General features: G+C 50.6%; 15 protein-coding genes across 34 annotated transcripts in view; 9 read left to right on the top strand and 6 right to left on the bottom strand.

Annotated features, from left to right (window-relative positions):
• Positions 1 to 14,019: 14,019 nt before the first annotated feature.
• On the top strand, positions 14,020 to 36,625 carry WNT4 (Wnt family member 4). 3 transcript variants are annotated; one of them, XM_077311904.1, is made up of 5 exons: positions 14,020 to 14,251; positions 30,097 to 30,332; positions 34,823 to 34,954; positions 35,621 to 35,763; positions 35,969 to 36,623. In XM_077311904.1, exons 1-5 carry the CDS (start codon positions 14,175 to 14,177, stop codon positions 36,434 to 36,436), a joined length of 1,056 nt encoding a protein of 351 aa, XP_077168019.1. In that variant the 5' UTR covers positions 14,020 to 14,174; the 3' UTR covers positions 36,437 to 36,623. The 3 variants fall into 3 exon arrangements, with proteins under 3 accessions (XP_077168019.1, XP_077168021.1, XP_077168020.1); XM_077311906.1 differs by lacking the exon at positions 14,020 to 14,251 and adding an exon at positions 14,930 to 14,986 and having other exon boundaries at positions 35,969 to 36,622; XM_077311905.1 differs by lacking the exon at positions 14,020 to 14,251 and adding an exon at positions 21,707 to 21,770 and having other exon boundaries at positions 35,969 to 36,625.
• Positions 36,626 to 48,975: 12,350 nt separating this feature from the next.
• On the bottom strand, positions 48,976 to 64,808 carry CDC42 (cell division cycle 42). 2 transcript variants are annotated; one of them, XM_077311057.1, is made up of 6 exons: positions 64,645 to 64,808; positions 57,890 to 58,031; positions 57,081 to 57,153; positions 55,833 to 55,942; positions 55,494 to 55,691; positions 48,976 to 50,366 (listed from the first exon to the last, which is right to left on the bottom strand). In XM_077311057.1, the coding sequence occupies exons 2-6, from the start codon at positions 57,992 to 57,994 to the stop codon at positions 50,277 to 50,279; spliced, it is 576 nt and encodes a 191-aa protein (XP_077167172.1). In that variant the 5' UTR covers positions 57,995 to 58,031; positions 64,645 to 64,808; the 3' UTR covers positions 48,976 to 50,276. The 2 variants fall into 2 exon arrangements, with proteins under 2 accessions (XP_077167172.1, XP_077167173.1); XM_077311058.1 differs by having other exon boundaries at positions 50,345 to 51,873.
• Positions 64,809 to 69,670: 4,862 nt separating this feature from the next.
• C15H1orf50 (chromosome 15 C1orf50 homolog) lies at positions 69,671 to 73,580 on the bottom strand. The gene is made up of 4 exons (XM_077312545.1): positions 73,452 to 73,580; positions 72,057 to 72,143; positions 70,804 to 70,935; positions 69,671 to 69,856 (listed from the first exon to the last, which is right to left on the bottom strand). The coding sequence occupies exons 1-4, from the start codon at positions 73,578 to 73,580 to the stop codon at positions 69,671 to 69,673; spliced, it is 534 nt and encodes a 177-aa protein (XP_077168660.1).
• A 200-nt stretch (positions 73,581 to 73,780) lies between these two features.
• P3H1 (prolyl 3-hydroxylase 1) lies at positions 73,781 to 86,022 on the top strand. The gene is made up of 15 exons (XM_077311462.1): positions 73,781 to 74,297; positions 76,511 to 76,663; positions 77,144 to 77,333; positions 77,778 to 77,909; positions 78,594 to 78,733; positions 79,241 to 79,330; positions 79,851 to 79,903; positions 81,164 to 81,285; positions 81,404 to 81,531; positions 81,885 to 81,980; positions 82,380 to 82,530; positions 83,086 to 83,203; positions 83,940 to 84,015; positions 84,460 to 84,600; positions 84,984 to 86,022. Exons 1-15 carry the CDS (start codon positions 73,818 to 73,820, stop codon positions 85,134 to 85,136), a joined length of 2,223 nt encoding a protein of 740 aa, XP_077167577.1. The 5' UTR covers positions 73,781 to 73,817; the 3' UTR covers positions 85,137 to 86,022.
• A 2,974-nt stretch (positions 86,023 to 88,996) lies between these two features.
• CLDN19 (claudin 19) lies at positions 88,997 to 93,897 on the top strand. Its single transcript, XM_077312031.1, has 5 exons — positions 88,997 to 89,406; positions 90,295 to 90,459; positions 92,663 to 92,747; positions 93,120 to 93,266; positions 93,592 to 93,897. The coding sequence occupies exons 1-5, from the start codon at positions 89,184 to 89,186 to the stop codon at positions 93,623 to 93,625; spliced, it is 654 nt and encodes a 217-aa protein (XP_077168146.1). The 5' UTR covers positions 88,997 to 89,183; the 3' UTR covers positions 93,626 to 93,897.
• A 1,871-nt stretch (positions 93,898 to 95,768) lies between these two features.
• LOC143824191 (claudin-16-like) lies at positions 95,769 to 100,804 on the top strand. Its single transcript, XM_077311162.1, has 6 exons — positions 95,769 to 95,917; positions 97,330 to 97,453; positions 97,848 to 97,950; positions 98,553 to 98,717; positions 99,444 to 99,635; positions 100,335 to 100,804. The coding sequence occupies exons 2-6, from the start codon at positions 97,340 to 97,342 to the stop codon at positions 100,424 to 100,426; spliced, it is 666 nt and encodes a 221-aa protein (XP_077167277.1). The 5' UTR covers positions 95,769 to 95,917; positions 97,330 to 97,339; the 3' UTR covers positions 100,427 to 100,804.
• A 46-nt stretch (positions 100,805 to 100,850) lies between these two features.
• LOC143824190 (claudin-16-like) lies at positions 100,851 to 118,428 on the bottom strand. 3 transcript variants are annotated; one of them, XM_077311160.1, is made up of 6 exons: positions 118,015 to 118,092; positions 104,856 to 105,608; positions 103,320 to 103,455; positions 102,650 to 102,814; positions 102,330 to 102,394; positions 100,860 to 101,277 (listed from the first exon to the last, which is right to left on the bottom strand). In XM_077311160.1, the coding sequence occupies exons 2-6, from the start codon at positions 104,958 to 104,960 to the stop codon at positions 101,089 to 101,091; spliced, it is 660 nt and encodes a 219-aa protein (XP_077167275.1). In that variant the 5' UTR covers positions 104,961 to 105,608; positions 118,015 to 118,092; the 3' UTR covers positions 100,860 to 101,088. The 3 variants fall into 3 exon arrangements, with proteins under 3 accessions (XP_077167273.1, XP_077167275.1, XP_077167274.1); XM_077311159.1 differs by lacking the exon at positions 118,015 to 118,092 and adding an exon at positions 106,535 to 106,670; XM_077311158.1 differs by lacking the exon at positions 104,856 to 105,608 and having other exon boundaries at positions 100,851 to 101,277; positions 118,015 to 118,428.
• Positions 106,709 to 116,754, top strand: SLC45A1 (solute carrier family 45 member 1). The gene is made up of 9 exons (XM_077311146.1): positions 106,709 to 106,901; positions 108,062 to 108,469; positions 109,398 to 109,490; positions 110,504 to 110,728; positions 111,603 to 112,342; positions 112,985 to 113,138; positions 114,042 to 114,218; positions 114,820 to 115,025; positions 116,372 to 116,754. The coding sequence occupies exons 1-9, from the start codon at positions 106,709 to 106,711 to the stop codon at positions 116,636 to 116,638; spliced, it is 2,463 nt and encodes an 820-aa protein (XP_077167261.1). The 3' UTR covers positions 116,639 to 116,754.
• A 50-nt stretch (positions 118,429 to 118,478) lies between the features above and the next one.
• On the top strand, positions 118,479 to 129,814 carry LOC143824189 (putative oxidoreductase YteT). 6 transcript variants are annotated; one of them, XM_077311152.1, is made up of 15 exons: positions 118,484 to 118,618; positions 119,946 to 120,016; positions 120,827 to 120,943; positions 122,858 to 122,942; positions 123,618 to 123,691; positions 124,529 to 124,588; positions 125,093 to 125,200; positions 125,663 to 125,719; positions 125,927 to 126,057; positions 126,444 to 126,498; positions 126,828 to 126,920; positions 127,257 to 127,391; positions 128,017 to 128,118; positions 128,376 to 128,540; positions 129,551 to 129,814. In XM_077311152.1, exons 1-15 carry the CDS (start codon positions 118,600 to 118,602, stop codon positions 129,665 to 129,667), a joined length of 1,389 nt encoding a protein of 462 aa, XP_077167267.1. In that variant the 5' UTR covers positions 118,484 to 118,599; the 3' UTR covers positions 129,668 to 129,814. The 6 variants fall into 6 exon arrangements, with proteins under 6 accessions (XP_077167271.1, XP_077167272.1, XP_077167267.1 ...); XM_077311154.1 differs by lacking the exon at positions 118,484 to 118,618 and adding an exon at positions 118,639 to 118,824; XM_077311153.1 differs by lacking the exon at positions 118,484 to 118,618 and adding an exon at positions 118,872 to 118,970.
• A 385-nt stretch (positions 129,815 to 130,199) lies between these two features.
• Positions 130,200 to 132,726, bottom strand: MRPS16 (mitochondrial ribosomal protein S16). Its single transcript, XM_077311163.1, has 3 exons — positions 132,298 to 132,726; positions 131,364 to 131,624; positions 130,200 to 130,469 (listed from the first exon to the last, which is right to left on the bottom strand). The coding sequence occupies exons 1-3, from the start codon at positions 132,308 to 132,310 to the stop codon at positions 130,312 to 130,314; spliced, it is 432 nt and encodes a 143-aa protein (XP_077167278.1). The 5' UTR covers positions 132,311 to 132,726; the 3' UTR covers positions 130,200 to 130,311.
• On the top strand, positions 132,540 to 139,754 carry CCDC27 (coiled-coil domain containing 27). Of its 4 annotated transcripts, none has more exons than XM_077311148.1 (13): positions 132,540 to 132,664; positions 133,401 to 133,584; positions 133,939 to 134,068; positions 134,216 to 134,344; positions 134,708 to 134,847; positions 135,091 to 135,270; positions 135,692 to 135,922; positions 136,952 to 137,168; positions 137,562 to 137,692; positions 137,924 to 138,001; positions 138,360 to 138,572; positions 138,719 to 138,823; positions 138,942 to 139,753. In XM_077311148.1, exons 1-13 carry the CDS (start codon positions 132,573 to 132,575, stop codon positions 139,065 to 139,067), a joined length of 1,956 nt encoding a protein of 651 aa, XP_077167263.1. In that variant the 5' UTR covers positions 132,540 to 132,572; the 3' UTR covers positions 139,068 to 139,753. The 4 variants fall into 4 exon arrangements, with proteins under 4 accessions (XP_077167263.1, XP_077167265.1, XP_077167262.1 ...); XM_077311150.1 differs by having other exon boundaries at positions 132,550 to 132,678; positions 138,942 to 139,752; XM_077311147.1 differs by having other exon boundaries at positions 132,558 to 132,709; positions 138,942 to 139,754.
• A 2,294-nt stretch (positions 139,755 to 142,048) lies between these two features.
• On the bottom strand, positions 142,049 to 198,317 carry TP73 (tumor protein p73). Of its 4 annotated transcripts, none has more exons than XM_077311094.1 (14): positions 198,125 to 198,317; positions 178,967 to 179,062; positions 177,976 to 178,099; positions 164,375 to 164,620; positions 149,833 to 150,019; positions 149,240 to 149,355; positions 148,151 to 148,260; positions 147,682 to 147,824; positions 147,203 to 147,291; positions 146,871 to 146,995; positions 146,146 to 146,300; positions 145,304 to 145,436; positions 144,849 to 144,942; positions 142,049 to 144,164 (listed from the first exon to the last, which is right to left on the bottom strand). In XM_077311094.1, the coding sequence occupies exons 1-14, from the start codon at positions 198,154 to 198,156 to the stop codon at positions 143,844 to 143,846; spliced, it is 1,971 nt and encodes a 656-aa protein (XP_077167209.1). In that variant the 5' UTR covers positions 198,157 to 198,317; the 3' UTR covers positions 142,049 to 143,843. The 4 variants fall into 4 exon arrangements, with proteins under 4 accessions (XP_077167209.1, XP_077167211.1, XP_077167210.1 ...); XM_077311096.1 differs by lacking the exon at positions 198,125 to 198,317 and adding an exon at positions 188,423 to 188,550; XM_077311095.1 differs by lacking the exon at positions 198,125 to 198,317 and adding an exon at positions 181,469 to 181,547.
• WRAP73 (WD repeat containing, antisense to TP73) lies at positions 194,152 to 208,237 on the top strand. 2 transcript variants are annotated; one of them, XM_077311099.1, is made up of 12 exons: positions 194,152 to 194,852; positions 197,069 to 197,221; positions 198,273 to 198,389; positions 201,058 to 201,130; positions 202,643 to 202,740; positions 203,000 to 203,086; positions 203,789 to 203,923; positions 204,011 to 204,088; positions 204,724 to 204,829; positions 206,378 to 206,503; positions 207,132 to 207,323; positions 207,823 to 208,237. In XM_077311099.1, the coding sequence occupies exons 1-12, from the start codon at positions 194,784 to 194,786 to the stop codon at positions 207,936 to 207,938; spliced, it is 1,350 nt and encodes a 449-aa protein (XP_077167214.1). In that variant the 5' UTR covers positions 194,152 to 194,783; the 3' UTR covers positions 207,939 to 208,237. The 2 variants fall into 2 exon arrangements, with proteins under 2 accessions (XP_077167214.1, XP_077167213.1); XM_077311098.1 differs by having other exon boundaries at positions 194,153 to 194,852; positions 202,637 to 202,740.
• A 1,026-nt stretch (positions 208,238 to 209,263) lies between these two features.
• On the bottom strand, positions 209,264 to 214,302 carry TPRG1L (tumor protein p63 regulated 1 like). Its single transcript, XM_077311100.1, has 5 exons — positions 214,029 to 214,302; positions 213,019 to 213,110; positions 212,457 to 212,633; positions 211,986 to 212,139; positions 209,264 to 210,875 (listed from the first exon to the last, which is right to left on the bottom strand). The coding sequence occupies exons 1-5, from the start codon at positions 214,221 to 214,223 to the stop codon at positions 210,681 to 210,683; spliced, it is 813 nt and encodes a 270-aa protein (XP_077167215.1). The 5' UTR covers positions 214,224 to 214,302; the 3' UTR covers positions 209,264 to 210,680.
• A 4,249-nt stretch (positions 214,303 to 218,551) lies between these two features.
• MEGF6 (multiple EGF like domains 6) overlaps positions 218,552 to 276,663 on the top strand; it is a 105,639-nt gene continuing 47,527 nt past the window's right edge. The window contains exons 1-5 of one of the 3 annotated variants that reach the window (XM_077311328.1): positions 218,552 to 219,280; positions 222,935 to 223,069; positions 230,415 to 230,524; positions 238,209 to 238,313; positions 257,538 to 257,660. In XM_077311328.1, the coding sequence (XP_077167443.1) occupies positions 219,195 to 219,280; positions 222,935 to 223,069; positions 230,415 to 230,524; positions 238,209 to 238,313; positions 257,538 to 257,660 (559 nt within the window). In that variant the 5' untranslated portion in view covers positions 218,552 to 219,194. Of the gene's footprint in view, positions 219,281 to 222,934; positions 223,070 to 230,414; positions 230,525 to 238,208; positions 238,314 to 257,537; positions 257,661 to 269,792; positions 270,480 to 272,686; positions 272,726 to 276,663 lie in introns of those variants that run through there. The other 2 variants (XM_077311329.1, XM_077311330.1) reach the window with 2 other exon arrangements.

The following is a 276,663-nucleotide window of genomic DNA, read 5'->3' as shown; positions in this document are numbered from 1 at the left end:
GAAGGTCTTCCACGTCACCTCCCACCCAAGACGTTTTAGCCGGAGATGCTGAGAAGCATGAACTCTTGAAGGTATCTCTGTTTTTCACAGCCTTTTTTTGGCTTCCATCTCTGGTGGCCACATCTCCTGGCCACCAGGAGGGGTTGAGGAGGTAGGGTTGCCAGATCCAGTACTGGGGAAGTCCTGGAGGTTCGGAGATGACGCCTGGGGAGGACGGGGACCTCAGTGGGCTACAGGGTCATGACGTCCACCCTCCAGGGGGACTGAGCTCCATAACGTGGAGACGAGCTGCAATTCTGGGGGATCCCCAGGTCCCACCGGAAGGCTGGCGTCCCTGCTTCCACTGCTGCGTCCAGGAATCTCCACCACGGCTTGCAGGCCTGGCAAAGTGGCCCTGGTGGGCAGGGCAGGAGAGTCCAGATCTTTCCATCCCTGCCTCCAGGTGGCAGCCGCAGTTGCAGGACGGTCAAGAGGGACTCTCCACAAAACAGCCTCCTGCAGCTCCGGCGGGCCTTTGACAGGGAAGACACCAGCTGAGAGATAACAGAAGATGTCGAAAAACAAGCAGCGCTTTGATCAGCATTTCCTGTTACAACACAGCCTGGCCGATGCGTGCCAGATTCTGCGGGGAGCCAAGGCCCAGGTTTCAAGAAAACATTTGCTGTGTGGGAGCGGGGGGCTGTCTTCGCTCGGCTCTGGCAACGGCAACCATAACAGGATGAGCCTCGTCCCCTCGTAAATCTGGAGGCGAAAGGGCCCAGTTCGCAGGGAGGCGGTCTTCCAAGCGCTTTGCCTTCGGACCGGACTGGTATCTGGGAGGCAGAGGCCGAGTTCGGCTGGACGGGAAGGGAGAGGCTCTGCGGAAAGCCTGAAGAGGGATCCCGGCTGAGGGGGCGTCCCGAAATGGCCAAGGAGCCTCTGGATTGGCTGGACAAGGTGGCCTCCCAGGGGCTTCAAACCCATGCAATCCGGAGTTGTGCAGAGTTAAGCTTTAGGGCTGCATAGGGCTGTGGCTGGAAGTGAATCGCTTTTAAGTGAATCCCGGTCCGGAAAGACTTAAGAGGGATGCCTGTTGAGAGGGCATCCCAAAATGGCAAGGGATGCTTGCAGGGAGGGCTCCGGATTGGCTGGACAAGATGGCCTCCCACGGGTTTCAATCAATTTAGCCTAAGGGATCTCCTCTCTGCCTACACCCCTCAGAGAGCCTTACGCTCTGCTACTCCCACCTGCCTAGTGATCCCTGGCCCCAGGGAAGCTCGCTTGACCTCAACCAGGGCCAGAGCCTTCTCCATCCTGGCTCCTACCTGGTGGAATGAGCTCCCGGAGGAGATCAGAGCCCCAGAGGAACTTAAATAGCTCTGTGGGGCCTGCCAAAGGGAGCTCTTCCGCCAGGCATTCGGTTGAGGTCGACCTGAATTCAATCACTTCCCATTGCCCCCTGAGGGGGGGCCCAAGAGAACCACCACCAACATGTCCATCCTACGGGGCCGTCAGTACGTTACAGTTAAAATTGGAAGTTCTCATCATGTTTGTTCCATTCTGTTGCTGTTCTCCTGTTATGACTGGTTCACTATAGTTCAATTTATCATGTTATCTGTACTGTTTTTCTCTCTCCATTTCCATGTAGACTGCCCTGAGCCTCAGCGGAGGGCGGTATATAAATATATAATAAATAAAATAAATAAATGAAACTGTCTGCTTAAGACTTTTAATGGTTGTTGGTCGGACAAAGTGTGCCGTGCCCCCAAAAGCTTACCCCTCGAATAAGACTCTGTAAGCCTTAAAGAGAGCCTCTTGTGGCACAGAGTGGTAAGGCAGCAGAAATGCTAGCTGAAGCTGTCTGTCCATGAGGCTGGGAGTTCAATCCCAGCAGCTGGCTCAAGGTTGACTCAGACTTCCATCCTTCCGAGGTCGGTAAAGTGAGTACCCAGCTTGCTGGGGGGTAAACGGTAATGACTGGGGAAGGCACTGGCAAACCACCCCGTATTGAGTCTGCCAAGAAAACGCTAGAGGGCGTCACCCCAAGGGTCAGACATGACCCAGTGCTTGCACAGGGGATACCTTTACCTTTACCTTTTAAGCCTTAAAGGGGCCACTGGACCAGTATGAAAATATCAGAGCCAAGGACCAGTCTGGCCGAGCGTTTGCAGCATCTACCTGTAACTTCAGACCGACGCGGCTACCCACTAGAGTCCATCTAAAAAAGACTGCAGCTTTAAGTTAATCATCTCCCAATCAGGGCTTCTATGACTAATAACAATATAGCTTTTCCACATCATGCATATCTGCATCATACCCCTTCCTTCTCTTTCTCCAACACTCTGTGGCCTCCCGCAATTTGAGTTTTATATTGTAACCTCCTTGGGGCAGTGACCTATGCAATTGCTTTAGGATGCTTTGGGCTGATCCTGCGTTGAGCAGGGGGTCGGACTAGATGGCCTGTATGGTCCCTTCCAACTCTATGATTCTGTGATTCTGTGATTCTATGACCTTGGTTTTACCTTCTGCAAAGCACCTTGCTCACGGACAGTGGTCTAACGCATGACATTCCTGGGGCATCTATTCCCGAAATGTTTTGGCTGCTTGCTCTCGTGCTGGATTTAGCGTTGGGAGAGAAGTCCTTCCGAAACACCAGGCCAGCTTCCGTTCTACTCTTCCGCTCCATTGTTCCATTACAACCATCCTGCGAGATAGATTTGGCTGAGTGGGTGTGAGGAGGCCACGCTGATTAGCCAGGATTCGAACCCGGGTCTCTCGGAGGCCGATCTGGCAGTCTAACCACTAAGCCACACTGCCTCTCACGTCAACTTTCACCAAACTGCTTCACTCCCTCCTTGCCTGAACTCCTGCCTCTTCCTATTGTTCCTAAGAGACAAAGCAACACATTGGGGGGGGGGGGAGATAACAGTCCCTTTTGCTCTAACCTTTGGCTACCGCCACCCCCACCCCGGCCCTTGAAGCTGCACGGGCCAAGGAGGGGTGGGATCTGCCCCCCCCCACCAACCTGGCTTTTCATGGGATCAATGAATCCGCCCCATTCTCCGTTAGCAGAGGGAGCGATGCTCAGTTTGGGTTTCGCCCCCTAACACGATTAAGCGCTAATCTGGCTCTCCCCTTTCACCGCTTAGACGCTGTAAAACCAGTCCTAATCCCACCTGCCCTCCCCCGGCCGGGAAACTCATCCCTATTCAAATCCGTCCCTTCGGAATGTGGGAGCCTGACATTTCCTTTCATGTCCTGCCAGAGGTGACATTCTTGGCACCAGAGCTGGGTTTCCAAGATATGAATGGGCTGGGGGCTCCCGAAGAAGAAGAAGAAGAAGAAGAAGAAGAAGAAGAAGAAGAAGAAGAAGAAGAAGAAGAAGAAGAAGAAGAAGAAGAAGAAGAAGAAGAAGAAGAGTTGGTTCTTCTTTGCCGCTTTTCTCTACCCAAAGGAGTCTCAAACTGGCTTACAATCTCCTTCCCTTTCCTCTCCCCACAACAAACACCCTGTGTGGGAGGTGAGGCTGAGAGAACTCTATGAGAACACCGCGTTTGTGTTGTGTGTGTGCTTTTATGTGTGTGGTGTCTTTCTGGCTCTGTGTTTATGTGAGCTATCTCATTTCCCAGGGCTCTGCTTACGAGATAATGACAAATGTTGACTTGTAACCACTGGCAGGCAGGCAGGGCAGATATGGGGAATTAGAAGGGGAAGGTACATCTCATTCCTCTCCAAGGACAGGCAGTCAACCTTACTGCCCTGCAGGGGAGAGAGCCAGATTAGCATACAGGGATTTAGTCCCCTGCTCAGATATCGCTGCTGTTTTCATGCAACTCCGTGATGAGCTGGGCTGCTATAGATCAGGGTGACAAACGGATCTCTCAGCTCCCCAATGCAACACCAGGCAGGAAGTTCTGGGGTCTCCATTTCATGGGACCGCTTTCACTGCAAGGAAAGAGAGTTGGAGGTTTGTGGTTTTCCCCCCTTAAATTCATCGATTTAGAATCACAGAATCATAGAAAAATAGAGTTGGAAGGGACCTCATGGGTCATCTAGTCCAACCCCCTGCACTATGCAAGACACTCACATCCCAATCGCTCATCCAATCTAACCTGCCACCCCCTTGAGCCTTCACAGAATCAGCCTCTCTGTCCGATGGCTATCCAGCCTCTGTTTAAAAATCTCCAAAGATGGAGAACCCACCAGCACCTCCTGAGGAAGCCTGCTCCACTGAGGAACCGCTCGAACTGTCAGGAACTTCTTCCGGATGTTTAGAATTTCTTTTGAATTAATTTCATCCCATTCATTCTGGTCTGTCCCTCTGGGGCAAGAGAGACCAATTCTGGGGCAAGAGAGAACAGATTTACATAAAAGCCCAGTTTCCAGCGGTATCCAGAAAGCCTCTAGGTTCTCAAAACCGCGTCCCGCGAGCCCTCTACGCCACCCAGCCACCTAACTGCAATGTCTCTCTCTCTTTCGCCTGCTCCATGAAAGCAAACGGCCCGGTTTGCTTCAGCCCCAATAAGGTGGGATTTGTCGGGCACCTCGTCTCCACCGGTGCTCTTTCAAGCAGGCCGGTTTCCAGCCACCAGAAAAACACAACTGTGTTAACTCAAGACACCTCTCCGGTGACTAAGCTACAGCAAATCAGGAGCGAAAGCCCTCTGGGCTTTTTTAGCCGGCTGGGCAGAAAGGGGGCAGCCAAAGAGCCATGCCATGAAGCAGGGAGAGGGGGGGTCCCCCTACCCACCCTCAACCCTCCAGGAAATAGACTCCGAGAGGTGTTGGGTCACCAAAGTGAACGAAGCAAGGTTTGGTTGCCATGGTTCCTAAGGCCACACCACACAAGAGTTTTTTGGCCCTCGGCCCGCGGTTGGCGAAAGCCCTGCTCCAGAAACGCGGAGACGGAACAACCAGCGCAGGCCCAAGTGAAAGCCTAGATGTCTTTGCAGACAGGTCCTCTTCTTTGTGGAAAGGGCTGGGACTGATCCTGCACGGAGCCGACAAAGTATCTTGAGGAAATCTAACTGTTGGAACTCTCTGCCACAAGATGCGGAACGGGCAACAGGCGAAGGTGGTTTTAGAAGCCAATTGAACGCACGGATAAATGACAGCTCCTTCAGTGGCTGAGAGGGCCTCCATGTTCAGAAGCAGTCTACCTCGGAGTTCCCACCGCTGCGGGCGACAGCAGGGAGAGTCCTCGGCTTTCTGCCTGTTTCTCAGAGGCCTCTTTTTGGCCGCAGCAGGGATCAAGATGTTGAACCCAACGGACTTTCCCTTTGCCCTCTTCCAACAGGCAGCGGGATCTTGATTTGGGATATTTCCCGTGATCGTCCAGGCGAGTCCCACGAGGCCAACGATCCGGCCAATATTCGGATCCTTTGTCATATCACCCTTTTTCATTGCCCGATAAATATTCCTCTCCGAAAGGCGGAGGGCAGCAGGAGAGGAGGCGTCACGGACACGCTCTGACTCCCCGGCAATCTGCTGCCCAGGCTCGCGGCCTCCGCTTCCATCCCACAAAGTCAAGTATCAAAGAAAGGACACAGCTGGGAAGGGAGGGGACTGCTCTGGGGATCGGGGCAGGGTGGGGCCCTCTTCTCAGGCTTAGCCCCCCACCCCGCCCCACCCCGGTCCCGGAAAAGTCGGCAAAGCGTTAGCTCATGCCGGCCGCCCCGAGAGCAGACGAGCCGCACGACACCACCTGTTCCCGATAAGCTGCTTAATCCCGCTCCATAATTATTCTTTATTAATGGACACCCTGTCTTCATTACATGCCTTAATTAGTGTGTGGTGAGCCAATACAAAAGGGATAAGGGTATGTCACATTTTCCGAACGGGAGGTTTACGCAGCGCTACCAAAATAACCTCGTCTGGGATGTTGGAGTTCCTGTTTCAGCGCTGCCCATCGGCCGCACTTGTGAGGAGGGATCCCGGTTAATCCCCACGGCAAGGCCGGGTAAACTGGAGAGCGCTGCTGGAGGGTGCCCCTTCCCTCGTCCCCCTCCTGCCCCGCCCTTGGCTGGAGTCGCTGAGCTCATGAAGGCCAGAGGGAGTTTCTGTTAGGCGAGGGCTCATCCGCAGGCCTGGAGTTGAACCGAGCATCTTGACTCTGGTACCCGCTTCCCCGCAACTGCCTCGTCACCCTCCGATTCCCCTCGGCTCATAAGCAGACGGGCCGTTTTGTTATCGCCGACGGCATCTCGTTCAATAGCATCGGGTTTCCTTGTACACGCTGACCCTCCTTATCTTGTGTGTATTAAGTGGCTTCCGGCTTAGGACAACCTGGGGGGGGGTTTCGACCTCCAAAACGCGTGGACTTCTTGTATGGGCTCCTGCCACCTTCCGCTTTTGGTCTTCCGCTTTTCCTAGCACTGTTGTCGTTTCCCGTGACTCTTGGCTTCTCAAAGTATTTTGTTTCTGTTTTATTTCTCTGTCATTCCATTTCTATGACCGCCCCTCTCGGCGTGGCCGTATACAACGGTTCGATAAAACAATTCAATAAACGATTAAAAAAAATCTATTTAAAAGTTTGAATCCTTAAAAAATGAATCCGCTCAGTGCAACTACGAAATGTAATGGTCTGTCAGGAGAAGGGAAGCAAGAGAGGAGGCATCACAAACATGCTCTGACTCCCCGGCAATCTGCTGCCCAGGCTCGTGGCCTCTGCTTCTGTCATCCCAGGAGGAAGGACAGCATGACCACCGTCAGATGAATAATGAGATGCATTATAGCAGGGGTAGTCAACTTGTGGTCCTCCAGATGTCCATGAACTACAATTCCCATGAGCCCCTGCCAGCAAGCGCTGGCAGGGGCTCATGGGAATTGTAGTCCATGGACATCTGGAGGACCACCGGTTGACTACCCCTGCATTATAGGTATACAAGTGAGGTAGAAGAAGAAGAAGAAGGAGAAGAAGGAGGAGGAGGAGGAGAAGGAGAAGGAGAAGGAGAAGGAGAAGGAGAAGGAGAAGGAGAAGGAGAAGGAGAAGGAGAAGGAGAAGGAGAAGAACCTGCCTAAGACAAGCAAGCCAATCTGCCATCTCCCATCATGGAAAACGCAAGAGCTCAAGCCATGGATGAAAACAGGAAGGAAGAGAGGCAATACAGGGTCCCGTGTCTTCCACATCTTTGGGAAGAAAAAAATGACGCTTGGGCATCCCTGTGCTACATTCCCATATGTTTAGGGAGTCCTGCAACACACACACACACACACACACACACACACCAACTTCACTGTCCCTTTCTTGTGGCTCAGTGCCTCCCCTGACCTTTCCGAGATAAAAGACTGAGCAATGTGCAGAGACCGAAAAAGCCAGAGCGTGGTCTGAGGCTTACAAAGCCAGGCTCAGCACGAGCCCTTTCTCCGCCGGCCACCCTCTCCCGGTTAATGATTGTCGTTGTTGGCAGCTAGTTCCAAGTCGCTGCCCGGCAAAGAAAAGGCAATTAATTCAAAACTAACCGGATTGGAGGTTCGAAGCAGCCGGGGACAAGGGGTCCGAGGGGGGGGGGCTGATTAGATACCGGGGAGGGGATTGACCTGAAATGCAAGGTGGCTTCCAGGATAGCTTGCTGCCTTTGGGCCACCGAGGGGACTGCCAGGGTTGCCAGCCTCCAGGCGGGGGGCTGGAGAGCTCTTGGAATTAGAAGGAGAGGAGGAAGAAGAGTTGGTTCTTATTTGCTGCTTTTCTCTACCCGAAGGAGGCTCAAAGCGGCTGACGTTCGCCTTCCCTTTCCTCTCCTCAACCAGTCTCCAGACTACAGCACCGCAAGCCTCACATGCTCTGTGTGTGTGTGTGTGTGTGTGTGTGTGAAGGATCCCTTTCCAAAACAAAGCAAAACTAGCATGAGGGGCTTGACATAATCGGAGCAGAGGGGTGTGTTTTCCCCTCCCTGTTGCCTCCAGAAAGCAAATGAATGATAAGACACCCCAGCAGGGGAAGGGGACGGACCCTGCCGTGTCCCGCTGGTGCTATTGACGGATGTTCCATGGACGTTGCCAAACAAGAGGGCAGGAGATGAAGGGGAGGTCAGCAGGGGAGGAGGGATGGACAGAGAGATGTCCCCCAGAAACACAGAGAGTTTCTGAGAGTCAGCAAGTCCTTCTCTCTCACACGCACATGTGCAACTCAGAACCCAGACTCCACTGCCTGGCATATCTGGCAACCTGCTTCAGCCTGGACCCAAACACCTCTCCGGTGCCCTGAAATAAATGTCACAGAACAGAGTGGAAGATGAACAAGACCAGAAAAGGTGACCTGCCTTCTTGCTTTGGCTCCCCACTGAAGCAAATAAATATCTCACCAAAGTAAGGGGTCCCGAAAAGACAATAAACAAACACATCACACAGAAATAGTGATGGACTAGGGCAGGGTTGGCCCTAGAGTTGCCAACCTCCAGGTAGTGGCTGGAGCACAGGAATGCTCATGGGAATGCTCACAGGGATGCTCATGGGAATTTCATGGACACCTGGAGAGCCACTGTTTGGCTTCCTCTGGATTAGGAAAGGCCCACCAGGCTTCAGGTGGGGGGTAGGGTTCTCCGGGAGTCACTGCTGATCTCCGGATGAATCCCCCTGGAGAAAATGGCTTCCTTGGGAGGGCGGTGCCCCGCTGAGTTCCCTGCCCTCCTCCAGCTCCGACCCCAAAACCTCCCGGCACGTCCCAAGCAGCAGCCGGCAACTCTAGAAAGGGAGCAGAGAACAGGGACGGTCCCCCGTCAAAGCGGACTGTGGGAGCGCATGGATGCCCAGACCAGAGAGAGCTGGCAACTCAAGAGGAACGGCCTCCTTGCCAGGCAGCAAACACAAGGAAGCAGATGGAGCGTGAGCCAACGCTGGCCGTTCACTGCTTCCTGGGCCGCGGCCAAGGGCCTGCCAGTTTGCTATTTGCCTTGGAACGGGACTTTATTTCCCCCCCCCCCCTCCTATTTATACAGCTTACCTCAGGAATAAACCAATTACTCTTGTTTTTGTTTTCCTGTGTTTTTTTTTCTCCTTAAAAAAAAAAAGAACCTTCTCCATAATGTCCCGCTCACATCTGTAACCTCTGGAAAGGACATCCTTGCTTGGGGCCCGCCAGCTGCGCTCCCCGTTGCCAGTGGCCCACGCCCAGCTCCCTTTTCGGCCGGCTACGGGCCTGCTCCCAGAAGGCCCCAGCCGCACGGGCTGTTTATCGGGTTCATAAACAAATTGCGGCTATAAAAGTCTCCTTAAATAGCCTGAGTGGAGCAAAAGCTCCGAGGAGCCAAAGAGGGAAGGGAGGGAGGGGGAAGACCCAAGATTCACCGGCCCATTTTTTCAGACTCAACTGCGGAGTTTTATTCATGTGGCCAATCTCTGCGTGGGTTGGAAGTTCTCAAGGTAGGACTCCCCAGTTTCCAGATTTCTTCACCTCTTCTCGGGGTGAAAGGGACCCGTCTGTGGGGAGAGGAAGGGAAGGCGATCGTAAGCTGCCTTGAGACTCCTTTGGGGGGGTGAAAAGCAGGGGATAAAAACCTTCTTCTTCTTCCTCCTCCTCCTCCTCCCTCCTCCCAGCCTTCTTCCAAAGAGCTGAGGATCGCCAATGCTGTTTTCCTTCTCACTTGATTTTAGCTTCACAACAAGCAGATGTTTGTTGTAGGTAGGCCTCATCCAGCAGCTTCTCCTCTGGAGTTGCCAGCCTCCAGGTAGTGGCTGGAGATCGCCAGGAAATAAAGGTGCTCTCCAGGTAATAGAGATGAGTTCCCCTGGAGAAACTGTCCGCTTTGGAAGATGGACTGTATATGGTATTATACATCACTGTCCCCCTCCCCACCGTAAACCCTGACCTCACCAGGTTCCAACCCCAAAATCTCCAAGTATTTCCCAATCCAACGCTGGCAACCCTCGTCCTCCTCTGTTCTTGGCCTCATCCAAGCTCACGCTTTCCGCTTAACCTACCTCGCAGGGTTGTTGTGAAGATAAAATGAAGAGGAGAATGACCTCAGCCCCTCAGGGTCTCCAGTGAGGAGATAAATGAAATAAATGAAATGAAACGAAATAGTATGATGGTCATCTCTTCCCCTGGACGTGACACCAGGAACAAAAGCCCAAGGTCAAGATTTCTTTATCCACAACCAACCAGCTGGAGAGACCATAAAAGGAAGATAAGAACAGTCCTGCTGGATCTGACCTGGCCAGGACTGGTCTGTCCTCCCCTGCTTTGGCATATCAAGATATACTGCTTCTGCCCAGGGAGGCTCCACCTAGGAATCACAGCTAATAGCCACAGGAAGTTCTTGGTTTTACTGGCAATTCTAGCTGTCCCCACCTCCTAGGGCAGGGTCAGCCAAACTGTGGTTCTTCTGATGTCCATGGACTACAATTATCTGTAATATTTTGCTGTGTTCTCCAATCCTACCTTTCCTCTAAGGAGCAGAGAACAGGATAACCAGGGGCCCCTTGTCCCATTTTAGCGTCAAAAACCACCCTGTGAGGCAGCGTAGGCTGAGAGACTAAGACAGACCCTGAGGCATCCAGTGGCTGAGGGGAGGATTTGAACCCAGATCTTCCCAGTTGTCGCCAACCCACCATGCCACCCAGGCTTAGTCCGAGTGTCTGGCAAATAAAGACGGAGAAGCAGGGAATTGGCTGAAAAAGCCAGTTCGGTTCAGCAACAACAGTGGTGAGAATCCAAGTCTCTGAGGTCCAGGGAGAAAACTCAGGTTCAACCCCCTTGGGTGCCAAGCCCTGAAGGGCTTAAATTAGATGTGATCGTGTCTCCCTCTAGTGGTCAGTCTGGCTAGTGCTGCCAGCCTAAGGCCTCCGAAACACCTGGCATAATTTACCTGAAGGCAGGTCCTATGGGTCAGGATGCGTCAACAGGTCTCTCTCTGCCCTGCCTTGTTGCTTGTAAGCCATTTGGGCACCTGAAACTGTCTGGTACTGAATCAGCCTATTGGCCCATGCCAGTATCGCTTACTCTGACCGGCAGCCGCGCCCCAGGCCCTGGGAGGAGGGGTCTTTCACGCCACCTGCTGCTTGAGATCCTATATCTGCAGATGCCGGGGGCTGAACCGGTGACCTTCTGCACACACAGCAGGTGCTTGGCTGCCAGATTACGGCCTCTCCCCACAATGACCAAACGGAATTCACTAGGAGCCAGTGTGATAAAGTGAGACCCGAGTTCAAATCCTTGCTGACTTGAAAAGTTTTTTTCTCAGGCTAGCCTACCTCATAGGGCTGTTGTGTGGATAAAGTCCTTCCTTGGAGGAAGGAGAGGATTGCCCACCGTCATCAGATGAATAATTAAAGCGGTTTATAGCAGCCTGGTTGCATTCCACAATAGTATTGGAGCCATGCCAGAACTGGAACAGGGAAACGCCCTGCTGGATCAGGCCAAAATTCTGCCTAATCTAATTTTCCTGCTTCACTAAGCATTTCTCACTTGCCTTCAGATATACTTTTACCATCATAAGGACTAGAAACTTGGGAGTTCTGAAAATGAAAGCACTGATACAAGGCCACCCACAATTCTTTAGATCTTATGGGAGATGTGGAGAGCTGCCCTGCTCATATGTGAGCTCCAGGGTGAACTGACCCTTTAAGTCCCTGGGGAAAGTCTCAGCAGGCTGCTGCCCCCAAAGGCCAGTTGGGGGGGAGGGGCACAAGCAAGGGGAACCAAGTGACCCCTGGGATGCTGGCACGCCCACAAGGCCGCTGGGCTCTGCCAGTTCCAGAGCTGTCTGAACAGCCCTGTATGCTCCTGGCATTGGTCTCTCTAGATCGGTATCGCCCGCCCAGGCCGGCAGCTGCTCGCAAGACACTTAAGAGATTTCAGATCGCTGAGTCAGAGACATCGCTCCTCCAAGCCTGGCCTAGCCCTGGCCCACCCCACTCCCCTTGGTCACGTGGACCAATTTTCCAATCCTGTAGAAGGCAACTCTGCTTGATCCTAGGATTTCCCCCCCAGCAGCAGGATTGAAGGGAAAGCTACACTAGTGCTGGTTGGGGTGGGGGGTGGGGCTGCAGGACTGCACCACCTCCCTCCAAGCGAGCGGAGGGGGGGGCGAGAGATCAGCCTGGTTGCCTCTGGATCGAAAAGGGGAACACGCTTGCCCCGCTCTCCCTCCTCTGCCTTTTCCTCGCCCGTACACATGCCGCCTCCGAAAACAGATGCAGGCTGCTCTGGGAGCAAACCGCCTACAAAGCGACCCCCCCGTTGAGGAAGAAGGGACAGGACTTGGCCCTGTTGTCCTCGGCCGACATTGCTGAGTGACCCTTTATTCTTCCTGGCCGAGGCCAGCTGGCCGGCTGATTTTGTGTACCTGGGCAGGAGCGCAGGTTTTCTCGGCGTGGATTGGACTCTTCCGCAAAGCCGCACAGAGAAACGGAGGACAGGTTAAGACCTGCCTGTTCCAGCCCTTCCCAGTTCCCTGCCCTGCCTTTGGCTCTGCCCGGGTTGGGTGGCTACGCTTGAGTTTGCATAATTTTCTGCTCCTGTTCCTCCTGGAGAGGGCCATGGAGCGTGACATGGCATTCCGTCGCCATTCCCTGCCCCCCTTTTTAAAAAAATCCTGTTCGGCCTGCAGCTAAAATCCCAAGTAATTTCCGCATACCTCCCAGTCTCCCTTGACCGTCATAAGGACTAGGAACTTGCTTTTCGACACGTGAAAGCCCGGGTCGCTGGATTCTGCACCTGGCAACATTAAAAGAGACTCCAGTGGCCGCTTCAGGGTTATGTTTTGCCGGCCAGGTGCGGCTGACTCTTGAGCCAAGAGGCGTTCAGGGGTGGTTTGCCAAGGCCTGCCTCTGGGGAGGTCCTTGGGGGTCTTCCCTTCTGAAGACCCTGCTTAGCTCCCCAGTTCGGAGCAAATCTACCCAGGTCAGGGGCTCCAAGCCTAACCACGTTTCCTGCAGCAGATGGTTTCGAGACCCAAAAGGCCGAATAAATTCAGGTAAATAATAAAATAAAATAAATTCATAAGCGCTTGTGTTGAAATGAATTATTCTTACGGATGTTCCTGGATGTCCGTTCCATCTTGCAGCTACGAACCGTCGAATTCCTTGGCAGTCTCCGAATACTCACCAGGCCTGACCCTGTTTCTCTTTAGAAGATCTGATGAACTAGCCTGGGCCACCCGCATCAGGATCAATACAGCTGGCAGAGAAGCCAAATTTGCTCCCAGTCCCAGTTGGAGCATCGTGATGGGTTTTTGTTTGAGCTGATTAATCAACCAGGGATCAGACCCTGAGTTCACTTATTAGGAAGTAAATCCCATTGAACTCAGTTTGCTCAGCCAAGGGAGGGGACATACATCCAGGTACAGGTACGAAGCACCTGCGTGGAGGTGCCTATCCTTTCATGGGATGCATCGGGCACTGTGCTTATGGCCGATGTTCCTGGCCCAGTTTCTGCCTGGCTTAAAGCTGAGGAAGAAAGGACCTCGCTCTCCCTGCAGGGCGCTTTGCCTGACCCAGAGGAATAGCATGGCATGTCACCCAACCAGTTGCCCTACTCTCCTGCCTTGGGGTATGGCTCCAGGAAGAGAGCGACTCTGAGCATGCAAAGAGGGTTTCCGGAGAAAGTGCAGAGTTTAGCAAGGTTTTGGCTCCCAAATGCCGGAATGCAGGGAAACCGAGTTCGGTTCCGGAAGCAGAACAGGAGGATGGTGCAATTGGGGCCCGGCTACGAGGCCCCCCCCAAATCCTGCAACTCAGCGCCAATATTATGGGGGAGGAGGGCAATCCATCGCAAAGCTCTAGATTATATTATGGAGCCATCCGGATAGTCTGGCAGCGAGAAGAGCTCACTGGAGGCCGGAGTTTCGCGGGCCTTCCTCTCGAGTAAGCGCGCGCCTCCGGAAGGGGTCAGTCCGGCGCAAGGCTTCGGCGCAAGGGCTGCGATCCTGCCGAGGGAAGCGCGAATCCGGCGCGAGGCGAGAGGCGAGGCGGCTCCCGGGCGCCTTGCGCTCCGCCTCGGGGGTGTCCCCGTCCCGCCCCGGGAGCCGCCTCCTGGGGCCGCGCCCCGCCCGCCCACCGCTCCATCCCGGGAGCGCCCGGCCGAGCTGACAGTCCGGCCGAGCAGCTGCCGCCGGCGCATCAGCCCGCCCGTCCGCCCGCGCCCCGCCGCTCGCCTCTGCCCGTCGCGGGCGGCACCTGAGCCTGGGCGGCCGGGCCGGGCCGGGGCCCACCGGCCGACCCCTCGGCTCCGCCGCCTTCGGTGCGCGCCGTCCAGGATGAGCCCGCGCTACTTCCTGCGCTCGCTGCTGCTCCTCATCCTGGCCGCCTTCTCGGCCAACGCCAGCAACTGGCTGTGAGTGCGGGCGGGCGACGGAGGGAAGGAAGCGGGGGGGAACCACCGACCGACGGCCGCAGAGGGACGGCTGCAGGCTGCAGGCGGCCCCCGCAGCAGGTGTCGCCTGCAGCCCCCCCAACCCACCCACTCGCTTTGCCCGCGCCACCGCCTCGCACCGCCCACCTGGCTCCGGCGTATGCTGTTTAGGGCAGGGGTAGTCAAAGCGCGGCCCTCCAGTTGGCCATGGACTACAATTCCCATGAGCCCCTGCCGCTGGCAGGGGCTCATGGGAATTGTAGTCCATGGCCATCTGGAGGGCCGCGCTTTGACTACCCCTGGTTTAGGGGGTCGGCGCGGAGGAGGCCCCGCGGAGGAAGGAAGGCTGGTGCCGCTTGCCTCCTCCGGGCCCGCCAGCTGCCGTCTCGGGGAGGGAGGGAGCGAGGGAAGCCCCGGCGAGGGCGGCCTTTGCCCACCGCGGCGAGCTCGGGGAGGCTGTGCTCGGCAGGCAGCGGGAGGCGACTCCCGGGCAAGGAGCGCCCGGCGTGGGGCTCCTCCCGCGTAAGGGTCTGCAGGATCGCGCCCCGGTGTTTTACGGTGCTTTCCGCAGGATCAGTGTTCCCGAGGCGTTTCAAGGGCGGAGCCCCCATAGCCGGGCCCTCTGGAAAAGTCTCCCGCCTCCCCCAGCTTGGTCTACCTTGCAAGGTTGTTGTGCGCATGTGAAGTCGTGCTGGGGGTGCCTTCCTGGACTCAGAGGTTGGTTTGCCTTGCAGGATGGTTGCCTGATTGGGAATAGCCCCGGGGATGCCCTCCTGCGTTCCTCGGGAGAACAGCTGGAGGGAGAATACAGGAAACCCATTTTAAGGGCCTGAGAGAACAAGTCCGAGGCCTTTATCGGGAGGGGGTATCCTTGAGTGCCCCCACATCTCTCTGCCTAAGTGACAAAAGATTTTGGGAACAGAGGGCCCACTGTTCAACCCCAACAGTTATCTTTTTTTGCGGGGGGGGGGGGAGTGTTTAGAGAAAACAGTTATCATTGCTTTCAAAAATATCCTTGTAACTGTTGGTGTTGATCAGATTGTTTTTTTATATATATATACCTTGCCCAGGTAGGTTGTAGGTAGGTTGTGTTAAAGTGGCCGGTCCCTGCTCTCCCCCCCCCCCCCCCAAGCTTTGTAGCTGAGCAGGGATTTATTCTGTTGTATAAACATTGTTTCTGCAATCTGCATGATGCCTTTTTAAAAAAGAAAGAAAAGCAACGTAAGGGGAAACAATGAACGCCGCCATACGGATCCAAGAAATTGTGCCGGGATTGAAACAGGCACCCTTCCTGCTTCGTGCCAGATCGGCTAAAGGGCCAACGACCTCCCAGCGAGCCTTCTCCCCCCCTGGTCCCGTCACTGCTGCTTGAAAGGCACCAGGCCTCAGAGCCTGGGGTTCTGGCTTCTGTGGATCTTGCATGTCTCTGGCATCGCAAATTCGCCTGTTTCCTGGGATCGCCGTTTGCGTTTGTGGAAATCGAGCCAAGGTGGGGACGGTGCCCGGGGCTTGCACAGAGACTCTGCCCCTGAGCTCTGTGCCCAGAATTATTAACGCCTGCGATGCCCCCGTCTTGCCCAGTTGAGCAGCTGGTATCCCACTGTAACCTGCTTGTTGTGCTTTGCAATGCCGCAGGGCACCTGTGGGGCTTGGTTTTGCCATGTAGGTGACGTAGCCTTGCGCCAGGGCCGTGTGTTAGAAGTAAATTCTGCTGCAATTGGGGGCTGATGGGTCAGACATGGTAGAGAACTTGGACAGGGCCTGGCTCCGTAGCACCGGATTTCAATTAAGTATCCTGACGTTTTTGCCCAGATGTTGGTTGAGTTGCAAGAACGAGCTCGGAATCGTCTTTTCGGAAGGGCCCGTGTCAAGGACTCAGGCCCTTCATGCTGCTGGCAGCCTTATTTTATTTATTTATTTATAATTGGATTTGTATGACTGCCGCTCCCAGAGCTGGCTCACAACGGTTTGCCATTTTGGCCTTCTTTGCCTTACCCCGTTCGGACCCAGCTGCTTAGTCGCATTCAGCAGATTGTGTCCTGGGGGTGCCGGCCTCTGGACCGCTGCATTATTGATTGTGGTTTGTGTTCATATCTACTATACTAAATTTGAACTTAGCTGACTTTGGTGGGCGGGGGGGGAGTGTGGACAAACCATGGAGCAGGGGTGGGGGTGGGGTGCTGTTAAATCATCCTGCCCCCTGCTGCCCTTCGCTTATCTTTCCCCTGGTATTGCTAGAAGATGCGATTAGGTGGTCCCTACACAGGCAATAATCTCTGCCTGTCTTCGGTGCCCTCCAAAGGGTCTCCCCACGGAGCTTTCTCTATATCTAGTCACCTCTGTCACCCACTTGACTCGGAAGGGCTTTTGCAGTGGTCAAGCTAAAGGCATGCGTGGCTTTTTGTTAGTTAGGTGCTGGGGAGCTATTTTGGAGGAAGGACCGTCCATGTGGGGGGTGGGGGCGGCGTATGCATGCCCAATTTAGCACAAGCGTGACCTTTGTTCCCCTGAACCAATGTATCACGGAATGTAGAATTCAGTTTTCAGAACTGCCTTTAAAACAAGTTTCTAGTCCTCATGCTTGGAGTATGTTGAGTACGGACAGTGCCTGGACATGTCTTAGAAACTGGCTGCTCCCCAGAGAACTGCAGCCTCCTGCAGCCTCGTCTGTCTCCGGGCAGCTGACAACCGCCTTCCCTTCCTCTCCCCACAACAGACATGCAGTGAGGTAGGTGGGGCTGAGAGAGCTCTTAGAAAACTGCTCTGAGAGAAGAGCTCTAAGAGAACTGTAGCTAGCCCCCCGGTCACCCAGCTGGCTGTATGTGGTAGAGTGAGGAATCAAACCTGGTTCTCCAGATTAGAGGCCACCACTGCTCTTAACCACGACACCACGCTGACTGTCGAGCAGACCAAAACGGACCACGCTCAGCGGCCCAAACAGTGCTGCCAGTTCTCTTGGGCTCTGCTTCCCTCTGGGCTGCCGGCAGTTCACCAAGAATGTTCCCAGTCAGTCAAAGGCCTGATCAACCTCCAGAGACGCTTCCCGTGTACGCCAGTCCTGTGAGGAAGGTACAGGTTAGTGAGCTGGTGTCACGTGGGGGCTAAGCAAAGGAGCTCATTCCAGCGACATGCCCTTGTTCAAATCCCAGTGCTGCCGTACGATAAGCAGAGAGCTTTAGGCGAGAAATCTTCTTCCAGCCTTGTTCCGCCCTGCAATGACGCTGGGTACTGTCGGTCCCCCTTACAGGGCTGTTGTAAGGATTGCAGCAAGGAAATGTGTGCAAAACATTTTCTCTACGTTGCATGCCAATTGACAGCTTGCTCTTTGCCTATCTGTAGGGCCTGGTTATTCCCGCTTCATCGTATCTGAGGAAGTGGGCGTGCACATGACAGCTCGTGCCTTGAATAAGGCTTCGTTGACCATCAAGTTGCCCCCGGACTCAGACTTGGTTCTCCTTCTTCGGACCAACCTAGCCGCCCCCGCGAACCAATGTCAATCAGTCAGGGCCATGGTTGAGGAAAGACAGGCAAGGGTCCCTGCGTGTTGGGTGGCTGACCCAAGGAGTGGGGATTCGAACCCGGGTTTCCCAGGTCTTAGCCTGGCCCATTGACCTCTGCGCAGGGCTGGCTGTTTTTGACAAAGCTCTGCTGAATCGCGCCAGGAGTTCATCTGGCACAGGACCGGGTCTCCCACAGGGGCTTTGGCAAACTCCTCAGTAGGTCACGGAGGCTGAAAGCTACCCTCTCCCAGCATCTAACATTAGGAGGAGCGCTGCCTCTGAACAGGGAGGTTCCATTTATCCATCGCCAATGTCATACCTGGCTGCAAAGCCAGGGTTGCCAGCTTCTTGGTGGGGCCTGGAGATCTCCCAGAATTTACAGCTAATCTCCAGACTGCGGATATCAGTTCCCCTAGAGAAAAGAGCTGCTTTGGAAGGGGAGAGCTAGGGCATGACAGCTCTCCCCTCCCTCCCTGGGGCTCCACCCCTAAATCTCCAGGAGTTTCCCAAGCTGGAGTTGGCATCCCCTGCTGGCACTCATAAGGTGGCTTCCTAAGGCATTTTGCTCCAATGAGGGCAAATGGCTCCCCAGGCTGGCTGCTTGGAGTTTGACCTCAAGAAGAGCTGTGGGTTGGGGGAGAAGAGAAAGACAGCTTATTTAGCAGCATGGTGCTTCTTCTGCAGAGCGAGAGCTCTTGGCGGATTCTTTTTATCCAGCTGGAAAGATTGCGGGGAAGCGGTATATTGCAGCTGTGCAAAGTGGGAGGAGGATGTTATCTGCTGGGAAGGGGGGGCTCTGCTGTAATGAATGCAAATGGGCCCTAAATGGGGCCGCCCGGGGCCCCTGATGCATATCTGTTTTCGAAAACAAGATAAGGGAGGACTAGAGAGAGAGACCACTCCAACTGGGTGGGAACCTATTAAATGAGCTGCATTTCCATTGCAATTAGATTTACAATGCCTCACTTGGACCGGCTCCAGGGGTGTGGGGGGGGGCACCGCATACCAACTGCATTACTGGAGCTGGGAGCGCAGTCAGTGTTGCAACTTGTTTGGGGCGCACGCTGAAGGGAAAACGTGCCCCGGGCGTCCTTTGGCGGAATCGTTCCTGATTCCGACAGGTCTCTTCTCCAGGGGAAGGTGGGGCTTCTTGCGGAGTGGGAGCCTGGCTGGGGAGGGGGGGGGGGCGCGTGGTCTGGGGTTGGAGGAAAGGGAGAAGGGGTCCTGGGGCCACCCCGGAAAGTGAAAGAGAAAAGCCATTTTGGGCGCAATGCCGTTTCACGCTGCTAGTCCCTAAGAACCTGGGTGGCTCAAGCTAGCTTGTTCTGGTCAGATCTCAGAAGCTAAGCAGAGACATAGAATCACAGAGTTGGGAGGGACCTCCTGGGTCATCTAGTCCAACCCCCTGCACCATGCAGGACACTCACATCGCAATCGCTCATCCACTGTCACCTGCCACCCCCTTGAACCTTCCCAGAATCAGCCTCTCCGTCAGATGGCTCTCCAGCCTCTGTGTGAAGTCAGCCCTGTTTGATATTTAAATGGGAAGCCATAAGGATATTTTGGAGGGTGAACTCCAGGGTGTTGTTGCCCTCGGAGGCCTTTTTCCTCCCCAAGCTCCATCCTCAAATTGCCGGGGAATTTCCCCACCTGGTCCTGGCAACCTAACCCTTCCCCGCCCAATTCCCTGTCAATGGCCAAGGGGGACCTGGCAGCCGTAACTGAACTGGAGCCCCCACCCCCCAAGATCTCAGCTCCTTCCAGGCCGTCCTTGAAGATTCCAAGACCAAAACTCCTCTCAATATGTCATTCCTTCCCCCTGGTTTGTTTGGAAAGGATGAACAGCTTTGACAGGCAGAATCTCAAGGCCTAGGGGAGGGGGGGGCGCCTCCCCCCCCTACTTCCCCCTCCCCACCATTTTTTTATTTTTGCTGTCAAGGCACAGCCCTCGCATGGCAACCCCCGTGGGCATTTCGAAGCAGGAAATGTTCAGGGGTGGTTGGCAAGCCTCCGTACTGCCAACCAGGGCCGACATTGCTCAGCTTCTGAGATCTGCTCAGCTTCCGGCATATGCATGTAATGTAGGCAGGGGATCCCAGGCCTCTCTGGCTGCTGGGCCAGAGATGTTCAGAGGCGGTTCGCCATTGCCTGCCCCCCACGCCATAACCCTGGTGTTCATTTCAAGGGCTCGCCAGGACTCTCCCTGCTTAGCTTCCAAGATTTGGGAGGATCGGGCCTGCCTGGGCCATCTGGGTTAGGGTGGACTTGTATTGGGGAGCCAAAGCTATGGGGAGGGTCCTTCATCTTTGTGCAGACCCTGGAAATAGCAGAGGGGTCACTGATCGCTCGGGGGCTCTTCCGGTCTTCCTTTGGTCAGCAGGTTTATGTCCTTGCTTTTCCATGCTTGGTTCAAGCTTATCAGTGCTGAGCAACCCAGAGCAATTAGAGGTTTTAACTCTGCTCTGATCCATTTGTGATCCAAGAAAAATGTATTCTTGAGCGCATTCGATCTCTTCCTCACCCATTGCAACTGCGACGTGTCTGTTTACAAAAAAATCGGTGGGATGGAGTCAACCCAAGGCCTTCCGTGAGAGCAACGCGCACACTTCGATATTGAGTTCTGCCCCCATCCTGCTACCACTGGGACGGGTAGGCAAGAAAGAAATTTTCAAGCTGGCGATGGGGCCATTTATAAGAGAGTTCCCTTCACGGACCTTTGATATGAATAGACCCAAGTGATATGGCTTTAAATGTACCGTAGTGCGTTCAAGACGTTGTATCCTTGGAAAAAAAACAATGAAAAAAGCCAATTAAGAAATAAGTTCACCGATGAAATAAAATACGAAAACGAGGTTTTATACCTAGGAACTCGTTCTGTTGTTCGAATATTTTTTTGCCATCGCCAGCTTGAGAATTTCTTTCAGTTTGGTGTAGTGGTTAGGAGTGTGGACTTCTAATCTGGCATGCCGGGTTTGATTCTGCGCTCCCCCACATGCAGCCAGCTGGGTGACCTTGGGCTCGCCACGGCACTGATAAAACTGTTCTGACAAGGCAGTGATATCATGGCTCTCTCAGCCTCACCCACCTCACAGGGTGTCTGTTGTGGGGAGAGGAAAGGGAAGGCGACTGTAAGCCGCTTTGAGCCTCCTTCGGGTAGGGAATATAAGAATCAACTCTTCTTCTTCTTTATCGACTCATCTTCGGCTGACGGGTCGTCTCTGCTACCACTGCGACTTGAACAGGTGAGCTGGCCCTTATATAGTTCTGAGATGGCCCACTGGCACCGTCCCCTCTCGACCGTCCAGCCCGGCCTGCCCCGTGCCACCTCTCTCTGAGAACTGGGGAGGCCAAGCACGGACCGGGGACCTTCATCAAAAGGCATGCGCCCAACCCGGTTTCCGATGTGCCGAAAGACGGCAGCCTGCTGGCCCTTCGGAGTGAGATCCTTCTCCCCCACGCACATGGAAGAGAGCCGCGATCGCCAGAGGCCAGAAAGTGTCGCCGGACGACTTCTTCAGAAGATGACAGTACGAGAGAGGCTTTTGCGCTGGAATGCACCTGGTCTTGTAGCATTTTTCCCCCTCCGCCGGCCTCGATAGGCCCGGGCGGGTCACGTGCGCGTCTCCAGCAGGGCCTGGGAGCTCGGGCTGGCTGGGCTCCCGCTCGTTGTGTGCCCAGGTGTGCGTGGCGTTCCCCCGGGCCTGTTGCTTTAGGCTGGCGGATCGGTGCGCCTCCGTGTCGGTGGAGCTTGGCTTCTCCAGAAACCTGCCGGATTAGTAATTAAGCCCAGGGAGCGTTTCACAAGACAAGAGGGTGCTTGGACCCCCCCCTGCCCGCCCGCCCGCCCGCCCGCCCGCCCGCGTGTGCACACGCTTCTTCGTTCCCTTGAAAGCCTTCTCTCGCCTGTCGGGACTCGCATTCTCTGGCACTGCGGAGAAACACGCATGGAAGGGAATGTTCTGTCGGCGCTGCCAGCCTGACTCCATCTTGCACGCAGCCGGGTCTGTTATTTTTTCGGCCTTCTTATATGTATTCAAAGCAGGCTCTTGGAGGCTGTGCATTTTCGGAGGGGGGGGGGCAGAAGGTGGGAGGGCAAGGAGCTGTCAGCCCTTCCCCTGGACAGCCCGTTCTTTTTGCTGCTTTAGCCCTCCCTTGTGGTTGCTCTTCAGCCTGCAGGAGGGCCAAGAAGATCCAAGGGCCTGTGCCAACACCCAGGTGCTCCAAGGTAGAAGCTGGTTAGGCTGCCAGCTTCAAGTCACTCAACAAGGATTTCATAGGCCCCTTGGGAGATGGTCACAGGAACTCCCTGCTGCTTTGTGTGCAGAGGGGCTGTCGAGTCGGACCACTTCAGGTGACCCTAGCCGGGGGCTTTTGGGGGCAGTTGAGAAGCAGAGATGTCTGGCTCTACTGGCCTCGGGAGAGTTCAGGAGCCAAGCAAGGTCAGCTGTGGCCCTTGGACCGGGGACCGCTGAGGACCATCAGGTTTGCTTGGCAGGGGAAGGCCACGGCCAACCTCCTCTGCTCATCTCTTGCTTTGAAAACCCAAGTAGGACTGTCAGTAAGTCGGCTGCCGCTTAAGAGTGCTTCCTGCTAGGGATGCCAGTCCCCCAAAGTGGGACCTGGGGATCCCCCCCCCCCAAATTACACCTCCTCTCCAGGTGACAGAGATCAGTTCCCTTGGATAAAATGGATGCCTTGCAGGGCGGGCTCCATCGCATCATACTGAGGCCCCTCCCTCTCCCAAATCCTGTTCTTTCCCAATTCTTCCCCCCAAGTCTCCAGGTCTTCCCCAGCTAAGAGCTGGCGATCCTGCCAGCGTGTGCCTGCATGTGCTCTTTGACCGTGTGGCCCAATAAGAGGGGGGTGGGACTTCACCTTTTGGCACGAGCACAGTGGAAAGGAAAGGAGGGTCTGTGCTCAGGCAGACGGGAGGCCGGGCTGACCTGGCCGTGCAAGAGGCAAAGGGCCTTCCTTTGTCTCGGCTCTTCTCCAGACCCTCGCGGTTACGCAATCTCGCCTGGAGACGGCTTGGCTCGGAGACTGGGCACAAAAGTGGGTTTGCGGCGAGCCGGCGGTGGGACCCCAGGGGGGCTTTCCAAATGGGGATCTGGGTTCTCTACCCTGACCTGGATAGGCCTGATGTTGCTCCCAGCCCTAAAAAAGCACATCTGGCCTTGGCCCTGGATGCCCCCCTCCCCTGCAATACTGGGCTATCTTGTCTCTCCTTCCCTCTAGAGCAGGGGTAGTCAAACTGCGGCCTTCCAGATGTCCATGGACTACAATTCCCATGAGCCCCTGCCAGCGAATGCTGGCAGGGGCTCATGGGAATTGTAGTCCATGGACATCTGGAGGGCCGCAGTTTGACTACCCCTGCTCTAGAGGGGAGTGGGGAGTGTGGGGGATGTTTCCACCATGCTGTTGGTTTAGTGTACCTTATATTTTCGTGTCCATTTTAATGGGGGTTTGAATGGGGCTTTTAACTGGACATCTGTAACCCGCCATAAACCAGCTAGGGAGTGGTGGGTAACAAATTAAATAATAATAATAATAAACAATGTTTTCGGATCTCAGAAGCTAAGCAGGACTGGCCACCGTCAGTGCTTAGATGGGAGACCGCTGAAGCAGTCCAGGGTAGCTGTGCAGAAGGAAACAAGGGCCAACCACCTCTGAAAACCCTCCAGAGTCGCCATCCATCGGCCTGCCCAAAAGGCCTTCCCTCTGGATTTTCAGGTGGCACAGACAGGGCCCTGCCCTCGACAACGTGCTGATGTCAGGTCGGCTGGGATCCTGCAAGGAATTTCATGACGGGACAAGAGTTCTGAGCCTCTTTAAGTCCCGAGTTCTAACCGCTATGACACGCTGGCTCTCGCCTTTATCTCTGTAGGTGTGAAAGACCGAAAATCACAAAGCCCCTGAAACCGCAGAAGAGCAGGAGAACAAGGGAAAACAGCTGTGACCCAGCAGGTCGCAGTTCAAGGTCTGAGTCACAACAGAGCTGGCTGGGAGCCTTGTCATGAAGCCCGTCCCGGCAGGCTGCCAGCCAGCTTTGGGCATCTCCCCCTCTCGCCCCGGAACTTCCCGTACCATAATCGAAGCGCAGGTCTACTCTGCAAAGCTATAGTGGAAGCTACTAAGATGACCTCTGCAAAGTACGTTTTAGGGAAAAGGCTTTATAGAAACAGGGATGGTTTGTTCGCTGATTGAATTTGTTTCTAGCCCGCTTCTCTTCCTTCCGGGGACCCAAAAAGGCCGACATTCTCCTCCTGTCTTTGCCTTTGGTCCTCACAACCACCCTGTGAGGTAGATCATGCAGAGAGAGAACGACTGGCCCACGCACTTCCATGGCACGCAGAAGGATTCGAGCCTGGGTCTCCCAGATACTAGAACAACACTCCTTAAGCCGATATCGTGCTTACTCCATTATTATTATTATTATTATTATTATTATTATTATTATTATTATTATTATTATTATTATTATTATTATTATTATTTATTACTACAGCCTAAGGTGCACTACCAAGGGAGTCCATTCTCTGCACTTTCCTCCAAGCAACAGCTACATTCCCCCACCTAAACCTTTCTTAACTGTTAGTTTTATAGGCCCATGAAGGATTTCTGATTCTGAACCTTTGTTAACTCCCTTGACTTGCTGTGAGTATTCGATCCCGTCCCTTGCACTGCTGTCTTTAACAATGAATAAACATGGATGATGGGATGCCCAGGGGACTTGGCTTACATTATGGTCATCTTTAAACCGTCCCTGTAAGGTAGGTTAGAATTGTTAGCATTGCAGCTGGAAGGGGCGGGGGCTTAGAGTGGCCCATCCGAGGCCACCAAATGAGCATCCGGCAGAGATGGGATCTGAACCCCGAACTATGATTCCTGCGCCTGGTTCTGCCTTTGCTCAGTCAAAAGGCCTTTGGCAAAGAGGAGCCAAGCCGAATGCCGCCTGTATGCCTGGCCCACATTTCTACCCCGCGGTCCCTCCGGGCAGCTCAGGAGACACGGCGGGATGAAGCTGTTCCTCCACTGCAATGACCCTGCAAGGTAGGCCCGGCTAAGGGAGAGCGCCTGGCCCCAGGTTGCCCTGGGAGCTCGACGGCCACTTTGCAATTGGCCATCATTCTGAGATGCCATCTGGCTTGCTCCAATCCAGTTCAGGCTCTTTCTGCTCCACGAGGGCACGGCAGGACACCGTACCCGGGCTGTGGGGTGAAAGCCGCCGCTTCTGCCTGGATCAGGGCGTGTCACCGCCCTGCCTGCGCTTATTGACAAGACTGAGGACGGGTGGGGATTATGTCTGGGGGTGGCGGGGAGCGAGGTTTGAAGAGCCAAGCTTCGCCTCCCTGCGTGTGTCTGAGCAAGCATATGCATGCTAAGTGGACGGGGTGCGCGGGCAAATGTTTTCCTTTCCCAAATAGCCCGGGGAGTCGGATACCTTGCCTGTACTTGAGGGAGGAGAAAGAGGGAGCGGAGGGGTTAGCGCCAAGCCTCCAGCCCTTTCAGTCTGCGGTTCAAGGGCTGGTGGGAGAGGGAAAGGCAGAAAGGGGGAGCTGAGATGGCGCCTCGCTCTTTCAAACTCCTCTACCAGTGCGGCACTGTGGTTAGCGATTTTAACTAGGAGAGCCGGGTTCCGATCCCCTTCTGCACCAGGGAAGCTGGCCGGGTGACCTTGAGCGTGTCGCACACGCTCTGACTATCGCAGGGTTCCAGGTCCTCCCTGGCCAGCACAGCAGGGGATGAGGGAGTACGGTGGCCACACTGGGAAATTCTTGGAGGTTTGGGGATGGAGCCTGGGGAGAACAGGGACCTGAGTGGAGTACGATGCCTTTGTGTCTGCCCTCCAAAGCACCCATTTTCTCCCAGGGGCTCTGGTCTCCATAATCTGGAGATGAACTGTAATTCTAAGGATCCTCGGATCCCACCGGGAGGCTGGCATCCCTAAGCCTAACCTACACCGCAGGGTTGTTGTGAGGGTAAAATGAAGCATGGGAGAAGAGTCGATAAGTGGCTTTGGGGAGAAAAGCGGGGTATAAATACTGAAAATAAATCCGGAGGCCTGGCTGTTTGTCCCTGCCATGGCTACCTACCCTTTGGCACTCCGGCATGGGAGGCAGGGAGGGAGAAGAGGAGCCTTTGCTTCTGTTTGGCCTGGTCACATGCACTGGATGCCCAAGCCAGCTTGGTGTCGTGGTCAAGAGTGGCGGCCTCTCATCTGGAGAGCCGGGTTCGATTCCCCGCTCCTCCTCTTCATTCAGCCAACCGAGGGACCTTCGGCCAGTCATAGTTCTCTTAGACCACACCCACCTCATAGGGTGCCTGTTGCGGAGAGAGGAAGGGAAGGTGATTGTAAGGGATACGTTCACCTTCTTACAGGCTGCCGTGAGGCCCTATGCGCTCATGTGCAATGCTGTGCAGCCCTCAGGCTCAAGGAAGCTCAAGGAAAAGGGAACGACCAGGGAAGGTAGGGAGCTCTGGAGGAGCCCTTTTGGCCTTGGGAGAGGAGGGCAGCCCCTTGCCAACAGGGACCCATGGATGCATTGAGGCAGGCACGCCAGAGGCCGGCTGAAAGAGGGCAGGCTGCCGTCTCCCTCGGCCTCCGAGAGTCTGAGAAGCCAAAGCATTTTTTCGTTTGTAAAGGAAGGGAGGGGGAACCTGTCAAGCTGTCAGAAAGGGAAGGCTGACGGTGCATGTCCCTACTAGCAGGCTGCTCCAAATTGCCTCAAATGAATTCAGCCTCGAGGCGACTAATAAAGGCTGCTCTCAAAACACCGTTCCCCTGAAATCCATATATGCTTTTTATTGGGGAGGGGAGTATTTGGGGGTTTGTGCCATGTCGTCTCCCCCCCCATACGCAGACACAAACACCAGTTCCCGAACCATTTCGCAGAACTGGTATTCACGCCCATCTGGTTCTTTTCAGGTGTTACCTGGGAATGCAGGTGGCAGAAGTGCTTCCTTTTAAAGAAATACCACATGGGGAGCAGAGATATGACGAGGGGGGGCAAGATATGTGTGGACCCCCCCCTCCTGCTTGCTGCTTCAAGTGCCTCCATTGGGTGCTTAGCTCCCGAGACCTGATGGGTTCGGGCTGGCCGGAACCAGGCGCATCCCGCAGGCTCCCGAGGATGCTGTTCCACTGGGAAATTCCGCCCTCTTGAGAGCCTCAGTTTCCCACTCAAACGCAAGCAGGTCTCCGTTCTTACAACTCCAGACTCCACTTCTCTATGAGGCTGTTCCAGGCTTGGCCAGGCCTTGCAGCAGGAGGGGGATCCCCGTGGCTCCCCCTCCCGTCTGCCAAGTGACCAAACCAGATGAAATTACGGCAAGGAGCTCCTTGGGCCCGATTTACCCTGGATGATGATGGGATTTGGGCAGGAGAAATGCAAAGTATTTCGAGAGCATCCACGGCTCTGCAGAGAGGGACACACAGAGACCGTTCCGGGAGTTTCCGCGGAGCCGGGTGCCTGCAGGAGAGGGCTGCCTTGCCCCGCCCCGCTCCCTGGACCGTCATGCGCCGCAAGGAGGGACATCTGGGAACCTTATTTGCACAGCGAGCCGCTCGGAACCCACGACGACGCCCACTGCCCTAGCGCTGAAATAACACATTAATCTCCATTTTTATCATCTCCAGCAGCCGTGCATTTGTTTGGGGAAGCCGTTATCGGAAGCATCTGTTTGGAGACATTTGAAAGGGGCCTGTTGCTCTCGGGGCTCAGCCTCCGCGTTTTGAAGTTTGGACTCTCCATCGCCTGGAAAAATCTGGGAAATCTCCGGGGGCTCTGAGCAATCCGCCTCTTCCCTTCCAAGCAGAACGCCGTCCTCCTCCGGGGAGGGGAGGGGAGGGTTGTCCCCTGGCCCCAGTCTCCCCGGGACCATTGGCTTGTTCATCAGTGTGGCCTTCCGGAGGATACAGCAGAGGCAGCGAGAAAGCCCTGTGTGTGTGTGTAGGGGTTGGAGTGCCAGCCTCTGACTGGGGAGAGCGGAATTGGCATCTCCGTTCGGCTGTGAAATTTGCAGGATGATCTTTGGCCAGCCTCTGTCCTGCGCCTAAGCCCGCCTTGCAGGGTTGTTACTTATCTATTTATTTATTTTGTTGTATGGCAATTGTGTCATGTGGCAAGGTATGTTCAGAGGTGGTTTGCCGTTGCCTGCCCTCCACCCCACAACCCCAGCGTTCCTTGGAGGCTGCCCTTCCAAGTGCGAGCCAGGGTGGACCGAGCTTGGCTTCTCGTGGTGAACGTGACACAGGGGAAGGGGGACACGTACCCTGCCTGGAGCTCTTTGGAGAAGGGGTGGGAAGAAGGTCAATGAAGTGCCGTTAGTTGGCTGAGCCCGGGCCGAAGACAGGGGCCGTGACCTGGAGTGGGTCTTGCCAGAAAAGCATGCTGGACATTGCCAAAATTCTCCATCCGGAGCGACTCTAGCACGGGGGCAGCACGTGTTGCTTGCAAGCCTGAGTCATGGCATCTCTGTTTTAAAAGCACAGTGGTTAACTTAATTGGGGAAGACCTGTCCTTGAGACCTCGGAGAGCTGCCGCCTCTCAGAAGAGACAGGTCAGACGGGTCACTTGCATCCCTTGGCCTATGTTGGTTTGGGAAGAGGGCCTGCAGTTCGGTGGTGCAGCATGGATTTTGCGTGCAGAAGAGCTCCAAGTGGAGGGTAGAGCGTGTTGCTCATGTACACCTGGGGCTCGTGGTCCACGCGTTCATAGCAAGCTTGCTGATTGGCCTGGGGCGAGCCGTACACTCTTGGCCTAACCTACCTCGCGGGGTTGTTGTGAGGAATAAAACGGTGGGAAGGGGAACGGTGTAAGCTGCGCTGGGTCTCCGAAGGGGAGAAAGGCGGGGAGCGAATGGATCAGATCAAATCCAGAAGGATCTTCTGCTTCGGGCCTCCTCGGCTCGGGAGGCGGGAGTGAGGCCGCAGTCCGGAGGCCTCTGGGGGACCCCCGGAGGATGTGCTGACCTCTGGCGGGTCTGTCTGCAAGAGGCTTCTGTCTCGGAGCCCCCCCCCCCCCCCCGGGCCATTCCAAGTGGTTGAAAGGCCTGGCTCCGTTCGGTGAAAGAACCCAGGCGCGCTACGCCCGTGGTCTCGGAGGAGGGAAGTGGTTTGGAGGAAGCCTCGGCCGACCGGGCCGTACCCGTGCTCGGGGAGCCTTGTGGCAGCCGGAGCTGGCAGCCGGTGTCCTCGCTCTGCTGACTTTGGCCGCTTCCAGACCACTCTGGCTTCTCCTAATAGCCCTTGGATACACTGGGCCACGTCAGGTTTAGGCCTCTCCGTCCTGGGGAGACAAAGAGCGGCTGTTGAGAGCGAACAAGCCCCGGGCAGAGCTCAGGGGAGGGGTGGACCCCAACCGGCAGGCAATGGCACGGTTAGCCGGGGGGGGGGGGGGGGACAATGCCTCAGAGTAAGAAGCTCTGGTGTGAATGCGTCTGGCCCATGTGCTCGTTTCACATAATGTATTGGAGGGGGGGGCTGAGTGGAGAACTGAGTCTCCCTGGACTGGATCCCCGAGAATTGTTTTGGGTCGAGCCAGCAAGCGGCATCTCCCGCAAGGGCTCTGGGCTTTCCCTTCTCCCTCCCCCTCCCACAAAGGAAATACAGGGTAGCCAGCAAAGACAGAGAAGCCCCTTCAGCAGCAGCAGGTCAAGGGGGGGGGGGGACTCGGATCTGGGATCCCTGGCTCGCAATCCGTGCCCAGCCTGGTGTGGCAACTGAGAGTGGCAGACTCTAATCTGGGGAACCAGGTGCGATTGTCCGCTCGTCCACCTGCAGCCAGCTGGGGGACCTTGGGCCAGTCATAGTTCTTTGGGAGCTGTTCTCTCAGAGCTCTCTCGGCCCCAGCTACCTCGCGGGGTGTCTCTTTGGGGGGACAGGAAGGAAAAGGGGTTTGTAAGTCGCTTCGGGGCACCCCCAAGGTAAGCCGGGTGACTTTGAGCTGGTCCCGATCCCTCCCTCTGCCCTACCCGGCGAGGTTGTTTGCAAGGATCAAAACAGAAGAGGACAGTGTAAGTGGCTCAGGGTCCCCCTTGGGGAGGGCACTGGAACATAAATGCAGTGAGCCAATAAATGGGTGCGAAGGCCGAGCTGTTTTCCCCCCGGGATTTTAACACGCGGTTTCAGAGTGATTTTAACACGTGGTTTTAGAGCGATAACCGCGGGGGATTCTCTGTTGCGAACAAACGGAAGGGAAGGCGTTTGCGTCCTGGTGGGAGGCACAGAGCCGGGCCCTGGGAATTGGGGTGCCCATGGCGGGAAGCCTGCCATCCCCCCCCCCCCCCCGAAAAAAAAACGGTTTGCATTTTGCATCGCCCTAACAGGTATTTAGCCAAGCTGTCTTCGGTGGGGAGCATCTCGGAGGAGGAGACGTGCGAGAAGCTGAAGGGCCTGATCCAGCGCCAAGTGCAGATGTGCAAGAGGAACCTGGAGGTCATGGATTCGGTGCGGCGGGGGGCCCAGCTGGCCATCGAGGAGTGCCAGTTTCAGTTCCGCAACCGCCGGTGGAATTGCTCCACGCTGGACAGCCTGCCGGTCTTTGGCAAGGTGGTCACGCAAGGTGAGGCTCCGCTTTACGTGGCAGGGGGTGGGGTGGGTGGGCTTTTGATCGACCGACCGGGGCGGGCAGGAGTCGGCGACCTCTCGGCCTGCTTTCGGCCGTGGCAGGGTCTTTGTGGAATTTGGGAGAGCTTCCGTGGACTCTTGAGCCTCCGGACTCCTCCGCTGGGAGAGAGCGCTCTTGTGTGAAACAGTGTTTGTGTGTGTGTGTGGGGGGGGGGGAGTAGGAAATGCTCTGCCAGCAACCAGCCAACCCACAGCAAACTCAAAGGGACTGAACTGGAACCCGCACCTTGCCAACTGCAAAGCACGCCTCTAGCGGCACACCCAGTTGGGCGCGCTGGACGACGGAGGTGCATGCGGCATTTGGAATCCTATGCAGATCCAGGTGATAAAGCCAGCCACGATGATTGGAACTGGGGCCTGCCAATCACTCTGCTTCCCACCTACCCTTCTGGCCATCCCTCCCCTACAGTTAGGCAGTCCACCCACTCCAGCGGGCCTTGGTCTCCGTCTCCCCTGCCGATTAGAGTCTGGGACTGCCCGCCATTGTGCTCACCCCCTTCCCGCCACCATCCGGGCAGGCCTTGTACTCTCCCGTCCCTCCCCATCATGAAGCCTGCATGGCTTATTGGTCATCAGCCAGGGGGATTGGGGAGTTTGAGGAGCCTGCCCCTCCCCTCCCCACAGCACCTCTCTGCAGACCGTAGCATGGCTCCCTCCCACCCAGCAGCACACAGGTGAGGTTAGGAATGTGGGCCTAGATCCGTATCTGCCGGGAGGGAGAGCAGCGTGGCATCGCCCAGCCTCGTCAGACCTCAGGGGCTAAGCAGAATCGGTACTTGGAAGGGAAACCACCCAGGAACAGTTTGGGAAGGCGTGGGCCCTCGGAAGGAGCCGTTTTCTTCAGGGGAGCCGATCTCGGTCACCGAGAGACTGGAGGTCGTTCCAGGAGAGTGGCAACCCCGTACTCTGGACACTGCCGGACTGGGCCAGAGGCGGCAGAGGTCAAGGGGAGCTATGTTCTTCTTGGGCGGCTGCTGTGGGAATGGGGCGAAGGGCTCCGCCTGGCCTCTGCCAGGCTCCTCGGAGACAGAAGGGTCTGTTACACACTAACCACCCTTGGCAGCGAGGCGGTGTTGCAAGACTTAATTGATAACCACTAAACCAATATGCCTCTCTCGGTTCCCTCGCCCCCACACATGCGCTCGCTCTGTGTCTCCCCGTGCGTCAAAGGCGATGGGGGGAGGGCGCCCTCGAGGAGGAAGAGCAGAGCCATCCGCTTGCCCCTGGCAGGCTCGCAAGGGGGGGAAAGCCTCACGGCGGAGGCAGGTATTCAGAGCTCCCCCCCTGAATCACCGCTCTTCTGCTGACTCAGCTGGAGCGGCCTGGCTGGGGAACAGAGCAGAAAGGGTGTGGAGTTGGGGATATATTTGGAGCTCTGCACAGAGGGGTTTTGAAGAGGGGTTACGGCCGGCGGAAGGCTGTAGGGTTATTTCTGAAAAGCCGCTCAGTGTGGAGCTCTGGGTAGGCGAGCCCGGGTTCGGATCCCGACTCTGTTGGGCAGGGGTAGACGGAAAAACGGCAAGGAAAGGGCTGAGCTGGAACTGGGAGGAGAGCAAGGGCCTGGGATTCAGAGCAGCAGCTCTTGTGTGCTGAGACCCAAGTACCCTACCCTCGTGGGGAGCTTCCCCGCTCCTTCCTCCCTGTGAATTGGGAATGCGTTCATTATACGCACTTCCTGCAAGGCAAAAGACCCTTTTTGCCAACAGTGGCTGTCCAGAGGCTTCTGGAAAGCTCACGAAGATTTGGAGGTAGATAACTAGGATTTGGAGGTAGACTGCCACTGATTGTGGAGGTTCCGTTCCATTTCGGAAAGCGGGAATAAGATACTGCCCTGAATCTGATCCAGTAGATTTATGGAGGTTGATTCTGTCATTAGCTGTAAACTGCTACCTCCGTGTTCAGTGACAGTCTACCTCTGAACATAGCGTAGAAACACCAGGGAATGCTTTCTGGCACTGCTGGTAGACTTCCCAAAAGTTTCCCTGGGGAAAGGATGCCAGACTAGTAGGTGAGCCTTCTGGCCTCTCCTTGCTAACTTTTGGTTAACACTTCAAAGCAACAGATGGGGAGTGGAGATAAGGCGGGGCGAAGTCATCTGCATTTCATGGGCACACCTAAAAGTCCTCAGACAGATGGAGGGGTGGGGGTGGGGGGGTAAGAAAGGCTGTCCTTAATTAGGGCATGCATGCCTCGAGGTGTGAGAAACAAGGGAAGGAGGGGGGAAAGAAGAAGCAAGTCCACAGATCTGATAAAAAAAAGTAATTGCGTTTTGAGGGAACTGTTCTCCCCCCCCCCAAAAAAAAATGCGTTTTGCATTCTTAACACTGGAGCTACAAAACACAGCTTGCTTTTCACTCCTTCTGCCTTCTCCTTGCAATAGCTGAAATCAGCCACGCATAGGTCTTAAAGGCTCAGCCACACCCGTGTCCACCACAGTGTTGGTGGCACACCGCTGCCAACTTGCCTACACCCCACAGGTTTTTGAAGGCGAGAGATGTTCAGAGGTGGCTTGCTGTTGCCTGCCTTTCTGTTGCAACCCTGGATTTCCTTGGGAGTCTCCGTTCAAGTACTGACCACAGCTGCCCCTGCTTAGCTAGAGATCGGACAAGATTGGGCTAGGAGTGAGCATCGAATCCTTTTGACAGGCTAGCCCGGTTTGTGTGTGTGTGTGTGTGTGGGCTAATTGTGGCTGTCCAGATGTTCGTGGACTACAATTCCCACAATCCCTTGCCAGCAAGGCCAATTAGCAGGTGCTCATGGGAACTGTAGTCCATGGACCTCTGGAGAGCCCCCGTTGGGCCACCCTTGGAGAGACCTCTGGTCGGATCCAGCAGCCCTCCAAGACCCACCTTATGTACTTATTTTTTTACATGCGCAACAGGTAGGAATGGTTCACGTTTGCTTTGATGGGTTCATTCGCTTTACGGACTGGACCTTTTCTTATCGGTTAGAATTATTCTGTTCAGTTGACAGACCGCCCCCTCCCCGCTAACGGGCTTGGGGTGGGCAGTTCACGACATTTACAACCAACATTCGAGAAATACAGAGAGACAATAAAAGCGATTAACATCTATCAGACTGGAAAAGGCGGGGTTTTCTCTTTTGCATAAAAATGCATGCCAGGGAGCCCCCCCCCCCCCGTTGCACGCACGCGCACCCCCTTTCGTTGTCAAGCACTGTGCTGTATACTAATTCCCCTCCCTCAAAAAAAAAAAAACTCACTGCAGGCAACAGAACATAAAGAGCTCGGCTCTTGCAACAGATTGGCCTAGGACGCGGCTTTGTATTCGGCTGGATTTGGGGTCTGCCTAGAACTGGTATGGCCGCATTTCTGAGAAACCGAGGGAGAAGCTCGCTTCTGCCGTGAACTCCCTGCAGGGCCTGAGGGAAGCCTGAGTGGTTGCCATCTGCAGGGGAATATTAGTCATTCGTACCAACGTCCCCTGGCGTGTTTTCAGGACTTGGGCAAGACAAAGGACCTGAAATACCGCAGATGCTTTAAATGCTGCAGCAAGAGCTACTGTGCACAGGCCACACCCAACTTGGGTTGGGAGACTGAGGTTCACTTATTAACTCTTGCCGGGGAAAGTCGCTGGCCGATTTGGGTCATGCACTCTCGGCCTAGCCTACCTACCTCGCAGAGTCGTTGTGAGGATAAGAGGAAGAAGACGACAGTCGCTTTGGGGTTCCCTTTGGGGCAAAGGGACGGTACGGACGAAGTGAATAAAATAAGCGAATATAAGTAGATCAACTTCCCTCACCTGTCTTGGGGCATCCTGGACATGGAGGTGGCCTGTGTGTCCCCCAGGGCCGTTCCCACCCTTCTCCCTAACTGGAGATACCAACCAATGCACTGGAGATGTTGCATGCGCAGGTGCGTGGATGCGCAGATCTTAAAGGGAATTTTCATGCTTCGGGCGAGAGGATTTGGAAGGCTGTGACCAGAGGTATTCAGGAGCCCCAACATGGCTCAGCCCCAACATGGCGGCTCACAGCCTGCAATGCCTTCTGGGACGCAGTGCGGCTTGGTTGCACAAGCTGCACGGTACCGCATGCACAGCCAGCATGATGTCGTGGTTAAGAGTGGCGGCTTCTAATCTGGAGAGCCGGGTTTGATTCCTCACTCCTCCACGTGCAGCCAGCTGGGTGGCCTTGAGCTAGTCACAATCCTGTTAGTGCTGTTCTCCCAGAGCAGTCCTGTCAGAGCCCTCTCGGGTCCACCTACCTCACAGGGTGCCTGTTGTGAGGAAACAAAGGGGAGACTGCTTCGGGCAGTGAAAAGCAGGGTATAAAAATCAATTCTGTAGTATGCATAACCTTCTGTGAAAGCTGCCTTCCAGGCAGAATTTCTGTGTTGCTAGGCCTCGATGTGCTGCTGAGTTTCACTGACGCTCACCTGACGTCTTGATCCGCTTCTTCTGGCAGGGACGCGAGAGGCCGCCTTCGTGTACGCCATCTCTTCCGCGGGCGTCGCCTTTGCCGTGACGAGGGCGTGCAGCAGCGGCGAGCTCGATAAATGTGGGTGCGATCGCACCGTCCATGGGGTCAGTCCTCAGGGTGAGTATATGGGGAGGGGCAAGGCTGTGGGCCGGGGGTAGTCAAACTGCGGCCCTCCGGATGTCCATGGACTACAATTCCCATGAGCCCCTGCCAGCTGGCAGGGGCTCATGGGAATTGTAGTCCGTGGACATCCGGAGGGCCGCAGTTTGACTACCCCTGCTGTAGATGGAGGGGAGTGGTTGATCAAGGGAGTCTCAGGAGCATAACCTGCCCTACTGAGAAGGGATCTGAAAATACCCCAAACGGTCGACACTCTTGACGTGGTTGGACTGTACCACGTCACACTGTGGGGAAGGGATTGGATGTCCAGCTTCCCCGTTGTGGTTTACTTTGACGCCTGGTTTTGAACACGCAAGGAGTCGGTATGGATTTTCAAGCAAAACGGGGCGTTCAAACCGTCCGCCTGCATCTGAGAATGGTACAATCCCCCAAAAGGGTGATGGGGAGATGGGATCTCTGGATGCCAGCCTCCAGGTCGAACCAGGAGATCGCCTGGATTACGGAACCCAGTTCCCCTGGAGATTTTTTGGGAGGGTGGGGTTCTATGACACTGTGCCCCACTCCTTAGGCTCCATTCCAAACATCTCCAGGCCTTTCCAAACCTGGATCCTTCGGCGAGGGATGCCGGCCGTCTGCTCCCTAATCGCTCCTTGCCCTCCGTAGGCTTCCAGTGGTCCGGCTGTTCTGACAACATTGCGTACGGAGTGGCCTTTTCCCAGTCTTTCGTCGACGTCCGGGAAAGAAGCAAAGGCGCTTCCTCAAGCAGGGCGCTCATGAACCTTCATAACAATGAAGCGGGAAGGAAGGTAAGGGTGTATTAGGAAGGGGGGGGGGCTGTATGCTGCCTGTGCCCGGTTTATGTGTGTGTCAAGATGACCCAAGAGGTCCCTTCCAACTCTATGACTCTAAGTGCTGTCGAGAAACCCCACAGGGGGCAGCGCGGGCATGAGCAACCCATCCCGTTCTTTCCATCAGGGCCCCCAACAGCTGCTCCTTTCCCCCCTTCCCCAGGCCATCTTCAACAACATGCGGGTGGAGTGCAAGTGCCACGGCGTGTCGGGGTCGTGCGAGGTGAAGACCTGCTGGAAAGCCATGCCCCCTTTCCGCAAGGTGGGCCACGTGCTGAAGGAGAAATTCGACGGGGCCACCGAGGTCGAGCAGCGGAAAATCGGCTCCGCCAAAGTGCTGGTGCCCAAAAACTCCCAGTTCAAGCCGCACACGGACGAGGACCTGGTCTACCTGGACTCCAGCCCGGACTTCTGCGACCACGACTTAAAGAACGGAGTCCTGGGCACCAGCGGGAGGCAATGCAACAAGACCTCCAAGGCCATCGACGGCTGCGAGCTCCTGTGCTGCGGACGGGGCTTCCACACGGACGAGGTGGAGGTGGTGGAGAGGTGCAGCTGCAAGTTCCACTGGTGCTGCTTTGTGAAGTGTAAACAGTGCCACCGCCTGGTGGAGATGCACACCTGCCGATGACCCGGGGGGAGAGGGGGGGGGGACAGGAGCCGCCTTCGGGGGCCCGGGGCCGGAGGAGGCAGGTACGCCGCCCAGCCCAGAAGCGACCAAGCGCAGGGAGAGGACTTGGGCTGACGCACGTGGGGAGGCGCTTTGAGAGGAGACTGGGGGAGGGGCACTTTTTTCTATCACCAAAAGGAATATATTTAAAGTTCCGATAGCGATACGTCTCGGTTTGTCGCTCTGTTTTATTTAGAGCCTTTCCTCCGCTTGGACGGGCGTTTTTTTCTGTTTGACGGCGTGCGGCTGGCGAGAGACCCGGATTGGGCGGGGGGGGTCGGGAGGGGGGGAGGCCTTGCCAGGCAGAGAACCAGGTTTCCGTCAAGAGACTTTGGAAATGCTTGCGTTTGTATAACGGTGTCTTGTGCTGCTTCGGGGGTCACGGACTCATGCCAGTGGCAAAAACTGCACCCAGGACGGGTCTTAGATCAGATACCGGCCTCTTTATTCAGAAACTGTTTTCAGTTCTGTCTAGGAACTAATTCAAGTGTAGGACTGGGCTTAAAATCAAGGACTGATTTCCAGGCAAGGGACTGAATACAGAGCCATGGGAATGGTTGCAAAGGAGAGGAAAAGCACTCTGCACCTGCTCAGAGACATGGCTGCTCCCACGTACGGGGCCATCGAAAGTATCTGCTGTCCCGGCCTTCATCGGAGTCTCTCATTTTGTCACCAGGGACTGTCTGCAGAATGTGTGAAATACAAGGAGTGTGTTTCTGAGCATGTGCAAAATGTCTTTTCCTCCTCCTCTTCTTCCTGAGGAGCCCCAATGACTTGGAACCCCAGTGCCTCCCCTCCCCTCCCAGGGTAATTATCTGCTATTTACATCCTGTTGCAAGTCAGAAATGGGATTTCTGATGGGTCTGGAAGCCGCATGGCCTATTTGTGTTCCGCTTTGGAGTTTTTCTGTTTGGGGAACCTTGTAGAGACATATAGCAGGTTGCAACAGTGCTCCTGAAAGCTCTCTTTGCAGACTAGCTCCTGCATTGCTGTGAGGTGCTGGAAAGTGAAGGCACAGCTGTAAAAATCTTTCCAGCCCTGAAGATTCCCCATCCCAGTGCATGAGACAGGAAAGATCTTGGATGGCTCACCAGCACCCCCTGCCTTCCCAGTGCTGAACAGCAGCAGGAGCATCATAAGAAGTGCAAGATTTGGGAGATGAAATGCAACATACACACACATTTCTTTAAGCCCTGGGGAAGGGGGGGGGACTGTGGACATGAAGGGGACACCGGGCCAGCTTCTGAGTTTAAAACAGCTGGGGGGGTGTTTTAAATTGAAGAAATAGCATGGGCAGGTTGAGTTACCCCCTACCTAGCGACTTCCCATACAGGGGGTCGACCCAGGCAGAATTTCAAGGACAGAGATTCAGAGGCAGAGGTGTCCTCTGGGAGATGAAGGGAGAATGGCTGGAGGGAAAGGAGAGGAACCACAAAGAGGGGAAAGGAAAGCAGAGGGGCTCCTAGCAGCCTACAGACCGAGCTGGCTCTCCCCATGGCGGCTGCCTGAGCCATCTTCCGCCCTGATTGTCTCTACCTGTTCCCCGCACCCTCCTGCTGCCTGACCCTGCCAGCGGTCTGACCAATCATGTGCTTTAGAAGGCCGTTTGGGGGAAACAATGCTGCAGGCAAGGTAAGTAAAGGGACAACCGGCACCTGGGGCTAGCTTTTGGTCCTTGCTACGTGCCGTGCTGCTCTGTTAAACGTGCCACGGGCTTTCGATGAGCGCCAGATCCCAGCCGTTGCGTCTGGCCTGTCTTCTCACCTTCACCTTTGGATTCCCCCCGATCCCAGTGCAGCTCCCGCCCTGGCCCTGCAGTGTCTCCTTCCAGCTGTGGATGTTCAGAGAAGGAATCTCTCGTGTGGAAGGCAAAACTGCCCAAAGCTCTCTGTACTCGCCGCTTTCTCGCTTGGGTACGCAATAGCTTCTCTTCCTCCCATCTCCAGCCTGCCTTGCCTTTCTGGCCTTGGCATTTTACTGGGCCTTGCACTTAAGCAAGGGTCCCCACCATGGTCCACACGAGCACCATGGGGCCTGCAGACCCTTTTCCAGATGCCTGCTGCTTTTTAGAAAGTGGGAGGGGCCAACAGAGCTTCTAACTGGACACTGGGAGTTGGACAAACATTGTCAGAGGAGGGTTTTTCGGCTAGGGCCACCAGGTCCTCTCTGCCCACCAGCGGGGTATGGGGCGGGTAGGTTTCCGGTTCCGGATTGGGGAACTCCTGGAGATTTGGAGGTGGGACCTCAGTGGGGTATGGTGCCACAGAGTCCCCACGACAAAGCATCTACTTTATCCAGGGGTACTGATCTCTGGGGATGAGCTGTAATTCTGGGAGGCTGGCATCCCTAGTATGTAAACTCGTGCGTACAAAGAGACAGTGACAGCAGACTACGGAAGACGGGGGAAATTGCCCTAGCTGGGCCCACATCAAGGAGCGTCTCGTGGCAGAAGGGAATCTGCTCTGTGTCTCCTCACTTCTCCGCAGACCGTGATAAAGGGCCCCTTGGCATCTTCTCTGATGCAGACATCCAACGGGGAGGGGGGGGTCCGTTTATTTGTCACGGGAGGGTTCTTGCCCTGTGCTTGTGGATGAGCCGGCCGCAAGGGAGACGCTGGGGAGGAAGGATGCGGTGGCCGCGTTCAAGGCCGTCTCGGCTGTGGCAGTGATGGGACGGGGGAGTGCTGCGGCCGCTGGGACCGGCTCCAGATGAGGTCCGGCTGGAGCTTTTTGGCTGCCCGGCGAAGCCTCCTGTGTGGAGCTGAGATGCTTGCCTGGAATGGGCCCCTCTGTGTTCTCGGCCTCTTCTGCAAGGACGGAGGCAGCCTCAAAACGTCCATTGCAGCCCGTCCGCCAGCGGCAGAGGGCTCCGAGTGGGCACGGTTGTGTTCTGACCGCCCACCTTCTCTTTTCCAAATAATGCATTTAGAAACAAATAAATCCCCAAATAACATAAGGTCCTCTCTCCCACATTCTGACCAGGACAAAAGGACTCCAGCCTACATTTCTCCTCTGCTGTGTCTGACAAAGGGAGGGGGTGACTCTTGGAAGCTTAAAACCTGACCATCTTATTCGTCTTTAAATTGGCACTGGCCTCAATCATCGAGCTGCGGACCAAAACGGCGACCCTCCTGAAACTACTCCAAATGTCCGTGCAGGCGTAGAGATGGACCCTGCTTCAGTCGCCCTGCGCCCCAATCTCATCACTCAGGAGCACCGCTGGACATGTTTCCCAAAAGACCTTTTTGCAACGGCAAACGTACGACACCCACATAAGCAACTTCCTGCTGGGGTCAGAAGGCGTCGTTGGACAAGCAGTCCCTTCCAGAAGAGGATTAGTCAACCGACAGGCACAAGAGTCCCTAGCACACGAGAATTCACCCAGTGCTGGGGAAGCAACCTTGAACAGCTGCCACCCTGGACTTTTGGGTCTCTCTCTCTCTCTCTGAGTCAGTCCATTTTTGGCTGACCCAGCACTTGGCACGTGAGAGATGGCCAAGCCAGCCCTGACCACTTCCCTTTCCTCCTTCCCTGTGGCACGAAATTTGGCCTCAGAATTTGGCCTGGTGCGAGATTCTGGATGCTGCTCTTCCAAAACCACACGGTACGCTTGGCTCTCGTTTTCCGAACCTCCGTCTCCGGTTGTCATCCTGCACAATCGGCGGCAAAGTTTCCACCGTGCAGCCTGACTCACACATTTTAGTGGCGCTTTCCTATATGTTTTCTTTTTCAAAAAATCTGCAATTATGTGTTCCTCTCCTTTAAGCTCCTTCCTCGCTCTCCGGATACTGAGCCAAGGGGGAGAAAGGGACAGCTGAAGGCCCACCGCTGCTAATGTTCTCTACGGGCGGCATCGTGCAGAATTTTGCAGCGCTGAACGGCTTGTCGGCTTTGTGCTTCAGCGTGTTGCCAGTCCCTGTGGTTACAGACGCGAAGTCCGGGCACCTCACGCGGTGCCCTTGCAAATGCAGCCTAACGAGAGAGAAACTTCTAGCTGCCTAGAAAAACTACAAAAAACACACGGGAAGAAGCAGGGACTGATGCGGTGGCCATGCAGATCCAAGGGATGCAGGAGTCGTTGTTGTTGCTACAATTTATTACTCACCGCACCCAGGTAGCTCGTGGTGGATTCCAATAGTCTGCATAAAATCCCAGCAAAACCCCCAGACATAAAAACAGAACACAGGTCCAAGTAATCACAGTGAGAAAAAAGGAAACACGGCGGAAAAAAAGAACTCAAATCATTGTCATTCCACCAATAATAATCTCATAGAGGGGGGTGGGAGATGGAACGTGCAAGTTACCATTCACACTGCTCTATCCTGGAAGGGGGGGGCAGATCTTCCTTAATGCGCCAGCCTAAAGCATAGACCTGAGGTAGTCAAACTGCGGCCCTCCAGATGTCCATGGACTACAATTCCCATGAGCCCCTGCCAGCATGCTGGCAGGGGCTCATGGGAATTGTAGTCCATGGACATTTGGAGGGCCGCAGTTTGACTACCCCTGCCATAGACCCAGTGGAAGAGCTCCGTTTTGCGGGTCCTGCGGGATGCCGAAAGCTCCCGCAGGAGGGATTACGCACATGCGTGGCCAACTCATTTTCAAGGGCCACCCCTTACCCCCTGCCAACAAAGGGCCATGACTAGAAAGAAGAGGTGGGGGGGGGGGGGAGAAGAGAGAGCGACAACAAGCAGACAAGCCAGAAAGAAAGGAAAAGTAAAAGGAAAGCGGTCAGCACTGCTGGTTTCCTTCTCCTGACCAACGAAAAATGAGATGCTGACACATGAGCAGACGCCGCCAGGCCACAGGCCCCTCTAACTCAGCGCTGTCTACCCTGACCAGGAGGAGCTTTCCCCAGGCTGCCGAACCAAGAAAGGCCCTTCCTAAGATCCGCTACCTGAAACGGTCCAGACGTGGATAGAACTGGGGGCGTCTGGCAATCGAAGCACGCGCTTGAGCCCCGGAGCTGTGGCCCTTTGGTGGCAGAAGCCTTCGGTGCAGCAGAGTATGCAGGGAAGATGCAGAGTTGGAAGAAACGTCGGGCTGCCAGCTCCGGGGTGAGAAATCCCTGGGCTTCCAAGGGCTGGAACCTGGGGATGGCATTGAGGCCCTCACATTCACTCTCTGAAGCGGTGATTTTCTCAGGGGAAATTGATCTCAGTATTCTGGAGATAAATTGTTATTCTGGGAGAACTCCTGGCGACTGGCCTCCTCGGAGGGGGGGGAAAAAAGGTGGGCTTAGACTTGCGGATAGTAAACATAAGCAGGCAGGCTCGGTGGGAGGGAGGGAGGGAGCTGGCGGTAATCCCAGCAGGGTGGGTTCACCCAACATGCTCAAAATCTCCGTTTCCATGATGCAACTTTTCCAGGGTTTCCGATTCAGGATGTACGCGCGGGCCTGCGGGCCTGCAGGTCGATGTGAGGCAGCAGGGGTAGACTCCAGTCACAACGCAGTGAGCCGGCTTGCTCACGGAAGGTCTTCCTCCTAATGGGGAATCTCCGAAGAATTGACCAGCCCTCGAAAGCCACCCGTTCCTTCCAGGGGGCTTAACGTTCACTGGTTCTCTCCCCGCCGCCGCTATTACCTTCCAAATTCCAAAATCTCTGATCCTTAGATAATTCCCCCATAGTGCGTGGCTCCAAGCACAGTGTCATTTTATCCCCTTTACCTGCCTCTCCGCTTCCAGATAAGCACGGCAAACTTCACCTGTGCCACTTTTTAACCCTTTGCTCCCCCCCATGTCGAAACACCGGAAGCCCCCCTCCCCCCTCTCTCCTGACCGGGTTAGGGAGGGAGGGTGCAGATCGTTTTACTCAGCGGCTGAGTTATTAATTTCTCCCACCTCGGGGGTATTATAATTATCCCGCTCGGGCTGCTCGTTCTGTGTAAAGCTATCTTAAGCGGCAGAGCCCTGACAAGTGTGTATTGTTCCCCTAAGCAAGTCTTCCTTGTTTCCTGCTCTCTTTCTCCCCTCCCAGAGATTAGCCTCTTGCTGCTTGTAGGCCCCCGTAACCTGCCTTCCGTTCGGGTCGCGCCAACGCAAGGCGGGGGCACCTCTTTCGGCCCCCGCGGAGGCTCAGGTTGGCTTTGCTACCTGCAAGGGGAGGGCACTGTTGGCAAAGGGAGTCTGTTCAAGCTGTTTTCCCATGCATTAAAAAAAAACAGCCCCCCCCCCCCAAAAAAAAGAATACCGGGGCTGTGGGAGAAGACCTCAAAAGCAGGGAAAGGCCTTGGTTGTGCAACTGCTGGGCATACATAAGGACCCAGATCCATTCCCCGGCACCTCGAGTTAAAAGGGCCCGGCCGTAGGGGACACGAAAGACCTCTGCACGTGGCCTTGGAGAGCAGCTGCCAGTCTGAGCGGACAATACTGGCCTGGATGGTCCAATGCAATGTAATGTCCTGTCATTGGCCCTCCAGAGTAAAAGGTTGTGCGAAGCAGGGTGCTGGAACAGACGGGCCACTGGTCTGAGCCAGTGGGGCTCCTTCTTATGCTAGAGGCGAGGCCTGCAGCAAAATGAAGCAGAACTTTTAGCGTAACACAGAGGGCTATGCTACCTCATATTGGATCTAGGCTAGAGCACTGGGGAGGGAAGGAGAGGGGGGGAGCTGATCCTGACCACGCTGTCCTTTCGATCAAAAAGAACTCTGTTGCGGGGAGGGGGTGAGAGTCAGCGCCACGGACCCAAACAGAGACGGGTACAACTCATACCTGTGATTTTCTCTACGGAGTCTTAAAGCACATCTCCAGGACAGATTTTGTCAACTGATTTGGTTTTTATAACACTTGGGGACCCTGCAAACGTAGTCTCCAACAGCCAAGTCAGCTGGTTCTCCACAACTGTAGTCCATGGACCTCTGGAGGGCGGCAGTTTGACTACCCCCTAGGCTAACCCAATCTCAGCAGATCTCAGAAGCTAAGCAGGGTCGAAGCAGGCTGGTATTTGGATGGGAGACCTCCGAGGAACGCCAGGGTCGTGTCGCAGAGGCAGACGATGACCAACCATCTCTGAACATCTTTTGAAAGCCCCCTTCAACTTGACAGTCCTGCCAAGAGCCACAGCGCCACACTCAACGGGCAAGCCTGACGGACAACGGCCAAAGGGCTCTTCCCCCTCCGACGGGGCCCAGCTCACGGAGAGCTCCCACGACAGCTTGCCAGGGTGGACGGTTGCTCTGAGTCACTCCCTGCCCGGCTGCGCGCTTTCCACGGAGCCGTGCACTTCAGGAGCAATTAGCGGCGGAGTTGAACTAATTCCCTCTGCAGCGGCTCCAACACAAACAGCACGGGGCCGGCTCCCCACTCCGCACCTCCGCGTTTGAAAAGGGCCAGGCCGCCTCGGCCAAGAGCAACACAAATAACCCCGGGCTTCTTCAGGTTAAGAAGCAGCCCCGGAGGCTCAAAGCTGCCTGGCCAGCCTTTTTGCACGCTGGAGCCCACTCAGCAAGGGGCAGAAAGGCGGCCTGTGTTTGAGGACCCTTGGGAGGGGGTAGTGGAGAGACAGAGGGGACGGAAGGGAGGAGAACGCCAGGGTCGCCTCCCTCCCCAAAGCTTCAGGGTTTGCAAGGCCTCCCTCACCCCACCCAAGTCACAACTTAAAAGGCAGAAGGGAAGGATGGCCGATGAAGTCCTGGGCTGTCTCGAAACAGTGCCGGCTTTCGAAGAGCTCCGCGGAGAGGATATAAATACTTTGCAAACAGCACCTGTGTGGCAAGAGACCCGTGCCTGCCAGCCAACATCACTTCGGCTCCTGCAGCTGAAACAACAACTGGGGGGGGGGGAGCGAGTTCCGGGGGCCATTTTCAACTTCTACCGCTGGACAGAGGAGGGGAACATGGCACCTGAGGCCAGGAAGTGTTTGGGGAGTGAAATAAACCACCCGTTCTTAAAGGTGTCATGTCCAGAGGCTACAGTAGGGCACAGCTACCTTGAGGAGCGGGCCCCTCCTCTTCCCAGTTACAAACACAGGAACTCCAAGCTGGCCCTGGCTTCCAAAACAAAAGCCACTGCCAGGAAACTGCTGCTTGCTAAAGAAGGGCTTCGCGGAGGGGAGGGGAGGGGGAGGACACCCAGCGGCGCCCAACGCTCTTCGGATCTCCGCATTGGCTTCACCACCGTTATGAAAGCCTTCAAGGGGCTTTGGGTGGGGCATGTGAAGTACAAGTTCTAGAGAGGTTCTGCCTGCTTGGAGAAAATGACCATAAGGAGGGACTGGGCCCAAGCAAATCTTATAGCACGCAGAAGGTCCCACAATCAGTCTCCAGCATCTTAGATCTTTAAAGATCTAAGTTGATCTTTAAAGATCTAAGTTAGTTAGCAACACGCTGGGGAAGATGGCTTTGCCCTGAGAACCTGGAGGTCTCCTGCCAGTCCAGCAGACACTATGGACTACCAACAGCCTGACTCACTAGAAGGCAGCTTCCTGCATGGCTCTGGAGCCTCTCGAGAAATTTGTGTCTAAGGGGGAAGGGGTTCTTCTCACGACACTGCGCTGCCTGGAGAGCAGAAATAATTCCTAGGACAGGGAAACGGCTATTTACAGAGCTGGAGTAAACAGAATGTGGACGACGGGCTGGGTGAAAGGGAAGGATTTCTTACGTCACCTCAGTAACAGGAAGACCAAACATGGCATGGTCAGTTGCTAAGGGGCTGGTGTCCGAGACCCCATGGAAGTCTCACGCTTCTGACAAGGGCTATGCCCTTCAGCGCAAGTTCCTTTGGCCAAACAGAGGCCACAACAGCGCTGGGACCCAAGAGGCATAAAGCAAGGCACTGACCGGGGCAGACTTCCTGGGCCAGAGGGTCCCCACGCACCTGGGCCCAGCTGCTAGGCTCTTCCCAGTAAAGCTCTGTTGATCCCATGGAAGTGCATGTGTAAACAGCTCTGCCGCCTGGCCGCTCGGCTCAAGGTTGCGCAGATGCCGGAAACGTCCATGACGGCAGCTTGAGGCTGCCGGGACAAGCTGCTCCTCCCCTCCGCAGGGTAGAACAGAGGGAGGGAAGGGGAAGCAGAGCCGGAAAACTTGACGCAGCTTGCCATCTTGTGGCCTCTCTTGGAAACACGCAGAAACTGGCTCTTTGCTCCCTACAGAGAACGATTATGGGCTGGCGCAAAGGAGGCTGAGAAGCCACGGGCTCTTCTGAACACCCCCCCCCCTTGTGACATCTACCCATTGTCACAGGAAAGCAGGCAAGGTCACGTCTTGGCGAGGCACACAGTTGGCGAGTGGTTCCCACCTTGAATCGCCGGCTGCCAAAGGGTCTAACTGGGGCTCTTCAGATGTCCGTGGACTACAATTCCCATGATCCCCTGAGAGCATACTGGCAGGGGCTCATGGGAATTGTAGTCCATGGACCTCTGGAGAGCCACAGTTTGGCCACTCCTGGACTAGGGGATGGGTACGCTGTCAGCCCGACACACAGGCCTCATTTCCACCACATCCCTCTGTCTTGGCTATAATGCTTTTAAGACCGAGTTATCAGCCCCTGACAGGCAGGCCTCATTCTAGGGACGGTAGTAGAACTGTTCTATATTGCGCATATGTGTCAAGAGTGGCACACAACAGTCATGTGGCTTTGTTCGTTGATAGCAACTGACAACAAAACTAGAGTCCCAATAGCGCCTTTAAGACCAACAAAGATTGATTCAAAGCTCCCGCCTTGAATCAATCTTTGTTGGTCTTAAAGGTGTTATTGGGACTCTAGTTTTGTTGTGCTACTTCAGACCACCATGGCTACCCACTTGAGTAATTGGCAGTGTAGCTCTCCACAGGGCAGAGAGTGAGTCCTGGTGGGCTAATGGATAATGTACACCAAGAGTGACCTATTTCTGCAGGAGGAAGAAACCGGCACAGGGCCTTGAACACGATGAGCATGACTCCAATTGGTTTCCCTAGATCTTTCAATGACATTGCTAGTGGCCCCAGTAGATCCCAGTTGGGTGATGCAGTTGTGCAGAAGCTACCCTTTTCTTGAGAACCTGGAATCCAGAAAGTGGAGTTGGAGGACTGGAATCTGAGGAAGTGAGGGCTTCCGATGTTGTTCCATGTCTACACAAGTCCCCGGAATCTTGTGCTTCCTTGCTTCTCTCTCAGTACTAGTATAGCTTATAAGTTCTCTGAAGGCAAGCAGTCTTTCCTTTCATAACCTCTTGTCGGCAGAGGTTTGGAACATATATTCAATCACTCAATACACAAATGCGGTTGAAATGACATCTGAACCACAATCCAGAAACAAATCTCAGGCAGGCAGGCTTCCCCATCCTGAGTTTCGTGAAACCTCGGGGTTTCTTAATAGGCTTGGAAGGGTTTCCTGAATGGGTGGGAGCTAAATGTTTTACACATTTTAAAAATGTATAAAAAATTGTTGGGTGATAGGAACATATATGGTCATGTCAACCCGCCCCCACCCCCAAAAATTGGCCAATGATGGTTCTAGAAGGGGAGAGGCCCTGGGTAGGCGTGTATACAACTGTGCTTCCCAACCATACTCTGCACGATTGTACCACTTCAGGGGTTTCTCAAAAGCCTGAAGAATGTTTCAGGGAGTTCTCAACAGTAAGAGAGTTGAAAAGGGCTGCATTAAGGTATGCTTGCCTGGAGGATCATTGTCCATGGGGTCACAATGGGTTGGACACGACTTCGCTCCTAACAACAACAAAGGTATGCTTTCTACAGAAAACCAGCCATGGTGGCCACCGGCAAGCACCAAAGGTGAGCCGGCGGCAGAGCAGCCCCCGAGGCAGCAGCCGGGGAGGAGGACGTGGAGGAGCTGTGGCCCCGTACCGACTGATCTACGGACCAGTACCGGTCCCTGGACCGAGGGTTGGGGACCCCTACACCAAGGAAGGAAAGGCTGGGAACATGGTAGGTGTTCCGTTACTTGTCCTACTACTGGGAGCATCAGGCCGACTTTTCTCAAGCCCAGAACCAGCAGACTGAAGTCAGCCAAGAATATAATCTTCACAGAACAGAAGGAAGCCAACTCTGGCACTGAAAAAGGTTACCCTTCTGTAACCTTTTACTCAAATTCACTTTTGTGAGGGGGGAAAAAAAGGGAGAATTATTTTGCGTAAGTCACCTTCCAGAACAAGCACCAGAGCCAGTGGGCAATTTTTATTTGTCACTTTGAACAGAGGTTTTCCTGTAACATGTTTTGTTTTTTTTAATGATAGGCTAGCAGATGCCTTAAGAAGCCGCCTGTTCCTCTTTGCTTAACAGACCATTTCCCATTCTCTACCCATTTTGGTCTGCAGTACATGCCCACAGAGCCGTTCTGCTTCTCAAGCTACCGTACATCCTGATACACAATTACCATTAGTCAGAACTACTAGAGCACAGGAGAATTCCCTTTCACTGCCCCATATATTGAGGAACTGAGTAGCCAATGGCTTTCTCAACATCAGGTAAGTCCCATGTAGTTATTGGGGAAGCTGACATTCCAGTTGACAGGCTTATAAGGCAAAATAAGAGTTTTGACCGATGCTTCTTTAGCCAAAACCTAACCAGGTCCACAAAAGACAACTAAAGGGTAGGACAACCCAGTGATAAGTGAACGTGACAAAATCCTATACAGCATGCCCATCACGTCTTGTCACAATTTCTATGTCAACTCAAACCCCACTCAAATTCAGAGAAAGTATTACTCTTCCCATGTCTGCTAATTACTTTTTCGGTGTGCTGGAATAGCTCAATCGCTTTCCATCGACCAAACTGGGATTTCTCCCTGCAGAATAGGCAGCTTGCTACAGAACTTCAAGCTGATCGGAGGTCCTGTTAGGACATACTTAAAAACAAACAAGCGAAAGATGATCAGCCCCACACACAGCTGAATCGTGTATGCCTGTGTTTGGCTAAACTGGCAACATGTGGGGAGACAAAGACAGAGAAGCAACTGATCCATTTCAGAAAGGTCTGAAGTTTGAGTAGCAGGAAATAGAGTCAGAATACTACTATCATTTGTGACTCATTTTTGAGGCACTACTGCTGCAGAATTTTCCTTGCAAATTCATCTCATCTAGATCTTGACAAGTTTTACAGGTGCAGGGTGCAAGAGGTAAATACTGAGAATCCTGAAAGATTGTTTAACAAACATCATGAGAAAACAAACTTACAAGTTTTCGGAAAGAGAATACATTTCTGAAATTCAAACCAGAAACTAAATAAATCAAGGGCTAATCTTTCCTCTTTGGCAGAAGCATTATGGAATGCTAAGCCCCTCCCCCTCCCAGCTCTAAGCCTGAAAAGAAATCAGAACTCATTAAATATTGGTGCCAATTAAGTAGAGATTTTGGGGCGATTAATTTCAGAGTACGAATAAGCTGGCAAAAAAAAAAAAAAAGCGCTCGGCAAGGAACGGTCCAACTGGCTGTTAAAATAGGGTGGCTGAATGCCTCCTAACTTAAGGTGAGATTTTAAGAGCAGGTAAATGCTGGCATTTTCCAAGATGCAAACAAATACAGGGGGCTAGTCAGGGGGAAATAAATTAAGCTCAGCCAGGCTTGTGAAGATACTTTTATGTTTAATACATCTGAAAAAAAAAATGCATATACAAAGAACTTAGACATGGATAAAGCATCAGTTCAACACTAACGAGTCTACAAGAATTAGAGTTTGGGAAGTTTGAGAAGTATTAAGCTGGAGTATAGTTCAGGTAAGATCCTTATTAACACTGGAGTCAAGAGACCCTCATATGATATCTACTATACTGAACAACCCTCTGAGCATCCAGAGCTATTGATGCACAATGCACTTTAGGGTACTTCCTCAACTGGTCCCCAAGGTGCCAGATTGACCATCCTTCTCCTCCATGGTTTTTCCTGATGAGGCATGTCTCAGTCCCCTCCCCCTCCCCCTCTGTGCATGGTTAACGCCAAAGCGCCTGGAGTCCCGATCTGGTGGTTAGCTTCCAAGCATCACTGCAGCATGCAAAGGTCAGCAGATCTGCGGCTGAGCATCGGAAGCCTGTGCTTGCCAAAAGGGGGACTAGTTAAGTTAGCCTGCTGGATTGGTTCAAAGACGAAGTTCTCCTCTCTTCATTAATGCCTAACAATGTCACGTTTGGAAAAAACCAGCCACAAAAAGTGAGCAATTGGCAAAGTTGGGCTTTTAAAAACACACGCGCGCACACACACACAAAAAAAGCTTTTGGCGGAATTCACGAGCAAAGGGCTCCTTTACACATTATGTCTTAAAGGGCAAGATCGGGATTTCTGACCTGCTCAGAGGAAATAAAGGGAAACAGATCCAAGGCAACTGTAGAGGAGATGCAGATTAGAAGGGTGTGATACACCCCCCTCTTCAAAAAGAGCACCGGTTGGGGGTGCTTACGCTTTCAGAAAACGATCCGAGGACTGAAACCTGCTCGCCCCCCCAAAAAACTGCAAGCTGGCCACAGAATCCAAGCTGTGCCAGCCTAGCTGGATGGGATAAGAGCCTAATGGCCACAGCCTAGAATTAGTCAGAGAGAGAGAGGGAAAAAAATCACCACAAGCATGCCTGAATTTTAAAAACAAAAGTTTAAACAGTAAACAAAAAGACTAGTACGGATCAGTGTTTGTTGAAATACATTATTTCATTAAAAAAAAATTAGTTGACCCGAAGGGCGCTGGAGAGGGGGGCACTAACATTTCCATCTCACACAGGGAGGGCATGGGACCGGGGTGCACATGGCATTCGTCATTATTGCAAAAAAAAAAAAAAAAAACCAATTGGAAAATCTGACTCTTTAATTTGATTTCAACATTGCTTTTTTTAGTATGACATCAACACCAGCTTTGCAGGAAGGGCCGTGAAGGGATGTTCATAGCAGCACACACCTGCGGCTCTTCTTCGGCTCCGGGGGCTCCAGGGCAGCCAATATCGCCTCGTCAAATACATTCTTTAGGCCTTTCTGAAAAGGGGCAAAGAGAGAGGGGCTGTCTCATTTTCTGGGTTATTAAATGCAAACCATGTAAAAACCCACAAAGGCAAAACGGAGGAGAGAGGAACAGGATGCTGCAGTGAAGCAATATTCCCTTTTCTGAGTGTTCGGGAGGTTCCGTAGCCTGGATGGTGTTCGCTGGGGTTTACTGGCTGCTTTAAAAGCAAACGGACCGGACTGTTTAAAGCCATCGAGGCTTTCAACCAGGCCTGTGTATTTCGAGAGATAAGGAGGAGCACAGGTGCTGAAGCAGTCCGCTCGCCAACGGAAAGAGTGTTAAGACTGAAATAACATTTTACAAGCTCATGGCAAGGCAGAATTGCCTGGAGTCAGAAATGAGAGAAGAAATGACTCCAGGTCAGAGGACAAGTGACACCCGGGTTGGATCGGCAAGCAAGCAAGAAGGGAGGACCCGCTGGCATCATTTGGTCAAGCTCCTGCCATGGACCCACACGTTCCTTGAAGCAGCACAGTAGAATTTCAAGCAGTGAATGGAACCAGAGGTCAATCATGGAAAAGGCATAGGTAGGCACTATATAATGCATAAATGTGGAAGTGAAGCAACATGAACGCAGACAGGAATAATGCTTCATCAGGCATTTATACAAACAACTAATTTTAATTTTGAAATTTAAGATAACTACAGTTATTCTTTCCCCCCCCTCCCCTTCCTTCAGACAACCAAAGTCAAACTGTTATGACTTTTTTCTTAAAGAAAACTTTACATTTTACAGTCAGTTGCAAGCTCTGAGCGATTAAAATGAGGGCTACTATGCCATTGAAAACAGAAGGCTGACGTCTGTCAAGCAGTAGCAGATACACTGAATCCCCATTCCCGCCCCTGAAGACCAACAAATATTCCACTACAACACAAACAGCCAAAGCAACAGCAAGCCCCACTGCACAGAGGAAAACCAGAGATTCCTTTCACCATTTCAGCATCATTTGCACGTCACCGTTTCAGGTACAATCATCATGCAAATACAGTTAACAGAGTCACAAGAGGAGGGGAAATTGCACATTACTTTCCATTTGGCTATCAAAAAAACCTTACCAGTTTGATTTTTTTTTCCTCTCAAGTGTTACTTTTAATGACACCCTCAATCCCTCAACCAATACCCTAAACCAAAAAAAAGCTATAAAATACCCATCCATCCCAGAAGCAAAAGGTTTAAGCGAGTCCAGATCGTGGTTTCCACAGTCATAACAAGTTGTATAAACAGTTTCCAATCCAAAAAAAAAAAGCTAATACAGAGTTTGCTCTAAGACATCAAGTAAAGACACGGCTTCTTGCAGTCTGGATAGTTTTATTTTGTTTTGAAACCAGCTTTCTACAGCAGCGGGACAGAGGAAGCAGCAACAAGAAAGGAAAAAAAGAGGAAGCTGTTTAGAATATACAGCATTTCCGTTTGGGTTGAGTTTCCGGAGGCTCGAGAGCAGCTAGGATAGCCTCATCAAACACATTCTTCAGACCTCTCTATAAGACAGAGGGGAGGAGAAAAAAATAGTAGCCAGGTTAGAGGATTAGAGAGACACAAGCAGATACAAAGAGCATTCAGGATAAAGATGGTCAGTGAAGCAGATTTACTTTGTTAAAAAGCAGATCAAGAGGGGGGGAAAGGAAAACAGACGGAAGGCACAGCAAAGAAGTAGCGAGAAGGCCACTAGAATAAAAGGTTTTTTTCCCCTGTGTGCTAGTTCCATGAGCTTATGGAGTAGCAGGTACCTTCTTTTAGTAGATTAAAAAAAAGGTGCCCTTGGCTCAAAATGATACAAAATGCTCTTGTTTGTCCCCAACACCAATTATCGAGTGACCCATGCAGCAGCAGCTGTATCGTTTTCTTAACGTATTAATCTCAACCCCCAGCAAGGGGAAGGAAGTAAAGATCAATGAAAGTTAGCTTCGAAATATAAATAGATCCATTGTTGAAAAAGCAATTCGCTATATATATATAAAAAAAGAGAATGCATCTTTACAAATGAGGATAGATTCTCCTACATCGTGCCAGTAACCGCTATAGCCCATTATACTGATTATTACAGCAGCAATCAAGTACAGCCTTGCTAGCAGTCAGCAGGGCCAGTGTCAGCAGCAGGCACAGGCAAAGTTTGCTGATCGTCACATCTAGGATTTCGTGGCAATGTCACCACAGGCCAACAGAGTGCCGGTGCTTCAACTCTGAACTTCCCCTTTGTTCACCACTCTTCAATGCCACTTTGCTGCTCAAGAATGGCAAAGTGGGCTCCCTCTTCGCTTGTACTCCGCCTGACAATCCTTACAAAAGCTGTCTACATGCTATTGGAAGGACTGGGAAGGTGGTTCAATAATTCATCATTAAGCAAATTCTTGGCGTCTCAGCTGTGAGCTTTCCAATTAGAAGTACAGGGACTATACTAAATGATATACATATTTCCTCAATATTGTGATGAACTTCTTCAGATTTCTGCCACCGCTCTGTGGCTTCCAAGTTCAGGAAAGTGAGAATTACTTGCAATCTACTGCTAACATCAGCACATCCTTTATGAAATGGTGAGCACTGCCTATAGTCAGATATGACAATTATATGAAGTCAAGGAAGCTAAGACTAGGGGAAAAATAAAGGGCAGTTTCATGGAGCCACATGTACTAAGCATCCTTGTATACTTGCACACTTTAGACGAAAAACAGTCACGTCAGCAATCACAGCAAAGGTCTGTAGCAAAAGGAGGACATCCAGGAAAAGAAACAGTCATCTTTGACTACCTTAAACCAATCATGGTTGCCACAGAAAATGAAAGCACTGAATGGACTTGCCTCAATCTATTGCAGATGCCAGAACAGAGAATTACAGTGCAACCATAAGCAGCCTCACAGCCTGAAGGGTTTAAGATTGCACTGTCGGAAACAGAATTTGCAAATATGCATCATACATTAACCAGCTGCATCTGCAAAAGGAGACTCTTGCATTTTCTGGTTAACTGTTATCAATTTCACATGGAAGTTTTAAAACTGAGCCCTATGAAGTTCTCTTTTGTTTTCCATTCTTGGTTTTAGTTTTGTTTTAAAATGAAGTCTTCCAGATTAAGAGCGGGGCTCAGGTAGGAAGACCTGAGCAGTAGGGCAATACAGACTGGAAGATTACTCAAGAATAGGATAGGTGAAAAATTGCATTTCAATTGGCCTATCTACCTGAGAGATAACTACCTTGGATGACTTCAGCCCCACTGAAAGAGGTCTGAGAATTCACAGCCAGTCAAAGAAAGCAGCTGTTTTTTCTAGAAAAAACTAGCACTCAAAACTAGATTCAAGCTTTAAGTCTGAATATTTATATTTTAAAAGAGGTTTCTACTATAGGTGAATTCCTGTAGAAATTGGTTTACTAAAACATTTAGAGCCAAGCTAGAAGTGAATGAATGTCTATGGGCTGCCTAATGGGTAGTAAGGACCAGTTTATATATGGAGCAGAGGGGAAAGGGGAGTGCCCTTTGTTTAGGCCCAGAGACCAAAAGCTTTTATTTCCCTTTGCCTTACTTCACTGCACTGTTTGAAATATTTAATCTACCCCACTGCAACCAAAACACAGTAAGCTATGGCAAGGGGAAGGAGTCTGTGTTAATACCCAAGCAAACCTGTCTTCTCAAGAAGCAGAGTTAACGTTCAAAAAGCTCATCGAAATTTTAAGATTGCAGCTTGCTCAATGCAGCATGGCGTATTATGTCAGGCAGAAGAAAGTCATCAATAGGATCAAAGTCCAGTGGTCTCTTAAAGGCCATCATTTTCAGAATAAGAGCCCATTTATTTAGATGCTGTATGAACTCTGACTCTCAAAGTCCCCATGGACTTCTGTTTTGCTACAACAAACTTAAACAGCCACCATTAATATAGCCCATGATGCTTTCTTTGCAAGCGAAACTTAAAGGAGTCAAATGTGCAGTGGTGGTGTGGATTGAAATGTGATCTGGAGAAATTTTCCAGTCCTTACACTATATTTAGCTTTCTACAGCACTAATGCGCCTCCTGAAGCACAAGGGCGAGCAAGGAGGATTCCTCATCCAAAACATCATGCACAAAGTTTGACTTGGAATGTCAATATAGATCGGCCAAGATTTCAAGAAAGGGTTTGTCAGACGGGAAAAGCCGCACCCAAAAGCTTCTGCTCACCAAGTTATGATGCAATTGATGTAAAACCCCAATTCTGACACACACCACTAGCAAGAAGTATATCCCACTATTGCTAGTAGCATCAAAGTTCTATGGACTACCAGTAAACGTTACCAAGATGCCTACTAATTAGTTCTTCAGACTTACTCAAGAACTTCTATCTTTGCTCCTCCAGATGATGGCCAAAATAAAATAATGGCCTATAAATGGTACTGCGCATAATTCAATCACAAACCTCTAAATGTCTATTTCTAACTACATTCCAGAATTTAGACAACATAAGCCACCATCTGGGCTCCATACTATCACTAATATTTCAATCAGGTTTACACATTTACGTACTGGATACTTCCAACTACTGGGTCTGCTGTGTGCCCAGAAACAAATGAATTATACATTTTAAGTTGTGTTAGAAATAGTAATAATTCTGTCTCCTTCAATAAAGGCCTCACGAGTTATGTAAGATCTTGGCAGAGCCCTGCCGAAATGAAACAATGACATTGTTCTGCGCAGGGTACCACTCCCCCCCCCCAAACAAACTCACACACACACACACACACACTTGTTTCAAATAATAACTTCAATGCTGAGACATCCGTTAACGCAAACTTCAGAACCTCAAGACAGCCACTTCATTTCTACCCTAGCATTTTAATTTAGCATTTTGAAATTCAAGGCCTAACTTGTTTTACACAAACCTTGTTTGCCATGCTGGCTTGGTGATAAAACCTGTGCCTGGAACAAAATCTGTTAGGCCCGGTAAACATCTGTTAGGCCCAGATACCAAAGAGAGTTAACTTCCTATAGTTAATGAAGCTTCTTCCAAAAGGTTTCACGTTTTGTTAACAGGATGAACTCCAACAGAGAAAAACTCACCTTCCAGTTCAAGAGGCTGATTTTCCACTGCTGAGAAAAGAAGAGAAGGCAGTCCAAAGGACCACAGCGAGCAGGCTTACCTGTGTGAGTGCAGAGCATTCCACGTATTTGACGGCCTTCAAGTCCCGTGCCAGTTTTTCAGCAGTCTCAGGGGTGATAGGCTTCTGCTTGTTCTTGGCAAGTTTCTCAATTGTTGAAGGGTCATCTCGGAGGTCAATTTGGGTCCCAACGAGCAAAAACGGTGTCTTTGGACAATGGTGAGTGATTTCTGGTACCCACTAAAAAGAAAAATATTACTAGTCACTAGACACAAACTTAACGTGTTCAAGTACCACAGGATATTTTTACAAAGCTTTACAGATAGATGTCAGCATGGGTTTTTTCTTCTTTTTTGGAGGGGGATGGTATCTCACACTCACCTTCTCTTTCACATTTTCAAATGAAGATGGCGAGACCACGGAGAAACAGACCAGAAAAACATCTGTCTGTGGATAGCTGAGGGGCCGTAATCTGTCATAATCTTCCTGCCCTATTACAATTAAATACAGATACGTGTCAGTCACCAGTACTGAAGCATCTATGCAAAGTCAGGCAAAGAGCAAGCCTTTACGGGGCTGCAAAGTCTACACAAGCAATAAAACACGTCTGCGAACCACCAAACCAAAACCAAAAGTGGAGACCAAACCGTGGAAGAATTGCAGCCACCTGCTGGAACTAGCGAGATGAGAACATTACTTGTGTACTAATTTTACAGGTAGTGAGAGCTTTGCTTGGCCAATGTCAGAGACACAAAGGAGAAGCAGTCCCCCACTTACTCTGCAGATAAAGTAGTCACTGACTTTAAAAGAAAGGCTGCCACACAACTTGCCAGTCACTGTGACAAGTAACAATTGCTCCCTGCCGAGCAGCACACAGTAAATCACAGTCCCACCTGTCCTTCCAGTCTGGCTGCCACAGCAGGTTAGCCATGTGAGCTACCACAAGCTATTTCCAGGTGCCTGTCCTAGTTGTTAAAAGTACGAACCAGCAGCATGAATTTCTCCCATCCTTCATTTTCTGGCTAAGTAATACTACAAAAGCGGAACGAAAGCTGCACAAGTAGCCATTTCCCCTCTTGCTAAAAACCAGAGAAAAGAGTGCGGTGTGTGCAGCCAATGGGATGCTACTCTGCCTTAATACAGCAGTCTCAGATAGTTAAGAAACAGTTCTTGCACACATACTCCTAATACAATTAATGTGTTTGGATGTTGAAATCAATACTTTTCCTGTAGCACCGGTATCTTAAGCCTCTGCTCTTTCATTAACTTCTCAGTATTGGCCCATTAGTCTTCCGCCCCACACATGGAAATGCTTCCCATGCTCTTGTTTGGGTGCTGCAAGTATTAGCCACTTTCCCTAATATGTATCTTGCATCATCAACTGCCTTCACATGCTCACAAAAGGGAACGGGCTCATGGACCAACAGCAGAGAAGCTCACCCAAGGATGGCTGAAACTGGATAATACTACATGCACCAAAGTGATCAAACCCTGCATTATCATCCATCTAATGACAAGAGTTCGTTTTTTTAAACAATCAGGCTATCAGCATAAACTTTAAATAAGCATCCAGGAACACAACTCACTTAACTCCTCCAAGGCTAAATCAGCATCAAAATAAAAACCTACCTGCAGTATCAAACAGGCCTAAGGTATATGGCTCGCCACCAATCATCACCGTTACAGCATAGTTATCAAATACCTAGAAGGAAAAAAGAGGCAAGGAAAAACTTGAGGCACAAAGTCGCTTTTCAATAATGAACTACAAGTCGGATATGACTAGTGCAATAGTTTAACACAGGGGTAGTCAAACTGCAGCCCTCCAGATGTCCATGGACTACAATTCGCTACAAAGCGAATGCTGGCAGGGGCTTGTGGGAATTGTAGTCCATGGACATCTGGAGGGCCACAGTTTGACTACCCCTGGCTTAACAAAAGTAAGGACTTGGACTGATTTGCCCATCCGCCATGGCTGAACCCAGCAACATTAAACTCAAGGCATGTCAAATATGGGAATCTTATATGAAAAGCAAGACAGGTAAGTTTTATACTATTTATTTATGCTATTTGTACGTTCTAGATTTTAATGCTGGAAGCCACCCAGAGTCACAGCGCAGGGCGGCAAATCACCATCATCATCAAACCACATAAAAGGAAAATTGCAATCAAGGACTGCTCACCAATTAACCAGCATGCCCTGCAGTCAGAGGGATCTACCAATAAACTGCTGATGGAACTGGACTGCCTATTTCCTATTGTGGAACATCCTCTATTCAGGGCCAATTGCGGCTTTGGTTCAGGATTCAGCACCGCCACACCCCCTTCCCTTCAGGCCTGCTGCAAAGGGCTTGGATTGCTGGATCCAGCCCACTGCATACAACACTTAATAAACTCTTCTACAAATTAAACAGAATAGGCACGTTTTAACCTTTACTTACCGTTGGTACATATTCCGATGGAAATTTGTTTGTTGTGTAGGAAATTAGAAGACAAGTTTTACCAACAGCACCATCTCCAACAACTACACACTTAATTGTCTGCATAGCTGAAATCTGCTATTGTATCAGGTAGAAGATAAATCTATAAAAAAAAGAAGAGAAATTTGATGTTTTGATCTTACTACCAGAAAACACAGTAGTGCCAAAATTTCGGTAGATGCAGTCAGGAATTCTTCCCTAGCAGCTGCTTCAACTGCCAGGAGTTTAACTTCAACCCCAAAATAAAGATGGCAGAAAACATAATTCTTTCCTTCCCCATTTATCTGAAATGGAAGCTCACTGGAATGCGGAAATTTCTGGGTCACTAATATGTGTTATAGTTTGTTTGTTTTCTCCATTATCAGGCATGCAGCGAGATTTCTTCCAAGTATGAGGGATTTTCTTGATGGACGATGCATTCCAACATGAAAAACATGTATGAATAGCTAAATGCTTCTTTGTCCTAGGAACACTCAGCCACAGAAGAATTTCAATCAGTAATTCAATGATGCGCCTCCATTTTACACAATTCTGTACATGGAACAATGATATGGTACACAGATCTACACACAACAAAAATAAACTAATCAGGAATTCAAAGACTGTAGAACGCACTGAACTTCATATTCTTGCTGAGTTTTGGTCCTTCTACTAACATATCCTGCACAATACATGAGGCTGACTTTAACCACAAGCACTTTCCTTCCTGTTTTGCAAATAGTCACTCAGAGGTAGCAATTGTATCCCAGCTGAGTCGAAAACCTAAAGAATTAATTTATATGTTTATTAAGAGTTTCCAAACTTGAAACACCATTGCTGCAAGCACACTAAAGAACCAATCAATGAAAGGGACACTTTATGCCTGTGAGCCACAGTTAAACAATAGAATTATGGTCTAAGACTGTATAAATAAATACACATAATATCACCCAAAACAATATCACCCAAAACTGTCCAACATCTAATTTTACTAAACCGCCTTAAATCAGTTTCCAGTTATGAAACTGAAAACAAGATAGAACACACAGGCAAAAAAGGTTAATTTGGGTCTCAAACTGAAGCATGTTTGTAAGTTACATGTATGTATTTTCCTCCCAGTTTATAACACACTCAACCCATTCTGAAGCATTCCTGTAGATTAGAATATCTGGCTGCTTTCCTCTACTATAAGATGAAATCCTACTTTACCAGCATAGGTGTTCTCTACTTAATGAAACCACAACCCCTACTGATGCAAGTGTCTTCTCCTGAGTCACTGAACTTTGCCTTACTTACAATTCCTCTGCCAGACACACTGACAAGGAAGTACAGACCGAAAATACCGGAGAATAAGGTAAGGTTTCTCAAATGAACAGCCTCCTGGTACAAGGGGAGCCTTTTTGCAGTATCTGCTCTTAACCTTGGATAGGCCCATCTGGTTTTAACAGAATTTCTCAACAATCTATTATTGTACACCACCTTAAATCACCAAGAAACATGAGGCATGTTTCAATAAATAAAGCTGCCACCACCCCAATTTCCGTCGGGTTTGCCACAGTCAAGCACAGTTTGAGAAAGGAAACAATCTATTCTTCCAACCCTCATCATTAGAACAGCTAAAAGCAATGTGCCCTCTATTTCCCCCCTTACTGAGCAACGACGTCCACATCCTGAGGAACACATAGCTGCTATAATCTTAAAATGGGCAAGAACCTGTGTGGCTCAACTGCTGTTGAGTGGGTCTCCCTGTGTTAATGGATGGCCGCTGATGTGCACAGTATAGAGGGAACGCTGCCTATAAGATGTAGGTTTTCATGCTATTCATAGCGGATTGGTTCAAATAGTGATTGGACGCTGCTGATTGTAATAGTTTCCCACTGGGCAATTTAGTTATTTCCGTGAAAACAAAAGCCATACAACCAGCTTGCTAGAGCCATTCACATTTTCAAAAACTGATATTATTTTTTATATAATCCAGGAGGGTGGGAAAAAAAAAACCTTTGTTCATGCCACCCACATTTTTTGGTACTACATTATGCTTGGGAACTGTGAAATGAATGGATTTGCATTTGCCCCCTGCCTATACTTGCAAAAGCTCTAAGCAACACCATTTACTTGAAGACCAAACTTTCAGGTCTTTCCGGAAACAATGGCTGGTTGGGAGACAACTATATATTGAAAGTCAGGAGACTCGGCCAATGATCTCCTAGAACTGGGACGGGATGCCAAGGCCAATGACCGCTTGCCCACCATGGGCCCCAAGGGCTAAGCAATAATAGTAATATATACTAGGGGCCAAGCCCATTGCATTCAGGAATACAACGGGTGTTAGATTAGGGGGCTGGAGTGGAAGAACTGTGGATGGCCTCCCCTTCTTCCCAGAACCCAGAAAGGCTGCAGGCAGCTGTTAGGGAACTCACCGGCAGGGGCAGCTCTCACTCAGCAGCCTCAGAGGGAAGTGGAAGGAGGAGGGAGTGGTCAGGGGTGGGGGACGGAAGCCAATTGGCTGGCCGCTGGACAGACAGGCAAGCTGGTTGGAGGAGGAGACACTCAGGGGCGGGATAACCACCCTGAGTGGGTGTTAAGCACTGAGTAGCACTTAAGCCATGAGACACACTCCTCCTCCAAGGGCTTACCAGAAATTAAGTGGAACAGATATCACCTATTATGCCATATTTATAATACTTGGACTCAAATGGCCGTTTTTCCACAGGTGTAGTTTTCAAAAGACCATATGCACTGAAATACTAAAGCCGCTTATTTAAATTAAATGTAGAAACTTCATATTAAAACAATTTTCCTTCTTTTTCAAAGTAATCTTGCTTTTGTCCATGCATACTTGCTTCTCCTGGCCTATCCAAGCTAAAAGCCAGAAAGATAAACCACAGAAACATAACCAGGCTCCTCAGATTATATATCCCAAGCAACGGCGTGCAGCAGTAACAACCAAGCAGATAGACAGCACTTGGCTTCTTCAGTGTTTCTTCTAAACTGCCCTAGTGACATAGTTAACAGAACCGTGCACTGAGAACACTGGGGCCTAAAAACCATTTTTCACTAATCTCCCCAAAACTATCCAGAAACAGTCTTGCCCTATATTACTTATAAGGAATAGCCACTTGGGTTCTGTCCCATAAATGGATGCTGTAATCTGAAGAGCATCACACCCTCTTCAGCCATCTTGGAAACCACCGAAAGTCCTTCAACTGTCATTTGCACCTATTCTAATCAATCATAATGGCTCACATTTTCCCAATACCATCTATCTTCTACTCACTGTCAGGTACAACAAATATCCATGTTAACTTCCCCAGACACTTTAGGGAACTTGATTTATGATTCCCAGGGACTACACAGAGGATCATTAAGGCATCAGATCCTAGTCAAGCAAAACTACATGCAGTAAATCATTATAATAAGAAGATTGATCGTGGACATGTTTTATCCTGCAGCAACGGCATGTCACCACATGATGCTTATTTTTTAGCTCCCCTCCCATAACAGAACCCCACATTTACTGTATGCTATGCAGTAAGGAAGTTGTATGTAACTCCTTGTAAACCTAATGCCAGAGGTAGTCACAGGACAACCCACCAGCCTATTACAGCATACCATCTGACACAGGAATTAGATTACAAAAATAAAATTGTGTGAAAGTGGTTTGTACAGGGTTTTCATCGATGGATATTTACAAACTTACTAAACATCTTCCGTCAGAGGTTCTGTGAAGGTGTCATTCCACCAGTAAGTGTTTATGGCTATCTGCCCACCTAAATAGCACCAATGGAGTAAGATGTCTAGAGAACTGGTGACCAGGAACTCCAGGATGATGACTAGAGCTATCAAGTGGTGATAAACGAATCTGCTGTTCCTGTATTTGCCTTCACAATACAGCAGCTGTTAGAAAGAAGCTATCAAACCACTAAACAAAAACAAAAAAACCCTTCAGAATACTTGTGCAACAAGCTTAAAACACTAGTCTCAAGTCTACCCAGAAACCACACCCACAGATGTGGAAAGCAAAGGATTGGGATAAGATATACTGGGCATGGTCTAGGAGGGGGCTGAGACAGAGGTTTACCCAATATGTTAATGACAAGAACTGAGATCTGAACCAGGGACTTTCCAATTTTTAGCTCAGTCCCTTGTTCATGATCACAACCTGGAAGAGCCACTACTATTATTATAATGCAGTTTCATATGCAGATTCTAACCTTTTGAATCAAGATATTAGTTCTTTTAATTTGACAAGAGTTTTTCCAATCCATAAGCACTGGGTGTTAGCATTTTTGGTTTTAAGAGATATGTCATATGCCATCACCAGTCTTAGATCTGCCTTTACAACACAACATTAAGGTGTCACTTCACTAGAGTCCAATAGCACCTTTAAGACCAACAAAGATTTATTCAAGGTGTGAGCTTTTGAATGCATGCAGTCTTCCTCAGACTGAATGAAAAACCATCATAAATGTGGAGACACAGAGCAAGAGCAAAATGTGGCAAATTAGTAAACTGTGTCGTAATATCCAAATTAAGCCATATGATGCCATGTGATAATTCTTTGCTAAAACAGCTAATCAGTCCTTTTGAATTCAGTTACTCCAAGGAGCTCAAGGTGGCACACATTGCTCTTGCATCCCCACAAGAACCCTGTGAGGGAGGTTAGGCAGAGTATGTGGCTAGCCCCAAGTTGCTCAATGATCTCCTTTCCAGATTCAGGGATTTGAACCCAAATCCCCAGAGCAAGTATTACACCACACTGCTTTCTATATAAAGCATTCCCTTCTAGCTTCCAACTGTGGTTGATGAAGCCATCAGGAAGCAGAAAAGAACACCATGTTTTAATCCAGTTCAGCACAGAATCCTTTTCCTCCTCAACCAGTTTCCACTTCCAGGCATTTTCTCAGGGCAAATCTAGCAACCAAGAGACATTATTATATGCGTGTGTATACATACATATATACACATACATATATAATCCCACAAGGTGCTTCAGGATTTTAAAAATACAAATAAGCCCATGAATGCATCTCATTCCAAACACATTAAAGTTCATTACAACACGAAAATATTAGTTAGTATTGATTGATATTGCAAATGGAGAGCTGAAACAAAGAGGTTATTTTTTTCTTCCCCTCCTCTTCCCAACCTTCCTCATAGGATCAATCTTTACAACAACCCTGCTTAGCTGATAGGCAAGCATCCAGACCAAGGTCACCCAAAGTGAGTGGAATGGAGGAGCCAGAACGTTCAAAACTAGAATCTGAGAGAACCTCACTCTGCCATGAGATAGATTACACTCTTGGCTTGAAATACCTCAAAAGGCCACTGTGAGGAAGAAATGGAAGAGGAGGAGCATCTTATATGCCATGCTGAGCTCTAAAACACAAAGTAAATCCAGAGGAAGCCCCCTTTTATAGAGTGAGCTTAGAGGTCTGGCAATGCCAGTACTATCTAGTCTGACTGGCAGTGTGTCTCTGCAGGACTTTAAGAAGGCATGGCCTACTACCTGATCTGTTTAACTGGAAATACCAGGAACTGAACCTGGTACTTTCCATGGGCAAAGCAAGACATTGTACCACAGTGGCATGGGCCATTCCCCCAAGCCTCCTGAACCCAACTCCAGAGTAACTGCCATCTACACCCCCTCCTAACCAAAACTACGATGGATGGGCCATCAAAATCACAGCTGCATTTGGAGCCTCCAATTCCACCCCCTTCAACTAAAAACCGGATCAGAAAGCCAGCCCTCCCCTTCTCATAGAACCATAGAGTTGGAAATGGACCTCCAGGGCCATCTAGTCCAACCCCCTGCACAATGCAGGGAACTCCCAACTACCTGCCCACCCACACTGACCCTAATTCCATGCCCAGATGATGCCCACCCCCCAAACAAAACCCCAGTCTGGCCTGGAGGAAACCCGCCACCCCACCCCAAAGCGGCGATCAGCCTTTCCCCGGGCAGGCAAGCCAGGCCCAAGCCCAGACACAAACGTAAAATAAAATAAAAATGATAATTAAAAAAATAATAATAATAAACCAACCCGCTTACAACCTGCCTAAGTTCACAGCCTCGAAGGGAGCCTTCTTTCCAAGGGCAGGACTCGGGTGGGAGGAAGAACCCCCCCTCCACCACCCAGGGCCCCAACTGCCGGCCCGAGCAGGCGATACCGCCCTTCGCCCGACTCGGGACGGCAGCCTCGTGAGCAACCCGGGGTGGGAGTGGAGGAGGAGGAGGAAAGGAGAGGGGGGGGGAAGCGAAGGGCGTCCAAGGAACAGCCACCGACCCCTCGCCCCGCTCTCCCCCGGCCTGGAAACCCGAGACCGAGACCCCCACCCCGGTTAAAAGAGGGACCGGGGAGGGGGGGGGGCAGAAAGGAGCCGTAGGGCCGGCCCTGCTGCTCGCGGACGGGAAGGGAGGCCCGACCCACCGCCGCCCTCCGAGGGACCCGAGCGCTCCCCGTTTCCTCTTCCCCTCCCCCCACCCGCCCCGCGCCGCCCCGCGCCGCCCCGCGCCGCCCCGCGCCGCCCCGCGCCGCCCGGTTCTTCCTCCTCCGCCTCCCCCCGAGCGCTTCCGGTCGCCCCTCCCCCCCTCCGCTGCCGTTGCTCTGAGGGGAGGGAGACGATGGCGCCCCTCCCCCGCTTCCCAACCGACGTTTAACGTACCGAGGGTCTTTCTCTCTCTCACACCCCCCCCACCCGGCCCTCCGGTCGTATCCCGCCCGAGCTCCCCTCACCGGACTCGGCGGGCCGCTCTTTCTTCCGCCCCCCCGCTCGCTCTCTCGCTCCGCTCCGCTCTCCCTTCGCCGGGCGTTGGCAGCTCACTGCGGGGTCTCCTCGCCTGCGCAGCAAGGGCGGGCGCGGTGACGTCACCGCGCTCCCTGCAAAGGCGGGGCGTGGAAGGAAGTGGGAGGGGAAAGGGGCGGGGCGGGTTTCTTTTTTTCTTCTTCTTCGGCAGGGGGAGGGAGAGGCGACGGGCGGAAGAGCCGGGCGCGTCGGCGCCTGCGCCGTGCGGGCTGTTGGAGAGAGCGCCACGCCGCCCGCCGCGATTGAGGGGGAGGGTCGGGAGAGGGGCGACTTTTTGCGGGGCTTGAGACCGGCGTTTAAAAAGCGCGCTGGGACAGAAGAAAAAAATATGTATTCTTTGTTTATTTGTTGGCATTTATAGCCTGCCCTTCCTGGTTGGCTCAGGGCGGGGAGCAGTAAAGCAGGAGTCTGGGCGGTTGCCACCCTCCAGGTGGGGGCCTGGAGGTCTCCCGGAGTGGCAGGTGGATCCTGCATTACTGAGAACGCCTCCCCTGGAGGAATTGGTTGCTTTGGAGCCGGGGTGGGCGAACTGCGGCCCTCCAGATGTCCATGGACTACAATTCCCATGAGCCCCTGCCAGCAAATGCTGGCAGGGGCTCGTGGGAATTGTAGTCCATGGAGGAGGGCTGCAGTTTGCCCATCCCTGCTTGGGAGGATTGACTTTGTGGCCTGGGTCCTGGCTGGGGACCCTCCCCTTTCTAAACCCCACCTCCCCCCGGCTGCAGCCACGCATCTTCAAGAATCCAGGGATCTAGAGGGAGCCACCCTCAGAGAAGCCCAGGTCACTCCAGCATCTCTCCGCTGTGACCTAACCATATCAGAGGCATTCCTGAGCTCTGACTCACCAAAGTTTCTGCTGGAAGGAGTTTAGTTCGCCTTCCAGGTGCCGGGGGGGGGGGGGGGGGTTGTCTACGTTGTTGCACTGTTGTGGTTACCCACATTAAATTATTGTGGGGCTTGAAAAGGCTCACTGAGTTTTATTTCAGCACCAGGAATCGGGGGCGCCCCAGGCTGGGGAGGGAAAGCTGTCTCCGGTCTTGGAGAAACCATCACACCCCCGTGCTTCACCTCCCTGCTCCTTCCCCCAGCCAGTTCAAGGGAAGGATGGAGCCGGCTGTTGGCAGATCTGACAAAGCAACAGGGCTGCCTGGCACCCTAAGCCAGATGTTCATGGACTACAATTCCCATGAGCCCCTGCCAGCGTTTCCTCCTCTCCTAGTTGAAAACACACAGTAAAATATCATAGTTGGTTGAAGCCACTGGGATTTGCAGTTTAGGATCTGGTTTGCTATATCGGGGGTCCCCAACACAGTGCCCGTGGGCGCCATAGCCCTTAGGTTAACACCTTTCCTGGTGCAGGCCTAATCCTTTTAGAAATTAGGTGGGGCTTTGCGATGCTTTTGCCCAGTGAGGTTTTAGACTGGCCACTTGAGACACGACTGAATGTACAGATTTTTTTTTTTTACGTTGTTTTGGCAGTTACCATTACGGTAACACAAGGATCTCCACCGGGCGACTGATGGTAAACCATAACAACCGGTTGGTCTCTGGCTCTGCCTCCAGCAGCCATTTTGTAGCTGCACCCATCACGCTGTGTTCCGAATTTCAAAGGTGCCCACAGGTTCAAAGCAGTCAGGGACACACAAAGCAGTCAGGGACAAACCCTAGACGTTCAATCGAAAAGCAGGGAAGTGGTGGTATCTTGCTTCTAGTGCACTTCCATGTTCATGCATGCACAGAAACACTAAGGGTCCAGGTGGCCGACAGCCTGCCATTTATAGTCTGGACTATGAATTGTGTAGGACAATTACTTCTTCTTTCCCTGGTATATTTTTAACCAAGAGAAGAAACACCACAGGCAGTTAGAGAAAAGAGATGGCTGCAGCAGAAAGCAAAACCCGGCACAGAAGTAGAGCAGGGCCCTGCAGCAATGTGGGGAGGAGGCCGTGATTTGGGGTACAAGGACTGGGAGGGAAGGAAGACACACGTCTCCCTGCCAAGCCGGAGGGCATGAAATCCGCATCGGGGTGCAAAACAACCCGCGGACTGCCCCATGCCCAAACGGCAACGCATGGGCATTAGGGAAGCAATACATTCACCACCCACCGTTTAACATATTTACAGCACATTCCTGAACCGAGTTACACCCTTCCCAGCCTATTGACTCCAACAGACTTGACAGGGTGTAACTCTGCTGAGGCTAATAAAACCAGGAGTGCAGTGGCACCTTGTAGGCTAACACCATTTATTCCCACATAAAATTTTACGAGCCTTTCCGGCATTGCTGGACTTGTTTTATTTTGCTGCTGCAGACCCTACGAGGCTATCAGGTGCTCTGTTTGGGACCGAGGAGGTTTGCCGATAAAGAACGGGAAACCTAGCAACGACACTTTAGGCAGGGACAAGCTTACATCATCTTGCCGTGAGCTGTTTTTCGGCCTCCCCTCTGTTGTGTTGTTTAACTCAGGGGTAGTCAACCTGTGGTCCTTCAGATGTCCATGGACTACCATTCCCATGAGCCCCTGCCAGCATTTGCTGGCAGGGGCTCATGGGAATGGTAGTCCATGGACATCTGGAGGACCACTGGTTGACTACTGCAGCCCTGCCATGTTGTTCTAGGCTTATTATTATTATTATTATTATTATTTGGATTTATATCCCGCCACTCCCCGTAGGCTTATCTTATGCATTGACCTCCGTGGTCTGATGTTTTGGTTCTGTCCTGCGAGGTTCTCAAGGTTTTCCAGGCTGACCCCAATTAGCAATGCAGTGAATTTCCACAGAACTCTCGCTTATATTCTTGATTGCCCTGGCCTTGGGTAACTGAAGGAAACCGCTTGGGATGTTGGAATGTTGTGCCATGGCTTTCGCAGGCTTTCGGTGTGGGAATGTAACTGGACACTGGTTTTGCACCTGGGCCTTGCGGGCCAAGATTTGGAACAGGGGGGAGGGATTGTGGGTGCCCATACAGGTAAGTTGTCTTTGCCGTAATTCAGTTGCAGCAAGGCGAACCCTTGCACCTGTTCACATATTCCTTTAAGAAAGAGACTTCCTTTGCCACGGAGAGTCTGCTTGTGAAAAATTCCGCCAGGGCTTTGACGGGCAGGGCCAAAGACAAAGAGGCCAGCCGGCCAGTTAAACAGGGGCAGGTGGCGCGTACGTCGCCCTAACTCTGATTGTGCATCTGCTGATGCATGAAATCTGCAAGTCCTGATGATGCTGAATATTTATAGGTTGGCTGAGATGGAGCAGCCCTTTTCAGACATGCAGGGAACGCAGGGGGAAGATACTGGGCTGGCGTTCGGGCCCCAGTCCGGTTCGGTATGCTTCCGCCAGATGATCTGCCCAGACCAGCATCCCTCACATCTGTGAGCCTGCAGGCACATCTGGAATTCTGACACTGGTTGGTGTGGAAAGCCACGCCATGGCTGCTGCAGGAGGCAAAGCCAACTGCACGGCAGAGGACCAAATGCAGGGGAGAAAAGGTAAAAGGTAAAGGTATCCCCTGTGCAAGCACCGAGTCATGTCTGACCCTTGGGGTGACGCCCTCCAGCGTTTTCATGGCAGACTCAATACGGGGTGGTTTGCCAGTGCCTTCCCCAGTCATGACCGTTTACCCCCCAGCAAGCTGGGTACTCATTTTACCGACCTCGGAAGGATGGAAGGCTGAGTCAACCTTGAGCCGGCTGCTGGGATTGAACTCCCAGCCTTATGGGCAAAGCTTTCAGACGGCTGCCTTACCACTCTGCGCCACAAGAGGCTCTTGGGGATAAAAGGGGCAATTTTAAAATGCCCTGAGAAAGAGTGAAGGGGAATAAAACCCTGTGGAGGTCGCTTCTGCTGCTGCTGCAAAAGTTTTTTTTTTAAATTTGCACAGGCATTCAGAAGCCCTGCTTCACCCACTTTCCACCAACGCCTGGTGGGCACTAGGAAAAGGGGTCTGTGGGGGCTTGATCCTCAGAATTTCCTAGGGAAGGAGTGAAGCTTCCAGGTAAGAAGATGTTCCCGCCCCTTTGGTCTTTCCTGTGTCCTTTTTCTGCCCTTCGCCCAAACGCGCTGTGTGACCGCCATGAATTCTAAGACCCAATGAAATACTGCCGGAAGAATGTTTAGCCATTTATTGGCCCGCTCTGATGTTTTGAGGGGGGCTTGCACATTATTGCTATTGTTTTACAATGACCCGGGGAAGGGAAGGCAGTATTAGCATCCCCCAGATTTGGTGATGGGGGCCAGGAGAAAGGTGGGTTGCTTTGAGCTCCACAGAGATTTGAACAGAGGCCTTTGCGCTCTGAGCCAAAGATACCGAAAGAAGGCCAGGTTTGACGCACACAGGCTGCTCCTGATCTCGGAGTAGCTTGGGATGTGGCTCAAAAAAAAACCCCAAGGTGGGCATTTGCAGAGACCCGAGTTCAAATCCTCCCTCAGCCACAAAACACCAGGGACGACCTAGGATCAAATCAGCCTCCGTCTCAGTCTCCTCGGCCTTACAGGAAGGATAAAGAAAGGAGAACCATGTGTGCCTCCTCAATTTCCTCGGAGGAAAGGCCAGAATCACAACCGGATCAACAGAAAGAAGATGGGCACAGATCTAGCAATAAAATGCACAGTTCCAGAGCTCTCTAGCCAGCATCTCCAATGGCTTCAGGTCCCTCTTTCGAGGCGGACTCCAGCCAGGGATCGTAAAAGGACTGTGTGGGCACTTTAAAAAAGCACCACAGTTTTCATCCCCCTAAAAGCAGCTGTAGTTTGTTCACATTCAGGGATCGGTAAGGGAGGAAAACAGCCAGCCCACCACTTCCAGACAGCAACAAAAGAGAAGTGTGAAAAACGGTCCCCTTGCAGCCCTGATGCCACACAGCTCCAATGGGACCGGGGATTGTTTTTTGTTTTGTTTTGCATGTACAGGAAGGAAATGCTGGCCCCGCCCACCAGCGTGGGGTCACCCACCAACAGGCTTCACAGGGTTAGGCCCTGGAAGTTCGGCTCGCTGCACGGCGGGAGGGAGGCCTGCCGGCTCAACAGCTTCTCCAGGACGTTCAGCTCGGTTTCCCGCTGCTCCATGTCCTCCGAGGGGGTCCAGGACATGTCGTGCTGCAGTTTGTAGGCCCCGAGGAACTCACTGGGGCAGCTAGGGCCCCAGTCCTGTAGAAGAAAGGGGAGAAAAGGCAAGCTCTCAGCAGGACACCGGCAGAGTTCCCCATCCCCAGAAGGCATGGTCACAGGAAGATGGGGCAAGGGAAACAGTATCAATGTCAGCAAGGGCTTAAAAATGCACAATTCATTGCCTACGTAGCAGGGAAAGACTCCGGCTATCAGGAGAAAACAGGGGAAGTGGACCATTAGGGAACATCATGTGGATACTGCTAAAAAAAAAAACCCACACCCCAAAACAGTCCTTTACATGAAACCAAAGCAAAATCTCTGTATAGAAGCAGCCACTGTAGGCTCTGCAGAATTAATCTTTCTCTTTCCGTCTGTGTTACTAATGGCACGCCAAGCCAACTGGCCGCTGATTAATTTCAGCCTATACACTCCCAGGGAAGCTTCCCCCTTCTCTCTTCCTGCCAATTTCCCCTTTGTCTTACAGCCTAATCCATTACTTCCTTTCCTCTAATCCGTTGCTTCCTCTTCTTTCTCAGCCTGGGGGCCCCTTTCAGGAATCGGTGGCTAATTATCAGCAAGGGAGCGTCCGAAAATGCCATTCTCCCCTCCGCAGTCAGAAGTGACCACCACAGTGGAACCCGGGCTGCCTCTTTCCGCAGCATGCAGAAACCAACGCCTGACTCCCAAGAACCCGGTGTGGGCTCCAACTTCTCCCCTACTGCTCCCCAGAGCAAAGCCTTATGCCTTCTTCCACCCTTCCAGTCTACCTCCGAATATCACTTGCTGATGCAGGGGGGTTGTTGCCTTCATGTCCTCCATGTGGGGTCCCCAAAGCACCTCGTCAGCCAGTGAAATGTTGGGCCTTTGGTCTAAACTGGCAGTCCAGAGGTCCATGACTACAATTCCCAGGAGCCCCTGCCAGTGTGGCCACCCCTGGTCTAAACCCACCCCAGCCTGCCTTTATATAAGCAGAATGCTTTGGCTACCTTTGGTGATAAGATGGAGAAATATCTCTGCCCGCTGGGCCTTCTGTACAGGTAGTAGATGTTCCCTGGCCTCTTGACAAAATTGCAGGCGACGTGGTGCAGGTCGGCATCTTTGGTGGCTTCCTGCAAAACCTAAAATGCAAGAGAGGCAGTTATGCCCCAGTTTCCTGGCTGTTTCAGCTCCCCTGTCTGCGAGAAACTACGGTGGGCTCAAACCACGTTAAGCGTTGGTGAAGCTGTGTGAATGCAGCTGCAGCGTGCATGACCCCCTCTGGAAACCAGAAAGTAACCCAAGGGATCCCAGGGGGGAAATGCACACCAAAATTGCAATATTCTGGGATAAAAACACACTCCCCAGAAGATTAACTCCCCAAAAGATTAAGCAGGCAACAAACAGGTCTTAAAACTTCTACCGGAATTACAAAATACCCGCACAGCCAGCATTCCGTCTTGCTATATTTAGCTCCTGCCTGTTCCCAAATCTTTATAAAAGATCCTTTCTACATTCTTAGGATTTTCCTGCAGGATATTAAGAACCATCCTTCATTTGATGAAGACTGTCAACATGGGATGACATCTCCATTCCTGTTCTCACGACTGCAAATATTTCTCTAGCATTATTATTATTGTTGTTATTATTGTTATTATTATTATACTTAGAGGCTGCCTCTTCGAGAAGCCTGCAACATACTGAAAACATCCACAATCAGATTTTAAAACGCCCTACAGTGAAAATTCCCAACCCAAGTATTGTATATGTTTCCTTGCTGTCGTCAATATGGTTGCTCTTTTAGCTCTTGGCCACATTTTGTAATTCCTGGAGATGTTTTACATCTGCTTGTTTCTTGTTTAATCGGCTGCAGAGTAAATAATTTATTCCTCTGAACCCCGGGGAGCAGGTCATCGAGCCTGAGAGAACCTTCCCTCGTCCCTTGCCACCCACAACGTTAAATTTCTCTGCCTGCCTGAAAACACCTCCCCTTTCTCCGGACCAAGCTGCAATTCAAGGATGCAGCAATAACCAAGCAGGGGGGGCTCAGGCTGCCGTTTCCTGCCCTCCCCAGGTGCCATTATCCTCTGCTTCTTTCTACTTTCAGCAAGCCTGGCTTTTCTTTGCTTCCTTTCCAATTGGGGGGGGGGAAGGGGGCCGGGGAGGAGCAAGAAGGAGAGAGAGAAAAGATCTCTGCAGGAGCAAATGACATTTGAGAATCACTGGGTTTCACGGGCCTCAATCGCAATGGATTTCTCATTACCTTTCGGGCTTGTTCCTGCAGGCAGCGGATTTGTTCCGCTATGACAGTCAGTCTGTTGCAGGCGTTCGCTCGGACAAAATCGTCCGCCTGCAAGGAAGAAAGGAATTAAGGCCTTAAGAGGGACTCCCAGCCGGTGCCTCCGCGGAGAAAGCCAGATTAACATTCTAACCTACTAAAACTCTGTGCTGCGCTGGTCCAGGCCTTACAGCGGCAGTCAATTTACACCTGGGGCTGCTTCCCAACTGGAATGTTGTCGTTTTTTTTTAAAGATCTTTCGCCCAACATCCTCTAATTGACCGCTTTTCGGGGTTTCCACATCCTTGGCTCGCTTTTGAACACACAAAGCTGCCTAAAAGCAATTCAGAATCTTGGTCGTCTACAGGGGTAGTCAAACTGTGTCCCTCCAGATGTCCATGGACTACAATTCCCATGAGCCCCTGCCAGCAAGCGCTGGCAGGGGCTCATGGGAATTGTAGTCCATGGACATCTGGAGGGCCGCAGCTTGACTACCCCTGGTCTACTCAGACTCCAGAATCTCAGGCCGAGGTCTTTCATATCACCTCCTCCCCCAGGGGTGGCTCTCCAGATGTTTGTGGACTACAGTTCCCATGAGCCCCTGCCAATTGGCCACCCTCGACTACTTTTAAGCAGAGGATGCCAGCACTCCCACGTGCCAAGCCACGCCCCCAGTCTCTTTTCCTGAAGGGATAAGTGAACTAGTGTTCCAGTGCGCCTTCTGAATGGATAACTGCATATTTTCAAAGATCCCAGCTACGATGGGGGTGGCATCTTCCTTTCATCAGCTGCCTACAGCAACCATTTCCCCAGATCTTTTCTTTAAAAAGGACTGTAGCCATTACCGACTTTTTTTTAGCCTTCAAAAACCCGTCCAGGGGAACGGCGAAGGGGAAACGTAGAGGGAAATGCAGCAGATGGAGGAACTATGCCCAGCAGACCCCCCCCCCCCTGTGGATGCTGGCTCCACTGTCAATGCAAGCAGCTCTGCCTTCTCAGCAGGAAGGAAATGCACAATTCCCCCCCCCCCCCTGTGGCTAAAGCACGGATGGCACGTCTGTCCGCAGGCAGGGCTTACAGGACAGAATGCTCCTCCGTCATGGAAGCCCCTTGCACGCAGAAGCCCAGCATATCACGGATTCTGCACATGCCCAGAAGGAAGAAGCCCAATGCAGAGGGATTTCTTCCATTTTTTGCCTGTCTTTCCCGTAAGAGCCACGGGAAAACGAGGGCCTGCGCACCTGCTCAGAGGTGCAGGTGACCGGGGAACACTGAGCGCCCATACCCGACGGGGAGGACAAGGGCACTCTGCACATGCTCAGAGCCACGGGGGCGGATAACCCGAGGGGGGCACTCTGCCCACGCCCAGAGGCGCCCCACCTTCTGCACTTCCTCGGCCAGAGCCACCAGGTCCCCGGGATCCGCCTTCCGCGAGACGGGCGTCAGCTGGAAGCCCCCCGACGCCACCGGCGGCGAGACCTGCCCAGGCGACCCTGCGCTGCCCGCCATGCCGCAGCCGGACTCGGCCCCGCCCGCCGAAAGCGATTGGATGCTCTCGCCTGACGTCGCAGGACGGGGCGTGGCCAACCGAAGCTCGAGGGGGCGGTCCGCGGGAGGAGGCGCGGCTGGGAGGAGGAGGCGGGGCTCGTGTCCGACGTCGCGGGGAAGGCTGCAGGAGGGAGGCGTGGCTTTCGGCCGGAGGAGGGGCAAGAGGGGCGTGGCTTCTTGCCGTCGGGCAGACCCGCGATGGCGCCCCGGCGGCGGCTGCTCGTGGTGGTGGCGGCGCTGGCGTGGCTGGCGGCGGCCGTCGTCGGGGCGGCGAACCCGGACCCGGACCCGGCCGCGGCTCTGCTGCCTCCCGCCGACGTGCTGCTGGCGGCGGGCGCGGAGGCGTACGGCCGCGGGGACTGGGGCGCCGTCATCCTGCACATGGAGCGGGCGCTGCGCTCGCGGGAGGCGCACCGGGCGCGCCTCGTCCGCTGCCGCCGCCTCTGCTCCGACGACGCCAACCGCACCGACGCCGAGCCGACGCCGAGCACAACTGCGGGATCCCGGCCGCGGCGCCGGCTCGACGACCTCCTCTTCTTCCGGCGGCTCCTCCGCCGCGCCGCCTGCCTCCGCCGCTGCCTCCCCGACGGCGCCTCCCGCTACCAGCTGGGCGAGGAGAGCGAGCTGGAGTTCCGCAAGCGCAGCCCCTACAACTACCTCCAGGTGGCTTACTTCAAGGTAGACGCCCGCCGTCGGGTTTACGCGGGAGGAAGCCCAGCCGAGAGAACCGCGGTCTGCGGAGAGGATGCACCCGGGGGAATCGGAGCCGCCCTGTCCGGTGTGGCCTGGTCCCCGGGTCTCAGGATATGGGGACGAGACCCGCTGGATCAGACCTGTGGTGCAACAGGTTTACTTCAGGGCCCGTTTAGATGCCCCTAGCAGGCAGGATGCTGAAGCCAGAAGGGTACCTGGGTGAAGGGCGTGGGCAAGCCAGGAGATCCTGGGTTCAAATCCCGTCTCCCCAGGTTTGCCTTGGGCCTGCTGCTTTCCTTCTGCCTCAGCCTCTGTTGTGCAATGTGGCGCTGATCATACTGGCCCGCCTCGAAGGGCTGTTATGCTAAGCATAGGGCAATCCTTGGAGACATTGGACCAGGAGGCACAGAGGAGGTTGCCGGTATAGCTGGGATTGACTTGTGAGTAGCAGTGCACAGGCTTGTAACTGGGGGTGAGTGAGGGACACTTAGAGGGTGCATCTTTGTGAAGAAGGCAGATTGGGAGGGTAAGGACTCGCAGTCTGACAAAATGGTCCGTGTCCCAGTGGATCCAGCAGGTTTCTTGAGGACTAGTGGACTGAACGGGAATCTCTAGGAGGAGTGGTCCATTCTGCAGGCTGCGTTCCATCTGGCAGATACCGGGGGCAGGCGGAAAAGAACAGCAATGAAGATGCAAAATTTCTCCCTGGGTGCTCAGGAAATGAACTAGTAGGATGGTCCACCATCCCAACAGATGTGTGAGGCCTAGCAGAGCTGGCTGTTAGAGCCACGCCTTTTCTCCCCGCGCTGGCATCTTTGGCTGCTGGGTGAATCCAAGCGGCAGAATTTTCCGCTGGCCCCTGACAATTTCCACGTTCCCCGCGGCGTCTGATGCTCAGAGAAGCCAGAACAGCTTCCCCTTTGAGAAGCAACATTGAAAAAGGCATGGATTTTAGACAGGGGGGACATGGCCGGGAAGGAGACGGGAACAAAACTCTCAAAAGAAGCAATCCCAGTACCGTCTCTTGCATAATGGTCGGCTCTTAAGGGGATTTTGAAAAGGGTTTTTCTCTCCCGCAGTTCTGCAATGCCCAAAAAGGCCAGGCCTCACTCCCTGCTACAGTCTCTGCTTCAGATTTTTTTCCCCTTTGCCACATGTTCACTCCAGCGACTCACAGCGTCCTCCCCCCCTGCATCTTTCCCATGCAGCTGCAAGTCTGGCCCCTCCCCCCTTAGGAGGGGCCGCATGCCACGTCAAGGGGGGCTGCCCTAAGGCCCGGAGTGAAATCCTGCCCAGGGGGAGAGGGAGGGGGGCCGACTCCGCCAGCATCTTGCCTTTTCGGACTGCCATTTAAAACTGGGAGGAAAAGGCAAATGTAAAAGTACTTCTGCTGACTTCCCAGCTCGTTCCTCTGCCGCTGAGTCCTAAGCTCCGGCCAGCCGTGGGTTCCTAAAGCTGGAAACATCTGGATTCGCAATTGAGGTTGCCTCTGGAATGTCCCCCCCTGGGATAATTTAGAACCAGACATCACATGGTGGGCCGATATGTCGGCCTGTGAAAACCAGCGGAGGGAGACGAGCAGGAGGAGTAGGGCCCCTACGGCAGGGGCAATCAACCTGTGGTCCTCCGGATGTTCCTGAACTACAATTTCCATGAGCCCCTGCCAGCAAACGCTGGCAGGGGCTCATGGGAACTGTAGTCCATGAACATCTGGAGGACCACAGGTTGACTACCCCTGCCCTACGGTGTTATGAATGGAGAGGTAAATCTCCCCTCCCACCTTCCACTTTCCTGTGCTGCTTTTGGTCTCAATTTGAGGAGGAATCCCCTGAAAATGCCTCCCCCCCCCCCCATCATGACCCGGATTTATTTTGGACTTTCTGTACCCATTAAGGGAGCGAGCTCATGTGATTCTGTGTTGCCCCAGATTTTCAGCAGGCCATGGAAGGTGCCTTGGGAATCTTTTGTCACAATGCTCAGGGTAAAAACACATTGGGGGAGAAATCAGCCCAAGGCGACTGCTACAATGGTTTCATAGAACCTCCAGGCACACTGGCAGTCTACCTGCAAATGGCAGTTGGCAAGGTGGCGGCACCATTTCGGTGGCTGCCCTTGGGAGCAGCCTACCAAACGCCAAGCCCCCTTTTGATCCCCTTCTTGCCTTCTCCCTCTTAGAGCCACTGCATTGTTTTTCTTAGATCGGCAAGCTGGACAAGGCCGTGGCTGCTGCCCACACCTTCTTCGTGGCCAATCCCGACCACATGGAGATGAGGCAGAACCTGGAGTATTACCAAATGATGGCAGGAGTGAAGGAGTCGGACTTTGTCGACTTGGAAGCCAAGCCGCATCTGGTGAGCCTGCAATTTGCGTGCTCCGTTTTTTTATTTTTCGGTAGACTTGCAATTGTACCACAACCTCCGTTTTTTATTTTTCTGCCGTGTCTTCTTGGCCCTGTCTTCCTTCAGTAGACTTGGAATTGCACTACAACCTGATGTTTCCTCTAATCTTCTCTTTCATGAGAAAGGACACGTTTGCTCCACAGTCCTAGATGTAGTTACAGTGGAGGAGCGATAGGGTCGTAAGTGTCCTGCATAGTGCAGGGGGTTGGACTAGATGAAGCAGGAGGTCCCTTCCAACTCTATGATTCTAAAAAAATATATTAAAAATTAAATCCTACCCCTACAGGAAACCCTTCCAGAGCTATCTGGAAACCCTAATGTTTCACGAAGCTCTGGTTCAGACAGCCTGCTCTCTCTCTGCAGAAATCTGTACAGAGTGCAGGCGTGCCCTTAAACATCTCTCTTTCCCCCCTCTGTGTTGCTTTCCTGTAGCAAGAATTCCGCCTGGGGGTGAGCTATTACACAGAAGAGCAACCCCAAGCAGCCGTCCTGCATCTGGAAAAGGCACTGGAGGAATACTGGAACGCCGACACAGAATGCCGGGCCCTCTGCGAAGGACCCTACGATTATGAAGGCTACAATTATCTGGAATACACGGCAGATCTTTACCAAGCCTTCGTCGGTGAGCTGGGCCCAGCCGCAGGGAGACCCAGGGTGAACCAAAGGGGAAGGAGGGGGATGCACAGTCGCCATTTGGCCCCAAAATTTGGGGTTCCGGATCGGGACAGCACTCGGGCAGCTTTCTGGGTTTTTTTCCCTTGAGCGTGGCTTTTTTTCCCTTGAGCATATTATCAATGCACTCCAATGTACCCGCACACAGATAAAACCACAGTGGGAAAAGGGATCTCGATGGGGCTGCCCAAGCTTACTACCAATTGATTTTGGGCTGCCTCGATCACCGTGTCCAAAGGAATTCATCACACATGGTCAAGAAGCGGGTACATTAGGGCAGTGCAGAGCCATCTAACATCGCACTGGGATTGCTTCGCATCCGCGGGCCCTGGTTTTGCAGTAGCCCAGCCATGCATTGTTTCCCCATCGACGATGGGCTCTTTGCCTTTCCCAGATCATTACCTGCAAGTCTTGAGCTGCAAGCAGGCGTGCGTGACGGAACTCGCTTCTGATCCCAGCCGGGACAAGCCCCTCGAGGATTTCCTCCCGTCCCATTTCAACTACCTGCAGTTTGCCTACTACAACAGTAAGTCGGGCCCAACATCAGGCGGGGGCTGCTCCCCTCCCTCGGTTGCTTCAGAGGGGGATAACGAAAGAAAAAGAAGAAGAGTTGGTTCTTATATGCCACATTTCACTACCAGGAGTCATCAAGCGGCTTACAGTCGCCTTCCCTTTCCTCTCCCCACAACAGACACCCTGTGAGGTGGGTAAGGCTGCGAGAGCCCTGATATTACTGAAGAAGAAGAGTTGGTTCTTATATGCCGCTTTTCTCTACCTGAAGGAGTCTCAGAGCGGCTTCCAATCGCCTTTCCTTTCCTCTCCCTACAACAGACACCCTGTGAGGGAGGCGACAAAAGGAGTTGATGCAACTTAGGGAAAAGAAACCCACCTAAATCAGTCCTGGGCTTTGAATTCAGCACCCTGGGATTGGCAGCTTTTTTGGGTGCTGGCTGTCCCCAGCGATTTGCAGTTGCTTCCAGCAGGTGGCACCCTTTCTGTTTGCATGCTGTGGAAGCAAAGATCTTGCAGATTTGTTCCTCTACCTTAACCCACTGGCAGATGGGCCTCACCTTGTCAGGCTCTCCTTTCTGCTTGCGGGGCAGCTGAACTCCCAGAAGTCATCTGAAGCTGCTGACACTGAGCGGGGCGTCCAAGTGGTTGGAGGGTGCCCTCAAGGGGCTGCTCCCCAAAACTGACTCCCCTTTTCCAGACGGCGACTACGAGAAGGCCATTGAGTGTGCTAAATCCTATCTGCTGTTCTACCCGGAGGACGAAGTCATGAAACAGAACCTGGCCTATTACACGGCTGTCCTCGGGGAACATTTGGCCAAGCCTCTGCAGCCCAGAGAGGTGAGCAGTCACTGAACCCACCCTCCTGGCCCCAGAGTGGGAAACTTGGGGTTGGCATTAGAGGGGGAGTATCAAGCATAGGGGCAGCTGGACGCTCCTATCCCTGGCCCTGGCCCAGCAGAAGGTCCACCTGCAATGGGAGATGATGCAGGGAAAGAAATGCCCGGGGACAGCGAAGGAAACACAGTTCCAGGAAATGTCGAATTTTCCCATCTCTTTTTGGTATCCCTTGCATCAGGAAAGGTGGTAGCATGATAGTAAGTTTCGGGGGCCAATCTCCCAGTTCATGCTAGGTGGAGCTCTGGAAAGAACAGAGATTTGGCCTTTCCATGCTGTTTTGAGATTTACCTGGCCCTACAGTTGTCATGCTGAGTCTGGCACATCGGGTAGCTCTAGGAATCACCCGGAACTCTATGCTTTACTATAGAGCTTAGGGGTTCTCTGTGTTCTGGCAAGGCCTAGAGCTACCTGACGTTCACTTGTCGTTTTTCCTCCCTGGCTTTGCAGAATGTCCAGGCCTACTGGCGACGCAGCCTCGTGGAGAAAGAGCTGCTCTTCTTCGGCTACGATGTCTTTGGGATTCCTTTCGTGGACCCGGTAGGTGGGGACTCGTGTGATGTGCCAAGGAACTGGGGCGAGTTGTCATGAAAAAGATGCACCCCGCGGAGATTCCAGTGTCCGTTTTGATAATATGGGAAGAAGACATAGTGGTGTGCAAGCATTGGGCATCAGGTCTCTTCCCCACCCAACCTGGTGTGATTTTAGCTTCAAAATAAGCAGCTGATACCATGTGGAGTGGGATTGCAGGAAAGGCACGCTTTTATCCCTCTGTTTGTTTGTTTGCTGGATTTATATCCTGCCCCTCGCTTGCATCTTACGCAAGAGGGCTAGTTTTAAGGGAGGGGAGGAAGGCTGGATGCAAAGGGAATGAGGGGAAATCTCCTTTTTCCAGTCAAGTTCTCAATCTATGGCAAACTAGTTGGTGAGGCCGAAAGAGTGGAGCCCAAGGCTTTCTGGGAAATTTGGCCTTGGGGACAGCTTTAGACAGAGCAGATAGGCTCCACGGGGTGGTTCAGGGGCTCCCTTTGTTGACCTGACCTGTCTTTTTGTTTTCAAGGACTCGTGGACCCCTGCGGCGGTGATTCCTAAGAGACTGCGAGAGAAACAGAAGTGAGGCGTCCTGAATTGCATGCGCTTGCTAATGGGCTCTTTTCTTCCTAAGTACGGAGCTGGATTTGACCGCCAGGGAATCGGAGCTGGACAAGCGGATACGCATGCACCCACGTTGCTGTTCTCTCTCAAGGCAGAAACAGCCCAGGCTCCCGTGAGCTTAAACTGTGCTCCTTACCACATTGTGGAAGCGTGACAGCGAAAAAATAGTTTGTGTGTCCATAGATGTATGCAATAATATGTAAATCAAAAATTCCAAGTCCTGTTTATTGTCCAGTCCTTGAAAACCAAAGGGGAGCATCTCTATAATGCATGCTGACCTGCAGGAGGCCTTTTTTTGGGATCTACTGATCCCCCCTGTCAACAAGGAGGATCAGTCGATACCAGAAAAATACCCCCTGCTGTCACTCAACCAGGAGGTGAGATGCAAGGCAGTGTGAGCCAGGTGCCTTGTGAAGCTTACGCCCTGACATTTGGGCTTCCGTGTACCAGAATCCTGTCCTGCATGCATCATAGAGAATTTCTCCTTTGGCTTCAAAGGATCGGACAATAAACAGGACTTGGAATGTTTGATTTCCACATTATGCCGTTATTGTGTAACTCTGTGAACACACAAACTGTATTTTTTGCTGTAATCTTCTTTGCGTGCTTCCTGCTGCTTGAGAGCATTGTGGAAACATATGCAGCTCACCACGGTGCACATGATGCACCCGAGAGCACAAATAGCATCCATCCCAGGTTTGTTTCCGGCTGAGAAAAAGAGCAGGTCTATGCCCCCTCTTGCTGAGAGCAATGGCCCCTATCGGAATCTGGCCTGTGCATGCCTGAGACAGATCAGATTTCAGAATGTGCATCCCCGCTTTACCTAGGGGGCATCACCGGGGGAAATATAACATGTAGCTAGAACCACAGAGAGAGACCTCCCTGGAACTCCTTTCCCCTCCATCTGCTCTTACTGCTAAGTTGAGGGTCACGCTGGAGATCTTGGGTTCTGACCCAGTGCCTCTGACTAGACTTGTATGCGGTCGTTGCAGGAGAAGGAAGCTGCACCCCAGAATTAGCTTCCTGGGTCTTCACCCCTCCTCACTCCCTTGCCTGTGGGTGCCATCGAAAGGGGATTGGCTGGATTTCCACAGAAATATTGGTCATCCCCTCTCCTCCTTGGAATGCCTGTTCGTTCTCCACTCTACCTGGCTTTTCTCTCAGCCCCCCATGGTTTTCTTGCGGGGCTGACCCCCCCACTTCCTGTGCATCCCCCAGGGTGGAGCGTGAGACGGCAGCCCGCATCTCGGAAGAGATCGGGAACCTCATGAAGGAGATCGAGACGCTGGTGGAAGAGAAGACCAAGGACTCCACGGACATGAGCAAGCTTGTGCGGGAAGGTAAGGGGGCCAGGGAGAGAGGAGAAACTGGCTGTTAAAAGACTGAGGGGGGGACTGTTGTGGTACAGTTCCCGCTTGCAAGTTCTCTCTTGAGTCAGACCTCCCTCCCCACCCGCAGGAGGCCCCCTGGTGTACGACGGCCTCAGCGTCACCATGAATTCAAAGCTGCTGAACGGCTCCCAGCGAGTGGTGGTCGACGGCATGCTGTCCGACGAAGAGTGCAGAGAGCTCCAGAGGCTGACAAACGTGAGTCGCCGGCCCCTCTGGCCGAGGAGCACCCTGCTTGGGGGGCAGCCATGGAAGGTCTCCAGCCCGCTTGCCTTGGGTGCTTGGAGGCCTGGTCGAAAGACGGGGGTCGGAATCTTTTAATAAGTCTCTTTCTGCTCGTTCCTTGAGAGATGCGTACAGGTGAGCATAGGAAGGGCAGAGAGCCTGCTTGGGGGCCCACATGCATTGGTACAGGTGTACACATTTGCAGGTGCCTCTGGTACTTCCTGTGTGCACGGCCAGGTATTCCCGGAGAGTGCTGATTGGCCTGCATGTGGAAGTTGCGTACCTTAATAAAAGGTCGTAATTCCATTTCCTTCTCCCCACCCCAGGCAGCTGCCTCCGCCGGGGACGGCTACCGAGGGAAGACCTCCCCGCACACGCCCAGCGAGACCTTTTACGGAGTGACCGTCTATAAAGCCCTGAAGGTAGGCCGAAGAGAACCGCACGGTCCAAAGCTCGTCCCTGTGAATTCCGTTGCCTCTGAGCGTTCTAGCATTCTTGGCGCAGACCGTAAATGCCTGACCTTGGGAACTCTTGGGGGGGCATCCCTCCCGATTTTGGAAGCAGCCCCTTGTGCTGGAAGTTGCCTGGTGCCCACGAGGCACTGCCTTCTCTTCATGGAAGGTTTTGAGAGACTAGGGGGATTTTTCAGTAGGACGGGTCCGGGGTAGGGGCAGGGAGGAAGGAGATCCGGGTGCCTGCATTTCCACAATAGGTGCAGGCTGGGAAAGTCAGCCTCGGTGGGGTGGTGGAGGTGGGGCTGTCCTTTGCCCGCAATCCAGCCAAGGCCCTGACCCTTCCGGTTCATGCTCTCCTCTCCGCAGCTGGGGCAGGAAGGCAAAGTGCCGATGCGCGGCGCATACCTCTACTACAACGTGACCGAGCGGGTCCGCCGCGTGATGGAGTCCTACTTCCGCCTGGACGTGCCGCTCCACTTCTCCTACTCGCACCTGGTGTGCCGCACTGCCATAGACGGCAAGTGAGGGGTCTGCTTTGGGCGTTTTCGAGTTCGCCTCGGGGGCTAGAGGACTGTGGGAGCTCATGCCAGTCTGTGTTGCTTTGGGATTGTTTTGTCGGCTTAAGCGAGAGGAGACTCTCGGGCTGGGGCGGTCGAACAGTGGCTCTGTTGACTACAATTACCATGAGCCCCTGTTGGCATTCGCAGTGCATCATGGTTATTGTAGTCCATAAATATCTGAAGGGCCACCTCTGCTCTCAAGGATGCTGAGTGCTCCTTCTAGTGGCAAAACGCCCAGGGCCAGCCATCAGATCTCAGAAGCTCAGCAGGACAGCCCTCCAAGGATTTGGGTGGTAGTTACTCCAAGGACCACTAGGGGGGAAGCGGGGGTCATGACACAGCGGCAGGCAACAGCCAGCCACCTCCGAGCATCCCTTGCCTGGCTGCCAGACAATCCTCAGATTGCTCTGTGCCTAAATTTATGTTCTGCAAAAGGCAGCCTTGTGCCATGAAGGCGTTTTACCTTGCCAAGGCTGATGGTCCTTTTCTCCCTCGGCCTGTCTCCCGTGCAGAGAAGCAGGAGGAGCGGACGGATCCCAGCCACCCGGTTCACGTGGACAACTGCATCCTGAACGCAGAGGCCCTGGAGTGTGTCAAGGAACCGCCCGCGTACACCTTTCGCGATTACAGGTACCGGCTGCGGGGAGAAGGAAACGGGGCAGTCATTAATGGGGAGGTCATGACCTCTGGCTGTTCAGCCTCTTGGTCACTAGAACCCCAAGTTCCCCCAAAGGTCTGTCGATTTAATTCTTGAAACCACACTGGTTTGGAGGGATGCCAACTCTGGGTTGGGAGATTCCTGGAGATACGTAGGTGGACTTTCGGCATTAAGAAGGAAAGAGGCCTTTGGGGGGTTAATTCCATAGAGTCCCACCCTCCAGAGCTGCCATCTTCTCTGTAGTCTAGAGATCTGTGCAAGCCCAAAAGATCGCCCCGGCTCCACCCACTGGTCTACCAATAGAGCCTGTACTACCAGGTTTGGGTGGGAAACATCTGCAGGGGACTCAGATTGAAACCCAAACATTTGTATAATACAAGGAGCGGGCCGAAGGCAAAGTCAAAACATGGACCCTTTTGTCCAGTCCGCCATAACAGCCCACTTCAAAAGCCATAGAGTTATTTGGAAGCGTTTGGTGCTGCAGTGAGGACTAGAAACTTGGCGTGTCGAATGGGAAGACGCGAATTCTTATGACGCAGCTTGTGCCGCCGACTTCGCTAGGTGCTCTTTGATGCTCCGTGACTCAGATTCCGGAGGCACCAGGAGATCTTTTTGTAAACTCAACGGGTGGGTGGTACCCTAGCTCCTCTCCCCCGCCCCTTGAGGGAGGGGGCTGAACGCCGTACTTTTTGTTTCCGAATTCTCTAGTGCCATCCTCTATTTAAACGCAGACTTTGAGGGCGGATCCTTTTACTTCACTGAACTGGATGCCAAAACAGTGACGGTAACGTAGTCGCTTTGTCGTAACCCCCCGGAGACGGCTGTACGCTGAGCTGCCAAAAGGGTTGAGGGGAAGGGTGGGGAAAAAAGCCATGAAATATCTCGAGCTTCAAAACGTGAGCTGCATTGGTGCAAGATCCGTAGCTGAGAGGTGATGGCAGGCGCATCTGAGATGCATCATTTTTTCTTGCACGCTGGGAACAAGTTGAGCAAGGGAGGGGAAGGCCCAGGTGCAAACCTCCCCCAACTTCGACAGTCTAGCCCACCTCTCTGACAAAGAGGGATCCAGCCATGGGAAGCGTCCCAAATCTGTCAGCCTTCTCTCTGAAATAGTGCAGTCCAGGAGGGGCTGTACAGTGTGACACTTCTGGAGGCTGGTTGGGGAAATCTTCCAGTATGGGGCGCTCGCTTAGCCGTTCCCACCTGGCTCCTTGTGTTGGGCTTTCAGGCTGAAGTGCAGCCCCAGTGTGGCCGAGCGGTGGGGTTCTCCTCGGGCTCCGAAAACCCGCATGGAGTGAAAGCAGTGACCAGGGGTCAGCGCTGCGCCATCGCCTTGTGGTTCACCCTGGACCCTCGCCACAGCGAACGGGTAAGTGGCAGTGGCCCTCCGCTACAACCTCTCCTTTATTGCCCACCCCCCCCAGCATTTTCTCCTCCTTTTCCGTCTCCAGCACTTGTTTGACCGTTCGCTGCAGTTAAAAACCTGCGACGAGAAAAGCTGATCTTTCTGCCGTAATTGTGCAGCTCCAGCCAATGTGCATGATTCCTCTTTGCACCTTTTGCCTGTCTGTTCTAGCAAAACTCTCCCTGGTACATCTTGGCCTCGTGCTCGTTTTTGCAAGGGCTCTGCTCCAGTGGCTCTTTCGCATGCTTCTCTGTGGCCCCTCGTATGGCCTTAAACTCCGGGCTCCCTCCCATCGCTCCCCGCCAAAGTCCGGCCCCGTCACCAGCGCCCCCCCGTGTCTTTTGCAGGATCGGGTGCAAGCCGATGACCTCGTGCGCATGCTGTTCAGCATGGACGAGACAGAGCTACCTCCTGAGCAGGCGTCAGCAACGCCGGCCCCTCTTCCGGGCCCGACCGAAGTCCCGCAAGCAGGATCCACTCCCGGGAAAGAGGAACTGTAGCTGCGTCCTGCCAGAGCAGAGTCCAGCTGGGCTTGAACAAGAGGACGGACGTTGGGAATCGCCATGGGCCACATCCTGTGGACTGGAGCCCACTTTGGGCATGCACCACAGAGGAATTGTAATCTGCTGTAGTTCTCGGACAGGGGGCTAAGGGAAAGAGTTGATTCTGCGGCTTTTCTCTCCCTTGCCCCGGGATGCATTCTTTGCGCCCAAAGTGCCTTATTTTGTCCCCAAGCAGAGCCAAAAGGACACAGTTCTTTTCCCCCACAGCATCTTCAAGGCTGGGCTGAGTCCCAGCTTTCCACACGAGGAGCGGCCCCCGCAGCTAGAGGTGAGCTCGTCCCACAGAATGAGAGCGCCAGCTTGGTGTGGAGGTTAAGAGCGTTCAGCGGCCTCTGATCTGGAGAACTGGGTTGGATTCCCCGCTCCTCCTTCACAGGCAGCTCGCTGGGTGACCTGGGCCCAGTCACAGTTCTCTCAGAGCTTTCTCTCTCAATCCCACTACCTCACGGGGTGTCTGTTGTGGGGAGAGGAAGGGTAGGCGATTGTGAGCCACTCGGAGGTAGTAAAAATCAGGGTCCGAAAAAACAAAACAAAAACCAGCTGTTCTTTTGTTGCCTGCAGAGTTGATGTAGCTGTGTATTTGGACCAGGGTTCAAATCCTGACTCAGCCATGATGATGCTCATTGGGTGACTAGGCCGCCTGCCAGAGCTGTTGTGAGGATAAAGGCAGTGTGTGTGTGTGTGTTTGTGTGTGGCAGGGGGGGATACCCAACCTGCACTGCCGGGAATTCCACGGGGAAAGAAATGTATTACGATAAATAGCTTCCAGTTTCGTTGCCCCGCAGGTTGGTAAATTAAAGAAAACAAACCTCTGACTTATCCACCTGGACGTAACAAATGGTCAGATTAGCTCTGACCTGTCGTTCTTTTGCTTTCAAGTTCTACCTGGAATTGTGACAGCCCCCCCCCCTCCCGCTTCCCCCCCAAACACACATGCAGCAGGTGGGGATTTGGCTGCCAGAAGCAGAGCTGGAAGTAAGGGGGAGTGGGGCCTTGAAGACTCTATTGTTCCTCTCCCTGTGCTTCCCCCACCTCACCCCATCCGCACCACCCTGGAAATGTTTAACTCTCCCTTCTCATTAGCAAATCCGCTCACGCTTCTGCATGGCCAGAATTCATTACCTGCCCCCCTCCTTATTGACTTGCCAACGGAGGGCAGAACCTTCCAAATAGATCCCCAGTAACCTCCACCAGGTCAGAGCAGGCCTGCCTGCTTCCCTGTCTCTCCAGAGTGTATCCTTGGAAGGAATTGGCTCTTCTCCCCCCCACCCACCCACAATTTTTTGTGTGTACGGAGTTGTAATGCAGTCCTGTGCTGGGTTGTTCATCTGTGTGTGAGTGAGAAAGAAGGACCTTCAAGTCGCAGGTAACTTCTGGCGACCCCAGGCAGAGGCATTTGAGGCAAGGGAGAAGCAGAGGTGGTTTGCCCATGCTTTCCTCTGCAGAGACTGCCTTGGCCCTTCCAATTACTGACCCTGCTTAGATTCCATGGCCTGAGAGATTGAACCATCCCTTACGCTCTTCCTCCCCTTGTTCCAGCCCATAGAAATCAGCAGGATCACACCGTGTGCAGGGCTACCCTTTTGGGGTCTCCCATACATCCATGAAGGATAAACAATGGGTATTCAGTGTAGTGATAAAGCCTCTGTGCTCAGGTGCAGTCTACCACTGAATAGGAAAACCTGGGGTGATATGGCAGAACTGCCTTGTCTCCAACGCCTGCTGGGAAAGGGGCCTAGTTCCCCCCCCCCACCTACAACTGCATGTTGAATCTAAACTGTACATCCTAGGAGGGTGGGAGAAGAAAAATCTGATCTGGATCTTGACACCCCATTTGACCCCCATGCACATCCACAAAGATTGTTCGATCCGAAAGCCTTGAAATTAAGCAGAGTAGCGTCTTGGTCAAACAGGGTATCCTTCAGCCTTCTCCAAACGGTCTCCAAGGGCAGCCCCGAAAGACGTTTTCTCCCAGATTCAGCAGCAGCGTCCTCTTTGGCTGCCCGCTCAAAGTCAGCCCCGGGAGAGCGTTTTTGCCAGGCCTCACTCCCATCCTGGCCTCCTTCCAAACAGCCTGCTGGGGTGGGGTGGGGGGCTGAGATTCCACAGCCTGATGTTTGCACCCTGATGCAACCCCCCAAAAGGCATTCTTCCTTCCACACATGCCTGGAAGGGGGGGGGAGAGAATGGGAGGTAAATTTAATCAGCAGGAAACCAAACACTCCGGGGCCCGTCTTGTGTCAATGAAGCTGGTTGTTTACAAATGCAGCCTACCCGGATTCCTGCCCAAATGCCAGGCAGCCCCCACGAGAGCTGGGCACAAAGCGGGCCTTGGACGGCAAAGCTAAGGCCCAGGAAAGGTTACTCTCATTAGCATGCTGCTCAGGCGTGCTTTGCAGGCAAATGGCAAGAAGAATTGAACGAGCACAAGCCTTTTACATGCCATTGTGTTTGGAGGGCCTGATCCTGCCAAGCGCAGCCTGTGGATGGCGACTCCTGCACAGGATGCGCCTGGATCGGCCGCGGTGCGCCCAAGAAAGCCCCGCACAGCCCAATGGAGTCTAGCGCAAGACGCTGATCCACATCTTGGCCCAAATGCAGAAAGGAGGGGGGGATCTTTCGTTAGGACCAAACCCAGCATGCAAGCTTTCCGAATTAAGTTTTGAATAAGGTGCCACAGGAATAAACTGGTTGCACTTAACTAATTCTGCAATTGGGGGCATAGGGGGCAAGACCCACCCGTGGGTACAGGAGGCTGGCTATAGGATCTCTGCCTGCTTTACCACTCTGCCCCGAATATTGCTGTTCAGTCAGCGGCTGGTGGAGATGGCATAGCCTGCTCTGACTCTGCATTAGGACTGAAGGCAGGGGTTGCTCCTGATTCATAGCAGGTGCAGAATTAGCTACCCTGGAAGGAGTTTGCCCGTTGCAACTCTGCACGAAGAACTGTTCTGTCTGGAAAATCAAGAGGCAGGGCTGGAAATCCAGAAGTGTGCTGAGTGAGTTCCTCTGGCACGGCATAATCCTTACTCTAAAAGTGAGCATTTATGGGGGTGGGGGTGATTGAGGAGTGCCTCCATTCAGGGGGGAAGACCTGGTGCTGAACCTCCCAGAATCTTTGGGGTGGCATTCCTAGACCCCTCACACCGACCCTGCAAGGTAGAATGAGAGAAGGTAATTGAGGTTGCCAGCTCCAGATGTGGGAAGGCCTGCAGATTTGTCAGTGAAGCCTGGGGGGGGGGGGGTTAGGACCTCAGAGAGGTCCTTTCCAAAGTGGCCCTTTCCTCCAGGAGAAATGGAACAAATAAGTGGCCAATGTCGTCTGAGAAGCAGTCATCATTCCGGGAGATCTCCAGGCCTGCCACCTGGAGGTTGGAAACCCTCCCTTGGTCTACACAGCTATGTATCCCCCTTTTTTATCCAGCAGGGAAATGAGGGATGCCAACCTCTAGGCGAGACCGGGGGATCCCCTTTAATTACAGCTCAGACCAGAGCCCCACTCCCTCAGAGGGATAAGCAGCGTTAGGAAGCCAGCTTTATGGCACGGCCCCCCTCCCTAAGTTCCACCCCCAAATCTCCAGGCGTCCCCCCGCCTGGAGCTGGCAACCGTCCCTAAGCAGCCGCGATGTGCCGAGTTCGAGGGGAAACAAGACGCCCATCCATGCATTTGACCTCGCAGCGATCCCTGCCGTCAAGAAACCAGGACGACTGACAACCCCCCACCCCGCCGTCACCCCCACCCCAGGGCAGCGGGAAGGGGTGGGGAGGGAAGGGGGTTAAGCCGCCGCCCCTCCTCCTCCCCCCCGCTCCGGAGCCAACGTCGCGGCGTGGGAGGGAGCAGGGCAGGGATCGCGCGGTGCCCTGCGTGGGGGCGGCCCCTGGCATCGCTCGGCCTCCGGCGCCCGCTGCCGCTCCTGCAGGCGCTCGCCCCGTCGAAGAGGCCACCTCGCCGCCCGCCCGCCAGCCCGCCCGTCGGTGGGCTCCATGGCGAGCGCGGGGCTGCAGCTGGTGGGCTACTTCCTGGCGCTGGCCGGCTGGGTGGCCACCATCTGCGCCTCGGCCCTGCCGCAGTGGAAGCAGAGCTCGTACGCCGGAGACGCCATCATCACGGCCGTCGGGCTCTACGAGGGCCTCTGGATGACCTGCGCCTCGCAGAGCACCGGCCAGGTCCAGTGCAAGCTGCACGACTCCATGCTCTCGCTCGACGGTGCGTCCCGCCGCGGGGAAGGAGGGAGGGAGGGAGGCGGCGAGTGGGACCGGCCTGCAGCCGCCGTGCCTGAAAGGGCTGCAGATCGGTTGGAGGAGGGGAGGGGGGCTGGGGACCATGGGATGCCAACCTCCCGGTGGGACCTGAGAATCCCCCGGAATTATATAAAAGTCAGCACCAGGCTGCCGGGGTCAGTTTCCCCGGAAGAAGTGGCTGCTTTGGCGGGTGGGCGCTATAGCATTGCCCCCCCTCCCCTCCCCTCCCGAGGTCCCTGCCCTCCCCAGCCTCCATCCCCAGTTTTCCAGGAGTTTCACAGGGCAATTGAAAGGGGGAAGGCCAAATCTAGAGCAGGGAAGAGGTGCTGGTTATTGGGGAGGGGGGGGTAATTTAGCCAGTGCTACCTGCCTGTCTGTTGTTTTGAGAAAACAAGACGTTTTCCCCTCCCAACACACACATACACCATTCGTCTTCAGGACCGAAATGCAATTTCGATCAGGGAAAGTGCACAGACCCCCTATAGGTCTGTTTCTCCTCTTTCTCCGGATTCCCCTAACCTGGTCGGCCCTGGCAAGCCACAGCCCATCGGCTCTCCAAAGCTAAGCTGGGTTTGCCCTCATCGACTACCCCAAAAAGCCCAGAGTCTCTACACAGAGAGGCAGACCATCTCTGCCCCGTGAGGTCTCCAGAAGTCGGCTGCTGCTTCCCTGCATTGTCGCTGGGTCTGGCAGAAGGGCCATCAGGGTTTGAATATAGAATCATAGAATTATAGAGTTGGAAGGGACCTCATGGGTCATCTAGTCCAACCCCCTGCACTATGCAGGACTTGCCTTTCTCTCTGGAAGGGACGGAGGCTGGGTTTGCAGTTTGTTTCTCCCTTTGGCTGTGCAGTGCACATCCAGACCTCCCGAGCGCTGATGGTCGTGTCCATCCTGCTGGGCTTCGCGGGGGTCGTCGTCAGCGTGATCGGAATGAAGTGCACCAAAGTGGGGGACGAGAACCCCGTCACCAAAAGCTGGATTGCCGTCCTGGGAGGAGTCTTCTTCTTGCTGGCAGGTAAACCGTGAATTCCCTGCGTTGTCCAACAGTTTGCATGTTGCGGCCCTTAGACTGCGGAATCAAAGACTGGGAAAGCCCAGGTTCGAATCCCGGTGAACTGGAGAGCTGTGGGCCACAGTCCCTGAGCCTATCCTACCTTGCAAGGTTGTTGTGATAAAATGGGGAGGGAAAAGGTGGCAGGATGAAAAAAATAATTGGGGGGCAGGTAAATTTATCTGTATCGTTGTGTTGGCTTTTCAGCATTCTACCAGTCTGGAAATCCCGTTAATTACAACCTGCCTGAAAATTCTGTAAAATACGAAATCAAAATTTGTCCCATGGGTCTGAAGCTTGAACCTTAGCACAGTGGAAGGGGTAATCCGGTCATCAAACAGCAATTTGAAGCACAGGGCCTGCGTTATAAATCTTCTTAAAATATTGCCTTAAACGTGAATGTTCTCTTGTCTATGCCCAATACTTAGCACAGTTTTTTACTTTTGATTTCTCATCTCCGCCCCCCGCCGTCCCCAGTCCGTGGTTTGCGTGATTTTCTAAAATTAACAGGGATTTTGTCTGAATAGGTTTGAAGAAAGCTCAGCCATGTTGAAGCTCAAAGCTTCCATTTCAAAAGTTAACTTGAAGTCAGGGTCAGTTCCCTGCGAATGTGGGATGCCCTCGCTCCCCGGATTAAAATTAGGGGCTGCTAATTAAAATTAGGGGCTGCTGGACCTGCCGAATGCGTCCTCGGGGTCAGCCGTCTGGCCAGTTTATCTAATGAAGGAGATTCTGGTAAAGAAGGAGAAATTAGGGTGTGTTCTTTTCTAGCTATGGGTGTAATAGAGATGCCATCTCTTTTTCTTGGCCAAGTGTAAAATAATGCAACTATGGCCATATTTTAAAAAAACAACCAACAGCAAACCCCCCCCCCCCAAAAAAAAAGCCTGTGTCATGGCAAAATAATTTAAAATATTTGTTAGGGAAAGAGTGAGTTTTATTTATATTTTTACCTTCTTTTTTATTACATACCGGAGAATTGTTGCCCTTTCAAGGAAAGGCAGGGAAAGGTTAATAAAAAGGTTGCTGCCCATCTCTCTCTCCTAAAGAAGGCTCTCGGGATGCAGTTTTTTCTTTTCAAAGGTCAAAGAAATTCTTTAATGAAAAAAGAAATGCATACTTCAATCTAGGAGAACAGCTAAAGGCACTTATTACCTTGATTATGTTCTCCCCCCTCCCCTCCAAAAAAGACAAAACCCAAAGACTTTGCCCAGGAAGGCTCCCCCTGTAATTCCATGCCCAGGAAGCAACGCCAGCATTATACAGTCCGACATGATCATTACGGCATTATTGCAAAATAATGGTCATTAAGGAAATGGAAAAGGAGTGACTATTCTTCTTGCAGCGGAATAAACACAGAACAGTTCTTGAGGCACCTCCTGCCAGCAAAAGCTGGTTTTTATATTCTGCTTTTCACTGCCCGAAGGAGTCTCAAAGCGGCTCGTCGTTGCTTTTCCCTTCCTCTCCCCACAACAGGCACCCTGGAAGGTAGAAGGGACTGAGAGAGAACTGAAGAAGAAGAATTGGTTCTTATATGCCCCTTTTCTCTACCCGAAGGAGTCTCAAAGCCGCTTTTCCCTTCCCCTCCCCACAACAGACACCCTGTGAGGGAGGCGAGGCTGAGAGAGCCCTGAGAGAACTGTGACTGGCCCAAGGCCAACCTGCTGGTGGCAGGTAGAGGAGGGGTGGGGAAGCTGCCACTCTTAGATTTGACACCACACTGGCTTCACACACAAACGCAGAGTCACCAGGCATTTCCTGACCTAAATCTGGCAACCCCTGGGGAAGCTCATCAGACACTTCGCTGCAAAATCTGAGTTTGGCTCTCGGCTACAGATGGTCTCTGCTTGGAAAGCAACTGTGCTGCGTGCTTGCAGTAGGGGTCACCAAGTTCAGGGCAAGGCTGTGAGTGTGGCAACGGGGCTATGAGTTTCCTGTGAAAGGATGTCACAGAGGCAAATAACAGTATTTTGCATCACCTGGTCCAATTAACTGGGAACCTGGGGGGGTTGAACCTGTGGCTTCTTGGACGCAAAGCAGGTGAACCACCCCTGAGCCACCACCTCTCCGTTGAGAGCTTGGTAGTCTTGGCTTCCTGGAGCCGAGCAGCCGCATTCTTCAGGGGGTGGAGATGCTAGATACTTTGGGTATTCCTCTGTGTTCGCAGGTCTGTGCACGATGACGGCGGTCTCGTGGTATGCGGCCCGGGTGACGGTCGAATTCTTCAATCCGAGCACGCCGGTCAATGCCAGGTGAATAAAGGGGACGGCTCAGGCTAGCCAGATTTCAGAAGCTAAGCAGGGCAGGCCCTTTTTAGTATTTGGAGGGGAGATCACCAAGGACGCCGAGGGCCACTATGCAGAGGCCAGCTATGGCCTGCTGCCTGGACTATTCCACAGGAGACGCCGGGGATTGAACCTGGGACCTTCTGCCTGCCAAGCAGCTGCTCTTCCCCTGAGCCATGGCCCCTCACCCTGTCCTGTGAATATCTACCCAGTTCTGTTTTGCTGGCAGCCCGGATGACCCTGGGGCTCCCCCCCCCCCCCCCCGTGATTCTTTTCAAGCATAGCCGCCCGTAGTTGCTGCTTGGCTTGTACTGTTGCAACCGCCTCTCTTTGCCCTAGGTACGAATACGGGCCTGCTCTGTTCGTCGGGTGGTCGGCAGCCAGCCTGGCCCTGCTGGGAGGGTCCTTCTTGTCCTGCTCGTGCCCCAGGCCAGAAGAGAGAGGCCAGCAGTACTACCGGCAGTCCCAGCCATCGGCAGCGAGAGAGTATGTCTGAACCCCATTGCTCCTCTTGGCCGTGGGGTGGAAAGCAAGAGACGTTCCGTAAAACAGAGGACCCAAGTTGTCCCCTGCAGTCCTCCTGGACAAGGAGGGCACAATCTTTTCTCAGGGGAAGGGGGGTCATTTGCTTTCCAAATCAGGTCCCCGAAGGAATTTTCCTCTCTTCCTGCTTCCACAACCCTCTGGAATCCCAAGTTGTGGGGAGGGGACCCCAAAGATTTCTTTTTCGGGGCTCAGTTGCGAGCGCGAAACTAACGGCCCTCTTGTTTTGTTTTTGTTTTTTTCCATTTTGTTTTCCTTGATCTTTCAGACCCACTATAAAAAGGGGAAATCAGTCCGTATAATTCCTTCTTCCAGGGGAAAGGCGTATTTATATCCTGACTGTTCCCTTCCGAGAGTCCAAATATGACTGAGTCAAGGATATTTCTTTTTTAAGCGTACACCCCAATCCCTTTCCAAGACACAGCCTTATAATTTAAGCTTTGTATTAACTTTTCTACCGCATCACGCATAGAACTTGACGGCTCCTGAATTTCAGATACCCTTTGGTTCTAATGGTTTGTACTAAAACGTGTCCTATTAAAATACATTTTGGCTGTTGCCAGCTTTTTAAAAACCTGTCTCTACCTGCGTATCTCTCCTTTCTATGGGATTCCGGGCTGCCTTCACATCGGCGGAGTGAATACAAGGAACAGAGCTGAGCCTTCAGCAGAATGGGACAGAGGCAGTAATTCCCTCTCTGAGCATAGGGCAGTTCCCAAAACATCCTTATTTCTCACCAGTGGATCGCCAGGAGGTTTTTGCAAGCTTTGAGCCCAGGTTTTAATCTGGCAGTGGGACAATAGATTAGGCAGGACTCACAGAAGATGATTTTTACGATTGTCCCTGTGATTTTAACTTCTCTGCCTTGGGGGCAAGAGCACCAGGTGTGCAGCGGACCCCTTTGCTGAACGGAGCTTCTCCTTGAGGGCTCAAACCCGCTGAGAAATCTTTCGCCTGGACAACAAAGCCATCTGTGCCGTTCTGCTAAACCAATCTCAAGATCTCGAGCTATTTGGCTGGCGTTCAGGAGGGTGAAAATCCAAACACACATCTCTTTCTTTCAGCCCGCTCGGGCTGGTCAGATATTTCTATCAGAAAGCCCCCAAGAAGCAGCCCTTCCTTCCCGCCCGCCCCCTTTGTGCTGGTCAAAGGAATGAAAAGGCAACGAGAAGGATTTAACTGTTCATGAGAACAACCTGCTAGTGTTAATAGGAAGCGCCTACACGTCCATTGGCACTGGGAACAAGAGAATTTGGCATGCAGAGGGAGGGAGGGAGCGAGCGGGAGATAGGGAGCAAGCCGACTTCTAGCTTTCCTTTGATCAGAGTTCCTTTGTGAATGGCCCATTTTTTTTCTAGCGTGATGCTGCGGCAACAAAGGCCAATTCGATTATGGGAGCTGCGATGGGGTAAAGGTTCTTTTCATCTTCCTTTTTTAAAAGATGAAAACGGCATGAGAGAGGCTTCCCTTCCTATGACCTACACATGTTTGACTTCTGTCCCACTGGCACCTGTAGCAAAAAAGGATTTGCAGGTTCAGGAAATAAAGTCTGCCAAATCAGTTGACCAGCAGCAAAAGAAGAAGAAGCAGGAAATAAAAGTGGGATGACCTCTAGAACCAAATTGCTTTTTCAAACTTCTGGAGAGGAAGAAACCTCCATGCATTAGCACCAGGGTCAATTGCATGACTATATCTTATCTGAAATAATAATAAAATATATAATCGTAAGTCTGTTCTTATAACCCGCTTTTCTCAGTGGTGTGTGTGTGGGGGGTAACATCTGATAAAAATCACAATATGGCAAAATATACCCGAGAGGACTTAAAAACCAATAGATTCAAGTGAGTGAGTTGTGTTGGTCTGAAGCAGCAGAACAAATTTCGAGCCCAGGGGCACCTTTAAGAACAACAGTGGAAGTTGGGCGGGTTTCTTAAGCAGGGGAGCCACATAAAATTAAGCGCATAGATCCAGAGCTGCAAACAGTGCTGTTCAGATTGTTGCATGAATGTGTGCCGGGCCAGGCCCAGCGTGTGTGCTGCTGTTCCCCCTCGTACCACGTCACATGGACTGGCGGTGTGGACAGGATTACTCTGTCAGGAATCCAGACTCTCCTCAGAAGAGGCTTTCTTCTGGCCAGGTTAACTGGAACCATTGCCTTCACAAATGGTTTGCACAGCTCTGATTAGCCGTGCACAGCTGTAGCCCCAGACAGGGCGTGACTCCTTGCCAGCTCAGCATGCTCTCCAGCCTCGGGAAGATGCCAGCACCTGTTTTGCGCATGCTTTCTGACCCGTGACTGTTTTAATTGGAAGGGGAGACCATCACCCTGCAGAAACACAAAGCGCATCTGACATGGTTCGGAAAAACTGGGGAGTTGGGTCCAGAGAGGCAGTTCTAACCAGAAGGGGCATTAGATGCTTCCTTCGCTAGGCTAGCGTCACATGACCACAACCCCAGCGGCATTCTGAGACCCAAAACTCATCTGGCGGCATCTGAAAACTCCCGGAGTATCTTTGCAGCGATTATCTCCAGATTGTTCAGCGACTCCCTTTGGGAAGATGAAGGCTTGAGGATCTGGTCCAGCCAAAATCAAGGTAATTTCTAATGGGGGGGGGACATTGCTGGGAGGGAAATGTGGGTTTTAGGAAGGCTTGCCTGTGTGCGCACATGTACACACTAGAATTCAACTTTGACCCCTGAAATGATGTTTTCTTGGTTCCATTCTGCTCGGTTCCATTCGATTCTGCTGTTTGTGTTGTGTGTATGTGGTTTTTTTACCCTGGATTTTTTGTTGGTATATTTTTGATTTTCTGTATTGTTCTAAACTAGAAAAACATCAAAAGTGAACTCAGAAGAAGAAGAGTTGTTTTTTATGCCCCGCTTTTCACTGCCCAAAGGAGACTCAAAGCGGCTTACAATCACCTTCCCTTCCGCTCCCCACAGCAGATGCCCTGTGATATAGGTTTGGCTGAGAGAGCCCTGAGAGAACTGCTGTGAGAACAGCTCTAACAGGACTGTGACTCGCTCAAGGTCACCCAGCCAGCTGCATGCTGGGGAGCGGGGAATCCAACCCGGCTCGACATAGGAGAAGCTGTTGCTCTTAACCACTACACCACACAATATCTCGTTTTTTTAAAAAAATTCTTCATCTTCCTTAGTTGATAGGCACATGTTCATTCAGTACATAGCTAGTAAAACTGTGGCCCTCCAGATGTCCATGGACTACAGTTCCTATGAGCGTTTGCTGGCAGGGGCTCATGGGAACTGTAGTCCATAGACATCTGGAGGGCCGCAGTTTGACTACCCCTGAATTAGGTCCTTTCAAGTTGTAACTGACTTATTTTTTTAATCTGCTCAAAGACCTCCGGACTGAAACAGCTCATCCACACAGGATTGGCCAAATTCTTCCGAACATTCTTTCTTGCTCTCAGCATGTGGCGTTTAATTGACTCAAGTGGTTTCTTATTGGACTTTTGAAACCAAAATCAGTCGCACACAGTCTGTGGCGATCACTCTGATTAACGTCGCTTTTGACTCCTCATTGCACAAATGAAACCTTGGAGGGTCTTTTTGGTTGTTTTTTTGTTTTAATTGCTTTCCTGTTGACATAACTTCACCCCCTTCAAGTGGTCATTAGAGGAGATCAGCTTCTTAAAAAATCATTTGGACAATTGAAGGTGAACCGCTTGGGATTTTTTTTACCATTAGAGATTTCTCTAATTTTGGCACCCGATCCCCCAGACTTAGAAACTTAGAGCCTCTCATCTTAGGCATTTTCTCCAGGGGAACTGATCTCTTTAGTCTGGAGATGAGCTATAATTCCAGGGGATCTCCAGGTCCCACCGGGAGACTGGCATCCCTAAGAACAAAAACCAAATGCTTAGGGTGAGATCACCTTCTTTAATAAGCACCATGAGAACTGAGAAACAGCTGGAGGTCTCCATAACTGTGAAGCCCCAGGGTGTCGATGAGCCAAGAGCATTATGCTCGTGTTCTGGCCTTCCAGAGCTCTTCCCATGGCTTCCCTGGTGCAGATGACATCTTTCTCCTTGGCGTTCGTCTCCACCCTCTTCCTGGTTGCAGCCACGTGGACCGACTGCTGGATGGTTAATGTTGACGACAGCTTAGAGGTGAGTGGAGCGTATAGAGCCGGGCCCAGATTAGAAGGGACCCTCGATACCCCACGAACGCTCTTCCTTTGGGGAGGGAGAACCGAACAGAACATGACTCTTTTGCGTCCTTCCCAGCCCCGTTAGAACTAATAAGTTCTGCTTCAGGTGTCCTCGACCTGTGCCTGTGGGCATCATGGTACCAGCTCTCACCTTTCCTGGCACCGACTTAACCCTCCGAGTCTCCTTACTGGCCACCTGAGAATTAACTGGCCGTGCAGATTTTTAAAAACATTGCTTGGGCAGCAGAAGAGCCTTCAGCACAAGGATCTTAACTGTGTGGCTGAAGGTGGCATCAGCAGCGTCTACAAGTTTCGGTATAGTCCCCGCATCTCCCTTCTTGGTTCCCGTGCAGGTCAGCCACAAATGTCGAGGGCTTTGGAGGGAGTGCGTGAGCAACCTGAAGGACGGCATCAAGACCTGTGACCCATACGATTCCATTTTAGCAGAACATCCCCGTAAGTCTCCAACTCTTGTTAGGAAGCGTCTTCTTCTGCTATTGAGAATTCGGAATAGACAAATAGCTAGGTAGGTGGAAGATGGATAGACAGGCAACAGAGTGGGTGGAAGTGTGGATGGACAGAGAATAGGATAGCCAGGTCCAGGTAGAGAAACAGCTGAGGATTTGGGAGAGAGAACCTGAGGAGGGTGGGTTTGAGGAGAGGAAGGACTTCAGTGGGGCCCAATCCTGTAGAGCAGGGGTAGTCAACCTGTGGTCCTCCAGATGTTCATGGACTACAATCCCCATGAGCCCCTGCCAGCATTTGCTGGCAGGGGCTCATGGGGATTGTAGTCCATGAACATCTGGAGGACCGCAGGTTGACTACCCCTGCTGTAGAGTCCACTTTCCCAAGGAGCCACTTCTCTCCAGGGGAGCTGATCTCTCGCTCCTGGAGATTAGCTGCAATCCCAGGAGAACTCCAGCCACCCCCTGGGGGTTGGCAACTCCAGTGGAGAAAGAGAACGCAAGGCTCTGTAAAGAAAACGATAACGCTAGAGCTGCAGTCTGCATCTGGCCAAGCGCTCGTTTCTCCAGCCCTGCCTGGTTTTCTCCCCTCAGTGAAGATTGTGGTGACTCGGGCCTTGCTGATCACAGCAGACATCCTGTCAGGCTTCGCTTTGGCCCTGCTGGGGCTGGGTCTCGACTGCGTCACGTTCCTGAAGGACCAGCCCCAAATCAAGCTGAAGATGCGCTATTTGTCCGGCTTGGTGCTCGGGGTCGGAAGTAAGTCAAGCTTCTTCGGGGTACTTGCTAGAGGGACCAGCTCCGGGTCGGGAAATACAGGCGACTTTTGGGGGAGGAGCCTGGGGAGGGCGGGGCTTATGGAGGGGAGGAGCTTTAGTAGGGCACAATGCACTACAGTCCCCTTTCCAAAGCATACATTTGATCCAGGATAACTGATCTTGGCATTTTTATTTTTATTTTTATTTTTATTTTTATTTTTATTTTTATTTTTATTTTTATTTTTATTTTTATTTTTATTTTTATTTTTATTTTTATTTTTATTTTTATTTTTATTTTTATTTTTATTTTTATTTTTATTTTTATTTTTATTTTTATTTTTATTTTTATTTTTATTTTTATTTTTATTTTTATTTTTATTTTTATTTCCACTCCTGAGACCAGCTCGTGGCGAGTTACAATTGTCCTTAGCTAAAACCCCAATAAAACCCCATTAAAATACAGGACTGAACCACTATAGCAGTTGGAATTCCAAGACATCTCCAGCCATCAGCTGGAGGGTGGTAACCCTTTGTGCTCTGTAGAGATTCCCCACTGTTACTCCGGATCTCCAGGTGACAGAGATCCCTTCTCCCAAAGAAATGGCCCCTTTGAACGGCGGATTCTATGCCATGAAACCCACTGAGGTCTCTCCCCTCCCTCCTTAGACCCTGCTGCCCAAATGTCCAGAGATTGCCATGTCTCTGACTCAGTCTCCTTGCCTGCCAGGTGTCCTCGGGCTGGTGGGCTCGGTGTGGTACGCCGTGGACGTCTACCTGGAGAGGGTCAGGCTCCTGTTACACAACGTGTTTGTGGGCGTCCATTACGACTTCGGTTGGTCCTGCTGGATGGGGATGGCAGGTGCCGCAGGAGGCTTCCTAGCGTCCGTCGTGTTGGCTTGCGGCTTTTACGCTGTCACGGGTTCGTATTTCTTTCGGCGGCATCTCGGGTGTCTATCTAGAACAGGGGTGGCCAAACAGTGGCTCTCCAGATGTCCGTGGACTATAATTCTCTTTACATCTGGAGAGCCACGGTTTGGCCACCCCTGACCTACAACACGGGATGAGCAGCAATCATGACACCCGCTGACACCTTCTCAGGTGCCTGCCATTTCTAGGAAATGACTGAGGCCAGGCAAGTTTTCAGATTGGCCCCTGGAAATCTGATCAGCCAGGTGGATTTTTTGGCAGCAGCTGCCACTGCACCATGAGGATCTTCACAGCATGATTGAAGCCACAGCCGCCATTTTGGTGCAGGCTCCGCCTCCTTTGGGAGCCATTTTGTGGCAGCCATTTTGGGGCTGCACCCAGTATGGCACGGTAAAATTCCAAAAGTGCTTTAATTCTTAAGAAACTGGGGGACACCCAATTCTATAATATCTTTCTCTAGAAGACTCAGAGCAGCTCACCAAAAATGCCAGTCCATTACCTGTCAGCAGCCTACAAACATTCTAACGATGCTCCACATCCTTCCGCAGAGATCCTCAAATCGCAATGGGGCTCCAAAATGGCTTCCAGATTCTCCCTGTCTCTGCTTTTGCCTCATCCCCAGGCAGAAAGGGGCTTTCAAGGTAAGAAGCAGCCCCTCAAACACTTGACACTCTCATTCTTCCATCCACAGCAGATGCAGCTTTCTCCCGGAGATCTCAGCGGTTCGCATTCCGTCCACGGGCGCCCCCCTGCAAGATGTATGCCGTCGCTTCTCGAGTGTGAAGCAGCCTAAGGATGCCCCCGTGGCAGCTGTCAGTACTAGGATCACTGATTGCATGGACCTGGCTAAGGAAGGAGGGCTAGATCTGCCTGCATTCTGTGCCTCCCCCTCCCTCCAGCAGCTGCGTAAGACAACAGTGCCATCTGCCCAGCACCGTGTATCAGTTGTGAGTCACTGATTGTTTGGACCTCTTCATTTAGGTAAGAAGGGAGGGCTAGATTTTGAGGCTGAACCCGTCATGTGCGTCCCTCCATTTTCCAGCAACTCCATAAGACAAGAGTGCTATCTTCCCAGCATCCCATGTTAATGGTCCATGCTGGGATCACTGATTGCATGGACCTTTTTTTTAAGCCAAGAAGGAAGGGCTAGGTTTTGAGCTTGCCTACATCTCGTGCATCCCTCCCTCAGCAACCTCCTATGACAAAAGTTCAACCCAGGACGCCCTGTCAGCTGCCTGTGCTGGGATCACTTATTGTTTGGACTTTTTCTTTGAACTGAAGAGGGAGGGCTAGGTTTGGACGTTGCCTGCAAGCCGGACAATGATCCTGCTTGTTATCAGTGCTTAATTAAGGTAAACCGGCTCAGTCACAAAAAAACACAGGGTGATCCGGCCGTTTCTGGTTTAATAGATCTCTGGACTCATCGCTGGCCAAGAGGCCCGTTTTCACAGGTATGTGCCTTTGAAATCAGGAAGGCCGCGCCGAGGGCTGCGATCCTTTCCTGGAACCTGGGCACGGAGATGGCTGGCAACGATCAGCAGGATCCCAGCGGAACAGGCACACGCCGTACCCCCTGCGGCCATCCAGTAGGCGTAGCCAAGTTCGTAAGTCACACCCGGAATGCCAAAGCTGACCTGGAGGGAAATAGAAACCGTGAAAGAACCGGGGACAGGCTATGCGTTGATCTACAGGTCATCTTTCCAGCCCGCCTTTCCTTGACGGGGCTCATGGGTCTCTCCTGCTAACGGATCCTCACAACAACCCTTTGAGGTAGGCTGGCTTAAGAAACGGCAGCTGGCCTAAAGTCAGTTCCAAGGTCATCCTGGCACAGTGGGAGTTTGAACTTGAGAGTGCTCTTCTGATGTTCTTACAAAGACCTCGGACTCTATGCCCTCCAAAGGAACTTCTGTTGCTTACGTTGGGGGGAATGTGCTGTTTTGTCATAACATTAAACCACAATGAGCTTTAGTCCGTGGACAGATCATACTTTTATTCATATGCATAATTCATTCACATACATATATGTACGTATGCGCTAATTCCTCTCATTGCTCGGTGTTTAATGCTAGCGATTGTTCTGGCCTGTGGGGACACAACACGGACAAGCGGCCAATTGTGGGGAGATGCACATTAATATTTAAGCAGGAGGGGGGAAGTTGTGCGTTTCCCTCTCCCCCGATCTAGAAGAATCTGTTTCCTTGCACAGCTAGTGATGCGGCCAGCGAATACCCGTGGGGCGGGGGCTTCTCAAGGGTTCTGTTTACATGAAAGAAAAACAATTAAAGCTGGAGGGAAGAGTGGCTGCATTTTTACGGGCGAGGAGCAAGGACGGAGGATCTAGGTCTGCCCCTCCATCCACGCTGGCTTTCCTGAAAGAATTTGGGAGCTACCCCTTGTTTAGGGCTGCCTAACTGTTTCCCTTTGCCCATAAGGCTGGGAGTTCGATCCCAGCAGCCGGCTCAAGGTTGACTCAGCCTTCCATCCTTCCGAGGTCGGTAAAATGAGTACCCAGCTTGCTGGGGGGTAAACGGTAATGACTGGGGAAGGCACTGGCAAACCACCCCGTATTGAGTCTGCCATGAAAACGCTGGAGGGCGTCACCCCAAGGGTCAGACATGACTCGGTGCTTGCACAGGGGATACCTTTACCTTTACCTTTAACTGTTTCCCTAGGAAGTCAGATTTACCTCTAGTTTGTACTTCTGCACAGTGTCGATCCCGTACCACAGGACAGCGACGGCACCAGCTAGACCTGTGAAAGAGAGAGAGCTGCACGTGAGGATCGCCATACTTCCTCACCCCTCCCAGTACCTTTGATCACCCCAAGGCAGACAGAATTTTAGTTTAGGGGTGGAGTGTTTTGTGGCTTGAAGAAGCACTGGGGCTTGACCAAGAAAGCAGCTTACAATTGCCTTCCCTTCCTTAGCAATGTATGCGTTGGTTTTTTAATTTTATCAAAGTCTTCCCAGAGCCACAGCCCCATCAAAAACCCCAAGGCCATGTTTACCTCCTAGGAGGAAGAAGCTCCCAGCAGCAAGGGAAAACTTGTGTTTCCGAGGGACTTTGTCACGGATCAGGTTGGTGCACTGCATCCCGGCAATTAAAAGGGGCAGGGCAGCAAGGGTCAGGAGGCCGGAGAGGATGACCAAGACCCGGGTGACCACCAGGATAGCTGCAAAGAGGGAGGGACAGGATCATGACACTCAGGGAAAGAAAACACCACCGTTGGCCTAGCCGACGAATTCTGCATTAGTCCCATGTTGCCATTTTTGTCCTTGTGGCTTGCTTCTTTTTGGGGGGGAGGACACAATCGATATCTACATACTATGCATTATACTCAATAGCCAGTAAATAAATGAAACCTAATCAACTTCCTTTTATAATTGTTCTCAGAAGGAACCACAGTCCTGATGCAAATTATTCTGTCCTAGGTAACGAGAGCTGGCCATGACCCCTTTCTGTAGTTCCCATGTTGCCTGGAGCCTTTGAGGAAGGGTGGCATATAAATCCATAGATAAATTAAATTCAATATGAAAACTAGCAGCCTCATTTCCTGGTTTTGTCTAATCAATGCAGCGCTGCCATTTGCTTGTTGCATTTCAAAACTAATGATCCCATTCCAGATGTGAGGACAGCCAACCCACACACCCACATTGCACAGATCCCTTTTTCCTTACCGGGGTGTTCACTCATATAGGAGATGGGAATATCACACGTCCAGAGGTTGGCTACGTTGTCAAATATGCACTCACTCCAGTGGCCCCGGCATCGGATGCTCAAGCCCACGGAAGACAGAAGATCCTTGGCGTCTTGCTGCATGAGAAAAATGCGTTACTCAGGAATAGGTCGGCACTGGCTTTCTGTCCCACCATCCCACCGTTCAGTGTTTTTAATTTAAAAGCAAACTTTAAAATGCAAAACATTTCCATTTTAAGAAAGATCATTTGGGGCTCTTTTAGAACTAAAATTTCAAAGTGACAGGTTGTAGGCTTGCTGGCTCAGGATGGCGAAAATGGCTGGAGATTTGGGAGGTGGAGCCATAGGCAGGAGGGTATGAAGCTATAAAGTCCACCCTACAAAGGAGTCATTTTCTCCGGGGAACTGATATCTGTCCTCGTGGGATCAGTTGTAAAATGGGGTGGTCTCCAGGCTCGACCTGGCAGTTAGCAACCACACCCTAAAGGGTTTTTAAAATTAAAACAATGCTTTGGTGACTCTAAAAATCCTCATTTTGCTACTGTTCAGAGAGCAGTGGAAAAAGGGTATAAATAACCCAGCTCTTCTCTTAAGACGATGTTATTTATCTGAGGAAATGGCGTTTGAAAAGCATAAGGAAGCTGGTTTTACGCAATTTGGATGATCCTAAACCTCACCCTTCACAAAATGTTAGAAAGCACACCGATCCTCAGTCTTGCTGAGAGGATTCTAGAAGGTTCTGTTCGTTAGGAGGCGTCTCCATTAATTTATTTGAAACTCAACTTGGAAACGTGGCAAACCTCCTAGTCAGGAAGGCCAAGGGTAGCCCAGCCCTGACAATTTGGCCTGGACAGTGTGATAAACAACAGTTGCGCATGCGAAAGGCACTCTTGGAGTAAACTGAGATGGTGCCTCTCTTTTTCGAGTGGTCAGAAAGAGTTTTGACCTTTCCATGAGTACAGCAAACGGCACTTCTCGATAACAATATATTTCTCAGGGCTTAGCGTCCCCCGTGGTGAAGGTGACATTTTCTCTTTTTGTCGTCTGCTCAGCCCAAGTATTTCTTCGGTCCCTACCATCCCGTTCTCCTCAGGAGGAAAAGGGGAAGCGTTGAGGTTTGTTGGAAGACCCAGGAGGTTCAAGGATAAGAAATGCGGGGAAATAGCCTCATCTACCCAATGTGGTAAGAGCCTCTTGTGGCACAGAGTGGTAAGGCAGCAGACATGCAGTCTGAAAGCTCTGCCCATGAGGCTGGGAGTTCGATCCCAGCAGCCGGCTCAAGGTCGACTCAGCCTCCCATCCTTCCGAGGTCGGTAAAATGAGTACCCAGCTTGTTGGGGGGTAAACGGTAACGACTGGGGAAGGCCCTGGCAAACCACCCCGTATTGAGTCTGCCATGAAAACGCTGGAGGGCATCACCCCAAGGTTGTCACGAGAGACCCAACCATGCTGATGTTAGCTCCTTGGAAACGGGACGGCATACAACGTAGTTGACCAAGAGAAAGGCGAATTCTTACCTTCCAGCAATCTGACCCGGCGCACAGGGCAAGGAGCAGGAGGCCCGAGACCCCTAATGCCATTGCCGACACATCTGCAGCTACGGCCGGTGCTGTGGTTTCCATTCCCCTTCCAGCGAGAACTTTTCTTTAGCAAAAACCTTGAAGTCCTGTTCCTCAGCGGCTCACCGGTAGGTGAATGGCTGTTTCAAGCCAAAGGGGCTCCTGATGGGAACTCGGAAAAGGTCAGCATGTTCCCTCTTGCGGGAGCCAAAAGAACATGTTTTTACAACCATGCTCGAGAAGGATTCTGCCGTGTGATTTTGCCGTTCGTGTCATTTGGCGCTAAGACTTCAAGCCATGATTAGATGGGTACTTGTACTGTGCTGAGCATCACAGCAGTCTTATAGGGTCAAACCGGGGCCCATCCGGTCCTGCATTCTGCTCCAAACAGAGCCATGCTGGGCCCAGGAGAGAACTGGGCCTCGTGGCTTGTCCCTGGCAGGCGATATACTGCCTCTGTACAGTGAGGCTCCATCACAGCCATTAGACTTTAACAGACCCGTTTTCCACAAATACATCTAATTCTTTTCCCTTCGTTGACTTCCTTTTCCCTTCGTTGACTTAAGTTAGTGGTTGTTTCTACGTCTTGTGCCGGAGAGCTCCAGGGATGTTATGTGAAGGACTTCACTTTGTTGTGAACGTCATCAAAGTAGCCAAGCAAGGATGCAGCAGCGTATTTCTGAGCAGGATGCAATGGAATCTGAAATTGAACTGGGAGAGAGAGAGAGAGAGGGGCTCCTAATTTGTCTCAATGCTTGTGGAACTCAGCATTTCCCCACGGCTTTTCAGAACAAATTCCAGTTAATGTGTGTAGCATTTTTCTCGAGACCAGGTTGGTTGCAGTGGTTAGGAACGCAGACTTCTAATCTGGCAAAGCCGGGTTTGATTCCCCGTTCCCCCACATGCAGCCAGCTGGGTGACCTTGGGCTTGCCATGGCACTGATAAAACTGTTCTGACCGAGCAGTGATATCAGGGCTCTCTCAGCCTCCCCTACCTAATAAACATATTAGCCACAGTGAATAGGTGGAACACTCTGTCTGATGCCTGTAGGACTTCTGGGGTTCTGGCCTCGCTGGTGGACCTCCAGATGACCCCTGGGTTTGGAGCACCGTGTGACACAAAGTGCTGGACATAAATGGGCCATTGGCCTGATCCAAAATGGCTTCTGTTATGTTAAGTCTGGGGCAGGGCAGCTCTGCATTCTTGATGCTTGGGGGCAACAGGAGGGGGGCTTCTGGAGTTCTACCCCTACTGAGGGACCTCCTGAGGGCATCTATATTTCAGGCACTGTGTGGCACAGAATAAATTACAAGACAGGACATTGGCCCGATCCCATATGGCTCCTCTTCTGTTCTTAAGCCAGCTTCTCTGTTAGGCGAGCCTACGACTCTCTGTTGTCCCCCCAGCCCCCACCTGAGCCAAGCAGGCCTTGCTGGCACCACAAGGGCCACTTGACTGAACCCGCTTCTGGCTGCCAGTGGCCCTCCAGGGCCTCCGTCCTCCGGGAAGTCCGCCAGGGAGCTAAACGGCCAATCCGCTCCTGCTTGCGGCTCTTTCAGAGAAGCCAGACAGCAGCCAGAACCCCGGGCAGCATCCTTCCCCTGCAAACTCCCCTCCCCTCTCCCCATAAGCATACCTGGGCAGTTCTCATCCGCAGAGCCCCCTGCTTTCCCTCCGCGGAGATCTCTTCCTGCTCGCCTCACTTTCAGCCTCCTGCTTTAAGGCCGGGCAGCAGAGATGGAGATAGAAGGCGGCTTCGGCTGCTGCTGCTGCTGTTGCTGCAGAGCCAGGGAGAAAGCGGCGATCCAAGATGCCTGGTGACATCACCCCGCCAGCCTCCTCCCCAGCCGGAACACAGACGCCCTGTGCGAGGGAGGGGGGAGAGCGCCGGGGAGCTGCGGAAGGAGATCTCCCCGTCACCTGCCGCAGGGAAGCCGCTCGCCCAGGGAGAACGACGAGGCTGGCGACAAGAGAAGGATGCTCCAGCCACTGTTGTAGGACAGGTAAACCACCGCTTCCTGCAGCAAGGCTGCTCGCAGAGCACCTGGCCAGCAGCATCCTGGGTACCAGGGCCTCTGGGCAGGGATGCAGCCAAGGAGGGGATGCTCGAGGGAGGGAGGGAGAGATGGCCCAGCCTTTTGGCTCTGCCCATGGAGGAGGGAAGACAGGACGTGTGAGCAGGGACCTGCCAGCCCATACTGTGGAGTTTTGCCTTTCCGGCATGAGTGGCCATGATAGAGGATTTCCCCGAGACGGGAGTGATCCGTTAAGGCCGTCGCTTCCAGGGGTCCATCATGTTCTCAGCTCCGTCGCCTAGATTATCGGTCATTCGAACCAAAGTAAGGCGCTAGTCCTTTTGATTGCGAGGGAAAGAGGAGGGCAATCTTGGGGGGGGGGATGTCTTATGTGTGAAAATGTTTGTGCCTCTTTCAAGGAAACGAATCCGATGATAATCGGAGAGGAGTGACAGGCATAAAACCATCCAGGAATTTAAAAAATAGACATGCACGGTTGCACATGGCACTTCGTGACTCCTCTGGGACTTCGTGACCAGGCCCCCACTTTGCGGTCTTCCCACCCATGACTGCAAAAGTGTTGGAGTGCTCGACTTTAAAAATATTAAGGCATGTGATTAAATGCAGCCCGTATTTCAGATTTAGATTGTTTGCGGTTGTGTGTTTTGACTCGGCGTCTTGTATTCTCGACATATCATCTCCCACGCTCGCAGACGTGCACAGCCCGCCGAAAGTTGTGTTCAAACTCTTCTGATGGTACCAGCGGGCCGTTAGGAACAGTCTGACACACACAACAGGTTGCGATGAAGTGGTACAGTCGTGAAGTGGGAGAAAGGGCTGTACCACTTCAGGTGGAAGATCAAAGATTTTAACGTTTCCCTGCGGGGTTCTTAAAAAAATCCACAATTGCAAGCAGAAAACAAGCACGCCGGTAGAAAGCGTTGCTGGAACCTTTTTTCCCTGAGGCTATCGTTTTCAGCTTGCGGGGAGTTCCTAATCCAAAGCAGACTCGCGGTTTATAGTATGAAACGGGTGCCGCTCTGTTCACTCTCCTCCGCTGCACATCTAGACCGAATCTGAAGTTCTCCCTGGGTTCTGGCTCTATTAGAAACCGCAGACGATTCTGAACGATGTTTCCTTCCTCGTAGGAAAACCCGCCATGATCCCTCCCACCACGACCACGCCTTCCAGCGATGTGCTCTTCCCTAGCCTTTCTGCTCAGGACCTGTGGCGGACGCAAGTGATGGGCTACGCTGGGTCCGTCACCCGCCACATCAGCCACCGGGCCAACAACTTCAAGCGGCACCCAAAGAGGCGGAAACACATCCGGCCGTCCCCTCCGCCTCCCCCCAACACCCCCTGCCCCATCGAACGGATCCACTTTGGGGAGCTCCCCCCGCAGAGGTCCTTCCTGGAACTGTTGTTCAACGGATTCATCCTTTTTGGGATCGAGTTCAGCTACGCCATGGAAACCGCCTACGTGACTCCGGTGCTGCTTCAGATGGGCTTGCCGGATCAGCTCTACGGCATGGTTTGGTTCATCAGCCCCATTCTAGGTAGGTGGTTCTGGGGCCTCCGCAGACAGAAAGGTTATTTGCCCAGGTGGAAATGGGCAGGGCTCACGTCCATCACAGCTGACGTGGCTTAGGAGAAATGCCAACATTCTGAAGCTGCTGCCTGCTGAGTCAGACATAGTATTGCCTACTCTGGCTGACAGCGTCTGTGACATCAGGCATGGATCCCTTTTCCCAGGGGTAGTCAAACTGCGGCCCTCCAGATGTCCATGGACTACAATTCCCAGGAGCCCCTGCCAGCGAATGCTGGCAGGGGCTTCTGGGAATTGTAGTCCATGGACATCTGGAGGGCCGCAGTTTGACTACCCCTGCCTTTTCCTAACCTTGATTACTGCACGGAAGATGCTGGCAATTGAACTTGGTGTCTTCCGCATACCAGGAGAGGATTTTCACCTTTGAATTCTGGCCCCTTCCAATGAAGAAGGGGAAAAGTTGGTTTTCTGGCCCCTGCTTTTCACTGCCCAAAGGAGAATCAAAGCGTCTTACAACCCTCTTTCTCTCCCTGTAACAGACGTCCTGTGAGGTACGTGAAGCTGAGAGAGCTCTGAAAGAACTGCTCTGTGAGAACAGCTCTTAGAGAACTCGGACTGGGTCACCTTGCTGGCTGCATGTGGAGGAGCAGGGAATCCAAACCCAGTTGGCCAAATTAGAAGCCACCACTTTTAACCATCACAATGGCATAGAAGGTGTCATCTCCATGTTACAGTTCTCCGGCACAAGTGCTGAGAGCCACAGGTCTCTCAGAACATTCATTCCCGCAGCACGCCACCCCACATCTGAAGTGATTCAGTCCAGGCATAGATTGGCTACTTCAGTGACTCAAGGGTCCCCATGCTCATTTATTTCAAACTCTCCCCAGTCAGATGGTGGTGGATGTTGCTGCTCATTCCGTTGCTTCCTCTCCTTTCAGGTTTCCTGCTGCAGCCCTTGCTGGGGGCCTGGAGCGACAGATGCACTTCCCCCTTTGGTAGAAGGAGACCTTTCATCTTGGTCCTGGCTATCGGTAATGTTTTTAATTTTCTCTCTGCCAAGGCAGCTCAGCCTGAGCAGGCTGACGTAGAAATAGCTACCCCAAGTGAAAAATGTCACGTAATGACCAAAATCAACATCAATATAATCAGTTATGAAACAAAGTCTTATATATTTGCTTGAGCCCTGATATTACTCAGGAAGAATTTGTTCTTATATGCCACTTTCCTCTACCCGAACGAGTCTCAAAGCGGCCTATAATCACCTCCCCTTTGATCTCCCCACAACAGACACCCTGTGAGGGAGGTGAGGCTGAGAGAGCCCTGATATTACTGAAGAAGAAGAGTTGGTTCTTATATGCCACTTTTCTCTACCTGAAGGAATCTCAAAGCGGCTTACAATGGCCTTCCCTTTCCTCTCCCCACAACAGACACCCTGTGAGGTGGGTGTGGCTGAGAGAGCCCTGATATTATGGCTTAGTCAGAACAGCTTTACCAGTGCTGTGACTAGCCGAAGGTCACCCAGCTGGCTGCATGTGGGGGGAGTCAAACCCAGCTCTCCGGAAGAGAAGCTGCCACTCTGAACCACCAAACCAAGCTGGCTCCATATCTTCTACTAGACATAGTTTTGTTTGACTAAAGAATGATTCATATTAAAGGAGAAGCATTAGTGATGTGAAGCCCCCCTGTGCCCTCTGAAAGAAAGTAAACAGTTCAGCCATTTCAGATTGCAGGCAAGCGAATTACAAGTTTTGAGAGAGTCCATGTGTGAAAAAGACCCCGCAAGTAGAAACCTAGTTCACCAGGGTGAAAATTCTTGGGTTTTTTTTTTTAATCGAAACTCCAAAACAGAATATAAACAGAAAAAAATTCTGGTCTCTCTCCATATATACGGTGGTAATTTTCTGCTTAAAAATATAGCCGCTGTTACTGTATGGAAGACTGAGAAAACTCCATTGCTAGTTGCACTATCGATGACCAGCCGTTCTTAGGGTGGACACTGTATTATCGATTCTCCATCCGGCCTGACCGGGCTCCTTCCTCGCAGGGGCCTTGCTGGGGCTCTCGTTGATGCTGAACGGCAGGGATATCGGGATTGCTTTGACTGACACGGCGAACGAACACAAGTGGGGGATCACGCTCACCATCTGTGGGGTCATCCTGATGGACTTCTGTGCCGATTCCGCGGACAATCCTAGCCATGCCTACATGATGGACGTGTGTAGCCCTTCGGATCAAGACCGAGGACTCAATATGCATGCCTTGCTAGCGGGTGAGCCTCTGACAGCTGCCTGTCTTTCTTCCTCGAGACCGTCTTAAGCTGGTCTCTGGAGAGGCAGCAGACAGATTTTCTAAATTATTCACTTGTCTAGCATCTCTCTCTGTTTGTCTGTCTATCCTCTATATATCTGTTTCTGTCTCTCATCGATCTATCAGCTTTGTCTATCATCTATCTATCTGCCTGTCTGCATACCATCTATCATCAGTTTGTCTGACTGTCCGTCCGTCCGTCCATCCATCCATCCATCCATCCATCCATCCATGTCTGTCTGTACCTTTCTCAACTTTTTAACCATTCAGAAACCCCTAAGACAGGGGTAGTCAACCTGTGGTCCTCCAGATGTCCATGGACGACAATTCCTATGAGCCCCCACCAGCAAATGCTGGCAGGGGCTCATGGGATTTGTAGTCCATGGACATAAGGAGGACCACAGGTTGACTACCCCTGCCCTAAAACATTCTTCAGGCTTCCAGAAATCCCAGAATTGACACCATCACGTGGCGTATGGTTGGGAAGCATAACTGTGTACACTCCCCCACTGGAGCCCTTCCCCTTCCCATCCACCCCCCCAAAAAAGTAGCCATTTCGGGAGGGAGTAGGTAGGTCGACATGACCATATATCACCCAATAAATGTTTAACGAATTTAAATATATAATTCCCACCCATTCAGGAAAGGACCACTTTGGAAGGGTGGACACCATGGCCAACCACCTTGGTTAAGGCCTTGCCTTTGAAACCCTACCGGTCTGCCCTGCCGACTCCAATATGGCAGCCCTTCCCCCCCACCCACCCTCAGAACCACTTGAACGGCCTCCTCCTCCCTGGGGGGAGACCCTCAGCCCTGTTCTCCACTTCCCTCCCAAGGTCTCGGGGGCGGCTTCGGCTACGTCGTCGGAGGCATCAACTGGGACAAGACGGGCTTCGGCCGAGCGGCCGGGGGCCAGCTCCGCGTCATCTACATTTTCACCTCCATCGCGTTGACCATCGCGACCGCCCTGACGCTGGTCAGCATTCCCGAAAGGCCCCTGCCGACCTTCGGCAAGAGGAAGAAGGTCATGAAGAGCCCCAGCCTGCCCCTCCCTCCGTCTCCGCCCCTCCTTTTCGAGGACTGTGCCGGCGAGGACCTCGGCTCGCAGCACTCGGTCCACCTGTACGCCAGCTTCACCAGCCCCGTGTCCCCGCTCAGCCCCCTCACGCCGAAATACGGCAGCCTCATCAGCCGGGACAATTCCCTGACGGGCCTCAGCGACTTCGCCTCCTCGTTCGGGGCCTCCAACATCGACAGCGTGCTGATCGACTGCTTCACGGCGGGGCACGACGGCTACTTGGCCATCCCCGCCAGCCTGCCTCGCCAAGCCTTAAGCGTGAGCTTCCCCAGGGCTCCCGAGGGGTTCTACGGCCACGAAAACACGGCTTTGGACCCGAGGGAGAGTGCCGGGACTCCGGGGCCAGACGGAGAGGGACTGAGGGTGGGTTCCTTGGATGCCGTCAAGCCCCGATCTTCAGGGATTCTGAAAAGGCCACAGACTCTGGCTATCCCTGATATCGTCACGGGCCAGATTCCGGAGACCAGCAGGAGACGGAACGTCACCTTCAGCCAGCAGGTGAGTGAAGGAGAAAGGGGGGATGGCTCTGGTATTGTCCAGGAGAGGCCAAGGGGTGGTTCTCCGGAGGTCCATGGACTGCAATTCCCATGAGTCCCTGCCAGCATGTGCCGATAGGGGCTCATGGGAATTGTAGTCCGTGGAATCTAAGCAAGGACAGTGCTTGGGTGAGAGACCACCAAGGCAGGTTCTGCAGAGGAAGGCAAGGACCAACCATCTCTGCATCCTACTTGTGTTGAAAGCCCCTTGCTGGGGTCTCCAGAGGTCAGTTGCTGACACCCAGGACACACACATGTGTTTATTTAGAACATTTTTCAAGCCTGCACTTGCTCAAGAAAGAACCAAAGCAACTCTTTGCTGAAGCTCTCTGCTTCTGCCTAGTGGTGGGAAGGGCCGAAGCCGGCTTGTGGGAGGAACCCTGCGCGATTTTCAAGGCAAAAGACACTGGCGGTCGCATTTCCTTCCAGGCGCGTCTGTCCTGCCGCAAACTCATTAAGCGGAAGGAGCAGTGACTCCTGCCCTTTGGGACCTGTGGGGCCGTCGGTGCTGACCACATCAATGCGCCATCCAGTGCCATTTGAACATAGGGGGGGCTGCATGGGGGGGTCTACACTGGTGTCCCAGTCATGTTTTGTGGTGCAGGTGGCGAACATTCTGCTGAACGGGGTGAAGTACGAGAGCGAGCTGAACGGATCAAGCGAATTCTGCGAGCAGCCGCTGTCCATGAGGCTCCTGTGCGCCACCATCTGCCACATGCCCAAGGCCCTGCGCAGTCTCTGCATCAATCACTTCCTAGGTAAACTTCCTAGGTGGGAGGCAGGCTCGTTGCCTACGACAGTCCAGGGTCGCTGCAGTTCTGGATTGGGACTGGCTCGTTTACCTAGTGAGCTCTGTGGCCCAGCCAGGATCTGAACACAGATCTCCCCAGGCCTCCTTCAACATGTGGGCCACTGATTTTTTTCACCCGTGAGCCAGCGTGGCTTTATGTCGCTTTATGGTGCCCCAGCGACAGGCAGCATGGTGTAGTGGTTAAGAGCAGCGGACTCTAACTTGGAGAACCAGTGTGATTCCCCACTCCTCTCTTAGAGCTGTTCTTGCAGAGCAGTTCTCTCAGAGCTCTCTCAGCCCCGCCTACCCCACAGGGCGGTGCATGGGGAGAGGAAGGGAAAGGTGCTTGGATGCTGCTTTGATTGGGTCAAGAAAAGCGGGATGTAATAAAACCCTTTTCTTCTCTGCATTCCTGCCCTTGATTTTCTCTAGTTTGGTGTAGTGGTTAAGAGAGATGGAGTCTAAACTGGAGAGCCAGTCCTCCCCATGAAGCCTGCTGGGTGGCCTTGGGCCAGACACAGTTCTCTCCGAACTCTCTCCGCCCCACCCACCTCACAAGGCGCCTGTTGTGGGAGGGAGAGGGAGGAAGGAGACTGCAAGCCATTTTGAGAGGGGGTAGAAAAGCCAGGTCTCTTCTCCCTTTGATTGTCCCATTCATTTACTGCGGTAACAGCTCACAACGAATACTCTCCCTCCTTGCCACAACAACCCTGTGGAGTTGGGCCAGGCTGAGAGGGTGGGGCTGGCCCAAGGCCACCCAGCAAGCTCCCATGGAAGAGTGCGTGAGGATTCAAACCCGCGCCTAGTCTGACCACCAGAAGGCCACATGGTCCCGACTCATATTCTCCCCATCTTTCGGTCTCCCCTCTAGGCTGGCTCTCCTTTGAGGGCATGCTTCTCTTCTACACAGACTTCATGGGGGAAGTGGTCTTTCAAGGGGACCCCAAAGCACCTCACAATTCGGAAGACTATCAGAAGTACAACGCCGGAGTAACCATGGGGTGCTGGGGGATGTGCATCTATGCATTCAGCGCGGCCTTCTATTCTGGTATGAAAACGACTCCTGCATTTCTCCCTGGTCCTCCAAGGGGCACCAGGGGAGAGCTTCTCCGGCTGGGTTCTGTGAAGGCTGACTCTGTGAAGGCTCAAGGGGGTGGCAGGTGACAGGGTTGTGAGTGTCCTGCACAGTGCAGGGGGCTGGACTAGATGAACCAGGAGGTCCCTTCCAACTCTATATTGAGGATGGAGCAGAGTTGTTCTCTCTTGCCCCGGGGGGACGGACCAGAATGAATGGGATGAAATTAATTCAAAAGAAATTCCATCTAAACATCCGGAAGAAGTTCCTGACAGTCAGAGTGGTTTCTCAGTGGAACAGGCTTCCTCGGGAGGTGGTGGGTCCTCCATCGTTGGAGATCTTTAAACAGAGGCTGGATAGCCATCTGACCGAGAGGCTGATTCTGTGAAGGCTCAAGGGGGTGGCAGGTGACAGTGGGTGAGTGATACGGTCGTGAGTGTCCTGCACAGTGCAGGGGGCTGGACTAGATGACCCAGGAGGTCCCTCCCAACACCAAGAGTCACGAGAAGCGAGACGGGTCCCCCCAATTCTGCCAAGCTGATTCCCCACGCCTTGTCCTTGCTTTCTTTTGCAGCCTCCCTGGAGAAGCTGGAGGAGTACTTCAGCATCCGCACACTTTACTTCATAGCGTATCTGGCCTTCGGGCTCGGCACCGGCCTGGCGACGTTGTCCAGGAACATCTATGTGATTTTATCGCTATGCATCACTTACGGTATTTTGTTCTCTACCCTCTGCACACTTCCGTACTCTCTGCTCTGCGACTACTACCAGAGCAAAAAGGTTAGTTTTCCAATGGGCATCAGCAACAGATGCTTTAAACCAGGGGTAGTCAACCTGTGGTCCTCCAGATGTCCATGGACTACAATTCCCACGAGCCCCTGCCAGCACTTGCTGGCAGGGGCTCATGGGAATTGTAGTCCATGGACATCTGGAGGACCACAGGTTGACTACCCCTGCTTTAAACCCAACACCCTGTTCCGTGTTTGGGGGAGATTTCCCAATCCTGCACATTTTTTTTTTAAAAAGGAGGGGTGGGATCACCCTCCAAACAGCCTTATAGGAATGGAGCATGCTCCAAGACGGATGTTATGTTGAGGATAGACTCAGGTGGGTTGGTCTGAAGGAGTAGAACAAAGTTTTGGAGTCCGGGGTCACCTTTAAGCCTCAAAAAGTTTTATTTGAAGTATAACCTTTCGGGTGCGTATCCGAAGAAGCTTGCATGCAGGTTAAGGCTTGGTTGGTCATAAAGGTGCCAAATTTTGTTATAATGTTGAGGGTATGTGCCCAGCACTTAACAGATGGGAAAGGAGAGAGGGAGAGAGGGGGGGGAAGTGAGGGGTGGGATGGACAACTGAGCTAAAAAAAGTTTATAAAAAGGGTCCCCAAATCTTTTTGAATTACTGGCACCTCTGGAACTCTGAAACGGTAGATGAAACAGACTGCTGGATTAGGTGCCTTTTCCTTTTGGTCTGATCCAGCAAAACTAGGGGCTGCCAACCTCCCAGTGGCACCTGGAGATCTCAGGCTATTACAGTGGATCTCTAGACAACCAAGCTCAGTTCTCCGGGAGAAAAGTCCAAACATAAAAAGAATCAACTGGCAAGAAGAAGCGTTATCTTCTTCAAATTTATTGAATGCATAAGCAACCAGAACGGGGTCCCAGGTATTTCTGATTCTTCCTCAGTGGCCGCAAATTTTAGTCTAAAGCAAAGCAACATTGTACAAGATAAATCAACAAGCAATGCTTTCATATATAATGCAAGATCGCAAGACCCATAAATAACCAACCTTAATACTTTAACAATCGCTATCAATTTCAATTGCAAAAGCATCTCACAGAGGCTCTCCAGTAAAGAGGTCACTTCCTCAATTGTGCCCGACTGAGGAAGAATCAGAAAGTGGGACTGAATACCCGGGAACCCGTTCTGATTGCTTATACATTCGATACATTAGAAGAAGATACTGCTTCTTCTTGCCAATTGATTTCGTTGATGTTTGGAGGTAATTTCTTGTGAAATCAAAGGTGTTTTGTTTGTTTGCAAGACCTGGCAGGGCTAGAACAGGGCTGGCTGGACTCCTCCTCACCCGTGTCCCCCCTCCCCGCTGCCTTCCCTCTCTCCACACAGTTTGCCGGATCCCACGAGGAGGGCACGAAGCGCGGGATGGGGGTGGACATCTCCCTCCTGAGCTGCCAGTATTTCCTTGCGCAGATCCTGGTCTCCGTGGTGATGGGGCCGTTGACCTCCCTGGTGGGCAGCGCCAACGGGGTAATGTACTTTGCCAGCCTGGTGGCCTTTGTCGGCTGCCTCTACTCCTCGCTCTGCGTCATCTACGAGATCTCCCCGGGCGAGGAGCTGGCCGAGGAACAGCAGCCACTCTTGGCCAGTGCCTGAGGTCGGGGGAGATGCCCGGCTGTGCCACAAGCCATGCCCTTTGCCACCTGAGTGCCGCGCCAGGAGAGAGAAGGAGGAAGGAAGAAGAGTCGCCAGAATGTGAAACAGAATAAAAGTCAGACACAGAGGCTGTGGGGTCTTTTTGACTGATGTGTGTGTGTGTGGGGAGGGGGGCTTGCTGGAGGGACCCCGTGGGCCACTCTGACTTCCCCGACCAGGAAGAAAAGAACAGCTGTTTTTTTTAATACTTCTGCCCCAGAGCGGCTTACAAGCACCGTTCCTCTCCCCACAATAGACACCCTGTGAGGTAGTTGGGGCTGAGAGAGCACTGAGAGAACTGCTCTGTGAGAAGAGCTCTAAGAGAACTGTGACAGGTCCAAGGTCCCCGGACTGGCTGCACGGACAGGAGTGGGGAATCAAATTCCAGATTAGAGGCTGCCGTTCTTAGCCACTACACTGCTTTGGCTCTCAAACAACCCTGGAGGAAGCACCCAGGGGCAGCTTGTGTGATTCTGAAGGCCCTAGAATCACTGCCACCTCTGCTGCTTCAGTTGCCACCTTCGAGGGAGAACCTGGAGATCTCTTCCTATTACAACTGATGATCAGCTTCTTGGGAGGGAGGACTTTGTGGCATCCAGCCCTGCTGAGGACCCTCCCAGACCCCACCCATTAATCCTCCAGGTATTTCCCAACCCAGAGCTGGCAACCCTGTGCCCCGGCCCTCCCGGGGCTGACAGACCAAAGGCCTGGCTTCCTAAGGCCACCTATTGGCTCTGGGATTTGAATCGGGCCCTTCCCTGCTCACGTCTTCAGAGCCCAAGGTCACCCAGCTGGCTGCACGTGGAGGAGCGGGGAATCCAACCCGACTCGCCAGATTAGAAGCCGCCGCTCTTAAACACAACACCATGCCAGGTCTCTAAGATTTTTCACATCCCTTTCGACAGGATCCTTTTAGCTGAAGAGGCTCAGCTAAAATGGAACTTGGGACTTTTGGCATGTTGAACAGATGTTCTATCACTGGGTTCAGCCAGCTGGTCTTTCTTGAAGGGAGACCGCTCAACTCCCTTTGTTGGGGAAGGTCATTCCTAATGAGGTTTCCAAGGGCTGCCCCATAGGCTTTAGGGGGGGGGGGAACCTTGTACATCACCACTCAGGGATGCCAGCCTCCAGGTGGAACCTGGGGATCCCCCCCTTTACAACTCACCTCCAGGCCACAGAGATCAGTTCCCCTGGGGGAAACGGCTGCTTGGCAGGAGGTGGAGCTCCCCGCCCACTCCCGGCTCCATCCCCAAAGTCTCCAGGTATTTCCCAACCCAGAGCTGGGAACCCTCCTCCCAATCTCGGGCAGCTGGTTTAAACGATCCCCCGATGCTTACATCACTGTTAGCCACTCGCCTCCCGCTGAGAACGGCGACCCCAGCAAGGAGCTTCCAGGGCACGAGGGAATCAGAAATGGTTGGCTGTTGCCTTCCACGGCGATCTCCCATCCCAGTACCGGCGCTGCGTAGCGGTTTAGTCAAGCTGCAGCCGGATCAGGCTGCCCCCGCAGGGTTTTCCTGGCAAGAGGCGTTCCGAGGGTGGCCTCTGCGGAGGGAAGGGGGAAGGGTCTCCCATCCAAACGCTCACCGCGGCCGACCCAGCTTAGCTTCCGATATCGCGCTAGGCGCCCCCGCTCCGCCTCCCTTTGATGGTCCTCGCGCTCCTCCAAGAACAGCCACGGGAACGAAGCCTCCCTTGCCAATGTTCCAAACGGAGCGCTCATCAAAGGCAGCAAGCCCCGCCCACTCCGCCTTCCGCCCCGCCTTCCCCGCCGGCTAAAAACCTTCCGCTTCGCGCCTGCGTCCGGCAATCCCTGATTGGCTCCGGCCCGCGGCGTTCTTGAGGCATCTGGTGACCAATGCCGAAGCAGGAAGGGGGCGTGGCTGACAGCCTGCTCTGTCCGGGCTCGGACCGCTGTCTCAATGGGAGGCGCCGCGTCAGGTGAGTCTCCGCGTTCCATAAGTACGATTCGAGAATCGGCGCGTGCAGGTGCATGGAGCTACTGGGGAGGGAGTCCCTTTCGCTATAGGGGAGCAGAGGCTGAAGACGTCTCCTCCCCCAGCCCGCCCTCCGCTTTTGATTTTCTGCCTTTCCTCTGGTCCTCTGGATGCATTCCAGCAGCCCACCTGCACGTTAGATCTCCACAGGTGAAACGGCAGGATCTGGGGTCGGAGTCCGGGATGCACCAGTCACGATTTCCAGGGTGCAACTTTGGAGAGTTGACAGCTTCCTTTGTGGGATATGGATAGGAAGTTTTGACGCTCGAAGGTCATATCCTGGAAATCTTCAAGGGGTAAGCGTGCGGGTCTGAAGCGGCAGGACACAACCTGAGGCCCACTGAAGACCAACAGAATCAAAGTCTGAACCTTGCTCTTCTACCCTGCTCATCTTGTTCGACTCTTATAGCCACATTCCTTACAATCCTCTCTTCTTTTTAAATTTATTTTATTTGGGACAATGTGACTGTAGTGGGATGTTAGCAATATGTAATGTCATTTAACTCTCTGGTCTCAGGACAAGACATAGCTTGTCACTTACAGGGATGGTTCCACAATTGGGTGGCGACGGATGGGGCCAGCAACAGCTGGGAACATGTGGGCCATTAATTAATAACGTGGACAGTTTTATTTCTCCAATGTTTTTGTGAACTACAGCTGAATTCAAAAGGACAGATTGTCTGTTTTGGCAAAGAATGATCCTATGGCATCATACGGCTAAATTTGGATATTGTGACACAGTTTATTTATTGGCCATAATTTGCTTTTGCCTTACATCTCCACAGTTACGATGGTGGTTCATTTAGTATGAGGAAGAGTGCTTGCACTCGAAAGCTCACACTTTGAATAAATCTTTGTTGGTCTTAAAGGTGCTACTGGACTCTATTTTTGTTGTGCTACTTCAGACGAACAAGGCGACCCACTTGAATCTAACATTATTGTGCGGTTGATTTTCTGCCTTTCTTCTGGTCCTCTGGATGCATTCCAGCAGCCCACCTGCACGTTAGATCTCTACAGGTGAAAGGACAGGATCTGGGGTCGGAGTCCTATATACAAAAGTTGGGGTCAGATAGGAAGGGCACAAAGTCTTCCACAAGCAATAGTAAAAGATAAGCGCAGAATCGCTGATAACACCCTCTAGTAAAAATAAACAGCGGTCCTGCGATATCTTAAAAGGCTAACCCGTTTTATATCCGGGTGGACATTTTCATGGAGTAGCTGTACAGGTTTCTCTTCATCGACCGAAATCCCCTTAAACACCTTCCTTGCAGGGAAAGCGCTCCGGTCCTCTACAAGCCCCCTTCGAAGCCACTCCGCTCCAGCGACAAGAAACCTGGAACCGGTAAGAGAATCCTGGCTCATGCAGGTTCAAGCAGCAGGATAAGGAAACTAGAGCATGTTTTTTTTCCAGAATAGCCCCCTTTTTTCACATCAACTGTGAACTTTGAAAGGAAACCGGCCCTGAAAGCAGGAAGCCGTCAGGAGGATGTGGTGTAGCCGGTGTAAAGAACGGAGTTTCGTGTCTGTCTTCTTTCCGGGCAGACGTTGTGGGTTCAAGGTCAGGCCAGCGAAGCCCCAGGTACTAGGGGTGAACCTCCCGCCACTGAGGTGAAGTTGGTGGCCCTGAAAATGGCACGAGAGACAGACAGGTTTGTAGAGGAAGGTCTCACGCCCTGGTGCTCCTCTGCCAGGATGGAGACGCACAAGGCAGGCTGGCCGAAGGGGCGGAGAACAAGGCTTTCACCATGCCAAGCGGATCGGCGTAACTGTAAATGGATGCACATCTTAACAGCTGTTAGAAAGACGGGGTCTGAACAGACGGAGTCTGTTTGGTGCAGCTGCGGCAAAAAGGGCCTGTTTTCGGCTCAATTATTGTGCAAAACTGGATGTTAACCCTAGGTGGACCATCGGTCTGATCTAGCATATAATGCCTTCCTGATTGCTTTTGCTGCTGTTTTCTACTCCTTCTCCAATTCTGAGGTCTCCTTTTCTGAGATGGGGAAACCGTGCAAGGGAATTCCATCTCGGATGCTCACCCAGCCAGGGTACGTTGAGGGCAGAGTGCAAAACGGGCTGTGGCCCATGGGACGGCAGGAGAGCCCAGAGGAGCGACTGTTTCCACGCAGGTTCTACAACATTCTTTCCTTTCCAGCTCGAGGCAGAAGACCCAGGAAGAATGGCTCGTCAGATCACTGTTTTGATAACCGGAGCCGGGAGCCGGGGAAAGACCTATGCTCATTACGCTTTGTGCTTTCCTGAACGCATGAAGGTGAGATTCCTCGGTGCGTGCAAGTATGCCGGATGGGTTTGTGGATGTGCTAGAATGCTCCGTGCTCCACAATCTTATCCCTTACAATGAGGGTTGCCTTGAACCACAGCAGGTGCGCCTATGCTGTGGGGAAGCCCTCAAAAACCAGGGTGGTGCGGCGGGTATGAAATCCCTGTCAGGAGCCCAATTGCCATTTTGAGATATTTGCCAGGAAGAAGTTTCATTCATTTCCCAGGATAAGCCCAGGAAAACCCGATTTCAAAAGCTAAGCAGGGCTGACCTTGGCTAGTATTTGGATGGAAGACCATGAAGGATTTGAGTGGTAATTCCTCCAAGGAACATTAGGGGTCATGACACGGAGGCAGGGAACAGCAAATCACCACCAAACATCCCTTCCCTGGCTGCCTTGGATCTTCTGGCCATGCTATACACGCCATACGATAAAAAAAGGTCAGGAATGTTGGCTTTTAATTGCATGGTGGACTGTATTTGCACATGGAAAATCGGCGTCTTTCGCTTCTTACATTCTTCTATGGAGTTTTAGATTTTCTGCTAGCAAAAGTTTATTGTTGAATGCTTCTCAGTCACTGTGGTGCCTGGGCATTTGTTGGCCATAATGCTGGAAAGGCAGGAAAAAGTATGCAATCATTACATCATTGGATAGAAGGCTGTACATTTCCCCTTATATATCTGTAATGAAAAGGTCTAGGATTTTAATACTTAAAAAAAAAAAAAAAGCAGGGAAAAGAAGACCAGGGTTTGGAAGGAGAAAACTGGGCTGCTTCAAGTATCTTCTCCCCCCCACTTCTTGTGCTACAGCCTTCCCCTGGGTTTCAAGCCATTCAACTGGGCTCAAAGTCCCTTTTAAACTGCCTGCAGGCTAAGTAAAGATGGAGCAATTAAGGTAAATCGCAGTGACCTATGGAACTACAGTGCACAGTCTGATGACTTGGCTGCTTTAATAGCCTAGGCCTCCTAGTGCCATGGTTAGAGTTTTGTGTTTGGATCTGGCCGACCTGTATTCGAATCTCACTCTGCTAGGACTGCTTGCTAGGCAATCTTTGGTCATTCCCTCTCTCAGCCTAACCTACCTCACAGGGTGGTTGCTGGAAGGATAAACTGAAGGGGGAAAGATTAAATGATTTGCTTCGCTGGGTCTCCACTGGGGGTAAAAACAGGACATAAATATTTGAATAAATGCGGACACACAGCGAGCTCTGACAGAAGTACTCTGTGAGAACAGCTCTAACAGGACTGTGACTAACCCAAGATCACCCAGCTGGCTGCATGTGGAGGAGCGGGGAATCAAACCCAGCTCATCAGATTGGAAGCCTCTACATCAGGGGTCGTCAAACTGCGGCCCTCCAGATGTCCATGGACTACAATTCCCAGGAGCCCCTGCCAGCATTCGCTGGCAGGGGCTCCTGGGAATTGTAGTCCATGGACATCTGGAGGGCCGCAGTTTGACAACCCCTGCTCTACATCAAGCTGGCTCTGTTACGTTAGAAAGCAGCTCGGGTAACAACCTTCTAGTCCAGAACCTGCTTCCTTGCAAGCAAGCTGGTAAAGTGGGTAACGATCCGCCCCAAAAACCTTAATTCTAGCATCAAAATCTGTCGTTCTTCCAAGCGTCAAGTTCTCTGGCGGCTCTAAACGGGGGCCAGAGAGATGCATGGAGGAGGGCAGAGGGACGACAGCTGTGGAGGCAAAGTAGAACCTCCACGTTCAAAGGCAGTGTGCTGCTGTGTGCTAGATGCTGGGATGGAGGGCAGAAGTAGCTTGTGGATTTGGGACAGGGGGTGTTGGCTGGTCAGTATGGCCCCCAGGATGTTCACTGTTCTCATCTAGCAAGGGGGTTCTTACGTCCCCTTTGGTTGCCCTGGCGATTGTACACTTTGTTCCCTGCCCACCCAGGTGACAGGCGTTGCAGACCCCCGAGCCTGTGCAAGGAAAGAGCTGCAGGAGGCTCATCACATTGACGAAAGCAACGTTTTTGACGGTAAGGTTTCTCACTGGCTCTGCTCCAGCTTGTAGTGTGTTCAAGAAGAGATGAAAATCAGGTCTGATTCAGTTTATGGCAGTTTCGTGTGCCTGGTGTTGTGGTTAGGAGCGGCAGCCACTAATCTGGACAGCCGGGTTTCATTCCCCACTCCTGCATATGCAGGTAGCTGGGTGATCTTAGTCTGGATACAGTTCTCTCAGAGCTCCCCCCAGCCTCACCAACCTCACAAGGCACCTGTTGTCAGAAGAAGAGAAGGCAGTTGTAAGTCCCTTTGAGACACAGGAGGCCTGCTGGGTGACCTTGGACCAGTCACAGTTCTCTCAGAGGTCTCTCAGCCTCACTTCCCTCACAGGGTGTCTGTTGCGGGGGAGAGGAAGGGCAGGTGGCTATAAGTCATTTTGAGACTCCTTTGGGTAGAGAAAAGCAGGGTACTAAAAAATAAAGCTCTTTTTTAACGTGCATTCATTTTAGCAGCCTAGGTCTTTCCAGGTGTGCAAACGTCTGTGACAAATACGCACTTTCCAAACACGTAGATTCCAAGACAGATTTTGGGTTTCCCTGAATTAAATCTAGCAAGGAATGCATGGTGCATGATTTTTTAAAAAAAGAAACCATCAGGAGCTGTGTACCTTGGCCTGCTCCAAGTCTAATTTTTAATCTCGTTCCTTTCAGATTGGAAAGACATGGCTGAGAGGGAGAAGTTTGCAGATGCCGTCATCATAGCAACCCCTGACCGGCTTCATAAGGTACTTCCGATGCCACGCACTCGTGGCCTGGATCAAATCAACGTGCATTCCCTAGATCTCATCACTGGGTGTCTTCTTAGGGCCAAACTCAGGCTCCCTGTTCACACTTTCCAGATTCTCCTCTTTCCCTCCCACCTTGTCTTTTCTCTGGATATCCCAGTTCTTCTAAGGGCTATCTGAATGACTTCACATGGGATCTTAAAGGGACAGCTGTTTGTGGCTGTCTTGATACCACTGCTTGTGAAACGCCCCCTTTTAGTGATTTCCCTCCCCCACTGAGCTGTAGAATAATCTTCCTCCTGCAGCCGGATGCTAAATTAATTTCAGAGGGGAGCCGTATTGCTCGGCCAGAGATCAGCTAGATTTGAGTGGATAAAGATATTCACGGTGTAAGCTTTTGAGAGTCAGCTAACGGCTGGCCCTTTTACCAGCTTTGGTGAATGGTTCCACTGTTAGCAGAACTGATTCGCATGATCCAGCCCTTTGTGAAGGAATAGAGAAGTAGGGTCTCTTGAACCTGGGCCCAGAAAACCTTTTCCTTTCCTTAACAGACAAGCTCCTAGCAGCCCCCTGAAGCCAGGCTAGCTTGATCTCATCCGAGCTTTTCAGCTAGGCCGGGTCAGCCCTGGTTAGCACGTGGATGGGAGACCACGAAGGAAGAGTAGGGCTGCTATGAAGAGACAGGCAACGGCAAACTTCTGCCTTGAAAACCTCGTGAGATGGAACTTCATGCGGTCTCCCTGAGTTGACTGCAGCACGATGGCTATGATTCGATTTTCAGAGACCGTCTGAAACCAGCCTGTCATTTTGTGGCACTCTGTTTCTCCCCCTCTGTAGGCACCAGCGGTGGCTTTTGCCCAGAAAGGATATCACATCTTGCTGGAGAAGCCCATGGCAGTAAGTACTGGAAGAGTCTTCATTTCCGGAAAGGGAACTGATGGGCCAGGTTTTGTAAATCACCTGATCGCCTAGGGTGAATGTGAATGCACAGCCCGGGCGACCCCACCAGGGAAAGTTTTACAAGTGGGACTGGTACGGATAGAAGTATGAAAATCAGCAGGGTGTTGTGGTTCACACGTCAAACTATGACTGCGAAGATGCAAGTGAAAAGGTAAATAGCTGCTGTTTATTTGTATCGCCATTTTGGCACTTAATTGGCAGCTGTTGTGACCCAGAATTGCCTTTAGAGGGAATGTCTTTTATTGTTGAATCGTTTTGTGAATGGCTATGACCTGTCTAAGACCGTAACAAGAAAATATTGTTATATTTATTTGTTCGCTCACGTTTAAAAAGAAAACCTAAGCAAATCAGGCCAATCGGAGGGGCCTTTTCGGGATTAATCCGTCTGGCCGCTCTCTGTTCAAAACGGCCGGTCCAATCCTTTCTCTGTTGAATAACCAGGTCACCCCAGAGGACTGCAAAGAAATTGTCCTGGCCTGTAAAACCTACAACTGCATCCTTTCGGTGGGCCATGTCCTGAGATACCATCCAGCGTCCCTGAAAATAAAGGTACTGCCCTTCATTAATAATATTTTGTGCTTTTTAAAAGAACAGTTAAAGCTCCACAGTTAGCTTATTCAGCTCCTACAGCTGACAAACTGCTGGATCCTTCAATGTTGCATCCTTTATATGGCATTTATTTATTTTGCAATAAAGGGGTAATGTGCAAAGCTAGCAAGTCGGGAAAGAATGAGCATTGGGTGGCAGAACACATAGTTTATCTCTATGTGTTCTGCTGCTGGCAGGGGCTCATGGGAATTGTAGTCTATGGGCATCTGGAGAGCCACGTTTGGCCGCCCCTGGTCTAAGATTTGAGAGACTCAGTTCAAATAACTACTCTGCCATGGAAGTTTTCTGGGTGAGGAAATGAGAACAATGAAAGCTAGTTTATTCTCCACTGGGGAGGGAAATGGGAGGTAGACAGGTATAAAGACAATAAACCTGTCTATGTTTTCTTGGCCCTTTTGTCAGGAGCTGCTGGATGCGGGGTTAATTGGTGACGTCTGCCACATCCAACACTTGGAGCCTGTAAGAAACACCTTTATAATACCTTTTTCCTTTGAAAGTTGTGGGGACTTGCAAAGGGCTTGTGGCAGGTGTGGTCCGGGGGACAGAGTTAGGTTTGCAGTTATGGGATGCCAGGGAGGAGGTTTACCCTCGAGAGAGGTCAGTTTTGGGGCTTCCTGCTATTCCTCAGGACTTTTGTGATTGAGCCACGATCCTTTTGCGTCCAAGGTTGGCTTCTGGCATTTTGCACACTCCTTCGTGCGAGGGAACTGGAGGAATGAAGCCGAGAGCTCTTTTTCCTTGCTGGCCAAGTCCTGCCACGACATCGACCTCATTAACTTTTGGATGGGCGGCAAAAGGTAATGTTGGCCATCTTTTATTTCAAAATGTATCGTCAGCCTGCTTTTTTCCCAATAGGGCCATAGCAGCTTATGAAAGGGATTCCTCTTTTTTTTTAAAAAAATCCTATTTTTCTGGGAGTAAGCCACATCGAATAAACCCAACTCAGATTCCAAGCAGACCCGTTTAGGATTGCCATCTCAATCCCCGATGCCTCCAACTGAGAGGACCGGGCAAATAGGTGATGCATAGGATTTTGAGGATTTTGGCCTGGAGAGCTGCTGCCAGCCTGAGCAGGCAATACAGCCCAAGGTTCTGATTCAGTAGACAGCTGCTTCCTGTCTCCTTGCTTTGCATGTGTGCTCCTTGCGACATTCTGACACAGAAATGCCTCTTTCCTTTTCAGATGTCTGAAAATTTCCTCTTTCGGCCACCTCTCCCATTTCACAAAAGAGCATAAGGTGTGGGGGAGTTCCCTGCTTGGGAATGAATAAATGGTTCGGAGGGCAAACGGCGGGCAGCCTCTGGTCCCCTCCCAACACGGCATGTGGGAGCCTGGTAGATTTCACCTGGACGGGTTCCTGACCCCAGTGGTTGTGAAAACGAGCTGGAAGGGGTTGGGTAAAAATCTCTGGATCCTAACCAGTTATCTGTCTGTCCACTTTGTGCATTTCTAGGCCTTCTCCCCTTTGAAGTACAGAGAGAGCTCTCTCTGTCTGTGAATCCATCCAACTATTTAAAAAAAATGCACTGTTCTCAGCAGTGACCCCCTTCGTCTATTTTGCTTTAGCCCCAAGGAGCTGCCAGTCGCTGTTTAGACTGTCCAGTTGAACAAAACTGCCCGTATTCCGCTCAGAAGATTTATCTGAAGGTGGCTGAGCAGGTGACTATGAAGAAGATGTATCCACTGATTTGGGGAGGGGGGAGCAACAATAAGCCAAGAAGTCTCCAGCCCACCCTGAGCTCTTCTCTGTGCTGGCTGAATTAAGCCAGTTCTTACCCAATTCCACTAGGGGGCATCTCACTCTTACATTGAGAGGGGTGGCCAACCTCTGGTTCTCCAGATGTCCATGGACTACAGTTCCCATCAGCCCCTGCCAACTGGGACCTCTCCAGGGCGATGCATCTGGCTGCTGTGGGGATGCCAGCACGGGTGGTTCTGGGTTCTGCTCCAGGGAGGCACTCCTGGGAAATCAAGCCAGGGTTTCTTGCACGGCAGGGTAGCTTTCACTGGCCCGTGACGGTCGTGTGCAACGACGGGAACTACGATATCGAAGCGCTGACCGACGCTTTGCGCCACGGCCCCTACGGGAGGTGCGTGTACGAGTGTGACAACGACGTGGTCAGTAACCAGGTACGTGGCCTTGCATTGCACCTTGGACCCCGCCCCATTCTAAGCGGAGGAGAGGGCCGGAACGGCCGAGTCCCCCCCCCTCTGTTCTGCAGTTGGTATCCAGTAGGGCAGGGGTAGTCAAACTGCGGCCCTCCAGATGTCCAGGGACTACAATTCCCATGAGCCCCTGCCAGCGAATGGCAGGGACTCATGGGAATTGTAGTCCATGGACATCTGGAGGGCTGCAGTTTGACTACCCCTGCAGTAGCGGGTCCCTAGCTAAATTTTTCCTCCACGCAAGAAGGGTCTTATTTCTTCATATGGCTCCTCCTTCTTCAGATCCTCACCCCTGTGAGAGGTAGGGGAGGCTGGGGGAGAGTGACCAGCTCAACGGGAGGAGCTGCAGGATCTGAACTCGAGACACAACTGCATGGTTAAAATCTCTGAAATGGAAGAGCCACAAGTTTATAAGTGTTCCAAGTCAAGGTTAAGGGCAGACCCATCTGGAGTGAGTCACAGTCCTCTCACCTGGACCTGACCATCGCGTGGATAACTGACTAACTTTTCTGGGTTCTGGTCCGATACCAGAGACGGAAGAACGCCTGGCAAAGCTGCCTCTGTGATCTGAGCTTCCGCTTTCTTTCAGGTTGTCAACATGGAGTTTGAAGGCGGGACGACAGTCGCCTTTACCATGGTCGCCTTTACCGAGAGGCTGGGCGTGCGGGAAACCACTATCTACGGAACCAAGGTGAGCCGGAAGAGGGTTCCGCTGGGTAGTCGTCCGCCGTTTTGAACACCCATTGATGGAAAGGGGTCCCTGGTAAATTGATGCTTGGTGGTGGGGGGTGGTGAGCCTTCGGGGAGGGCGGTATATAAATCTAAATAAATAAATAAATAAATAAATTAACCCAAGCGCTTAAAAACCTGCAGATGGAAAGGATTTTGCTGGGAAAACATCCGGACTGAAGTCTGCTGACACCAATCTTCTTCTCCCTCCGTGTTCAGGGACAACTCTCCTGCAGAGGTGGTGGGCCAGTGGAAGTTTTCGACTTCCTCCAGCGGAAGAAGCTCACCTTTCAACCAGAAGGCGTCCGCTCCGTCGTAGGCTGTTTAAGCGGCCACGGTGGGGCGGATTATTACCTGATGAAGAGTTTTGTTTCGGCTGTCGCTGTGAGTTTCTCTTTTTCATTGTTCTCAGCTGTTATGTGTGTGCACGTGCGTGTGCGATAATCCCGAGGTGCTGTAAGATTTTTGAACATGCTTTTGGAGACAGACAAAGGGAACACTGTTTGAACCACAGAGTGATTTTAAAAAAGGGCGGATTTGCTGCCAGAAAATGAAGACAAAGAAGAGTTGGGGTTTTACACCCTGCTTTCCTCTACTGGGAGTCTCCGAGCGGCTTGCAATTGCTTTCCCTTCCTCTCCCCGTGGCAGACACCTTGTGAGGTAGGTGGGGGCCGAGAGAACCCTGATGTTACAGCTCTGAGAGAGCAGCACTATAAGGACTGTGACCGGCCCAAGGTCACCCAAGCTGGCTGCATGTAGAGGAGCAGGGAAGCATAGCTGGCTTGCCAGAGTAGAAGCCGCCGCCCTTAACCATGACACCAAACCGGCCATGGGAATAAACAGCTTTAAAAAGGGATTAGATAGTTCTGTGAAAAATAAGTTATCAATGGCCACTAGCCATGGCGACCGAGAGGAACCTCCCTCTTTAGAGGCACTAAACCAGGGGTAGTCAAACTGCGGCCCTCCAGATGTCTATGGACTACAATTCCCATGAGCCCCTGCCAGCAAACGCTCATGGGAATTGTAGTCCATGGACATCTGGAGGGCCACAGTTTGATTACCCTCTGCAATAAACCATTGAGTCCTAGAGTCAGGAGGCCTCGGCCTCCATGCCCTGTTCTCAGCTCTCCAGAGGAACTGGTTGGCCACTGTGAGAGACAAGATGGTGGACTAGATGGACCCTTACTGGTCTGATCCTGCAGGGCTCTTCTGTTCTTAACAGCATGCCTCAATCAGTTTAAACAACTTCTTTCATGTGCGTTCACTTTGGACAATGCCATAACGAAGGAGAAGTCCATTCGTGCCTACTAGGGAGGGCCACAGGGATAGACCCCCTCCTGGAGTGACCCATCCATGTTTCCTTGACTTCTACCTCTTCCCTCCTCCCCCAACAGGATAATGACCCATCCCTCATTCACACTGGAGCGGAAGAAACTTTAAACTCCCACCTTCTTGTGTTCGAGGCGGAGCGGTCCAGGAGAGAGAACAGGGTGGTGTTTTTAGAGACGTGAAGAGGTTTGGCATCTCTCGGGAACCGCAGAACTGCTGGAGAATCGGCTGTGCTCGCTTCTTTACGGCTACGGAGGAATCTGCTCCCGTTCTTAACCGAACGGCTTTTTAAAATAATAAAATGAAGGCAGCTTGCATTTCAGAAGAAAACAAAAGGGCACATTCATGGCGTCAGTGCAGCACACGATGCGGATAAGTCTCAAAGCTGCTTAGAGCAGACTTCCCTTTCTCTCCCCACAACAGACACCTTGTGTGGTAGGTGGGGCTGAGGAAGCTGTGAGAGAACTGTGACTGGCCCAATGTCACCCAGCTGGCTGCACATGGAGAAGCAGGGAATCAAACCCTGTTCTCCGGATTAGAGTAGCCAGGGGTAGTCAAACTGCGTTCGCTGGCAGGGGGCTCCTGGGAATTGTAGTCCATGGTAATCTGGAGGGCCGCAGTTTGACTACCCCTGCCCTACACGGACAACCGCCCTGAAAATCAGGTGCAGCCCCACCGGTCCGGAGGCCTAGGGGGTGAAGGACGTTCACAAACTGCAAAGACCCAAAAGGGGGTTTAATAAACCTTGGGAATTCAAGTCGCTTCTACGCCCTTCCCGGCAACCTGGCATTGAGAGTCCCTTGGTGCCGGAGGCCAAAGTCCCAGTCTATTCTCCGGAAGGCCTTAATTCTTCTGTCGCAGTCCCTTCTTCTTGAGTCACCGATGCAGCCTCCGTAGCTGCAGCCGCCTCCCGGGCCCGTCTCCTCTTGATCCGTTCTGCGTTGGTGATGGTCATGGGATGCAGGGGGAAGAAGCCGGCGAGTCCTAGGAGAGCAGGAAAAGGGGCTTAATTGTGGCGATTGACTCCAATCCGTCTCCATCCGTGTCCTTAAGACAGAATCGGGGAGGAGTACCAGAAAAGGGGCAGCCTTTGGAGTAACTCAGTAGTCAACCTGCTGGCAGGGGCTCATGGGAACTGTAGTCCATGAACATCTGGAGGACCACAGGTTGACCAACCCTGCCTTAGCAGATGTGGTGGTTGTGACGTCCAGTGACGGAGTATAGGGAGTGGTCTGCTGCAGCAGTGAAGGTTAGTTTAGAGCAGGGGTCCCCAACGTGGTGCCCCTGGGCACCAACCTTTGCACTGGCATCTTTTCTATTTTTAGACCTTGGGCAGGGCCTGGTAGGGCTTTGGTCCAATAATGGTTTTGATCAGCCACTGGAGTCGAGTTCAAAACGCCTAGTCAGCCAGTGACATTCCACTCTGTCTACCTCGCAGGGTTGTTGGGAAGACCAAATGGGGAAGGGCGACCCAAGCACTCTGTCCTCCTGACTTCCTTGGGGAAAGGAAAAGGGTGACGACTAGAGGGTTTAAAACCAGTTGGTCTTCAAGCTGCCGCTGGACTCAAAACGACTGCCCGCTTGAACAGAAAAGCCCTGTTACCGAAAGGGTTCACTTAGAACAGGGGTAGTCAAACTGCGGCCCTCCAGATGTCCATGGACTACAATTCCCAGGAGCCCTTGCCAGCATTCGCTGGCGAATGCTGGCAAGGGCTCCTGGGAATTGTAGTCCATGGACATCTGGAGGGCCGCAGTTTGACTACCCCTGACTTAGAATCATAGAGTTGAAGGGTACCCCCAGGGTCATCTAGTCCACCCCCCTGCAGAAGGCAGGAAACTTGGATGGAGTAATAATCGGAAGAGAAGAGTCCGGCTTACCCATAAGCTTTTCAAAAGGCATGCTTAACTGGGCCCCTGAGGCAATCCAGTATTTAATGCGCTCGAAGTTCAAGCCGACTATTTTCTCGCCGTGGTCGTTCGGGAGCGGGTCATAGCAGCCCAGCTGCTCCACGTACTTGCCATCACGGGCTCTCTTGTTCTGTGCGACCACGATCCGGTAGAAAGGCCTGTTGGTGCAGCCGCCGAGGGCAAAGCGGATGACGAGGTGGGCCTTGTGGTAATGTTTCAGGAGGGGTTGCCCTGCGGGAGACACAATGGCCACATGCCGTTCTTGGAACGTCCTTTTCTACACCTGGATGCACTTTGAAAAGGGTCTAGGCCTATGCATGGAGGACACACACAGCCAGTTAGAGCCACTGGAAACCTAGCCAATAAATAAAATACTATGATGGGGCAATTAGAATGCGGGTTGGTTTTCTGTTAGCGTGACACCATTCAGCGGCAGAGGACGAATTCATTTCTTAACCTGTGTCTCTCCATACTGGCCAGAATAGTCCATTAAATGGAGCTTTTAAAGCAGTAATAGAACTATCAGAAATCGGAGAGAAATTAGCCTAATGCAATAACTTTTCACCCAATGCTTAATTAACACACGGTACTCATTGCCACTTGATTAAGGGTGTCTTTAAAAAAACACAGAATTATCACTGCTCGTCTTCACAAATTGTTGTGGCATCTTTTGCAAAAGGCACAATCCACAACCAGCACACCAGCTTCCCGGTGCAAGGCGAACAAGCGGAGCGCTGAAAAGCAGATCCGGGCGGCTCTGCCCTTGCATTGGTCAGACTGATGCTGTTCAAACTGCCCGCACGCTTTGCAACATGCAACACTTGCAAGGTTGTTGTAAAAATTGCCCTTGCACCAGAAATACAAACGCTGAACCGCTGACACGCCTAGGGTTGCCCGCACTTACCGAGGTGAACCATAATGTCTTCTTGCCGGCGAAGAGAAGAAAGGGCAGAATGGGAAACCTGCTCCTCCGACCAGCCGGCCCCCTTCCTTGCACGCGCTTGCAAACCGACCTCGCGCCCCACCTACAAGCTCCCCGGACAAGAACTCTTCCAACTGCGCATGCGCACAAGGCGGCCTGAGCCCGGAACGGCGCGCCTTGACGTATCAACACTCGAAAAGAGAGCGAGAGGCAGGAAGCTCCGCCTGTTGCGCAGGCGCCTCGCTAGTCACAAAGGGATGACGGGAACTGTAGTCCTGGCATTGTCCCGGGGCCAGGTTGCTAAGCGCCCGCGGGTGGGAAAAGCCGGGGAGTGCCGCGCTCGCGCAAGGTGGGGCGCAGGAGGTGGGGAAGCGAGTTCGAGACCGAGGCGGAGGTGATGGGGCGGGGGTCGTACTGACACGGGGGTCGGGGTGGAAGCCTTGGGTTTTTGCCGCGCCCTAGAATATACCTCCCGGCCACGCCTCTCCCTCCTGACCACGCCCCTCATGGTGATTGCGCTGTGGAACGTTGGGCGTGGCTCGCAGCAGGCTAGTCCTCAGTGAGGATGAGAATGCTTGCCTATGGGAAGCTGTGGTTGGCGAGGTGGCAATCATTCTGCAAGGTGGCCCCCTCGCCTTAGGCATTTACACACCTCTAAAACAATTCCCTTATATAAGGAAACTCTGAAATGAGTGTTGCATGCATTAGACCAGGGGTAGTCAACCTGTGGTCCTCCAGATGTTCATGGACTACAGCTCCCATGAGCCCCTGCCAGCGTTTGCTGATTGTAGTCCATGAACATTTGGAGGACCACAGGTTGACTACCCCTGCTTTAGACAACAGTCTTCCCTGCATCTAGAAAGCTAGCTTGGCAGGGATAGGGAGGGCAGGTGGCAGATGGGACCTGGGGAGCAGCTGGAATTATATCTTATTTCCAGGGCGACGGAGATCAGTTCCCCTGGAGAAAATGGCTGCTTTGGAGGGTGGATTCCATAGCGTTATACTCCACTTTGGTCCATCCCCGCTCCTGGCTCGGCTTCCAAAGCCTCAGGATGATTAAGACTCCGCCCTTCTCTGTTGTGCAGTTCTGAGAGCAGAGAAGCCGCTATGGCGGTGGAGAAGCAGTTCAACCTGATGCTCAAAGGCTTTAGCGAGCTGCAAGAGGTGATCGATCGGAAGCCGCAGAATTCGGTCTGGAACCCGCCCACCAGCAGCAAGATTAACCCCAGCCGAGCATCCCAATTGCTCGGGGAGTACTACAAGAAAGAGGTAGGTGGCATCTGCATTCCTGCATCATCATCATCATCATCATCATCATCATCATCATCATCATCATCAATAATAATAATAATAATAATAATAATAATAATAATAATTGACTGCACCTTCCCCTTTAGCAGGTTCCGACTAGTTCACGGCATTCAAAATCAACATGCAATAAATCCAAAGATACAATTGAAATTATTAAAAAGTGTGTTCAGTCGCCATCGACTTGCTGGCGATTCCCCATCCCCTTTTATATTCCCTTTCTTTTTTCCCCCCTTTTGAGGTGCAAGCAAAATATCGATTGGGGCAGTCGCCTGAACACGCATTTTGCCTTATACCTTCTGCTTCCTCTCTCAGGCCGTGGACCAAACCATGACGCCCTTACTGGAGGGCTACATGACCGAAGCGGAGAATTTGCAGAAAGGTTTCCTCACGCGGCCCGGCTGCCCAAGGTACAGCCACATGGCGACTTCGACGTCTCCAGGCGGTAAGGCGGCTCCCGGGAGAGAAGTGGAGAGAGTGTGGCGGCCGGGGAGACCTGAGTTTGAAGCTCAGAAAATTCAGCTCCATCATTCTCGTTCTCAGCCTCTCCTACCTCGATGACTTTAACCTGCCTTTCCTCCCCTCCCTACAGAGAGCACTTTGGCAAAATTAAACCTCCCACCCAATACCCTGAGCACCATGACTTTGTCCTCCCAGCTGTCCTTGGACGATTGGAACAACCTCAGTTCATACACGGAAGCCTTGGATCTTGGCCTTAGGGGTAAGTCTGGCTGTCCCACAGCTGGGCTTTCACGTGTGGTTTTTCTTAACCCAAAGGCTGTGTTTGCAAGGGAATCTCCCCACCATCCCTGCTGCAGATGATGCTACATTTCAAGGAATTTATCCGTTTTGGTTTAGTTCAGGGGTGGCCAGACTGGTGCTCCAGATGTCCCTGCAGGGGCTGATGGGAATTTATCCGCTCATCCTAAAATCTAGATCTCCTACTTTGAACCCAAGACCTTCGGCATGCAAACCACGCGCTTAACCCAAAGCTGCGTCCTCTCCCTGAAAGTTGCCCTTGCGGGTTTCCGCTACAGTTCCAGGAACTGGCTTAAAATGTCCTCTTCCCCCCTTCCTTGTCCAGGGTACCCGGTCATGTTCAGTCAAAGCATTGTGGGACTGCCCAAGTGGAGGAGTTACAGCGAAATCACACCTTCCCAAACCCAAGTCAAAGGCCGCTCGACCTCCAGAGTCCCCTGGTACATAACCGTGCTCCTCGAGAAGGTCAGGATACACATGGGAAAGCAGGGGAAGGGAGGAGGAGAACAGGGGACATACGATGCTCCCAAAGTAAGCTTGGGCTGCGTGTGGAGAGGACAGCTGTTTTTCCATCCTCGGTGCTGAGAAATTCTCTCTTGTTTCCAACCTTTAACATTTTATATTGTTCTACTGTTGCGTCCTTTGATTGCTTTTATTGCTGAAATGACAATGTCATATGGTTTTTGAATCCGGCCCTTCTCTCCCCAGGATCAGCTTCTGCACAAGCTCGGGGCAGAGCTGAGCCGGCTCTCCAAATGCGAGGCGGAGTCGACCCGGAAGGATGAGCTGATCTCGGTCCTGCGGGAAGAAGCGGACAATCTGCAGAGGCAGGTGGACCAGCAGCAGCAGGGGGGAGTCCCCGTCCAGGAAGAAGCCCCCAAAGAGAAGGTAGGCTAAACCAAGGCAGCACGGATGTCACGGTGTCCCTTTTGATGGCAGACCCCGAAGTAACGTGGCAGGGATCTCACAGGTTTGAGAGAGACCTAAAGAGTCACCAAGGGTGTCCTTAGGGGAGCAGAAGCCCTCCTTTTGAGTCTGAGCCCATCCCGCTTCCCTCCGAACTCAAAAGGAGGGCTTCTGCTCCCCTAAGGACACCCTTGGTGACTCTCTAGGTCTCTCTCAAACCTGTGAGATCCCTGCCACGTTACTTGGGGGTCTGCCATCAAAAGGGACACCATGACTGGCCCAAACTGATGATTTGGTTGGTCCTGGCCGGACGGGGTAGGCCGAGGGCAAGGCCTTGCTGCTTCTGGTAAGGGACTCTGGGAAATCCTCTGACATTTGCCCGGTGACGAAACTTCCCTTCTAGGAAATTGACAGCGTCACCAAGGAGGAAGAGCCAAAAGAAAAGCCGACCCGGAGAGGCTTGTCCTTACCGATCCAGTTAGGGCAACAAAGCATCCCGGATGATTTTAGGCAAGAGATTGAGCGAATAAAACTAGAGCTAGCTCACTCGGACAGAATGCTGGGCAACAAGATGGGCGTCCTGACGGAAACGCTGTGGAAGAGTCAGGAAGAGCTGGAGCAACTGGAGAAAGAGGTGAGTGCGCAGCACGAGTGTTGGTGGACATTCCAAGTCCTCCCTCTTCAAGGTAGCATCCCACCTTTACTTTTGCAAAAAGCCGGGCCCTTTGAGCTGAGCAACCTTGGGGCAGCCTAGACGGAGAAACCCATTTCGGAGTGAGTGCCCAAAAAAGATGCCCCTCCCCGGGGGTCTTCAGGGGAGGGGGTAGATAGCCATGATTGACTCTTTGCCCTGAGGAGCTGAATGCCAAGAAACCCCATTGGAAGCTGCCACCTTGAGGTGCTGCATTCTGCATTCCCAAGAATTTGCATTTCACAGATGTTTGCCTTAACAAGGAAAGCCAGGCTAAGCTAACCTGAGCCCCCAGCAAATATAGATTTTGCAGTGCTTCAACAGCATGTTCTGAAGCCGGAGATCTTTCGTATCATCTGTTGCTGGATCCTTTTGTCTGGCGCTGCCCGAGATTGAACCTGGGAGCTTTTGCATGTAACTGAGCCACAGCCCCTGGCCTGTCTTGGTGCTAAAATCATAGAGTTGGAAGGGACCTCCAGGGTCCTCCAACCCCCTGCACAAGGCATCAAATTCACTGCTACTTGCTGCTGGCCTTTCTCGCTGTTTTTGGAGCTGGCGCCATCTGTGGCTGCTCTCCTTTGAGACCTACCCGATGGCCTCGGCCTCACATGAAGAAACACAAGAATAGGTGTTGGCTTGGTCAGATGAAATCTTTTGGCTGGAGTGAGAATTAAAACATAGGGAGAGGAGGGGAAGCAAGGGCCCAAAAGATCAGAGCAGCAGCCCTTCATCCCAAAAGCCCCTGTTCCACAGGGCTGTCAGCCTTGCAAGGGTTTTCCCTGTTCTCCTGCCTGGCCCTCCAAATAATGGAAAGAAAGGCCTTTCGGTTTGGGATTTTTTCCCCCCCTACCCCTAGCCTCCGGAAGAAGCACCCACCCCGGGTTTCAATCTCCTGGTTCAGCTTGAGGTTTTCTCTCTTGTGCATGACCCTGGCCATGGAGTCCTTCTTTATTGGGTGCCCAATCTTCGCAGTACATGGAGCTGCAGCAGAAGAAAGGAGAGGAGAGCGGGGAAGAGCTGGTCTGTGTCCTCGAACTCAGCACCGCTTTGGAAGGGGAGACGGAGCAGGAGGCCGAGTCGGGAGGGGAAGAGGAAACAGGCCTGCGCAAGTATCTGGAGTCCCAGCGAATGAACGAAGACCTGTACAAAGAGCTGGAGAAAGTGAAAAACAATTACGATGTCGCCACGGGTAAGTCGACTGAGCTTGTTAGAAGAAGCCCGTCTGGATCTGGCCATCGGTCTTTCTGGGCCAGCATCCTGTGCCCCCACCTTGCCCAGCCGGATGCCTCTAGAAGGCCCACAAGCAGATTTGGGGTCTACAGGCAACAGCCCTCCCCATCCCCTTTATTTGTCCACAGCCATTGGTGCTTAGAGGTATACTGCTCCTGAAGATGGGGGTTCTACTTAGTTAGCTTAGCTGGCGATAGGCTTCCTCTTGCACAGATTCACACACTCCCCTTTATTGTGGCCCTCCTTGAACTTGCATCATTGAATCCTACCGGCTTGTGAAAACAGCATCTGAGCTCCCTGCTTTGTCTGGGGAAGGGCCGTTCCCTTAACCCTTTCCCCGCTGCTTTGCTAGGGGCCATTTCTTCCCTGCAAAGGCAGCTGTCCTTCGAGGAGTCTCAGCTACGCCGAGCCCACGCCGAGCGGGAATTGCTCCAGAAAGAGCTGCACAACCGAGGAAACCAGCTGGAAGCCATGTCTACCAAGGTACCATCGCACAGACTCCCATTAGCTTGGGGGAGGGGGGAGCGATCTGGGACCACAGCGAGTGTGACACAGCGGGAATGTCGAAGCAGAGCCGGCGCCGCTGCAGTTCCCGTTCCTCCTCAGCCACAAATCTGCAGGAGAACTCAGTGTAGTGTCATTAACTTGCTTGTGGTTTTTTAAAAATCCAAGGGTATTGCTAATGTCTTTTGCAATGGGGGGGGGGGCTTTCAGTTTTGCAACCTGCGAGAGGAGAGGAAGCACGAGGAAATGATGGGCACCATTGAAAGGGAAAACAACACACTTCGGCAGGTGAGCCAAAGATGCCCGCCGCTAACGGCACACCTGTATTTTCCTGATCTGTGTCCCCCTTTCAGGTAAAGGGGGAGATGTTTCTTGATCAGGGCAAGGACCTGGTTCAAGGAGGAGAATTAAGCCCGTCCGAGTACCGCAGCCTTGGTCAGCGTTGGTTGCTCTGTGGTTTGCAGTATCATGAAGAGTCCTCATTGCCCCTTTCCCGGTGCTCACATTGCTACGTATTTGGGCTCTCTCAGATCTATTTGCCAGGAGGAGGAGTGACATCCAACCCACCCAGCCCGGCCCACCCCTGGTGCAGGGATGCATTGGCCAGCTCAGCTCCTCACTTCTTTTCTCCCCTCCCATCTCTCAGGTGGTCTCCGAGCTGGAGTCCAAATTGGCGGAGAAGACCCAGCTGATCGAAGAGCTGCAAGTCGACATCAACCGGCTCCAGGCTCAGCTGGTGGTGAACCAGCACCACACCGGCAAGCAGCTGAGCCAGCAGAAGGAGCTGCAGAGGCAGCTGGATGTTCTGCAGAGGGTGGAGCAGCAGACCAGGGTCCTGCTGGAGGCCATTGGCACGAGGGTAACCTTCTCGCCCTTCCTGGCCCTACACTTCTTGGCGGGATCATAGAGTCCTGCCGCAAGAAGGGCCCTTCATCATTCTCCTGGCTAAAGGGCAGCATTTGGCTTCAACTGACACTCTTTCTGCTCTGCTCTCTCTGTTCCAAGTTCGAAAGGTTTCGAAGCAAAATCCTTCAGGCTACCTACGGTTCCCCCGGCACCAAATCGCCCCAGTCGGAAATCGGAGATGACGAGGTGTTGGAAGTCTTGCAGGTAAAAAAAAAAAATGGTTCTGGGCCGGTGGGAAGTTAGTGGGGGGTTTTTTCTTTGGGGAGGGAGCGCCGAAGGGCCTCTGCCAGTCGTGACCCTGGTTCGCGGATCTGTTTTCCAGAAAATAATCACCGACCGTATGGATTTTCACCAAATGCTGCGGCAGAAGGGGGTCAAGCTGCCATCTCTGAGCAGCGAGCAAAGCGCTACACCGCCTCCTTCGAAGAAAAAGAGTCCGAGCAAATAGGGCCTTGGGTGTTCTCGTCCTTGATGGAACGACTGAATGGATAAAGGGAAAAAAAACACGCATTTTGTCTTGTGCAGTTTCTCAGCAAGGGCCCTGTTCTGTCCAGAAGCATCCGCCCGTTCCTGGCTCTGATTAAACCAGTGGTTCTCAACCTGGGGGTCGGGGCCCCTTTGGGGGTTGAACAACTCTTTCACAGAGGTCGCAGCAGGGCAAGCAGCTTGGCCAGATTGGGGGCGCCATCCAACAACAGCCTTGCGGGGCAGATCAAGATAGAGCATTCGTCTGTCTGGAGCAGCGGAAAAGAGCGAGATCAGCATGGTGGGACAAGAGGCAGAACTGAACTGAGAAACCGTGGGGAAAAACCCGATTTATATACAATCATGAACAATGGATCTTCACGCCGTTGGTCAGTTTTGGTTTAATTTCTGTGAAAGAACCCTTGTGTAATTTTATGGCTGGGGGTCACCACTGTGAACTGGATTAAAGGGTCGCAGCATTAGGAAGGTTGAGAACCACTGGATTAAATCGTTGGATCGAATGTTGACTCTGCTCTGATTCCCACCCAACCCCGGTTATGAATGAACCTCCTCAAGGCAATGTGTGCAGAAGCTAATGGCTGCCTTGAAAACACACAGGCCTCAGTGGTGAACAGGATTGTGGTTAGAGCAGTGGTGTTCCATCTTTTAAAGCCTGGGGACACATTCGGAATTTTGACAAAACATGGTAGGCACAGCTACAAAATGGCGGCCTCAGGAGTCAGAGCTAGTCACAAAATGGCTCCTGTGGATATTGTTTTCAGTGACCCAATCTGCACGGCTGATCAAATCTCCAGTGGCCAATCAGAAGCCTTGCTGGGCAAAAGCTTCAAGTGGCCACACCCACTTTCTAAAAGCGCTTGGGGACAGTGCCAGCAGCTGCCATGACACCACACCGGCAGCCCCTAAGTTAGAGAATATGGAATGAGGTAACTCGGGGATCCTGCACATGCCCAAGGAGCACATGCGAAAAGTATGCGCGTGTGATTTCACCTTTCCTTTCAACGCCAAGAACATTTCAAGTACGTTTATTGTGTTACAAAAAGGGGAAAAAAAGAGAGCGCTATAAAAATAACACATTTGTTTCCCAAAAGATATCGTTACAATAAAACAAACCGATCGCACAATTCATGAACATGACGTGGTCGAGCTGCACATGTAGATACGTTAGGGGGCGATCCCAAATCTTGAGCACGTCTTAGTGGGCCCTGAATCATAGCACGGACCAAACATCAAAGTAAATGTGGAAAAGGATTTCTGGATTTTTACTGGCCGCTTTTCCAAGAAACCAATGACAAAGTTGGTTCTGAGGGGGTGTGGTGTTTTTTTGCCCATTTCTACTCAGAATGGACCCAAGCGGGGGTCCAACATTATTGGCAAAGTACATGCCCAAGGGCTAGAAATGAAGCACTGACATATAGAAAGACTCTCATAGCTCATCTGTTATTTTGAAAGGCTTGGCCACGTTACTCAATTGCAGCCAGATAAAACAGGAGTCTGGTGGCACCGTAAATTCTAACAAAATGTTCTGTCCCAAGTATTTATGGCCTGCAGAGACCACCTCTTCTGTGAGATTTCCTAGTGAAGAAACCCAGTATCTGAAAAAAGGGGCCTTTTCCTCACTTGTTTTCATCACTTGTGTGCCTATATTGTCATTTTCCCACTCTCTTCCATGTGTGGGTGCTTTGATATTACATAGGCATATCTCCGATTTATTTACATGCAGGGAAATAAGCCAGAGACACAGCAGTGCAATATCAAAACAACCACCAGAGGGAGCAAAACACATAGGAAAGAACAAACAAAATTCACAATAAGGGCACAGAAGTGCCGAAAATAAGCAGAAAAGCCTGTGAGTTTGAAGACCTGCACACTTGTGCGGAAATAAAACTGTGTTCATTTCCAGGGTTCCACCAGGCTCCAAATAGTTGCCATTGTCTGAATCTATCCCAAATGATTCCAAAATTGACTCCTATTCTGCAGCATCTTATCGGAACAAAATCAAGCCCTGAACAAGAAAGAATGATTTCATGGAAGATGTCATTCACTGTCATCCCTTGATGGGGTTAAGCCTGAGGTCTGTGGAGTCCAGTTCTTAGGCCGTAGCCAAGCCCAAGGGGCCATCAGCGCCTGGACTTCTGTGTGTGCCACAGATAGCCACTGATTCTGCACCTGTTCTGCAGACAAGCTCCCCATAACACGTTCAATGCATATCTCACCTGTGCCGCTGAAAACCGTACCTGCATCCAGATGTTCCAAAGCCAACAGATAAAAATGAAGGCCGAGGCAGATGTGAACTGCGATGGTCTTCATGGTGATTTACCCAGTTCAAGCGGATCCTGGCTCAGGGAAGCCCCCCAAGACAAGACCCTGATGAAAAGAACGCTATCTAGACTCTGTCCAGGGACACCTTGATGTGTCCAAAATTCGAAATCTGCCCGTAACATATGCAGACACGTACATCCAGTAATATACAATAATACTGCTGGAGGGGGAAGCATTTGCAATTTGAAAATCTTAAGTGACTTTTTAAAAACAGTTAACAACATAAAGTGCTTTTCACTCTTGACTGTTTTGACCGCAATTAATTCTCTGCCGTGGCCTTCCTGATCGCTACAGGAGAAGCCCCAACGAGCACCTTGCGAGGTGGATCTTTAGCAACGTCCCAGTCTGGCGGCCCCCCTGGACCTTAATTCCTGGGGTGGCCCCAGTATTGAGTCCCTTCCTCAATCGAATCAGCTGATCCAAGCATTTTGCCCCATGTAAAAGGTGCCCCGAACTTATGGGTCTTTTCTTAGAACTTATAGATCAGGGGTAGTCAAACTGCGGCCCTCCAGATGTCCATGGACTACAACTCCCAGAAGCCCCTGCCAGCATTCGCTGGCAGGGGCTTCTGGGAATTGCAGTCCATGGACATCTGGAGGGCCGCAGTTTGACTACCCCTGTTATAGATGTTTTCTCACAACATCGTCGCTCTGGAGAGAATGCCTCATCTAGCAGAGCCATGGGCTTAGATGGGAGTGACGTTGCATTGGATTGCACTGCTGGGTACCCCTGTGTGTGTGTGTGTGTGTGAATGTGGGGGGGGGTTATTCATTGTGTGGCCTATGGGTGTACCATAGCTAGGAGATCCTAAAATTGTCTAGCTGTCAGGCAGGAGGCGTTTGGAGGTAGTGTGCCATTCCCTGCCCGCACGTCATGACCCTAATGTTTCCATCCGAATATTAGCCACGGCTGACCCTGTTTAGCTGCCAAGATCTGACAGGATCGGCCTTGCCTGTGCTTTCCAGGTTGTGTTGGGTTGTGTGTGTGTGTGCGAGACAGAGATGCTTGGGCAGCACCCAATGCAGGACCAGATTGGCCGTTCAACCCCAGAGAGCTGCTAACGACGAAGACCCTTTATGGGGAACCGGGGTCAGCTCAACCTTCTCTTCCTGCATTGCTGCTATTTTTGTGGGATGAGGTTGAACCAATATTGATGGTTGGTGCCAGAGAGTTCACCGGCCCCCGGCCCCCTGCCGTGTAGGGGCTGCTCAGGTGGGCTCATCCTGGGGCTAGTTGCACCGGCCCTGTTTGTTGTCGCTCTTGAAAAGTCACACCTCTGCCCTTGAACATGGAGACATCCTCAATGCTAATATCCCATGATTTCTGTATAGACGTTGTCTTTGTATGCCATTAAAGGTTTTTTTGAATTTGAATGTGAATATTCATTACACAATATTCAATTCAGATTCAGTTACGAAAAATTGGGGTCTCGCGGTTCTCCTCCCCCCCTCCCCCCGGGGTAAGCATGTGTACGCGGGCGTGTACGAAGGAGACTCCCAATTACAGAATTTCGCCAATCCAATTCAAGTCCATGCGTCCCAAAATAATTGTCTCACAACGTTTCATCAATCGGTCCGAAAGGCCAAAATAATTCTCAGTTTTATCGTGTGAAAAGTTTCCAGCTCTACCCAAAAAGAAGCGTCTTCTTGCTTGTAGGCTGGGAAGGGGACCGGGAAATCCCGGGCTCCTCCTTTCAGTCTGTGTACTTTTGATAATAGCTTACATGGCAAAGAAAACTTTACAACAACATGGCGCGTCTGCCGTATATACAACAGGTCCGGCAAAACGTCTCTCAGCGCAGACGTTTTCCTCAAGTCACTACGAATGTCTCCGGGAATCGTCAGATTCTAGGAGCGGCTTTGCCGTTTTCGCAAAGCTCTGAAGAATACGAACACTCTTTTTTGGCAGTCCGACGGGAAGAGAAGTCTCGTTAAAGTTGTTGGGGACAGTTCAGCTGCGAAGACCCTGCCGAGGGGCTGCCAGCAGGAAAGGCCGACTCCGCTATCACCAAAAGCGAAGGGGGGGAAGGAAGGAGCTCGGGCCTACCGTCACCAAGGAAACAAACCAGCCTTTCACATCGCCGCGTGAACCGGGCAGAAAATTCGCTCCTTTTTAAACACGCTCCAGTTTAGCTGCAGAATGCTTCCAGCCAGTTGCCGCCTTTTGGTTCCATTAATAGTTTAGATGGCTTGAAGAAAACGCCACCCGCTTGGGCCCAGGAAGAGACCTAGCGGTGGACTTCCACAGCCCAACTGTGACTTTCCGCCACTCGAGCGTCGGAAAAAAAAAATACTTTCTGTGGTCCCCCAGGACTCGTTCCCCTACCCACCCCCAGCTTTGAATCCCAAGCACCTTTCAGATCCCTCTTAACCACTCGTCCTCTTTTGGCAGCTCCCAAATGCTCCGGGAGAGCCCTTCAGTTAATTTCTCCCTCTGTGAACTCTTCTTTGATGGACTGCTTGCGGGACTTGCAGTCTGGCAGGTCGAAGCCAAAGTCCGCCCATTCGTCGGCTCCGCTGCGGTTGGGGATGGTGATCGTGTGGCGCACGCGGAAATGCACGGCCTCCATCACGCGCTGCCGTTGCAGCTCGCCGGAAGTGCCGATGGAGATGGTGGAGGCGTTGCTGCTGGAGCGGATCAGCTGCTGGGCCCCGTAGTCGTGGCCCTGTTTCAGTTCCTGCAGGCCCCGCCAGATGATCATCCGGTATTGCTCCGGGATCTTCAGCGCGCCGAGATCCTGCCGAGAATGAAATGGACAAGATTATATGGATGTGTTCCACTAATTGTAAGACCTTCCGGGTTGCCCACTAGGGCTTGGGAAATACCCGGGGGCAGGAGTGGGTGAGTTCTGAGGTGGGGAAGGTTGTGGAGTCCACCCTCCCAAGCGGCCATTCTCTCCAGGGGAACTGATCTCTGATGCCTGGAAATCAGCTGCAGAACTGGGGGATCCCCAGGTCCCACCTGGGGACTGGCATCCTTATGCCTTCCACAGAGCCACCTTGTGTGGAAGGTGCTATTATTAGAGGAATCTATTCTACATCATGGCGGCTGTCCCGCCCCTGAGTGCCTCCTCCTCCAACCCGCTTGCCTGTCTGTCCAGCGGCCAGCCAATCGCCTTCTGTCCCCCACCCTTGACCACCCCCTCCTCCTTCCACTTCCATCTGAGGCTCGGAGGCTACAGATCCCTGCTGCGTGTGAGCTGCCCCTGCCGGTGAGTTCCCTGCCTGGGGGCCTCCAGCCTGCAGCTTTTCCAGGTCCCCAATCTAGCACCTGTTTTATTCCTCAATGCAACGGGATTGGCCCCTGGTAAATCTATAAGCCCCGATACTATTATTCCTGAAGGAATTACTGCAAAATATAGCAGGTTGAGAATTGCAATGAGGCGGAACCTGGAGAAAAGCTCGCTCCAGGAAGTATTTACCTCGATGGTCAAGTTCTGCAGGTGGTAAATGGTCTGTAGTCCTTGTGAAGTGAAATAGTCGATGCAGTTGGAGCACCCCAGGCCTGTTAAGAAACTGCAGAGGGGAAACAAGCGGGAACATAAAAGCCAGGGTTAAATCCTCCGGGATGGCTGCATCCTGGACACTCCTCCCCAGTGGAGCAGAACCAGCCAACGGTGGCGGATGAAGGCCCTGAATTCGGTGCCATCCCCATCCCTCTCAGGGTTGCAGTTTGGGGTATCCCTCAACCTATCTGGCTCTTGTATACAGTCCTATCACCCCATAAATGTTTAACAAATTAAAAAAAAATAGAAAATGAATTAACTCCCACCCATTCGGAGAACCTTCCAGGGGCTTCAAGAAACTCCAGGGCTTCAGGAAACCCCGGTTGGGAAAGTCAGGAGATGTGCGACACACCCGGTAAGCACATCCCTACCTTACAAGACTCGGATCTGGATTGTAGGGCGGGGGAGGAGTGCAGTGTGACCCCGAGACCATGGCCTGGGAGGAGTGGCCTCCGTTCATTTCTCCGTTGGGCTGCATGGCGTGGCTGTTCAGCATCCCAGGTCCTGGGGGCGAAACAAGAGCAGGTGGTCACATGGCTGCTTTTCCAGAAAGGTAGAAGGAGGTGGAGGAAATACAGTCCTTCGTATAAGGCTGGGGCAGTCAATCTGCGGCCCTCCAGATGTCCTTGGACTACAATTCCCATGAGCCCCATGATTAAAGGTATTTTTATTTTAATTTACTATTGCTACTTGCACTCAGCATGGGGACATTTGTTTACTATATATATTACATTATATATATATATATATATATATATATATACACATACATACACACATATATATATATATATACACATACATACACACATATATATATATATACACATACATACACACATATATATATATATATACACATACATACATACATACATACATACATACATACATATATATTGTATTTAGAGTAACTTACATCACTGACGAAGGTACCGAAAGCGAAAAAAAAAACCTCCGAGTTCATTTTGATGTTTTGGAAGTTGGAGGAATTGTTTATAGTGGAATAAACTGTTCATTGGCCATCTCCGGCTTGAAAACTATTTCATTTGCTTAGGAAGGAAGAGGAAGCCTGCAGGATCCGGAGAACGGCCTCCCTCCCCTCCTGCTCCCACATTAGCACCTCTGAGCTTTCGCAGGGAAGAGGCCGGCAGGAGTTGGACACAAGCACAACCTGCCCGTTTTGTGGCCTTGGGGGGGGGGGACGCCTCACCCATCGGTCCGAGATTCGGTCCCGCACCGGAGCTGTGCTGAGGCGGCTGGCCCACCAGTTGGTTGACGGATGGCAGTTTGTTGATCCCTCCCGCGTGCAGCTTGTTTATCGGGGACAGGACGGGGCCGTAGGAAGAAGGCGCCTGCAGGTGAGTTCTACGTGAGAACAAGCAGAAATAGGACCATCAGTCAAAATCGAATCCCCCCCCCAGCAGGGGTCCCCAGCCTTTTGGAGCCTGTGGGCGGGCACCTTTGGAATTCAGAGAGAACGTGGCAAGCCGGGTTTGGTTCCCCACTCCTCCTCTGCATGCAGCCAGCCGGGTGACCTTGGGCTAGTCACCGTCCTGATAGAGCTGTTCTCAGAGAAACAGAGCTCTCTCAGGCCCACCTACCTCACAGGGTGCCTGTTGTAGGGAGAGGAAAGGGAAGGTGATTGGAAGCCGCTTTGAGCCTCCTTTGGGTAGAGAAGGGTATAAAAACCAACTTCTCTTCTTTTTGGAATAAATAATACATATATATATATTTAAAAACCCTCCAAGGTCGCTTTAAATTGGCTCTAACGGTGACCCTTTCCACCACCAATATGGCAAGGAAACGTTTCACAGCACGGAAGGAACTAACACCCTCCGGATCAGTAGGCTGTTTTTAAAGGGGCAGGATGCTGTTTTCTCCAGGCCTGTTGGCGACCCTGACTTCCTGTGCATGGCCCGCTCTGGCGGGACTCACTGGCGCTGCAAGAGCTGCTGCTGCTGCTGCCGATACGAGTCGACCAGCTGCTGAGGCACGAGCTCGACCAGCTCCAGGCTCTCCTTGATCTTCATCAGGATCTCGAAATTCTCTCGCCCGCGAACCTGCATTGGAGAAGACGTGGAGGGTTGCCGGGCAACGCCCAGGAAGAAGGGGGCGGGGTCTGGGCGGCCACCTTGCGCTGATGTCATTTCCAGTACAAACCGGAAGGGGTGCCTTCAGACACTCTAGGACTTACGACAACTCTGTGGTTTTAGCTCCGCCAAGGGAACCAACTGGAGTCAGGGCATCTGTAGATTTCGAGGACTTACCGGAACGTAATACGTTTCCTCTTCCCCGTGCCTCCGTTTCTTAATCCCGGATCCGAGTGCCGGTATCCCTTGCGGACTCTGCTTGAACGCTAGGGGAGAAGAAGAAGAAGGAAAGATTTGGAGCTCAGCTCGACCTGTGCCGAGGACAGGCCTGTCTCTGATGGTGCAAAGGCTTCTGGGAAGCAGGTTCCCTTGGCCTGGAGACAGACACTGGTCTAGTGAAAAATGGTCTTGGTGGTGCCACCCTCCATGAGGCCACCCAGTCCGTCCCTGCTGTTGGCACATGAGCAGCCCCCATCAATATGCCAGCGAAGCTTTTCACAGCCTGGAAGGAAATACCTTCTTGCCGGTCAATAACCTGCTCTTAAGAGGGCAGGGCACTGTCTCCTCCAGGCCTGTTGGCAACCCTCGTTTACCGCGCATGGCCGGCTCCCACCCGCTGGCCTTTCAGCGGAATGAGTCCCCACGCCCTGACTTACTTCGCTTGTTGGGGTTGCCGTTCTTAGCCGCGCTTTCGTTCAGGGCTTGCTGCTCTCGGTAATGGTCCTCGTCCGCTTTCCGGTCTCTGCCGGGACAGGCGCAGATCCGACCTTCGAAGGACCTCCGTCCCAGAACCTGCCCACTGGGAGACAGAGTCAAAGTCAACCCGGTAGACGGGTGGAATCTCAGAGGGGAGGTGTGTAGTTGCAGAGCTGGGGAACCCTAGAATTGCTTTTCCCCTGGAGAAAAGGGCCCTATGGCATTATCCCTCCCCTCCTCCAAGCCATGCCCTGCTCAGACCCCACACCCAAATCTCTAGGAATTGACAGCACGAGTTTGTAATTTAAGCCATGAAGCCCCCAATGGCTTCCTTGCCCTTTGTGGGCGTGTCCTTGGCAGCCATATTGGCTTCACAGATGCCGGGGAGGGGGGGTGTCTGCAGAAGAGGTGCCCGCTCAGCTGACTCACTCTCTGGTCTCCAGGGTGATGATGATGAGGATCGGCCGCCTGTTCATCCCGCCCACACAACTGCTGTTGCACATAAAGTTGTACAGGATGGTTGTGAATTCGGTCCCCACCTGCTCAGAAAGGGCAGAAAGGGGGAAGGGGAGGGTTAATATCTCACGCCTGGGCAGTAAAGCAATATTTATTTATATGAAGGCTGGAAATTATGCATACGAAACATGGAAAGTTCTGATTTATTGATGTGTGGGTACAAAAATGGGTACAGAATTTAAGCATTGGGGGTGGGGAGTCATGCAAGGGACATTCCAAGACAGAGAAATATGACAATATTCCTGCTGCAAAGGGAATTATTCTCTTCATTCACAAGCTCCCTAGGTGGGCTTAGACCACCCGCTGCAGGGTCAGCCCACCATCGGCTGCAGGGGGAAGCCATCCTGTCCCATTTTAGAGAGTTCTTTGGAAAAAGAGAAGGAATCCCATGTGAGGAAAAAGCCTGATGTGAAGCCCCTTCTGTCCGCGAAAGTGTAACATAAAATATTTCAACGGTTCTAAGAAATTGCTAACTACGCGCCCAAAGCCAATAGGGGCTGTGCAGAGAACACCTAAATGCAGGTCCTTCCTGCAAAGGCGGACAGTTTGAGATGGGCACGGGGCAAACAGGCAAGAAAGGAACAGAAGAGGAGCCCAAATGAAATCAGAACTGTAATTTTCATAGGAGAAGGTCGCTGAAATAACTCCTGCTCAGGCTAAAGGGTGTCCAATTGGGAAGCAAAATTAAAGGTGCAACATGTCTATCCAACAGCAGGGGGAGCCCCAACCCTTTCCCATTAGCAGGCCCATCCGGTCCTTCCATTGGGCGCCGCATCTGAGTTTACAAATCACAACATCTTTGCAAGCGGCTCTGAACGCACAAAGCACACACTTTTCTAACACACATACCACCCTTGAGATCCTTCGACTGGAGAGGCTGAGCCTGGGCATTTTCGGCATGCTAACTCCACAACAAGCACTCCCACTGGGCTGCATGAGCCGACCAGGCCTGTATCATTTGAAGCCCCCGCTTTCCCTTCTGCAGCGGCTGGACGGAGTTACCTGGGGAGGTTCGTAAGGAACCATCACGCTCTGCCTCCCGGTGACAGGGTCGTCCACGTACTGAGACAGGTTGTTGCCTTCCACGCGGATTAAGTGGCTGGCCGGAGCGGAGAGACCTGGGGAGACAAAGGGTGGGCTTTGATAAAAGGCGGGCAGTGGCTGATTTGCCCTGCTCAGTGGAAACGCTGCTTATTGCTCTCTTGAGAATGACTGGTAGGCCAGAGCAGCCACCCTAACACAAGAATCTTCATCATGTGACTGAAGGGAAGCTAGCTGCCCCTTTGCGGCCAAGCTCCGCCTCCTGCAGGAGCCATTTTGAGGCCGCCATTTTGGGGCTGGACCCCCCCCCCCCTGCCCTGTGTCAGGATTCCAAAGGCGTTTGCAGGCTCGCAAAGGTCAGGGGTTACCGCTGCAGACCTTTTAAGCCGTACTGCCGGTTGCTTTCTTCCAGCCATCGAGCGACGACTTCTGGTTACCGAAGTGAACAATGACATGCCGAAGGGTGTGGGATCCATACATTTCTTTAGAAAGAGGGCAACCTGGGCACTGAACTAGCGAAGGGCGGGGAGGGGGGGCAGTGATATGGTCCTCACCGTCATTGAAGTCACGGCCGAGTTCGTGGTTAGGGCATCGCTTGACCACTTCCGTCACGTGCTCTGCCTTCTTGTAGACGGGCATGGCCCGGATGACGGTCCCCGGAGGAGGAGGCGTTGAGACTTTGATCTGAATGGGACACGTCTTCGCGATCTGACAGTAGAGCTTCTTCAGCAGTGGGGAATACTGCAAAGGAAAACAGGGCTTGGATGAAATCAAGCTGGCCTGGGCTGGCCACCCCGGACCACTAGTTTCCTCCGAAACTGCACCGACTAAAAGGGAAGACTCAAAGAGAAGTAGTTGACCTCCAGGAAAATCCCTATTTTCCGCATAATGCTCTGTATCGGGTATTCCCAACACGGTGCCCCTGGGCACCACTGAGGAACAAAAGCTATTGAGGAAGATCTTTCTGTAAGGGAAAAGCTTGTCTTGCTATCCTTTGAGTGCTCTTTGAAGGGGCGAACAAGCCTGTGGACAAAGGTGCCCAACAGCGGCGGATTCTGAACTGGCGAGCCAGGTTGGATTCCCTGCTCTTCCACATACAGCCAGCTGGGCTCGTCACAGCCTTGATAGTGCTGTTCTAACCAAGCAGTTCTGTCAGAGCTCTCCCTGCCTCACCTACCTCACAGGGTGTCTGTTGTGGGGAGAGGAAAGGGAAGCCGCTTTGAAACTCCTTTGGTTAGAGAAAAGCAGGGTATAAAAAAACCAGGAAAAGGGCAACTTAAATTATTAAGGCGATGGGACACTTTATCAACAGAGGCCGAAAAAGCCAGGCTCAGCCAGAGTTCAGAAAGGCACGCTGACTGACTTATAGTGTGCGGTTCATTACAGAGACCCCCCCTCCCCCGGTGAATCTAGCAGTAAGAGCCCCCTTGGGTTTCAAAGGTCATCTGAACTGGCCCTTGGCGTTGCCTTCCCTTCCGAGCCCACCGCTGGCACGTCAAGTGCTCCATTTGGTACCTCCTTCCTTTTCTGCAAAATCTGGGAGTGGGAGGGATTATCCCGACATGCCGGAACAGGCACCTTTGTTCAGGGATCCCAAACATTCACTGGGAGATTATTATATATATATATATATATATTTTTAAAGAAAGAAGAAAAGAGGAAGGCCGCTCCGTACGACTTGGCTTCCCGTCCGGATCTGCCAAGACAGGTCCGCTTGGGGTGGAAGTTGAGGATAACACGACCTCACTTTCCAAGCATCTCTCCGGGCTCTCCGCGGCTAGACTCCAAACGGGTCAAGGCAGAGACGGCAGCCGCTGGGGGGGTTATCCCTGCTCATTTCCTTCCAACTTGGACACCTCTTGAGCCTCAATTGGACCCATGAAACTACCTTACGCTGGCCTATTAGATGGTCCGTCAAGGTCAGTATTGTCCACTCAAGCAGGCCGCACCCCTTTAGGACCTCATCTTCCACACCTACTGTGTGCATTTGTGTTTGTGAAATGCTATCAAGATGCAGCTGACTTAGGGTGACTTCATAGAGTCTTCAAGGCAGGAGACATTCAGAGGGGGCTGGCCATGGCCTGCCTCGGCAGAATGACCCTGGGCTTCCTCGGGGGTTTTCCCATCCAAATATGAACCACGGCCGACCCTGCTTAGCTTCTGAGATGTGGCAAAATCGGGCCAGCCTAGGCCATTCAGGCCAGGGCACAACCCCTGCCACCTGATCCTTTTAATGTGTTAGGTCTGATGCAGATGTGATAAACAGGACTCTGATGCTACCGTAAAGATATTTTAAATAGTGTCTTTTTCTTCCAAGTGTGAGATTTTGTACGCTTGAATCCGCTTCTTCGAAGGCAGCCTGGTATTTCTTCCTCTTGGCCACCTCTGAAGAACCATGCTATTGCCCATGAAAGCGTTCGAAAAGATGACTCAACGTCTTCCAAAAAAGAAGACAAGTGGGAGAAACCGATTTGCCAGAGATGAGTATCACAAAACAAGCAGCCTTTCTGGGGAGCAGAGAGAGGGAAACAGGAGTGACGTGCATGTCGAGGCTAGTCCTTACAGGGCATAACAGGTTTTGTTGTTGAAAATTACCCACTGGCTCCCCTTTCACCTATTGTGATGTGCATACCGAACAATAGCCGAAAAATAAAACCCTTCAAAACACCACCTCACCAGACGTTTGTAAGGTGTGTCCAAAAACAACGAAGAAGAAGAAGAAGAAGAAGAAGAAGAAGAAGAAGAAGAAGAAGAAGAATTAGGTTTTATACCCCACTTTTCACTACCAGATGGAGTCTCAAAGTGGCTTACAAACACCTTCCCTTCCTTTCCCCACAACAGAAATCTTGTGTAGGTGAAACTGAGAGAGTTCTGAGACAACTGTGACTAGTCCACGGTGGGTGGAAAGTGCTGTCCAATTTCAGCTGACTTATGCCAAGCCCATAGGGTAGGGGTGGCCAAACGGTGGCGCTACAGGTTGTCCAAGGACTACAATTCCCATGAGCCCTAGAGTTCTATCCTCCATGACTTTATCTAATGGCCTTTTCAACCCATCTGAACTAGTGGCCACCGTGTCCTGTAGGGCTGACAGTTTCAAGTTGTAATATTCTTAGAGATTTTGGTGGGTGGAGTCTGGGGAGGGGAGGGACCTCACCAAGGTGTGATGGATCAGAATCCACCCTCCAAAAAGCCATTTCTCCCAGAGGAGCTGATTGCTGCAGCTCAGACCACATCTGTAATTCCGTGAGACCTCTGGGCCCCACCTGGCAGCTGGCCCTAGTTTCCTGTGGAAGTCAGTTCCATACATTTCATAAAGGAGAGAGAATTCTAACCCACAACTGCAGAGACGAATCGAGGGGGGAACAGAAAAGCGAGTTTTCGCAGCATCTCCTTGCGTTTCCCTGCAAAACTCTTGCTGTCCGCCTGCGACCCAATGAAAACCTCCTGCAGAAGGTTCGGGGGACCGAGAGGAGGGGCTTTTTCCTGTCCAGGTGTGGAACACGTCAGTGGCTCCTGTCAAAAGATCCCTTTCATGCGGACATTCCCAGGCAAGTCTGTGACAGGCCTGGGAAGTGAACAAGGAAAAACAAGAAAGGGGGCCCGGGACGGCGGAGAGCTTTGTGCTAAGTCGCTTGGTACAAATCCCCTTGTACTGCCATGTTATGACACGGCGAAAGCGTTCCTAAATAGCGAGGTTGATTGCCCCGCGGGGGGGGGGATGGCTGCCACGGCCCCGGCAAGCCTCTGCCGCTCACCTCCTCAAGTCTTAACAAGCTCCCGACCCGGCCTTCAAAGATTCTTTCGACAACAACAAACATCTTTCAAGCGCACGTGCCCCAAACATGACGTTATTCGGGCCAGGCTTGGCGCTTGGCCTGGCTTGGCCTTTTCCTGGTCTTTGGCTCAGTTGCTGTGACCTATTGGCGGGGTGCATTGAGGAGGGACAGCCGTGGCCGGAAGGCTCCTGCCCCAAGGGGAGGTGAAACAAGGCTTGGGGGGCTGGCAGGGAATGTGGACTAATCATGAGGCTGCCTTATGCTGAATCAAGCCATTGGTCCATCTAAGAGTATCAGAAGAGCCCTGCTGGTTCAGGCCAGTGGCCCGTCTAGTCCAGCGTCCTGTCTCACACAGTGGCCAGCCAGGCCCTCTGGAGGGCCAACAACAGGGCAGAGAGGCTGAGGCCTTCTCTTGACAACAAGAAGAAGAGTTGGTTCTTAAATGCTGCTTTTCTCTAATCAAAGGAACCTCAAAGTGGCTTCCGATCGCCTTCCCTTCCTCTCCCCACAACAGGCACCCTGTGAGGGAGGGGAGGCTGAGAGAGCCCTGATATTACAGCTCTGTGAGAGCAGCACTATCAGGGCTGTGACTAGCCCAAGGTCACCCAGCTGCCAGTTAAGCCGGGCCAACCCTGACTAGTATTTGGATTGGAAACCTCTGAGAAACACCAGGGGCATTAAGCAGAGGCAGGCAATGGCAAACATCTCTGTCCCTCCCTTGAAAACCTTACTGGGTCGCCAAAGCCAGCTGAGCCTTGATGGGGGTGGGGGGAAATCAACTGATCAATTAAATACTTCCCCCACAAGTCTTCTACCTCTACTCTACTATTGGCAGCGATTCTGCCTCCCCCAGTCCATCGATAGAGGACAAAACCCGACTCTGCACGCTACAGAGAACGGCCTGCTTCCCTTGGTTGCGGAGCTTTGGCTGTTCGTCAAAGGAGCTGTCCCTGGTATTTGCTCGACGGAGTTCAATAAAACCGGGGAAGCAAACTCTGGCCCAAAAGAGAGAGCGGGGAAGACGGAAAGAGGCAGGAGTTTCCTCTCCTGCTGGCAACTCTTTGGTGAACAGCCTCCAAGTCCTGCTCCGGGGAAAGGGGGCTGGATTCCTCTTCGAGGCACAGTCCTCTTAGAGCTGTTCTCACAGAGCAGTTCCTCTCAGAGCTCTCTCAGCCTCACCTCCCTCACAGGGTATCTGCTGTGGGGAGAGGAAAGGGAAGGCGATTGGAAGCCACTTTGAGCCTCCTTTGGGTAGAGAAAAGCAGCATATAAGAACCAACTCTTCTTCTCCTTCAGTAATATCAGGGCTCTCTCAGCCTCTCCCACCTCACAGCGTGTCTGCTGTGGGGAGAGGAAAGGGAAGGCCACTTTGAGCCTCCTTTGGGTAGAGAAAAGCAGCATATAAGAACCAACTCTTCTTCTCCTTCAGTAATATCAGGGCTCTCTCAGCCTCACCCACCTCACAGGGCGTCTGTTGAGGGGAGAGGAAAGGGAAGGTGAATGTAAGCCGGTTTAAGTCTCTTTCACGTAGAGAAAAACGGGGTAGGAAAAACAACTCTTCGTCTTCATTTTGTTCACTGAGGTCAGTATTCATTTTATTTAAGGGTTTTGACAAAAGCAGCTGGTTAGCGTATTTAGCTAAGCTATTAGGCCAAGAAATTCTGGGCAAAACGTCACAGTCATTATCTGTGGGCAGAGGCAAAGAGGATAATACTCCACAGATGACTCAGAACAGACAGACAGCCTGTAAGAGGAGACATGTCTTTCACGCATGTGAAGCAAATTCAGAATCCAGGGGCACCTTGAAGACCAACAAACTTTTATTCCAGTTATGAGCTTTCCTGTGCATGCACACTTCCTCGGATACAATGACACGGTATCTGAGGAAGTTTCCTGCATGCGGTTCACCATCCCTTTAAACTGGCGTTCATGGAAAAGACATCCTGCTATTCCTTTCCCAAGCAAGGGAGTGGACGTTAAGAGGTCAAAATCCCAGGGCTCACAGAGATATCTTTGCATGTAGGCAGAGCGTGGCCTGGGAATCCATGGCAGGTCCTGACCGTCCTGTTCCCTCCAGCAATAAGGATCAAAAACGGTTCTTCGGCATGAAAATTCCCCCTTGTGAGCCTCCAAACCATGTTCAGCAGAACTGGCCCAAGGTTAGGCCATGTGGACATGAACCAGACCCATTCATCTCCTGTCCTGCTTGCGTGCCATGAGCCATCAAATGAATGTTGCCCCAAACGTCCTTCAGCTTTCCACAGGACGGCTGTCTTTTCTGGGGACTCTGCTCTTCTCATAATGGGACCCAAGGACAACAGCTGCCCGTGAGCCCTTTGAGCATCGAGGGAGAGCTCCCGTCCTGCCCTCCGTCAAATCTACGCGGCTTCTTTATTCCAAGTCCTGCAACTTTTTCAGAGTTGGGGATATAATGGCTCCCTGCCCATGCAACCTAAAGGGCATCGCCATCGCTAACCCGTAATAACTCTTACCGGAGCCCCGCCACCTCCCTCCTGCTCTTTCCAGGACCGCTAGGTGGATGTGTCCCAACAGAATCCCAACTGATAAAATCGTATTTATCCTCGGCTCTCGACACAGAGTTGTCCAGACTTGCATGGCACGGGGAGGGGCTCTGCTTCCTGCTTTCTTGAAGGAAATGATTTGCCCAACTATTACCTCCCCCCCCCTGTTCCCTATCCGCCCCCTCCCTTTCTTTTCCTTTTTTTTTTGGCTTTTGCATTCCACTCCCCTCATTAGCTCTCTGCTCCAGACGTGTTCGGGGCTGCCGTCAATGGATCCAGAGAAAGCCGGTAGCCTGGAAAGAGGGAGCAAGATGAGGAGAGGGGGGGGGGGAGAGAAAAGCTACCATGGGGCCTCAGGCTGCTAATTTCTTTGCGCTCCACGAGCAAGCAGCTGCCGAACCCCCTTCCCCAGGCAGGTTTGGGCAGGGAGCTGCGGAGAGGTGATAATAACGTGTCTGTCATTTCCCTTGGACATGTAGGATCTTGCAAACCGCAAATACCGTTAACCAGCTTGGCCAAATCTGTTAGGACGGATCCTGGGAGACAGGAACGCAGGCCTACCGCGGGGTTCGGGGTTGTTTGTTTCCCCCCCCTGATCAAAGAGCAAAAGGATGGGACTAGAGCAACAAGACAGAGGGGTCTTTCCCCCAGTGAAAAGAGGCTTGGGGCTTCGTTTGCCCCAAGACCCTCTGCTTCCCTAAATCTTGCTGGGCCACATTGTTGTTCCATCACCTTTCCAAGCCTTCCTCCAATTGGTGGCTAGAACCCGAGTTCTGATTGCCTCCATCCCATCAAGCCCGCTGGATGTCTTTGAGCCGGCTGCATGCTCGGCCTCGCAGGGTCGTCGCAAGGATGCAAGGGGAAAGGGAAGACCACGTACGCCACCCCGGGCTCCGTGGATAAAAATGTAGAAAATGGATCGATTTCCAGCCAGGCTGGGCCCTCTGCCAGGTCGTAGGTCTCCTCAGGTGTCCAGTGAAGCCTGCCACTGGCCTCGATCCCACCGTTCCTCCTCGCTCAGGGCAGCATGCAGGGGTCTCCTCTCCTTGGGAAGGGAAATTGTGTTGCATTCCTGTTCTTGCCTCCTTGCAGGCCCACTGAAGTGATGCAGGCTGGGAGAATCCCGTTCCAGTTAGCTTTGACAGTTGGTGACAGTTGGTGACAGTTGGTGACAGTTGGCTTTGAGGTGTGGGCGAGCGAGAGCTGGATGGAGAGTCTCTCTGTTCGGGTTTGTCAGTCCATCAGAAAATGTAAAATAATCGCAGCTTCAGGATTGCGAAGGTCAAAACAGAAGCAGCATAACTGATCTCCATTGAACTCAATGTCAACAGGAGGAAAAAAAAATCAGTATCTCTGAAGACCAATTTTACCTCAGAGGAAAGCTGCCGTTCAAGCTTTATGTCCTAATGTTTTTCTAGCATGCAAGTAAACATTCTTACCAAAGAAGACCATGCCGTCTGTTTTCAAAGAAGAAGAAAATAGCCAAAAAAAGAACTGTCGACAGCTATTATACACCGTTTTCTCATTCCGCCGAATAAACTCTGACCGGGAAGGGAGCCTGAGTTAACCAGGGCCTAGTCTGCACACAATAGATAATGCACTTTCAATGCACTTTAGAAGTAGATTTTCCTGTTCTGCACAGGAAAGTCCAGCCGCGAAAGCACATTGAAAGTGCATTATCTATTGTATGCAGACTAGGCCCGGCTTTCGCAAAGATTTCATCGTATTTTTTACAATTCAGATATTGATCAAATTCAAAATCCCAGGATAACCTTCAATGTTGTTACCATGAGACAGAGAGAGTCGGAGCGCGTGACCGGCCCGAGGACATCCGGCAAGCCCCACGTCTCTCCCATGTTCACGTGGCACTCAAACTACCATCCTGCCCAGTACACCGGACTACTCTTTTTGCCTAACGGGTGATGGGTGAATTTCCTGAATTCTGCAGGGGATGGACTAGATAACCCTGGAGGTCCCTTCCAACTCTCTGATTCTATGAGTGTCCGCTTTCCTCTGAAACTGTCGGGCTGGTTCTCTTGCCCGCAGTGGATACTCAAAAGTCCTCTCTCCAGCGCGCATGCCTCTTCCGCGGTCTGCAGGCCCCAGGAGGGCCAAAGGCTCTATTCACACTCCCGGCCTCCCTGGCATTTCTTCGAAGGAAGCCGGTGGCCGCTCCGGCCGCTGACGCCGGAATCGGACTTGAGAAAAATACTAATTATCTATCAGTTACCAGCTGGCTGGCGTGGCGAGGGGGGCACGCGGGAGAGACGGCAGCTGCGATCCGGCTCCGGGCTCCGGCACGTCTGGGCAGCTCCAGCACGCAGACATCCTGATAGGTTTGCGCACGCTGGCGGGCTCCTGACAAGCTCCGTCATGCCATGTGCCAGAAACAGCCTCCTCTGGCCCCCCACCAGCTCGAAACATGAATCACGGGGCGGGAGGGGAATTGCGCGTTGGAGGTACGGGGTAAAGCTTTTCTCCTGCACACGCTGAGCCGTTGTTCCTCGCAAGCAAAGAAAAGCCAGTGGGTTTGGGGTTTTTTGGCGGGAGAGTCTCATAGGGGCTGAAAGTCATCTGGGGCAGTCAGAAGAGAGTCCTTTGCTGGCATACTGTGACCGAAGCCTTCCAAAAGGATGTGGACAACTTGGAGAGGTTGAGGGACTTGGGAACGTTCAGCCTGGAGAAGAGGAGGTGGAGAGGGGACAGGATGGCTCAGGATTTGAAAGGTTGTCACTTAGAGGAGGGCAGGGAAAGGTTCCTGTTGGCAGCAGAGGAGAGGATCTGCAGTAATGAGTTTAAGACTACATGCGGAATGGTATCGGCTAGATAACAGGGGAGAAAATGTCACAGTCAGAGTCATTCAGCAGTGGGATTACCTAAGGAGGTGGGGAGCTCCCCTTCACTGGCAGTCTTCAAGCAGCAGCTGGACAGAGACTTATCCTGGATTCTTTAAGTTGATACTGCACTGAGCAGAGGGTTGGACTAGATAGCCTCTATGGCGCCTTCCAACTTTATGATTCTGTGATTCCATATGTTATGCTATCCAGAGAATGGGCAGCGATCACTGCTTTGCTCTAAGACTGAGGTTCAAACCCCCACCTGGCCAGGAATGTTTCTGGGTGATCTTCGTTTCATCACATGTGCTCATCTTAGCCTACCCCTAAAGGCTGTCGTGAGGTTATAATTGAGAAGGGAGGGGATTTTAAGTTCCTTGGAGGAATGGCAGGATAAAAAGTACAATTAATCAATACGTCTGATACACTCTGATGTATATCATCAAATCTGTGATTAGCAAACCTGGGCCAGCCAGGTATTTGGTGGTCTCCCATCCAGAACTAACCAGGGCCAACCATGCTTAGCTTCTGAGATCTGGTGAGCCCAGGCCAGCTGGGTCATGGTCATGCACATCACAGAGGGCAATAAAGAGACCAAATGAAACCAGGAGGGAGGTGCTGTGCCCAGGGATTGCTGCCAGGCCCATGCAGCGCTGCAAACAGGACTGTAAATAAACAGCCGTCACCGGTGTTCATCGTCCCTTAAAAAAAAAAACCCTCCCGATCAGCTCAACACCCGTATGAAACAAGCCAGAGCCAATGACGTGTTTTGCAACAGAGTCAGAGGGCCTGGCTGCTACCAGCTCGCTTCTGGCCCAACGGGGAAACCCACTCCTTTGTGGAGGGATCAGGTTGGCCGTCCTGAGAAAAATAGGAAAGCCATGGGGATAAACAAGGAGGGGAGGCCTGTGTGCTATTCTGAAAGCAAAACTTAGTCATCGTCCCCACCTCCCCACGGTGGTTCCAGCCACACAGGTACTTCAGCAGCATCCAGCTGCAGTCCCCCCCCCTTTTTTTTACACATTTTCTTTTTCTCTGGATGAAAGGGAGAAATTGTGTGCTATAAAGCCATGCTTGCAACCAGCACCGTGTCCTGTGGATTTCTCCCCTTGAATCCAAGGACATCCTATTTGCCAGCTCTGGACTGGGAAATTCTGGGATATTTGGGATGCTGAGCCTGGTGGGGGGGGGGCAAGGTTTGGGAAGGGGAAGGGTACCACGGCACAAAGTCCGCCTCCTGAAGTTGCCATTTTTCCCCCCAGGGGAACTGATCTCTGTAGCCTGGAGCCCAGTGGTCATCCTGGGAGTCCTCCAGCCACTGCCTGGAGGTTGGCAGCCCTAGGAAGCAGCCTCAGGGTACCATGTCTAACCCGGCAATGAGCAGACCTCACTCAAAGGGCACGGCCGCCCTGGACGTTCTCCGCCGGACCCTCCATTGCCAAGAGCAATTTGTGCCAGCTCTCTTGCTTCGCAATGAAGTTTGCATAAAAGAAATTCCTCGACAGATTAATGAGTTAACTAGGAGGAGGGCGAGAAGCTATTTTCCCAACCTGGGCACCAGAACTGCTCTGGATTCCTGCCCATCTGGGGCATTGCTTCCCAGTGTGTTAGTTTCCTGTGGCACAAAGCCCCAGGGCTCAGAGCTACCTGACTGCAGACCCCAGAATACAGCTTCTCCTTCCCTGTTTTTCATAGCGGAATTGCCTGTAGACCAGTCCCATCTTTATGATCCCTCAGGCTGCATAGCCCAGGCTAACCTGATCTCGTTAGATCTCGGTAGTTAAGCAGGGTCAAGCCCTATTGGGATGGGAGGCCTCCGAGGAAATCCAGGGTGGTTACGCAGAGGTAGGCAATGCCAAATCAAGAAATGAAACTTGCCTTGTCTTATCAAGAAACTTCAAAAGGGGAACTCAATGAGGAGTTGCAGGATTGGAATTCATTGACAAATTCAGGACAGTGTACCCCTTCAGGGTTTAACAGGGACCTAGAATTTGTAGCTCGCTTTAGATGCTAATCTCGTGTATACTCTATGCCCTGCCCCAGAGGTTTAGGGATACCTCTGTAAGTATTGCCTCTGCTTATTTGATTTCATCTTGCGCTAGCTTTTGTGTTTTGTTTGTGTAACAATACGAGGGCGTGCTCTGTGAGAACAGCTCCAACAGGACTGGGACAAGCTCCTTTGGGTAGTGAAAAGCGGAGCATTAAAAATGAACTCTTCATCTTCTTCTGAACTCTGGTTTCCGAACTGCAGTTTAATGCTAGTCCAGAATCCTGATGTCTCTGCAAAAATCACAACCTGACTTGGAACAACTGTTGAACACAACAACCAAATGTAGCTGGTTGAAAACCAGCAGGTTTAGGACTCCAAAGCTGCCTCCTCCTCCTCCTCCTCCTCCTCCTCCTCCTCCTCCTCCTCCTCCTCCTCCTCCTCCTCTTCCTCCTCTTCTGCAATCAAGTTGCAGCCGATTTGTGCCGACCCGCAAGATTTGACTTGCCACGTAAAATATGGAAGACATCTAACAGAATACGAACAGGCCTGGGCAGTGGTGCAGACCTGTTGTTTAAATGAGGCAAAATGCCAGGTCCCGAACGCGATTGTCGGGCAGCCCGCCAAAACGTTTTCCGTCTGTCGCGGCAATGTGAGCATCGTGCTTTCCGGGGAGATGTGACAGAGTTCTGGACTCTCCCCAGCTGCAGCTGAGTAGACCGAAAGGTTAGATCTTAGCATTTAGAGGGATCGTCCAGTCGGCCTGTCTAACCATTGTACCCACAGCTACATATATATTATTATATGTTTCCTAAGTGTAACTCTGCCATATAGGGTAAATAAATAAACAAATATGACCACCCCACAGGGTTTTCAAGGCAAGAAACATTAGAGGTGGTTTGCCATGGCCTGCCCCTGTATAGCAACTAGGGATGCCAACCTCCAGCTGGTACCTGGGGATCCCCTTACAGCTCACCTGTAGACTAAAGAGATCAGTTCCCCTGGAGAAAAAGGACACTTTGGAGGGTGGACCCCATAACATCATTCTCCATTGAGGCTCCTCCCTGCCCCGAATCTCACCCACTCCCGGCTCTTTCCCCATAATCTCCAGGTATTTCCCAACCCGGAGCTGGCAACCCTAGGAATCCAGGGTGTTTCCCCATCCAAATACTGACCAATGCTGACCCTTCTTTACTTCCAAGATGTGATGAGATTGAGCTATCCTGAGCTATCCGGGCAGGGCAGAAAACTTGCATATCTGAAGTGAACTTCCCTGAGTCATTCTCAAGGTGCCTCTGTGGACCTCTGACCCTTAGTGATGGAGACTTCCTGGTAGGGAGAGCCCAGCCGCGTCCTCACGGCCCGGGGGATTTCTTCCAAAGGACCCTTGCAAGCCCCCTTTGATGTGCAATCTCATCAGGGGGGCTGGTTTCGCTTCCTTCGTGTTGCACCCCCCAGCCGATGCATCACTTGCTGGCCACACTTTAATCAAGGGTTTCTCTCTACCAGCAGACTGAAGCTTTATCTAATCGATAAGCCCAAGAAAGAGCCTGTGGCCTGGCGTGAAAACTTATCATTTGCTTTCATAATGTGATTTGAGTCAGTAAAGGACCTCTGGGCCATGGATCTGCAGCTATCATTGGGTGTGGGTCTGGGTGGGGTGGGGTGGGGTGGGAGCAGCCAAGCGAGTTTCAAGAGTGTCCTCAGAGACTCTGACCTCAGAGGTGTCAGTTGAAGGAGGGGAGGATCTGAGAGACAAGGCAAGCAAACTGGGCTTTGGAATATCACAAGACCTTCCTAGCAAGCCAGCTTGGCGTAGTGGTTAGGAGTGCAGATTTGTAATCTGGCGAGCCAGGTTTGATTCCCCGCTCCCCCACATGCAGCCAGCTGGGTGACCTTGGGCTCGCCAGGGTATTGATAAAGCTGTTCTGACTAAGCAGGAATATCAGAGCTCTCTCAGCCTTCCCTCCCTCACAGGGTGTCTGTTGTGGGGAGAGGAAAGGGAAGGCGACTGTAAGCTACTTTGAGACTCCTTTGGGTAGGAAAGCGGCATATAAGAACAAACACTTCTTCTTCCCTGTGCATGTGCAGAGAGGGCCTTGGTGTGCCTGTCATTACGGGTTTGTGGAGGTCAAATGAGAACTGGGTCAGGCAGTCTGGACTCCTGGTCCTCCGGGGGAGGAGAGCAAGATGGAGAGCGCCGTGCCATGATGCTTGCCCCCATCTCCTGGGAATCAAAGAGGACTTTGACTACAGAGGGTATCACTGGATTGCCAGGGGGCAGCAGGAAACAATGGCCAAATGGTACAGGTTGTATCAGTATAAAACAGTGGTGGGCTGGAGATCTCCCAGAATTACTACTGATCTCCAGGTAATAGAGAAGAAGGAGAAGAGGTGGTTTTTATACCCCACTTTTCACTACCTGAATGAGTCTCAAAGGGACTTACGATCGCCTTCCCTTCCTCTCCCCACAACAGACACCGTGTGAGTTCGGTGGGGGTGAGAGAGCTCTAAGAGAACTGTTCTGCAAGAACAGCCCTAAGAGAACTGTGTCACCCAGCAGGCTGCGTGTGGAGGAGGAGTGGGGAATCACACCTGGCAAGGAAAATGAGAGCTGCAAGACGTCTGGTTTATAATGCAACAGGATTCGCTTTGGAGTAAAGCAACGGAGCACCGAAATCTTCTAGGCTGTCCTGGGCATTTGCAGTCTTTAGGACGCTGGGCAAAATACCAGCCTACCGAACTTCTATCTGTCTCTGGAATGTGAACGTCATGCTTTCCCAGGGAGATGTGACTGAGCTCTCTGAGCTCTCCCCAGCTGTGACTGAGTGGACTGGCAGAGGCCTTGAGCACAAATCCTATCACCTGGCAGCTAAGTGTCCTTAGAGGCGTGGCCTCAGTTGTCCTCCACAAGCCCAAGTCCAAGCGGATTTATTTGGAAATAAGAACCGGATGGTCTCCTTCCCCTGCTCAGGGAAAGTTAAGGGGGATGCCACAGGACACCATGAAATCAGTGGCTGAAAACACTTGCCCTTCTCCTTGTGATCCAGGGGCTTGCCCAGAGAAGTGAGTCCTCCCAGTATCCTGACTGGCGGATCATGTTCTGCCCTACAGAATTCTCCTTAAGGTGCTGGGGAGCAAGCCGCCATCTGCCTGCACCGCCAAGGCCCTGCAGACGGACTGGAGAGCCAGCGTGGTACAGCCAAAACAGGGGGACAGTCTTGTAGGCGGACTTTGATCCAGTCTCTGTGAGTTTGTCTATGTCTCTGCCCAGCCTACCTCACAGGGTTGTTGTGTGGATAAAACAGGAGCCGCCCTGAGCTCCTGGAGATGAAACCGCGATCTGATTAACGGAAGCATTCCACTGAGCTGTCATACGGAAGAAACAGAATCCCGCGGCATCCTAAATACTATTAGATGCACTGCTACGGAAGCTACCCTGCACAGAGCGGAGCGGTTACTATGACATGAGGCTAGAAGAGGCAGCAAGGTATCGCTTTCTGGCCTCCCCTCCCCAGAATTCTCCTTCCTCCCGCTCTGACATTTGTTCTCGAGGATATCTCTTTCTGCCCACCAAGGTGAGCAATTCCCCCTTTTGACAGGGTGGACTCTGTGCCTCCAAACGGAACAGAAAACACAATAGGCTCCGATGCACTTTCCCCCCTGGGAGCTGCAACAGGCAGCCACAGACACCCCCCTTGGGTGCCAGATACTAATTGCATTTATGCACCCGGAGCACCGGCCATCGCATGGAGAACCTCTGTCTTGACTCAATTCCGCATGAAGTTTGCTGCTCAATGGAGCAGCAGTCCCCAAACTTCCTACACAACCGCAGGGAGGGGGTGGGGGAAAAGGACATAAAACCAGCATGCACAACCCCTGCAAGGTGGGACCAGGGTGGGTGCCCAGCGGTGAAAGGGCCAAAGGCCTTCAGGGACGCCCCCCCTCTCCCCGAGGGAAGGAGACACGCCGCTTACCGTCCAGGTGGCCGACTTGGCTGTGCTGGATTGCTGGAAGGTCACCTCGAAGTGGTGCGGGCCGGGGTAGTCGGTGTTGGACGGGATGACGGGCGCGGGGGACATGGTGTCAAAGGTGGAGCTGGGCTGAGAGTAGGGCGAGAGCGTCGGGACGTTGGAGGCGTGCTCCGAGCTGTAGGGGCTGGAGGAGGCGGCTCGGCTGTCAGAGCTGTGATCCATGCTGCTGTTGAGCAAATTGAACTGGGACTGGAGGGGAAGGGAAAGAGGGGGAGGAGGAAAAGGGGGGGGGGAGAGAGAGAGAGAGAGAAAATTACACCAGCAGTTTCAAGACCTGGAAACATCAGTTCCTCTCTGTGCCCAAACTTCTCCAGGTGTCTAGTTACAGGCATCTTCAAGGGGCAGAAGCTCTTGCGAAACCAGCAGGGGGGTGGGTGGGGGGTGGGGGGGCGAATGAAAAGGGATCTCCTTCTGGGTTTCTTTGCACTCGAGGCTTTCTTCCCCCCCCCCTAAAAGTCTCCCCACCCCACCCCCCTTCGCTCCAACTCCTGGTGAGTCTGTTTGTTTAAACAAGTCCTCCCCGCCCCTCCTCAATACGGAGAGGAGACTCATTCCTCAGCTTGATCCAGGATGGAGACAACTCAAGTGGGCAAGGCCCCGATTTAGCCCGGACAGGAAAACAAGGACGGGGGTTGTGGGGGAGAGAGAGAGAGACGCTCTTTGCAAGTCTCTGTCAAAGAGGAGGCTCAGATAATATTTGCATTAGTGGCTGACCGGCCCCCTTGCCACTGGCCCTGAGTGAAGCCCCTCCTGGACATAACGCTTGGCTGAGCTGTTCACAGGCACCGACAGGGCCCTGCAAGGGTTGCCAACCTCCAGGCGAGGCCTGAAGATCTCCCAGAATTAGTAGGTAACCGCCACTGTCCTGGAACAAACCTGTGCTACCTTGATGGTTTGCTCCCAATAGTTCTGAGTCTGTGGCGAACACCTTCAGCAGAGTCCTCTTTTACCCTCTGTTCATGGCGGCAGAAAAGAGGCTGACTTATGGTGACCTCTTAGGGTTTGCAACCCTGGACTTGGTGTGGAGAGCCAGCTGGGTGTGGTTGTTAGGAGTGCGGACTTCTAATCTGGCAAGCCAGGTTTGATTCACCGCTCCTCCCCCTATATGCTACCAGCTGGGAGAGCTTGGGTCAGTCACAGCACTGATAAAGCTGTCCTGACCGAGCAAGAATATCAGGACTCTCTCAGCCTCACCCACCTCACAGGGTGTCTGTTGTGGGGAGAGGAAAGGGAAGGCAACTGTAAGCCACTTTGAGACTCCTTTGGGTAGAGAAAAGCGGCATATAAAAACCAACTCTTCTTCTCTTCTTCTACTGCCTTGGTGGTTTCCCATTTGAGCCCTAACCACAGCTGACCTTGCTCCACTTCCATGATCTGACAAGGGCAGGCTCTCCTGGGCTGCCCAGGTCAAGGCACCGTTCACAGCCGTCTGGGATGTCTCCCTTTGGACTGGATGGAAACTGGAGGGGCTGAAGCCCCTCCTGGAAATAAGGCTTGCCTGGAAACCAGCATGGGGACCTATCTCTGGCTGAGATACGGCCCAGATATAATCACGGGGAAATCTCCCTGCCGTCCAACAAAAGGCATCGGTCATCACCAACCGCATCATGCTCTAGACCTCAAGGGCCTAGAAACTAAAGCAATCAGGAACTGAACAAAGACGCTGAAGCAATCCGAACTGGGGGATGGTGGAAGACAAGGAACGCTTGCTAGATTGGTAGCCCTGCCTACAGGGAAAGGCAGAGAAGGACGAAGAGACCTGTTGACATAAGCGCTTGCGTGTTTTATCTGCAAAGGACTCTCACTGGAGCTACAGCGAGCTTTAAAGGCGACCGGCAACACAGAGACCTCTGAAACAGGACGTTGGCTGTGGCATAGGTGCTGCCAGGCACTCTTTGGCATTCCTGTGGCATCGCAGTGCCTTCATGCATCACCGGGGCTTTCTCCACCTTCCCTGCAAGCTTCCCCAGATGTGGATGATTGAGGACAGATTGCAGCAAAGCCAAGGCAGCTTCCTCGTGGGCAGAAAGTTTCCACATCTCGCCCATGTCTATGTGGTTTCACTTCCCTAGTTCTCCAGGTAGCCGCTGCCCCAGGGGGGTTTTAGAAGGATTTTTTTTTTTAGAAAATTGGTAATTGTTATGGTGCATCCACATGTCAATTGCCAGTTTTATATTTTTAAAAACTTCGAAAAGATATGGCAGCCCTGAGAACAGGGGCAGGGTCAATACAGGGAAGCCCTCTGTAAGGAGACCCCGTGGTCACTGGGCCAGCTATGTGGAAACCACATGGGAACATTTCTGGAGCAGAACATTTGACCGGCCGTGTCCCTCAGGGGGTCTATTCACTCGTGGCTCCATGGAAGAACCTCTCTTTTGAACACAGAAGGTCCTCAGTTCAACCTCCAGCATCTACAGTGTAAAAGGACCAGGCTGTAGGCGACGGAAAAAAAAACCCTCTGAGAACCTGGAGGAGAGCAGCTGCCTGTCTGAGTAGACAATACCGATGTCTATGAATAAATGATCTGATGGGCAGGGGCTGTGGCCCAGGGACAGAGCATGGGCTCGGTATGCAGAAGGTCCCAGGTTCAATCCTCAGCATGCCTAGTTTAAAAGGACCGGAGAGCGGGCGAGGAGTAAGACTGAAACCTTGGAGAGCGGCTGCCCGCCAGAGCAGGCAATACCGATTCCATATAAGGCAGAGCAGGCAATACCGATTCCATTCAAATGCCACCGTCTCCCCATATCGATCCTTGCCTTGGGCACCCAAGGACTCGGGTGCTTCTTGTGACTGTTGCCCTTTGGAGCTGTCCATGGTCTGGCCGTGCTCATATCTGACCCAGATCTCTGCCTGCTTTGACGCCTCTCTTTCTGCAGCCTGATCTCCAGCTGAGCACGGCCTCTGACAGCAAGTGGTTGACAACTCCCTCCCGCCCAGGATTCCTCAGAGGCCATATAGCCCCACCCCATGCAAAGGGGCCACCTGCCACCCCAATGAAGCTGCTGCAAGAGGACAGGCCTTGAAAGAGAAGGGGGTCCCTTTCTGCATTTCTGAACATGAATTTTTGGGGGGGCATTTAGGTGGGTCTTGTGGCTTGGCTCCTCCAACAATTGCAGCCGCTGCTGGGCATAAAGATGTTCCGCACCAAATCCTTACGAGCTTTTGCACTCTGAGCTCATGAACTGGGCTGTGAATTTGCCCCCCAAAGTCAGTCCTTTCCGGAGGGAGAGAAACAGCATCGGCCTGATTCTGCCCTGGATGGAAATGAAATCTCACAAAGCAGCGGTCAGCAAAAGATCCGATTGTGCCCAGCCGTGAAACAAAGCCCGTAACCTGCCGGCCTCCCCCCTCCCCCCCTCCCCTTCTTTACCAACATGCCATCAATCTTAAATTCTTAAAACTAACCAGACTTTGGAATCGAGGGACATGTTTTAACTTGGGATTCTGGAACCTCACCCATGGATAGCTTTCTGATGTTGCGGCTCAATCTTTCTTTTTTCTTTTCTTTTTTTTAAAATGTACCCACATGAGCTCTCCGTGTCAAACAAGACCTCCAGCGTGCTTGCATCTCCCACAATATCATCTCTGTTCAGTGACTAACTGTAGGAATTTGGAGCAAGACAGAACTCGTCCTGGCAAATAACACCTCTTTTCTCCCCTAAAATATGCAGGCACAAAACCTCTTGTCCTTTTGCTGCCCGGGCCTGAGATGCTTCCCCCCGCACGGAGCTGGTTCCGGGGTGCCTCCGGTATAGGGGTCTCCTTAGAGCCCAGTCTGGGCTTGGCTTCTCATTCCTAATTTCAATCATCTACTCGGTCTCTCAATCCTTGCTAGATTTCAATGCTATAAAAATCACAGGAGGTTAAAACTTACAGACAGAGGGACCCTCCCTGCCTATCAGGGTCTGTGAGCCAGCAAGTGGCTTCCCACTTATGCAGACCCTAGAAGAAGAGTTGGTTCTTAGATTCTGCTTTTCTCTACCCTAAGGAGTCTCAAAGCAGCTTACAGTCGCCTTCCCTTTCCTCTCCCCACAACAGACACCCTGTGGGGTGGGTGAGGCTGAGAGAGCCCTGATATCACTGCACGGTCAGAACAGTTTTACCAGTGTCGTGGGGAGCCCAAGGTCACCCAGCTGGCTGCATGTGGGGGAGTGTGGAATCTAACCCGGCTTGCCAGATTTGAAGCCCGTGCTCCTAACCACAACACCAAGCTGGAATGAATGAGTGAATGGCTCTGACGTGGAATTGCCTACTCTGGTCAGATCTTGGAAGCTAAGCAGGGACCTCCAAGGAATACCAGAATCTTGATGTCCCACTTGCATGGGAGAACCACTGTACTGCCCCCCCCCTTTGAATACCTCTCCCACCAACAGAATACAGAACACTGCCATTGGTCTATCAAGGTTAGTATTGTCTGCTCTGATTGGCTGTAGCTGTCACATAGCGCTCTTTCACATTGCCTCCTACCTGATCCTTTTTTACTGGAGATGTCAGGAATTGAACGCGGGACCTTTGGCGTGCAAAGCAGATGCTGTACCACTGAGCCATCCCTGGGGCCTTTGAGACCATGTTGCCTCTGGACATAGGAGGATGCTCGAGGGAATCGCATCCACCCTCTGGCCCCCCAGCAAAGCTATATCCAGGAGGAAGCTTTGAAAGCCACCAGTTTGGGCAACACCGTTAGAGCCAAATTAATAGACAGGGGGATCTTTGAAATACAAAACAGGAGAATTTGGCAAGGACATTCTGATCTGCTTCCTTACCCGAAACAAGAGAGATCAAAGTGGGTATTAAATTGAACTAAGGTTACACAAATCACCCGGAATGCGATTAGAATCGTAAACACAAAACCATTATAAGGTTCAAGCCAATATAAATCGTTTGCACGCATTTTATGTCATAATTTATTGGATATCGATTCATGTCGAATCCACTTAAATCCCAGGCGTGAATTCAGGGGCACCCACTGAAGCTGAATCCGAGGTGGAGAAGACCCTTCCACGGCTGTGAACCTTTGCTTCTTCCTCACTGTTTTACTGTTCCTCACCTAGTGTTGACTCCTGGGCCCAAACCCTGGCTCTGTTGACATTGTGAGCTGACATGACTGTGAGGTTATGACAACTCAGTCCCTTCCTCTTCCTGTCACATGACACTGCTGGGATGTTTATCATGAACTTCACAATTTGTAGTCATTGCTTTAATATCTGCCAAGCACCTTACGTTTTGGAGAAAACAGCATATAAATGCTTGGGCCAACAGGACACAAATGAAAGGGAGAGGTCTTGGGAGAAAACGTGGAATGAGGAAGATAACAGGGTAGATCTACTCATCTAATTATAGCTAAAACAAACAGCAGTCAACAATTTCGGACTCAAGACCACTGAGCTGTAAGGGCGTGGAGGGAAGTAACCTGACTTCACAGCGCCCCCTAGTGTTAGCAGACTTCCCGGTCAGGGTGGGGTCCCCGGCTTTCAGCCCACACCACTCCCACCCAATTCATTTCCCCAAAGGACAAACGTTGGACATTAATGCAGCATACCTATATCACCTTGAAGTGACCTAGGCACGTTGGGTGGCAGCCCTCTGGTGTTTGGGCAAAACTCTATGGTTAGAAGCTAATTCTACCATAGATTTTATGCCCAAATGCCAGAGTGTCTCCCAGACGTCTCCAACACGTCTACACAACTTCCAGGTGGGAGATCCGGACCGCTTTCCGACTTGACTCAGATGGCAGAAAATTGAAGGTGCCAAACTGTCGACGCTCAGTACTGTTTTAACTCAAGCTCGTTTTAGAAATGTTTTAGCTGTTCTTATTTTAAAATTCATGTTGCAACTGACGAGGGCTTGTGGGAACTGCAGCCCGTGAAGGTCTGGAAAGGAAGTTTGGCAACCCCTGATCCACTCCAACCATGGTTCTGTCGGGTTTTTGTGTTCAAAGGCCAAAACAGCCAGTGGGGGGAACCTCTGACAACATTCAAGCGGTGTAGGCTGCCGCCAAGTACCGGATGACTCCCCCCCCCGCACTCCCTGCCCCAGTTGTCCCTATTAGTTTCCAGTAATTGTGTCAGCTTTAGTAGATTGACGGTTTTGCGTGACACGGAAGCTTTCTTTATGCCCGTGCCCGGTCGTCCCATTGAAACCTATCCCCTTACCTAGTGATTATCTTTTCCCAAGAGAGACCACTGCCTGGAACCCACCAAAGAAGGGATGTAAACAGTATAAGGAGTAAAGATAAAAGAATGGCGGAAAGGAGCTGAAAAATCCCTTCGCTCAAATCTTGCCTTGCGGGACTGAGAAAGAGAGTCCTTCTGAAAATGACCAATGTATGCCAGAGGAGGAGGAGTGAACAAGAACTCTGGCCTATCTTGCAGGGGTGTGGCAAAGATTCCTTCCATAATGTTTGTCATGGCTCAATTAAATTTTGTCTGTTTTATTGTTACAATTTTAGACCAGTCATAGACGTTTACAAGATCATTCAACAATAAAAGAAATTCCCACTAAAATCAAATCCAAAAATTCCAAAAAAAAACCCAATTGTAAAGACAAGAGCTGTCAATTAAGTGCAAGTTATAAAACAGTTAAAAATGACAATTTATTATTATTATTTCAATTTATTAGCCACCCCTCCGGCTTAGGGCGAGGTGCAACAGACATTTCTACCACAGATCAAATCAGAATATAAAACTGTGACCATAAATGATAAAATAAACCCCAGCTATTCACATCATTTCGTGCGAAAATTTCGCTCGTTTAAACTTCAGCTTAAATCATCAGTCCAGTTCCTTACTCAAGGTCCTCTGTTTCCTACAAGCTATAACGTTCTGTCAAGGCATATGATGTGCTAGCCTCTTTGTCTTCAAATGAGAATTTGGTCACTGTTCAGGAAAAGCACGCGGTCTGCTGTCATTACAACAGCATCAGAATAGATCACTTTTTTAAAGCTCTCTGCATATTCATTTATCCATTAAAATATTTATCACCTGGCATTCCTTGTGACTCAAGGCAGCTAAGAAATCACAAGTTAGAACTTACAGAACAGAATAAAACCTGAAATGACTTAAAACCCCCAACACCCCTGCCATCTGTACCCCATCAAAAGCCCTGACCAATAAAATGATCTTGTAGCATCTCCTGAAAATATCTGAAGATGGCACCTCCCATTTTTCCTCTAAGGAGTTCAGGGTAGCATATGGAGAAGAAGAAGAAGAAGAAGAAGAAGAAGAAGAAGAAGAAGAAGAAGAAGAAGAAGAAGAAGAAGAAGAAGAAGAAGAAGAAGAAGAAGAAGAAGAAGAAGAAGGAAGGAGAAGAAGAAGGAAGGAGAAGAAGAAGAAGAATTGGTTTTTATACCCCATTTTTCACTGCCCAGAGGAGTCTCAAAGCTGCTTACAATCCCCTCCCCTTCCCACAACAGACACCCTGTGAGGTAGGTGAAGCTGAGAGAGCTCTGAGAGAACTGTGACTGGCCCAAGGTCACCCAGCTGGCTGCACGTGGAGGAGGAGCGGGGAATCAAACCTGGCTCTCCATATTAGAGGCCACCACTCTTAACCACTGTACCAAAATGGCTCTCTGTACAAGATGCCTATACAAGATATGCTAGAACAGATGTTGGTTCAAGAACTCAGACAATGACCCTCATCAAAGCAACAGCCGGCTTTTAACAACCATGGTGACCGTCGTCGCTGGAAATGCATGAGATTTAATCACCCGGGCAGGCTGATGCCTCAGCGATTATCACCCCAGGTTACAGAAAACATTCGACAAATTCGGGATCTGGCATCCAAGAGGCGTCTATGATCAAGATCAGCGCATATTTTAATGCAAAGCAATCCCACTCATAAATCCGGCACTTCTGGGACAGGCGTTCGGTATACTTTGGCGAAATGCAAGGTCTACGCTAGATCGCCTTGAATTCCAACACATTTACACACAGATTTGATGTGCAATGTTTATGAAGCCCTGTTTATTTCTTTATATCGGCAGGGCTTCCAAGCATGCATTTAGGACTGGAGCACCGAGAAATCCTTCATAGTTAAAGAACAAGAATCCACTAGCACCTTAAAGATTAACCGTTAAAGCTTCGGTCCTTGATACAAGTTGGTTATGGTTTCGGACATTGCCCGCAAGCGGCCAGCCCTATCAAAATGCCAATGAAATTAGATTTAGCTCGGATAATTTCTCGATCAGCGATATCATGGGGCAGAACGAAAAGCAGAACTGGAAAAGACAAAAAGCAGGACATTTGCAAATTTTGCATTGAGGATTCAAAAACCCAGAGCTCTGTAAATGTACGCTGGCATTCACTAGGAGGACAGTCCCAAAATTACAGGCGGGCTGATTCTAAGCATGTTGACGTGAAGGAAGTCCTACGGAACAGGGATTTACCCCACTGCAAATGGGATTTGGACTGCAACCTTAAAAGTATCCACACAATGAAATAAAGTGGATCGTGTACAAAAAGCACGAGTGAAATACTAGAGAACAGTACAGGAGAAAGCTGACATCTGTGTGTAACCCAGCAAGAAATAATTTGTTCCAAAAACTTGTGATAGTCCAGCTGCAAGCACGAGGATGCTGGCTCGTAAGGCACCGATAGCTGGGGGACGTACCATCACGGACATTTTTATCAGGATCTGAAACCATCAGTGCTCAGTAAATATTTGTAATGAAAACCAAGAACATCCCTCCTTCTATTTGGTGGCCACTGTCTCTTTTCTTTGACTCGGGCGCGCAAAAATAGCAAGTTTCCATGCATCGAGAAGAACCCTCACTCGTTGCTCATGCTGAGAATTCACGTCCCCCAGATGGACTCGCAACCCTCCGAACTGGCACTGGGAACACGGCATGAGACCCCGTTCTCCAGAGCGACAGACATGCCCCCGTGGATTTCCCCCCCCCACAAGACCCAAGTCTTGCGGTCTCCAGTCCCCGATCCCCCCGGCCAAACCCAGCCTGGGAGCCATTGTCTTGTCACTGCCACCCCACCCACTCTTACGAGCCGCCATGAAAATCGATCCTCAGAATTCGTCCTCGGAGCCCCGAGAGAGCCATCCCCTCCGCTAGAGACTGAAGCCAAAAGACTCCACCAAGCCACACCACGGAAGGATGACCGTGGAGCTTTGCCAAGCACCCAAGCTGATGCTGGAACCGCCCTGCTGGGGCTTTAGGAAAGGATCAAGTTCCCTCTCTGGAACCCGCGAGAGATCAAAGCTGAGAAGCACGTTGACCCCAAGGCCGATTCTCACCCGAACCCCCTTTCTCGCCACCTGCTCAAGAAACCCCTGGCGGTTTCTGGAGATCGTCAGACCAGCAGTCCACCGAGTCCGGCCTCCTGCCTCACGCAGCGGCCAACCGGCAAAGACGCCACGGGTGCCCGGGTCAAGCCCAGAGGAACCCCTTTGGAAACGAGAGAGAGCCACGAAACGTCGAGACCTACCGTGGTGTAGTGCTGCATTGGGCTGCTAACGTACAGCATTTTTATCTCCCTGGGGTTTGCAAGCGACTGGGAAGCTCCCCGCTGCCGGAGTCATGGGGTCAAGGGGTGGCCGAGGGAGCAAGCGGGGGCCCGGAACGGCGCGCAGGTGCCGGGTGCGAGTGGCGAAAGGGGAGACGAGAGATGTGGGGCTGGCTACTCAGGTGCCGTTGGCGAGCAATTTTGCTTGCTCGCTTGCCTCCCCCCCCCTTCCCCGCACCTTGGTTCTGTCATCAAACTGCATCTAACAACAAATCTCAGCCCACCCCTTTCCCTCTCTCATGACTATTCATTAAAGGCAAAGGCAGGCCCGGACTTGCCCGGTGATGTCTTGGACAGTACCAACGGTGCTCCATGGCAGGGGGGGCGGGTGGGTGTCCTTCTGCTGGATTAAACTTGGCCGGAGTTCATTCCCATCCGCTGCCTCCCCATGAAAACACTCGTATCGCCCGTGGCCAGAGACCTAGTGGCCTTCAGCCCTCCCCGAGCTACACCTTCGGTGGACACAACGCAATTTCCAGAGCCGGGCAAATGGAACGCGTTGGGAGTCGTTCTGAGTTCTGGCCTTGCGGCGCTGAACAGAGATCTATTCCCAAGGCGGACTGCGGTTGGCTGCAGAAACCTAGGCCAAAAAGGCAATTCTGCACCAGGGAGGGGGGGGATCTGAATCGTTGCAAAAGGAAATAGATTGCACTGTCTTGGTATCAGTTGCATGCATTTAGTGACCTCTGCACGGGTTCTAGAAGCGGCCATGCAATACGGCCTTGACCTGGAGAGCCCCAGCAAGCCGGATCCCGTCAGATCTTGGAAGCTAAGCAGGGACAACCCTAGCTAGTCTTTGGACGGAAGAACTCTCAGGATTTTGGGGGCAGTTTCTCCAAGGAACACGAGAGGTCATGACACGGAGGCAGGGAACGGCAAAACACCTCTGAATGTCCCTTGCCCGGCTGCCGGACAACACTCAGATCTCCTGGCTCCACTACACATACGGCGTACAATAAATAAAATAAATGATGCTACAACCTTTGTCTGCTTTTGCTTACAGTATTTGTCTGGGAAGAAGAAGAAGAAGAAGAAGAAGAAGAAGAAGAAGAAGAAGAAGAAGAAGAGTTGGTTTTTATATGCCGCTTTTCCCTACCCGAAGGAGGCTCAAAGCGGCTTCCAGTCGCGTTCTCTTTCCTCTCCCCACAACAGACACCCTGTGAGGTGGGTGAGGCTGAGAGAGCCCTGATATAACTGCTCAGTCAGAACAGTTTTATCAGTGCTGTGGCGAGCCCAAGGTCACCCAGCTGGCTGCATGTGGGGGAGTGCAGAATCGAACCCGGCATGCCAGATTAGAAGTCCGCACTCCTAACCACCACACCAAACTGGCTCTGGGAAGCCAAGTGGGGTGGGGAATCAGGAAGCAGAGGGCAATGAGGTGGATCTGTCTAGAGGAAGAAGACAGGGTGGGATGCCAGGAGAAGGAACACGACGGGGAAACTACAGCTTTGGCCTCGGCATGCTTTTGACATCTGCTTTCAAAGCGTTTGCCAACTGGATTCTGCGGCGTGCAAACTGGCAAAATCCCCTTGGAAACGATTGCTGAAGTGGCATGATTGAGCATCTGGGAAAGCACCCAGAATTACAAAGCAGGACCCTTAGGAAGCCCTGCCCCAGCATTTCCATGACACCTTGCTAAAGATACGGCTCCGCTTCCAGAATTCCTTCCTCCAAAACAACCCGTCCTGCAGAGTCTCGAAAGCCAAGGAGACCGACTGCAGAAATATAGCTGCTCCAGAAGGGCCTGGCATCTGACAAAGGGACCTCACCCCCTGGAAAGCTGGTTGGTCCTTATTGTGCGATAGGACTTGAATCTGGCTCCTAACTGCCCCAGAATGCATTATTGGCCACGGCAAGCAAACCTCACTGTAGCTTCCAACATTGCATGGATGAAACTCCGGGTCGGGCTTGCAACTCCCCTGCTTTTGTGTCAAGGATCACGGCGTGGGCCCCACCGCCTCCCTCATTACAGGTCCTCGCAGGCACGTCCCTACTTGTGGAACACTTGCCTTCGTTGGCTTGGCTCTCGCTTGCCGTGTGCCGATTTCATAGCCATTAAGGCAGGGGTAGTCAAACTGCGGCCCTCCAGATGTCCATGGACTACAATTCCCAGAAGCCCCTGCCAGCGAATGCTGGCAGGGGCTTCTGGGAATTGTAGTCCATGGACATCTGGAGGGCCGCAGTTTGACTACCCCTGCATTAAGGTGTTTGTTCTTTCAGTAAAAGGCACCTCGGAGCTACGGAATTGCCCCATTGGTATGTTTTCAGGATCCTGACCTCAAAGGCCCAGGTTAGGCCAGTCTCCTTCGATCTCCAAAGCGAAGGTCAGCCCAGGCTCGCATTTGGATGGGAGACCGCTCAGAAAGAGGGGTCGCTCCGCAGAGGCAGGTGACGGCAACCCCTCACTGTTTGCCTCTCGCCTTGGAACCCCTATGTGGTTAAGCAAGCCAGGGACAACCGTCCTCTTCACCCCTTGCACACAGCCTGGCCTCCCTGCCGTTTTCAGCAAACGAGTCCATTCGTCAGCAGCTATCGGCCAGGGGAAATGAACAAAACTTCCATGTGCAGAGGCAGCGTACCTCTGGATATCAGGTGCTGGGGATAAACATTGGAGTTGCTCGCCAGACTTATCACAGTCTGCTTGGGGGCTTCCTGAGGCCCCTGGCTGGCTGTAGTTGGGAGGGAAGGCTCATTCCCAGCCAGAGCAGACCTGAGCCTGTGCTCCATGCGCCGGGACTGCAGACCTGTGCAAACCGGTGTGCCTGCTTTCCCGTGGTGGACGTGCTCCACCTGCTGTGTGCTCCACTGCAGAACTTTTGCTTTTTGCTTGTCAGGGCAGGCAGCCGAAGCACAATTCCTCATGTTTGCGGAGCATCTGTTTAGGGTGCCGTTGAGGCCTGTGGCTCTGCGCCATGGCCATGCACCCCTCTTTTCTGGTCCTTGTGCCTCATTCCACAGGGAAGAGGCAGGTTGGCTTTGAAAGCTGGATGAGAGCTTAGGAAGGGAGGGAGCGAGGGGAAATGACCGGACAGTTGCAGCGATTTCAAATGGTGCCCCAGCGATCTTTTTCGGTTTCTATGGAGGTGGACTGGGGACCTCTCAGCAGGGCGGTAGGAAAGTATTAAAAACTGGAGAGTGCTCAGCTGCCGGATTATAGGACACGGCTTTGCAAAGCTAGGATCTCAGAGTCCCACTTTATGCTGTGCTAGTTGAGGCCTCCTGCGGAGAACTGTGTTCAATTCTGGGTGCAATTAAACTGGAACCTGGGCTATTTAGATGACCAGTGGTCTGGAAAACTACTCCTACAAGGAAAAGTTGAAGAAGGAGAAGAAGAAGGAGGAAAAAAAGAAGGAGAAGAAGGAGAAGTAGGAGGAGGAGGAGGAGGAGAAGAAGAAGAGGAAGAAGAGCTTTTGATACCCTGCTTTTCAGTGTCCAGAGGAATCCCAAAGCAGCTTACAGACCTTTCCCTTCCACTCCCCACAACAGACACTTTGCAAGGTAGTTGAAAGCTCTAAGAGAATTATTCTGCAAGAACAGCTCTAAGAGAACTGAGACTGGCCCAATGTTACCCAGCAGGCTGCATGTTGAGGAATGGGGAATCAAACCTGATTCTCCAGATTAGAGTCCGTTGCTCTTAGCAAGCCACCATGCTGGCTTCCTATGAGTCTTCTAAGACAGAAAACTGCTTTCCAGCAACCTGGAAGACCGTCCTTTTCTCCCCTGGTGTTTTCTCCCTGGTGTTTTCTACATCCTTTTCTCCCCTGGTGTTTTCCGTTTACTGTGTACCCCAGTTTTTGCTTCTTGGACCACCTGGAGATCGGCAACCCTATTATTGGGCCTTCACACACAAACATTGCCCCCCACTTTTAACACACCCTAGTTTATCAGGGATAAAGTTTGTAGCCTGGGTCTCTCTGTGCTCTGAACATTTTCTGCTTGCAAGCAATTCACCCCTCCCCCCAATATAAAGTCCATTCCGCCGCAGCCTGAACCAAGCGTGCCATTCCTTGCACCTTCGTCAAAGGTACTTACCATGACGGAATCATTCATGCTTCTCATCTGGAAGACATCCATGGTCACCTCGGTGCTGTTGGAGACTTCGCTACCCCCAGAGTGGCCAGACTGGGGGAGGTCAAAATAGGTGCTGTCAGGCTCCCTGTAGAATAAACAGGAGGACAGCAGATTGAGCTCACCGTCCCCTCTCAGAACGCACAAATAAGAACCCAAAGTTGCCTTAAACCAAGTCCGCTCTGGCTATCAGTGGCTCTCTGAAAGTTTGCCATCTGAGAATCACTGGCTTAAATTATTGTTTAGCTGCTGAGCGATTGCTTGGTTCAAGGAGGGGGAAACGAGATGGCTGTTCCAGTTCGTTCTTTTAATTTCCTTTATTCTTTGTTGCAGTTATTACAAGAACAGGATATATCTTCTAACAGGGAGAATATCAGGAAGTAATGCTTCTGGTTAGAAGGTGCTCTGGTTGGACCAAGGGTCCCCAACATGGTGCTCAGGGGCTCCAATGCCACCGTACTGACACCTTTCCTGATGCTCACCAAGCACTTTTAGGAATTGGGTGTGGCCGGGTGGGGCTCTTCCCCAGAAGGGCTTTGACTGGCCAGTGGAGATCCAGTTAACTGTACAGATTAAAATAATATTGTAATAATAATAGGACATTGTTCATTTTATTTTTTTTTAATTTATTCATTTATATCCCGCCTTCCTCCCTGGACTCAAGGCGGGTTACAAAGAATGAAAGTCCCCATAAAAACCTGATCCTAAAACTCTTAGAGAATTGTGACCGACCCCAGGTCACCCAGCTGGCTGCATATGGAAGAGCGGGGAATCAACCCCAGTTCTCCAAATTAGGGGCCACCACTTTTAACCACTACTCCAAGCTGGCTTTCATTTAGAGAAGCATGTGTGTGTTGTTCTTTTGTGTGTGTGTGTGTGTACACCCACGGACAGAAAATAAGCCCAACACACAGACACAGAACCACAGAAAGCGGAGGGGGGACTGTTCTCTTACAGGGTGCTCCAGAGGTGTTCAAACGTTGTGCCTTCATCCGCTGAGGAGGACTGGGACATCTTCAGAGCAGGAGAATCTGGTGAGGGGTGAATGGCCCTAAAAAGAGAAAGGAATCCATTGAGCTGGAATGGGCTGACTTCGGCCTTACTGGCTCTTTCAGAAAACCCCACAAGTATGTGTCCAATGTATGAAGCTGGTGGGCATACTTAGATGGCGTCTACTCTGTGTTAAAGCAACCCCCCGTGCGTTTACGAGCATCAGTAGCGTTTCACTGAATCAGACCAAAGACAATCGAATCCCACGTGCTGTGCAAGAACCCCACCAACCAGAAGGCCCTAGGTGGCCCACCAGAAATTGAGGGTCCATCGATGATGGCTCGACCCAGCTCTGATCGACACTAAAAAACATGCACAGTTTTTTAATTCGCTTGTAAACGGCACGGCAAATCAGAGCTCGGACTTTTTCAAAGCCCTGTGAACGTCACCTTTGGGAGAAAGTGAGAGGCCACAAAATTCAGGGCCTTTGTTGGGGTGGCCCTAAGGAACTCCCTCCCTATTACCAAATGCCTGCAATGCTGAACTTCAGGTTAAGAACATTAAGAAAGCCAGGTTGGATCAGGCCGATGGCCAATCTAGTCCAACCATCTGTGTCAAGATGCGGCCAAAAACCTAGGTGCTGTTAGGAATTTCACCAATGGAGCCAGAAGTCTAGAACAGGGGTAGTCAAACCTGTGGTCCTCCAGATGTCCATGGACTACAATTCCCATGAGCCCCTGCCAGCAAATGCTGGCAGGGGCTCGTGGGAATTGTAGTCCATGGACATCTGGAGGACCACAGGTTGACTACCCCTGCTCTATATGTTGATCCTTCTTGAAGCCACAAATCCCATAAAACAGTAGAAAATACCCATACAAAAATCCAAGATGGCGTCAAAAACACAACACCAGGATAACCCACTATACCGGCTGGCCGGCCACCCATCAGGAGATAGAGCAGGGTGTCATCTGCAGGCAAAACTCCAGACCAGCTGTGCTAGAGGGCGCAAATATAGATGCAAAAAGTATGGGGGAGAGTATCGCCCCCCTGTAGCACCCCACAAGGGAGCACAAAGGGGGCAGACAGCTCTTCCTTCCCCTGACACCCTCTGTTCTGTTCCGGAGAAAGGAGATCAGCCACTGCAAGGATAGTTTTGGATACTTTTTTCAAAAAAATGCTGGATGCTGTGTGCCCCTGGCACCTAGAAAACATGTAGAAACCGGCTGGAAAACGTTCTCCAGCAAGGAAATGCAATAATGGGGGGGGGGGGGGTATTGCATGGCATCCATGGAGGTTGTTCCTGCCCTGTTGCTAGCAAGCTATAAGAGAGCATCAGTCCCTAAAGCTGTCAGCAAGCTTAATTAATTACGACGAATGCGGATAAGAGCACAGAGCATGCATTTTCCTTCTTTAGTCTCTTGCTTGCGCCTTGCTTTGCAATGGCCTGGGGATCTCGCCCTCAGTGCCTCTGCGGCCTTGTTTCTGGAAACAAAGCCCTGTAGAATTCATTCTATTACCACGACAGCCAGAAAAGTCTCTGATGCAGACTTGCTGCAACCCAGCCACAAAATGACAAGTCTACAGGTACTTTGATCCATGTGCAATCAATATTGTCCTATATTGCAGGTGTCAACACCAGTAAGCAACTGTCACACGCCGCTCTCTCACGCCGCTATTGGCCGAGATGTTGTGATGTCACAGAAGGGCTTTGCAAAGATACAGCCCGCCTCTCATCCCACCCTCTTCCGCCCTCCCCAATCCTAATAATGGGTCTTTTACCAGTAATGCAAAGTCAAGAAATCATTAACACCTATCATTCAGCTTTAAATTACAATGGTCTTCCAATAACACTCTGTCGAAATTGTGCCAGCCCTAAACAGTGTTAATCATGCCCTCTGTCCCTCTCAATTCTGTGGATTTATTCACCCTGCAAAGGCCCACTTCCTATTGACATGGAACTCTCGATACATGTACAACTATACCATTTGTACACAAAATCGGTACATAATGCATACTTCTGGCTGGTCGGCATACAAATACCTCAATTTTTATCGGGGAAACTCGGGGGTGAGAAAACAGGAAACGGGGCAGAAATGAAGAAACTCAGGTTCAGTTTTGCACCGTGCAGAAAGGGAAACGAAAGCATTTTTAATTTATTGTACATATTTTTCAATTTAGACCCGACGTGCCAGCATGGGGCCTGGGGAGGCGAAACTGCAGGACACAAAACTCCAGACCTTCCCTACTTCCAACCTAACACAGGAATAAGTTGGTCCTTATCTGTCCACCACTGCTTTAACTCAAGATCAAACAATCCACCGGTTCCTCCAGGGCTTCACCTGGATGTTTGTCCTCCCCGCTAACACACCCACGGGCCTGCATGCTCTCTCGTGAGAATCAGACGGGCAAGAATCACGCATTCGCCTTAAGAAGAAGAAAAAGCAGGGGAAGCAACATGCCTGCCTACCTTCTCCCAGCCTCCGGTGGTTTGGGTTCCCCTCCAGGAGAGGCCTGCCGGCTGAGGCACTTGGGCTACTTCCTTATGCTAACAACCGAAGCAGCGTCCCAGTCACCAAGGCAATGACACTGGAGCTGTTGAAAGCTATGCAAAAAGTATGGCACGCTCCTTCCTGGAGCACCAAGCGTGGCGGGGAAGGGGGGGGGAAGGGGAGACTGGCTGAGCACAACAGCGCCTGCCTTGAACAATTCCAAAGGGCTGCACTGGCTTCGTCTGGCCAGCCCATCTCACTTTGACCTCCCAGAGGTTGCTGGGTTGGTTGGGTGCAGCAGGAAGGAAGAAAGGGGAAAAAGCCAAGCCAGGGGGCAAAAGCACAAACCTAGCCCTTCCCGCTTTCTAAAATAATAATAATAATAAGAGTTGGTTCTTATATGCCGCTTTTCCCTACCCGAAGGAGGCTCAAAGCGGCTTACAGTCGCCTTCCCATTCCTCTCCCCACAACAGACACCCTGTGAGATGGGTGAGGCTGAGAGAGCCCTGATATCACTGCTCGGTCAGAACAGTTTTATCGGTGCCATGGCGAGCCCAAGGTCACCCAGCTGGCTGCATGTGGGGGAGCGCAGAATCGAACCAGGCATGCCAGATTAGAAGTCCACACTCCTAACCACTACACCAAACTGGCTCTTGAAGGGCACCACGTTGGGGGCCCCTGCACTAGATCGTTCTTCTACGAGGACAGATAAGACACCTCTCTTGCTAGGTCCTGGATTCTAGCCCCTTTCAAAGCCTACTGTGATTGGCTGGTCAAAACCCAGGCTTTCGTGGTTCGTTGGCGCCCAAATCAGAGCCAGCCTAACATAAAGAAAAAGATCCGAGTTCCTTTGACAGGGAGGATTTCCGGGATAGGTTTTGTCCCCATTTCCCTGCTTGTTAGCCAAGGGAAACAACACGTTTGCTTGGCTTTCTGTTTGGTGAGGGCAAACCTGACCTCTTTTTCTGCAGGCACACCTGATTCAGGTGCTTTGAGGAGAACAGACTACTGTGCAGCCGCAAAACACAACTGTGTTTCCTGACGGTCAGGCGTAGCAACTAGGCAAACATGAGCGGTGTGTGTGGGACCAGTGGGAGGGTGGTGGCATAAAGCCAACAGCTTGTCTTGGGAGGGCTGAGCCACACAGGGAGGCCAACTCGGAAACGACTCTGGGAGAGCATTTTCCCCAATGCCATGGTCTCTCCCTCTTGCATCACCCTTGCAGCGGCTGACACTTGATGACCTGTCACCTGGCTTCCACCCACCTCAGACCTCCTATGCACAATGGCTGCAGGGTTAGTATCTATTCCTTGCTTCGAAAGAAGTAGGGGGCAATGCATGGAAGCTAGAATAAACTCTGGCTAAGCTTTATTTTAGCTCTTTTCAAGACCTGGCAGCAAGCTACACACACCTGGGAAGTTTTTCCGAACTTTTATAAGGCCTTCCAAGCACTGAGAACCAGCTTGGGGCAGTGGTTAAGGGTGGACGACCTCTAGTCTGGAGAACTGGATTTTATTTCCCACTCCTCCCCATGCAGCCAGCTGGGTGTCCTTGGGCCAGTGACAATTCTCACGGCGCTCTTTCGGCCTTGCCTACCTCACAGGGTTCCTGTTGTGGGGAGAGGAAAGGGAAGGTGATTGGAAGCTGCTCTGAGACTCCTTTGGGTAGAGAAAAGCGGCATGTAAGAACCAACTCTTCTTTGTTTTCTTGCGTTTCCGGTAACGTAATAATGTAAATACACATTTGTACGTTCCTTAAAATAAAGGCTGCTCAGAGGCGAACGCCACCCTCCACGTCACTGGTGAAGGCAAACCCCAGTCTCTGTAATTTTCCCTTTTAACCCAATTAGCAACTTGTTTACCAACGTCTGGTTTGTAATTTGCAGCCTCACCTGAAAAGCTGGGGGGGGGGGAACTTTCACAAGCTGTTGTGATCGGCTTCTCTCATTACAGCCCCATCATTAGCCAAGACACTGGCCGTGATCAGAAATTAAGAATCGAGGAGCGAGTTGAGACATGCTTAATGTGCAAAAAAAAGGGAAGAAATATTGTAGAAGGCTCTTCTAATTACCATCGGGTAGGGGGATAGCTCTGGTGATATTTCTAGACTTAAGGGAATGAATGAGGAGATGAGGAAACTGATGGTTAACCGCCTGGAGGTGTGCATCATGCGCAATTAAAAGTGACTCTGATTGTCTGCCCTTCTTAGATAAAAATATTCAGCTCGGTTTTCCGCTATTGATTATTGTGAAGTTATCGGACATTAGTCTTCCGTTGTTAAAGCAAGTCCCTGTTTTCCTTCTCGATCCCCCTCCATTCAGTTCTTGATTCTGCTGCTCACATCATGTTCATGTTCAATGCTTCCTGTTCTGATGTTGTTTCTCCTCTCTTTCACCCTTGATTACAGCTCCCACCTGTTTTTATGTCTTTGGCTAGAACATCTGCTTACTTTTTAAGCTTCCACTGTCCTGGGCCTATTTATTCTTCTTTTTTTCCTCCTTTTGGTCAAATTCCATATTGTGATACTCATCAATCTAATATTAAGGCCTTCTCATAAAACAGCAAATTTCTACCCCTGGTAGAGACCTTCTGAAACCTGATGAGTTAGAAGGTTCTTGACTGTATAATTTCTGGGCTTTTCATACATGTTCTAGATCGGTCCCAAACTCTGGCTTCAAGGTAGTGCCTTGAGCACAACCCTGTGTTCACATCAACAACAACAACAACAACAACAACAAGAACCCACCAAGGTGCGAAAGTACCAAATGACAGGTATGTTCCCATTCTAAATTTTGCCATGGGGAAGACAACAAAGAAAAGAAAGTTAGGGAACAGGGTGGGGAGAACTTATTCCAGTTTCAAAAGCTTAGACTTTGTTCTAGTAGCAGGGAGAGTAGCTCCCCAGTGTTGTGGCCAAACTTTAGCCGGAACATGAGTTTTGAGGAGGGCGTTTGAAAGCAGGGAACGAGGTGGCATCTCACACATGTTTAGGGAGACAGTTGTAGGCATTTGGTGGAGCAAGGGAGATGTTAGGAGCTTTGTGTACCTTTCCAAAGCTAATTTATTCCCTTCTAAACTCATTGAAGTCAATGGGCATAGAGGGGCGTAACTTGTTTAGGATTGCATTGTTCAGCTTTCAAGGTTGGACAGCTCCAGTTTTTGAGAAGCGGTGATGACTGATCAGTTTGGGCTTCAGAAGTTAGGAGCTGTTTGTGTGTCTCTTTTGCAAAATTCCCAAGGCGCATTTTCCTGCCACCAATCCTTTGCTAAAATGCTCAAAAAATGATTTCGCAAAGCATTTTTCTACAACGGAATTCTTATCGTCAAAAAGCCCCCCCTTCCATTGCACCATTCGGAAGAAGGAGAAGGAGAAGAAGCAAGAAGCAAGAAGCAAGAAGCAAGAAGCAAGAAGAAAGATGAAAGATGAAAGATGAAAGATGAAAGATGAAAGAAGAAGATTTTAAAAGTTGTAACATTATCCCTAAATCTCATATCCAGATCAAGAATATCCACAAACTGCTCAGCAGATTTGTGGTTTGCAGATCTTTCAGAAGGAGATACGGTAGCCAATTTCCTTTCTGTGTCTGATCTCTGCTATTCCAAGGAAACTCACTCTGCCAGAGCTGGCGTCGGAGGCAGCTTGGCATCCTCGAGGGCTGATACAGCCACACAGCAAGCCTGAATGTGCATGCACCTGTCCAATTATATAGGAAAGTCCCCGCCCACCTCTGAGAGGTGCTCCTTGGAGAACCAGGTACCTGCCCGGAATCACAGGTGAGCAATTAAGAGCCCACACAACTGGCAAAGGCAACACAAGCCAATTGATTCTCCAGCTGGTTCCTGGCAGGGGAAGGTGTTGGTGTCCGAGACGGAATAAGTTGGCACCCCTCCCATTCCGCCTTCACAACAGCCCTGCGAGGGGACAAGGAGACAAGGAGCACTCTGCCTGATGTGGCCAATTTACTCCCTGAAACAAACAGGGCCCAGAAGAGTTGGATTTGAGTCCACTGGCCTTGGAGAGACCATCAGCAGACTTGCAAGTCTGCACCAGCAGAAGACAGCAAGTGTCCACTTTAAAGACTGACAACATTTGTGGCAAGGGAGGAGGAGCTTTCCTGAGTCACCACTCACTTCTTCGTGAGCAGCCATTCATGAAAACTCACACCCTGCCCCAAATGCTGTCAGTCTTTAAGGAGCCACTGGTTCTTTTCTACTCCCAGTTTGGTGTAGTGATTAAGAGTGATGGCTTCTCATCTGCAGAGTCAGGTTTGATTCCCTGCTCCTCTACATGCAGTCAGCTGGGGGACCTTGGGCTAGTCACAGTCCTGTTAGACCTGTTCTCACTGAGCAGTTCTTTCAGGGCTCCCTCAGCCCCATCTACCTGACAGGGTGTCTGTTGTGGGGAAAGGGAAGGGAAGGCGATTGTAAGCCGCTTTGAGACTCCTTCGGGCCGTGAGAAGCAGGGTCTGAAAACCAACTCTTCATCATCATCATCAGGCACCTAGTTTCCCCATGTTGTAGGCCCCTCAGTCATCTACATAAAGACACACTGCTCCTAACCATGGAGGTTCTGCTTTGACATCGTGGCTAACAGCCATTGACAGATTGATTCTTCAGGACTGTCTAATCGGCATTGAAATGGGTATCTGGGAGTTCCACCAGCTTTATCTTTTTTGCTCTGAATCTACTGCCCATGAATTTCACTGGGTGCCTTCTCTAGATACTTTCCCCACGCCATGCATAACAAACCTTTATCGTGTACCCTCTTAACTCATCTTTCCTTTCCCCCAGAAACGATGAAGTCCAAAAACTCTTTATCCATTCCCAGTAAAAAAAAGGAAGAATAGCTGGGAATACTTGTAACTCCAGTGACCTTTCTGATTGTGCAGGGATTTGAACACAGATCTCCCAGATCCAACGCTCTAATAGGAGGGACGGTTTTCTTTAAGGCAGACCTTCCCCCCAAATAATTGGTGCACATTTATACAGGTGGTAGTGGCGATCTGTAACCCATTAAGTTTTTCTGCTTTCTTAACCACCTTAAGGAGACACGGCGGGTCTCTTTGAATTGTAAAAAAATAATGTTTTAGGACTGTGAACAGAAACTCAGGGATCCTATTCAGCAACCAATTCCCTGGGGATTTAACGGGTTTTAAGGCGGAAGACCCTCCCCCTCCAAGCTAGCATTCAGGTGGAGGGTGGGCGTGGCTGCTGGGGGAATCCTCGGGCCACCAAGGCTGGTCTGAAACAGATGCAAGCTCATTGTCACCTTTGGAAAGGGCTTATTTACTCCGGGATCTCCTGGGAGCAGCACTTCAGACTAGTTCTGTTACATTCTGTACCTGCGCCCTACACCTCATTGGCTGCATCAGCCTCTATGGCAACTGCCATAGAAACCCCGGGCACAATGCAAACTGGGTCATCGGGCTCGCCACGGATTGGGAGCGCTGCAGGGAAATGTCGGCATGCATTTCTGTGCCCCCCCCCCCCCGTCCTTTGGGTTTGAGATTTGGGGTGCGGTCCTTCGTATAGCCGGGACAGCAGCAATAGCTGTATTGTGTTTGTCCAGGATTGGGCCTTTAGCTCAGATACAAGGAAACTGTTCAATGGACTAGGTTCAGGGGTGGGCAAACTGTGGTCCTCCAGATGTCCATGGACTACAATTCCCATGAGGAATTGTAGTCCATGGACATCTGGAGGGCCACAGTTTGCCCAACCCTGGACTAGATGGATTGATCTGCTGAAAGCGCTCCAAATGTGGAAATAGAAGTTGGGAGATTTAGGTTCAGGCTGAGCCTTAAAGACCACTGAGGGACCAGTTTTCTGACTTCCTAACCTCCTTAGGCCTGACCTCATGAAATCTTGAACACTAAACAGGGTCAGCCTGTTTAGTGGAGAGGTTACCCCCTGGGGAGTCCAGGGTAGCCAAGTCATGGCAAAGCATCTCTGCATCTCTCAAACCATATTGGGTCACTGTCGGTTGGCCGTGATTGGATGGCATTTCCCATCCACGCCAGGCGCCTTAGGGGAAGGACAAGAAAGCTATCCATGTCTGTTCATGCACATCACCCCAGCGACAGAGAAGTCAGAGGTAGACTGCCTCCAAACATGGAGGCTTCTTTCCTCTTTCGTGGCCAATAATCGACAGATGGACGTCAAGTTCAAGCCTCTCTAGACCCCTGTTTAGTTCACATCATTTCTCTGAGCAGCAAACTCCACGGGAGACCCCTGAGAGGCGGAAAGATGCTTTCTCTCCTGGAATTCAGACTGTATTCTGGGAGGGCCCAAGCCAGGTCCAGCCAATCCAGCACGCTGCTTCCAGACAGCCACATTCTGCTCCAAAAGCCACCCAGGCAGGCCTCCCTGCTCAGAGAGGCAGACTGCCTCTGACCATGGGGGTTCCATTTCCCCATCGTGCCTGATTCACCCAGCCAGCAACATTATTGTCTTAGCCTGTACATTTCTCCACCATCCCCCTCCTTTTTAAAAAAAGCTACCCCGAATTAAGACACCAGCAAATTAATTCAGGTTTAAAAACCCATTCATATGGACAATTCAACACAGGGGAGAAGCCCCCCCTGAACTCGCTGGCACTGAATCCCGTGGAGCTGGATGGACCAGGCTGCCCCGCATGGTCAGCCCCCTTCAGCATTTGGCTGGGGGACCACCAACCAAGTCCCAGGTTGCCCAGCAGAACCAGGCCGCGGCAAGGAACCACTCCTGGTCTTGGGGCATCTGCTGGCACTCTACAGATAAGTGGGACCAGGTAGGGTGGCATCAACACCCTGGGAGCAATCCAGCTTCCTGCATCCCAACTCTTCTCCCGGGCAGAGGGCAGAGCAGGTCCCTCCGTTGGCCCAGCGGCTGGCGTCCGGGCACACCTCTGCCCTGGCCCCGGCTCCCCCCCTCCCCTCCCCTCCCCTCCCTTCCTACCTGCCCGGCTCAGGCGCGGTCTTCGTGCGGCTGCGAGGCCTGGGCACCGAGTGGCACCGGGCAGAGGAAGGAAGGAGGGAGGGAGGGAGGGTGGCTGTGCTCTCTGGGTCCTCCCCCCCTCCCCGGGAAGTAGCCGGGGCTGGCTTGGAAGGCAAGGATCGCGGTGGCTTCGTCCTGCCCCTCCCAGCCAGATCCCGGACTGCCCCCACCGCGGTGGCTTTTTTTTAACCCTTGCCTGGCCGGCTGGCTTTGGGAAAAGGCGCCTTTTGGCGGCCAGCAGGCGGGAAAGGCGCGGGAGGAGGGGAGGCAAGAGGAGGGGGGGAGGTGCTCTTTAAAGAAGTCCTCGAAGCAACCCTTCCTCACATAACCCCCCCTCCTCCAATTCAGCCGCCCCGAGCATCATCCCCCCCCCCCCACCTCCAGCTTGCAAGCCGCGCGCACAGGTTTCACGCGGCGATCCCGCGACCCGTTGATCCGGCGCCAACTCACACGTTGAGTCTCTTTGCTTCGTTTGTTGCAGCGCTCTTGGCCGCCGAATTCTTCGGATTTGACCCTGGGAGGCTCGCCGCGAGGATCTCACTGCGCCGTCCGAAACGGAGTTAAATCCCCCGTGGTGAGGAGGGCGTCGGACGGCGCGCTGGAGGATCCCTTTGCGATTGAGCCGCCTGCCGAGGAAAGCTTGCGCGCATCGCTGGCGCACGGACGCGGGGACCCACACGATGTGCGGAATGGCCCACGGTCTCTCCCGCTTACCAAGCGCCTCGGGAGGTTTGGGAGGGAGATTATTCGGAGTGCTTCAAATCCTCAGGAATCGCGGGTCTGTCCACCCCCCTCTCCACAAACACACACAGTGTTCTAACCCACCCCACAGGGTGTCTGTTTTGGGGAGAGGAATGGGAAGGCAACTGTAAGCCGCTTGGAGACTCCTTCGGGGAGAGAAAAGCGGCATATAAGAATCAACCTCCTTCTCCTTCTCCTTCTTCTCCCCAATCCCCCTTTCGAGGGATTCCTTAAAGAATTGCTTCGAGACCGACGTTTTCTTTTGCAAAAAGAACCGCGGACATCTAATTCCTTTTCGTGAGCATCGCTGCCGCCGATTGAGAGACGGCCAAGATACCCTCTTCTTGCGGGATGGCGGGAGCAAAGCGAACGTGGTGAAATTCACTTCGGCCGGGCAGCCGCGCTCTTCTGGCCCCGGGGCCTGGTCGGGGTGGGGGGGGGGGGCTCGTTTGGGCTTTCACGAAGTCTCTTTCTCGGCCCAGAGCAGCGACTGGTGGGAACTCCCCCGATCCGCCGGCGTCCGGACAAAGGGATTCGTCCAATGAAGCCCTGAGCAGGCGAGCTCGGGGCACGATCCTGGCACTCACCACAACGACCAAGAGCAACAAGGAGCGTTCCCCCCAAAACTGGCCGAGCTCTCGAACTGCAGGACATATCTACCGATCAAATGTGACGGTGACCATTAATTATTAATAATAATAACAATCAAGCGCTATTAATGATGGCTCTTCAACCGCACGCTGGTACCCTTACCTCGGAAACAAAATAACTTCAATAGAAATCGCTCTTGAAATTATTATTAGAGCGACAGCTTGCAGGAAGGTGCCTCCCACCGGGTCCTTTAGGCCTTGTTTGGGGAGCAGTCCTAGGCAGGTCTACTCAGAAGGAAGCCCCGCGTTACCGAATGGGGGACCACTCAAGGATGTCTTCACGCTCAGCTGCAGAACAAATTTGTGGCAGCTTTAAGGCTGTTTTCGCCAATTTAGCTGGACACATCGCGCATACACTTTCTGCACACTGTAGAGGTAGACTTTCCAGTTGCGCACAGGAAAATCCAGCCGCAAAAGCACATTGAAAATGCACTTTAGAGGTAGAATTTCCTGATTTGCACAGGAAAATCCAGCTGCAAAAATACTCTGAAAGTGCATTATCCTACACATGCTGAATGTGCCCGATTTGTTCAGCTGCTTCGGACCAATAGGGCGACCCACTTGAATAGTTCTGTTGGTAGACTTCTGTCTGGTTCTATCCATCCGGTTGACTAGCCAGTCGCGACTCTGTTTAGTCCGCGCTCCTTAATCCACACACATGCTGGATAATGCGTTTTTAAGGCCCTGTAGAACTTCCCTCTTCAGCCCGGGCAGTCAAAGCGGCATACAAATGACGCAAATCCATGCAATTTACAGAACAGAAGGCTAATCTGACATGGATGCGCTCCTGCGGGATGCACGCTATCCCCTTCGGCCAGGAAGCACTGAGTCCGACTCTAGGGGAGACCCACATATCCAGCCTGCCTGCATCCGACTGTCCCCTCTGAATGTCACAGTCAGTCGCGCCCCCGGATGTCTCCCGAAAGTGAAAGGCGCGCTGAAACTTCAGGGAGAAGGAATTGTTCGCCCGAGGGTTGCCAGCTCTGGATTGGGAGAGATCTGGAGACTCTGGGGGTGGAGCCGGGAGTGGATGGGAGGGAATGTCGCCCTCCCAAGCAGCCCTTTTCTCAAGAGGAACTGATCTCTGTCGCCTGGAGAAGAGCTGTAAAACCGGGGAAACTCCAGGTCCCACCTGGAGACTGGCATCCCTAGTTCGCTTCCTCACGTCCCAATGCCTTTACATGGGGTGATATCTCCCTTGCTTTGATTGCGATGGGGGCCGCTTCCACGTTTAGACGGATTACCGGTTTCTACTGTGGCGCAGAGTGGTAAGGCAGCAGACATGCAGTCTGAAGCTGTCTGCGCATGAGGCTGGGAGTTCGATCCCAGCAGCCGACTCAAGGTTGACTCAGCCTTCCATCCTTCCGAGGTCGGTAAAATGAGTACCCAGCTTGCTTGCTGAAAACGGTGAAACGGTTATGACTGGGGAAGGCACCCCACCCCTGTTTGCATCTCTGCTCTGAAAACTTCTCTGGGGGACCCTTGGGCCAACCACGCAATCCCAGCCAGAAGGTCTAATGTACAGGGCTATTGTGGTGGGGAGGAGAGCCAGATCAACCGCCTCGGGTCCACCGCGGGGAGAAAGGCGGGGTACAAAGGCAGTAAAACAAGATACAGCCCCATCGATGTTAAGGGGAACATGCAGCCCGGAACATTCAAAGCAGCCCAGACCTGTAGTCTCGGCCTGTGCAGCCCGGTTTACATCCTTTCTTTCCGATTTTTTATTTGAAACGGTTTTGATCCTAGCTTTCTCTCAAAGAAGAGAGATGCACCTTTGCAAATCTTCAGAAAAAAAGATTAAGAAGAGCCGGGTTTCATGCCCCGCTTTTCCCAACCCGAAGGAGTCTCAAAAGCGGTTTACAAATCGTCCATCCCTTCCTCTCCCCACAACAGGCACCCTGTGAGGGAGGTGGAGCTGAGAGAGCTCTGAGAGAACAGCTGAGTGAGAGTAGCTCTGATAGGACTGTGACGGACCCAACGTCCCCCAGCTGGCTGCATGTGGAGGAGAGGGGAATCAAACCCAGCTCGACAAATTAGAAGCCCCTGCTCCTAACCACGACACCAAGCTGCCTCTTAACCAAATGAAAAATAGGAAAACAAAACACGAAGCGATGCCTCCCGGTTCTTCTGAACTGGGGCTCTCCAACCCTTAATGGAGGGGATCCAGCGCGCAGGGGTGCATTCGCCTTGTGGAATTCGGCTTCCATGACAGCGAAGATTTATATCCCGCTCCCGCGTCCGGAATTTCATGCCCTTCCCAGCACTCAAAAATTCGCCCTCGTTAAAATTCACGGTCCGGCCCATTGCAGGAGCACAGTTTTAAAAAACAGTTCAATTAATCAGTCAAAACCAATAAATATAGAACGCGCTAAAATCAATTTAACAGACCTGCAGTTGGATGGAGAACGGAAACGCATGTACAGGAAATGCCCAGACGTGATAAAAAGAATGCAGAATAATAATAAATGCAAGTTCTACTAACACTTTCCTGGGAGTAAGCCCCTTTGAATAACATGGGGTTTGCTTCCAAGGAGACCTGAGCCCATTCTGCACACGGTGGATAACTCACTTTCAGTGCATTTTGAAAGCAGATTTCCCAGCTGCAGAAGGACACCGGTTGAACAAAGCTCGAGTACAAAGACCAGCAAAGTTTAATTATGCGGTGAGGAGAGAGAATCGCCACTCTCTGATTTGAGTTGGAAAGTGAAGGGTTAAGGGAGGTGGGCGGGAGCGACTGTCACTGTGGGCGGGGCTGGGCTGTCACTCCAGCCGACCGCTCGGAGCGTGGCGCGCGCTTCCCCGGGAATTTGTCGCCGGGCTCTTGCAAAGGGGAGCGCGTGCGTCTCCGCGGGGAATAAGCCGCTAACTCGAACGTTGCCTTTAAAGCCGTCCGGCGCGCAAGCGGATGCCGGCCCCGACGGGGTGCAAAGGAAGAAGCCGGGCAAGGACGCCTTGCTGTCTGTTGTCTGACTTCCAGCAGCGAATTTCAAGCTAGATTGCCTTGGAACGTGGAGGTTCTGTTTTAGCCAACACGGCTGACCACAGGCAGGGGACCTTCCTTCTCCTCCATGAATGTATATCTAATTCCGTTTAAAGATGCCTAAACCAGGGCCGCCACTGCATCCCGTCGTAGGGAAGCGCAGATATTTGTTTTTCATGAATCAGCCCAATGAAGTTAAGCGATAAGTGTCTCGAAGGATCAGACCAAAGCTCCAGGGTTTTGTTGCAGCCAGGGGTCCCCGGGAGGCTCATGAACCCCAAAGGCCATGCACTCTGCCCCTCACAGGTCTACGCCCTCTGATCATGGAGGTTCTATTGGGTTCCCACTGGCTGCCTCTGGCCCTGGAAGTCCCACTGACCTGTTGACAGTGGCCTTTATTGAACTGTCAATCACACCTGCACCCAGGTAACCCCTCCGGACATCAACAGCACACTCTGCGGCAGGTAGGAGCCCTGTGAAGCGGTTCTGGATGCTGTTGGTCCTGGATCTACGGGCCGTCCATGGCGGGCAACCCAAACGTGGCAACGGGAGGCATCTCTGCCTTATTTTGTACAATATAATCAGAGTCCAGTAGCACCTTTAAGACCAACAAAGATTTATTCAAGGCGTGAGCTTTCGAGGGCAAGCACCCTTCCTCAGACTGCACTCGAAAGCTCACGCCTTGAATAAATCTTTGTTGGTCTTAAAGGTGCTACAGGACTCCGATTTTATTTTGTACACTTCATCATAGGGGGCAGAGGGGCGGGCCGGATCTCGCCCTGTGCCACCCTCCCATGGCACCCACTACAATTCCGCCCAACCCACTGGGCTATCAGTACGAGTTAATTTATTGTTTTCCGTATTTTTCTACTGTTCTATGTTGCTTGTTATTATTGTTGCTGTTGCTTGTTATTGTTAAACTAAGTTATCTGTATCGTTTCCGTTTCATGTGAACCGCCTTGAGCCTTCGGGGAGGGCGGCATATAAATATAATACATATATAATAAATAAAGTGGTGGCGCGGGTAGAACTGCTGGAGGCGTGGGGACAGCGGCATTTTCGGAGGGGTCCGACCTCTGCAATGGTGCAACCACCTTGGATCCCACCTTCCAAGGCAGCCGTTTCCCCCAAAAGCGGAATACTCCAGACGGACAAACAATAAACCAGCGACTCGCGCCGCCTGCAGAAAATCTCCCGCGCCCACCGGCCCGCGCGCGGCAATCGGGCTCCCGCAGCCCGCGCGCGAACTCCATCTCCCAAGATGCCCCGGGCTCTCTCCCGCCTCTTCCGCTCCGGCCGCTTCCGGCCCGGGAAAGAGGCGGTTGATTGGCGGGCGCCTTTGAAGCCGGCGGCCGGGCTTGGCCTGAGGCGGCGGCTGGACCCGCGGCTTCTTCCCGCCCTTTTAAGGCGTTTGGGGGGCGGACAGCTTCGCCCCACCGTGAAGGAGGGCGGGGTGGGCGGGTTAATGGTCCTTCCCCCCCTTTCTCCCCCCCCTAGGGCGCCCCATGGGGGGGAGGGGAGAGTTTGTCCCTATTGAGGCTCTTCAAGCCTATTAGAACCCCGCCTGGCGCCTATCTATACAATTATTATCATCCTATATATATCCTGTATTTATAGATAGGTCCCTATTGGGGCTCCAGTTAAACGTATTCCCAGAAAGAGGGGGACCCCTAGTTCCCCCCCTCCCTCTTTTTAAAAGCATCATCCCAAGGACCTTCTAAATGCTCAGGGGAGAAGGGCATTTCTAAAAGGGCCAGGCCAATTTCCTCCCCTTTGGCTGGTTTCTGGGCTTGGATGCACCCAGGGACACCTGTGCCTGCCTCACCTGCCCTGCAAGTGACTGGGTCATGGGAGGATTGGGGAGAAGAAGGGCTCTGGCCCCAAGGTTTGGTTGAGCTGCCCTGTCTCTTTTTCTCTGCCTCCCCTCCTCGCCAGTTTTGATTGGGCAAGCATGAATTTTTCAGAGTGTTTTAAGCTCTCCGGGCAGTTGTGCAAGTTCTCTCCGGATGGGATGTGCTTGGTGAGCAACGGCAGTGTTTGGGGGGGGGGGTGTATTGGGGGGGGGATGTGCAAGTATAAGGTGACCAGATTGTCCCACTTTTGGAGGGACATCTGGCAAATTGTACTTATGTTGAAATTAAAAGTATATATATTGCAATATAATTTTTGTGTTCTATGTGTTCTATGAAACTTTTTGTTGCTCCATATAGACCAAATTTTTAATCAAGAAGCCCCCACCGGTCAATGGTGTCCCGCTTTACCAATGTTAAAATCTGGTCACCTTGTAAGTAGGACATTAGGTGCAAGTTTGTAGCCCAGAGAGGATTGGAAGTTGAACCTTTGTATCAGCTATGGAGGATTTCAGCCTTGTAGCAGTGACTTTAGAAATGTTCAGAGAGTCCTGTTCTGTGTTTGGCACCTGAGGAAGGTATATGGTTGTGGCATCTAGAAGAATAATGCATTTTCTAGTTTGTGTTGTTGTGGGCTTTTTTTTTTTTCAGAGGGGGGGAGGACTGTTAACCAAGCAAGGTCTTATTTATTTTCACAGGAAAACAAGTTCTGTAAAAAAATTCTTAAGAGGTAGATGTGGTTTTTGTACCTTATTTTGACTTTTAAAATGTTACTCTCTTGCCAGATTTCATTTAAAAAGACCCATTTCTAAATATACTGGTTTGGATCAATTTGGTGTTGTGAAATCTCTCGGAGGATGTTTTATTTTAAAGATTTTATCCCAATTGAGTAAAGGGAGGCTCTGCACGCCACCTTGAGCTTCTTGTAGGAAGGGCAGGATAAAAAGCCTTTTTATTTATCAAATTTTGTTTCCACCTGGTCTCAGCCAATTGTAGTTGTATAGAATATGTTCGTGTCCTTCTAAAATATTTTTTCCAGTCCACCCACTATTGTTGCCTCTGTAAAGTAGGCTATTAAAAACAGTATCTGCTTGGAACCTCTTGCAGCTATTGGTATTACACCCCTCCCATCTTTAAATGTTGTGCCGCTTTAATCTGGTTTTTGTGACATTTCATCTGATTTCAGTTACATTTTAATTTTTGTGACGCCTGATATAAGCCTAAACACTATATCACTGAAAGGGGATGGGGAAGAAATATTTTAAATGAACAGTTTGCAAGTAAATGATCAAATAATATCAGGTGAAGCATGTGTTTGCCTTTCAGGATGTCTGAAATAATTGGGAAAACCTATTGAGCAAGAGCTCTGATTGACTGGGAAGATTTCTGAGGCAGCTTTGGTTCTGCTATATTAACAGTAGCAAAGAATGAAATAAAATGCAACTGAGGATGGTCTTGGCCTTTTGTTTCTCCAGCATCTCAAGTAGGCCCCTTTACTGAGGGTTTGTCTTTTATTTAAATTCTCCAAGGTGATTTACAGTACCAGTAAAAATGTAATACAATCCCAGTAATTAAATGCCAGACTAACAGTTGCAGGTAGAATACAGGTTAAAAAGGTGACCATCTGGGTGTGGAGCAACCCTCATCAAGCTGCCTTTAGAACAGAAGGGATAGTTTAAAAAACAAGCTGTCATCTTCAATTTAAATACTTGGGGAAATTAAAACTGCTGTGACCTGGCACTTGGAAATCAGCTGGGCAGGTGCTAGGCAGGTGCCAGGTAGGCTTGTATTTGGAGGGTGCCACCATAACCAAGTACCTGTTCCCTATCCACAATCTCTGAGGTCAGAGGGACCTGGACAAAGTTGACCTTAAAACTGGTTCATAAGGGTGCAGGTGTTTCTCTGGATGCTTTGGTTCCATTAGCTGCTAGTGGAGGTATTTTTAACACTGGTAAGATAAGTTCCAACGGACCTGAATGACCCGGGCTACATGAGATGGATTGACTCAGTAAAGGAAGTCACAGTTCTCAGTTTGCAGGACCCGAGCAAGGCTGTTACTTGCCAAGGGGACTCTTTGAAGGTCACTCATTCATTCATAGGGTCACTGGTAAGTCGGAAGTGACTTGGCACCACTTAACGCACACATGACACCATTTGAAGAGTGAATCTCGGTCAGCAAATACATTAAGCTTGTGAATGAATCAAAATGTTTACCTGTTGGCACCCTAATATATAGAATTACATAGGCTGGCCATGTTCCTTGAGGTGTCAGGCAGAGGTTTTCTGTTTTAATACTAGAGTTTCTGGGGCTTGAAGCCTAAGCTTTGCTACTGAGTCAAGGCTTAGCTAAGCAAGCTATTAATTTTTTTCGTTTGTTTCTGTCCAGGCCTCAGGTGTGCAGTACCGTTTGGTGGTCCGCAGCACCAACACCCTCCAAATCTTGCAGCTCTTCACCTGCCTGGATCAAATCCAGCACATCGAGTGGTCTTCAGATTCTCTGTTTATATTATGTGCAATGTACAAACGAGGGGTTGTGCAGGTGGGCACCAATATACTGTGAATTCTCTTTTGGGGCTTTTAAGCATCGGGTATCTGTCTATTGCTGAGGATATTAATGCTTTCATTTGAGTAGGGGGCAGGAGAAAAATGTTGGGCATATTTTGAAAACCTTTACATGTTGATAACATGTTTCTTAAAAATCCACTCATTTAGTACAGCACTGTAATTCTGAGTACCTTGTGCTGTGGTTCTGTCAGAAGGAAATCGGACTAATGCAGTGTGTGGACACAGACTGGCTTCAGAATCCTGCTGTTCTAGACCTGCCTGATATCCTTGGCAAAATCACTGGGCTGAATTCTACCACCTCTTCTGCTGTCACAAGAGGACAGGGAGCAGCAGTAGAAATGTTAGAAGGAACTATTGTTTTGCATCAGTACTTTTGTATGTAAATTAGGAATGGTTCTCAGGTGGTCTTCAGGTCTCGACCAAGGTAATAATTGTAAAGCACATTTGAAAATAAGACTCTTAAGTTACCACCCTATAGCAACTACTCCGGGGCCCAAGTGAATGCTGTAGCCATCAAACTGCCTTGCTGGGTTGCGTGGGAGCAATATTTACTCCCCCATATGTAAGAACTCTGCTGCTTAAAAACCTTTTAGAAATTGTTTTCTAGGTGGGAAAACAGTTCTGTAAATGATTAATAAACCGTTTGAAATATCACTTTTACAGTGTATTAGGGGCTTAGTAAAAAGAGTCCTGTGACAAAGGCTAAGAAATGTATTGCGTGCAGCCGCCTTCCCTCCTCCCCCCCCCCCCTTAGGCCTTCTTCACCTGAGGCTTCTGCTGAAGGCCTAGGAAAGCTGGTGCCACAACGAATGCTTTAGCATTCAGGTGCGCCATGGGACTCGGTTGACTTTGAATTCTAAAGCTGAAAGTGGCTTACCGCTGTAGGGGGATCCAGCGCCAGTCTTTCATGGTCTTTGGTGATCTCCTTGGCTTTTTCCTGAGCTGCAAAGCGATCCGTCGAGGGTACGGAGGTGAGACTTTATCCGTCCTGTCCTGGGGTGACCGTTCCTCCTCTGTTGCCTCAGGTCTGGTCCTTGGAGCAGCCGGACTGGCACTGCAGGATCGACGAAGGGTCAGCGGGACTGGTGGCTTCTTGCTGGAGTCCGGATGGCCGTCACATTCTCAACACCACCGAGTTCCACGTAAGCGTGAAGCTGGGGCTGCTCCTTCAAGATATCAAATGTTCCTGTCTGTGCTTTGGTCCCTAAAATAGCCTGAAGCACTCAGAGCTGTAGTGTGGTGTGCCCTCTGCATCTGCTGCGTGACTTACTTCTTTGTCGTTGGCTTTGTAGGTTTGGGTGCAGAACCAACTTGGTTTAAACATGAGCGTGCAAGTTTGAAGAGGCTGATTTTAGACTAGCGCACTTAGACAAGCCACTGTCTCCTAGTCCCCTGCTCTCCTGTGTAGTCTAGGGCAGCGGTCCCCAACGTTTTTATCACCGGGGACCAGTCAATGCTTGACAATTTTACTGAGGCCGGGGGGGGGAGGTAGTCTTTTGCCGAGGGATGTTGCCATTGCCGCCTGAGCCCCTGGCAGGGCAGCCCCCGAGGCAGCAGCCGGGGAGGAGGACAAGGAGGAGCCGCGGCCCGGTACCAACCGATCCACGGACCTGTACCGGTCCCCAGACCGGGGGTTGGGGACCACTGGTCTAGGGGTCATCCTGATTTACATAAAGGCTGTGTGGGTTACTGAGTTGTGATGTCCATGATTATTCAAAAGCACTGTATAAGACTGTGTATATTAGGAAAGGCATCTACCCTTATCCCTTGTCCGAAATACAGACTCACCGCCTTACCTAGTCTGCAGGGTGGACCTTCGCTCCATCAAATATGCCGTTTGCTAGAGCTGCAAAACGGAGCTGAGCCACGGAGCCCCCTGCGGTGATGCTGCTGGCCTGGGGGCTGCTGCCTCTGCACACCATGTGCTGTTTCCAAACGGCCCACGTCTGTGTGGGCGGTGGATGAGTATTTATTACCGGCCAGCAGAACTCTAGTTGACCCTGCTGGGCTTTCATTAAGCCTTTGCCAAGTTGGCATGTGTGTTTCGGATAGGCTTTCTCTCCAGCTGTAAACAGGGTTGCTAAATTAACTTGTGGCAGACAGCTGGTTGGGAAATGCCGGTATCGGAATTGCAGCTCCTCTCAGGTCCTCTAAATCCGCCGGCTAGCAGAGCAGACAGTGGGCTAGTGTATTGGAACCAGCCCTTCGAGGATACTTAATATCACTGCATTAGGTGCCTCATCCCCTTCAAGGATCCTTTGAAAGGCTTCAAGGTCCTCTCCCAACGGCTGCTGCACGGATTTGGAAGCTTGGCCCTTTACAAAGCGCCCCCTAATAGTTTCTCATGCTTGTGATTCTTTGTGTGGCTGTGCCAATACTGAAATAGGCTTCTTGCTAGCTTTTAGCAGGGGATAATTGATGGGTGGCACACATGACTCTGTACTGGAGATGCTAGCAAATCCAGTGGAATGTCAAGATTGGAGTTGACTGTAGGATACCATAGACCAGCCCGTGGGAGATCCGGAACCAAGCCTAGAGAGGAGGATGTGGGCAAATGCTGGCAGGGGCTCATGGGAATTGTGGTCCATGAACATCTGGAGGACCACAGGTTGACTACCCCTGGTATGTGGGACAGGAGTTGCTAAAGGTTTTGCTTAGTCAAATTCAAGTGGGAGCTGGTAGGTTTATACCTGTAGGCGTCTCTCAGAGCAGTGACTTGATTCCGAACAGCCAGTGAAGGTGCTACAGCGGCATGCCAGAGAACCTGTGGGTGGTTTTCTCTTAGCCGAGGCTCTTATCTTCACTAATTGCAAATGTCTATATTGGTTGAAAAAATACTTTCTGTCGAGGAATGCGTCCTGTAATCCTCCGAAATCCCGCGCTGACAGACACAGCTATGCAAGGAGGCCCAGTGACCTAGTCAAGTCTGGGACAAAAGTTGACAGTCACTTGAGACGCCAGGTTGCTCAGGCGTGGGGTTTTGTGCGTTAAAATCGCCAGTCTTGCCACCTGCCCAGGAACGTCAAAAGTTTTTGGGGGAAGTTCCTCAGCCTGGCTCTCCAGACTTGTTTATCGCGTTCCTGTCTAAATGCTTCTTATTTCTCAGCTGTTTTGAGGCTATTTAAAAAATGCTCCTGCTTTTGATTGCTTCCCACCCTGCCTCACACCTCACTGCAAAACAACAGCTGGGCAGTCATTGGTAGGATGTGGGTTTGGAAACTCTAATTAAGCCAATAGCTCGTGGTAGGGAGGAAGGTCTGTAACTGGGAGGTTAGTTGGAAAGAAAGCTTCTTACTGTGACTTTATTGTTTCAGGTGAGTTTCAGGTGTTTTGGTCTGTAGTTGAACCTCATTCAAATCCAGTGGTACCTCAAAGACCAGCAATATTTCCAGGGCCTATGCTTTCAGATGTCAAAGCTCCCTTCATCAGGTAAAAGGAGGAAGCTTTGGCTGTCAGAACCAATTGTCCTGGTAACACTGCTGATCTTCAAGGTGCAGCTGGGTGAGAATCCAGCTCTTCTGTGGGCCAGTCTTCCGTAGCTTCTAAGATCTGAGGAGTGCAATACTGTGCCCATTTGGTAGCCTTTCGGTTTTGGTAGGGAGGAAATATTTGAAACAAAACTGCTCTATATTTCATATTCCAAATATTTAGCTTGGTATAACTTAAATTATTCCCAGGATTTTTTAAATCTCTTAGCAAAGGCATGTCACGTGCAACCCGAGGGGGCTTTTGAATCAGACTCCCACTCCTCCATTTCATCTGCAAAGATAAACAAATGCTTCCTCCGTCTCTTTTCTCTCTTTCCAACAGCTGCGGATAACTGTCTGGTCCTTGTGTACCAAATCTGTGTCTTATATCAAATATCCGAAAGCCTGTCAGCAGGGTAAGTGGAGCTCCCCAAATACACGAAGAGAATGTTTTTCCCCCCCATTGTTGCCATTTTCTGTGTACACCGAAACCCTTTCTCACCGAAGCCTACGCAGGAAAGGTCGTTGTAGTACAAATTTGATCCAGAGGGTCTTTGTATGCAAAGTGGTAATTAATCTGTCCTGCTCAGCATGCGTGAGTTCCGTTGTCTCTGATACAGGCGCCTGTCCAAGCGGTGAGCGTCTGTAAAACAAAAGCCCAGCTTACAGAATTGTTGCCTGGCATCTCCCAAGTACTTGAAGGCATCAAATTCATTCATTCATTCATTCATTCATTCATTCATTCATTCATTCATTCATTCATTCATTCATTCATTCATTCACTGGATAGTTTACATATAACATCATATACATGATGTTGATGGGCAATAAGTTCAAGGCGGTCAAAAGGATCTACTACTTTACACAGGGGGTGATCTAAGTGTGAAATCTGCTGCCAAAGGATGTCATGATGGTCCCAAGACTTAAATAGCTTTAAAAGGGGTTGAGACAGGTGTATGGAGGATCCCCGAGGAGAGGTCTGTCAGCGGCTACTAGCCATGGTGAATGTGGGGGGGGACTTCCCATTTAGGGACCCTAAGCAACATTATTAAATATTAAAACCACTATGTACAGAAAGGTATTCATTTAGCCAATTAATGACCAGCTAAACGAATTGATGTTGGAAAGTGCCGTCAAGTCACAGCTGACCTCCGGTGACCCCGCAGGACATCTCCAGATGTCCATGGACTACGCTTACCATGAGCCCCTGCAAGCTCGCGCTTGCAGGGGCTCATGGCAATTGTAGTCCATGGACATCTAGAGAGCCACAGTTTGGCTACACCCCTACTATAGATTTTCCAAGGCAAGAGATGTTTTTAGCGGCCAACCAATGAGGAATAGTCTCAAGTGTCATTCACGAACGTAAGACTTTAAGGAGCTACATCGTCCGTCCCCCGTCCCCCCCCCCCCCCGATCCCTGCTCATTGCCAGAGTGGTACTTAAAACAAAGTTGCGGTTTTTGTGGTCTTCCAAAAAAGCATTTTACGCTACTTACCCGCGAACGGAGCATCTGGGGACGCAGTGTCCTGGGTCCTGCTTTTGTTTTCCTTTCACACACGCGTGTATTACGGTCTTTCTGCTCTTGAAAACTTGACCGTCCTGGAGTTACAATGGTGGCACTTAGGGCCTCGAAGAGTCGAGCAAGCCTTTTGGCTGCCCCTCGAGAGCAAATACAGAGCGATCATTATGCAGGGCCACTTGAGATAAGTGTGAGCCAAGGAATAACAAAAACGGCTTTGAATGGCACCCAGGAAACCACGTCCTTTTCTGTCCTGGCTTTGTTTTCCTTCTCCTTGCCCTTTTACTGCTTTTTCTTCCCCCCCTCTCCACATCAAGCTGGGAATGCGGTATCAGTTGTCCCACTTTCACTTCACTTCCCTGAGTGCTCCTCCCTCCCCCCCCCCTTTTTTTTTTTTTGGCAGGAATAGCCTTCACGAAAGATGGCCGCTACATGGCCTTGGCAGAGAGGAGAGACTGCAAGGATTACATCAGCCTCTTTGTGTGCAGCGACTGGCAGCTTCTGAGGGTAAACAAAAAAAAGATCTACTACTCTGGGCTCTGGCACACCTTTTACCCTAAATTAGAATTAGTACAAATGTAATACTCCTGCAAAATTGGAATGGGGGGGCTGGGGTAGAGCCTCTCTCCACCACCGTACCCCCCTCCCTTCTGTCTCCTTGCATCTTCAATGTTTAGCCTTTAACTATGTCCTTATGCCAAGCATAGTTTGCTGATTGCCTTCTAACCCTTGCATTAATAAAGATTCCTCCTCTTTGTTTTGGAAGCATTTTGACACCGAGACGCAGGACATAGCTGGGATCGAATGGGCTCCTAATGGTTGCGTGTTGGCCGTGTGGGACAGCTGCCTTGAGGTGAGGGGCACATATGGGCAAACCTTGCACCAGTCTTCGAATAACCTTTTCGGAGAAGTGTATAAATGGGCTTGTGGTAGAAAGTGACATCTGCTGATTTATGGCAACCCTAGAGGGGTTTTCAAAGCAAGACCTGAGCAGAGGTAATGTTTTCCTATTGCCTTCCTTTGCCTAGCAGCCCTGGATTTTGTTGGCGGTCTGCCATCCAAGGGCTAATCAGACTTTTCCCCACTTAGCTTCTGCAGTCTAGCAATTTTGAGCTAGCCTGGGCTATCCAGATTAAGGCAACAAACAGGCTGATAGCCATATAAAATAACAGGTGCCTGATTTTTATTGCCAGCTCAAGAACTCTGTTGCTTACTCTTGAACTCATGAAACTGCCTTATATTGAATCTGATTCATCAAACTCAGATTGGCAGCAGCTCTCCAAAATCTCAGGCAGAGGCCAGCCAGATCCTGTAACTGGAGATACTGAGGATTGAACCTGGGACCTTCTGCATGCCAAGCAGATGCTCTACCACTAAGCCACAGCCCCTCATACTTGGAAGGCTTGTGATGCATTTCTGTGTTCAAACTTTTACAGAGGAAACTGTAATTTTGGTGATACTCTTTGGTCTGCGGATAGTTTAAGTGCGTGTCCAGAAGTGGAACAGGCCTAAAATCTAACAACTGCAAGTTTAAAGATTCCAATTTCCCTTTCAGTACAAAATCTTGCTGTATTCCCTCGATGGCCGTCTGCTGTCCACTTACCGTGCCTACGAGTGGTCACTTGGAATTAAATCTGTCTCTTGGAGTCCCAGCAGCCAATTCTTGGCAATTGGCAGTTATGATGAAAAGGTAAAAACGCCATAATCCCTTAGCCTGGCGGGCAAGCGAAGGAGAAAGAAAGCAGCATGTAATTACTCAGCTTGTTGCTTCCATCAGGTGCGCATTTTGAACCATGTGACGTGGAAGAAGATTGCCGAATTTGACCACCCTGTAACTGTGGCTAGCCCAAAGATAGTAAGTAGAGAAATGGGGATTTAATTTAATATTGTATTTCTATCCCACCCTTCTCCGAAAGGCTCAGGGTCTTTCTCCGAAAGGCTGGGTCACAGCATACAAAAAAAACAGACATTTTAAAGTTCTACAAAAATTTAAATACACAAGTATTAAAATTTAAGTTACTTAGGCAAGTTTCTCTAAAATTGGAAAAACACCGTACTGTGCTGGATGGTCCACCCTTGCTGTAAAAGAGGCGACAGGCTATATGAGAGATATTATTTCTCAGTTGGAAATGAACTGGGTGGATTTAAGCAGGGAGGGCAGCTAGAATGCTGATCTTACTCTACTCTAGGCCTCAACTGTACGCCTGGCGGAACAAGCTCTGTCTTTACATCCATAAGCGACAACCAGTCCTATGCCGCCCAGTTAATAGCACGGCAGCATTTTAACTCCCTCCTCCACAAGTGTGAACATCAGTGAGCTCCTCTGATTTTAATGTAAACTTGACTTTAATGTCTAAAATGTTTTAAACACCTTAACTCTTCGTTTATTGCTTGGGATCTTGTAAGCTGCCCTGAGCCTTCGGTGATTAAATGAATAAATAATGCTCATTGTTGCGAAATCTGGCTTGTTCTTTCCCCCCCCTACTCTAGGTAGTTTATAAAGAAACAGAGAAATCGCCAACAGTGGAAATGGACAAACTTCTCTTCCCCCCTTCCAAGACAGCGGCGAGCTCTCTCTTCAGTACAAAGAGTAAATGTAAGTAGAGACACCCTGACGAGGTGCTTCCTTTTCCTTCAAGGGAGGGTTTAGTGCAGTCCGTTAGAACAGGGGTAGTCAACCTGTGGTCTTCCAGATGTTCATGGACTACGATTCCCATGAGCCCCTGCCAGCGTTTGCTGGCTGGGGCTCATAGGAATTGTAGTCCATGAACATCTGGAGGACCACAGGTTGACTACCCCTGCGTTAGAAGACTGCGAGATACACTTTAAGCAGATTGTAGGGTGGGCCTTGTGTTAAATCCAGTTTGCGTTTTGAATCGAGTTGGTTCAGAAGGCGACGTAGAATAGTGCGCAATTCTTTATCTGTTTTGATTGCCCTCCTGCGTTTCTGCCTCTTTAACCTTAAACGTACAGGTCCTGCAACTGTTTCACAGAACCCGCTGTTCCTAATCTTGCTGGAAGTACAGAGTCCTGGCTATTAGAATACTCCAGCTTTTCAAAGCACTGGCAGGAATATATAACAAGATCAGAGCAATGATCCAGGACAGCAATGGTGCAATCCTGTGTAGACTTGATTAACACTGCCTAGAATTGCACTGCATATCTGTTAGATTTCAGCCAAAATACCTTGGCTAACCAGAAATAAATTTAAGATGCAGAAACCTGCTGAAAACAAACTGTCCCCTTGAATGTTTATGAAGAGGTGGTTTTGAGGCCTTCCTCAGGAGGGTCATCCCACAGCTTTGGTGATGCCACTAAGTCCCAGTCTTGTGTAGCTACTCTCTGACTCTCAGGTGACTGGAGAATATGCAACATTGTCATATAACACGCTTCATCTAGAGATTGGGAGGGGAAGGCTTTGTTGTGTTGTGACTGGGAAGATCTTTGTGAGTTTCACAGAAGTTGATTGTTCTATAACCGGTTCTGTTGAGCTCAAGAGCTTGTGTGCTCTTACTTGTGGTTTGGCTTGGTCTTCATCCAAGGTATTAACATGGATTGTGTTCGTAACTTTTAGGCTTTTCCTTTTGGACTGACATAGCTGTAAACAGCAACTGCCCTGCCTGCCAATTAAGGTCTCCCTCCCAGGCCTGGCCTTGCCCTCTGTGCCCCTGCATGCAGAAGTCAAGTGGATGACAGCTGGAGATGGGGCTTTTTCTGTGGTGGCAGTTTTCCATTAAAATTGCCTTTCCCGTGAGGCTTACCTGGTGTCTACTGTATGTCAGGAGCCAAACCAAAATGTTTATCTTCACCCAGGTTTTTAGTTGACGTTTTATCCCATCTTATTTTAATTGTCTCTCGCCCCTGCCCCCTTAATGCCTTGCATCCTTGCTGGGGTGCTCATACTGCTGTTTTTATGATTACTTCTGTTATTATATGACCCCTTTCCTAGAACACCTGAAATACGTTGTTTTTATGCTTAATGTTGTCTTATGCCCCTTCACAGGGGTTTTAGCAAAGTGTGTGCATTGCACACTGTTGTTAGTTGCAACAAGCAGGAATCCGGGGAATCCTATTGATTGGCCAGGAGACTAGAATCGTTCGGCTTTCCAGCTGACAGGATATTTCTCTCTCCGTTATATTTCAGATGAAATTGCTGAGCCCCCCGTTTCTTTGCAACACGTCAAACCTGCAGTGGATCGAGCCAATCCTAGAATTGGTGTTGGAATGTTGGCTTTCAGCTCGGATAACTGTTTCCTGGCAACCAGAAATGGTTAGTTTCTAGTTTCTTGTGTGTGTCGTGCAGTGGAGCTGTTCTTATGGAGAGGTGAAAGGGTTCCAGGATTGCTCCTTGGACCTTCCGTGCACTTGAATGAAATGGAATAGAGCGGGAGTTAGTCAACGTAGTTCTCCGGATGTCCATAGACTACAATTCCCATGAGTCCCTGCCAGCGTTTGCTGGCAGGGGCTCATGGGAATTGTAGTCCATGGACATCTGGAAGACCACAGGTTGACAACCCCATGGAATAGAGAACACCACCTATGGGGTAGATTCCAATGGGTCGCCGTGTTGGTCTGAAGTAGCACAATAAAATCAGAGTCCAGGAGCATCTTTAAGACCAACAAAGATGTATACAGGGTGTGAGCTTTTGAGTGCAAGCCCTCTTCCCCAGACTATGAACTACCATTATTCCCACTGTCATGATTCTCTTAACACATGCACAGGATCGTCTTCTGCCACTGAGGGTCATTCCACCAGAAGTGTACTAGGTTTTCACTTCTAGCGGTGCAGGTCCTTCCTGTTTTAGTGCTGCAAGACGGGTCACATATCCTGAGGCCTTCTGGTTGTCCAGGGGGTAAGCTGGGGAACTTGAAATGCTCCTGCTGTTCATTTCCCCTAGATAACATTCCTAACGCTGTCTGGATCTGGGACATGCAAAAGATGAAACTCTTTGTCGTCTTGGAGCAGCTGTGTGCCGTTCAACAGTTCCAGTGGGATCCCTGTCGGTCCCGACTCGCCGTATGCACCGCAAACAGCAGAGTGTACCTGTGGTCCCTGGCAGGATGCGTGTCCGTACAGATCCCAGTGGAAGGTAAGGAATCCTGCAGCCGCTGTGTCGGACGCAGTGGCAGTTCACAGGGATCATTGCTCGGCTCCTTGTTTTGACGCGACGCTGAACTTTTTTGGCAAAATGTTTCAACGTGTGTTGGCTTCAAAGAGCCAAGAGCCGAAAAGTGAGTGCTGTAAATGCAGCCAAATATTTCTGTAGCTGTTCACGCAAACAGGTGGTTATATTTGGATTTACCTTCGCACCCTAGTCTGGCACAAATAAAATGGCCTTTGTGTGACCGAAGACGGCGTGTGCCTGCATAATAACTTTGGGATTCCAACCAGTGAGTTGGATTCTACTATGAAAAGCTTCCAACGCATGCATTTGCTAATTCTTAATACATGCCAGGAAGCTCTGAATGGTGCTGGCTGCATATTACAGTACGTAGTGCAAGTGTCTTTTGTATGTGGAATAACGTAAGATGATGACTGTAAGATTTGGGTGATTTGTTAATGAAAACTGCTTCGGTCCGTGTTTGCAGGTGACTTCCAGGTGGTTTCCTTGTCCTGGCACTCCACCGGGGATTCTATAGCTCTCATGAGTAAGGAAAACTTCTGTGTGTGTTACTTGGAAAGAGAGGCAGAAGACGTGAAATAGCAGCCCTCAAAGAAAGCTCCAACGGAAAACAGTTCGCTGGCTAATTAATTCTGCAGCATTCTGGGGAGAAACCCACCGGCTGGATTTGCAATGAACTCTGTCTAACATGTGTATCCATGTGGCAGCGCTAGGCTGTTACTAGAAAATAACACTTGGTTTAAATTAATGTGGCCAAGCAGAGAGTGGCGAGCTGATCTTCACCTTTTAGGCCATTCGTTTTTAATACAGTGTCTATTTTTGCAGTGTTCGAATCATTTAGTTGTCCTGAAACTTCAATAAACCATTTGATTATATATACACTCTCGCCTGAACCAAAAGCCTGAGTACTACAACACCTGGCCGCCCGTTCTGTTCTTTTGAACTTCAGCAGGAAGTGCAGTTGCATTCCTGTGAAGCAAACAACTAGATTTAGGTACTGGTTTGGTTACTGAGCATTAAGTAGTTGACCATCAGAGATATGCTGGGCTTGGGCCCCTTTCTGTTGTCCCAGTAAGCCAGGTTTAGACAACACAAGGGCCTCAAATCAGTTGTGCCCCTGCACTTCCGGTGGAGGATTCTAATATCCGTTTGTGGACTGTTCCAGTTGACTTCTGCAGCCTCATAGCCCTGCTTTGAAAGGCAAGTTACTCCTTGTCTCCCTGGATTCAGAGGTGAGCAGTGCACTTAAGCCAACCCTTTTCCTGGCCAGTTGTCCTGCACAGTCCAGACATGGCTAAGACTAACACGTCTAACAGAATTTGGCAGGTAAGATGCTTTTTTGCAGTGGGTCTTTGCCAGACATTAGGGCTGAAATTATTAGATCCAGAATCCTTTGTATGTCATCATACTGATTGTAATTGATCTTTTTTTTAAGGAGGTTGTAGTCTGCTTTTTACAGCTGTATTTTTTTTTTTTGGGGGGGGGTAGGGCAGGTTCCATCTCTTTCTGACCTCTGGGCACTTACAGAGGTCTGATATGGATTTCATCTCTTTGCTAACTGCCTTCCATGCCTGTGGGCAGGAACCCAAAGAGAACACTGGGAGATTTCAGAGAACAGCTTCTGGGGAGAAATGGCAAAATACAAACACCAGATGGAATGATGAAATCCGTGATGAAGTGAGTGTTGTGTGCAGAGGGACAGAAAGGCAGGGCAACTATAGAAGCCAGACCTGGGCTGGAAACAGCACTGGACAAAGGGGCTCGGAGAAAACGAGTGTTGTCAAAATGCTTTCTTTTAGTTTGACCTTGAGTGACTGTCAGAATCAGACATGCCTTAACCCCTCGCCTTCATTTAAACCAATAGCCCCTTCCATGTTACCAGGCACATATTTCAGTAAAATTTAAGATTCACATTGACTTCCAAGTTTAATAAGCTTAAACATATATGGCTTAAAAACAAAACGACACGTGATCCATTGCATTCCAGCACCATAATCATTTTGAAGTTTCCAGAGGGCTTAACATCACGAGGTGTGCATGTTTATCATTATCATTGCAGGCCATCTCTTATTACACATATATTTTTCAACCCAGTGACAGCTTGATCATTTGTAGAAAGACGCAATGAACAGACTCAAGATACAGGCAGGGATCCAAAGCAGCTCATGCAGACAGGGTGGGAAAAGGCATTCCACCCCCACCCCTTGGCAGTACCCTGCATGGAATGGCCTCTGGGTTTCAGGAGGTTGCGGGAACTGCTTCTGGAAGCCCAGATGCGGCACATTCACATCGTCGACTACAATGTCACTCTTCTCTATTTCACTTTAATGGAGGAAGAGCTATGTACAAATGTGAGTAACTGTATAGGCCAGGGGTAGTCAAACTGCGGCCCTCCAGATGCCCATGGACTACAATTCCCAGGAGCCCCCTGCCAGCATTCGCTGGCAGGGGGCTCCTGGGAATTGTAGTCCATGGACATCTGGAGGGCCGCAGTTTGACTACCCCTGGTATAGGCTCCTCCATGACCATTAGTTACACACGTGCTCTGGTGCTCTTAATCTGATTTCACGTTAAAAAAAATAAATAAAGCTAATCAAAAATTCCCTTTCCTATAGATAGAAAACTTGATCCCATGTGGCAGGAATTCTTGCGAAAGCAGACCACGTGGCACATGTGTTTACAGTGAGAATTTCCGGATGCTGTGCAGCAACACGAAACCATAATCAGACGTCTGCATTAGGACTGTATAAGGTACTTAAAGGCAGAATACAACCACTCCACCTCATTTCAATTCACCACAAACATGCAGCCTCAAATGCAGAGGTTAACTTGGGACGCAATCAAAATGAGTTGCATTTGGCTAAATAGTCCCTAATCCCTTTCACACCGGACAGATTAATCCCTTTCACCAGAGAGAGCAGCATTTACCCTACAAAAAAAAAAAAAAAGGTCTCAGGTATATGGAAATAAGACTTGCCGTAAGGGGGAAAAACATCATGAATGTGCTGATCATCAGATGCATTTAGAAGGGAAAGATCTTAGCTAGAATCGGGTAAGACGGTGATAACATTCATAGAATTGATAAAGAGGGCTGCTGATGTGTGCAGGAGGGAAGAGATCGGGTCATGAAATACACGGATACACCTGAGAAAAGCGGCCAACGTAATACATGGATTTTATGACAAAGCAAGTTTTCTGTCGAGTGAACTGAAACCTTAACCAACCCTATTGTGTCCCCCCCCCACCCACCTTAGTCCAAGAAGTTGCTAGGCAGTGATCTCTCCCCGCTGTTTTTTGGGGAAGCGAGCTCTCTTTTGGCGGCAGTTAAAACCCAATTTTTCCTCTTGTCATCGAATAGCCGAGCTTGGCCTCGTTGTTGATGAAAGACATCAATCCCAGGTAGGTCTCGATACGAAGTGGGCGTTCCAGCACCAGGACTCCATTCGCCCTCCCTGGCAGGGGGCACTCCTTATGGGCCTTCTTCACGGCTTGGATCAGCTGTGTCTTGAAGTTCTCTAACTTTAAGGGGGGGGGGAGAAGTTATACATACTTGTTAATTATGAATCACATTAATAATAAAAAAAGATGTTTAAGTCATTCTTCCTTAGTAAAAGCATCAAGCCAAAATTGTCCCCATGAACTGTGAAGCTGGTGTGAAATTCTACTGTTCAGGTAGGGTGGAGATATTGACACGGAATCTAAATACCTGCAATTTACAAGTATACGTAGTGAATGACTATTTCCTATGAACCATGTGAAACCAAATACGCTTTGGCCTTTATGAAGAACACACATTCAGAGAGTATTATATATTTTTCACAACCAGGTGTTCTCTGGTATGGAATTTCCAATAGCTCTGGGTGTGTGTAACACACTAGTCCAGTCATCTTTATGTACTAGTTCATAGGACATACTTATCCTCTAGGAATGTTTGTCAATTTTACAGTCTAATGGTTTTAATTTTATATGTGCACACAATGTAACCAATTATTTGCTGTGGCTTGACCCTCATGACAAGCTTTGGGTTGAGTTTGTTTCCACTCTTTTGTCTTGTTTGCTTAGGCTTGTTTTTCAATGCATGCTACACAGCAAATTTCTGCTACAGGAGCTTTCAAAAGGAGTGTGCTATATACATGGATTTCTAAGCCAGAGGCTCAGCTCTGGAACTGATCTAAGGGAATTCTTCATCTATTTGAAAGACACAAGCTTGTGCTAAGAAGTTGTCTGAGGGAGGACAATTCAAGCCAGGGAAGTGCTTGACACTGCATGTATGCCTGGGACTGAATGGATTTTGTGTCGAGGGTACAAGTTCTGTGATCGTGGGAAAAGCTGAGAGAAGAATTAAGGCTCTGATTTGTTCTATAAAGTCTCCATGTTCCTCTTATGATCTTGAGGGGAAAATTGTAGGATGCTGGATCCACCAGCACCCTTGGTGAAAAGTGAAAGGTAATATGTGACTCTGTTTAGGTCCTCTATACACACACCCTAAACATAATGTAGTAATTTATACATCATTTTCCATCTTGAAATGCCTTGATTTAGAGATGAATGCAATTTTTAAAGCAGAGTGAGAAATAGCTTTACTTCTGCCCAAGTCCCCCAAAGATTCTATGCACAATGACAACTCACTTGGCAAAGAGAGGCAATTTTCTCATCCGCATCAGCCATTGGGTGTTCCGTAAAAGTAGCATAGGGCACGTTGGAGGACCACGGGTTCCATCTATTGATGAAGGAAGCTCGGCTTTGCTTATCCCACTGAATTCGGATTCCAATGCCTTCCCGCCTGAAAAAAGATTTCAGGAGCGCTTGTTTAAAGTTTAAACCACTTGAATGCTGGCAACAGATTTCATTCAGTTTGAAAGCGACACTTAAAACAGCCACAACTGTATTGTATAAAACCTAATGCATGTTGTACTATAATTAAATGATGGGGAGGGCGGTGGCATTAGTCAGAACGGGTAGAAAGCAAACAGTTCACTATTCATTAAAAGGCAAAAGCTACCGTCTCATCATTAAGGATTACAAGTCTTCTATTTCGTGCAACACATTCTCTCTCACACACGAACACACACACACCCCACCCCAAAACCAAGAACATACTTATTCAGTGACTTCGGAGGAAACTCAAATTCTCCAATTGAAATGGTGTCAACTGCATTCAGTAATATTCTGGTCACTTGCTGGCACTGTAGGTTGATGAAGTCATATTTACAGATCAGAAGGGACCAATCCGTGATAAGTACCAATCGTTCCTTCTCATTGTTCCAATGATCAATTCTGAGGGAGAAGAGAGGAAAGCCACGGCCTAATGATTCTATCGGAATCTCAATACAGCAAGTCACTTCACTTCTACTTGGACAGAACATTACTTGTTTTATTTGGATTTGACAAGACGATGTGTGCCCATCCCAGTTTTAGAAACAAGCTTATTCTGATGACACAGTGCCTGTTTTAGCACAGACGCATAGTAGAACTGTGGTTCAGTTAGGATGTTGATACTGTTTATTCCTAGTGTCTCAGCACAGTTCACTTTCTCCATGTATGTTAACCATCAAAGCACAGTATAGAATTCTAAGACAACAATGTCCATGTTCTTCTGAAAAATATGAAGTGGGAAAGTAAAAAAAGTATACTGATTTGGACCTCTGGGTCTGTTACTTACTCAGTGAGCAGCCAAACGCTTTGCACTTCTCCATCTTCTGTGGGTAACACCACCACACGGATCTCGTTGACGGCCTGCTCTATCGTTCCTGGCTAGATCAAAATGGACAAGAAAAGAATAATAATGCATTTCCTAAAATCTTGCAGTGGGGTTGGAAACATGCTAAATTTCTCCTTCAGTGTTCTATTTGAAAAAAACAGAAAACCAAAGAATGGATTCTGGCGGCTACGTGGAACTGTTATAAGCTGGTCTCTAAACAAAGTGATTTACAACTTGTTTAATTTTTAAGCGACACTTTAGACCAGGGGTAGTCAAACTGCGGCCCTCCAGATGTCCATGGACTACAATTCCCATGAGCCCCTGCCAGTGAATGCTGGCAGGGGCTTCTGGGAATTGTAGTCCATGGACATCTGGAGGGCTACAGTTTGACTACCCTGCTTTAGACATATCTTCAGGATGCCATTAGCAGACTGTCTGCAAATGGCTGTGCCACTAAGCTTCCTCGGAATCCTGGCCCTTTCCCTATTAAAAGCTAGTTCTTTGCTTTCCTGTTACCAGGAAAGTGAGCAGCCAATGCCAGATGCTGAGAACCACAGAAAGCTACTTGAGTTTCACAAAACAGACGGTGGAGCTCACGTATGCGCCCAAACTCAGCTTAGAGGGGCAACGGGTAGAGAGGCTACCTAGCATTCCCATTGAGTTGGGTCCTCCAAGTTCATCTAGTCCAGGCGTAGTCAAACTGCGGCCCTCCAGATGTCCATGGACTACAATTCCCATGAGCCCCTGCCAGCGTTCGCTGGCAGGGTCTCATGGGAATTGTAGCCCATGGACATCTGGAGGGCCGCAGATTGGCTACCCCTGATCTAGTCCAATGTGGGAACTCACAACCATTCCTCCCATTCCCCTCCACGGGGGTCCTCTCAGCTAAGGCCCAAAGGCCAGAACTCTCCCCTGCCACTGCCCCCTCCCAGAGGTAGAGTGCTCCCGCGCGGGGAGGCTCTACCACTCACCCGGAAGACGAAGTACTCCTTGAGGCGCCCTCCGCGGGTGGGGTTGCGCACGCTGAGCGGCCGCAGGGTCTGCCTGGGCGGCAGGGAGGACGAGGGCAGGTCCCCCGGAGGGGTGAAGGGGACGTCGGCCTCGGCCGCAGGGACCATCAGCGCCGCCTCGCCCGGGCCCTCCACCGAGTCCCGCAGCTGCAACATCGCCCCACGCCGCCCTCCTGCCGCTTCGCCTTTTCCCCCGGATCGTCAGCAGGCCCGCCCGGCCACCGTCCCGTCCCAGCCCCGCCCCGCTAGGCCGCGGCGACGCCCAATGGGAGGGCTCTGGGGGCGGGGTTACAGCCAGGGGGCGGAGCTCGGGAGGGAGCGGGGAAGGCGGCTCGCGCGCGGCCCAACGGCCGTCCCTCGGGCGGGAGGCGGGGCAAGGAGCGGCGGAGGAGAAGCCTCTCTATTGGCTCGCTTGTTTTGATAGACGGTGCTTTTCCTCCAGTGGTGGGGCGCGCTTCAGGGGACGCCCTCCCCGGGCAGCCGTTCGTCGCAGCCTTCTTAGAGTCGTTGTCACAGAGCAGTTCTTTCAGAGCTCTCAGCCCCACCTGCCTCACAGGGCGGATGTTGTGAGGAGTGGAAGGGGAAGGTGTTTGTAAGCCGCTTTTGGGATTCCTTCAGGGTGTGGAAAGCGGGGTATAAAAGAACCAGCTGTTCTTCTGAACACGCTTCCAATGGAAGAAGAGTTGGTTCTTAGATGCTGCTTTTCTCTACCAGGAAGAGTCTCAAAGTGCCTTACAGTCACTTTTGCTGTTCCCACAACAGGCACCCTGTAAGGGAGGTGAGGCTGAGAGAGCTCTGATAGAACTGCTCCGCAAGAGCAGCTCTAACCAGACTATGACCGGCCCAAGGTCTACCCTGCTGTCTGCATGTGGAGGAGGAGCAGGGAATCAAACCCAGCTCCCCAGATTAGAAATCCACACTCCTAACCACTACAGCAAGCTAGGTCTTACACAAAATTGTGATAATTTTGTGTGCATGCAGGCATCCTCATCTGAGGAAACAGAACAAAGTTAAGATTCTTGGGGCACCTTTAATCACAACTAAATTTTCTTCATGGTACGAACTTCTATGTGCATATACACTTTCCCAGAGATCATTATATTTTTGTTGGCATTTTTTTGTTTCCTGTTTCAACTACACACCTTCAGGTACTTCAGATTTTCATGAAATCATCTTTTTCTTTTGAACAGCTGAAACATCCCAGAATGAAATTAGAATGTCAGAGGAAAACTCTACAACGTGGGTTAGGCTGTCTCCTTACAAAAGAAAGCTTGACCTTGAAGACTATTAGGAAAAGGAAGTCTTGTTATGAATTGTTTGTTTGGACAGGGAGGCTGCCCTCATTCCAAACACAAACAAGCAAATGATGGCAAAGGACAACAAAAGGATACATTGTTAAACAAATAGGCCAGAAAGGCCAGTAGCATTATATTTATCGAGTACATTTACATGTTTCTGCTCCAGGCCTGATTGAGGAAACTCACAACAATAAAACAAAGCAGATAAGCAACAAAACAAACACAAATATCGCTAGAAACATATTTTTTAATGTTTCATGTGTGTGTACACAAAGATGCATTTTGCTTTGGACTGGCGGAGAGAACTGCCTGCTCTCTCAATTCAATCCTATTCATGCAAGTGGGAGAAAGCCCAGTGAGTAAGGAGTAAGTAGCTACACAGAGGTGTGCGGACAAGTCTTGCGATATCCCACCTAGATCCACGCAGGGAATTTGTCTTGTTGAAGTGCACCGATTAGCTGCCTGTCCTTTCCTGATACGCAAGGGGGAGCTAGCTGCTAAATAGTTTTACAGAGAGTGCCCTGAGGGAATATTTTGGTTCTAGATTTGCCCTGTAAAGTCATTTGTTTCCTTGATAGCTTTTAAAAATTCTTCCACAGTCAAAATATTTGTAGCATTTGTTTAAATGCTTCTTGTGCAAAGGCCACATTGTATTTATTGTAGCCTAAAAAGCTTACATGGGGGACCCTGGCTAGAAAAGGCTCGAATGTACATGGGTGTTTGCGTGCATGAGAACAGCTACCTGGAGAGTTTTATTCTGAGAACATCTAACACTGGCTCTTCCTGGTGGAAAAGCTAAATTGTGTATCATTTCAGCATTGGTCCGCATAGTGCTTGAGACAACAGTCACTACATTGGCTGGAACTGTTTGAGAACCACTCCAATGATAGCTTCTTATCTTGCACCCACATTGTCCGAAGCAGGAATCTTATCCCTCTCCCCCTCCTGAAAAGTGGAATAAATTGAATTAAAAATGGCTTTTAGCTGAGCAGAAACATATTTCTCAAATTTTGTCAGATCGCTCAACCGAGGGAGTTCTTGAACTGTTCAAAGGCGTAATTAGAATGATGTAATGGAGCAATAGCAGTACAATCAAGGAAAAGTTTTCCTGCTTCGTTCTTGTTGATTATATAAATTAAGGCTTCGTTGGGATCATCCGTTCCTTGGTTCTTCGGTAAGACTCTAGGAAACTATTCCCAGGAGAAGAGGCCTCCCATCCCCAGCCGTGGGCTGAAACAGCCCTTACTCATTTTGTAAAGCACTAAGTCCTTTTTTGAAACAGATCTGCCCCTCTTCATGCTTGCTCACTTAACAGACGTTGGCCGAGCGCGGCTTTTCGTCCCTGGTGCCTCGAATTCTAAAAATGCAGAAACAAAAGCCTCTCAATTCCACTTCCTGAACCGGGCTCTTTTTCTTGCAAAAATGGTTCCAAAGTAAATAAATAAGAAGTGCTTATAGTTTTGGCTACAACTTTCCTTTTCTAGCCAAACTCTTAATGTCTCTTGCAGGTGGAGAATGCTTTGTGCTCTCCAAGTATTTTTTTTTTTTAAGCAGGAGGAGTTATTTAGAGCGTTAGTCTAAGAAGTTGTGTTTATGAAGAAATTAAGAAGAAGAAGAGTTGGTTCTTATATGCCGCTTTTCCCTACCCGAAGGAGGCTCAAAGCGGCTTACAGTCGCCTTCCCATTCCTCTCCCCACAACAGACACCCTGTGGGGTGGGTGAGGCTGAGAGAGCCCTGATATCACTGCTCGTTCAGAACAGTTTTATCAGTGCCGTGGTGAGCCCAAGGTCACCCAGCAGGCTGCATGTTGGGGAGCGCAGAATTGAACCCGGCATGCCACATTAGAAGTCCGCACTCCTAACCACTACACCAAACTGGCTCTTAAGTAGTGAGACCCAGCCTCTACAGGGGTATTATTCTTACGTTTACTAATTTGTACCGTGAGATTGTAGCTCTGCATTGCCCCCTCCCTAAATGCAAAGATCGTCCTTCAGCATCTTTTCCACCGATTGCAGGTTTAGATGAGAGAGTTTTTCATTTCCACTCAGCCCGAAGCCCAGCTATTCTTCATTTCCCTTGAACTAGTATTGCTGTCCTTCCTTCCTCTTCACAGTCTTACGCAGCACTCCCTTTTCGTCAAGGCACTTGAGACGTGGATTAATCTGCTGCATTATTCCTCCAAAGTGCAAATAGGCACATCCGTGGGAGCGCCTGGGTTTCCAGTGGCATATACCAAAGCAGGAAAATATGCATGTTGACTGAGTCACACAAAGTAGCAACTCTGCATATTGTTTGCTGTTCACACTGTTGTTTATTAGCCACTGTTCTGGTGTACTCCCAACAGGGTGACTGTTGTGGGGAGAGGAATGGGAAGGCGACTGTAAGCCGCTTTGAGCCTCCTTCGGGTAGGGAAAAGCGGCATATAAGAACCAACTCTTCTTCTTCTTCTTCTTCTTCTTCTTCTTCTTCTTCTTCTTCTTCTTCTTCTTCTTCTTCAGCAGTCATGATTTTGCAGGCTTTCTCAACCAGAGTTTCATGAAATCTTGGCTTTTTCTGACAGCCCTGGAAGGGTTCCTCCAGTTGGGTGGGTCTTGTAAGTGGGGTGTATGGGGACAGGAGGGGGTGCTTTAAAACTTGCCTTAAGGCAACACTGTCCTATGACCCCCCCCCCTTCATTGTACTTTTTCTATCATCAGCTCTAAAGGTACATATTGGAATTTCTCTTGGAACCGTTCAGCTGGCTGCGCTCCTAAAAACACTGACCGGGGAATGAGCAGAGCCAAGGGGGATGCATAGGAACAGGCTCCAAGCATTCACATGAGGCTGGATCTTTTGTCCGAGTCAAACTTTTCTTTGTGCGCTGGGCAAAGACAGAGCGAGGGAAAGAAGGTAAAGCCCTCACCTTGGTATGCGGATCTTGCAAAATTGCATCCGCTGAAGCCGACCAATTCTGTTTTCCTTTTCAACTGGCCCCCCTCCTCCTCCGAACCTGAGAGCTGGTGGGAGGGATTTCTGACTGTCAGCAGGGGAAGAAATGGGAGAGCATGTGAATGAAGTTGGCTGTGCGAAGAACAGGAAAGGAGTTTTGTCACTGTCCTGATATTTCAGCCGCTGGGTTGAGAAGGGGCTGGGGGAAGCCAGAGTCACTGTGTGTGTGTGTGAGAGAGAAGATACTCCTGCAGGCTGCTGGGGGGGGGGGCAGGCGTGCCAAGAGAGGGTTAATGGAAATCTCTCCCTATTGTGCAAAGGAGCAGTGGAATTCATTGTGTCCTGCTGGAGGTGGGGTTTTCCTTCTGATGGGAGGGTCAGATTTGCCACTACCTTGAGAAAGTGGAGTGGAGCTGTCGACCCCCAGATGGGGCTGCCGCTTGAATGGAGCCTGGTTTTTGCAAGCTGCCAACCTCCAAGATGTTCTCGGACCCCTTGCAAAAGCCAGACGAGAAGGCTGCTCCCTGCCAGATGTTGAGCTGCAGCCTTAAGGAGCTAGCCCTGCCTTGGGTTCCATCTCTGTGACATCTCCCCCCCCACCCCCCAAAATTGTATCCCTTCTACAGACGTGAGAACCCAGAAGGGGATTTGCCTGGACAGAGTGCCAGGAGGAAGTAACCCAGGGTGACCAATACATCTCTCAGCAAGGGGGGAACTGTGTGACTTCCAAAATTCGCTCTCTGGAAGAAGAGGGGGTGGGGGTGGCTGGCTGGGTCAAAAATTCGCAATGAGCTTCTTTTCTCTCCCCTTCTCTGAAGAGCAGTGATTTGCCAGAAAAGTCACTTGCTCAGGAAACTGGGGGTTATTTTGAGAGGGCTTGCTGGTGCCATCCTGGATGCAATGGAGTGCCTTGCTCTCACCTTATCCTTCATCTTTGCGCTGAAGCTGCCAGCGGCAGCCAAAGGGAACAAGTTGCTCCCAGACATGTGAGTATTGAAACCTCTTTGCTTCGGGATGCTTTGTTAACCTCGGTGACATGGAGGGATGGACCAGAACCAATGGGATGAAATTAATGCAAAAGAAATTCCGTCTAAACCTCCGGAAGAAGTTCCTGGTAGTTAGAGCGGTTTCTCAGTGGAGCAGGCTTCCTCGGGAGGTGCTGGTGGGTTCTCCATCTTTGGAGATTTTTAAACAGAGGCTGGAGAGCCATCTGGCAGTGAGGCTGATTCTGTGAAGGTTCAAGGGGGTGGCAGGTGACAGTGGATGAGTGAGAGGGTTGTGAGTGTCCTGCATAGTGCAGGGGGTTGGACTAGATGACCTAGGAGGTTCGTTCCAACTCTATGATTCTAAGATTCTATGACACTTTGCTCTGGTCTTCTTTGGGAGTGCTGTAGAGCTTTACTGTCTAAAAGACTAAGGGATGGACCAAAAAGTCCTGAGTTCAAATCTTGCCTTGGCTGCAGTCTTAAGCACATAGATGCCCATTAATCCAGAGGGACTGACCTCTGAATTTAGGATTGTGTTGTGAGGGACCTTAGGTAAGGTAAAATCTCACCCTTGCAGTTCCTCACCCCTGTCCCCCAAATATGGGGATACTAACCTCCCTGGCAAGGGTGTTGTAAAAGTTCTGGGATAATGCATGATTGTTTAACATGTTACTATGTGTATTGTTCATTGATGTCAGCAGCATATCTTCTCTTCATACAATCGCTAAGATCACAGGAGTCTGAGCGGGATCCAAGGATCATGTTCCGGTCCTTTTATCTTTGAACAGCTTTTTGGCTGATAAAACTTTCCCAAGGGGGGGGGGTGCGGGTGGGAGATGAAGGCTCTGCCTGGTTTGACTTCTGCTTTAGAAGGTTGTGTTAGAGCGGTTAGAGCGGTTTCTCCGTGGAACAGGCTTCCTCAGGAGGTGGTGGGTTCTCCATCTTTGGAGACTTTTAAACAGAAGCTGGAGAGCCATCTGACGGAGAGGCTGATTCTGTGAAGGTTCAAGGGGGTGGCAGGTGACAGTTGATGAGCGATTGGGATGTGAGTGTCCTGCATAGTGCAGAGGGTTGGACTAGATGACCCAGGAGGTCCCTTCCAACTCTATGATTCTTTAATTCTATGATTCTATGACTGGTAAGGGAGAGATGTGTTGCCAAAATGGACAGACCATTTGACAATTGGAATATGTGGGTGAAAAAAGAGTTAAGCCCCACTCTTACTTGGAGTCCCAATCCCAAGATACATATTTATGACTAAAATTATCTATGCTGGAGATCATATCTTCTCTTTGGTTTGATGACAATAGTCAACAGACGATGCAGTTTGCAATCTGATGGTGATCCCCACATGTCAGCGTTGGTGGTGGGGTAGGGGTTAATGCAAAATCTAGATAACCAGCCACCCCTTGGAAAAAATGAAATGCAATAATCTGTGTGCCTTTTCTTCTTCAGCCTCTGATATAATTTATTTGCCAGCGTTTCCCCTCTGATCGGGTTCCTAAAACATTCTGTCCAGCAGAAATTCAGCAGCTAAAACTTTGTACTTTTTATTTTTCCCAAGGGAAAAATGGTCTGGGGGGGAAGCTAGTAACTCTCTAATTGAAAAGACTGTTAATTTTTATGGGAGCTGTATTCACTTCCTGCCTGTTCTTCTTCCCCTTTTGCTTTTTAGCATTAAAAGCGTTTTGCATTGTAATTAAAGGTTATGGCTTTAGCCAGACATACTGTGCAGGTCTTTGGAAAGTTTCCGTACAAGCCTGAGTTCTTGCCAGAACGGTCGTCCTCTACTCAGCAATTTTCCCCCCCTCTGTTTTTCTTTATAAACCCAGCAAGTCCTGAACAATGTAGATGCAAAACCATCATTTCCATATGTTGTTATGGCAGACTGGGCATCTGTTCGGGTGCGCGCTTTGAAAACCTCCACCAGAATTTCCTTGCTCCTGGAAAACTCATTAGCTTTATAAGCCTAAAAGTTTAACGTCAGGATCATTTGGAATAGCTGAAGTCTGGTGTCTCTTGAGGATGCCAAGAGCTGGATAGATGAGTCTTACAAACCAGTCAAAAGCTAGAACACTTGGGTTTAACTGTATTTTGGATTAGTGGAATTCACTGGCCAGTGAGGTTAAATAGGCTCAAGCAGATATTCATACTGTAGCCCAGGGGTAGTCAAACTGCGGCCCTCCAGATGTCCATGGACTACAATTCCCATGAGCCCCTGCCAGCGAATGCTGGCAGGGGCTCATGGGAATTGTAGTCCATGGACATCTGGAGGGCCGCAGTTTGACTATCCCTGCTGTAGCCCATTGTAACAACTCGACCACTTCTGTGTTTGGCATCCCTCCACACGGTCCACAGTGTCCATCCTGGTTAGGAATAGAGGCATAAGACCTCTGCTGTATGGTTGGTGCCCTTTTAATCTGTTAACTTTCGTCATCATCAGCTTCCTTGACAGACCCTCTGCTTGATTTTTTTGGCACATCCTGCCTCCATGACCCTCCCTTTCCCAGCTTCCCAAAGACAACGGATGTTTGCTCACCAGGCATGCTTAGTGCAATGACAAAAATTGGCAGTCTTCAAGCAAAGGTTGGATACAGACTTTTCTTGGATGCTTTAGGATGCATTGGGCTGATCCTGCGTTGAGCAGGGGGTTGGACTAGATGGCCTGTATGGCCCCTTCCAACTCTGTGATTCTATGATTCTAAATAGCTTCACCATCAACAAGCAATTCTGTTTTTCTGCAGAGGTGCTGAGAGCCAGCTGGTCGTCAACCATGATCGGCCTAACGTTGAGTGTGCGCAGTCTAGCAAATGGTGCATATCCAAGTGGTGCATCCCAGAATCCTTTGCCACGAGCACTGAAGATGTAGTCCCTTAGATTGTGCATGGTCGCGTGAGCGCTCCTTAAAGATACAGGTGCTCAACCTAATCCTTTGGCCTCCTATTAGATTGTTACCTGGTGAGAGGAGCAGAGAAAAGTAACCAGGCCATTAAAAGAAAACAAGCAAAAGCAACAACCGCCACAACAAAACTCCTGTAGATCAATTTGCAAAATGTTCTTTTCCACTTTCTGCGATCTGCATTGCAGATCATCCACTTTCTGCGATCTGCATTGAGCAACGTGTCGATTCCTGTGGAGAGCATCAATGAAGACAAATCTGGCCTACAAAACTGTAATATCAAGAAACTGGTGGGTTTCTTTTAAGCTTCCTGAAGATACTTTTGCAAATCGGAAAGGCACCATTTTTAAAACAGACTTCAAAGAAACAGACAATGTGAAAGGACTAAATTAGCTCAAGAAATGAAACACATTCCGTCTTGGCTTCAACTGAGACTTGGGTGTCCTCAACTCATTATAATTTCTAACACTCCAACTGGACCCTATTTTTGGAAACTTAGACCCCTCTTAACACGTTTGTTCATATTACAAGCCTTTGCTTATCTTGGTCAGTGATCTCATGCTTCAAATTGCCTCTCCTGTAATTAGTTTATTGCATGCATGTTACCTTCAGGGCATGTAGGAGAGGCTAGGATCTCTGCCCTCCCTCATCTTCTGCTAAAACTCCCCAAGCAGTTCAAGTCCTCGCTCAAGGAAGGGCCCTAAGTCAAATATACCCATGTATTTTCTTTCTTCCCCTACACCCCCTCCTTACAGGCCAAATGTCTGTGCCGAGCAAGAGCTTGCAATGGTGGGCCGGTGGCAGCCGCGTGTCCAAGCCTTTTCCCGACTGGTCAAAGCATGGAAGCCACGCTGCGGGGGGCACCCCTGGTGCATGGGCTACGAGCGGAGGTAGGTGTTGACGCTTCCATGGCTTTATGATTGATCCAGATTGCTGGGTTGGCTCATCTCAAAGGCTTTGGAAGTCGGGAGGAAAGGCAGGGAACCTGCTCCCTCCCTGCTGAATTCAGATCAATTGACAATTCCTCCTTGCTTTCCGTGGCTTAACAGTGAGCCCCCAAAGCCAGCCTCGCCAAGTAGGATTTGGAAATTGTCCTCAGGCTTACATTTAAGGAAGTCTCCCAAGGGAGGGACCACTATAAATGGAGAATACCTCTTTTCTTGCTTTTTGGGTGCCATACATAGCAACATAAAGACTAGAGAACACCTGCCATGGATGGTGACAGGGCACATCTGTAAAAGATGTTGGGCCTACACTGTTCTGGGTTTAATCAAGCCTGAGGAATGGGTCATATTTCTGGCTGGAAACAGTCAGAGGACTCAAGCTGGGTTCGACTCAAAGGAGTGATGCTCAAATACCTGCAGAAGAAAAACCTTGCTCTGTAGGCATTTGTGTTTTGGGACTGGAGAAGCTGGGGAACCATGACAGGTGAATTCCCTGAGCCTTTATTGACTCAGTCGTTGCAAGCTTTCCCTGTGAGCGTTCCAAAGAATATCCCTCGTTTTCCAAGAACTGTCCTAATTGGTAATGCTGCTTGCATAGACTTGTGACCCTGCACTCACCTCACAGCACAGGCTAAGATGCGGACGTAGATCCATGGCTGGAAAGGTTGTCATAGATTGGCAATATGGAAAATATGCGGAAACAGACGGAGTCTAACGACAGGTTGTCTAAGAGCTCCGTGGCCAGAAGATTAGAAAGCAGGAGCAGATTTACTAATAGGAAGGGGGCAGGAAGAGAGCCCTGGCTTTTCAAATGAAAAGGGCCAGAGAGGCTGTTGTTGAGACCCCTGCTGTTGTGGCATTAGTGTCTTAGAGGCCGGGGTTATATAAAATGGTTTCCGTTTTTATCTTGTTGGCCTCCTTGTGAACCTTCATTGGCAGAAAGGCAGCTTGGAAATCCCTTAAATAAATGACAAACGATTTCGGAAATCTCTAAGGACCGAGGGTTAATGCTAGGTCAGGGTTGGCCGCACAGGGCACGCTCACGGATGGCGTTTGGGACTGAGGGCCAGATCTTTGGCCAAACAAGCAAGGCATTGCTGGGAACAGCAGCGTGGTAGAAGGCAGTAGGCAAGGCTTGTGCTTGAACACATGAAGTCTTCAACTGGAGTCTTCTACTGCCTTCTACTGCATCAGATCCTGGTTCCCTCGGAGCCAGTATTGTCTGCTCGGACGGCAGAGGTCTTTCACATTGCCTGCTGCCAGATCCTTTAACTGGAAATCCTGAGGATTCAACCTGGGTCCTTGGTGTAGCGGTTAGCCGGCTTTGATTCCCCGCTCCTCCTCCACATGCAGCCGGCTGGGTGACCTTGGGTTCGACACAGCACTGATAAAGCTGTTCTGACCGAGCAGGAATATCAGGGCTCTCTCAGCCTCACCCACCTCTGTTGTGGGGAGAGGAAAGGGAAGGTGATTGGAAGCCGCTTTGAGACTCCTTCTGGTGGAGAAAAGCGGCATATAAGAACCAACTCTGCTTCTTCTTCTTCTGCATGCCAAGCAGTTACTCTACTGAACCCCCACCCCTCTGTGCCTTCCAGATCTACACAACTGTTGGCTGAATTCAAGGCAAATCCCTGAAATATTGTCACCACTGCTGGAGCTTTGCTTGCTCCAAGCATATTTTGCCAGGCGCAACCCTTGTCTACACACACACACACACACACACACACACACACACACACATACACACACACACCTTTATTTGTTGGCACGCAATAGCTTTACAGGTGGGCACTGCATTTTTTGTGGAGGCCCCAGGGACGAAAAAGATTGCCTATTGCTGTACTTGGTGAACCTAGGCCTGCTTTGCTAGGTGGGAATTAATCTGTATGTGGGTGGCTGATGGGGAAGAAGTGTATTCCACCCTTTTTTCTCCCCTTCAAGCTTGTGCTTCAGATCAGAGCAGGGTGCTGTCGACAGCCTGGCTGCTTGGTTTCAGCTGCTGCTGGCTCTCTGATCTGGAGTTTGTTAACAGCAGATACGCTCCAGTGATCTTTTGGGAGCGCTTGGGATCACTGCCGCAGGAAGCAGGCAGTGCGCTGGGTGGTGAATATAAAGCGTAAAGCAAAATTAATGTATGAAGATCATGCCAAAGGTCCACCTTAGTCTTCAGGTTCTGTTTTTTAGCAATGGTTTGACCAGGTGTCTCTTATATGCCCCGGCAAGTGGTGGTCAAGAGATATTTTGGTTCGGCACGTGTAGCTATTGTGGCTGATCGATGTCCTCCTTGAATGTACCTGGTTATATTTAGAAGGCTTTCGATCTATGAAGCTAAACCTATCGATCCACCTTACTTTGGCCCAGTGGGTCGGGACCCCTTTGGGGGTCAAACAACCCTTTCACAGAGGTTGTGGCAGGGCAAGCCACTTGTCTGGGGGGGGGGGCATATTCACAACAGCCTTGCAGGGTAGATCGAGATCGGGCATTCATCTGTCTGGAGCAGTGGAAAAGACCGAGATCGGCAAGAAGCAGAGCTGAACTGAGAAACCCTGGAAAAAGCCCAATTTATATAAAATCATGAACAATGGATCTTCATGCCATTGGTCAGTTTTGGCTTAATTTCTGCATGCTGGCATGTACAAAGCTTATGGTCATAGTTTTGTATACCCTCTTGCTTACACACGATTCTAAATAAGGGGTACAGACTTGCATGAGTTTTCTGCAAGGGTACATTGGCCAAGGAGGGAATGTGGTCCTATAGGACAGGGGTATTCAAACTGTGGCCCTCCAGATGTCCATGGACTCCAATTCCCAGGAGCCCCTGCCAGCGTTCGCTGGCAGGGGCTCCTGGGAATTGGAGTCCATGAACATCTGGAGGGCCGCAGTTTGAATACCCCTGCCCTATAGCTACAGAATTCTTTAGCCTGGCTTCATTTGAGCCTTAACCGGTCCCAAACTTTGTAAGTGTGCTAGGTCGGATTAAAATGGTGATGCTTAAAATGCTCCTGGAAGGAACATGGCTTTTCTGTCTTCGTGCCTTGTGCCGAAGGAATCCCAAGTAACCCTGTAATTGTCCTCAATTAACTTGCTGGTGAGAGCTGCCCATCGGTAAGAATAGGCAGCGAACTGAGCCTCTGAGACATGTCAACATATTTTTGTCTTGAAATCCAGTTCTTTGTCTAGCAGGGGAAACGCTTTGAAATGTGAGGGGCCTCCTCGTCTTGCTGTCTCAGGACTTCAAAGGCTCTGGATTCTCTGTTTACGACAGGCACCTTCGATTCTCTCTTGCAGTCTGACTTTTTCACTTTTTTAAAAATGTTGTAATCAAAGAGCAAAAGCAAGCCACTTCCCTTCTCTATTAGGAAGCAATTGTTTTTTTTCCTGTTCAAATGTGTCAATCTTTTTTGGTGCTAAGAAAGTGGGGTGTGTCTGTGTGGGTATGTGTGTTGCATTAAGAGCAAATTTTGCTAAAGCTCCCACCGAAAGAGTGTCCAGAGAGAGTGCAGTGAGAAAGGCTAGGGTTTATACAGAGCAAAGATGCCACCCCCCACCCCACCATGCCATTTTCCAAACCTGAAGTGGCCCAAAGGAGTTTCTATTTGCCTTACGTATAACATGTGAATACATATAATGTGCCCATTATCCAACTTTTCCTGTGCTATAGCATTGCTCTAGGTTTCTCCTCTCTACTATAAATAAATAAATACATTTAAATATAATATGACGGCAGGTTTCCTACAAAACACCACGTGAGATTTGTTAAAGGGTCTCATCCTGTTTCATAGGGCCCTCCGTTTTGATGGAGACACAATTCAGTTAACCACAATGTGTCTGTGGATGCACCTCTGGTCTCACAGACCAGAAAGCACATAAACCTTTAAAACATTTAGACCAGGGGTAGTCAAACTGCGGCCCTCCAGAGGTCCACGGGCTACAATTCCCATGAGCCCCTGCCAGCGAATGCTGGCAGGGGCTCATGGGAATTGTAGTCCATGGACCTCTGGAGGGCCGCAGTTTGACTGCTCCTGTATTAGACCATATACAAATTTAAAATTTTCAATAAAATTAGCTAAAAGGACGTGGCGGTAGTGGTTGTGAGTGTTTCCCTTTCTGGCGGGCTTGAATCACGTGGGTGCAGAATTTCGCTTTCTAGAAACCACGCTGGTTTCCCTGGTGCGCTGGGGCGTCAGCATGCATCTTCAGATGTCTGGACTACACACTTCCCCTTTTTTTCTCAAATGGCAGTGAATAGCTCCATTCTTAAATCTGCCCAACCAGATGACCCTTGGTGTTACAAGCTCCAGCAGGACCGGAGAGGTTATCAGGCGCTTCGTGTCCTTGCTGTTTTCCCCATGTCCTGTTGGGCAGGTGAGAACCCTGCCTGACCTGCACCTCCTGGGACAGCAGGAAACATGTGAGCCCGTCTGGCATTTTGACCAGAGTCACAGGGGTCAAATTAGAAACAGCGTAAGACAACCGAGCTCTTCCGTCATCCCACACTCCTCTGCTCTCCTCTCCACTCATCTGGGCCTTGTTAAGCAGGCTGTTTTGTCCAGCTGAGTTTTCAGCCTTTGGTACAGATGGAATATTGAGCCGTTTGTCTTTTTTATGGGGTATGATAGCAGACCGCGGTATAATGAGATTCCCCCCTCTTCTTTATAAGCTTTTATTGGAAGTCCTGTTTGGTATTAGTGTAGTTCAGTAGTTTTCCAGCTTCCAGCCTGCCGTGTCTTGCCACGGAAACTTGCTGCATCGAAGAGGATCTTGGGGCATGGCCCACGGTGCACTCATTTCATACGGGGGCCGTGGTCCGGCACCTGCTCCCTCGTTAGGGATACATGAAATGTCTCCTTTGCTTCCGCAGCATAGTCCACTTTCTAACCTATGACCTCTGGTAGTCATTGAAATCCCACCATGGGACCAAGGTAGCCATTGTGGGAGCAAAGTGGTTCCAAAGTGGAACCAATGCATTGAAAATCCTCTGTTATGTTGCTGCTTTATTCCTGGATTTTGCACATAATTGTGGGCATGTGCAGCTTGCTGAACAAGGTGGATTGGCCGTTGTAGATACAGGGAAACATCCCAAAGGGCCAATGGCCTGGGGGTGGGAAACATCTATCTGGAAATGTTTGGGCTTTCTGGTCCATCATTGTTGTTGCTGCTTCCATCCATCCATCCATCCATCCATCCATCCATCCATCCACCCACCCACCCACCCACCCACCCATCCATCCATCCATCCATCCATCCATCCATCCATCCATCCATCCATCCATCCATCCATCCATCCATCCATGTATTTGGATTTTTATACCATCCATTCTTTACAGCTCTGGGCGGTTTACATGGAACATTATGTAATTTTTACATGGAACATTATAATAATCTATAACATAGTTTCAATACAACATCACAACAACTAAGTAACAATTTATAACACAGCAACACTGGGGAGTTTCCTTTATCTCTTTCCCTCTCCAATGGATGCACTGATAAAACAGTGCAAAAAAAAAAAAGCAGTGTTGATGTTCTTGGATATGGGTTTCCGCATCCAGCCACTGGCTCCAGAGAGCCTGTGCAAGTAATTCAGCCTGCAGCCGCCAGTTTTCTTTCCCCCTCTGACCTAAATGTGATAGAAATTTGATAGAAGATTCAAGGTAGCCGTTGAGTTGAGCTGGTGTAGCTTTACCGTTGTCTCAAACGCTCCAAATACATCCTGGGATATACTGCCACGTGCATCTGCACACTGCAAAGGAAGGCCACAAAAAGATGATAAGTATCATGTCCTCCTGCATGTCCTTGTCGGTCTCCACCAGACTTTTTGACCCAACCAATGAGAGCATCAAAGGCAAAAAGTGTAGAACTTAAACGCCGGCGCTCCCTTTGTGATTGGTGGAAGAACAGAACAGGTAGCAAAGATGGACGACCTCCAGACAGCAAACTTTTCTCTCTAAGGCATCTTTTGACTGCCTCAAATTAACTGGCACTTTTTGAAGTGGATTCCCGTGATGTTAAAAGCAGACATTGTTGAGAGCAATGCAGAGGGAGATTTCAGAAGCGGGAGATCCAGATGGGCTTTCCCCCACTTTACTAGCTGTTTTGCCATTTAATGACTAGATATTGCTTTTCCAGTTGTGTCTTCCTCTCCCTCTCTCCATGTTTTGACTGCTTGTACTCAAATGGGCAGAATTCTTTTTATTTTCCATTCCCACCTCCCCTTCTCTTTTTCTTATACTTGCAAAGGGGCTGGGCAGGGATGCACGATGGTAATGGAACCAAATGATGCATTAGCATCCTTTAGAGCAGGGGTAGTCAAACTGCGGCCCTCCAGATGTCCATGGACTACAATTCCCATGAGCCCCTGCCAGCATTCGCTGGCAGGGGCTTCTGGGAATTGTAGTCCATGGACATCTGGAGGGCCGCAGTTTGACTACCCCTGCTTTAGAGGGATGGAACAACTAAATCTTTAATAGGAGAGGGGTAGTTTTCATTGGTGTGGTTAGAAATGATGTCTTTTTGGAGTACATTTTGATTCTGGGTTTTTTACTGTCGTTGAAGCTTTTTCTAAAAAAAAGAAGAGAGAATGATCTTCAGAAGGATGGGGTCAGGGGCAGAACATTTGCTTTGCCCAACTTGATCCCCAGCAAAGTTAGATGGAGCAGATTCAGGTGATGGGAAGGGCCTCAACTGTCCATCGGAATAGATCACATCGATCTTGCTAAGAGCAGTGGTCTGATTCAATATATGGCAGTTTCTTTATATGCATATGTGTGGTGATTGGAATTTACTTGAAGGAACATTTCTTAGTTTAACCTGGGCTTTTCTTTTTTTTATTAGAGAGCCAGCTTGGTGTCATGGTTAGGAGCGCTGACTTCTAATCTGGTGAGCCGGGTTTGATTCCCCATTCCTCCACGTGCAGCCCTGATAGAGCTGTTCTCACAGAGCAGTCCTGTCAAGAACACCCTCTGCTGAGCTCTCTCAGCCTCACCTGTCTCACAGGGTGTCTGTTGTGGAGAGAGGTTGTGTCCTAAACAGGAGAAAGGTCTGGTAGAATCGAGGGTGCCGTATTTAAATCCCGGAGTGCCTTAATGCAGAGAACATGACGCAGAGCAGCGGAAGATTTATGTTCCAGCGTTGAGATTCTTAATTAAGGATTAACCCTATGATTTACGCTGTGTTTTTCTAAGTTTTGGCCTGGCTCTTGTACATTGAGTCAACATCTCTAGTTAAGCACAGATGTGTCTGTTACGGAGCTGTGCGTACAACATAATAATGGTCATGCTTTCTATTTCAGGACAGTGTATTATATGGAAAACAAGCAAGTGTACAGTATGCAGTACCAGACTGTGTACAGATGTTGTTCGGGATGGTCTCAGCTGGGCGGAGACTCAGGCTGCCTTTACCGTAAGTGAAACGGCCTTTCCGAAGATAATCTTCGCCTTTCATAAACGGGTGTGCATGATTGCATGCCTAGGTGTTGAGAATTCCGTTTATCTTTGTGAGTTCAGTTGTGCGTACAGGTTCTTGTGTCAGAATCTGATCATTCCCCCTGATTTGGCTGCTCTGTATCTCAGTGCTGCCGCGTTGGGGTGCCTCCATCCACTGCTGCTGCAAGAGGGCAAGCAGGAGACAGATGCTGCACAAAAACAAGGGCCTTACAGAGAGGAGTCTCCCACAGCCAAGAGAAAAAAGAGCATTGTGGCACCATAAGGAGATTGTGAGCCTCACTGGTGGTCTTCAAGCAGCAGCTGGGCAGATCCTGATCCTGGATGCTTGAGGCTGATCCTACATTGAACAGAGGGTTGGACTAGATGGCCTGCATGGCCCCTTTCAGCTCTTATGATTCTATAAAGACTGATATATTGTCAGCTAAGCTGTCTCCTTTTGCTCAAAAAAAACCCCAGAAGTGGCACAATCAGGCAGAATATGGGTGGGAACCTTAGCTGTGGACACGCCCACTCAGAACTCCTCCCCTTCCCACCCCCTCTAGGCCCATCATTGGCTATTTTGGGAGGGAAGGGCAGGTTGACATGGCCATATATGGCCATATCACTCCATAAATGTTTAATACATTTTAAAAATATATATTAAAAATTAATTAACTCTCGCCCATTCAAGAAACCCTTCCAGGGCCATCAATAAACCCCAGGGCTTCACGAAATCCTGGTTGAGAAAGCCTGATATGAGCTTGGAAGTGACTTGCCATTCTTAATTTGCAACCAAAGTACAGCCACAATTTCATGGGGATTTGTTTCTACACCCCATACAACCCATCTGAGGTCACCGGTAACCCCATCAGCAACAAACCCTCCCTCCACGTCCCCGTTAAATTTTACTGATTTTTTTGTGCTGCCTGTTAATTTAGGCTCTGTCAGGTCAGCACCCTTTTTCATGTGTCCTGGGAGAATCGAAAGATCTTCTACAAAAGGAAGACTGGAAAACAAATACGAAAATGTCATGGAAAACAGCCTGTGAAGCGACTCTGCAGGGAGAGGTCTTTGGGCCGAACTCTTCCCCAAGGAGCCATTAATCGTCTTGTGAAATATCAGACGTCCCAGCGACTCCCCTTCTATCAAAAGGGGTTGTGTCTGCCACATCCATAAATGTCCTCCCATTCTGCCAGATCACACTTCATAAATGTTATTCTGCAGAAAGACTTTTGCATGTGTTCCTTTCTTGGGCTGCACCCCTCTGCCATTCCTTTGCCTTCTCGATGCTGTTGCTCCATCCTTCTTGTCCACTCCCAAGTGGAATGAAATAAAACCATCTTAGCCTTGAATTGGGTTCCGGGCAAACGGCTGGCCATTTTCTTATAGGAAGAAGACAATAGCTCATTGCCACCTTGGCCTTTTGCAGCACAACATTGGACATGAGTTGAAACTTAACACATTTGTGCAACCAAGTGATTCATGCCCTTGTCGACATTTCCAGCGTACAACTGAACCGGTGTTCCTTTATGCTGTACATTGGAGCCAGTGTCTCTTTTCCATTTCCTCTGATGCAAGGAGCTGGCTCATGCAGAATAGGTGTGCTCTCCCAGCGGAAGGTTCATGGGACTGGCGGAAAGCTCTTTGCATGGGTGGAAATCCACTGTTGGTCAAGTCGAAACCTTGCATGCAGCCCATGGAGTCTGCACTACAAGAATGTCACCCTAATTGCATGAAGAACTAGTCTCAAAAGTGGCATTCACTTGTATACCAGAGGTTCAGGTTCTGTGTCTATCCCCCCCCCCCATTTCTCTTAGTTTTTAAAAAGTAAACCAAAGGGGAAGGTGTGCTTATCATTGGGGCTACAGCCCAGTCTGATCAAGGGAGAAGTAGAAGCTGGATTTTGGGTTTTGCATGAAGCACTTTACATGGTCTAAGGCTGACATTGACCTGCCGGTAACCTTGTGACCAACATATGTATGTCTACCTGTCATGAACGCCAAGACCAATGCTTGTAAATGGATTTTAGGCAATGGGTTATTGGTAGACATAGAGGGGGTCATGGCTCAGTGGTAGAACATCTGCACAGCATGCAGAAGGCCCCAAGTTCTGTCTCTGGCATCTCCAGTGAAACGTTCAGGTTGTCAGTGATGTGAGAGCTCTTTGCCTGAGACCCTGCAGAGTCACTGCCCGTTTGAGTGTCCAGTACTGAACGCAGTGGACCAAAGTCAGTTTCATATGGACATCTATATCAGAGGTAGTCAACCTGTGGTTCTCCAGATGTTCATGGTCCTCCAGATGTTCAGCGTTTGCTGGCAGGGGCTCATGGGAATTGAAGTCCACGAACATCTGGAGGACCACAGGTTGACTACCCCGATCTATATCATATATTTGCATATATCTCATGCAAAAAAATATGCAAGCTAGTCAACTGCCCTTTGGCATTGGATGCATTTCCCTCCTCTTCTCGATAGTATCTTAACTAAAATTCTGAAGGTCCTTTTCAACACCATCTCATTACCTTGGATATCTGGGTTGTCCGCTGAATGCTACCTTTGTATTCACGAGCAATGGTTGTTGGGGATGTTTCATAAGGGTCTTAATCTTATGGAATTCCATAATCTTATGGAATAGGCTGCCTAAGGAGGTGGTGAGCTCCCCCTCACTGGCAGTCTTCAAGCAAAGGTTGGATACACACTTTTCTTGGATGCTTTAGGATGCTTTGGGCTGATCCTGCGTTGAGCAGGGGGTTGGACTAGATGGCCTGTATGGCCCCTTCCAACTCTATGATTCTATGATTCTAGGATTCTATGGCCTGTATGGCCCCTTCCAACTCTATGATTCTGTGATTCTGTAATCCACAATTCAATGCAAGCCAACCCAAAGGCTTAAGGGCCACTATTTTCATGCAGCCAAAGACCGAGGGAGCAGCAGGTTCAGACTTTGGTCATAATGGGATTTAAGCCGGAGATCATGGATGTCCAGGGAAAGAGCTGTGTTGTAGATGGGCCGAAGTGGCAAATAGTACAAGAAAGGATGGCAAATGGAGACCTGTGATGGGATGGATTCAATGCTGCATTTTTAAAGGCACGGGTACTTCTACCCACAGAGCTTCATGCTCACAACTTCATCTTCCTATGACAGCCCAAAACGTCCTCTTCAAATCTTGCTCCTTTCCCTTCAAGAACCATATTTTGGGAGGCATTTTTGTATGGCCTGGAACAGGACCTGAGACAGGCACACTCTATGGATGGAAGTCCTGGCCCCTGAGGGAATATGGTGTGGTCCTGCCCCATTGTCTCTGCTTTGTAAAGTCTGGAATGCATTTATTGAAATTAGGCATACCCAATTTTTGCAAAAGTTGATTTGCATGGAAAGTAACAATGGCCCAAAATAGCCCTCCGTCAATCAACTTTGGGTGTAGAGTTCTGCACCAGTGCACACAAGGGCAAATCAAAAAGTATTGCTACAAAACCCCAGAAAACTTTATTAAACAAAAATATCAAAACTCGCCGCTACTGTTTGTCGACCTATCCTTTACCAAGGTCTGTATGCTTCTAAAGGTGGTGTTTCCAATTCAGCTCCTCGCCTGAAGAAGCGGATTGCAGGGTGGGAATGGACGGAAAAGCCGACCTTTAAAAAATGCAATTCCGAACGATATGGCTCGTGCGCAAATGCTCATAGTCACATCCTGTGTCCAACCCTGAAGGACACCCCTAGTGGCTAATAATAAAAACCTACCGGAGGCTTAATAGTGGGATAATTTGAAAGCTTGGCCCCAAGTACCCCACTCAATGAGGGGCAAGGCCTGTGCACCACAACAGCTATCGGAAGGCTCCCAAAAAATTGACTCGTGTGCAAAACGCAGCTGAGTGCTTTGACATGGGCCAAAGCAGTCCAGCCTGCACCCTGCCACAATAATTGATTCAGGGTCAGCCGCAAAAATGCTCACCTAAGAAGCAGCAGATAGAGCTGTGTTCTCCGTTTGGTCTTTTATTCCCCTTCCCCGGCTTTTTTGCTTTGTGAGGTTTTGTTCCCGGCTCTCTAGATCCGAGAGATTCAGCACGTGAATGCCATGTGTTTTGAATGCGGGTACCTGCGGCACACAAAAAGACATTCTCTTCTCTGTTTACTCTTTCTCTCCGCAGAAACATATCTTCGCCTTAGATTCCGGGGCTTTTGTTCTCCCTGCCCGTCCCTCTTTGGCGACTGGGCCGGCACACAAAAAACGCTTTGATCTCCTTTCGGCCACTGACCGGGTTTTCTAAAGCCCTTTTGTTTTTTTTAAATCTCTTCGTTACCAGCAAAGCTCTAAAGTCCCTCAAAGTGATTTCTTGGATCTGGCTGAATGAGTAGGGATGAGTAGATGGAGATGTAATGGAGTAGATTTTTTATGACATCTGGCAGTCTAACGTCTAACTCTCTCTTCCCCCTCTGGTTTGATTCAAACTTATTTACAAATCATTGTTTGGCACTCGGAGAACAAGCCCGGAAGGGGCTTTGGGCTTAGATCCCTCCTCCCCTGCAATTACTGCTAATTACTTCCTTCTTGGGTTTTGGCAAACTCTTGGCTGCTGTCCCAGCTGAGCTGGCAAACTATGGTTTGGATTCCACAGAAAGCTCAGTTCAACTCATTGGGTTGTAACTACTTTGATTCTGGGCTGGGGAATTCCTGGAATTTTGGGGGTGGACCCTGGAGAGGACAGATTTTGGGGAGAGAGCTTGTAAGCTGCTTTGAGACTCCCTTTGGTAGAGAAAAGGGGCAGATAAGAACCAACTCTTCTTCTTCTTCTTCTTCTTCTTCTTCTTCTTCTTCTTCTTCTTCTTCTTCTTCTTCAGTAATATCGGGGCTCTCTCAGCCTCACCTCCCTTACAGGGTGTCTGTGGTGGGGAGAGGAAAGGGAAGGTGACTGTAAGCCACTTTGAGACTCCTTCTGGTAGAGAAAAGCGGCATATAAGAACCAACTCTTCTTCTTCTGTGACCTCAGTAGGCATCTCTGATGGGTGTTAATTTACAGGCCGCATCAATGGAGGAGAGAGCCTAACCATAAATCACCCAAGGGTCACATCTGGCAAGAGAATATCTTTCTAGTCAGTCAAGGGTGGTTGCTTGGGGTGTCCCCCAAATCCCGGAAGGATTTGCCTTGAATCCTTCTCCCCCGGGCTTTCTCATTGAGTTCTAACAAAGACTCCATTGGGAGTCATGGATCTTTCCCCCAAGTCCTCCTCCCATTCCCCAGTGCTGATGGAGACCCAGCTTCTTCCCATCTGAGCCAAAGACAGACCGCCAGTGTGTAGCCTTGAGCAGCCCACGGTGGGTGTTCTGTTTTTTCCTCCCTGGGTTGGATTTGCCCCGCAGGATTTCGGCAAATAACCAGTGGATTTCCTGCATCTTGCGTTGTTCTGCCCCATAAGGAGACAAGATGTGGCATGGGGTGCCTTGTAGTTTATCCTTGTGTCAACAAGCAGCCAGGACGCGTTGTTTTTCCTGCCCAAACACCGTGTTTGCTCAGTAAATAGGAACACCAAGCGGCATAAGTTTGCACTTCGTTCCTGATCAAGGGGTTCATGCTCTGAAGTAAACACTCGGTGTTTGTTGGAAGAAAACAACGCGTAAGTAAAAGAGCTTTTTGTATTTGGAGAAGACCGACGCAGGAGAGGCAAATAATGGGTTGCATATTTCGTCTTTGACTGGGGAGAGGGGTTGCGAGTTTTCGTTGTTTGATCAGCCAGCTTGTTTTACACCTATGAAAACGGCCCCCCACCCCGTCGGATCGCCCGCTTTACTTTGGCTGCGACGGAATGAGTTTCCTTGGCGGATTAATCCACTGGTGTTTGATTAAGGACAAATTTTAATTGATGGCGAGGAGCTCTCTTGGAGCTGATGCCAGGATAAGGACTGGGGTGGGGGGTGGGGAATGGGGAATAGATATCGGGGGAGAGGGTTAACTAGAGAAATGCAGAGTTTCACTTCATGGGGGGGGGGGAGGCAGAGGTCCAGAGATTTCAAACCTTCCTGTTTGCAACTGGGAGGTCTGGAGACAGCTTGGCTGAGGCACCTACACTTGAGAAAAGAAGTGTTGGTTCTTATATGCCGCTTTCTCAAAGAGTCTCAAAGTGGCTTACAATCATCTGCCCTTTCCTCTCCCCACAACAGGCACCCTGTGAGGGAGGTGAGGCTGAGAGATATTGCAGAAGAAGAAAAGCAGGAATCTTATCTGAGTGGTTCTTTGAGATACCCAAACCTCTTGGGTGGCGGTGCTGCATTCATTTTAGAGTGTCTCCTTTATTGAATGACTCACATTTGCTTGCTGTGTTTCTGAGAATTCAAGACATTTCCTCCAGATAACTCTGAGTAATTTGCTGTCAATGACTCTTGAGTCCAGTGCAGCAAGCCTAAGCTGCAGCCCGACCAGGGCCAAAATCTTCTCCTCTGGATCCCGTCCAGTTGAACGGAGGCCTTGTCAGAGAGCCAGGTTATAACTTCAGCATTTTCTTTGCAATTTCGTTTTGTGAGCGACAGCCTTGAGCCAAAGATCTTTTTCTTCTTTTAATACTCCTCGCGGTGTCATAATGCAATTTGGCTCTTCTGACAGCCTCTCCGTGGAGTAGGGGCAGGATGGAAGCGAGTGAAGTGATACATGAAGCTAATTGCAAAAGAGTAGCCCTTAGGAAGACGGAATTGGGCCGCAATTGGGATTGAAGTCAACTGACTATGGAGAAAACAGCTAGGCCTGTTTTTGTAGAGACGTTGATGGTCTGGAAAAATTCAGGAGGCTGGGAATCATGCAACCGTGGAGATTTTGCTATGATTTGGGTGCAGACCTGCAGTTTTCCCCCCCTCCGAGTGCTGTGATGTCCTCCTTTTTCATTTGTTGTCTTTCCATAGATTCTTCGTGGTTTCTCTGTGCTTTCTCAATCCACCTTTAATCCAATTTGAGAAAGGACAAGGGGAAACATAAGGGCAGCACATGGAAAACGAGGATACGAGAAAGTGCTGAGAAAAATAAAAGCCACAGAAAAACCTCTGGGTGAAAAGACCTCAGGTGTAGACCCATCCCGAATGCAATTCTGGCCTTTCTCTTTCTCCCCTTGGGATTGGCCATCTTAATTCATTGCTTCCTCATTTGTGGCACCCTGCAGTGTTGTCCAAACAGTGATTTGTGTTTTCCTTATGAGCCAGAATTCCAGACTGGGAGTACACTCCTGTCCCATGATACTAGAATTTGGGGACAACCCAATAAAGTTTATGCACAAGTGCGTTAAGGATGGACAAAAGGAAGTTGTTCTTCCTTCAGCAAGTAATTAAATTGTGGCATTTCTTGCCAGTGGATGTGATAACGGCCACAGTTCATGGCGAAGTGGTCCATCAGCGGCTACTGACTCTTGTGAATAAAAGGAAGCTTCGTCTTGTGGTAGGAAGCAAAGCCAGGGGACGGCCTTGGTGTCTCTGTCCTATTTTGTTGGCCTTCCAGAACACTGCTTCCCAGCTGTGAGAAAGGATGCTGGAGTAGATGGAGCATTTCTTATGTTCTTACGTTGCTTGGGTTGGCCTCCTGGGTCATCCTTTCATTTCCCTTGTCTGCCTGTCAAATATAAGGTGCCTTTCATAACTTGCCCGTAATATCTCACGTGGTGTCACATATTTTGTTCTCTTTTAGCCGCCTGCAGTTTTGGGGTGTGTTTTAATGGTGGGAATTGTGCGGAAGGAGCACCACACGTCTGCCACTGCCCTGCTGGTTTCCAAGGCCCCCGCTGCCAGTATGGTGAGTACCCTCTTTACATTTTTCTCTTTGCCTGTTTCTTTTGACTGGAGGCAATTAAGAATTCTCTAGGTCTGGATTTCTTGCGTCGTGCAGAGGGTGGTCCTGGCTTACTATTGGTGGCTACCAAGAGCTGGCTGACATTTTGTTTTCCTGAAAAGTCTCATTGTCTAAAACAAGGGTAGTCAACCTGTGGTCCTCCAGATGTCCATGGACTACAATTCCCAGGAGCCCCTGCCAGCAAAGGCTGGCAGGGGCTCCTGGGAATTGTAGTCCATGGACATCTGGAGGACCACAGGTTGACTACCGCTGATCTGAGATGTTCTTTATAACAAAGTCTAGCAGTCCTTGTTAAAGGAAAACAGAAGGATGGATCTGTTTCTAGCACAGGCCCCGAGTATGTCATCTGTATTTAGAAGAAAGGCGAGAGCTAGTCTGCCCTTTGTCAGATTTAATTGGTTTAGAGCTGCTGGGAAATGTGTAATTAACTCTTGACAGCAGAGAGTCTCTCTAGAAAGACCTTTGAAGAACTCCTGGGGTGCTCTCCTTCCCCAAGACCTCCCCGCCACCTACTGCCTGCTCTTCACAAGCTGGCTGCTGTATCTGCAGGGATGTTGGCCTCACATTGAGGTGATTTAAGTGACCTTTTGAAAAAAATGTGATCACTTGGGAGGGACTCACTCCTGCAGCGGGACATGGGTGGTTGAGCTGAGTGGCACAAGTGACAGGATTGTGTGTTCTCACGGAACGGCGTCACTTCAGATTGTTGCTGTTGGATTCTGTGTGCAAATGCTTGGTGATGGGTTGGTGGGGAGGAACGCGCACACCTGTGGAAAGTCAGCATGCCCGGGTGAAGGAGCCTTATTCAGTCCTGCTATGCTCATTTAAGATGGGGACTGCCGCAAAGAAATTAAAAGACGCTCGCTCCTGGGGAGGAAAGCTATGGCCAATCCAGACAGTATCCTAAAAAGCAGAGACATCACCCTGCCAACGAAAGTGCGTCTAGTCAAGGCTATGGTCTTCCCAGTTGCAATGTGTGGCTGTGAAAGTTGGACCATAAGGAAGGCCGAGCATCAAAGAATTGAGACTTTTGACCTCTGGTGCTGGAGAAGACTCTTGTGAGTCCCTCACCTCACAGGGTGTCTGTTGTGGGGAGAGGAAAGGGAAGGTGACTGTAAGCCGCTTTGAGACTCCTTCGGGTAGAGAAAAGCGGCATATAAGAACCAGCTCTTCTTCTTCTTCAGTAATATAAGAACCAACTCTTCTTCTTTCTTCTTTGGGATTTGTCAAGCACCTTCTCTCGTTGTGTCCCAGTGCTAGATGAAAGTTTCTTTTAGCTGAATTTTGGTAGTTAGGCAATTTTCCCGAGACCAATGATATTTTTATAGGCAAACTCAACATCTGTGATGGAATCGAATGAAAGATACCAAGGGTGACACCATTCATTACTTAACGACTGTCGTGAGGCTAGGGATGCTCGGACGTCGGCCAGTTCAGCTCACGGGCTGTTTGCCAGTTCCGAACGGGGAGCAGATTTTTCGACGAGCGGTTTGACAGTTCGTTGACTTGCGCAGGGTTCTTTGGCAGGTTGATTTGCTGTATTCTTTACTAAATGTGCAGTGGTTGGGTGCCTTTTGTGGCTCAATATTGTCAAGATATTGACACTGGCAAACCACCCCGTATTGAGTCTGCCATGAAAACGCTAGAGGGCGTCACCCCAAGGGTCAGACATGACTCGGTGCTTGCACAGGGGATACCTTTACCTTTACCTTATTGTCAAGAGAAGCAGGGCAATTCTGGCCTTCAAATAGCGCAAGGTCGAGGAGCCGTCATTGAACTCATGTTCCAGAACTTGGGCCCAAACCCTCTGAAGTGCCTGGAGGCTTTCATGGCAGGTCAGACAGATACGGAAAGAGTTCCTCAACCAAGGAAAGTTTGCAAAAGCACCGACTTAGATATAGGCTTGGGAAGAAGAAGAATAGGAAAGAATCAGCATCGCCCTTGGACTGGGCCAGAGTGCAATAGAGCAATGGGTTGGCTGAGCCAGAATGCAATATGCTTTCCTGGCCCACGTTTTGCACATGCCTTAGCAATTGACTTAAAACGGGTAGACCGAAATAGCTGATTTCCCTCGCTGTTAAAGCAAAGAGTTACATCAGTGCAGGTGCGGAAGGCCGCTTTCCAAATGATCTTTCAAACAAGGGATTCTCCCCCTCGCTGGACCTCTTGTGAAATATCTGCCATGCGATATCCCAGCCCTGTGGAAGGAATGCGTGTCGATGAGGGGGAATTCTCTTAGGCAAGGAGGCAGTCTGGTGGGGATTCCCTCCGTCTTTAAAAGGAAATATCAACCCAGCCTTTGAGTAGCGTAGTAGGTCCCTTAACTTGGAAAGTAACGAAAGCAACATGTTACTATTGAAATGAGCAAAATTGCTGCAAGCATAGCACGAAGACCAGCCTGGCTTGTCATCAGTGACGACACAGGCACTGTCCAATAGGTGATTGAAGGCTTATTTATATACATATACATATACATATACATATACATATACATATACATATACATATACATATACATATACATATACATATACATATACATATACATATACATATACATATACATATACATATACATATACATATTATTATTATTATTATTAATTGGATTTATATCCCGCCACTCCCCGTAGGCTCGTGGCGGCTCACAGCAGTCCTATCCATATACAGCAGTCCTATATACATACACATACACACACACACACACACACACACACACACACACACACACACATGTATATATATAACCTATGGTGGGTAGATGAAGCTCTTACCTTGAATGCATTTGACTCAGAAATGCCGCACACTCATGACCTGTACATCTCATAGACTTTAATCCCATTGTTTCTCCCTGTTTTCTAGCCACTTGGAGGCGTGCCTGCTTGTTCCCCTCCCATCCTGCTTCCCCACCTTCTCCCAGTCCTGGAAAGAATAAAAAGGAAGTTCCTCTGTGTGTTGCCAACCTAGGCTTGCCTACAAAAGACACTCTGTGGGATATGGGGCTGCATCGAGACTGGCAAATTCATAAAATGTCATGGTGGGCAGTAGGATGGCTAGAAAATGGGGGCGGGTACACAGGTGATTCCAGGAGCTCACCCAGTTTGGAACTGCCCTGCCCTCATTTGCATCTCCTCTGACCTGCTGCCCATCCTGTCCCTCAGTTTGCTAATGACGCTGTTCCTCTTGGTAAATCCCCTCAAACCGTTCAGCTGGAAAGGCTCTCGTCCCCGGTTCCCCTGGGCTGCTCTGTCAGTGCAGAAGGAGAAAAAGCTGATGTGAATTTGTTACCAGTGGAGATCTCAGAGCCAGTTTGCTGTAGTGGTTAGGAGTGTGGACTTCTAATCTGGCATGCCGGGTTCGATTCTGCGCTCCCCCACATGCAGCCAGCTGGGAGACCTTGGGCTTGTCACGGCACTGATAAAACTGTTCTGACCGGGCAGTGATATCAAGGCTCTCTCAGCCTCACCCACCTCACAGGGTGTCTGTTGTGGGGAGAGGAAAGGGAAGGTGATTGGAAGCCGCTTTGAGACTCCTTCGGGTAGAGGAAAGTGGCATATAAGAACCAACTCTTCTTCTTCTTCTTCTTCTTCTTCTTCTTCTTCTTCTTCTTCTTCTTCTTCAAGCATTGCAGTGGACAGAGAGACAGTATGGCTGTTTGTTTGTTGCAATGTGAGAATTTTGTGCGTGAAAAGTGAGGTGGGATTTAGGTGCCGTGAGCGAGCAAGCATTCTGTGCCCGAGCCAGGGCATTGTTGTGCTTATGAAATTCATTAAAAATTGGCTATAAGGGGCGTTGGCTTACGTGTCGTAAATACCGCGTGATCGCTAAATCAATTGTATGCTCTTCTTTCACGATCTTTCTTTTCCTTGCTCCGTTCTTGCGATGAGTCTTTTCTTATCCTTGTTAATTTTTTTTCCTTCACCCTGCCAGTTTTTGCTTTGCCTTGTTTTGGGAAGGGAGCAACACCTCTGCTTTCGTTCCAACTCTCTGTTTGTTCTTTCGCCAAATATGAGGTATTTAATAGCTGGCAAACAGGTAGTGCCAGACTCTTTGAAGGAGGTGGAAGAGGAGATGGAGCCAAATTCTTGCAGCGAGTTCTTTGGTTCTCTCAAGGGAATGGCTGGTGAATGTGTCTAAAAAGGGGGAGAGACGTGCAGTCAAGGCAGGGGGAGTGCTTGGGTGATATCCCCCACTTGCTCCCCTCCTTTCAAAACAATCTCCTGGCCAAAGGAAGATGCTCAGCAGCAGATGGAGGTTGGAGAATTCAGGTGGGAGAGTATGTTTTGCATCAGAGAGCTGGCAGGAGGGGGGGAATGGGAGAATGGTTAACTTTCCCCCAATTTCTCAGTGCAAAACTCCGACTTTCCCCAGACCAGGTTGCAGATGGGCCTTGTGTGAGAGGGAGAGCAGATGGGAGAGGAGCTTGTGGAGGCAGAAGGGTGGGGGGCAAAGTTAAACACCTTTCAGACCCACAAAGATTTATTCAAGGCGTGAGTTTGCACTCGAAAGCTCACGCCTTGAATAAATCTTTGTGGGTCTTAAAGGTGCCACTGGACTCTGATTTTTGTTTCGTCGTGCTGCATCAGACCAACACGGCTACCCACTTGGATCTATCAGACGGGTCTACGATAGCAACAAGCACGGCCGTGCATACGCCGTGCGTTAACATGAGAAACCGTTCCACGCCGTGTTAAACGCTCCACCTCCGAGCCTGTTTTTGTGCAAAATCTAACCAGGACCCAAAAGCCTCTGTCCCTGTATAACAGAGCAGAATCAACCAGAACGGATTTAGATTCATTCTCAGAGCTTTTGTGGGGCGTCAACCCATCCAAAGAGCGTTTGCACATGTTTAACAATTCACAGTTTGTCTTGGGGAGAGAGAGAGAGAGAGAGAAAAAAAAGAAACTTCCTGAAAGGGATATCTAATTAGAACACCCCCCAGCCCCCTTATATCGCTTCAGCAGCTTTCTATATCAGTTCAAAACACAGAGGCATTTTGAGAATCCAGTTCAATTAGCGATTAAGTGCCCTCTGGAAAGGCCGCACAGCCCTCTGAGCTGCAGCGATATAATTAACGAGGGGAACGGGAAATAGGGAGGACAGCTTTCCTTCCATCCTCGCGCGGCATTCAAAGGCTTTGGAAGCCCTGCGCATTCCGGAATTGCTGGAGTTCCTTTGCGGTTGTTGAACTGTGTTTATTCTGTGCAATATCAAGCCAAATTGAGTTTTCCCGATAACAGCACCCTTGCTTCAGGGTAAACTGTCCAGCAGCTGGCATGAGCTACGCAGGGAAGCTGAGGCCCTCCGGCAATTTCCTTCAAACGGCCTGAACTCGGTTATGAAGCCTTAGTGACAAAGGGGAGTCAGAGGACACCTGGGCCCATTCCGCACACACAGGATAATGCACTTTCAATGTGATTTGGCAGCTGGGTTTTCCTGTGCGGAACAGGAAAATCAACTTCGAAAGTGCATTCAAAGTGCATTATCTATTGTGTGCAGAATAGACCCTAGGCATTCCACTACTTTCTGGCCCGTTGTCAACTGAAACTCTTTCACTAGCCAGCATGGTGTCGGAATGGCATCCAAGAGACCCAGGTTCTGTCTTTTCCTTGGCCATGGAAACTAGCGGGTGACTTTGGGCCGGCCGCTCTCTTTCCACATGCAGCCTACAAAAGGGCGGTGATTATGATGAAATGGAAGAGGAGAGAACGATATTACAAGCCATTTGGGGGCCCCACTGGGGAGAAGAGAAGCCTATAAATAAATCTGTAATATGGAGTATTGGACACTAGAACTCATGCAGCGGTGCAGTTGCTCTCGCATCTGGGCAGTTGCTCCGTAGCATTTTACTATTGCTTGACCCTCTTGGGTTGGCAGCTCTGAAGAAGGGACCGAGAATCGTCCATCTTATGTTGTGCCATCCCATCAGCGCTCTTAACTGATACTGCTGCGGGCAACTCACTGGCGCTTTCCTTGGTTTGGAAAACACGTTTAAACTTAAGATGCCTTTCTTAATTGCTGACTGCCTGCTGTTTAGTGAGAGAGAATATTGTTATCTTTTCCCACTGTTATTAGAGAGAGAGAGAGAGAGTTTTTTTAGCGGCTTAATTATTTTGTTATTGCCCCATTGGGAATGGCTTCATTTCCTGCCAGTTTTTCAGAGTGGGGACCCACCTTTTTCCTCTTTGGGATTCAGTGCCAGAACAAAGAGTGACTCTTACATGTGCCAGCTTTGTAACCTTTCTTTCCCCCTTTTGCCATTGAATGAAACATGAAAACCTTCAAGCCGCTCGATTGCTCCAGCCTCGATTAGCGGCTTGTTCACACAATACACCATTAACTTGTGGAACTCACCACCACAGAAAATAGCAACAGCGGCTGAATTTATAAGAAGAACTTTAATAAGTTGAACTGACGCTCTTTGCAGTTCCCACCATTCTTTCATGTTATTGTTATTACAGAATCATAGAGTTGGAAAGGGACCTCCTGGGTCATCTAGTCCAACCCCCTGCTAAAGAATTAGCAGCAGCACATGGAGCAGAGAAACTGCATGGTAGCTGCTGCAGTCCGCCTCATTTTGCCGGACTCCTATCCTAAGCCTTTGTCTGGTCAGCTTTGAGGAAAGTCGGTGGAGAGTCAGGTCCGTGGCAATATCAAAACGGATTTCTGTTGTCTCGGCTTGCAAGCTGATTCCTCAGCGGGAAAGCTTCTTGCAATCCTGAACGTGCGTTCTTGTGGTTAAAAAAAGGAATCAGCTTTGGGCTGATCCTGCGTTGAGCAGGGGGTTGGACTAGATGGCCTGTGTGGCCCCTTCCAACTCTATGATTCACGTGGGCCTTGCAGTTGAGCTCTAAGTCTGCCCGTCTCAGTTCTAAGCATCAGAAGATCTCGCCACTAGCTTGGAACTTTTTGGAAACATCTCCGTTCTGTTCTCATTCCCTTCCAGCAGTCCGTTCTTGCCAGCTTCACCTGCCTCCAACCTCACCCCCTTTTAACTTCACGGCCAAGGCTTTTTTGTTTGAATTTCCACTCCATCTTTTTTTGGACATCCCCTGCCATGACAAAATATGATTCAGAATGCCAGTCTGAGGAGGACTGATCAGATCTGAAAAGAAGGCCGGGGTGAAATAACTAAACTGGCAGCTCACTCACTTTATGCCAGCTATGACATGCCGTTGGCGCGTCTCCCGGGGACAGAGTTGAGGACAACTCCCAAAACTTTTCTTGAAAGCCGTCCGGAGGGCCTGGAAAAGAACACGAACGGGAACGGAAAGGAGCGTTTGTGGCTTCGGGGGAACGTCAGCTTCATTTGCAAAATGTCTGAGCCGACCTGCCACTTTGAAGCCACCTGCTTCTTTCCCTGGCAAGGTGACTTGCTGTGACAGGAAGCTGGAACTTATTCGCCTTCCCCGTGACGGGTTTTCAAGCAAATGCAAACCAACGGAAATGAAGGCGGCTGGTACAGCTTGCCATGAACAGGGGTGGAAGCAGAAGCCGAGGGTGTCAGGGTCTTAAGGAGATGGGAGATGGCGTCACTCTAATACCAATTATTTTATGTATTACGTTTGCATACTAATGAAAGCACCCATTTTTCTGCCTTTAAAAAGACACTGATGAAAGCACTAATTTTTCTGCCTTTAAAAAGATGTTGATTTCCACTAGCTAACCGCAGCTAACCGCAACCAGGAGATCCATCTACGAGGCTGGATCGGCCATAAATTTTTCCACTTGCACCAGAGCTTTCGCAACAGTAGAAACATGGGGGGGGGGGGGGAGATTGCATTCGTTGCTTGCACCGCGTTGGACATCATATCCCCCCTTGCACTAAATCTTCTGCAACCTATCTTGGGGGACCATCTTGTCTAGGGAGAGAAGCACTAGGCAGCATGCATGAGACCTTGCCTAAACACTAATTCTGTTTAGTGATAAGAGGGGGGTCCGGTTAATACCTGAGAGGCTCAAATCCTTCCTGAACCGCACAGTTCACTGAGCGACCCTGTGCCAGTCCCTCCATCTCAGCTTAACCTACCCTGCATGGTTGTTGTGAGGGTAAAATGGCCCTCAGCTCCTCATTCATTCATTCATTCATTCATTCATTCATTCATTCATTCATTCATTCATTCATTCATTCATTCATTCATTCATTCATTCATTCATTCATTAGATTTCTAGCCCGCTTTCCTCCTTGGACTCAAGGCAAGTTGCATATAAAAATCCCCATAAACATCCTAAAAGCAAACACAGATATCCACGAGAAATGGTAGGGTCTCACTCCCATGATGCTCCCTTACATGGAATCAGACCCTTAGCCCCTCAAAGTCACTGACATCAGCTCTCCAGGGTCTCAGGTTGAGGTCTTCCCATCACCTGCTGCCCGGTCCTTTTAACTGGAGATGCTGGGGACTGAACCTGAGACCTTCTGCATACCCAGCAAATGGTCAATCACGGAGGCACTGAGCCTACCGTGAGCTCCATGCAGACTGCTCCATGCAGTCTACTTTGACCAGCAGCGACTCTCTAGCAGTTTGATTTTTGAGTGGAGACACTGTGACCTTCTTGAGAACAACTTTTTCAACTTTGATAGGAGTAAGAACAAAAGGCTGGGAATGATTTTGTCACACAGCCATTGCCTTGCAAGAGCCGTCTGGAGGCCCCGCATCGAATGAGCAGTTTCCTCCTCTTGGTTTTTTCTGCCTGGCTGCCAAGTGTAAGTTTTTCTTCCACAAATGTATGCTCTCTCCCCCCCCCCCTTCCAGCTTGGAAACAAAGAGCTCCATTAAGTCAGAAGCCAGCCGTTCAGACCCGTTTGATGGTGTGTTCCCTGCGGAGCCATAACAAGCTTATGGGGTTTGCCGCTGGAATTTGGTACCCAAGGCAAAGGCATCCTCTTTGCATTCCAAGGTGGCTTGGAGTTGACTTCACAGATATCCCCCTGGGCAGAGAGAATGCCTCCCTGTGCCCTAAGGGGAAAGGTTAAAGCCCTCTGCCTTGCTCCTTGCTTTCCTCGGGGAAACTCATCTCCACCTCTGTTCAGCAAAAGAATTCGCAGCAGCACATGGAGCAGAGAAATCGCATGGTAGCTGCTGTAGCCCGCGCCAATCTGCTGGACTGCTATCATAAGCCTTTGTCCAGTCAAGGAAAGCTTGTTGAGAGTCGAGTCTGTGGAAATATCAAAATGGATCTCTGTTGTCTTGACTTGTAAGCTGTTCCCCCTGCATGGAAGTTTCTAGCGATTCTGAACGTGCATCGTTGTGGTTAGAATGAATGAATGAATGAATGAATGAATGAATGAATGAATGAATGAAGGAAGGAAGGAAGGAAGGAAGGAAGGAAGGAAGGAAGGAAGGAAGGAAGGAAGGAATGAAGGAATGAAGGAAAGAATGAATGGGAATAGGCACAGCATAAATTGCATGATAGCTAGCTTGCAAAAATTACAAATCAATGCATTACAACCAAGATGCTGGGTATAGGAAGCAGAGCAATAAACCAACTTATTCCCCCTAACCCCGGGAAAATTCTGTTTACCACCAACCACTTTGCCATTATAAAATGTTAAAATGATTATTGTCAGTCCTTATTGCCACTAGGTTATTGCGGTGATCCTGTTGAGCAAAATGAACGTCCGGCACAAACTTAAGAGGAAAGAAGGGTGTCTTTGCTTATTTGCATTTGCCCCAAATTCTTCTGTTCAGAGACCGAAAGGAAGGATGTGGCTCCCCCTGGTGGCCACACTTAAAAGTGCTGTCTATGTGCTTGCACTCGAAAGCTCACACCTTGGATAAATCTTTGTTGGTCTTAAAAGTGCTACTGGACTCTGATTTTATTTGTGCCCTTAGTGAGTGAGGCTTAGAGCCTCACAAAGGCGTTTCCGGGGAATAGAAGAGCATAAATAAATAAATAAAAATTTGGACAGAAGACGTTTGAGGATTTTTTCTTAGCCGCTGGCCCTTTCTCCTTTCCTATCTAAACACTTTCTAAAGGGGCTGACGCCACTTGGAAGGCTGGGAAGTAATTCTTGGCGATAACAGCTCTCACTAGCTTTAGAAAAAGAGTCCATTCTAAAGACAACCTCTAGAAAACATGCCAAGGGTTTCTTTAGGGGATCCCGGGAGTATCTTTCCTGATTTCTCCCAGGGAGTGTAAGAAAACAGACCAAGGCCCTGTGTGTTATCCCCCAGCCTTGGCTGCCTCTGTGTCTCTCCCATTTCCCACGTAAATGCCAACCGGCCCTTGGAAGAAGGGTGATGCCATCCTGCAGGCTGGGTTCCGCAAACAGTTGACCGTTTTGCTCGTCTTGTGTGAATCGGAAGCCGGGATTCTATTGCCTGCTGACGTATTACATGGGACAGCTGAACTGAGGCAGAGGTCCCTGCTCAGTTGTGGGTGCGAATGCGAAGAAACACACACCCAGAACAAGTGGTGTTTTGGGGTAGGTGGACATATCAACCGTCCCTGGGAAATCCTTGGCCACAATTGCTTCCGCAGACCTTTTTTGGACGAGTCATAAGGATCGGAACGATGGTTTATCAATGTATCAAGAGGTGGCCCTTCAATGACTCTTCGGTGGGCTTTGGTCCCAGCTTTGGATTGGAAGAATGAAAAATGCGATTCTTGGTTGAGGAGGAAGGGCAGGGAACTCCCTGGTCCTTTCTCTTTTTATTTCCGGGACCCCCCTGAGATTTGCTTCATCTTCCAACCAGTCAAGCTGGCCGGTTCTGTTTGCAGCGCCTCTCACAGGGAGGTTGATCAGGGACAGCCATGGTCCAGGAAAGAGGCAGATGCCAACGGCACATCGTAGAGCTTCCTCTCTTCTTTGGAATGCCATAAATTCCTATACAATAAGCTTGCCTGTTTTGTGAGCCCTTTCCCTGAAGACAGATGGAGAAGGAACCGGTAGGGGGTGGGGGAGGGTTGTTATCGGTTTTAACTCGGCGGATTTATTTCATGTGGGAATGTCAAACCTCTGTAAATAAAGGCACCAGATGTGCCCTCAATGCTTCCCCTTCTCTCCTGTGGCTGGAGGTATACAACCAATTACAGATGTTCGCTCTTTGCCTCTGTGAGGAAAAAAAAAAAAGACACCAGATGGGAAATGCTGGAGCTTGTTCCCCATGTGAACACAACAGGGCCCAGCACTGGCCCCTTTGCCCTTTGGGAATCTTTCTGGAGGTTGCTCTGGGTCACAGAGTTTCAAGGTGGGCAGGGAAATGGTTGCGGCTTTAGAAATTAAGTCCTGTTCAGATCTAAGGGGGTTACTCCCAAGTCATTGTACCGAGGCCTGCAGTCTGCTTTTGCCCGGAGCAAGGCTCCTTGTGTAGCATCCTCTGAGTCTGGTGTGTAGGATTGAATTTACCTGTGCAGTTTGAAACTACAACCTTGATGGGGGAAAGAGACACTAGTTTATGAGGGCTTACTTTAAAAGCATACAAGACATGTTTAGGATTGCCACTTGGGGCTGGGGATCCACCAGTTTGGTATGTTTCCCCATTCATTCATTCATTCATTCATTCATTCATTCATTCATTCATTCATTCATTCATTCATTCATTCATTCATTCATTCATTCATTCATTCTTATATACTGCCCTCCCCCGAGGCTCAGGGTGGTTTGCATAGACCGTAGAACAATACAAGGAACTTAGTTTTTCCATAACGTATAGATAACCACCACAACAGTAATAATATTAACATGAATGGCTGTAACAGAGGTAACTACAACAGTGCAAACAGATCCAGGGGCTGAACGCATGAGTGGGTTTCTGGAAGGAAGGGAGCAGGGGCCCTGCGGATGTTGCTGGCATCACTCGGTCTCAACAAAATGCCTGGCGGAAGAGCTCCCTTTTGCAGGCCCTGGAGAACCGTTTTTAGCTCCGTCAGGGGGTTTAGAAACCAGGTGGAAATCTCCCCTCCCCCCCCCCCGCACCATTTGATTGCTTGTGACTCACTCGGAAGAGACGGATGATGCTCCACACCCCATCATGCTAGTTTTAGGAAGGGATGACCACTGGAGTTGTGTTGCATGAACCAACTCTTGGTCTGGTTACCTGATCCGTAACCGAGCATGGGAGATGCGGCCGTTTTGTGGACGAACCGATGCCTGCGTCTTGCGTTTGACCTTGGAGATCAAGAATGGGTGAAGCCTGTTAGAATAATGCTAGGCGACCCATACTTGGTTTCAAAGGTCAGCAGGAAACCTGCCCTTCCGTTTGCCCCCCCACATCCCAATCAAGCCGGCGGTATTTCATAATACAACTTCCTGTAAATTAAACACCGAGACGCTTTGGCAAGAAAGCCTTTGTCCTTTTTTAAAAACCGGCTCGCCTATTTTGCCGGGGAAACGGTCCACGGTCGAAATGTTCAGAACCTCCCTGGCTTGCGCACAGTTCTGCCCCGGTGTTATTGAACGCTCTCCTGGCTCCTGGTGGTGGATTGGGCGCCCTCTCTCCATAGATGCTGAGCAAACATCATTAATCAGCCCTGTCGTCGTGGCTTGCAGAAGACTCTTTGCAAAAACATCCAGCTGTCAGGTTCAAGTCCGGATGGGGGACCTCCTGAACTTGGTTTGCATGTAAAACGCTGGTGCTTTTTCGGGCTCCAAGCAAAACTTGGGCTGTGAGCAGCTAACAGGCCACAGTTGTAGTTGTGAAGTATTAGCACAGCTTTGCATTGGACGGTTGCGTTGGCTGGCTCTTTTCGTTCTCTGAACCGGTCACTTGAGAAGACGGAAGAATCCAGACCTTTCCGTGAACCTGAACAGATTTTACGAAGTGTCAGAAAATAGAAACCCAAGAATCTTTTGGAAGCAACGAACAATTCTTCGGTTCCGTGGGAAGGGCTGCAGATCCAAGATGAGACTCTGCTCGCTTAATGGACAACCGTAGCCGAATCCATTGGGATGGTTTGCAGTAGGGCTGACGGACATAACCATTTGAGCAATCTCGGTGTAAGGCTTTTTAACGTTATCTTCTCAACATTCTTGGCTGTGGTGTAGCCATTTCCCCCCAGTGTGCTTTTAATTCTGCTCATTGCATACTTTAATATTGGTGGGAGTGGGGAAAAACCAGAGGAGACAGAGGAGAGCTGTCAGACGGGCCTGATAACATTTTAATTGTGACTTAAAGGCCGTTGCAGGGTTGAAGCAGCCGTGCTGAAGAAAGGGGATAATGATGCCCCGCTGTGTCATTATCCTGATCCAAATTACCCTACGAAGAAGACAATAGTTGTATTTTTGTACCCGGTTTTTCTCTCCCCCTAAGGAATCTCAAAACGGCTCGCCATTGCTTTCCCTTCCTCTCCCCACAATTGGCCCCTTGTGAGGAAGGTGGGGCTGAGAGAGCTCTGAAAGAACTGTGCCCAACCCAAGACCCCCCCCATCAGGATTCATGTGTCATTATGGGGAATGACACCCAATTCTCCTGATGACAGCCTGCTGTTCTTAACCCCTACACCCTGCTGGTGCTCTTCGCCGTCCAGCTAAGAAAAATGCGTGGGCCTGAACGCCACTGCTTTTAGGGAACAACGAAAGCCCTCAAAGATCATCACGGATCTGCCGTCCGTCCCTAAGAAAGATTCCAATTAAGTGAAAGCTGATCTCTACATCGTGGCTCCTTTTAATATTTTTTTACAAGGTAATAAATCGGGATGTTCTTCTGAGTGCCCGGGAAGCCCCCCCCCTCCACCCTCCCCAGCAAAACATTCAGAGGTTTTTTCCCCCCCTTCTATCGAGCAGTCAAAATGTCTCCGGCACAGCTGTTTCTGGTTAAGTCGATTTCCAAGCGGAGCTCAACTTGATGGAGTGTCTGTCTTGTATTGCCTTTTTGTTCATGGCACCTGCACGGTGGTGACAGCTGATTCATGGCTGCCGGACAAAATCAGAATAAATCTCCGGCCAACGCGTGGACTCCGCAGCTTGTCGAGAATGCTGTAGCTGCCTTGGCCAGAAAGAGCTGGCCTGCACAAGGAGCAAAGGGATCCTGGGTTTCACGAGAATCCGGGGCTTATGCTACGGGCACGATGCCAGGCTGTCGCCATTTATCCGTGGGCCGTGGTGTTCAGAGACACTCATGACCACCTTGGGCTCATCCCCTTGCTCATTCTCCAGTGGGACAGGTATCGTTATGCGCCAGCAATGTGCTTCTGGGTTCTTCACAGGACAAACAGGTCGATCTCTACGCAAAAGAACGCACAAGATTGATATTAAAAGTCACGGCGAGTTGGATTACTAGCATCCCTACACGGCAGAGCCAAAGGCCGGGGTATACTTTAAAGCAGGGGTAGCCGACCCGTGGTCCTCCAGATGTCCATGGACTACAATTCCCATGAGCCCCTGCCAGCGTTTGCTGGCAGGGGCTCATGGGAATTGTAGTCCATGGACATCTGGAGGACCACAGGTTGACTACTCCTGCTTTAAACAATTTTTTTTCATAGAGGTATTGAAGTACCAATTCATTTCCAAGCGAGAGGAGCAACCACTGAGGAAAATTTACCTTGAAAACGGGAGATATCTAGAAATCCATTTTGGTTGGATCTTGGCAATAAAGCCACTCAGAAAGAAGAGACCTCTTATCTTATTTTTCTTTATTCTGTATACAGTTTGCAAACATTGCTGGTAGCCTTGAGATAGGTTTTTCTTTCTTTTTTTGGTTGTTCTCAACCCTTCAAACAAAGCTTTAAAGACTGAGCCCAACGTGAAATTGATGGACTGGGGTTCAGTCAAAGGTTGCGCATGAACATCCCTTGTGTTGAACCAGCAACTTTGAAACCGCACACAATTCACAGTAGAGTAATTGCTAAAGGCAAGAGCCTCTTGTTGCGCAGGGTGGTAAGGCAGCAGACATGCAGTCTGAAAGCTCTGCCTATGAGGCTGGGAGTTCGATCCCAGCAGGCGGCTCAAGGTCGACTCAGCCTTCCATCCTTCCGAGGTCGGTAAAATGAGTACCCAGCTTGCTGGGGGGTAAACGGTAATGACTGGGGAAGGCACTGGCAAACCACCCCGTATTGAGTCTGCCATGAAAACGCTGGAGGGCGTCACCCCAAGGGTCAGACATGACCCGGTGCTTGCACAGGGGATACCTTTACCTTTAATTGCTAAAGGCAGTGTTCAATACGTTACTTTATAATGTGTCAGTGAGTGAAGATTCCCGCTCTTACCAAGAATATTTCAGCATTTCATGTTTCTCTGCACCGCATTTTCATTAGATTTCCTTCCCCCCAGCTCCTATCTCATCCTGCTCTTCAGAAGCTCCAGTGATGAAGAATGGCTCTCTCCCTCCGTAGCAACATACTGAAGTCATAAGAAGAAGATTAAAGGATTTCTGTGGGAGAACCTGTATGGCGGGCGGGGGGGGGGGAAGAGGAGGAGAAGAGGAGGAAGACCATCTTATTTGATCTCGAAAGCATGTTAAAAGATGTGCAGCAGAGAGACATTTTTCTTTGACCCGCTCTCTGGTGCCATGTGTTCAAATATTTTATTCCTGTTAGCTCCGGCAGGAAAGACCGATGCGTGTCTGAACCTTACTCCTTTTGACAGCTGTTTTTTTGCAGGGCAAAAGTTCTTTGTGAGCTCCTAAAAACAACAGGTAGGTTTTTAAAATGCTTAAGCTTTTCAAAGCTTAGTAAACAGAACCCCCCCCCCCTTGCCCTCCCCCAGATTGTATTTCCTAACCCCTCCAGGAACGTGGTATCCTCCACAAAGTGGTCCTTTCCCTGCATTCCCTTCAGTGTGTAAATAAATCTCAGTTACTGGTGTCTGGATTGAATAACATCTGCATGTTTTATGGCACTCTGAAGAGCGGGTTTGCGGGGAAGGATTATTTTCTCTGTGTGTTTGGCAACTGGAGCTGTTTATAGTATGTGCACAATTGCGCATGCAAGAGAGGAAGAAACTGGAAACCACACAATTGGACGGGGTTGGTCCAGAGAGCATCCAGAGACGCTCTTCTGTAAGTGGGCAGTTGTCTTCCACTTACAGATGGTCTGCTCGTGTGCAAGAGGGAAATGAACCTTGAGCTAAAGTTGTCTGAATCGGTTGAACATGCAACCCTGGCAGTAAGGAAAGCATTGAGCATGGCTAGCCTGTCGGCCTCTTGTCAGCATGACAGAAGGAGAAGAAGGAGGAGAAGGAGAAGGAGAAGGAGAAGGAGTAGGAGAATATCCTACCGATCCTACTTAGTTCCACCCTCAGTGAAATCTCATTGTCTTCCCCTCTCCTTTCCTTAAAAAAACAAACAAAACAAAAAGGGTACCCCCTCAGTTTCTTGCAAAATACATTTAGAGTCAGTAGTTCTTCCCTGAGACACCTAACCCTGGCAGGTTGGTGGAATGATAGATTAAGGGAAATGTAAACTTTGGGGGAATCATGTGAAAATCTGGCACGTCTTCAGAGGTCTGCAAAGCGAAATACAGGTTTTCATGGCAGATGGTGCTTCCGCCAGGGGGGAAAGGGCAACCAGTACCCTGACAGGTCTGTCAGATCAGTTTTAATGTGGATTAAGAGACTGGAAAGTATTAATTATTGGTTAATCATGTGACCCTCAAGTGAGACAGAGAGACGGGAATGTGTTCCTCCATGAAACAAGAACCATTTAGTGTCTGAGCAGCTCTTTCGGCCTTCATTTACGGTGGGGTTGCCAGCCGTGGTTGACACTCTGTTGGGATAATTTTGGGGGTGGGGGCAAGCTTCTTAAATGTTGTGCCAATGCAAGAATTTGGAATTGGCATCATCACATTGGGTATAATGCTTCAGGCTTCACCCCAAACCATAGAGTTTGGGGTAAGTCCTAGAGTGCTGCCCCCGATGCAGTGACGCCAATTCCAATTTAACCATAGATTTTTGGGCGAATCCTAGAGCGCCACATGGACACAAAGACATTGCTCCTGGTCTTACACCGGAAGTGACTGTGATGCCACATCCTCCTCATTTCCCCTCACCCCACTTGCCTTTACAGCTGGCAATCGGGATCAGGGGTCCGAGGCTGGGAGGTCTCTCCACCATAGCAGGAGACCTGGGCCCATTCTGCACACATGGGATAATGCACTTTCGCTGCACTTTTGTAGCTGGATTTTCCTTTGCATAACAGGAAAACCTACTTCTAAAGTGCATTGAAAGTGCATTATCTATTGTGTGCAGAATCGGCCCTGGCCTCCTGATTTGCTTTTTTACTTCTTGTTTTTCAAAACAACCACAAGGGGGCAAGATTTTTCAAAAAATGCCACAGGTATGAAAGGCAAAGAGGCCATAGGTAGGGCAAACAGTTCTGGAGATCGCCGTGTTGGTCCGAAGGAGCAGAACAAATGTAGAGTCCACGGATACCATTAAGGCCAACGAACAAAGAAATGAATACAACGCTGTTGGTTGTAAAGGTTCCCCTGGAGCTTTTTGGTAGAAGAAGAAGAAGAGTTGGTTTTTATATGCCGCTTTTTCCTACCCGAAGGAGGCTCAAAGCGGCTTACAGTCACCTTCCCTTTCCTCTCCCCACAACAGACACCCTGTGGGGTGGGTGAGGCTGAGAGAGCCCTGATATCACTGCCCGGTCAGAACAGTTTTATCAGTGCCGTGGTGAGCCCAAGGTCACCCAACTGGCTGCATGTGGGGGAGTGCAGAATCGAACCCGGCATGCCAGATTAGAAGTCCACACTCCTAACCACCACACCAAACTGGCTCTCTGTGTGTAGGGGACAGAGAGGCACTCTAAAGATCCGTTGGTTATGGATGTTTTCTTGGTAGCCATCTGGAGCCATCTGGTGTCTCTCATTTCATGGCCAAAGAGGCCTTCCGTGGGAGTCCTGAACCAGCACAAGGGATTGCAAGGCCTCTTCTAAACGCTCTTGCATCTGCTGCAGGGAATTCATTCCGGCCGTCAGGGCTCATAACGTCTTGAGAGCGTGTGGGTGCTCCCATCCATCTCCTCCCCCCTCCCCAGGCGATTTTGACAACTGAAATAGTCTGGAACGCTGTATGTTGTGGCAGCCCTGGGGCTGGAGGCCAGACTGCTTTTCGACCGCTTCTGATCTCTCTTTTCAAGCTGCGACAGCTCAGATCCAAGAATCCGCCGAGCCGATTGTACGTTTCGTAGCTCCGTTCCGCGGCTTTTGATCCGAGCGTGGCTTCTGCTAAGGGCTGTGGTGCCTCCCTGGCAAAGCAGCGGCCCCGACATTTATTTGGAAAATTCCTGTACCGCTTTTCAATGACACTCCAAAAAAAAAAAATTAAAAAAATTCACCAAGCAAAATAAGTAACAAGAGCTGAGTGAGACGAGGAATATTCGGTTAAAATGTCTTTCGTCTCCCTTTTCCAAGCACGCGTGCCCGAGAAAGTTTACAATGCAGAAATGTAGAAGGTGAATCATTAAGTCATCGTAAAACCGATCCCATAAAAACAATCAATAACGTGGAAAAAGAATGTCACGTGGAGAGCTGTAACATCGGTTCTGATAGAAGTCTGGTGAAATACAATTATTTGGAGTGAGAAAATATAAAAATAGAACTGCCAGGGAGACATTTGTGGGGAGACTGCCTTTAGAATGAAGTCGTACTACCCAAAATGATTGTTCCCTAGCAGCACCGAATCTTTGAAGCTGGGATGGAGGGCTTTCCCCCTTTCCTGACCCTTTAGTTTTCTGGAATTTGGCTCCGTGCTGTACTGTGTCCTGCTCCTTCTCAGTTTCGGGATAACTGGGGAAATCCCTTATGCCCTCATATTTTGGAACCGGAGCCTGTTCAGTTTGCAGTTCCTTCAGCTCATTTGCATCTCCCCACGCATCTTATCCATCTGGACTTGCGCGTTTGGCAAAACGGCACTGAGATTCTCTCGCACGGCGTTGCCAAGTGAACAACTTTGAGGAACGACGTGCGGTGAAGAGTCTGGATGCAATTGTGCCCAATTTCTAATCAGGCCACTGCGCCATGGGGAATACGCAATCTCGTGAAAAGTTCTCTGGAAGAGAAGAAGCCGAGCAGGAAGTAAGCTGAGCGAGGCACTTTGTCCCTGATATGCTACCCTTTTGCTTGCGGGGATTTTTTCAAAGTGTGGAATGGTCAGTGTCCGTGCCTCCCGACTGTACTACACAACCAGCTCCTGCTGCAGCAAGGGCAGATCGGGCCTAATTTTCCTCCAGTGTGAAATGTCATGTCAACCGCTGAGTTCTCCTCCTTTTTCTCCACTTGCAGATGTGAACGAGTGTGAAGCCAGGAACGGAGATTGTGAATCCCTGTGCTGCAACACCATTGGCAGCTTCTACTGCAAGTGCCCTGCAGGGTCAAGACTGAAGAGTGACGGGAAAGCATGTGAAGGTACCAGAGGCCGCTCGAGCTAGTGGCTGGGGCTTCGGAGACGTTTCTCTTGGCTCCCTCTGCCTGTCGGTTTTCCACCGGCTGGAAATGCTACTGTAGAGAATCTCCACCTTTCGAAAAGCACATGTAGCGGCATATTAAAAAACAAGCGGCATTTTTCCCGGGAAACAAACTCAGGGACATGCGGTTGGGTCCTAAACCACGGCTGCGATTTGACAGCTCATTGCCTGTCCTTGCAAAGACCCGGCGGTAAAGCAGCTTAATTCGAATTGAGGTTCACGGCCCTTTCTGCGTCCACCGGGTTACCCTGCTCTACGTTGCAGAGTGAAACCTAGAACTCTGTCGCCCTGTGAGCAAGCTGGGTTTAAAACTCAGACCTCTGCTCCATGTCGGGATTCAAGTGCAGGGTCTCCTTCTCTTTTTGTTGAAATGAGAGGCAACAGTTGTAGTGGGGTTCAGCTGCCCCAGGCCCCCTTTTAAAGCAAATTGGGCCCAAGGATACGGGAACATTCTGTGCATGTGCAGCTGCAAACTTATGGCAGTATTTCCTAAACAGGGTCACTTTGGCGAGTGAAAATGGCATTGGGGAGGGGGTGGGGGGTGGCAAGAGCCCCTTTCCCCCATACCCCGTGGTCCCATGCCAAACTGAGCCCCTGTGGGCTTTTAAAATGACATTTCCGCCCAGCCTGCAGTGTAAGCCACTCAATAAAAATGTCTCTTGTTGTTTGGCCTTAAATTGGGTGAATAATGGAGTACATCTAAGTACAATAGCTTTCATGTGCATATGTAACATGTGCCTCTTACCCTTAAGTCTAAAGCAGGGGTAGTCAACCTGTGGTCCAGCAAATGCTGGCAGGAGCTCATGGGAGTTGTAGTCCATGGACATTTGGAGGACCACAGGTTGACTATCCCTAGTCTAAAGTGCTCAAAATGAATTTTTCTCCCTGGCTGCCAATGTGTATGGGCAGCCCCGTTCCTAGTTCATAGCTGTAGTCTGCATGGGACTTTTTACCCACTCCCAGATCGACTAAATCTCTGCAGTCTACACTCAACCTGATTTCCATTTTGATTCTGGGTGCTTTAAATTTCCCCTCTGCAACATGCATTATTGATTCGTGATGGTTTTTCTAGAGCTCCCTTTTCTTCAGAAGCTGAATTACGGTGGAGTCTTTTCCACCCAGGAATGTAAGGGTTCTCTGAGTTCCTGATTTGCAGCTGTGTATTGTCTGGGAGAAGAAAGAGGCTGTGGTTTCAAAGAGACTTTTTTTTTTTTGCTGCCCCAGCAACATTCGGAGAAATTTTTTTCTTCTTAAATCCGCTGAACTGGATTTCAGTGGGTTGGCTTGAGCTGTCTGTTTGAGAACAGAGGGAAATGGACTGAGAAGGGAATGTGTACTGAAAAGGTGGGATTTTATTGTCATGCGTGCCTGTAAAGCAGGGGGCTTCTACCTTGGCAATATCCATACAACTGTGGAACGTGATGTCTTATGGAAATCCTCATTTACAGATTCTTCTTTTGTATGGTAACCTAACCTTCCGACGGTGTCACGCATGTGTCCAGATCACAGTGTGTCATCCACATCTTGGAAAAGTCTGTTCATGCACAATGTGCCAGTCTGCCTTTGAGTCACAGTCTAAGCATGCGTTGGGGGCATTTGGCCAACTGGCTTAGAAGCTTCAGAGTTCACCAATGTTGACTTTGCCCTGTAAAACCCGGTTGACTCTTTAGACTTGTGTGGACCTATAAATATATTTTGACTCAGTTCGCTGTGTAAGAGCTGTTGGGAATGAGACAAAAGAAGAAGAAGAAGAGTTGGTTCTTATATGCTGCTTTTCCCTACCCGAGGGAGGCTCAAAGCGGCTTCCAATCGCCTTCCCTTTCCTCTCCCCACAACAGACACCCTGTGGGGTGGGTGAGGCTGAGAGAGCCCTGAGATTCCTGCTCGGTCAGAACAGCTCTATCAGGGCCGTGGCAAGCCCAAGGTCACCCAGCTGGCTGCATGTGGGGGAGCGCAGAATTGAACCTGGCTCACCAGATTAGAAGTCCATACTCCTAACCACTACACCAAACTGGCTCCTGCAGGATTCCCACTATAAAATCTGCCACCTTTTAATCAGAGCTACCTTTGGGATGGAAGTGAGCAATCTAACTTGTCTGCCAGATTTTAACTGGTCCTGTTTGCTCTACTGTATTGCCTACATTTAACGTTAGATATAGGCCACCTGTTCATTGCACATGGCATCATGGGTTTTGCAGTCTTCAGCTGCTGCATAAATAGAAACTCGCGAACCAGTAAGATGGGTCAGGATTAAACACACACCCAAAAAGTTTAGGCAGCAACAGCAGGCTACAAAATATATTATAGCGAAGAAAGGTGAGATGAACTTTGTAGTTGTAAATATCTGGAATCAGAGTTGCAGAAACATGCCTAACGGGGGGCGGGGTGGTGGTGTTACATAATGAAGAATCTTGATATATATGCAGCCACACCAAGATCAAGTTGGCACCAATGTTGTCCACATCTTAACCCTGCCCACTTGTCCATCAAGACCCCAATGAATCAGAAAATCTGAAAACTGCAGCAGTTTTGTCTGGAACTCCGAAGCCAAACAACAACGGCTACACGTTACAATTCAGAAGTGCAAAAGGAGAGAGGGGATGTTTTGGTTTTAATTGTATGCAGAATCGGAGAACGTCTTGGGACATTTCCAGTGAGACAACAGCCTCAGTGGTGCCAAAGGAAGGAGGCCAAGTCTCAGAGGGCAGCCAGGCAGAATCTCAAGTGCCCACCTCCTCCAGAGGTTTTCAGACTGGCTGCTAGGGCAGTGCTGCCTCGGGTGACTCAGTCCTCCCACGGCTTTGTCGTAAAGTGACACGGAGACTTGGCCCAGCTTCTGTGAACCAGGACGGGCAGGAAGCAGCCTGGAACCTAGAACAAACTTGCTTTGAATGCAGGGTTGTCCCAAGTCCCCTTTTTCTCATTTGCAGCCTCAGACCTAAATAAAACAGTCTTAAATCAGCCAACACCTTTAGAGTTCGAGTTTGTCACAGGTTTCTGGGCAGCTGTCCTGGTGCCAAAGTAAAGACCTCCACAGGCCAGGCCCTGCATAGCTTCTCCTGGATCTACATCCATAGAAAAATATTAATTTGACAAGAGTCTCGTTGCACACTGTTTTGCCTGCTCAGCTCACAGGCTGCCGGGCTCCATTCAGCAAGGGGGAAAGTTTTCTGATCTCGTTGCAAAGGCCTGATTCTCATCCAGGTGTAAGCTTTCAAGAGCGACAGCTCCCTTCACCAGATGCCATATGATCTTGTAGGAGAGGCTGGAGGATTCCTGTGCAATTGATGAAAGCAGAAGGAAATAAAATGGAGGAAGCGTGTTGGTTAGGCATGGTGGGAGAACGCAGAGCCCCTTCAGATGGATACGTGTGCAAATCCACCCGAGAGCAGAAAATTCTCCTTGTGGGTTGGCCGTTTAGGAATCTAGACAATTGTATGTTTTGTATTCTTGGCCCTTCGCTTGTACGTGTTTGCGTGCGTTTATTAGTCATGTTTTATTGGGGAAATAAATGATTTCCAGGCTCCTTACGCTATCAAGATGTGTGAAAGAAACAGCGTGGCCCATCCCTGAGCCTAGGGGCGCCATTTTTAATTTCCCCAGAATTCCCCAGACAAGGGTTAGACCAGGGGTAGTCAAACTGCGGCCCTCCAGATGTCCGTGGACTGCAATTCCCAGGAGCCCCTGCCAGCATTCGCTGGCAGGGGCTCCTGGGAATTGTAGTCCATGAACATCTGGAGGGCCGCAGTTTGATTACCCCTGAGTTATAGTGTTGAATGATTAAGGATTCCTCGGCACAAGCGGGAAACGAACCATCCTTTCTCCCCCTCTATCAGCCCAAGCCACAAGTTGTGGTTATGCAACAACAACAGGGGAAGCGGCTTAGGTGAGCATGATGCCTAACCCCCAAATTAACCCAAAACGCACAATGACTTGTACCTTTGGCCCAAACTTACAGTCATCTCACTTTTCTTAGCCTTTTTGAAGGTGCGGAATTTTCTGGTTCCCAGGGTCCTCTTAAAATTCCTCTGTCTCATTGAACGTAATCCATAGGGTGGTTCTCATAAAGGCGTAAAAGGGAAGTGGGACAGTATTAACAGCATGTGACGCTCCTGCCTATGCATTACAACCCCCATGCTCCCTTTGGTCATCCATTAGGGGTCTCTTACAGGTGTATGACCCCAGAGGCTGTCACCAGGCTTTCTTAGTTCTAGCTGTGCCCCGCAGGGAACGCACCCTTGGATGACACCAGCGTCCTGCCAGATTTGCTTACTTTCCGCACGGCACGCAAGGCCAAATTGTTTAGGCTGTCCTTTGGAGTATAATCCACCTTTGTGTTGTTTTTGTCAGTGGTATTTTCAGGGCTGGTTTATCCATGTAGCACATGCTACTGGGCCCTGCGCTTCCAGAGGTTCCACATTGGGACTCCCCCTCCCCATGGATCAGGGTCATAGCCTCCCCACTCCCCACTCCCCCCTTTTCCCTCTTTAAGGACACTTGGACGTCCCTTTCCGCTGTGTGTCCCTTTGCCCTATATTTGGCTGCTCCCATCACAATTGTGCTCTACTGGGGCCCCCCGCAAATCTTTAAACCGCTCCTGGGTATGTTGTCAGCCACATTGTAATCGTTTCACAATGTAATGTTAATAATTTTTATTCATTGTTTTTATGTGGTTTCGGACTTATTTATGATGGGTAGTGGCAATTAAAAAGCAACCCTGAATTAATACATTTAAAAAAAATTAATGAAATGCAAACCACCGAGACTTTTGGGAAGGCGTGAGTGTCGTTGTGACATTTGCGATTGTTTACGTGCCAGCAGCTGGCGGGTGAGGCTGAGGTCCGGGGGGCGGGGGGGGGGAGACAGGCTGCCCCACTTTGTTGCGGAGGCCCTGGGGGTGCAAGTTGTGGGTTCAAAGACTGCTCCTTTGCTTGATTTGATGGATGACCCTTGTCATGTTCCCAGAGCCGTGGGACTGCAGAGCTCTCAGGAGCCCTCCCGTTTGAAGTCCCTCTTGAACAAACACGCCGGCAATCTCTGCAGCGGGGTGCTGGGGAGCGCGAGTCCGAAACCATTGGGGGTGTCGTGTTTTTGTTTCGGATGGAAAGCTGTGCAAAAGAAGCTTTCATCTCATGTTTCTCATCGTATGTTTTCGGTGCGTGTCGATATGTTATAAACGGGTGTAGGCATCATTTATTTGGACTCGACGCAGACGACCAAACTGAGAAAAGGGGAGGGGGGTGCGCTAATGTGCTGAGTAAATCTAGATGAGCTTGGCTACTACTTAGAAGGGAACTTGACTTGGAAACTTGACAATCCATTGATCTGTGCTGACTGGCCAAGGGAGATAATGTAACTATAGTGTTGTTAATCTCAAGTCGCTGTACGCTGTTGAAAAAAAAGAGGGAGAATCTCAACCAACTTCTCAAAATAAGAAAACCAGAGCACTTATTGACCTTACCAAATAGGGGAACTACAGAGACATCCCTGTTTTGATCTGTGAAACACCACTGGCCTATTATAAGGGGTCACAGTGCTTGACTAGGATCAGAAAGACCTGGGTTCAAATCCCTCCCTCAGTTGTGAAGCTCGCTGAGTGATCTTGAGCCAGTTCCTCTCATCCTGGCCTACCTTACAGGGTTGTTGTGAGCACAAAATGGAAGGAGAAGGAGAGCAACATTGCTTCTTGGAGGAAAGGTGAGATGATAGCTCCCTCATGAATGAGCATCTAGTTGGTGCCCAGCCAGGTATATAATAGCTATTTCGTACGAGGTGTTCCAGTTGGTTTCTTTTGAAAAGAGGCCGGGACAGCCTTTAGCAAATGTTTTCGAAGGTTTGTTTGCCAACCAAGAGCACGGAGCAGTAGAATGGGTGTGAGCGCATGCAAGTTCCGTCACTTCTGTGATTGGCTTCAAGCATCCGGAGACCTGTCTCGATCGTTTGCCGAGAGATTTATCAGTGGAAGTGAGAGATTGATGACCTGACAGAATGAGCAAAGCTGCCAGCCCTCCTGCCCACCCCGACCGCTCACTCGAGAGGGGATGTGCTTTCACAAGAAAGAGGTGGGCTCCTCTCTTTCATGGATCCTGCAGCCGATTGATGCCCCTGCAGTCAAGTAGCACTTGCAAAAGCACGGATCCCCCCCCCCCAGATGTCTAGAATATGGATTAAGCAGAGAATGGGGGTCCTTTATGTCTGTGTTGTGCAAATCTCCCTTGACAACTTGGGAAGAGAGCGAAAGCAGTTCTTTTCCCGCTTAGATCTCGGTGAGGGCTACATGGTTGGATAGTTCCCAGTGTCCAGACCATTGTCCAGTGTTTCAAAGCACACCTACGCGCTTGAGATACACGGCACCACATCCTGCGCCTCTTTTCTTCCCAGAAGCTGTCTGGAATGCAATGCCAAGCAGGCCCTGCTGAGTAGGCCAGCGCCTCCTGGAGCCACCTAAATAAGGTCCTTGGCTGGTGTAATGTGCATTTTTGCTTTGGCCCTCTGAACTGGGCTTGTCAACCTCCAGGTGGGGCTTGGAGATCTCTGGAATGACCATTAATTCCCAGACTACAAAGAGCATTTACCCTGCATGATACAGCAGGTTTGGAGGGTGGACTGCATGACATTCTGTCCCACTGAGGTCCCACACCTGGCTTCCCAACCTGGAGAAGAATTGATCCTACAAACCATCCTACAAACATACGAGTTCCTCAGCAACCCAGGTTATAAGAAGAGCGGGAACCTGTCTGATGGATGCCCAATATTCAGATCGTGCCCCCTCCTGCACACAGGCTCCTTAGGGAGAGCCTGGAAGGTGAGAAGGTTTGGGATAAGAATCCCTTCCTGCAGGTCTCACCTTAAACAGGAAACTGAGAAGAAAGATGTCTACGCTGCAAATCTACACTGGCTTAATTTATCAAGGGGAGTTCTATGGAGCGGTTAGAAAGCGTTCTTGGCACCCTTGCAGAACTGAAATTCTCAAGTTTCTTTGCGGAGGAAGCCCTGATAGTTACATTGGCACCAAACTAGTTGATGTTTACTGTATAAATATATTGGTCCAAGACTGCAGGCTGCATCCAGTTCCTTTTTATCAGACTCGGGGACAAGGACTTGTCACTTGGAAGATGTAATCCGCGGGTCTTTATCTGGCTTGGGAGTTTTAATTTTGAAGACCGACAACCCCCGTCAAATTATCGCTTTCCCTTTAAAGTCGTTTGGGTTGGCGGTCGTCACTCTGCTGGGATACGCATGAGAACATTGTAGCGCATGGGGAAAAAAGGATGCTCCGGAGGGGGTGGGCACGCCAATGAAAATTCTTCAGTGTTGTAGGTCTTGTCCTCGTGAATGTCGACAGGCCCCTAAAGCTATGATTAATGTCGACGCCACGGATTTCAAGGAGAGATCATTTCTCCTGATGGTCATGATATATTGCCAGATTTAAACCGACTGGTAAGAGTGTTGTCAGCTGAATGAAATCAGTCGACAACGAAGTCTGCAGCCGGTCCAAGCACAATATAGTCGCATGAGTAAGCTTCACTGCGTTTCCAAAAACGCTACGCTGTCGATGGGGTTGTTTCCCAAAAGAAAGGCAAAGTGGATCCTTTTGGACTGTCCCATTTTCTGTGTGTGTGGCTGATCACAATGTTTGAGGAGGCAGCCAGCATCAATGTCTGCCAAGACGTTCAGTAAACCTTGTGTGTGTGTGTGTATGTGTGTGTTTAATAATGACCCATACCAGCTTTATACAATCTGTTCCAGAAAGCTCCACAAAACGGAGGTGGTGGGGGAATGTTTCCCATTTCCTATCAGATGTGCTTTCTTCTAGTAGAGCTGCGGGTTCTCCAGATTAGAGGCCACCTCTCTGAGCCACTGCACCAAAATCTTCTTTAAAAATGGCGGCCACTCAACGTGTGGTGTCATTTCCGGGGGAAACAGGGACGTGATGTCAGTCCACTCTAGGAATTGCCAGAAACTCTATGGTTTTACCATAGATTTTCTGTCAATTCCTAGAGCAGGCTGATGTCACTTCTGGGCTTTCCCCGGAAGTGATATCACACCTTCACCACCAATGGCTCCACGTTGTCCAACGCCCCCCCCCCCCGACTCCCATAGGTTGCCTAGACTGTGGGAAATCAATGCCAGTTTGAGTAGAACACACTGAGGTTGCTTTCTGGGAGGTTTTTGAGGATGTACCCCAACCATGTCAGCACAAGAAGCAAGTAGTGTAGGCACTAGAGGACACAATCTAAGAGTGGGTTAAGAATAAGAAGCAATTTTGTTTCCTCTGAGCCCCACGGAGAAGGCCTAGGAGATGCCAGCTGCCTTTCTTTCAGAAATGTACACCGGATCCCAATAAAACAGCTCTTTCCCTCCTGACTTGGACATTTTCTTCAGTTCCCTGCACCATTTGGAGAGAGATTCAGTACACTCCAAGCCACACGTTTTTATTTGGAATTTTACCAAGGCCAAAGACAACCACGAAAATGTCGACAATTCTGAGGGAGATGCTATTCTTTCTTCTGCAACACCATGTTATGAAACATTCCAGAAATCTAATTGTATTTTATGAGTTTTGCTTCTGGAGGCGGGGGGGGGGGGAGGGAGTTGAAAAAGAAATAACCTCCTTTTAAAGTACATTGTTTTTAGCCTTTCTAATACAAGGCCAAGTTTTTGAAACATTGAACAGTGCTCCCAGCGGCTGCGGGTTCAAGGCAGGTGCCCCGGTATAGGCACAGAAGCTGTATAGGTCCCTGTATAGGCACAGAGAGCCAGCTTGGTGTAGTGGTTAGGAGTGCGGACTTCTAATCTGGTGAGCTAGGTTTGATTCCCTGCTCCCCCACATGCAGCCAGCTGGGGGACCTTGGGCTCACCACAGCACTGATAAAGCTGTTCTGACCTTTCCCTCACAGGGTGTCTGTTGTGGGGAGAGGAAAGGGAAGGCGATTGGAAGCCGCTTTGAGACTCCCTCAGGTAAAGAAAAGCAGCATATAAGAACCAACTTTTCTTCTTCTTCTTCTTCTTCTTCTTCTTCTTCTTCTTCTTCTTCTTCTTCTTCTTCTTCTTCTTCTTCTTCTTCTTCTTCAGAACTGACCTCTGTAATCAAGAGATGAGCTAGGATTCTAGGGGATGCCCAGGTCTCTCTCTCCCCCTCCCCACCCCGAGGCTGGCACCCCTATTAGATTGCTTTCTCCTCTAAGCCCAGGGAGCAGGATCGTTCCCCCTCTTTCAGCCTGAAGATGTGAAGGAGGTGGGCCTCTGGCTTTCTGTGTGCAGAGCTTCTGCCCTGCCGACCTCATTTGCTGAACTGTCTTCAGGGAGGCTCCTGGCCGCAGCCACCACGGCAGTCTCCGAAGCCCACAGGTATCCCTTTCGGCGCATTCATTGCCTGAATCAACCCATTCATGCTTTTGTGAAACTTTTGGATACTCAGGTGACAAATTCCACGGAGGAGCCCTCTAGATCCATGAATGGGCTGAGGCCACTAGGCGAGCCAAAGCTTTCTCTCGCTGCGTCTCCTTGTAGATCCAATTCGAAAGGAATTAGCAGAATGGAGGTCTGTATCGGGCCTTATCAGTGCATGGCCGTTCTTTAGCCGCTGCCTCTGTCACCAGTTCCAAAATGAGTGAAATGCAGTCGTATCATCCTAATAGCCGACCGATCCGGACCGTCATCCGGCGGGACGGATAATCTTGTCTTTCAACAGGCTGCTTTCTTAGAGGGGGTAAAGGCCTCTCTTGTGTGCGTCCGCTATACGTGCGTCGCTCCTTTTAATACAACAGGGAATGTCTGTGAGGGATTAGCAGGGCGGTATTTGTCCGGGTGGAATAACATTTGCCTTTAATTCTGCGTGCCGGGAACACATTGGGAAGTACAGCTGAGGTTTCTGCGGGTTCCCCGTCGCTGGCTCTCTCCCCTGTGTAAATAGTTCGTGGCGAGAGAAGATGAAACGCAACGCAAAATTCCATGCTCCCTTTCCAGGGTTTCCGTTTTGGGATTTCATCCGTGGATAAAAAAAGGGAAGGGTTATAGAATCATAGAATCATAGAGTTGGAAGGGGCCACACAGGCCATCTAGTCCAACTCCCTGCTCAACGCAGGATCAGCCCAAAGCACTTTTCTTGGATGCTTTAGGATGCTTAGGGCTGATCCTGCGTTGAGCAGGGGGTTGGACTAGATGGCCTGTATGGCCCCTTCCAACTCTATGATTCTATGATTCTATTGTATCCTAAAGCATCCAAGAAAAGTGTGTATCCAACCTTTCCTTGAAGACTGCCAGTGAGGGGGAGCTCACCACCTCCTTAGGCAGCCTATTCCACTGCTGAACTACTCTGACTGTGAAAATACTTTTCCTGATATCTAGCCTATATCATTGTACTTGAAGTTTAAACCCATTACTGCGTGTCCTCTCCTCTGCAGCCAACTCTGCAGGTTCGTAGCAAAGGGTTAAGGGCTCCTTTGAGTTAGAGTTAATTAAGTTGCAATGCCCCCCCCCCCAAATTGACTTCTAATCTGTCTCTTCCTTCCGACCATAAGATGTCCAAACGTTTAGCGGCAAAACCCAGAAAGCTGGTGCATCTGCAGACCAGGCGTCCGGAGACGCTCGATGGCCTGCAGTGACGTCACGGAATTCTCACAAACATCTGAACTTCTGGGTGGGAGGAGCCAGTCGCGGGATGCTAGCAGCCTTCGGACCTTCTCATGGGATCATCCGTCCCCTAGGCCCCCCTCCCGCTGGCCCACCGAGGCTGCTGCCTGTACATCCCACGGAACGCGAGAGGTCACCGTCCACGCACACCGGTCGACCTTGCAGGCTCCTTGCAGTCTAGATTTAACGGGGTAACTGGAAAAATATGGAAAACGTGTATAAAATCATCGCAGCGCTACATTTATTGCATAGCAAATGAAATGAGATATTTACTAGTAGTCCATTAAAAAAAAATCTAATAAAGTACATTTGGAAGGAAAACGAATGCCGCAAAAAGGAGGGGGGGGGGGAATAGGCAGCAACCGGTTGTAGGAAACAGAATCGGTTCTCTGTATTTCAGGGTTGACTATTAAGGCTCTGACGATCACCTGACCTAGTTTTTTTGTCCCCCCCCCCCCTGCCATTGCGGGTCAGCTGGGAGAAGACTGAGACAGCTGAACATGGGTTTTTGGGTTGAAAGGTCCATTCAGCACCAACGAAAGCAGAACTGTTTGAGCGAGTCACTATTTCTCAGCCTTTGTATCAGGGGTGGCCAGACTGTGGCTCTCCAGATGTCCACGGACTACAGTTACCATGAGCCCCTGCAGTTTGCCCGCTCCTGCTTTGTACCCTCTTTGTAAAGTGAGATTTGGTGTGGTATTTCGAGCAGAGTGCCCGGCGGGTCCCAACAAAATGGTTGCTAAACTAAATAGTGTGTTCCATCAGGGTTCCTCTCCTTACTTAAGGTAAAGGTAAAGGTGTCCCCTGTGCAAGCACCAAGCCATGTCTGACCCTTCATTACCATTTTTAGCCCCCAGCAAGCTGGATACTCATTTTAACCGACCTCGGAAGGATGGAAGGCTGAGTCAACCTTGAGCTGGCTGCTGGGATCGAACTCCCAGCCTCATGGGCAGAGCTTTCAGACTGCATGTCTGCTGCCTTACCACCCTGCCCCACACACACAGCGAGAGCATCAAATGCCCGTGCAAATGCTAACCATTGTTACTCATTAGGAGACAACTGGGCGTGAATTGGGCTTTGGGGGTTTTGAAATAATGCATTTTGTTCATGGGGCCTTTTATGATTCCTGCAGGGAAAAACCTCCTTGCTCGTTCATTGTCTGCATCCGAGGGAGAAGAGTGCTTTTCGGAATGGAAGCATCTAAAGCCGGGCTTTCCAAAATGTGGTGTTGATTTAACCCCCTCCCTCCGCCCCTCTGCCTCCCCCCCCCACATTCTCCTGTTTTCTGTCATTGTTAACTTGGCCAATTTTAGAATCCACTTTGGCCCCGGGCCAGCTTCTCAATCACGCCCGGAGCCCTTCGGCCAGCGTGACCGCTATATCCTTACGATTTCCTCGGGAGGGTGGTGTGTCTGTGTGTCTGCCGCTCCTTCCAGGCAGTCGTAGGCCTGTGCGTGTGCGTGTGTGCACGAGGAATGTCGTGTCACACACATTTTGGCTCGGGGCTGTGCAAACGGAGGCGAAGAAGGAGCAAGAAACAGAGTGTGTGTCTCTGTGTGTCGGGGAGCCCCGTCTGCTGGGCTTGGCCTCTACCTGCAGGGGGCGGATTGAAAACTGAGAACCCTTTTTTAAAAGTGTGGGAGGGCGGCGGTGGAAGGATCAGCCTCCAGAGGACATGTGTTGCAAGGAAGCAGGGAGCCCTTTTTCCCCCGATGGCACACTGCAAGCCGGAGCATCCTCCCCGGGCAGCTTTGGCTCTTGGTGCAGCTTGAGACACAAGAGAGCAGTAGAGACGTCCAGGAGGGAAAGGGGGGTGGGGGGTGGGCCGGTGCTGTTGGCATTTTGACACTTCTCACACAGGGACCCGAGACTTTGCAGCTCTGCCTTCTGCTGGGTCGGGGTCCGACTTGGTTTCTTCCTCCCCCTCACCCACCCCCTTTAATTCTGTCCCGTCTTGGCGCTATGGGGCAGGAGCTGAGATACTTGGGGGTAGCCCTTTGGTGGGTTGGCATCCTGCAGGGCGTCTGCGGTGCTTCCAGCCTCCACTACCGCTACCTCTGGAGAAACTGCTACCCGTGTTACTTTGGGCACGCCGGATACGACCCCTCATCAGCCCTGAGGCCAGGTATGTGACACCTGCTTTATTCACAAGGAGGAGGAGAGGTAGGAGTCCAGGAACACCTTAAAAACGGACCAAATTTGTGGCGGTTTTCTGGATCTTGATTCTCAGGTGTGATGGGCTGGTTGGCAAGCAGCAGTGGAGGTGAACGGCATGCATTAGTGACATGCTCAGCTTCGTTCTTTTCTTTTCCAAGCATCTGGAAATGCTACTTATCTTTTATGCTTGCTGGGATGGGGTAGATGTAGAAATCTTCAATATAGTATGTAATGGCTTCTAATGTTATTAGTCTTTCAGTTCCCAAGGTTTTTATCTTTTCTGCTATTATCTTATCTTATCTGCTATTGTCTTTCATTCATACAACTAGAGGCAGGGGTGATGCGTAACCGCAGGCATAGGAACAGTTGACTCCGCCTCAAACTTGATCTGAACTTTTCTCTGAAGGGTTTTCTTCAGCATTGGAGCCTGAGAACCTTTTAACTGGAGATGAGCGGGTTCGAACCTGGGACTTTCTGGATGCACTCCTCTCCCTGAGCTGTGGGCCCCCACCATAGATGGTTGACTCATAGATGGAGTCAGAGTAATTTTCTTAGTCCTGATCCCTGAGAATCTTGGATGAAGAGTACCTGGAGATCTTGAACCCGGAGCCTTCTGCCTGCAAGTCGCTAAGATCTGAGCCTTTCAAGCTTGTGATTCTGCCCAATCTGACCTTTTACTTGGGGAAAACCAAGTTAATTCCCATCTGCCTACCTTGTTCACTTGCTGTCTTGCTGTACCTGTCCAGGCAAGGTAAGTATCCTAGCAGTTTGTGCTGTTTCTGGGCACAAAATCCATGTTGCGTTGTTTCCTGTTTTTTAACTTCTCTTCTGCGGTGAATCAGGAGAAGTCAGAATGCGTACTGAATATAATAGAGCATGTTCAGCTATATCATGCAGCCAGAACTCTCTGTATATATTCCTCCCATGGAATGCACTCGTTGGCTTTTATGTGGAAAACATAGGTGCATAGCATGTACCATTGATCTGACTGGCCCCTTAGGTTACACAGTTCCTCAAGCTTGCCCTTCTTTGCCTGTGTTCTCAGGCTTTTCAGAAAAAAATGCTTTTGAAACGTTGAAAACTGATCAATGGAGCAGGGGGAGGTGGCTTAGTGGCTTAGTGACGTCACAGATTTTAGCCAGTCGGTGCTATGCTCATTTGTCTTTTTCTGCAGCTACACAGATTCTGAAAAAAAGAGTCCAGATCTGGTCAAATGGTACTTTTTGCTTGACAAGTGCTAGGATGGGGGGCTCTTGAGTTGGATAGGATTCTTCTACAGGGAAGGTTGCTTTCCTTTGCTGAATGTCTTCTGAGCTATATAACACCCATGGGAATTCTGCATATTCATGTGAGTCTGAGGGGACCTTATCTGCCCTGCACTTTTACATGGTTTTTGTACTAGTCCAACCAGTCAGCACAAAGAATCGTGAGAAGTGTAGTTTGGCAAAGATGCTGAGAAGTCTTAGCACTACTCCATCATAGAATCATAAAGCTGGGAGGGGCCATCTAGCCCAACCCCCTGCTCAACGCAGGTTCAACCTAAAGCACCCATAATAAGTATCTGTCCACCGCTGCTTAAAGACTGGCCCAAGGAGTACTACACTAAGACCTATTCTGCACACAATAGATAATGCACATTCAATGCACTTTAGAAGTAGATTTTCCTGTTCCGCACAGGAAAATCCAGCTGCCAAAACACATTGAAAGTGCATTATCCTATGCGTGTGGAATGGGCCTAAGATTTCCTGGAGGAAAGGAAATGGTTATTTTACCAGCTTTAAGGGCCAAATTAAATATGTTAAACCTGGGATCACTCTTTCATGCTGGATAACCATGCTGGATAACCATCAGGAAGGATCTTTTGGTTTTAAACCTTTCCCTCCCAGCCCTTTACAAAACTTTACACTTTCCCTGTGGTCCAAGTTGCAGCTGTGGATTGCCACGGGTTGAATTCGAGAAACAATGCAAAGGGGGAACATTGACCCTCCCCCCTAGTGCTGTGGTCTCACTCTACACACCCCTCCCCTGGCTTCCCTTAACCCCCCCCCACAGGAAGTCCAGTCTCAACTAAGTAGCCAAGTACAATGGGGAAAGACCATTGGCAGATGTAGCTTTCTTAAAAGGCTCAGTTGACATCCCTTGTTTTATTTTCAGAAAGGCAGTAGCAGGATCTGAGCAGCTGAAATCGAGAAAGCGGGAAAGCATTTTACGTAGGTTAGTGTCTGGAACGTTTTTATTGTTTTCGGTTCCAAAAGTACCGTAGGAGGGTTGGCAGCTAGCGTTGGGGGGGCACGGTGCCAACTGTGCCAACCAGCAAGCCATCCGCTTCCATCACTCCCATTTAAAGGGGGGGAGAGGAAAAAAAACACACCCTCCTCTGGCATAAATGGGCTTCATTCAAGTGGAAACAAATGTTTAAAAAGCAGCCATTTAGAATGCAACCCCCCCCCTCGAAAACAAACACTTGATCCTCTCCTAAGTGAATGACAAACAGCCACAGTTGATTAAAAGCACTTTCCGAAGAAGGACGGACCAACATATTTGAGGCTTTTATATTTTAGGAAAAGGGCAACAAGGAGCAGGAAACATGACAAAGGTTTATAGAATTATGAATGGTGCAGAGAGAGGGGTTGGGAAGCCTCCCTCCCCCTCTCATCTCACAGCACAAGATTTGGGGTTACCCAGTGAAACTAATTGGCAGTAGATTCAGGACAGAGGGGGAAAAGGCCATCTTCTCTCGCGGTATAATTAACAGATGGAATTTGCCGCCCCGAGATGCGGCGATGGCAGCCGAGGGGGATTCATTTTTAAGGTCTGTTAATTTGGAAGATTTAAAGCCCACCTCTTCGGATAGCTGCTGAAGAGGACGGGTCAGGCAAAGCCAGGGTGCACGGATCCTTCCGTGACTATGTAGCTGTCACGTTCAAAGGCAGGGTATGTGTGACCTTGCTGGAGATATCTGTCTGGCTGTGTTTAGAACCAGGACACAAAACTAGGATTGAACCCTCTTTCTTATTTGGGAGGAATCTTTGGGGGGAATGCTTTTCAAGCATGGGAGAAGGGCTCTTCTGAAGCAGCATGACGTCCCTCCAGCAGGGCAAAGTTGGCAAGAAATAAATCAAGAAATCACACACAAGTACAGCATCAACAGGTGCATTTGGTGTGATATCAGAGAGAAGTCTCCCCCAGTTTTATGCAGTCTGTCGCTGAAGCTGTAACATAACCCTTGGGTAGTTTGGACCTTAACTTCTCACCTGCTTGGTGTTCCACTTACTGTTCCCTCCCCACACCCTCTTATTGTATGATGCACAATCAAGATATTGTTCTGTAGAACTGGGTAGGTCCAGAGATGTCGCACTTACTGGGCCCACTGGTCCATTCCTGGCTGAGTTGGTGGACATTACATCCTGCCTTCAGTTCACAAGGTCCCTGGTTAGAGTCTTGGAGCCACTGACACCAACGGTGATTCTGAAGTCATTTTTTTGTCTCTGGATCCAGGTGTGGATCCAGATTTGGACCTAGGCTCATACTGTACCTTCCCTGGTCCTTCTTTGCCCACACTCCCTGCCCAAAGCCTGTGAAGAAGAGCACATTCCTCTTTTGGACCCATCCAAAAGTTAAGATTTCACTATCTACATGGGTGGATTTGGCACACTCAAGATGTGAGGACCAGCTCCCGGTTCCAGTTCATGCGAGGGCTACGTGTTCAGCTTCCAGGGTGTGACCAGGACATTCTGCATTCGTCAGACACCTCTGTCGGCAGTCTGCAAAGACAAAGAATTTACACTAAGCCTGGTTAGTCAAAGGAGTTGATCAACATGACTAATCTGGTTTAAGGGCATTTTCCATGCACATGTCTGGGAGAATCACTTTAATTATCACCTGGCACATCACTGCTGCTTCGGTTCATTCTCATTTCCCCTGTTCGCAAGTGTCGAAATATTCCCAGGCGCATAAGAAGAAGAATAAGAAAAAGAAGAAGAAGACTTGGTCCTTATATGCCGCTTTTCTCTACCTGAAAAAGGCTCAAAGCGACTTACAGTCACCTTCCCTTTCCTCTCCCCACGACAGACACCCTGTGAGGTGGGTGAGGCTGAGAGAGCCCTGACATTACTGCTCAGTCAGAGCAGTTTGATCAGTGCTGTGGTGAGCCCAAGGCCACCCAGCTGGCTGCATGTGGGGGAGGAGCAGGGAATCAAACACAGCTCCCCAGCTTTATCTCAGCAACTTTTTGAGGGCCTGCCTTATAGTTTTCATTTGTGCTGCCTATGCCTAGTGGCTTGCGTTTTTAACTGTAAGCCACCTTGCACAGCTCTCTGAAGAGGTAACATAGAAATGGTCTAACCAAATAAAATAAATCCCCCCAAAGGGCGACAATGGCAGATGATTCTGGAATTTCCTGTGCACTCAGCTTGGAGGGTGTGATCTTTTCCCAGTGGGGTTATGGGAAAGGGGGGCAGGCCTAGTGTTGTGGGGTTTTTTTATTTTCTAGTTTTTCAGGCTGTGTTTTTCCACTTCCTTTGGCCCCGCAAGTGCACCCCCGGCCTCACGCAGGGTCCTTGTCAATTGAGGGCAGCAGGATTTGGCCTGCATCCCAAAATGACCCTTCTCATTAGTCACAAGAGCGGTTTTGGGCTGCAGAGAGTGACTTTAGCTCAGCGGTAGCCTGGGTGACTCCTGCAAGGGAACATTTTTGCTCATCCCTCGTCTCTCCCCTGCTGGCGGGAAGCATCTTTTGTCTCACCTCTTTGCCAAACTCCCGTGTTTTGCTCTCCGGGCAAGAAGCCAGCTTGACGGAGGACCTTTCTGAAGGCGGCAAAACATAATTCCGGGGTCCAAGAAAACAGCACACAATACACTTTCAGGACTTTGAAAACCGCTCCTATCTGGTCGTCTCCCATTTCCACACTGCTGAGCTGAAACAAAACAAAATGGGAACAACAGCAAATCTGGGCTTGGGGCTTGGGGCAGGGGGTGGGGAACAGCCAGATCTGTCCATTCCAAATTCTACAAGCCGATTATATTACAAGTGTCGGGATGCTATTTTAGAGCTGGCGAGATTTTCGACCCTCCTCTCATTTTGCTTCGTTATCCCTCTTTCCTGCGAAGAATAGTACAAAGGTAGCTCACAGGTAAAACAGAGGAGGTGATTCAAAGACCAGTAACATCACCCGTGAAATGCCAACCAGCTAAATGAATAAGCAATCACCCGTCAGCAGTGAAAGTTGATGGCAGAAATCGCAGGATTGACTCTGTGTCAGGAAATCAACTGAATGCATGACCTCTAAGTGCCCTTTGCAATAACACGGTATTCACAACAAAACAAAATCAGAGTCCCGTGGCACCTTTAAGACCAACAAAGATTTATTCAAAGCGTGAGCTTTCGAGGGCAAGCACTCTTCCTCTGTCTTAAAGGTGCCACTGGGCTTCCGATGTCCTTTTGCAGCTGGATTTTCCTGTGCAGAACAGGATCACCTACTTCTAAAATACACCAAAAGTGCATTATCCAGTGTGTGCAGAATCTTGAATACTTTGGAGTTTTGCATTGAATCGTCACAGGCTGGACCTCTTGCATTTCTTGGACTTTTGCTTGCACTGTTGACAGCTCTTCCCCCCCCCCCCTACGCTCTGCTGTGTATGCATTTCACTGACGGTGGTTTGACTTCATACATCTGAAAAGGTGGCCTCTCTAGACCACAAGGGCAAATGCTGGCAGGGGCTCATGGGAACTGTAGTCCATGGACATCTGGAGGACCACAGGTTGACTACGCCTGGCGTAAAAGACAGTGGTGGAGGAGAAGCAGGAGAATATACCGGGAAGGTTGTTATCCATAACTTAAACTTTGGTTCATTTGACAATGATGATTGGGGGGGGGGAGGTTAGCATTATATGCATTAAGCAAAACTGGCCAAGCATAGAGGCAAATGCAGCTGTGTATCCATTTTGCCAAACGTCTGGTTTCTTCTGGATGCTTTTCTAGTCTCCCTCCTCCCCGCAAAAGCGCATTGCATGTAGAAAATGGAACTCATTTGGTGGGTTTGGTTTACGTTTTAAAATGTGAAACGTATCCTTGCCTTTCCTTATATTGTCTCGATGTTATCGTCTTGCTGGCTTTGGTGTTTCTGCTTATGAGCTTTGAAACATTCCTTGG

Source organism: Paroedura picta, chromosome 15, assembly GCF_049243985.1.
Source record: "Paroedura picta isolate Pp20150507F chromosome 15, Ppicta_v3.0, whole genome shotgun sequence".
Lineage (NCBI taxonomy): Eukaryota > Metazoa > Chordata > Lepidosauria > Squamata > Gekkonidae > Paroedura > Paroedura picta.
Note: the sequence above shows the minus strand (reverse complement) of the source record. Positions and strands in the feature narration are given on the sequence as shown.

Bases quoted from the DNA above. Each gene is read 5' to 3' on its own strand.
- WNT4 (XM_077311904.1), top strand. From the start codon at position 14,175: ATGAGCCCGCGCTACTTCCTGCGCTCGCTGCTGCTCCTCATCCTGGCC. The intron at 14,252-30,096 runs GTGAGTGCGGGC...TCGCCCTAACAG, and splicing joins GCCAACGCCAGCAACTGGCT to GTATTTAGCCAAGCTGTCTT. The intron at 30,333-34,822 runs GTGAGGCTCCGC...TTCTTCTGGCAG, and splicing joins TGGCAAGGTGGTCACGCAAG to GGACGCGAGAGGCCGCCTTC.
- CDC42 (XM_077311057.1), bottom strand. From the start codon at position 57,994: ATGCAGACAATTAAGTGTGTAGTTGTTGGAGATGGTGCTGTTGGTAAA. The intron at 55,692-55,832 runs GTGAGTGTGAGA...TTTTCTTTTTAG, and splicing joins TTGAAAATGTGAAAGAGAAG to TGGGTACCAGAAATCACTCA. The intron at 50,367-55,493 runs GTAAGCCTGCTC...GCCCCTTTTCAG, and splicing joins AATGCTCTGCACTCACACAG to AAAGGCCTAAAGAATGTATT.
- C15H1orf50 (XM_077312545.1), bottom strand. From the start codon at position 73,580: ATGGCGGGCAGCGCAGGGTCGCCTGGGCAGGTCTCGCCGCCGGTGGCG. The intron at 72,144-73,451 runs GTGGGGCGCCTC...TCTTCCTTGCAG, and splicing joins TGGCCGAGGAAGTGCAGAAG to GCGGACGATTTTGTCCGAGC. The intron at 70,936-72,056 runs GTAATGAGAAAT...CTTGCATTTTAG, and splicing joins TGCAGGAACAAGCCCGAAAG to GTTTTGCAGGAAGCCACCAA.
- P3H1 (XM_077311462.1), top strand. From the start codon at position 73,818: ATGGCGCCCCGGCGGCGGCTGCTCGTGGTGGTGGCGGCGCTGGCGTGG. The intron at 77,334-77,777 runs GTGAGCTGGGCC...TGCCTTTCCCAG, and splicing joins TCTTTACCAAGCCTTCGTCG to ATCATTACCTGCAAGTCTTG. The intron at 81,532-81,884 runs GTGAGTCGCCGG...TCCCCACCCCAG, and splicing joins AGCTCCAGAGGCTGACAAAC to GCAGCTGCCTCCGCCGGGGA.
- CLDN19 (XM_077312031.1), top strand. From the start codon at position 89,184: ATGGCGAGCGCGGGGCTGCAGCTGGTGGGCTACTTCCTGGCGCTGGCC. The intron at 90,460-92,662 runs GTAAACCGTGAA...CTGTGTTCGCAG, and splicing joins AGTCTTCTTCTTGCTGGCAG to GTCTGTGCACGATGACGGCG. The intron at 92,748-93,119 runs GTGAATAAAGGG...TCTTTGCCCTAG, and splicing joins AGCACGCCGGTCAATGCCAG to GTACGAATACGGGCCTGCTC.
- LOC143824191 (XM_077311162.1), top strand. From the start codon at position 97,340: ATGGCTTCCCTGGTGCAGATGACATCTTTCTCCTTGGCGTTCGTCTCC. The intron at 97,951-98,552 runs GTAAGTCTCCAA...TTCTCCCCTCAG, and splicing joins CATTTTAGCAGAACATCCCC to TGAAGATTGTGGTGACTCGG. The intron at 99,636-100,334 runs GTTCGTATTTCT...TTCCATCCACAG, and splicing joins CGGCTTTTACGCTGTCACGG to CAGATGCAGCTTTCTCCCGG.
- SLC45A1 (XM_077311146.1), top strand. From the start codon at position 106,709: ATGCCTGGTGACATCACCCCGCCAGCCTCCTCCCCAGCCGGAACACAG. The intron at 108,470-109,397 runs GTAGGTGGTTCT...CTCTCCTTTCAG, and splicing joins GTTCATCAGCCCCATTCTAG to GTTTCCTGCTGCAGCCCTTG. The intron at 110,729-111,602 runs GTGAGCCTCTGA...TTCCCTCCCAAG, and splicing joins TATGCATGCCTTGCTAGCGG to GTCTCGGGGGCGGCTTCGGC.
- LOC143824190 (XM_077311158.1), bottom strand. From the start codon at position 118,125: ATGGGAGATCGCCGTGGAAGGCAACAGCCAACCATTTCTGATTCCCTC. The intron at 102,815-103,319 runs GTAAGGAAAAAG...CCCTCTTTGCAG, and splicing joins CTATATGAGTGAACACCCCG to CTATCCTGGTGGTCACCCGG. The intron at 101,278-102,329 runs GTAAATCTGACT...ATTTCCCTCCAG, and splicing joins TGCAGAAGTACAAACTAGAG to GTCAGCTTTGGCATTCCGGG.
- LOC143824189 (XM_077311152.1), top strand. The intron at 122,943-123,617 runs GTAAGGTTTCTC...CGTTCCTTTCAG, and splicing joins CGAAAGCAACGTTTTTGACG to ATTGGAAAGACATGGCTGAG. The intron at 126,058-126,443 runs GTAATGTTGGCC...TTTCCTTTTCAG, and splicing joins TTTTGGATGGGCGGCAAAAG to ATGTCTGAAAATTTCCTCTT.
- MRPS16 (XM_077311163.1), bottom strand. The intron at 130,470-131,363 runs GTAAGCCGGACT...CTGCTCTCCTAG, and splicing joins GCCTTTTGAAAAGCTTATGG to GACTCGCCGGCTTCTTCCCC.
- CCDC27 (XM_077311147.1), top strand. From the start codon at position 132,573: ATGACGGGAACTGTAGTCCTGGCATTGTCCCGGGGCCAGGTTGCTAAG. The intron at 135,923-136,951 runs GTGAGTGCGCAG...CAATCTTCGCAG, and splicing joins TGGAGCAACTGGAGAAAGAG to TACATGGAGCTGCAGCAGAA. The intron at 138,002-138,359 runs GTGAGCCAAAGA...CCCATCTCTCAG, and splicing joins AAAACAACACACTTCGGCAG to GTGGTCTCCGAGCTGGAGTC.
- WRAP73 (XM_077311098.1), top strand. From the start codon at position 194,784: ATGAATTTTTCAGAGTGTTTTAAGCTCTCCGGGCAGTTGTGCAAGTTC. The intron at 201,131-202,636 runs GTAAGTGGAGCT...TTTTTTTGGCAG, and splicing joins TCCGAAAGCCTGTCAGCAGG to GAATAGCCTTCACGAAAGAT. The intron at 203,087-203,788 runs GTGAGGGGCACA...TTTCCCTTTCAG, and splicing joins TGTGGGACAGCTGCCTTGAG to TACAAAATCTTGCTGTATTC.
- TP73 (XM_077311094.1), bottom strand. From the start codon at position 198,156: ATGAAAGACTGGCGCTGGATCCCCCTACAGCG. The intron at 150,020-164,374 runs GTAAGCGGCGTG...TTTCCTTTGCAG, and splicing joins CCAAGTCGGCCACCTGGACG to TATTCCCCACTGCTGAAGAA. The intron at 147,825-148,150 runs GTGAGTCAGCTG...TCTGTCTCCCAG, and splicing joins ATCACCCTGGAGACCAGAGA to TGGGCAGGTTCTGGGACGGA.
- TPRG1L (XM_077311100.1), bottom strand. From the start codon at position 214,223: ATGTTGCAGCTGCGGGACTCGGTGGAGGGCCCGGGCGAGGCGGCGCTG. The intron at 213,111-214,028 runs GTGAGTGGTAGA...ATTTTGATCTAG, and splicing joins AGGAGTACTTCGTCTTCCGG to CCAGGAACGATAGAGCAGGC. The intron at 210,876-211,985 runs GTGAGTTGTCAT...CCCCCCTTAAAG, and splicing joins AAATTGCCTCTCTTTGCCAA to TTAGAGAACTTCAAGACACA.